Here is a 288,358-nt window from a genome sequence, read left to right as displayed (position 1 = left end):
TGCCAAACTTTGTTAATGCAATGAAAACGTTATTCAGGAGCTGAAAAGCACTTGAGAGCAATGAAAATATGAGAGTCTCAAAAAGTTAATCTAATGGCTAAACATCTTTACAAAACACCTTTTCCACGTATAAACTGCCACAGAAGCATGTTATAACACTTAAAACATCAAGAAAACCATTCAGGCAGAAGTTACATGCCAAACTTTGTAAATGCATTGAAAACGCTATTCAGGAGCTGAAAAGCACTTTAGAGCAATGAAAATATGAGTCTCAAAAAGTTAATCTAATGGCTAAACATCTTTACAAAACACCTTTTCCATGTATAAACTGCCATAGAAGCATGTTTTAAGCCTTAAAACATCAAGAAAACCATTCAGACAGAAGTTACATGCCAAACTTTGTAAATGCATTGAAAAAGCTATTCAGAAGCTGAAAAGCACTTTAGAGCAATGAAAGTATGAGAGTCTCAAAAAGTTAATCTAATGGCTAAACATCTTCACAAAACACCTTTTCCATGTATAAACTGCCACAGAAGCATGTTATAACACTTAAAACATCCAGAAAACCATTCAGGCAGAAGTTACATGCCAAACTTTGTAAATGCATTGAAAACGCTATTCAGGAGCTGAAAAGCACTTTAGAGCAATGAAAATATGAGAGTCTCAAAAAGTTAATCTAATGGCTAAACATCTTCACAAAACACCTTTTCCACGTATAAACTGCCACAGAAGCATGTTATTACACTTAAAACATCAAGAAAACCATTCAGGCAGAAGTTACATGCCAAACTTTGTAAATGCATTGAAAACGCTATTCAGGAGCTGAAAAGCACTTTAAAGCAATGAAAATATGAGAGTCTCAAAAAGTTAATCTAATGGCTAAACATCTTCACAAAACACCTTTTCCATGTATAAACTGCCACAGAAGCATGTTATAACACTTAAAACATCCAGAAAACCATTCAGGCAGAAGTTACATGCCAAACTTTGTAAATGCATTGAAAACGCTATTTTGGAGCTGAAAAACACTTTAGAGCAATGAAAAATTGAAAGTCTCATAAAGTGAATCTAAAGGCTAAGCATCTTCACAAAACACCTTTCCCATGTATAAACTTCCACAGAAGCATGGTATGAGACTTAAAACATCGAGGAAACCATTCAGGCAGAAGTTACATGCCAAACTTTGTTAATGCATTGAAAAAGCTATTCAGAAGCTGAAAAGCACTTTAGAGCAATACAAATATGAGAGTCTCAAAAAGGTAATCTAATGGCTAAACATCTTCACAAAACACATTTTCCATGTATAAACTGCCACAGAAGCATTTTATAAGACTTAAAACATCAAGAAAACCATTCACACAGAAATTACATGCCAAACTTTGTAAATGCATTGAAAACGCTATTCAGGAGCTGAAAAGCACTTTAGAGCAATGAAAATATGAGAGTCTCAAAAAGTTAATCTAATGGCTAAACATCTTCACAAAACAGCTTTTCCATGTATAAACTGCCACAGAAGCATGTTACAACACTTAAAACATCAAGAAAACCATTCAGGCAGAAGTTACATGCCAAACTTTGTAAATGCATTGAAAACGCTATTCAGGAGCTGAAAAGCACTTTAGAGCAATGAAAATGTGAGAGTCTCAAAAAGTTAATCTAATGGCTAAACATCTTCACAAATCACCTTTTCCATGTATAAACTGCCACAGAAGACTGTTATAACACTTAAAACATCAAGAAAACCATTCAGGCAGAAGTTACATGCCAAACTTTGTAAATGCATTTAAAACGCTATTCAGGAGCTGAAAAGCACTTTAGAGCAATGAAAATGTGAGAGTCTCAAAAAGTTAATCTAATGGCTAAACATCTTCACAAAACAGCTTTGCCATGTATAAACTGCCACAGAAGCATGTTACAACACTTAAAACATCAAGAAAACCATTCAGGCAGAAGTTACATGCCAAACTTTGTAAATGCATTGAAAACGCTATTCAGGAGCTGAAAAGCACTTTAGAGCAATGAAAATATGAGAGTCTCAAAAAGTTAATCTTATGGCTAAACATCTTCACAAAACACCTTTTCCACGTATAAACTGCCACAGAAGCATTTTATAAGACTTAAAACATCAAGAAAACCATTCACACAGAAATTACATGCCAAACTTTGTAAATGCATTGAAAACGCTATTAGGGAGCTGAAAAGCACTTTAGAGCAATGAAAATATGAGAGTCTCAAAAAGTTAATCTAATGGCTAAACATCTTCACAAAACACCTTTTCCATGTATAAACTGCCACAGAAGCATGTTATAACACTTAAAACATCCAGAAAACCATTCAGGCAGAAGTTACATGCCAAACTTTGTAAATGCATTGAAAACGCTATTTTGGAGCTGAAAAACACTTTAGAGCAATGAAAAATTGAAAGTCTCATAAAGTGAATCTAAAGGCTAAGCATCTTCACAAAACACCTTTCCCATGTATAAACTTCCACAGAAGCATGGTATGAGACTTAAAACATCGAGGAAACCATTCAGGCAGAAGTTACATGCCAAACTTTGTAAATGCATTGAAAACGCTATTCAGGAGCTGAAAAGCACTTTAGAGCAATGAAAATATGAGAGTCTCAAAAAGTTAATCTTATGGCTAAACATCTTCACAAAACACCTTTTCCACGTATAAACTGCCACAGAAGCATTTTATAAGACTTAAAACATCAAGAAAACCATTCACACAGAAATTACATGCCAAACTTTGTAAATGCATTGAAAACGCTATTAGGGAGCTGAAAAGCACTTTAGAGCAATGAAAATATGAGAGTCTCAAAAAGTTAATCTAATGGCTAAACATCTTCACAAAACACCTTTTCCATGTATAAACTGCCACAGAAGCATGTTATAACACTTAAAACATCCAGAAAACCATTCAGGCAGAAGTTACATGCCAAACTTTGTAAATGCATTGAAAACGCTATTTTGGAGCTGAAAAACACTTTAGAGCAATGAAAAATTGAAAGTCTCATAAAGTGAATCTAAAGGCTAAGCATCTTCACAAAACACCTTTCCCATGTATAAACTTCCACAGAAGCATGGTATGAGACTTAAAACATCGAGGAAACCATTCAGGCAGAAGTTACATGCCAAACTTTGTTAATGCATTGAAAAAGCTATTCAGAAGCTGAAAAGCACTTTAGAGCAATACAAATAGGAGAGTCTCAAAAAGGTAATCTAATGGCTAAACATCTTCACAAAACACATTTTTCATGTATAAACTGCCACAGAAGCATTTTATGAGACTTAAAACATCGAGGAAACCATTCAGGCAGAAGTTACATGCCAAACTTTGTTAATGCAATGAAAACGTTATTCAGGAGCTGAAAAGCACTTGAGAGCAATGAAAATATGAGAGTCTCAAAAAGTTAATCTAATGGCTAAACATCTTTACAAAACACCTTTTCCACGTATAAACTGCCACAGAAGCATGTTATAACACTTAAAACATCAAGAAAACCATTCAGGCAGAAGTTACATGCCAAACTTTGTAAATGCATTGAAAACGCTATTCAGGAGCTGAAAAGCACTTTAGAGCAATGAAAATATGAGTCTCAAAAAGTTAATCTAATGGCTAAACATCTTTACAAAACACCTTTTCCATGTATAAACTGCCATAGAAGCATGTTTTAAGCCTTAAAACATCAAGAAAACCATTCAGACAGAAGTTACATGCCAAACTTTGTAAATGCATTGAAAAAGCTATTCAGAAGCTGAAAAGCACTTTAGAGCAATGAAAGTATGAGAGTCTCAAAAAGTTAATCTAATGGCTAAACATCTTCACAAAACACCTTTTCCATGTATAAACTGCCACAGAAGCATGTTATAACACTTAAAACATCCAGAAAACCATTCAGGCAGAAGTTACATGCCAAACTTTGTAAATGCATTGAAAACGCTATTCAGGAGCTGAAAAGCACTTTAGAGCAATGAAAATATGAGAGTCTCAAAAAGTTAATCTAATGGCTAAACATCTTCACAAAACACCTTTTCCACGTATAAACTGCCACAGAAGCATGTTATTACACTTAAAACATCAAGAAAACCATTCAGGCAGAAGTTACATGCCAAACTTTGTAAATGCATTGAAAACGCTATTCAGGAGCTGAAAAGCACTTTAAAGCAATGAAAATATGAGAGTCTCAAAAAGTTAATCTAATGGCTAAACATCTTCACAAAACACCTTTTCCATGTATAAACTGCCACAGAAGCATGTTATAACACTTAAAACATCCAGAAAACCATTCAGGCAGAAGTTACATGCCAAACTTTGTAAATGCATTGAAAACGCTATTTTGGAGCTGAAAAACACTTTAGAGCAATGAAAAATTGAAAGTCTCATAAAGTGAATCTAAAGGCTAAGCATCTTCACAAAACACCTTTCCCATGTATAAACTTCCACAGAAGCATGGTATGAGACTTAAAACATCGAGGAAACCATTCAGGCAGAAGTTACATGCCAAACTTTGTTAATGCATTGAAAAAGCTATTCAGAAGCTGAAAAGCACTTTAGAGCAATACAAATATGAGAGTCTCAAAAAGGTAATCTAATGGCTAAACATCTTCACAAAACACATTTTCCATGTATAAACTGCCACAGAAGCATTTTATAAGACTTAAAACATCAAGAAAACCATTCACACAGAAATTACATGCCAAACTTTGTAAATGCATTGAAAACGCTATTCAGGAGCTGAAAAGCACTTTAGAGCAATGAAAATATGAGAGTCTCAAAAAGTTAATCTAATGGCTAAACATCTTCACAAATCACCTTTTCCATGTATAAACTGCCACAGAAGACTGTTATAACACTTAAAACATCAAGAAAACCATTCAGGCAGAAGTTACATGCCAAACTTTGTAAATGCATTTAAAACGCTATTCAGGAGCTGAAAAGCACTTTAGAGCAATGAAAATGTGAGAGTCTCAAAAAGTTAATCTAATGGCTAAACATCTTCACAAAACAGCTTTTCCATGTATAAACTGCCACAGAAGCATGTTACAACACTTAAAACATCAAGAAAACCATTCAGGCAGAAGTTACATGCCAAACTTTGTAAATGCATTGAAAACGCTATTCAGGAGCTGAAAAGCACTTTAGAGCAATGAAAATGTGAGAGTCTCAAAAAGTTAATCTAATGGCTAAACATCTTCACAAATCACCTTTTCCATGTATAAACTGCCACAGAAGACTGTTATAACACTTAAAACATCAAGAAAACCATTCAGGCAGAAGTTACATGCCAAACTTTGTAAATGCATTTAAAACGCTATTCAGGAGCTGAAAAGCACTTTAGAGCAATGAAAATGTGAGAGTCTCAAAAAGTTAATCTAATGGCTAAACATCTTCACAAAACAGCTTTGCCATGTATAAACTGCCACAGAAGCATGTTACAACACTTAAAACATCAAGAAAACCATTCAGGCAGAAGTTACATGCCAAACTTTGTAAATGCATTGAAAACGCTATTCAGGAGCTGAAAAGCACTTTAGAGCAATGAAAATATGAGAGTCTCAAAAAGTTAATCTTATGGCTAAACATCTTCACAAAACACCTTTTCCACGTATAAACTGCCACAGAAGCATTTTATAAGACTTAAAACATCAAGAAAACCATTCACACAGAAATTACATGCCAAACTTTGTAAATGCATTGAAAACGCTATTAGGGAGCTGAAAAGCACTTTAGAGCAATGAAAATATGAGAGTCTCAAAAAGTTAATCTAATGGCTAAACATCTTCACAAAACACCTTTTCCATGTATAAACTGCCACAGAAGCATGTTATAACACTTAAAACATCCAGAAAACCATTCAGGCAGAAGTTACATGCCAAACTTTGTAAATGCATTGAAAACGCTATTCTGGAGCTGAAAAACACTTTAGAGCAATGAAAAATTGAAAGTCTCAAAAAGTGAATCTAAAGGCTAAGCATCTTCACAAAACACCTTTCCCATGTATAAACGTCCACAGAAGCATGGTATGAGACTTAAAACATCGAGGAAACCATTCAGGCAGAAGTTACATGCCAAACTTTGTTAATGCAATGAAAACGTTATTCAGGAGCTGAAAAGCACTTGAGAGCAATGAAAATATGAGAGTCTCAAAAAGTTAATCTAATGGCTAAACATCTTTACAAAACACCTTTTCCACGTATAAACTGCCACAGAAGCATGTTATAACACTTAAAACATCAAGAAAACCATTCAGACAGAAGTTACATGCCAAACTTTGTAAATGCATTGAAAACGCTATTCAGGAGCTGAAAAACACTTTAGAGCAATGAAAATATGAGTCTCAAAAAGTTAATCTAATGGCTAAACATCTTTACAAAAAACCTTTTCCATGTATAAACTGCCATAGAAGCATGTTTTAAGCCTTAAAACATCAAGAAAACCATTCAGACAGAAGTTACATGCCAAACTTTGTAAATGCATTGAAAACGCTATTCAGGAGCTGAAAAGCACTTTAGAGCAATGAAAATATGAGAGTCTCAAAAAGTTAATCTAATGGCTAAACATCTTCACAAAACACCTTTTCCATGTATAAACTGCCACAGAAGCATGTTATAGAACTTAAAACATCAAGAAAACCATTCAGGCAGAAGTTACATGCCAAACTTTGTAAATGCAATGAAAACGCTATTCAGAAGCTGAAAAGCAGTTTAGAGCCATAAAAATATGAAAGTCTCAAAAACGGAATCTAATGGCTAAACATCTTCACAAAACACCTTTTCCATGTATAAACTGCCACAGAAGCATGTTATAACACTTAAAACATCAAGAAAACCATTCAGGCAGAAGTTACATGCCAAACTTTGTAAATGCATTGAAAACGCTATTCAGGAGCTGAAAAGCACTTTAGAGCAATGAAAATATGAGAGTCTCAAAAAGTTAATCTTATGGCTAAACATCTTCACAAAACACCTTTTCCACGTATAAACTGCCACAGAAGCATGTTATAACACTTAAAACATCAAGAAAACCATTCAGGCAGAAGTTACATGCCAAACTTTGTAAATGCATTGAAAACGCTATTTTGGAGCTGAAAAACACTTTAGAGCAATGAAAAATTGAAAGTCTCAAAAAGTGAATCTAAAGGCTAAGCATCTTCACAAAACACCTTTTCCATGTATAAACTTCCACAGAAGCATGGTATGAGACTTAAAACATCGAGGAAACCATTCAGGCAGAAGTTACATGCCAAACTTTGTTAATGCAATGAAAACGTTATTCAGGAGCTGAAAAGCACTTGAGAGCAATGAAAATATGAGAGTCTCAAAAAGTTAATCTAATGGCTAAACATCTTCACAAAACACCTTTTCCATGTATAAACTGCCACAGAAGCATGTTATAACACTTAAAACATCCAGAAAACCATTCAGGCAGAAGTTACATGCCAAACTTTGTAAATGCATTGAAAACGCTATTCTGGAGCTGAAAAACACTTTAGAGCAATGAAAAATTGAAAGTCTCAAAAAGTGAATCTAAAGGCTAAGCATCTTCACAAAACACCTTTCCCATGTATAAACGTCCACAGAAGCATGGTATGAGACTTAAAACATCGAGGAAACCATTCAGGCAGAAGTTACATGCCAAACTTTGTTAATGCAATGAAAACGTTATTCAGGAGCTGAAAAGCACTTGAGAGCAATGAAAATATGAGAGTCTCAAAAAGTTAATCTAATGGCTAAACATCTTCACAAAACACCTTTTCCATGTATAAACTGCCACAGAAGCATGTTATAACACTTAAAACATCCAGAAAACCATTCAGGCAGAAGTTACATGCCAAACTTTGTAAATGCATTGAAAACGCTATTTTGGAGCTGAAAAACACTTTAGAGCAATGAAAAATTGAAAGTCTCATAAAGTGAATCTAAAGGCTAAGCATCTTCACAAAACACCTTTCCCATGTATAAACTTCCACAGAAGCATGGTATGAGACTTAAAACATCGAGGAAACCATTCAGGCAGAAGTTACATGCCAAACTTTGTTAATGCATTGAAAAAGCTATTCAGAAGCTGAAAAGCACTTTAGAGCAATACAAATATGAGAGTCTCAAAAAGGTAATCTAATGGCTAAACATCTTCACAAAACACATTTTCCATGTATAAACTGCCACAGAAGCATTTTATAAGACTTAAAACATCAAGAAAACCATTCACACAGAAATTACATGCCAAACTTTGTAAATGCATTGAAAACGCTATTCAGGAGCTGAAAAGCACTTTAGAGCAATGAAAATATGAGAGTCTCAAAAAGTTAATCTAATGGCTAAACATCTTCACAAATCACCTTTTCCATGTATAAACTGCCACAGAAGACTGTTATAACACTTAAAACATCAAGAAAACCATTCAGGCAGAAGTTACATGCCAAACTTTGTAAATGCATTTAAAACGCTATTCAGGAGCTGAAAAGCACTTTAGAGCAATGAAAATGTGAGAGTCTCAAAAAGTTAATCTAATGGCTAAACATCTTCACAAAACAGCTTTTCCATGTATAAACTGCCACAGAAGCATGTTACAACACTTAAAACATCAAGAAAACCATTCAGGCAGAAGTTACATGCCAAACTTTGTAAATGCATTGAAAACGCTATTCAGGAGCTGAAAAGCACTTTAGAGCAATGAAAATGTGAGAGTCTCAAAAAGTTAATCTAATGGCTAAACATCTTCACAAATCACCTTTTCCATGTATAAACTGCCACAGAAGACTGTTATAACACTTAAAACATCAAGAAAACCATTCAGGCAGAAGTTACATGCCAAACTTTGTAAATGCATTTAAAACGCTATTCAGGAGCTGAAAAGCACTTTAGAGCAATGAAAATGTGAGAGTCTCAAAAAGTTAATCTAATGGCTAAACATCTTCACAAAACAGCTTTGCCATGTATAAACTGCCACAGAAGCATGTTACAACACTTAAAACATCAAGAAAACCATTCAGGCAGAAGTTACATGCCAAACTTTGTAAATGCATTGAAAACGCTATTCAGGAGCTGAAAAGCACTTTAGAGCAATGAAAATATGAGAGTCTCAAAAAGTTAATCTTATGGCTAAACATCTTCACAAAACACCTTTTCCACGTATAAACTGCCACAGAAGCATTTTATAAGACTTAAAACATCAAGAAAACCATTCACACAGAAATTACATGCCAAACTTTGTAAATGCATTGAAAACGCTATTAGGGAGCTGAAAAGCACTTTAGAGCAATGAAAATATGAGAGTCTCAAAAAGTTAATCTAATGGCTAAACATCTTCACAAAACACCTTTTCCATGTATAAACTGCCACAGAAGCATGTTATAACACTTAAAACATCCAGAAAACCATTCAGGCAGAAGTTACATGCCAAACTTTGTAAATGCATTGAAAACGCTATTCTGGAGCTGAAAAACACTTTAGAGCAATGAAAAATTGAAAGTCTCAAAAAGTGAATCTAAAGGCTAAGCATCTTCACAAAACACCTTTCCCATGTATAAACGTCCACAGAAGCATGGTATGAGACTTAAAACATCGAGGAAACCATTCAGGCAGAAGTTACATGCCAAACTTTGTTAATGCAATGAAAACGTTATTCAGGAGCTGAAAAGCACTTGAGAGCAATGAAAATATGAGAGTCTCAAAAAGTTAATCTAATGGCTAAACATCTTTACAAAACACCTTTTCCACGTATAAACTGCCACAGAAGCATGTTATAACACTTAAAACATCAAGAAAACCATTCAGACAGAAGTTACATGCCAAACTTTGTAAATGCATTGAAAACGCTATTCAGGAGCTGAAAAACACTTTAGAGCAATGAAAATATGAGTCTCAAAAAGTTAATCTAATGGCTAAACATCTTTACAAAAAACCTTTTCCATGTATAAACTGCCATAGAAGCATGTTTTAAGCCTTAAAACATCAAGAAAACCATTCAGACAGAAGTTACATGCCAAACTTTGTAAATGCATTGAAAACGCTATTCAGGAGCTGAAAAGCACTTTAGAGCAATGAAAATATGAGAGTCTCAAAAAGTTAATCTAATGGCTAAACATCTTCACAAAACACCTTTTCCATGTATAAACTGCCACAGAAGCATGTTATAGAACTTAAAACATCAAGAAAACCATTCAGGCAGAAGTTACATGCCAAACTTTGTAAATGCAATGAAAACGCTATTCAGAAGCTGAAAAGCAGTTTAGAGCCATAAAAATATGAAAGTCTCAAAAACGGAATCTAATGGCTAAACATCTTCACAAAACACCTTTTCCATGTATAAACTGCCACAGAAGCATGTTATAACACTTAAAACATCAAGAAAACCATTCAGGCAGAAGTTACATGCCAAACTTTGTAAATGCATTGAAAACGCTATTCAGGAGCTGAAAAGCACTTTAGAGCAATGAAAATATGAGAGTCTCAAAAAGTTAATCTTATGGCTAAACATCTTCACAAAACACCTTTTCCACGTATAAACTGCCACAGAAGCATGTTATAACACTTAAAACATCAAGAAAACCATTCAGGCAGAAGTTACATGCCAAACTTTGTAAATGCATTGAAAACGCTATTTTGGAGCTGAAAAACACTTTAGAGCAATGAAAAATTGAAAGTCTCAAAAAGTGAATCTAAAGGCTAAGCATCTTCACAAAACACCTTTTCCATGTATAAACTTCCACAGAAGCATGGTATGAGACTTAAAACATCGAGGAAACCATTCAGGCAGAAGTTACATGCCAAACTTTGTTAATGCAATGAAAACGTTATTCAGGAGCTGAAAAGCACTTGAGAGCAATGAAAATATGAGAGTCTCAAAAAGTTAATCTAATGGCTAAACATCTTCACAAAACACCTTTTCCATGTATAAACTGCCACAGAAGCATGTTATAACACTTAAAACATCCAGAAAACCATTCAGGCAGAAGTTACATGCCAAACTTTGTAAATGCATTGAAAACGCTATTCTGGAGCTGAAAAACACTTTAGAGCAATGAAAAATTGAAAGTCTCAAAAAGTGAATCTAAAGGCTAAGCATCTTCACAAAACACCTTTCCCATGTATAAACGTCCACAGAAGCATGGTATGAGACTTAAAACATCGAGGAAACCATTCAGGCAGAAGTTACATGCCAAACTTTGTTAATGCAATGAAAACGTTATTCAGGAGCTGAAAAGCACTTGAGAGCAATGAAAATATGAGAGTCTCAAAAAGTTAATCTAATGGCTAAACATCTTTACAAAACACCTTTTCCACGTATAAACTGCCACAGAAGCATGTTATAACACTTAAAACATCAAGAAAACCATTCAGACAGAAGTTACATGCCAAACTTTGTAAATGCATTGAAAACGCTATTCAGGAGCTGAAAAACACTTTAGAGCAATGAAAATATGAGTCTCAAAAAGTTAATCTAATGGCTAAACATCTTTACAAAAAACCTTTTCCATGTATAAACTGCCATAGAAGCATGTTTTAAGCCTTAAAACATCAAGAAAACCATTCAGACAGAAGTTACATGCCAAACTTTGTAAATGCATTGAAAACGCTATTCAGGAGCTGAAAAGCACTTTAGAGCAATGAAAATATGAGAGTCTCAAAAAGTTAATCTAATGGCTAAACATCTTCACAAAACACCTTTTCCATGTATAAACTGCCACAGAAGCATGTTATAGAACTTAAAACATCAAGAAAACCATTCAGGCAGAAGTTACATGCCAAACTTTGTAAATGCAATGAAAACGCTATTCAGAAGCTGAAAAGCAGTTTAGAGCCATAAAAATATGAAAGTCTCAAAAACGGAATCTAATGGCTAAACATCTTCACAAAACACCTTTTCCATGTATAAACTGCCACAGAAGCATGTTATAACACTTAAAACATCAAGAAAACCATTCAGGCAGAAGTTACATGCCAAACTTTGTAAATGCATTGAAAACGCTATTCAGGAGCTGAAAAGCACTTTAGAGCAATGAAAATATGAGAGTCTCAAAAAGTTAATCTTATGGCTAAACATCTTCACAAAACACCTTTTCCACGTATAAACTGCCACAGAAGCATGTTATAACACTTAAAACATCAAGAAAACCATTCAGGCAGAAGTTACATGCCAAACTTTGTAAATGCATTGAAAACGCTATTTTGGAGCTGAAAAACACTTTAGAGCAATGAAAAATTGAAAGTCTCAAAAAGTGAATCTAAAGGCTAAGCATCTTCACAAAACACCTTTTCCATGTATAAACTGCCACAGAAGCATTTTATGAGACTTAAAACATCGAGGAAACCATTCAGGCAGAAGTTACATGCCAAACTTTGTTAATGCATTGAAAAAGCTATTCAGAAGCTGAAAAGCACTTTAGAGCAATACAAATAGGAGAGTCTCAAAAAGGTAATCTAATGGCTAAACATCTTCACAAAACACATTTTCCATGTATAAACTGCCACAGAAGCATTTTATGAGACTTAAAACATCGAGGAAACCATTCAGGCAGAAGTTACATGCCAAACTTTGTTAATGCAATGAAAACGTTATTCAGGAGCTGAAAAGCACTTGAGAGCAATGAAAATATGAGAGTCTCAAAAAGTTAATCTAATGGCTAAACATCTTTACAAAACACCTTTTCCACGTATAAACTGCCACAGAAGCATGTTATAACACTTAAAACATCAAGAAAACCATTCAGGCAGAAGTTATATGCCAAACTTTGTAAATGCATTGAAAACGCTATTCAGGAGCTGAAAAGCACTTTAGAGCAATGAAAATATGAGTCTCAAAAAGTTAATCTAATGGCTAAACATCTTTACAAAACACCTTTTCCATGTATAAACTGCCATAGAAGCATGTTTTAAGCCTTAAAACATCAAGAAAACCATTCAGACAGAAGTTACATGCCAAACTTTGTAAATGCATTGAAAAAGCTATTCAGAAGCTGAAAAGCACTTTAGAGCAATGAAAGTATGAGAGTCTCAAAAAGTTAATCTAATGGCTAAACATCTTTACAAAACACCTTTTCCACGTATACACTGCCACAGAAGCATGTTATAACACTTAAAACATCAAGAAAACCATTCAGGCAGAAGTTACATGCCAAACTTTGTAAATGCATTGAAAACGCTATTCAGGAGCTGAAAAGCACTTTAAAGCAATGAAAATATGAGAGTCTCAAAAAGTTAATCTAATGGCTAAACATCTTCACAAAACACCTTTTCCATGTATAAACTGCCACAGAAGCATGTTATAACACTTAAAACATCCAGAAAACCATTCAGGCAGAAGTTACATGCCAAACTTTGTAAATGCATTGAAAACGCTATTTTGGAGCTGAAAAACACTTTAGAGCAATGAAAAATTGAAAGTCTCATAAAGTGAATCTAAAGGCTAAGCATCTTCACAAAACACCTTTCCCATGTATAAACTTCCACAGAAGCATGGTATGAGACTTAAAACATCGAGGAAACCATTCAGGCAGAAGTTACATGCCAAACTTTGTTAATGCATTGAAAAAGCTATTCAGAAGCTGAAAAGCACTTTAGAGCAATACAAATAGGAGAGTCTCAAAAAGTTAATCTAATGGCTAAACATCTTTACAAAACACCTTTTCCATGTATAAACTGCCATAGAAGCATGTTTTAAGCCTTAAAACATCAAGAAAACCATTCAGACAGAAGTTACATGCCAAACTTTGTAAATGCATTGAAAAAGCTATTCAGAAGCTGAAAAGCACTTTAGAGCAATGAAAGTATGAGAGTCTCAAAAAGTTAATCTAATGGCTAAACATCTTCACAAAACACCTTTTCCATGTATAAACTGCCACAGAAGCATGTTATAACACTTAAAACATCCAGAAAACCATTCAGGCAGAAGTTACATGCCAAACTTTGTAAATGCATTGAAAACGCTATTCAGGAGCTGAAAAGCACTTTAGAGCAATGAAAATATGAGAGTCTCAAAAAGTTAATCTAATGGCTAAACATCTTCACAAAACACCTTTTCCACGTATAAACTGCCACAGAAGCATGTTATTACACTTAAAACATCAAGAAAACCATTCAGGCAGAAGTTACATGCCAAACTTTGTAAATGCATTGAAAACGCTATTCAGGAGCTGAAAAGCACTTTAAAGCAATGAAAATATGAGAGTCTCAAAAAGTTAATCTAATGGCTAAACATCTTCACAAAACACCTTTTCCATGTATAAACTGCCACAGAAGCATGTTATAACACTTAAAACATCCAGAAAACCATTCAGGCAGAAGTTACATGCCAAACTTTGTAAATGCATTGAAAACGCTATTTTGGAGCTGAAAAACACTTTAGAGCAATGAAAAATTGAAAGTCTCATAAAGTGAATCTAAAGGCTAAGCATCTTCACAAAACACCTTTCCCATGTATAAACTTCCACAGAAGCATGGTATGAGACTTAAAACATCGAGGAAACCATTCAGGCAGAAGTTACATGCCAAACTTTGTAAATGCATTGAAAACGCTATTCAGGAGCTGAAAAGCACTTTAGAGCAATGGAAATATGAGAGTCTCAAAAAGTTAATCTAATGGCTAAACATCTTCACAAAACACCTTTTCCATGTATAAACTGCCACAGAAGCATGTTATAACACTTAAAACATCCAGAAAACCATTCAGGCAGAAGTTACATGCCAAACTTTGTAAATGCATTGAAAACGCTATTCTGGAGCTGGAAAACACTTTAGAGCAATGAAAAATTGAAAGTCTCAAAAAGTGAATCTAAAGGCTAAGCATCTTCACAAAACACCTTTCTCATGTATAAACTTCCACAGAAGCATGGTATGAGACTTAAAACATCGAGGAAACCATTCAGGCAGAAGTTACATGCCAAACTTTGTTAATGCAATGAAAACGTTATTCAGGAGCTGAAAAGCACTTGAGAGCAATGAAAATATGAGAGTCTCAAAAAGTTAATCTAATGGCTAAACATCTTTACAAAACACCTTTTCCACGTATAAACTGCCACAGAAGCATGTTATAACACTTAAAACATCAAGAAAACCATTCAGGCAGAAGTTACATGCCAAACTTTGTAAATGCATTGAAAACGCTATTCAGGAGCTGAAAAGCACTTTAGAGCAATGAAAATATGAGAGTCTCAAAAAGTTAATCTAATGGCTAAACATCTTCACAAAACACCTTTTCCACGTATAAACTGCCACAGAAGCATGTTATAACACTTAAAACATCAAGAAAACCATTCAGGCAGAAGTTAAATGCCAAACTTTGTAAATGCATTGAAAACGCTATTCAGGAGCTGAAAAGCACTTTAAAGCAATGAAAATATGAGAGTCTCAAAAAGTTAATCTAATGGCTAAACATCTTCACAAAACACCTTTTCCATGTATAAACTGCCACAGAAGCATGTTATAACACTTAAAACATCCAAAAAACCATTCAGGCAGAAATTACATGCCAAACTTTGTAAATGCATTGAAAACGTTATTCAGGAGCTGAAAAGCACTTTAGAGCAATGAAAATATGAGAGTCTCAAAAAGTTAATCTAATGGCTAAACATCTTCACAAAACACCTTTTCCATGTATAAACTGCCACAGAAGCATGTTATAACACTTAAAACATCCAGAAAACCATTCAGGCAGGAGTTACATGCCAAACTTTGTAAATGCATTGAAAACGCTATTCTGGAGCTGAAAAACACTTTAGAGCAATGAAAAATTGAAAGTCTCAAAAAGTGAATCTAAAGGCTAAGCATCTTCACAAAACACCTTTCTCATGTATAAACTTCCACAGAAGCATGGTATGAGACTTAAAACATCGAGGAAACCATTCAGGCAGAAGTTACATGCCAAACTTTGTTAATGCAATGAAAACGTTATTCAGGAGCTGAAAAGCACTTGAGAGCAATGAAAATATGAGAGTCTCAAAAAGTTAATCTAATGGCTAAACATCTTTACAAAACACCTTTTCCACGTATAAACTGCCACAGAAGCATGTTATAACACTTAAAACATCAAGAAAACCATTCAGGCAGAAGTTATATGCCAAACTTTGTAAATGCATTGAAAACGCTATTCAGGAGCTGAAAAGCACTTTAGAGCAATGGAAATATGAGAGTCTCAAAAAGTTAATCTAATGGCTAAACATCTTCACAAAACACCTTTTCCATGTATAAACTGCCACAGAAGCATGTTATAACACTTAAAACATCCAGAAAACCATTCAGGCAGAAGTTACATGCCAAACTTTGTAAATGCATTGAAAACGCTATTTTGGAGCTGAAAAACACTTTAGAGCAATGAAAAATTGAAAGTCTCATAAAGTGAATCTAAAGGCTAAGCATCTTCACAAAACACCTTTCCCATGTATAAACTTCCACAGAAGCATGGTATGAGACTTAAAACATCGAGGAAACCATTCAGGCAGAAGTTACATGCCAAACTTTGTTAATGCATTGAAAAAGCTATTCAGAAGCTGAAAAGCACTTTAGAGCAATACAAATATGAGAGTCTCAAAAAGGTAATCTAATGGCTAAACATCTTCACAAAACACATTTTCCATGTATAAACTGCCACAGAAGCATTTTATAAGACTTAAAACATCAAGAAAACCATTCACACAGAAATTACATGCCAAACTTTGTAAATGCATTGAAAACGCTATTCAGGAGCTGAAAAGCACTTTAGAGCAATGAAAATATGAGAGTCTCAAAAAGTTAATCTAATGGCTAAACATCTTCACAAAACACCTTTTCCATGTATAAACTGCCACAGAAGCATGTTATAACACTTAAAACATCCAGAAAACCATTCAGGCAGAAGTTACATGCCAAACTTTGTAAATGCATTGAAAACGCTATTCTGGAGCTGAAAAACACTTTAGAGCAATGAAAAATTGAAAGTCTCAAAAAGTGAATCTAAAGGCTAAGCATCTTCACAAAACACCTTTCTCATGTATAAACTTCCACAGAAGCATGGTATGAGACTTAAAACATCGAGGAAACCATTCAGGCAGAAGTTACATGCCAAACTTTGTTAATGCAATGAAAACGTTATTCAGGAGCTGAAAAGCACTTGAGAGCAATGAAAATATGAGAGTCTCAAAAAGTTAATCTAATGGCTAAACATCTTTACAAAACACCTTTTCCACGTATAAACTGCCACAGAAGCATGTTATAACACTTAAAACATCAAGAAAACCATTCAGGCAGAAGTTACATGCCAAACTTTGTAAATGCATTGAAAACGCTATTCAGGAGCTGAAAAGCACTTTAGAGCAATGAAAATATGAGAGTCTCAAAAAGTTAATCTAATGGCTAAACATCTTCACAAAACACCTTTTCCACGTATAAACTGCCACAGAAGCATGTTATAACACTTAAAACATCAAGAAAACCATTCAGGCAGAAGTTAAATGCCAAACTTTGTAAATGCATTGAAAACGCTATTCAGGAGCTGAAAAGCACTTTAAAGCAATGAAAATATGAGAGTCTCAAAAAGTTAATCTAATGGCTAAACATCTTCACAAAACACCTTTTCCATGTATAAACTGCCACAGAAGCATGTTATAACACTTAAAACATCCAAAAAACCATTCAGGCAGAAATTACATGCCAAACTTTGTAAATGCATTGAAAACGTTATTCAGGAGCTGAAAAGCACTTTAGAGCAATGAAAATATGAGAGTCTCAAAAAGTTAATCTAATGGCTAAACATCTTCACAAAACACCTTTTCCATGTATAAACTGCCACAGAAGCATGTTATAACACTTAAAACATCCAGAAAACCATTCAGGCAGGAGTTACATGCCAAACTTTGTAAATGCATTGAAAACGCTATTCTGGAGCTGAAAAACACTTTAGAGCAATGAAAAATTGAAAGTCTCAAAAAGTGAATCTAAAGGCTAAGCATCTTCACAAAACACCTTTCTCATGTATAAACTTCCACAGAAGCATGGTATGAGACTTAAAACATCGAGGAAACCATTCAGGCAGAAGTTACATGCCAAACTTTGTTAATGCAATGAAAACGTTATTCAGGAGCTGAAAAGCACTTGAGAGCAATGAAAATATGAGAGTCTCAAAAAGTTAATCTAATGGCTAAACATCTTTACAAAACACCTTTTCCAAGTATAAACTGCCACAGAAGCATGTTATAACACTTAAAACATCAAGAAAACCATTCAGGCAGAAGTTACATGCCAAACTTTGTAAATGCATTGAAAACGCTATTCAGGAGCTGAAAAGCACTTTAGAGCAATGAAAATATGAGTCTCAAAAAGTTAGTCTAATGGCTAAACATCTTTACAAAACACCTTTTCCATGTATAAACTGCCATAGAAGCATGTTTTAAGCCTTAAAACATCAAGAAAACCATTCAGACAGAAGTTACATGCCAAACTTTGTAAATGCATTGAAAAAGCTATTCAGAAGCTGAAAAGCACTTTAGAGCAATGAAAGTATGAGAGTCTCAAAAAGTTAATCTAATGGCTAAACATCTTCACAAAACACCTTTTCCATGTATAAACTGCCACAGAAGCATGTTATAACACTTAAAACATCCAGAAAACCATTCAGGCAGAAGTTACATGCCAAACTTTGTAAATGCATTGAAAACGCTATTCAGGAGCTGAAAAGCACTTTAGAGCAATGAAAATATGAGAGTCTCAAAAAGTTAATCTAATGGCTAAACATCTTCACAAAACACCTTTTCCACGTATAAACTGCCACAGAAGCATGTTATTACACTTAAAACATCAAGAAAACCATTCAGGCAGAAGTTACATGCCAAACTTTGTAAATGCATTGAAAACACTATTCAGGAGCTGAAAAGCACTTTAAAGCAATGAAAGTATGAGAGTCTCAAAAAGTTAATCTAATGGCTAAACATCTTCACAAAACACCTTTTCCATGTAGAAACTGCCACAGAAGCATGTTATAACACTTAAAACATCCAGAAAACCATTCAGGCAGAAGTTACATGCCAAACTTTGTAAATGCATTGAAAACGCTATTTTGGAGCTGAAAAACACTTTAGAGCAATGAAAAATTGAAAGTCTCATAAAGTGAATCTAAAGGCTAAGCATCTTCACAAAACACCTTTCCCATGTATAAACTTCCACAGAAGCATGGTATGAGACTTAAAACATCGAGGAAACCATTCAGGCAGAAGTTACATGCCAAACTTTGTTAATGCATTGAAAAAGCTATTCAGAAGCTGAAAAGCACTTTAGAGCAATACAAATATGAGAGTCTCAAAAAGGTAATCTAATGGCTAAACATCTTCACAAAACACATTTTCCACGTATAAACTGCCACAGAAGCATTTTATAAGACTTAAAACATCAAGAAAACCATTCACACAGAAATTACATGCCAAACTTTGTAAATGCATTGAAAACGCTATTCAGGAGCTGAAAAGCACTTTAGAGCAATGAAAATATGAGAGTCTCAAAAAGTTAATCTAATGGCTAAACATCTTCACAAAACACCTTTTCCATGTATAAACTGCCACAGAAGCATGTTATAACACTTAAAACATCCAGAAAACCATTCAGGCAGAAGTTACATGCCAAACTTTGTAAATGCATTGAAAACGCTATTCTGGAGCTGAAAAACACTTTAGAGCAATGAAAAATTGAAAGTCTCAAAAAGTGAATCTAAAGGCTAAGCATCTTCACAAAACACCTTTCTCATGTATAAACTTCCACAGAAGCATGGTATGAGACTTAAAACATCGAGGAAACCATTCAGGCAGAAGTTACATGCCAAACTTTGTTAATGCAATGAAAACGTTATTCAGGAGCTGAAAAGCACTTGAGAGCAATGAAAATATGAGAGTCTCAAAAAGTTAATCTAATGGCTAAACATCTTTACAAAACACCTTTTCCACGTATAAACTGCCACAGAAGCATGTTATAACACTTAAAACATCAAGAAAACCATTCAGGCTGAAGTTACATGCCAAACTTTGTAAATGCATTGAAAACGCTATTCAGGAGCTGAAAAGCACTTTAGAGCAATGAAAATATGAGTCTCAAAAAGTTAATCTAATGGCTAAACATCTTTACAAAGCACCTTTTCCAAGTATAAACTGCCATAGAAGCATGTTTTAAGCCTTAAAACATCAAGAAAACCATTCAGACAGAAGTTACATGCCAAACTTTGTAAATGCATTGAAAAAGCTATTCAGAAGCTGAAAAGCACTTTAGAGCAATGAAAATATGAGAGTCTCAAAAAGTTAATCTAATGGCTAAACATCTTCACAAAACACCTTTTCCACGTATAAACTGCCACAGAAGCATGTTATAACACTTAAAACATCAAGAAAACCATTCAGGCAGAAGTTACATGCCAAACTTTGTAAATGCATTGAAAACGCTATTCAGGAGCTGAAAAGCACTTTAAAGCAATGAAAATATGAGAGTCTCAAAAAGTTAATCTAATGGCTAAACATCTTCACAAAACACCTTTTCCATGTATAAACTGCCACAGAAGCATGTTATAACACTTAAAACATCCAAAAAACCATTCAGGCAGAAGTTACATGCCAAACTTTGTAAATGCATTGAAAACGCTATTTTGGAGCTGAAAAACACTTTAGAGCAATGAAAAATTGAAAGTCTCAAAAAGTGAATCTAAAGGCTAAGCATCTTCACAAAACACCTTTCCCATGTATAAACTTCCACAGAAGCATGGTATGAGACTTAAAACATCGAGGAAACCATTCAGGCAGAAATTACATGCCAAACTTTGTTAATGCATTGAAAAAGCTATTCAGAAGCTGAAAAGCACTTTAGAGCAATACAAATATGAGAGTCTCAAAAAGTTAATCTAATGGCTAAACATCTTCACAAAACACATTTCCCATGTATGAACTGCCACAGAAGCATGTTATAACACTTAAAACATCAAGTAAACCATTCAGGCAGAAGTTACATGCCAAACTTTGTTAATGCAATGAAAACGCCTATTCAGGAGCTGAAAAGCACTTTAGAGCAATGAAAATGTGAGAGTCTCAAAAAGTGAATTTAATGGCTAAACATCTTCACAAAACACCTTTTCCATGTATAAACTGCCACAGAAGCATTTTATAAGACTTAAAACATCAAGAAAACCATTCACACAGAAATTACATGCCAAACTTTGTAAATGCATTGAAAACGCTATTCAGGAGCTGAAAAGCACTTTAGAGCAATGAAAATATGAGAGTCTCAAAAAGTTAATCTAATGGCTAAACATCTTCACAAAACACCTTTTCCATGTATAAACTGCCACAGAAGCATGTTATAGAACTTAAAACATCAAGAAAACCATTCAGGCAGAAGTTACATGCCAAACTTTGTAAATGCATTGAAAACGCTATTCTGGAGCTGAAAAACACTTCAGAGCAATGAAAAATTGAAAGTCTCAAAAAGTGAATCTAAAGGCTAAGCATCTTCACAAAACACCTTTCCCATGTATAAACTTCCACAGAAGCATGGTATGAGACTTAAAACATCAAGGAAACCATTCAGGCAGAAGTTACATGCCAAACTTTGTTAATGCAATGAAAACGTTATTCAGGAGCTGAAAAGCACTTGAGAGCAATGAAAATATGAGAGTCTCAAAAAGTTAATCTAATGGCTAAACATCTTTACAAAACACCTTTTCCACGTATAAACTGCCACAGAAGCATGTTATAACACTTAAAACATCAAGAAAACCATTCAGGCAGAAGTTACATGCCAAACTTTGTAAATGCATTGAAAACGCTATTTTGGAGCTGAAAAACACTTTAGAGCAATGAAAAATTGAAAGTCTCAAAAAGTGAATCTAAAGGCTAAGCATCTTCACAAAACACCTTTCCCATGTATAAACTTCCACAGAAGCATGGTATGAGACTTAAAACATCGAGGAAACCATTCAGGCAGAAGTTACATGCCAAACTTTGTTAATGCATTGAAAAAGCTATTCAGAAGCTGAAAAGCACTTTAGAGCAATACAAATATGAGAGTCTCAAAAAGTTAATCTAATGGCTAAACATCTTCACAAAACACATTTTCCATGTATGAACTGCCACAGAAGCATGTTATAACACTTAAAACATCAAGTAAACCATTCAGGCAGAAGTTACATGCCAAACTTTGTTAATGCAATGAAAACGCCTATTCAGGAGCTGAAAAGCACTTTAGAGCAATGAAAATGTGAGAGTCTCAAAAAGTGAATTTAATGGCTAAACATCTTCACAAAACACCTTTTCCATGTATAAACTGCCACAGAAGCATTTTATAAGACTTAAAACATCAAGAAAACCATTCACACAGAAATTACATGCCAAACTTTGTAAATGCATTGAAAACGCTATTCAGGAGCTGAAAAGCGCTTTAGAGCAATGGAAATATGAGAGTCTCAAAAAGTTAATCTAATGGCTAAACATCTTCACAAAACACCTTTTCCATGTATAAACTGCCACAGAAGCATGTTATAACACTTAAAACATCCAGAAAACCGTTCAGGCAGAAGTTACATGCCAAACTTTGTAAATGCATTGAAAACGCTATTCTGGAGCTGGAAAACACTTTAGAGCAATGAAAAATTGAAAGTCTCAAAAAGTGAATCTAAAGGCTAAGCATCTTCACAAAACACCTTTCCCATGTATAAACTTCCACAAAAGCATGGTATGAGACTTAAAACATCGAGGAAACCATTCAGGCAGAAGTTACATGCCAAGATTTGTTAATGCATTGAAAACGCTATTCAGGAGCTGAAAAGCACTTTAGAGCAATGAAAATATGAGTCTCAAAAAGTTAATCTAATGGCTAAACATCTTTACAAAACACCTTTTCCATGTATAAACTGCCATAGAAGCATGTTTTAAGCCTTAAAACATCAAGAAAACCATTCAGACAGAAGTTACATGCCAAACTTTGTAAATGCATTGAAAAAGCTATTCAGAAGCTGAAAAGCACTTTAGAGCAATGAAAATATGAGAGTCTCAAAAAGTTAATCTAATGGCTAAACATCTTCACAAAACACCTTTTCCATGTATAAACTGCCACAGAAGCATGTTATAGAACTTAAAACATCAAGAAAACCATTCAGGCAGAAGTTACATGCCAAACTTTGTAAATGCATTGAAAACGCTATTCAGGAGCTGAAAAGCACTTTAGAGCAATGAAAATATGAAAGTCTCAAAAACGGAATCTAATGGCTAAACATCTTCACAAAACACCTTTTCCATGTATAAACTGCCACAGAAGCATGTTATAACACTTAAAACATCCAGAAAACCATTCAGGCAGAAGTTACATGCCAAACTTTGTAAATGCATTGAAAACGCTATTCTGGAGCTGAAAAACACTTTAGAGCAATGAAAAATTGAAAGTCTCAAAAAGTGAATCTAAAGGCTAAGCATCTTCACAAAACACCTTTCCCATGTATAAACTTCCACAGAAGCATGGTATGAGACTTAAAACATCGAGGAAACCATTCAGGCAGAAGTTACATGCCAAACTTTGTTAATGCAATGAAAACGTTATTCAGGAGCTGAAAAGCACTTGAGAGCAATGAAAATATGAGAGTCTCAAAAAGTTAATCTAATGGCTAAACATCTTTACAAAACACCTTTTCCACGTATAAACTTCCACAGAAGCATGGTATGAGACTTAAAACATCGAGGAAACCATTCAGGCAGAAGTTACATGCCAAACTTTGTTAATGCATTGAAAAAGCTATTCAGAAGCTGAAAAGCACTTTAGAGCAATACAAATATGAGAGTCTCAAAAAGTTAATCTAATGGCTAAACATCTTCACAAAACACATTTTCCATGTATGAACTGCCACAGAAGCATGTTATAACACTTAAAACATCAAGTAAACCATTCAGGCAGAAGTTACATGCCAAACTTTGTTAATGCAATGAAAACGCCTATTCAGGAGCTGAAAAGCACTTTAGAGCAATGAAAATGTGAGAGTCTCAAAAAGTGAATTTAATGGCTAAACATCTTCACAAAACACCTTTTCCATGTATAAACTGCCACAGAAGCATTTTATAAGACTTAAAACATCAAGAAAACCATTCACACAGAAATTACATGCCAAACTTTGTAAATGCATTGAAAACGCTATTCAGGAGCTGAAAAGCGCTTTAGAGCAATGGAAATATGAGAGTCTCAAAAAGTTAATCTAATGGCTAAACATCTTCACAAAACACCTTTTCCATGTATAAACTGCCACAGAAGCATGTTATAACACTTAAAACATCCAGAAAACCGTTCAGGCAGAAGTTACATGCCAAACTTTGTAAATGCATTGAAAACGCTATTCTGGAGCTGGAAAACACTTTAGAGCAATGAAAAATTGAAAGTCTCAAAAAGTGAATCTAAAGGCTAAGCATCTTCACAAAACACCTTTCCCATGTATAAACTTCCACAAAAGCATGGTATGAGACTTAAAACATCGAGGAAACCATTCAGGCAGAAGTTACATGCCAAGCTTTGTTAATGCATTGAAAACGCTATTCAGGAGCTGAAAAGCACTTTAGAGCAATGAAAATATGAGTCTCAAAAAGTTAATCTAATGGCTAAACATCTTTACAAAACACCTTTTCCATGTATAAACTGCCATAGAAGCATGTTTTAAGCCTTAAAACATCAAGAAAACCATTCAGACAGAAGTTACATGCCAAACTTTGTAAATGCATTGAAAAAGCTATTCAGAAGCTGAAAAGCACTTTAGAGCAATGAAAATATGAGAGTCTCAAAAAGTTAATCTAATGGCTAAACATCTTCACAAAACACCTTTTCCATGTATAAACTGCCACAGAAGCATGTTATAGAACTTAAAACATCAAGAAAACCATTCAGGCAGAAGTTACATGCCAAACTTTGTAAATGCATTGAAAACGCTATTCAGGAGCTGAAAAGCACTTTAGAGCAATGAAAATATGAGAGTCTCAAAAAGTTAATCTAATGGCTAAACATCTTCACAAAACACCTTTTCCACGTATAAACTGCCACAGAAGCATGTTATAACACTTAAAACATCAAGAAAACCATTCAGGCAGAAGTTACATGCCAAACTTTGTAAATGCATTGAAAACGCTATTCAGGAGCTGAAAAGCACTTTAGAGCAATGAAAATATGAAAGTCTCAAAAACGGAATCTAATGGCTAAACATCTTCACAAAACACCTTTTCCATGTATAAACTGCCACAGAAGCATGTTATAACACTTAAAACATCCAGAAAACCATTCAGGCAGAAGTTACATGCCAAACTTTGTAAATGCATTGAAAACGCTATTCTGGAGCTGAAAAACACTTTAGAGCAATGAAAAATTGAAAGTCTCAAAAAGTGAATCTAAAGGCTAAGCATCTTCACAAAACACCTTTCCCATGTATAAACTTCCACAGAAGCATGGTATGAGACTTAAAACATCGAGGAAACCATTCAGGCAGAAGTTACATGCCAAACTTTGTTAATGCAATGAAAACGTTATTCAGGAGCTGAAAAGCACTTGAGAGCAATGAAAATATGAGAGTCTCAAAAAGTTAATCTAATGGCTAAACATCTTTACAAAACACCTTTTCCACGTATAAACTGCCACAGAAGCATGTTATAACACTTAAAACATCAAGAAAACCATTCAGGCAGAAGTTACATGCCAAACTTTGTAAATGCATTGAAAACGCTATTCAGGAGCTGAAAAGCACTTTAGAGCAATGAAAATATGAGAGTCTCAAAAAGTTAATCTAATGGCTAAACATCTTCACAAAACACCTTTTCCATGTATAAACTGCCATAGAAGCATGTTATAACACTTAAAACATCAAGAAAACCATTCACACAGAAATTACATGCCAAACTTTGTAAATGCATTGAAAACGCTATTCAGGAGCTGAAAAGCACTTTAGAGCAATGAAAATATGAAAGTCTCAAAAACGGAATCTAATGGCTAAACATCTTCACAAAACACCTTTTCCATGTATAAACTGCCACAGAAGGATGTTATAAGACTTACAACATCCAGAAAACCATTCAGGCAGAAGTTACATGCCAAACTTTGTAAATGCATTGAAAACGCTATTCAGGAGCTGAAAAGCACTTTAGAGCAATGAAAATGTGAGAGTCTCAAAAAGTTAATCTAATGTCTAAACATCTTCACAAAACACCTTTTCCATGTATAAACTGCCATAGAAGCATGTTATAAGCCTTAAAACATCAAGAAAACCATTCACACAGAAATTACATGCCAAACTTTGTAAATGCATTGAAAACGCTATTCAGGAGCTGAAAAGCACTTTAGAGCAATGAAAATTGAAAGTCTCAAAAACGGAATCTAATGGCTAAACATCTTCACAAAACACCTTTTCCATGTATAAACTGCCACAGAAGGATGTTATAAGACTTACAACATCCAGAAAACCATTCAGGCAGAAGTTACATGCCAAACTTTGTAAATGCATTGAAAACGCTATTCTGGAGCTGCAAAGCACTTTAGTGCCAAAAAATATGAAAGTCTCAAAAACTGAATCTAATGGCTAAACATCTTCACAAAACACCTTTTTCACGTATAAACTGCCACAGAAGCATTTTATAACACTTAAAACATCAAGAAAACCATTCAGGCAGAAGTTACATGCCAAACTTTGTAAATGCATTGAAAACGCTATTCAGGCGCTGAAAAGCACTTTAGATCAATGAAAATATGAGAGTCTCAAAAAGTTAATCTAATGGCTAAACATCTTCACAAAACACCTTTCCCATGTATAAACTTCCACAGAAGCATGGTATGAGACTTAAAACATCGAGGAAACCATTCAGGCAGAAGTTACATGCCAAACTTCGTTAATGCAATGAAAACGTTATTCAGGAGCTGAAAAGCACTTGAGAGCAATGAAAATATGAGTCTCAAAAAGTGAATCTAATGGCTAAGCATCTTCACAAAACACCGTTTCCATGTATAAACTTCCACAGAAGCTTGGTATAAGACTTAAACATCGAGAAAACCATTCAAACAGAAGTTACATGCCAAACATTGTAAATGCATTGAAAACAGTCTCCCGGTCTTGTAGATTCACCCTCTACAACATCCGAAAGATCAGGAGATACCTGTCTGAGCACTCCACCCAGCTGCTAGTCCAAGCACTGGTCCTCTCCAAGTTGGACTACTGCAACTCGCTGCTCGCTGGTCTCCCAGCATGTGCAACCCGCCCTCTTCAGAGGATTCAGAATGCAGCGGCCCGCCTGGTCTACAATCTACCCAGACGCTCCCATGTTACCCCGCTCCTCATCTCCCTCCACTGGCTACCCATCAACGCCCGTATCAGATTCAAGACCCTGGTACTGACCTTCCGAGCAGTGAACGGGACTGCACCCATCTACATCAAGTCTCTCCTGCAACCTTACACCCCCACCCGTCACCTACGGTCTTCTTCAGACAACCGCCTGGTGGTCCCACCGCTCAAGACTGCCCGGTCCCAACACAAGCTCTTCTCCTGCCTGGCGCCCCAATGGTGGAACCAGCTCCCCACCTCCATCAGGGACACTGACTGTCTCCCCACCTTCAAGAAAAGGCTCAAGACGCACTTGTTCCGGGAGTACAACGGCACTTAAGAATGCTTGGCTGGACTTGTTAGTTTCCTCCAGGATCACTATGACTCTTATTGAGTGACTTGTTGCTATTGTAGGTTAGATATAACGAAGTTAAGTCTTGTACTTGCTGTGTAATATTTTAATGTTGATTGTTCTTTTACAGGTACAGTCCTGCACTTTTGTGGTTCATGTTGTTTTATTTGTAACTTGTATAACTACATGCTCTTATGGGTCTTCCCTTTTGGCACTTGTTTAGCTTTTTCACAATGTATGCTTCATGTTTTGGCTGCTTGCAATGTTTGGGACTATCTCGTTGTTATGATCAGTGACCTATGCTCTTTTGTAAAGCTCTCTCTTGGAAGTCGCTTTGGATAAAAGCGTCTGCTAAATGAATAAATGTAAATGTAAATGTAAAACGCTATTCAGGAACTGAAAAGCACTTCAAAGCAATGAAAATATGAAAGTCTCAAAAAGTGAATCTAATGGCTAAGCATCTTCACAAAACACCGTTTCCATGTATAAACTTCCACAGAAGCTTGGTATAAGACTTAAAACATCGAGAAAACCATTCAAACAGAAGTTACATGCCAAACGTAAATGCATTGAAAACGCTATTCAGGAACTGAAAAGCATTTTAAAGCAATACAAAACTCAAAGTCTCCAAAACAGATTCTGAAGCCAAAAATCTGGTCAGTACTATGTGTATAAGCTGAAATACAGTTGTTTTCAGTCAGTTTGGCCTGTTTTAGGCATTCAACCGGAAGATTTAAATAAAACCTTGCAAATGCATTGAAAATGCTATTCGGGAGCTGAACAGCACTTGAAAGCAAAACAAAACTCAAGTCTCCAAAACGGATTCTGGAGCCAAACATCTTGTCAGTACCATGTGGATAGGATGAAATACAGTTGTTTTCAGTCAGTTTGGCCTGTTTTAGGCATTCACCCTGAAGTTTTAAATAAAACCATGCAAATGCATTGAAAACGTTATGCGGGAGCTGAAAAGCACTTTCAGGCATTACAAAACTCAAAGTCTCCAAAACGGATACTGAAGCTAAATCTCTTCAGTACGATGTGGATAGGATGAAATACACTAAGTAAAATAGTCTGGTTCAGTACATAAGGGAACACCATTTTGCTAGCATATACCTAGTTTAGTTTCACATTGCTCCTAGATTCAAACCCAGCCCTGGTTAATTGTAGAGTTAACTAACTACTAGACTCCTGCCTGGCATTTTAGAACATTATTTATTTATTGAAGACTTTCTTGATTCAAGAACTTCATGCAAGTATTGCTTTTCATTATGGTAGATTATTAACTTTACCCGTCTTGATGTATAATGAGGATTGATCATGTTATATGGGAGTGACACTGAATATTCAGTACAATATGTGCTATTGCTGAGGTCAACCTCTTACATTTCCCTTCTGGGCATAAGAGTGACCAAGGTGAATTGTCTTAGAAATAAAATACTTTTTCTCACGTAAGCAAAAGTAACTTCACACCTAACTCTCTACAGCAAGTAACTAAGTAACATAACTGGTTACTTTACAAGAAATGTAACTAGTAACTATAATTAGTTACTTTAAACTCTGTGACGTTACCCAACTCTGGTGATAACCTACTGTTTGTAACAGCACTTATGGATGGTTATTGTTCCTTTTTTATTTGATACTAGAAAAGTATAAATCTCTTTCATAATCTTGCTACTATTGCCCTTTGGTTAGCTAATAGTTTTATGATCCACCGAATCCATGGGCGTCGCCGCAATGTAACTTGGGGGGGTTAGTCCCTCCAAGTCGTTTGGACCCCCCCACTTTTGCGATCAAAATATTAGTTAATGACTAGTCCACTAGTCCAGCGATCTTTCCATTGCTTCACAATCAAATCCGTTCCACTTTATCAGTAGGGAGAATACCCACAGCAATAGAATTCCACTCCACGTTTTCGAGACAAACGGCATTACACACGCAGATTCAACTCCCAAACTCTGATGGACGCATCGCCTTTGCAGCTAGCACTTCAGACATGACTGTTCCACAAAAGAGATGGACATAAGGAGGTTGTTTTCGAGGAAGAGGAAAGTAAGTTGCCCAAGTTTTCCCTTCAGTGGCCAAAGCACCCTTATGAGACATTCTCTGACTATAATAGTATTAGTTAGCGTGTAGTCACAAAGATCCTTATGCAAACATTCGGATTATAGCTAGCTATAAGCAAGCTTTTTACCTACATCTAGCACTAGGCAATAGCATACTTTATTTACCCATTACAAGTGGAACAGCATTTGTTGATTTCTTAATCTGGGTCTGAAATATGTTATGCTTTTGGCCGTGTTCAGATCTAGGCGTCTGATTCAGGCAGAAAGAGATGACAACGATGTTTTTTCGAAGTAGCTACAAAAGAGATTGCTGGTGTTTTTTTTATTGCCATAACAACCGTGAGCTAATCTGGAGTTAACCTTAGGTAACATGCTAGTTTTTCTAAAGACTGGAATAAAAGAAGACAAATCCTTTATTTCATAATTGTCTTCCATTTAACAATGTTGCTCAACTTGTAATTTTGGCAATTCCTAGCATTTCATTACTACATGTTAGTCTGTAACATGAAGGCAAAACTGATTCAACCATTAAAACCAGATATCTTCTGAAAGCTTATACCCTCAGGATGTTATCTAATGAGACAATATCTCTCCATATTAGTATGCTGCCCATGCATAATAAATTCGGTATTGGTAAATGGAGTATATGGCTGATACATTTTTGGGCTGTGCCATTTAGGGAAACGGATTCAACCACCTAACCCATGTATTTTCTGAAAGCTTACATCCTAAGGATGTGATCTGTGGAAAAGAGTACAGGTTTGAACACACATTTGACCATTTTTGAACTGTCCTGTCATGCTTTAGGGAGATGCAATTTTTTTATGTATTTGATATGCTGATCACAAGATTTACATCTCAGAAAGCTTCATATGAACAGTTGAGAGTGAGTCAGAGGCAGGGGCAGCATGCAGGGGCAGTGGAGACAGCTCTGTTGATGAGGTGAGTGCTGAAAGGTGACAGGTAGTTGAAGATGTTCCATTGCTTATTGGGAAGTTTAATTTTAAAAATATTTAAATGTCCAGCCCCTCAGTATATGTATAACAGCTATGGTAGTAATAGTTGTGATAAATGCACCAGAATGCGGGAAATTGCATCTACATCTTTAAAAAAGTTCTGGGGGAGAAACCCTCAGACCCCCCGGAAAAATGTGTCCCCCCCACTTTCAAAATGCTGCTGACGCCCATGACCGAATCATTAAATTGGTCACCCTTTTCACCCTTTTTTATCCTTTTGTTTCTTTGTTCCTATTTAGTGTACGCTTGCACCATCTTCTCTCATAGGTATTTTCGATTGTAGCCTGTCACGCACTCAACACATATTGTAGACATGGGCGTCAGCAGCATTTTGAGAGTGGGGGGGACACATTTTGCTGGGGGGTCTGGGAGTTTCTTCCCCAGAATTTTTTTTAAAATGTTGCAATTTCCCGCATTCTGGTGCATTTACCACAACAATTTACCATAGTCGTTATACATATACTGAGGGTCTGGACATTAAAATATTTTGAAAACTAAACTTCCCAATAAGCAATGGAACATCTTCAACTACCTGTCACCTTTCAGCACTCACCTCATCAACAGAGCTGTCTCCACTGCTCCTGCTTACTGCCCCTGCCTCTGACTCACTCTCAATCTCAACCACCTAGGTAGGAGACATGGAAATGCATTGAGCATTCTTTCATATTGATAATTGAAATAAGCTTAATGTAGATTGTTCATATGAAGATTTCTGCAAAAAAATAATGTCAAATTCACAATTGGTGTAGGTTTAGAAGCCTTATAATTATGTAGTCAAAATAAAAAAAATGGCATCTCCCTAAAGCATGACTGGACAGTTCAGAAATGGTCAAATGTGTGTTCAAACCTGTAGTCTTTTCCACAGATCACATCTTTAGGATGTAAGCTTTCAGAAAATAAATGGTTTTGGTGGTTGAATCAGTTTCCCTAAATGGCACAGCCCAAAAAAGTATCTGCCATATACTCCATTTACCAATACCAAATGTATTATGCATCACCAGCATACTATTATGGAGAGAAGGATGTCTTTTGTCTCATTATATAACATCCTGAGGGTATAAGCTTTCAGAGGAATATGGTTTTAAAGGTTGAATCAGTTTTGCCTTCATGTTACACAGACTAACATGTAGCAATGAAATTCTGCGAATTGCCAAAATAACAAGTTAAGCAACATTGTTTAATTTGGAAGACAATTCTGAAATAAAGGGTTTTATATTAACATTTAGTCATTTAGCAGACGCTTTTATCCAGAGCTACTTACAGTAAGTACAGGGATATTCACCCGAGGCAAGTAGGGTGAAGTGGCCAAGGACACAACTTCATTTGGCATGGCATCAATCCGGCAAACTTCTGATTACTAGCCCGACTCCCTCACCGCTCTGCCATCTGCCTCCTTTCCATTCTTCTTTCTTCTTTTTTTCAGTCTTTAGAAAAACTAGCATAAGGTTAACTCCAGATTAGCTCACGGTTGTTATGGCAATAAAAAAAACACCAGCAATTTATTTTGTAGCTACTTGGAAGAAACGTCCTTGTCATCTCTTTCTGCTGAAACACACGCCTAGATCTGAACACGGCCAAAAGCACAAGATATTTCAGACCCAGATTAAGAAATCAATAAATGTTGTTCCCCTTGTAATGGGTAAATAAAGTATGGTATTGCCTAGTGCTAGATGTAGGTAAAAAGCTTGCTTATCTAGCTACCTATGATCATAATGTTTGCAGAAGGATCTTTGTGACTTAACTAATGCTATTATAGTCAGATAATGTCTCATAAGGGTGCTTTGTCCACTGAAGGGAAAACTTGGGCAACTCTGACTTACTTTCCTCTTCCTCAAAAAAAAAACACCTTATGTCAATCTCGTCTGTGAAACAGTCATGTCTGAAGTGCTAGCTGCAAGCGCGATGCGTCGATCAAAGAGTATGGGAGTTGAATCTGTGTGCGTGATGCTGTTTGTCTAGAACGCGTGAAGTGGAATTCTATTGCATGGGTATTCTCCCTACTGATAAAGTGGAACAGATTTGATTGTGAAGCAATGGAATGATCACAAAAGTGGGGGGGGTCCAAACGACTTCTTTTTTTTAACCCTTGTGTTATCTTTGGGTCATTCTGACCCAAAGTCATTGGGACCCACTGTCGTTTGCAACAACTTTACCGCATACAAAAACAAAGTGAAACGTTTTCTTTTAACCGTTGGGCTGTTTCAGACCCCCCACATTGCGAGGGTTAAAAGAAAATTATTTTTATTTGCTTTTGTATTGGGTAAAATTGAGTAAACACAACGATGGTTCGTTATGAACCTTTTGGTCATGTGACCCGAAGGCAGCACAAGGGTTAAGTGAGGGGGACGTGACCCCCCCCCCCCCCCAAGTTACATTGCTGCGACGCCCATGCCCACAGCCCTATGTTCCCACAACCCTATGTTCCCACAACCCTATGTTCCCACAACCCTATGTTCCCACAGCCCTATGTTCCCAGATGTATTTAGTGTAGCAGTGGAATGTTGTTCCCCTAGATTACCCATTGGATTGTACAGGAGGACCAGGTCAAGTAGGTCAAATGGAGAGGGGGAGGTTGATTACTTGATGTCAAGGTCAAAAATCCAATGTGTTTTTGTTTAAGTACATTACAGATATAGATCCAATTGTTGGTGTACAGACCTTTAAACACATATGTTATGTATTGTAAAATGTATGTTTGTCAAAAATGTATGCGCATTTTGGTTTGACCCATCGCGCGTTATCTGTGTTCTCGCAGTTAAATTGTTCTTTTCGACCTGACCTCCAGCAAGTGAGGTAGCCGAGAGCTAGCAGCGGGGTACATGGAAGAGCTAATTGTACTGTCTCTTCATGTATAGAGCGAGCGAGCGAGCGAGGAAAATAAGCCGACTCCTGCAGATCGACCGTTGTGGCAGTGTCTTCAATCAAACTACAATACACAACGCAGAGTGAAGCACGCTACAAACTGGTGCCGTGACCTGCCGACTGGTCAGCTCGAGCCGACCGCCGGATCTGTGCATGAACATTTGTTGGTGTTTGGTATGAGCGACGATGTTTTGTGAAAAGTGGAGGTGAATGTTACATGCTCGCAAGACTGGAGTATCTGTTAACTTTCATGCAAGTTTTAAGTGCTGTAATTGACATTGTTTTAATACACTTTTGAACCATGGCGGACTCTCATGCCGATAAGATGAGTTATACTGGGAGTTTTAGTGTGTGTGTGCAGGGAGGGGTGTTCTTGCATTTACACCGATTGTACAGGCAGATCCTGGACATGGAATGCTTGCTAGCTCTGAGTTTGCTAGCATGGGGAGGGGTAGGTTTTTAACTCCACCTGTTCAGAGTATCCCACCTCTGTCTTTTGATGCACCATCATCCCCACTCCACAGTAATAATGGGACATCTCCTAGTCAGCTTAACGACCTGATTAGGCGGATTGGTTCAGAGATCGGGGACTCTATCAGAGCAAGTCTACTGCAGCCGGGGGATTCAAATCCGTCTCTTGCCCATCCCTCTTGCCAATCCCAGCAGTCTCCCTTGCCGGAACAATGTGGGGCAACTTTCATTAAATGAATCTGAATTCAGAACCAAGCTGAATCTGGTTGTGAAGTCAGATGTCAGTGCGCCGCTCATCTTTAGGGGTGATGGATCAGATAAGTTCTCTTCTGGAGTGGGAGGAGCTAATGGGTGTATACCTGGAGAAGAGGGGTTACACTGGGTCTGGGAGTGTTGAGGAGGTGTTGTCTAGGCTCATGGGAAGGGCACGGGATGTGACCAAAGTCTGGATGCGTAACAACCCTGTTGTCACGGATGTTAAGACAGTGTTCAGGGTTCTCAGGCAACACTTTGGGGATGCTGTCTGCTCGGGTATGCCTTCAGCTGATTTCTATTCAATCAAACCGTATGCTAATGAGGGTTCATTGGATTTCTGGATAAGGCTTAACCCTTGTGCTGCCTTCGGGTCACATGACCAAAAGGTTCATAACAAACCATCGTTGTGTTTACCCAATTTTACCCAATACAAAAGCAAATAAAAATAATTTTCTTTTAACCTTCGCAATGTGGGGGGTCTGAGACAGCCCAACAGTTAAAAGAAAATGCTTCACTTTGTTTTTGTATGTGGTAAAATTGTCGCAAACGAAGGTGGGTCACAATGACTGATGGGTCAGAATGACCCGAGGAGAACACAAGGGTTAACAAAGCTGCGGAGGTAGCTGAACAATACCTGGTAGGCGAGGGTAGGACCTTGCCCAATCAGTGCTCAGAGTTGGCAATCATGTTTGTACGCAACTGTCCTGATAAAGAGTTGGCCCAAGTGTTTAAAAGCAAACCCCTTCGTGACTGGACAGCCAGTGAGGTACAGGATCGGTTGGACGAATTCTTAAGAGAGCGTAAAACATGTAAGACACAACTTTCACAGCAGATGGCTGTTGTCCTTTACTCTCCCCAAGCGGAAGTGGATCTTGTGAAAAGACCTAATGTGTCATTTTCTCAATGTGGTTGTACTTCGGAACTGGCCCCACCTGTATCAGAGGGTGGGACCTTAGAGAAAGTTTTGAGTATGCTAGAGAAGACGCTTATTAGCACAGTCTGTGAACAGGGGGCCCCGTAAACAGTTCTCCAAACGTCAGGGTGAGTGCGCTGTTTGTGGAAGCGCTAATCACTGGACCAAAGCTCACTGTCAGATGCACCAGCTGTGTTTCAAGTGTTTCTCTCCTGACCACATGAGCTTTGAATGTGGGGAGTCTGGGCAGCGACAGGGTCCTGGATGTGAACGGACTGGCAAGCCGCAGGAAAACTAGAGAGCCTCCATTCTGAGGAGGGCAATGCGGGGCAGTCTAGCTTTTCCTCCGCTGATGACGATATCCAATCTGTTTATTCATATTTTTGTGAGTCAGTACCCAAGGATACCACAGTTATTATACACACAAGGAGCTGTATGATCACCAGTCGCTAGACTCTGTCATCAGCAGACTTATTTTCATCTAGGAGGGAACGAGCCTTTGAGGCTAGAGAAACAGTGTGTACTCTAAGACAGTGGGGGAAATTCACCAAGCGGTTAGGGATTCTGTATCGTGGCTCAAAACACCCTGTGAGCAAGAAAAAAGTATATCAGTATGTCGTACCTGTGTCTTTGAGAGGTCTTGTGTTGAAGGGAGTTCATGATGATGCTGGTCACCAGGGTCAGCAACGTACATTGTGGCTCACAAGGCAGCGGTTTTACTGGGACTCGATGGATAGAGATGTCAAGGAATACGTGGCTCACTGTAAGAGATGTGTGTTGAGTAAAGCTCCTGAGCCTGAAGCTAGAGCTCCACTTGTCTCCATTGTGACAACGGCACCTTTGGAACTTGTGTGTATTGATTTCTGGTCCGCAGAGGATTCAAACAACAAGTCTATTGATGTGTTAGTGGTGACTGACCACTTTACTAAGTTGGCCTGTGCGTATCCATGTCCAAACCAGTCTGCTAAGACTGTTGCTCGTGTTCTTTGGAATAACTTCTTCTGTATTTATGGGTTTGCCGACTGTATCCATTCTGACAGGGGCGCTAACTTTGAGAGTGCGCTTATTGCAGAGTTGCTTCAGTTATCTGGTGTTGAAAAGTCCCACACCACACTGTATCATCCCATGGGTAACGGTCAAGCGGAACGTTTGAATCGCACACTGGGTGGGATGATTAGAGCTCTGCCTGCTAGGTCCAAGGCTAAATGGCCTCAGATGTTGAACACCTTGACATTCTCATATAACTGCACTGTCCATGAGACTACTGGGTTTCCACCCTTCTTCTTGATGTTTGGACGCACCCCTAGGTTGCCAGTGGATGTCATGTTTGAAAGTGTGCTATTGGATGGGAACACTTTAGATGTGGATAAGTATGTCCAGGCTCTGGGTGAGGATCTGAGAGAGGCCATGACCTTGGCCCAGCAGCATGCCAGTAAGCAACAGAAGAAGCAAGCTGAGGTCTATAACAGACGATCCAAGGGTCATTCGGTAGGGAAGGGTGACAGGGTTCTACTAGCTAATAAGGGAGAGAGGGGCAAGAAGAAACTGGCCGATCACTGGGACAGTGTGGTGTACATAGTTGTTGCGAAGAACAGTTCATTAAACACATATCGTATCCAACACCCAGCCACTGGGCGCATCAGAACTGTGCATAGGAACCTGATTATGCCAGTCAACTTTCTGCCTTTGCCTTCTTGGGAGGAACTTGAGGGTCAGGGAACTCTATCGAGTGGTGATGTGATCTCTGAGATGTCTTTAGAGTCCAGCCATGGTGAGGGGAGTGATGCCAGGCCTGTCCACTGGGTAGCGGGCCTTCCTGAGTCTGCAGGGAGAGTACTCCATGAGGAGGGTGTAGTTCCATCTGTTGGAAGTGTAGTGGAACAGCCGGGTGTAGTCCCCTTGAGAGAGGTGTGTTCAGCAGACGTGAACCAGAGGGATAGCCACAAAGCCTACGAGAGTTCTGCTAGTGAAGCTTTGTTCGAGGTGGATGAGGCTGTGACAGATGATGTTGATTTGGTTGGGGATGCTTTGTCATTGGGGTCTGTGACAATATACCAGGACTCTGATCAGTCATCTGATAATACAAGTGTTGTGGCTATACATGAAAGGGTGCTGGCTCCAGAGTTGCCGAGCTGTAGTACTCCTCATCCTGGGATGGGCCCTGTGAGTACAGTTAGTGCTGTCCGTGGCATTTCTGCTAGGTTGTTGGGTGAAGGTGTGCGGACTAGACTGGGCAGAATTATTAAGCCCGTGAATAGACTAATACAAACTATGTCAACACAGGAAATAAAACGGTTCTTGGTTTCTCGGTATTGGTAGGGAGTTGCCATTGTCTACCTGTTTTCAAAAAATGTTATGTAATAGTTTAAGTGTGACTAACTGATTTGTGGGTTTGTCTGATTTCTTGGACAATTCATGTAACTTTGCGTGTAGTTCCACAGAATAAAATGTACATGGCATTTTTTTGCGTATGGTTGAATGAGGGATTAGCTACCCCTCGTTTTTCCTAATCCTTCGCAGGATATCTTTTTCAGCTGGTCGACCATTTGTGGGTCTAGTATTATGGGACTACACAGGGTTACTCTGTCGCCCTGTGGGGACAGTTGTTTTGTTTCCTTTTTATTTATTTGCTTTGTTACCTTCGAGGTACCGTGGCTTAGATTTTGTTTTATTTCTGTGCTTTGTTACCTTTGAGGTGATTTGATGTGGTTGTCTGTAATCTAGTGTAAAACAGTGGGGGTGAATGTAGCAGTGGAATGTTGTTCCCCTAGATTACCCACTGGATTGTACAGGAGGACCAGGTCAAGTAGGTCAAATGGAGAGGGGGAGGTTGATTACTTGATGTCAAGGTCAAAAATCCAATGTGTTTTTGTTTAAGTACATTACAGATATAGATCCAATTGTTGGTTTACAGACCTTTAAACACATATGTTATGTATTTGTAAAATGTATGTTTGTCAAAAATGTATGCGCGTTTTGGTTTGACCCATCGGGCATTATCTGTGTTCTCGCAGTTAAATTGTTCTTTTCGACCTCCAGCGAGTGAGGTAGCCGAGAGCTAGCAGCGGGGTACATGGAAGAGCTAATTGTACTGTCTCTTCATGTATAGAGCGAGCGAGCGAGCGAGCGAGGAAAATAAACCGACTCCTGCAGATCGACCATTGTGGCAGTGTCTTCAATCAAACTACAATACACAACGCAGAGTGAAGCACGCTACATAGGGTTAGGGTCAAAAGAGTTTGGAAGCTAGCTCGCTCCTCAAATCACCAGCTACGGAATGGTGAACCCTTAATTTTGAAAAAGCTCTTAGAAATGTGGTAACATTGGGCTTTGGGAACATTGGGCTGTGGGAACATATGCACGCTCTCAATTATACTAGGAAAGGAGCTTCTGAAGTAAGTAAGTAAGACTTTATTTATATGGCACATTTCATACAGGAATTGCAGCTCAAGGTGCTTTACATAAAATCAACAAAAACAATAATACAAGTGATAAAAGTAATAGATCTAAAACATATAACAAACCAGACTAGCCGCACTCTATCTGCGGTCTCTTGAATCCGTCTTGGATCCGAGCTGCCTCGTGCAGTTTCCGCACATAAAACAATCTGAAGGGTACCAACGTTGATCTCAGGAAGAGAGTAATCCTGAAGGCAGTTTGTACTTTGCGGGTGAGAGGCACGCTGCTATGCACTTGACGAATCCAAGGTTTGAAAAGATTGAATGGGGCACGCAATTTGCTTCAAAATGATTAATAGCTTGTAGTGATAAGATTGTGATTACTAAATACTGTGTAGTTATTGAACATAATAAAACGGCCAAACTAGCTGGAGGTAACGCCAAACACCAGAGCCGCCCAATGCAGGTTAAGCGTTAATTAAGAGTACTTCTTTTTGACATTGGTAAGCTGAGAAACTGTGTAGTGAAGTTGTCAAGTCGACCAATTTAGATTTATTAACTTACTGTTCTTTTAGCGATAAAAAAGGGCCTTTTCATTCATGTCAATTTCCGTCCGAAAAATAATATAGTAGATAGAAAATGTGATTATGAAAATAATTTTAGGCTACACCAGCAGAAGAAAATAATTGAGAAGACATGAAAACTCATTTTTTGCCTCTACAGACTTTGCTTGTCATGTATGGAACGCTGAGTTAGTCAAAATTAAATCAATAAATTAATAGGTAAATGAATAAATAAATACATACATAAATAAATAAGGCTATGAAATAAACTCTGAAATAAAAAAAAGATGGTAATAAATATATAATTTACTGACATCAATAAATAAATACATTTATTTATTTAAAAATGACGTTTTTGTAAAGACAACATGTATTTAATTCATGGGACTTTTATTTCCTAATGCCACATTTATTTATTTTTTGAGACTTTTACGCACCACATTTTTTTCCACATGTATTTCCACACCACATTTATTTCCACTCCACATTTATTTCAGTGCTGTATTTATTTCACATCTCACATGCAAATGAGAGGGGTGTGGTTATCGTCAGACCAACACAGCAGATAGCTATGCTACCTGTATGGGGGTGACAGTGGCATCGCACTGCCGAAAAGCATACAATGTATACAAGCTTTGCCCATAATGTCTGTGTCGTCTCTGCCTTTGTATGGGAGTGATGGCGGTGACTTAGTAGCCTACGTGTGGGGACTTGATCTTTGATAGCTATGAGGTTGCGCTGAAGTTACCTTTATAAACATGGCTTTCGCTCGTGTGATGTGGAACTCGTCTGCAAAGCTAACAATCACTGCCAACACTATGTCTTCCTAGGTGGTATGTTGGCTATCACCGGTCTCGAAGTCGGCAACTGTAGGCCAAGTGGCTGGCTATCCGGCTAGCTAGCTGACAAAATAGTAAAAGGACGACATCAGTGTGGCCATTTCAGCTAGAGCTAGATACTGTAGAGCTAGTTGTGTTGTGCTGTATTGGCACATATGAACAGCCAAACCCGTTTTGTCACTGAATGGTCATTAAAACGAGTCCAGTGGTAGTGGTTTGATTTAATATTGAATAATTCCATAAACCTGTACCTAATTTCTGAGTTTGGTTATTGTGTACCGTGTTGAATGGGTCTTGACACGTCTTGGTTAGTTGCAACTTTAAATTGCCAATAATAACAAAGCGTTAAGAAACTTGACTTCAATTTGAAGCAGTAGCCTACGGTAAATCCAAAGGTATGGGTAATGTCTGGAATGGTCTGGCTTCACTTCAGGTCTCGTTTCACTAAATGGTAATGCATGGCATAATGGTGAGGCTAGATCGTTATAATCAGGTGCCCTATCGACCTAGTTAACCACATAATAGCAGAGCGATGTAGCGGTGGTGGCAATGATTGTCTTCTTTGTTGCTAGCTGTGTTAGCTAACATTACCTGGCACTTATCACCCCCCACTACCTGTACATCTTGCACACGAACAGTGCTCGATAAGTCTCAAACTATTTAAGACTAGTCTCAAACTATTTAAGACTTCAATATCTGTTCTGTAGAGCACTTATCCGCCCAAGTACCTCTACAAAATCTACTATCTGTGCCAAAATAATATATCCTGACAAGCCATGCCGTTCGGCAGTGCGATTCCACTGTCACCCCCATACAAGTAGCATAGCTATCTGCCGCGTTGGTCTGACGATAACCACGCCCCTCTCGTTTGCATGTGAGATTTGAAATAAATACAGCACAGAAATAAATGTAGTGTGGAAATAAATATGGCGTGGAAATACATGTGGAAATAAATGTGGCGTGTAAAAGTCCCATGAAATAAATAAATGTTGTCTTTACAAAAACTTCATTTTGAAATAAATAAATGTATTTATTTATTGATGTCGGTAAATGGATTCAGCTATGTAATCATATAATGCTATATTTATATATTTATTGCCATCTTTTTTTTATTTCAGAATTTATTCCATAGCCATATTTATTTATGTATGTATTTATCTATTTATTTACCTATTTATCGTCGTCGTCGTCATCTGCCGCTTGTCCGGGGATCGGGTCGCGGGGGCAATGACCTAAGCAGGGAGGCCCAGGCTTCCCTCTCCCCGGCCACTTCCACCACCTCTTCCTGGGGGACCCCAAGGCGTTCCCAGGCCAGCCGAGTGACATAGTCCCTCCAGCGTGTCCTGGGTCTTCCCCGGAGCCTCTTCCCAGTGGGACGTGCCCGGAACACCTCACCAGGGAGGCGTCCAGGAGGCATCCTAATCAGATGCCCGAGCCACCTCAGCTGGCTCCTCTCGACGCGGAGGAGCAGCGGTTCTACTCTGAGCCTCTCCCGGATGACAGAGCTTCTCAGCCTATCTCTTAGGGAGAGCCCGGACACCCTGCGGAGAAAGCTCATTTCGGCCGCTTGTATTCGCGATCTCGTTCTTTCGGTCACTACCCATAGTTCGTGACCATAGGTGAGGGTAGGAACGTAGATCGACTGGTAAATAGAGAGCTTCGCCTTTCGACTCAGCTCCTTCTTCACCACGACGGACCGATGCAGAGCCCGCATCACTGCGGACGCCGCACCGATCCGCCTGTCGACCTCGCGCTCCATTCTTCCCTCACTCGTGAACAAGACCCCGAGATACTTGAACTCCTCCACTTGGTTCAGGATCTCCTCCCCGACCCGGAGATGGCACTCCACCCTTTTCCGGTCGATAACCATGGCCTCAGATTTGGAGGTGCTGATTCGCATCCCAGCCGCTTCACCTATTTATTTATTTATTTAATTTTGACTAAATCGGTGTTCCATAGTCATGCAATTCGAGCAAAAATTTAATGTATTAGCCTGCTTATGTTTTAAATAGTTATTGCAAGGCTATTGTAGCTAACCTAGCTAACTGGGAGTGGAATGCTGACAAATTCAGACAAAGCAAAAATATTGGGGAAGTCAATCACTTACTTTCACCATTGGGTAAAACGTCTGCACGTCTCCAATGTAGGTCTTGCCCTTGCTTGTAGTCAGTAAACCACTGATTGAAACACCCACCGTGAGCTCATAAACTTCTTTGTTTTAGTAGTACCAATAAATCTGTTTAGGCTTGGGTACATTCAGTATAAACAAAATCATAGGGCAACCAGGTAACTCCTAGCAATTTTAAACTTCAACAAACTTTTGAATGGTAAATGGGGAGGGAGAGAGGTTTTTAATTGAACACTAAAATGTAATTGTGTTAGTACAAATGTGCACAAGAAAAATTTATGGACTAAATACATTATTGAATTAATATAGATGAAGAAGTCATGGATGAGAGTCAATATAAGTTCCAATGGGAAAAGGCCTTTCCCCTTCATACTTTTTTCCCCTGCATTACAGCATAGGTTGTGTTGTATTCACAGGCGCTGGACCACATTAACTGAACCATGATTTATTGTTTAACATTGTGCACCACAAGCTGCTTGTCACCACTGGGGTTGTAAGTGATTATTGGATCAGTGGTCATCTCGATTCATACCAATGGGAAACTTGGATGTGAAAGGAATTAAGTGACACACTGTCAAATACCTAAGCTGTGTTTAGGAGAGGCTTGTAAAACAATGGTTACTTTTAATTGCAAAGTGTGGGTGGTCTGAGCGCCTTATTAAACATCATGACAATCTTGCAAATACACACACAATCGCACTATGATGCACATGCTCAATCACACACGCACATGCTCAATCAAACACACACAAATAATAAGGGGAAATAACGCTGTGTGTTAAAATCCCTAGATACAAGGCTATCAGGTGACATCACACACACACTGTTCTGCCATCAGTCGGATAAGGGACAACAGTGTGTGTGTGAGGAATCCTGGGAATGTTTGGTTGCAGCTGCTGACCCTGTGAAGGCCATGTCATTTAAGGACTCCGCCCTACATTTACACATTTACACACACCCCACACACAAAGACACACATCCCTAAAAAAGATGACCTGACATCCTTTTTTGGGAAAGAGAGATCTCCAACATAGTTCCCTCCTCCCACTGTCAGTAAGTGTTTAGGATTGCTTCCTCCTTTGTGTGTGTGTGTGTGGGGGGGAGTACATGGGTGTGTGTGTGACAGACAAAGACTGACAGATGTCTTGTTCACTGGTTGCTGAGGTTAACACAAAATAACACCTAACCAAGCTATTTATGGGAACGTTAACTGCCTTTTTAAACCTGGTCCCAATAACACTAATCTGTTGATTCAGTGTCCACACCATAGACATAATAAAGAGTAGACGCTGTATTGGCTGCTGGGCGCGAGAAATGCGGTCACCATCTTGGACAGGGCAAATTCCTAGTTGCGTAGCATCAGAATAAACAAGATACCAGCACTGTGCAGCATATTCCTGCTCAAATCGGCGGACAATCGCAAACAAGGCTCGGGGGATTACTTTTCACAAGTAAGATTTAACATTATCATACTATTGGTTGTATTTTGTGAAAATAACGACGCGACGATGCGGCGTCTACTATTTATTACGTCTATGGTCCACACGGTCAGTCGTGTGTCAGAATGGTCCCGCCTCCCACTCAGATTCAATTGCCAGATGACTGGTTGAGTGAACATGGTGTGTGGCTGTCCGTAATTATATACTTCTACTTCATATTTTTTGTAAAACAAAATAATGTTCATATTCTTATGTTACTTTTTTTATACACCAATTAACCTGTAGTTTATTTACTTAGCCTTTATTTAACCAGGTAGGCAAGTGGACAACAAGTTTTCATTTGCATCTGCGACCTGGCCAAGATAAAGCAAAGCAGTTCAACACATACAACACAGTTACACATGGAACAAACAAATCTACAATCAATAAAACAGTCGAAAAATCTTTATACAGCATGTGCAAATGAGTTAGTATAGAGTTAGTTGTGGTGAGATGTGATTTATGACTGTGGTGTGAAACATGACATCAGAATTATGATGAGTTTGGAATAAAGGGACTTTTCTGATGTGGATGCTCATCTGCCACACATGTCTTTTCTTCTGTCTCTCTCTACATTTCTCTCTCTCTTTTCCACTTTTCAGATTCCCCTGTATTTTCTTCCTTTTGCTTTTCTTTTTCTCTACTTCTCTTTGTAATTCCCTCTCAGGGATCAGCAGTTGCGGCAGGATACCATTGTGTGTATGTTAATGTAGAGTAATGTATTATGTGTGTGCGTGTATGAGTGAATTTGTGTAATTGTGTGTGTGCGCGCACATGTGCAGGAACCTCTAGTATTGTAAACACAGCTGTATTGTATAAGCCGGCCAGTGATTTCTCCCTTCGACAGCTGCCGCATGTCAGAGAGGCTTGGTGATGGGGAGTGGCATGGCCTGGATGGCGCCTCTGCTGAGTTGACTACGGCAACAAACATCTAGTGATTGGCAGATGCCATACAGTATGTGTATGAAGAAGAGGCATGGAGCGGGGGTCCAAAGGGGGCCCAGAACAGTCTGGATAGAAAGGGGTTACATGGCCAATAATCAGAATCATCTTCATTAGCCAAGTACATTTCCACATACAAGGATTTTTTTCTGGGTTTACTTGCTCTCAATGTACTTGAACTGAAAAATATGCATGCAACAGTTTAGGATAAAATAAATAAATATAATATATAATATAATAATAAAATATAATAATTTGTCAACTGTCATTAGAGTGACAGCAAGGGGGAAAAAACTGTTCCTGTGTCTGGTGGTTTTGGTGTGCAGAGATCTGTAGCGCCTGCCAGAGGGCAATGATCAATATACATATTAACAAGCTCATAGAATATTTTCTTGGCTCATAGAATATGGTCTGGTAACACCCCTGTATACGAATATGGCTCCAGAACACCATAGATAAAAATGTTAAGCCGTAAATCGTACAACGGAACGTTAAATCGAATTCAAGCAATGCAATAGCTACCAAGATGAACACAGCTGCAGTAGTCTCATGTAGTAGTCGTACAATTTATCGTGATCAGCTTCTCCACGCAGGGCTCTAATCTGAGACCACATCGCATTTTGCGTTGTTACTGACAATGATCGCTGACCGATTTTTATATAGCGCTTTTCTAAATACGCTTTACATGGGAAGACAAACAATACAACAACAAAAATATAAAAGACAGCATCAAACTAAACAAACAAACAGAACATTTTGATAAAAAAGCTGTGCAAAATTAGTCATGTAGTGGAGGGTAGGGAGCAGGGGTTAGCATGTGAAGGCGAGTGTGAAGAGGTGAGTTTTGAGGGTTTGTTTGAATGATGCTATGGTGGGAGCCTGATGGATGTGGATGGGAAACATGAAAACGGCGCATAACAAATGTGAAACAATGTCTTCCCTCTAGTGGGAACGTTACTCGCGGCTTCACTTGTGAAGTGAACAAACAAGCTGACGTTGGCTAGTTTATTAGCTTGTGATTGCGTTCCCTACAGCAGGCGGAACTTGTCATAAAGCGAAAACAAAGCCCACCTATTTAGAGGGAAGATATAATTGGTCAATTTCACTGTCAATTGAAATTAGTCTTTTGTGGAATTACTATTAATAGGCCCTTTGTAAATTCATAGCTTGACCACCAATCACAGAGCTGCATAGCATTTTCCTCCCAACAACGGAGTCAGCAAAATTCTGATAGGGTGACAGATTGAGATTTTTTCATTTAACTTTTCACAAGTTTCACAAACTGAATAGGCAGGATTGAAAGGGTTTCAGAAACATTCTCTTTAGATTGTGAAATTATGAATTGATAAAATAAAATTAGAACAGATTACCTTTAAAATATATATAACAATATATATATTAGGCCCTCTCTTACCCCTTTTCCACCAAAGTGAACAGGGAGCTATTTCAGAGCTGGTGCTCGAGCCGTTCAGAGCTGGTTGAATTTGCGAGCCTTCTAATAACCGTTTAGCTTTTCCACGGGCTTAGAGAGCCACCACAGAGCCACATCATCACATCACTGTATATGGCAAGTAGAAAGGGACCTTCCTAGGCTTACCGGGAGAAGTAGCAGCCTAACCAAACATCGCCGCCTGACTGTGTGGATTTTTTTAATGGACTGATTGACGTTGCGGCGACCTATGTTAGAAAGTATTAAAAAACGTATGCCTACTAACTACGTCTGAGATAAGTACGTCACCACTAAGCCATGTGAGACACACTTCATCACCAAACAACACACCTGCTAAGTAGCTATGTCGCCGCCGTCACTGACTTGTCTTTTCAAACCTTATTGAGTGAAATCAAGTGGTGAAATAGGCTACATGTTTCATGTGTTAAAATGTCTTTATTGGGAACTATAGAGTAGGGCTGCTCGATTATGGGAAAAATCATAATCACGATCATTTTGGTCAATATTGAAATCATGATTATTCAAACAATAATTTTTTTGTTTGAAAACATGCATTTATTTACTGAGAACTTAAAAAATGTCCCCTTAAAGAAATACACAAAATATTCAATTGAAAATAATGTTCAAATATATATATATATGCAATTTTTATAAAACATTTAATTAATAAAATAAATATATTTAGACAACGCAGCGAGAGGGAGTTCAATCTTTAACCTGCATGTGGCAGGAGGCGGGACATGCCAGTGAGCCGCCAATCAGCAGCATTGACCGTTGACAGTAGTGATGGGACGTTCGGATCATTTTACTGATTCGGTTCTTTGAATATCGTTCAGTAAAATGAACGAATCTTTTTTGCATTAAAATAATGTATCTTCACAGTTTGTATGATTTGGTCATTTATTATCACACTAGCATTTAATTATCACGGCTAACAATTACACTGCACTAAACTGTAAGTGTAAATGTGAAGAAAAAAAAAACTGTCAGTATGATGACTTGAGCAAATATCATTCACGTCTTACTAAAACAGCGGCCACGCGAAAGGGAATGAGGAAACTGTTTCCTCTACTAAAAAGTACAATGCAGGTCACGTGAAAAAATGATCCAAAGACTTGTAGAAAGACCGAGTCAGGAAATGAACGAATCGTTAGTTTCCTCTAGCCACCAGTACAGAGCCTATGCAGGTCACGTGAAAAATGATCCAAAAACTCATACCCGAACACCGAGTCTGGAAATGAACGAATAATTTCTGTTTACTTCAACAAGCCTATGCAACAGTCCCAATGCGCGGCCACAAGAAAATGAACAAATCACTGATCCTGTTCCTGGAGCGCCCACGGTACAGAAATGCTGCGCCCCCCTCCCTCAGTGAGAACGCATTCAATAAAAATAAAAAACGGCAACGGCAACACATATGCGTATAAACCAATTCAAGCTCAACTCGCAACTCGCAAGTACCATCAACGTCTTTGTCCGGTGACCGTTCCTTCAACAATGCCAGAGAAAAAAGTTTTACTTACCTACGATTACTTCGGAATGTTCCAGGTATGCACACAACTCATCTGCTTACATTCTCAAAGGTCCAAAGTATCAAACCATGTCGAGTAGCCCAAACAAGGAATTATAGCCACGATCTTGTTGCTTCGTTCTTCCTTCTTCAAAAAATGTTTTTCAGTCTCTCGCGCACTATCGCTCATAGTAGGAGATGTGGGGGGGTTAGTCCTAAAACGGCCGCTCCAATAGGAGCTTCCATGCCCCGGTGACAGCCCTCTAAAGCCAACTAGGTCTGTGCGTCCCCCCCCGCCCCCTCTACACGTTTTTTTCTAACTGGCTTCGACTGGCTCTGAAATGAGCTAGTTATCCTTGTAGCTTAGCGCTAGCTGTAAATGGCGATACCCCATATGCTAGGTGTTGTGGAGCCATCAAAATAAAAGTCGACAATATGTCAGTGTTCTATGAGGGCCAATCCTGGGAATCAGATAAATCACTCCAATGTGTTCATGCTTCAGTTTTTGTGTTTCAGTAATACTAATCAGGGATTTAGCTGTTATATATGATAGTTCTAGGTACCACCTTTCATTAGAGATAACAATTATACCTTTTTATCCTAAGAATTTGACCTTGGTTACAAGGGTCATTCTGGAGTCTCCAAAAGGCCCTTTTAGAAAACGCCTGGATGTAGTCTTATAAAAACATTTGTCAAATATGAATATATTGTGGTATTATGTTTGACTTTTGATTTGAATTGGGTAAGGCTTGTTTTCAACACAAAATCTAGGCGGAAATATAAACTTTCACTTTCCTTGTGTTCAAGCTTCTATTACTCAACACCAGTAGGACTGACAGGGGTACTGACAAGAAGAAACATAACTTCAGAGTGTCAGTTTTCAAAAAAGTCAATTTACATGCATGTACTCCAAATGGTTCAAGAACAGCTGTCAATTTACTTTGGTTATGCTGTTTAGGCGTTTATAGGCATATTTAACAGGATCCCAAAGGGGTTAAGAGGACTCGTTACTCCCGAGTCCTTGTAAGGATTTGTTCAAAATGAACAATTTGTTCACGAACAACACATCACCAGAGCAGAGTTGACAGCCAAATGCACGAACACTACCTGACGAATGACGTGACTGATCAAACTGTAACGTTACTGAAACTTTAATATTCAACACACGGTAGGTCTGCCACAAGGTCTTTAAACACTTTATATTTACTTATAAGTCTACATATTAGACTAATAACACGTCTGTTCCACACGATAGGTCTACTACAACTTTTATTAGCTTGTAGATACATTACATTTTAACAACAAACTCGCTCAGTATTCGTTCGTGCAATTGGCTGGCATGTCCCGCCTCCTGCCAATGGCATATACTTCCTGATGCCGCATGCAAGTTAAAGATTGAACCAGAGCCCGTTTGAACTCCCTCTAGCCGCGTTGAATGCTTTTGGGGGAAGGACTGAATTGCGCGTGCGCGTTTCTTTCAGAAACTCTCTAGGCTTCTGTAAAACGAAAAATGCCAAATTAATTTTTTCTACTCAGTAATATGAGTTTGGAGATCGTTTGACCCAAAAATCGAAATAGTGATCAAAATTTGATTAATTGCACAGCAGCCAACTGTGCACAGCCTGTAGCGTAGAGGATTTTACCACAACTGCTGTTGGGATGAAAAAAAATAATTTTAGAATCAAATGTTTTTAGAAACACGGTAAAGTGATGTCAGAGTTGTATGTTCAATCATGGTTTGTTGTACTCTAATGATTCATTATACATTTTAAGATCCAGTGTTAATACACTCCGAGTTTTAAAACCTAGAATCGCCTCTAGCCTGTAGTATGCTCATTGTTTGTAGGCTATTCACATTTTGTTGGTGTTTCTTTGTCCTATTGTTGCAGTGGATTTAACAATTATACATTGATATGTGGATCTGGGCGTGGGATTAGTTCAAGTGTAGAGAATCATGTCAAACTAAAAAGCAAACAGTGTTGATGTTCCTGCTGGTAATGAAAGACCCAGCTTGTTAGGGCACAGCTTAATAAGAACTGAGACACATCACAGGTGTACCCTTGCAGCAATCACAGCTCCTCTACCTGCCTGCCATTCTGCAACAGAAACAAGACACAGAAACAGACCGAGAGAGGAGAACCAAACAATGCACATAGAGCAAACAATCTAACATGGTTTAAGCCATGATCAGAACAAGCATAACTTCCTGATCACTACAAGTCATTCAGGTAACGGTAATGTCCTATTGACTCATACAGCTGTGAACAGTATCCTTTCTCAAGTATGATTTAACAATTATAGCCTACTAAAGAAGCCGTACTTTCACAGAACCACAACCTAGAATAGTCTAGGTGACCACAATACAGTGTTTCATGCTTGTAAAGTTTGCATTCATTACATTTGTTATTTTGCTTGTATTTGGTTACTTCCCAACATGTGGCAACAGTGTAGTTTAATTGTTTTGAGTTTGTTTGATGTGTTTGCTAACCTGGTGGTGCTAATGAGTTACTAATGGATGTAGCCTGTTGCTAATGGAGTTTTAATTTATAATTTTGCCTTCTGACTACACTTTTCTGTTTAGCACTGGTGTAGAAGTGCCAGACAGCAAATTAAACATATTCATACCATCAGTGAAGGATTACATGTTTTGTGTGGACGCTACACTAACAGAAACCAGCAGACTGTTATAACATGATACAAAAGTGTATTTGTCACTAGCCTATTAATATTGCTCATTATGCTAAGCTTTAACACATGATTGTATACCATTAAATTCACAACTGCAGACAAAATCAACGTATTTATTATAGATCTATAAAGTCCCTGGTGTCTGATACACTCAAGTGGAGCATCTCAGAAGACTGGACAAAGAATACAGGAATCAGGGCAGTTAATTATTCTCACATTATGGGGAGTTTTACTCACAAGAAAAGTCAGGGGGTGATAATCAACATAGCCTTTGCAAGCACAGAAAGAAGACGTTGCATGCTGGTCTAGATAGCTTTTGTTTAGGCCTCTAGATAGAGCTCCTAGAAATGTCCTTGACGCTCCTTCTATTTTCCTTGTTCAAAGTTGCATGGCAATATACATTGGTAATTTTGTGTCCTGACCTACACTAGTGTCAGGCATGTCCTAGTCACACTTACAAAGAACTAACTTATGGCTATGCAGGCATAAGCAAACGGCAAAATGTCAGTTTATCAATGATACAAGCAACATAATTCATAGATAGGAAAAAAAAAATCCTGGACATGACCAAGGGTTATGTTCTGATAAGCTTAATATAGCAGGATATAGATCAAACATTGTTTATTACATTCCAAACAGTATAAAAGTAAAAAAAGTTATTATTGTTAACGGATCAGTGGTTAAGGACAGACCTCTTCAATACACAGTAGTCTAGGGATGTAGGTCGGAGGCTATTTCTCTAAAACAAAATGTAAGGTAGTATCAAACATAGGAAAAGATCAAAGTTGATAACATGTAGACTACATATAAATGTATTTTCAGTCTTAAACAATCATTGTTTTGGCTACACAAAGGAAAGGATGAAAGTGACAAAAAAGAAAATACCCCCCAAAAAGATAATATGACCTGTCTTGTCCTTCTGATAGTTTTTAAATTGAATAGGCTGAACATCAACATGTAACAACAAGTATAGCCTAGAAACCGCATCCACGGAGGTGGTTTACATATACGTGGAAGTAAAAATAGGCCCAGCACGCAGACATTTTTTTTGCCTTTACTTGAGCGCAAAATATTTGAGTTTTGTGTAAAATAAACATTTTTCAATTGGTAAAACCGTGTCTAGTGAAGGTGATATTTTTTTGTCTCTTAAAGGTCACATTACATGAAAATTTCACTTTAGGTTACACAACACTAATCTGAGTTCCCCTTGCCTGCCTTTGTTCCCCCAGTGGCTGGAAATGTTGATAGGTTTAAACCAAGCCCTGGGTATTCTTCTCCGCCTTACAGAAAATGGAAGCTCAAACGGTCGGTTTTGAAAATCCCCTATTTTTACGTAACAATAGGGAAGCTTACCTCCCCTCTCTCTGCTTTGCCCAACCAGAGAATCTGGCCAAAAAGAAAACTGTGCTACGACCGTGCAAGTGTTTTTAACCTCGAGAGACATCATGGTTTGCAAACGAACAAATCATTACAATGGCTCAGTTTTGATGTACAAAGTTCCTTCATTTGAGTCTCTGAAGACCCAGTGTCTTAATTGTATTTTCTCTGGAAATGCGCCAACACTGTTTCCTCAACTTGAACTAATACAAAGCTGGCCTTGCTGAAATACAAATTCTGGATCAGTACAAACTCTCCTTGGTCCAGCTACAAACCTCGGACAAGTTAAGTTAACTAGTGCTATATCCTTTTGTTGCTTCACTGTGTATGGTTACCAAGCTTGCTGCCCTTAGAATGTGGCTTTAATATTAGCTCTGCAGCAAACAGCTGAGTTACTGTCGCTAATGTAAAGCTAGATAGCATCAAGTGTGTGAATACACATGCTGTAACAGCAGTGTTGTATACACTTCTTTGTTATTTGGATAACCATTCAGCTGTTGGTGTTATGGCGCGCACAATATCCACCTTTCCCCTTTCCCCTCATTGAAATTACTATGAGTGTTCACCTCTGCAAACCAGGGTGATCAGTTGAGAAACTGCAAATTCGCGGCATCTTACAGCAATGGGGCTACGAGCCATTGCGATACATCCATTGTAAACATTAGCGCTTGGTGCCGCCCCTCTTTTCCGCATTAGCATTTAAAGCAACAGACAGAGAAACAGTGCATCTTGAGGAAAGATCATTGTGGGACTGCTCGTAGTGGCTGTGATTATGTAGCCTGGCTCTGCCCTCCTACGTACTTCCGCTCAATTTGGATTTCGCTTCAGTAGTAGGTCTGGGAGCTAGGCTCTGAAGTCGGTTTCTAGAAACACATTTTTTGTAGGTCCAATCAGTGAACAGAGGGAGTGGCTGAGAACGATGACGTTAATGTCGTGCACTAGTTTGAGTAGTTCAGTAATGGCGGAGGAGAAAGTTGCGAGCGAAACTATTCTGCGGTTGTGGCAACAACGCTGCCGAATATAGGTTAAAGCCAGAGCAAAAACATACCTTGATGAGTTTTGTTGGTGGCCATGATGTTGTGGCCCTCCTCCCCACGGGGTTCGGGAAAAGTTAGATTTTCCAGCTACCTCCGTTACAGTAGTGGTGAAGGAGTTGGCTAAGGCGAACGCTTGCGATTGTTATGGCAAATCAGAGTGGCTCTGGGCGGATCCAATAGTTTTAAACTTCAACACAGGACCCCCCTTCTAGGAAGTTAATGTTTGTCAATGGAGAGATCCCAGACCCTCTGTACAAATGTAATGTACGAGGGTCTGGTTAGGACCAGGATAGTGATTATGCACCAAACCTGAATTTCAGGAAAGAGACTTCAGATACAGTATTAGGGGACCACTAAGGCCTATCTACCTTATTCCTAGCTCCCATGATCCATTTCCTGAATTATAGGCGCGACTTCCAGAGCCGGCAATTGTCATGGTAACGCTCATAAACGGTCATTGCGGTAAACAAATTCTGATGCGAAATTAAACATGTGGGAACACAGCCTGTTACACCTGAATCGGGACAGTTTGATCATACCTCTGCCTTCTACTATCGAGGGATGGGAGGCCGACCTGAAAAAGTGGCCTAAAATAACGTACACAAGCATATTTAGCTACTTTATTAACTCTGTTGCTACGGACAGGGGAAGCGATAAATAACCTGAAAAGCTCTGAGTCTTATCAGTAGCTAGCTACCTCCACAGCAATAAAGTTGGTCGCGTTTTAATTAAGGAGGTGTGGGACACAACCTTATCTACCTTAAAGCAGACTTAAAGCCTATTCAGAGTCTAAAAGTCCCACATCACCGGTCCTGGGTTTTAGTTTCATCGTCAGGTGAAATAGAAACGGCTGGGTGCTCATGTGTTGCTGGACCAGGACACAATACTAACCCACAAAAATTCCTGTATGAACACTTGCATCGCACCTTTACTGACAGTACTGCAATTAAATCTGTGGAGGTCTTTCGTAACCCACACAAAGTAAGATGTGGATTTCCTCCGTCGGCCTTTTGTCCACAAAATGAAATGATTAGCTACACATACGATAGTGTTTTGGGTGGTCTCTTCAAGGCTAGGTTTTTCAGCTACATTTTTTTGTAGTCCTCATCTGTTGGCAGGCGAAGGAAACTGTACCGTTTGTCACAAGAACAATCCCTTTTTGTTGTGGGTGTGTGTTCAACACACTGTCATTGAAGCCACAGATTTAGCTATATCTGGTTGTTAGCTAGTAAAGCCGAAAACAGCGCAACGGGTAGCCTACCAGAGCTCCGCAATTACATTTTATAACAATGATAATAACAATCAAATGACAACATATGTTTAAAAACAAACCAGTTTTAGTTAAATTACTGTTGAAATAACTTTCGAAAGAATCACTGTTGACGGCTGGCTGGGACTAAAGTATAGCAAACTGCAACGTCCGCTACTCACCGGAAGTTGCACCCATAATCATTTCTACAGTAGACCCCCTGAAAATAAGGTGGATATAAAAGCTTTCAAAAACAGCGTATCATGTGACCTTTATTTTTTCAGCCCCACCCTTACGTTTCTTAGCCTGGTTTTCCATTGTTATTCTTCTGCCGGTGGTCCCGATGGCCAATCCGCTACTGCGGGGCTGGTGGTGGATTTTCAAATCATATTATTTGAAATTCTCGTGCTGTCAGGGGGTATGCAGCACCCTCATCACTCCTATTTCCCGCAGCCATGGGTATTCCCTCTCCACTGAAATCCAAAACTCAGCCAGTGTATTGGCTGAGAACGCTACCTTTAACATTTGGTCGCTTCACAGTTCAACTAAATTCAATGCATCTTCCTGGTTGGATGTCAGATGGTTTGCTGTACTTAACGTGAATAGAAAATCAAAAGCCTGATGGCTTTTTTATTTGCATGCATTAATTTAACTACTATTTTTAACTGTTTAAAATGTTGCCTAAAATATGTTATTTCAAATTGTTTTAAATTGTTCCTTGATTTCTGGAAATCATCTTGTGACCCCCCTCACCCTTCTCGCGACATACTTAAAAGTATGGCGACAACGTTATCTGGGGTGTTCGTCGCCAAGAGGAATAACAGGACTCATTAGTCACTGTGTTTATCAATGAATGGCACTTTATTCAGAACATAGCGTAGTATCTCTGAAGTGTAATTAACATGGCGACAGCGCATACATACGCACAGAGTTTATATAGTGAACGTAACAATATCACGCACGACATTACATGACATTACATGACATCTCCCCCTTTCAAGTATGCATACTTTTTAAGCAAAAACTCTTAACACATTAGACAAGAATTTCTTTCTTTATTATTATTTTTTCTTTACTGAACATCTTTAACTAAGGGTGTGGGTAGACTACCAAGATCCCTTAAGATGGGACAGGGGTTATTCTGCCCTGTATGTCCTTCATCTCACTAGCTCACATACTTTAGGTTTGGCTTTACAGTCCTCCCAAACCTGGTTACAAATTGACCCAAGGGCTTAGGGGTACTGGGGGGTTTGGTGGGAATGCTCTGGGTGTGGCCAAAGCCCAGCTCCGCTGGCCCCTGTAGGTCTTCTTGCCGAGGAGAATCCGTCTTCGAGGCAAGGCCGGCTCTCGACTCACCAGTTGAATGTGGCGCCGGTTTCTCCTTGGAGTGTTGCCTTGCTCTGTCTCCACAGTGAAGGAGTGTGGCGTAGCCTCCTGGCACTTCACAGTCGCGGTGGTTGTCCAGGCCTTTACTCCATCAATCTTCAGCCTTACTTTATCACCGATGCTATGTGACGGAAGAGGTTTGGTGGAGTACCTGCGGTTGTAGTACCTTTCATAGCACTTCTTTGCTTTTGTATCATTTATTTTGATGGTTTCCAGGTCAGGCCACACTGGCCGCAGGTTCTCGTTCAGGACTGGAAGTGTTGTGCAGATCTCTCGACGCACCAACAGCCTGGCAGGGCTCTCTTTTGTTGGTTCTGTTGGAGTTGAACGGTAACTCAAAAGTCCAAGTGGGGTTCATCCTGTTTCAAGATCCATTTTGCCGTCTTTACAGCACATTCGGCCATGCCGTTGGATTGTGGAAAATGAGGACTCGAAGTCACATGTTGTAAGTCATACTCTGCTGCAAAACATCTGAACTGTTCAGCTGTGAATTTTGGTCTGTCATTAACTCATTCACAAAGTCATTAGGTCATTAACTCTTCTGGTGTTCCGTAAGGTACGAAAATGCTTTTCAGCTTTTGTATGACAGTTTCTGAGTTTGGCTTTGGCAGTTCCAATATCTTGAGCCATCTTGAAAAGTAGTCAATTACAATCAAACACTGATGAACCTTATGCTCACACAAGTCAGCAGCCAGCTTCTGCCAAGGTAGGTCTGGCAGTGGTGTAGTGAGCAGCGATTCTCTGTTCTGGCATAGTCTGTGGATACAGCAGTGTTTACATGACAACACAAGCTGTTTCACGTCACTGGCTATGCCTGGCACATCACCTCTGTAACATTCTCTGCACTTGGTAAGGCCTAGATGGCCCTGGTGTATCTTCTGGAGCACTTTGTCTCTCATGCTTTCAGGGTTCACAATTTGTTTACCACAGCGCAGCAGTCTATTGGCTTCACTAAATGAGCCACGCTCTTTGCGAGGCACTTTTCGATCTGAGCGTACCTCTTTTCAGCGTCAGTCAGGATGCGTGAACAGAAGGCCACTGGCTTCAGTCTTCCATCATGGCTCTGCATGACTCCACCGAGCCCATAGTTGCTGTCATCAGCACTGACGACCGTTGGCTTTGCTGGGTCAAATAACTCTAGGACCGGAGCTGACGAGATTAACTGCTTCACTTCTGTGAATACTTGTTTTTGTTGCAGTCCCCAGCACCAGTCACGCTCAGACTTGAGCAGCTCGTTGAGCAGTTGGAGCACAGTGGACAGGTTAGACAAATATCGTCCGATGTAGTTCACCATCCCCAGCAGCCGTCACAACTCACTGATGTTTTGGGGCAAATCCATTGCTACAATGGCCTTGGGCTTGGGGCAATGCCGTCTTTGGTCACCACTTGCCCTAATAAGTCAAATTCTGGCTTGCTGAACTGACATTTCTCCTTATTTACCCTTAGACCTGAGGCCTGTACGGTGTCCATGACCCGCTTGAGTCTCTGGTCGTGAATTTCCTGTGTTTCACCAAAATGTCATCCATGTAGACAACTGTCCCGTCGTGCCCCTGCAGTAGCACAGACATCTTTCGTTGAAAGATTTTGGGCGCTGACGTGATGCCAAAGGTTGACCTTTTGAAGCAGTGTCTGTCCAGCGGTGTTATTAGGTGGTCAGACGTGCACTGTGTTCTTTTAGAGGGATTTGCCAAAATCCACTCTCGGCATCCAGGCTGGAGAACACTGTACTCTTGGCTAACTTGGGAAGTATATCGTCCAACGTTGGTAAGATGAACTTCTCTCGTTTCACATTTTCATTAAGTCTTTTTAAGTCCACACAGATTCTTATTTTTCCATTCTTTTTAATCACCGGCACCATAGGAGCGCACCATTCAGTTGGTTTGGTTATTTTTCCTATTATGCCCATTGACTCCGTTCTTTTCAGTTACTCCTCTACTTTGGAGAGTAGGGGAATAGGAACTTGTCTTGGTACGGCTACACTGTACGGCTGTGCATCGTCTTTTAAGGTGATTTTTACTGAATCCCCTTTGAGTGTGCCCACACCACTGAATGAGCTGACTTCAACCAAGTGCTTAATTAAGCCTAGTTTAGTAGCCACAGTTTGGTTAAGGAGGTTTTCTCCACTGGTTTTCACAACCACTAAACGGAAACAGGCGTTTCGTAGCTGTCCATTGACACAGGCTTTAATTTTGGCTAAAAACTGCCCCCTTGTGGCCACAACACCACCTGGGCTTTGCAGCTTGTTTTTCATCTCTACGAGTTTGGGCTTTGTGGTTTCAGACATCACTGATGCATCCGTGCTGGAGTCAATCTTGAACGAGACTGGCGTGTGTGCTACAGTCAGAGCGGTGCGCCATGGTGGCTCATCTTCAGCTAACAATGAATTCATCATGCTTTGCTCCTGCTGCACTGACATACATTCTTCCACATTAGTTTCAGTTATTTCATGTACAGCTGCTTTTGAGTGGCACACGGCAGCGTAGCATCCTACTTTACACTTTAAACATTCTTTCCCTTTTGCAGGACATTCTTTTGCCATCTTGTCTAGTCTTTATAAAGGCCTTTCCTATTAGTCAGTAGCCAGTTCTTTTGTGTTCTTTCTTTCTAATTGATTTTATGTTGTCCACGTGCTGTGCATGTTTCTCTCCTTCAGTGTTCTGAGATTTTATTAACTCGCAATGCCTAGCCATTTCAATTGCTGTGCGCAATATGAGGTCACTTCTCATTTGCAGTTTTTGTGACACTTGTTTATCACGGATTCCAATCACTATGCAATCACGCATCTGTTCATCTTTCTGTGCTCCAAAATCACAGTTTTTGGCTACCTTATAGAGCTGAATGACGAATGCCTCCACATTTTCTCCAGAAAGTTGGACTCTTGAATGGAACTTAGCACGTTCATAGATAACGTTGCGCTTCGGGATAAAATGTTCATCGAACTTGGCCTACGTTGTATTTATCGCTATCACCTACTGCTGCGAACGTGAACAACATGAATGTGCTCAGCCTCTGCTACCATCAAATATATCAAGGCATTTACCTGCACTACTTCGTCATTCTCCGTGAGCAGCAACGCAACCCGGTATCTGGCAAACCTTTGCTTCCAGTCCGGCCACGCTTCGGGCTTGCGAAAGTTTAACTGCTCGGGCGGGGAAAACTTGGCGAAAGCCAGGGCAATGCACACTCCAGTACCAACAAAATAACATCCTCACACACTTTTCTTCTGACACCATGTGGCGTTAGTCGTTGAGACGAATAACATGACTCATTAGTCACTGTGTTTAACAATGACTAGCACTTTATTCAGAACATAACATAGCATCTCTTAAGTGTAACCAACATGGCGACAGTGAGTACATGCGCATAGGGTTTATATAGTGAACGTAACAATATCAAGCATGACATAACATGACATCATCCACAAGTAGATGCAACGAACGTAGGCAACATATCCAGAAGTAAATGTCACATGACATTAGGCAGGTTCTCCATGTCCCTTTCCGTTCGCCATAACTGTATACATCTCATCTTTCCCATCAATGCTAGCCTGGCAGCGCCAAACACAAAGCAGCCCTTCTAAAGGCTGTTTATGAATCCGAAGAACGCTAACAACGCGAGGTTGAGATGGCTGTTTTCTTGGCTATTGCGCAATACTCTGGACTCGCAGTAGGACAACACTGGCATTATCAGCGCAACATTTTATAAACTTTTGCTGTATAGTGCTTTGTCGTTTCATTAATTTGATAGGATTATGAATAAATGCAGCAACTAGTGTCTGCACTGCGATGCTAGCTAGGTTATCGAGAAGTCGGAGCAAATTTACAAATTAGCCATTTCATCAATAAAATAAGCACATTTTCAGCAACTACACTGCCCACTTCTTGTTACATTTTAATTCAGATGCTGATTTACACGTACCGTTTAGCTGAAATATGAATAGTAAAAACCTCGAACAATGGCGGTCAAAGGATTTTGTTCGTCTTGTTGATCACGGTAAGCCCGCCCCTGACGCTTGGTTCCTACTTTAGCCCATCTATGTTGTGGTGCTACTTAATGGGGTGGAGAGGGATAGAGGAGATTATATGAACATTTTAAAAGATAAGAGAAGGAATGATGTGGTGGAGCAAAAGAGAGGAAGAGAGGTGGGAAAGGAAGACACAGGAAAAGGAGAAGAGAGGGGAACAAAGGTGAGCAGAACTGTTACATCATCAACATTCTCTACTTAAGCAATGAGCCCTAAGAGGCCATGTTTTGCACTGATTTTAGAACAGGTAAGGGGAGTTGTTAGGCACGACGCGAAGCGGCGAAAACCCCCTTACCTGTTCTAAAATCAGCGCAAAACACGGACTCGCAGGGCTTATTGCTTTTCTAAAACTGTTACTACAAATATTTGATATGGTTTCATAATTAAAAACAATTACAAACAAAATAGTTTAATAATAACCCGTCATTCTTTCGCCACTACAACGTGTAGTTCCTACATAAATCGTTGCCACGCAACAGCCAGATGGACACCTTTGCCTTCTTTTTTATTTGAAATATTAGATGTGCAGTAATATGGAATGTTAAAGAATGTTATGAGGACAACCTGTAAGGTTATGCTGGATTTTACAACGGCATGGAACACAATATAGCCAATCACAATCAAGGATGGGAACAACTTGTTTTAGAATCAGTGTTTTAACATGTTGTATGATTGTAATAATCTTGATAGAGCTAGTTTTTTTTTTTTTTAAAGAGAGTAGCAAACCTTTATGCTTAACTCCCCTATTGTAGTTAGTTTTCTATGGAACAGCACTCTTGAAGCAGAAAAAAAAAAAATAGTTAGGATTAAAATAAGTTATTCTAATCAAGATGATGTAGTCAGATAGGCGGCTATGGAAAAGCTTAAAGGGTAATTAAATACGATGAAATACGAGCAGTGTAACTTGGAGGACTCATTCCAGACTGAGATTATGCAAAGTTGACTGTTGAAAAATGCAATTGCGTTAAGGTTATCTGAGTTGTCCTAAAACAGTTTAATTTTGGAATACAAGGCTGATCTTGGATCTGTGTGGTAGATTTACAGAGGGAGGGGTCGGTGTGTGCGCGAGGGAGGAAACGAAAGGGGACACGGGGGAGAAAAAAGTAATTCCGCTTTCTGCTGAGTTTGACACGCTAACCATCTTTCGCTCTCACTAGTTACAACAGACTGGCTTAAAGAAGAATATTTTCCCATTCTACAATTCTGGAAAAGAGTAAGACAGTTTAATGGAAGAGCATTGACGTGCGTGTATTATGGCTGCATGATAATCATTGTTAGATGTTTCATGGTAAGGATTAAGTGGAATCGTCTGGTAGACCTGGATTTCGATGTTAAAGTGAAGGCGGTTTTGCCGTTACGTCTCTCCTCCGGTATTTACTATGGGCCGGTAGTATGGACTTCACAGACTACGGAGAGGGAGAGCGCGTCGCGGCAGTTCGGAACTTCCTATAGCTTCCCAGCAAAGGAATAGAAGTTCAATGACAAGCGGATCGAGGATTGTAGTTGTTTTAATTTTTTTAAATATTGCAGTCAATTTTAGTTAGTGTGAAGGGATGGCTGGATTGGTATTCTTCATAGTACTGTGCGGTCTGGCGTTTTTTGGAAATGTAAGGAGCAAGTCCTACCCGCAGCGCTACAACCTGTATGCTGGACAAACCCAGGCCCAGGCCCAGATACAAACCCTGGCCCAGGCCCAGATACAAACCCAGAACGGCGCTCGGGCGGCAAGCAGACACAGGTATCACACACACTTACACGTGCGCGCGCACGCAGAGAGACGCCAAAGGGCCATCAGCTAACATCTTACAGGACTTCATGTGTTTATGTGTTGTACACGTCAAAGCTGATCATTCTCAGTTTTGTAATATCCTTACCATGCAGCTGTATGGGTTTCTTTTAGGTCTCACACAAGTAAGGAATGCCCCACTCCCATCCTATAACTGAGATTAGTTTGTGTATTCATACACACAGTTTTTACTGACCATAAGAAATTAGTCTGAGATTTTAGAACCAATAAGTGTGGACTAAACACTTGCTGGGTTAGGTTTGCGGTGTGAGAAGGGACAGTAGAGAAAGGGAGAGATAGGGCAGAGAGGATGAGAGGGTTAAAGGAAGGGGGTAGTAAATGTAACACAGATGAAAATCCCTTTTCTCGTCCAAATGTTCCATCACCTTCCTTTTACTTTGGCTGGAGGCGGGGAGGGGCAAAAGAACAAAAGTTGTCTCAGACACACACATTCTCTCTTTTTCTCTCTGTCTGCCAAATGTGACGTGTTGTCCCCTCTATTGCTGTGGTGATGCAATGCCATGCACTCTAAAGTGGGGCTGCATTGGTTGCCTGAATACAGCTGAGACTACAGGAGTGTAGAGCAGACCCAGTGTAGGGTACATTGAACTAGTGTATCAGCGCATTAAGAGTGTGTTAAGGGAGCAGTTGATTGAGTATGGGTGCCTGTCTGAACTCTGTTATAACAGATGTCAAAAGCATTCCACAAGTAATGTGTGTGTGCGTTTGGTGTATATCAGTACTCATGTAAGAAATAGAAAAAATAATTAAATGTGTTTGTTGTTTCTGTCTCATTGATAACTGAGTAAATGGAGTTGAACTAGTAATGCAGTTAAGTCTAGTGTCTATAATGTAGAGTAGTTAGACTGGTGATGCATGCATCAAATATAGCATTCTGCAAAACCACAATCAAATCTAAATAAAAAAATGCAACACTCAGCAGGAACATTTTATCGAGAAACATTTCTGAAAGATAAACTTTGCAAGGCATTGTCCTCAACTCTCTTCAGGTCTGCCAATATATTTGAACAATAAAGTCTGTCCCTCCCCCCCCTCTCTCTCTCTCGTGTAAGCTTAAGAATATCAAAGATATTCCAGCTTCCTCAGGAGGGCCTTTGTGTAACTTTATGGTGCTGGGATGTGGGTCCCTATTATGTAGGTCATGGGTCAGAGACCAGGGGCAGATGACATGTGCCCTAAAAGTTTTTTTGACTAGGGATCCAGTGACATGTTATCTTATCTGGTAAAGTTAGCATTGAGCCAGAGGGTGTAGTTATTTAAACATCATAAATTAACATTAGTGCTGTCAAACGATTAAAATATTTAATCGCGATTAATCGCATTAATGTCATAGTTAACTCGCGATTAATCACAATTAATCGCACATTTTAATCTATCCTCAATGTCCCTTGATTTCTTTTTGTCACATTCTTTTTTTCAAATTTGAATGCTCTTATCAACATGGAAAAGTGGTTCGGATTGCTTCGTGCCAATATTTTTTTTATTGAAAACAACATTGCAATCGCCTGGCTTTGACGAGGGGGCGGAGAATTCGCATCAGCTGTGTGCTTGGCCATCAAGTGGTATTTCAGACTGGACGTGCTGCGATGATAGCTCAGTTTACAACGACAAAACACACAGATCATTGGTCTTGTCAATGGAACCATTTGGCAACTTTTTTAAAGTAAACTCTCCATTCAGAATCTTATTGGCATCCATTTCGGCATCTCGCACTCGCCATCCACTCAAAACGTAACGTTAGCCTACTACAAGAGAATGTCTAATATCCGTAAACGGGCTCTGCTACTACTCTTTAGTCGGCTCGCAAGCCAAACAAGTGTTTGTTTCTCTTTAGCCGGCTGTGTTTGTGGCGCGCCTGTTGTTTTGTTTCCGGTCTAGCTAGATCCGGTGTGGTGTTGTAGTTTTTCTAAAGTCGGTAATTGTTGCAACAGCATGTGAAAAAAACTACAAAGTCTGCAAGGCCAAAAAGAGCGTTAATCGCGCGATAAGAAAATTGACGCCGTTAATTTGGGTTTGCGTTAACGCCGTTAATAACGCGTTAAACTGACAGCACTAATTAACATGTCTGTTTAACACACATATATAGGTCATTTAATGAAGTTGTTAGTAGACCAATTATTTTTCGCATGGACAGACGTCCGACAGCAGGGATGTTGAGGGCCGTCCCTGTTTAGCATGGACTCCCGTCGCTAAGGGGAGCCCAGAGCATGAACGGACGGAGATGGCAGCTGAATGTTGACAGGGCCGTCCCTGTGTAGCATGGACGGCCTGGCTGTATTCTACGTCAGAATCCATATCTAGTATGAACATTGTCTTAAATAAAAAAATTGCAAATAGCAGTGTAAGCCAAAAGCAGAAAAGTGGGCCAAATAAAACTGCACTTGACATTATATGCATGATAATAGGACCTCCGAAACAATAAAAGCATAATAACCGTCACAATAAAATACAATTTAAAAAAAGTGTTTGGCCTAACATGTTTTGTTCAAATACAAAACCCCACCATCAATATTGCATCAAATGAGGCTGGATACTCCTCTACAAGTTAAAGATTACAGTACATGTTACGCCACCAGTCACTCAACGCGACCTATAGTTCCAAACATTTTATTTTCCAATGTCAACCCCATTTGTTAGGGTTTCTCCGGTAGGAGGGAACCTATTGTTTTTGTTATTATTATTCTTCTTATATATTTTTTTCTCCTTGCGCCCCAATATCTCAAAGTCCCTGGTCATACATTTTCTATTTTGGCACATTGATACTACATCCAAGTGGGTACCTCCACACCAAATATGGGCCACATCAGACCATAGGGGGCGCCACAGGTAACGCCCAAAAGTAAGATTTCAAAGTAATGGCATTTCCACCCCATTGCTCCAATTCTTCTGAAATTTGGTGTACATGCCTCATTTTTTATGAGGTACAAAAAAGCCTCAAGGACCCATAAGGTCCACCATGATGGCTTTTCTTGTTCAGTGATAATTTGGGAAAACCTTAAATTGATCTCCTCTTAAACAAAAGGTAAACTTGACTTGAAATTTGGTACAGATATGTATAGTTGATGTATTGAAAAACTTTACTTAAGACAATTGAATCAAATACAAAATGGCTGAAAGGGGTGTATTTATGTCAATGTATTTTTAATGTCATTGACTCAGTATGTTTGTCACTAAATCAAATGTATTTTTGAAGAATGGTTCAAACCTAATAGGCTTTAATGTGACACGCCCCTGAAGTACCTTGCAAAGTTTCACCTTGATATGTCCAATGTCAAAATGAATGAATTACAGCTGTTTGAACTTAGACCAAATGCTCGCCATTGGAGAAACTACTTATTTTATTATGCAGTTACTGAACTTTGTGTAATCCATGTCTGGGAATGGCTCAATTGGCTGAGATGATGTGCTGGTAAGCAAAGGTTCAAAGGTAGGTTCAAAGCCAGTCAGAGTCATAGTTTTTTATTTTTCAGTCTGACAAAACAGTTTCTAGTCTTCTGATCAATCCTACGGTTGTAAAACATAGCAATGAGTGTTTATTTGAGCCCATCATAACACTCCGATCATCTCTTTAGCGAGACTGTGTAAACCACTTCCAAACAAGCCAGGTTCACCACAGTAGCTAGCTACTTGTAGTCTACGCATGTTCAAGATAACTTTATTGGTTATCTTTAATGAAGTAAATTGATTATTCAGGTGGATCCCTTGCCTGTTGCACAAATTCATTTCAGTAACGTAAGCCAGAACACATCCCCACTGATGCTAGCCATGATTTGATCCCCCATTTGACCCCAAACAACCTTTGAAAAAAACTATGAGTAAGTTATTCTTTACAGCAGAAATCGAGTCACCCCGTTTTCCCGTTTTAATAGGAAATGTATAAGCAGTTTAAACTTTGGCTGAATCTAACAATGCTTAGCACAGCAGAAACAGCTTACTTTTTTATACAGTAACTGAACATGACAATATTCAACACTGAGAATAGCTCAATGGGCTAAGACGGTGACCTGTAAAGTATAAGATCGTAGGTTGGAATCCAGCCACTACATTTTGGCCTGTCATAATTTTAATTATCTGTTTAGTTCAACAGGATGACATCAATCTGAAGTACCACAAACAATTTCACCTTGGTATGTCAAAATATGATTGAATTAGAGCAGTTTCAATGTTGGCTGAATCTAACAACTAGTGCTGTCAGTTTAACGCGTTATTAACGGCGTTAACGCAAACCCAAATTAACGGCGTCAATTATTTTATCGCGCGATTAACGCTCTTTTTGGCCTAGCAAACTTTGTTGTTTTTTTCACATGCTGTTGCAACAACTACCGGCGTTAGAAAAACTACAACACCACACCGGATCTAGCTAGACTGGAAACAAAACAACAGGCACGCCAAACACTCGTTTGGCTTGCGAGCTGGCTAAAGAGTAGTAGCAGAGCCCGTTTACGGATATTAGACATTCTCTGGTAGTAGGCTAACTTTACGTTTTGAGTGGATGACGAGCGCGAGATGCCGAAATGGATGCCAATAAGATTCTGAATGGAAAGTTTGCTTTTAAAAAGTTGCCAAATGGTTCTATTGACAAGACCAGTGATCTGTGTGTTTTGTCGTTGTCAACTGAGCTATCATCGCAGCACGTCCAGTCTGAAATACCACTTGATGGCCAAGCACACAGTTGATGCGAATTCTCTGCCCCCTCGTCAAAGCCAGGCGATTGCAATGTTGTTTTCAATAAAAAAAATATTGGCACAAAGCAATCCGAACCACTTTTCTATGTTGATAAGAGCATTAAAATTTGAAAAAAGATTGGGACAAAAAGAGATCAGGGACATTTAGAATAGATAAAAATGTGCGATTAATTGTGATTAATCGCGAGTTAACTAGACATTAATGCGATTAATCGCGATTAAATATTTTAATCGTTTGACAGCACTACTAACAACGCTTACCACAGGTGAAACCGCTTACTTTTTTATACAGTAACTGAACATGACAATATTTAACACTGAGAATAGCTCAATGGGCTGGGATGGTGACCTGTAAAGTAAAAGGTCGTAGGTTGGAATCTAGCCATTATCTTTTGGCCCGTAATCATTTTGATTATCTGTTCAGTTAAACAGGATGACATCATTCTGAAATACCAAGCACAATTTCATGCAGTTTCACCTTGAAATGTCAACCGTTTCTTAACCTGTCCCAAAACTGACCAGAGCTAATACAGTGCCCTTTCTATTCATACAATCTCAACAGTTGGTGTGTAGCCGAGAGGATAGAGACACTGACTTGTAACCTTATGCTCATGAGTTCAAATTCCCATTCAGCCAGTTGTCGACCAAACATTTAGTAGTTTTGCTCTCTTGTTGTGCAACTTTCGAGCTTCTACAGTGTACATGTTTATAATATTTTTCCATTTTGCGGAGATACCCGCATCGCTGCTTGCGGCTATATATTTTTCCATGTTTCCGTAGCAAGTTCGCTGGTAATTTGATCAAATTACTGCATTTTTTCAAATTTGAACACATTAGTGGACCTCTTATCAATTGTTATAAGTATTAATTTATATAGCTAACTTTAGTTAACCCGTTAATTAGTAGCATCACGTATATGTGATCGTTTGAAAGCGGGCCCCACAGACTACCGTCACACATGTGATTCTAAACATTCCAACCGACTATTTTCCGATAAAAACTATATGACAAATGCTATAGTATGGCTTCAAAATTTACAATTAGGAGGCTTACAAGTAACACTAGCAGGTAGTAGCATTGCTACGAGTATTATGCTAGGTTGCTAGGTAACGTAAGCTAACTAAAGCTAGCTAGCTTTCGTTTTGAAAAAATAACTCACTCTGGTGGCAGTGTCGGTATTATTTAGAACTCACTCCTCTAAAGGTTAAAGCTTATCGTAAGATATAGCTTGTTAGATTCTAAATGCAGTTAGAGCTAGACTGTAGGTCAAGCAGTGTTTCCCACACATATTAATTAATACACACATACTAATTTGTGGCAGTGTGCCACAGAATAAACACCGGCCGCCACATATTGCATTTAGTAATTATTATTTTTAAACACTATTTAGGTAAAACACGCAGCGTATTAGTTATTTTTATTAACAAAGGAATTATTTCAACCCCCACGGGTCTGCCCCGCTCCGCCACAGATAGCTTTTTTAATCTGTGGGATTGGGTTTTACTTTAGCTAGCTAGAGAGCACGTCTATCATAACCCGAAGTCCATTGGTCTGTGAAATTAATTCTAGTTATTGGTGTTTGTTGGCATACAAAGGTAGCTTCAAGTATTCTCTTATTAGCCTAGTTAGTACATCTGATTAGAGCCAACAACAATGAATTGCAGATTATGGGGTCCCCTATCGTCCACCTAGCTTTCGACGCTCGTCAGGAATTCCAGGTCCACTCACTAAAAACAAACTTGACCCTCTCACTGCACATATTGTATACTAAAATGTTTTATTGAATGCCTTGTATATTCTGTTCTATTTACCAAACTCCTTTCTTGTCTTGAATTGAGCTGAAATTGCTGGTGTGATTGCTATTAGGGATGGGCATAATTAATTGAGGATCGACTATCGATCATTAAGAATTTCGCCGATTACATTATTTGTTCATCGATAAAAACTAATGCGTGTTCTGTTGCGTAGTGTGAGTCTTGAAGAAATGCAGTGGATTTCGCTATGTGGCAGCAATTAAACATTTGCTGACATACAACAACAAAGCCAATGTTTGTAAAAAAAAAAACGCCACAGGCATACTCAGTTATGTATTTCAAAAGTAAACATGACGAAGTGTAGCGTGAGACCATTTTTGATTTAAAAATTACTTTGTTCACTGCCAACACTGCAAAGCTGAGTATAAATACAACTCCTCCACGACTCAATGCTACCACTGGAACAACGTAGTGGCGGTGCATCCAGCTCTCGGTGTTAGCACGGAGGAGCTGCTATGCACAACGAGCAGAGCAAGTATTGTTGAGGGCGAAGGTTTTTATGAAGCTTTGTTAATTAGCCGGAATAAAAACGAAGGTCAGTTGTGTTTGAGCACCTTTCTAGCTGTCGGCTCCGCTTCTAGGAGTTAGCCTACATAAATAGTTGTTCTTCTTGTAATAGCTACAGATCTCAATGCGGAAACACGCTGTGTTTTTTCTATTTTCACTGCATTTTAATATATTCTATAAATAGGGAATTTTAATATAACATTTTTAATGATGAATCGAAAATTGATCGTTAATTCTCCCGACGATCGATTAAGACAATTTCATCGAATGCCCATCACTAAATGCTATCTAGATTAGATTCAACTTGCATCAAGTACTACAAATATAAATGTTAACGTGATCAATTGTAAGTGGGCTGATGAATTAAAAAACGTGTATAACGAGTCCCATTTACTCAAACAGTCAAAAGTTAAATGTTCAGTAGAACAATAGTCCTCATTAGGCAACAATCGAGATGTGCTGCCAGTGCCGCCGCTCCCATAACGCTCACTACGCGCTGTGCGTAGACTGGGGAACCTATTGTACCACAATTCAAAAGTCTGATTCCCCCTACACAATTCAAGCGTCTTGAGCCCGCCTCTCCTTCAATTTCATTAGTTGAATCTGTAAACCAATAATTTTCCTTTCTGCCCTCAGTTTCAGTTCGTAAAACTCCTATCTGCATTTAGAGCACACTGAAGTGCAAAATGGAAAACACATTCATAGAAATGGAACACACCATATGAATGACAATGACTCTGGAGAATGAGCCATTTCTCTTTTTGTGAAATGTCTCAGTGTAGGCCTGCTTTTTGCATGGTCAAACTTTAAACAGCACACAAATATGCAGGAAAAAAAAGTTGTATTTCAGTACACACGGAGAACAGTACAGTACTGTCAACCGGCTTGCCCCCCCCCCCCCCCCTGGCTGTGAAAGTGTGTGTTCTTCTTCCACGGTGTGGTTCTCTTTCAGTCCTGCAAAATATAAAGTAAGTAAGTCAAATGTATTTATACTGTGCTTTTCACAGACAGGGTCACAAAGTGCTTTACAATGTACATTGTCAATATAAGTCTAATAATAAAATTCTAATAATAAAAATTAATAAAAACTGAGAAAAAATATAGCTGCAAGCAGCAATGGTGGATTACTCCTTCAAAATGGCAACATTTTGTAAAATTGACATAATAGATAGTTACACTGGGATTTGCCAGAAGACTTGAAACTGTCATTTCTGTCATAATAAATAAACATTTTCATACCACTGACCGGATTAGAACCCACCTCCCTTCGCACATCAGTACTGACTGACATGAGTACAGACTCAAGATAATTGATGTTCAGTTTTTGTATCAGAAAATAAGAAATTTCTTCAATGGCAAGCATTGTCAGATTTGGTTAAAGTTCAAACAGCTGTAATTTAGTCACTTTGATATATGGGACATAAAAACGGGACAACGGGATGACTGGGTTGGTGCTGTAAAGAATGGCTTACTCGTAGTTCTTTAAAAAGATTGTTTGGGGTGCCATAACTTGTCATGGAAGGGAATGTCAAACATGTCAGCATCAGTGGCGATTTTTCCTGGCTTAGGTAACTGAAATGAATTAGCACAACAGGCAAGGGATCCACCTGAACAATCAATTTACTTCATTAGAGATAACCATTAGTCTTATCTCTACCATGCGTAGACTACAAGTAGCTAGCTACTGTGGTGAACCTGGCTTTTTTTCTAGTGGTTTACACTGTCTCGCTAAACAGATGATCAGAGTGTTGTGATGGGCTCAAATAAACACGCATTGCTATGTTTTTACAACCGGAGGATTTATCGGAAGACTAGAAACCGTTTTGTCATAAAAAATTAAAAACTATGCCTCTGACTGGTTTTTAACTTTCAACCCTTTTTTTCCTGTACAACGTCTCAGCCAATTGAGCCATTCTCAGACATAGATTATACAAAACTGGATAGTAAAAAAAGCTGTTTCTCCAATGGCGAGTATTGTCACATTTGGTTGAAGTTGGCACAGCTGTAATTCAGTCATATTTTTATATATCAAGGTGAAACTTTGCATGGTACTTCAGGGGCGTGTCACCTTGATAATACCAAAATAATAAATATAGCTGCAAGCAGAGATGTGGGTTCCTCCGCAAAATGGCAAAATATTATAAATATGTACAATGTAAAAGCAAAACGACTTCATGTTTGGCCAACAACAATACGCTGAATGGGGATTTGAACTCATGAGCAGAAGGTTACAAGTCAGACTCTCTATCCTCTTTGCTACACACCAACTGTTGAGATTTTATGAATAGAAAGGGCAGAGTGTTACCTTTGGTCAGCTTTGTGATAAAGTTTAAGAAACTGTCTACATTTCAATGTCAATTGCATGAAATTGCACATGGTACTACTTCAGAATGATGTAATCTCAAAGCCAATAAGGTTTGAAAAACCATCAGTCAAAATGACATTTGATTTATTGACACAAATATATTGAAGCAATGTGGACATTTACATAAATACAACCCTTTCAGCCATTTTATCTTACTTATCTTATCTTCGTGGTTTGCTGCATTGACGTCATGGCCGATCAAGCGCTGTTTGCTTACTTTACTTCATTTATAATTAAACTTAGTCTTTAGGTTAGTGAAGATGCGGACTAAAACGCTTTCTTTAACACATTTTTTATTTAATTAAACAGTTTGGTCCGGATTTGAGCATTGGCAAAATTGAAGCTGTCAGAATAATGACAAAACACACGTCAAAGTTGTCGTGTGTGAGTCTGGCCAATCATGAAATAGCTGTGTCGTCATTAGAACCCTTGCAGTTGCTCTTGAGAAAATGCGCTCGGTTACAGGGGCGGATTTACCCATTAGGCAAAGTAGGCAACCGCCTGGGACCCCTTGAAAGACTCCATAAAAATACTATATGATCAATAATAACTATAATAATAATAATAATACAAATCAATAAAAAACTTGAAAAACCTCCCGCAAAAGTATCAACAAAGTACCAACAGAGCGTTTATTCTATTTGTGCCAACGCAGGTTTCCCCTCCCACCCCATTCTACTGTGGACTATTCCATCGATAGCAGCAAAGCACATAATTTCAGTTGGTTAATATGAGACAGTAGAAGAGTGAAGTGAACTATTTGCTAAATGAAACGCAACTCCCCGAGTGGAGCACAAAAGAGAAAGACAAAGACGAGAGTAAACAGGTAGTTGCCAAACTGAAACTACTGAAGGAAACATCATTTTTTTCTCTCTCCACTGGTGTCCAATGATGCGGCAGCTAGCACAAGTGCTGCTCAGTGAAGTTTTGCTAGCAACAGCAGCTACTGTAGGCTAGCTTGCTCGTTGCACAATTTATAAGGGTCAGCTTCTCCATGCAGGTCTCTATACTGAGACCAAATTTGGCATTGTTACTGACAATGATTGCTACCAGCAAACCTTTTTTGAATTAGCCATTTCCCCCTAAATAAATGTCAAGCTTATTTACGTTTATGGGGGCATATTTTCAGTCAACAGATGGTATTGTTTGAATCGCAGTTCCATCTGAAATACTGCTGGTGACAATGTTCTACAATAGTTTGTTTCAAAGGGGGTTCTTAATGAATTAATGCAATATGAGTAGGCTAAATGTTTGAAAATATCGCTACAAGGGAAAAACTTAAGGTGTCATAGAGCACACCCTACAATTTCTCTAGAATTTGTGCCCTCTCTAGTTATTATTATTATATTAATAATTATTATATGGATTGAAACGAGTGAGAATAGGAGTTAAGGGGGCCCCATGCCTGTCTTCGCCTGGGGCCCCCAAATCACTAAATCCGCCACTGCTCGGCTACGCAGCCGGCAGTTCTTGAATCGATCTCACGGTACTTTGATGGCTACGTCACAGTGACCTAGCCTCGGCGCCGTCTCAAGTCGGACAAACAGTCTAACCAGAATTCACTGTTTCAAGTCAGCCGGCTGCAGCGCTGCATGAAGTCAGTCAATATCGAACGCACCTATTCTCTGATCTAGCTGTGCTCCAACTGCGTGATATGACGAGATGCTAGTAATGCGCTAAGGTCTCAAAGGCCGTTTATCAATTCACGTTTTTTATCCATCTTGTGTTCTTGCGAAGTCGTTGGACGTCATCTTTTGTTGCCCAAGTACGGTTCCATTCCAAAGAACACAACTTACCAGGAACGCCAAAAATACCCGGAAATGTTCCTGATCCGCCCCGTTTATCGAGGATGCAGTGGATGGTGACATGGCCAGCGAGAACGCTTCTGATTTCCTAGAAGTCCTTGCGGACTTGCAAGACCATTCTTTCAAAGACGCTTGCAAGAACGTTCTTCAGAAGATTGTACTTGCGTTCTCAGCGTTGTTCAGATTGATAAACAGCCGAAGTCTCCTGAAATGGAACGCGTCTTTCTGCCTTGAAGCTGCGTGCGCATCATCATCAAGACCCCATGTATATGTAAAGATAACATCCAAGCTAACAATTTCACCAAATCTGACTGCAGCTTTGTATACCATGTACTGTGTTATGGTTGTTTGAGGTAAACAACTTGCTTAATGAATTAAATGGCTGTTAAATTTCAAATCCAACTATAAATATAGAGAGAGTTCCAATCAAATCTGAATTACTTTTAAACTTAAAGGTTTAAAAGACAACCTTTGCTTAGTTTCAGCATCCATTTACACATTTAGTCTCAATTTTTTACTCTACTCTTAAGGCATAACTACGTTTAACTTAATGTCTGCATTTCTCTGTCACCAACTGTCTCTGGAGTGGGGGGTTGGGGCTTCACAGGGTGTCTACAGGTGTAAACATGTTAAATGTAACACTTTTTGAGACCTTTTAATACCACTTCCAATTGAAATTAAAGACCAAATTTACGATGGAAATACAAATCAAAAGTGGAAATATACAGTAATCTTCCCAAACACTGATGTCTCTTCGATATGAACAGTATGGTAAAATGACAACAATCGGTTGAGTTTAGGAACATTCACTGTGTGTAATGCGAAAGGATTACACAAAAATGTAATTGCTGTCCTAAATTATATTTCTTATTACACAATGGGGGAGCAGAAACTAGCAATTCCATGAATCCCATGGAAACAAAGGCAAATATGTCAGATACAATGATGTGGAGCACAAATCATCCAAGAAGCAGTACTTCTCTTTAGTGGTTTTTATTCAGATGACTAATCATTGGATTCAGGTCAAAAGTCTATAACTTGAACTGGTTTCATGACTTAAGATATTAAAAGTCAGCAGCTTGGCATGCTTGGACATGGAAAGGACATTTAGACTTTCAAAAAAGTAAAAAATGCTGGTTTGTCCTTTTTCATCTGTGTCCTTAAAAAAGCAGTCTGCAGAGCTACTCTGTCTGTGGGGGTGACTGTCTGTCTCTGTTGGTCTGGCAGGCAGGGGCAAGCAGGGCCTGCAGGCAGCCAGTCAGGGCAGGCCAGCTGGATGAAGCTGTCCTGGGGGCAGGGCTGAAGAGAAGCTGTCCAGCTAGAGGGGGGTAGTCCAGCAAGGGATCAGTTTTTCTCTCAGCATCCTCTGTTGAACTCTGTTGAGCAGGCCTCTGCATGACCCTCCAGACCTGTAAAAGTGAAGAAAGGATCCATGTCAGTTGTGAAAAATGAAGCTTTTTACATCTACACTTGACATAAACTACAGTTTTGACTGTGAATTGCAGTGGCATTACTTGAACTTGAATCCAAATGTGTTGAACTGATGGACACCCGGCCATGCAAAGTCACTCAACATTTGGCTCGATTCCAGGCTCTGGCAAGAGTATTTAGCTCTAAACTGGTCATTATACACATCTGACCAAAGACCAGCTTGACCGTTGTCTGTAAACAGTGTTGTCCCTTGCCAGGCAACAGGGGAAAACCCTCTGGTGTGTCGGATCCAGCCTTGACAACATTCCACTCCGATGTCAGCACAGGCCAATTTCATAGCCTCTAGAAGACTTACCCTGTTATATGGGTTTCAGTCATAGACCTTCCACCGCCATGCAGAAAAAAATTCCTTGATTGGGTTTAGAAAAGGACTGTATGGTGGAAGGAAAATATTTAAGAACTAGAGAGCATACTATTTCTGGGGAAATTGTGAGGGTGTGCTTGCGGCTGCCCCAGCTGCCCATAGTCTTCTGGTGTTTACATATTTAAAAAAGCATTTAAGTGTATGACTGCAGTACTGACCATTGTGTTCCCTTGATAATAAGTTTGTAAAAATTACATGCATCACTCAGATGGAGGAGAGGTGATACTGGTTGGTTGGAAGAGAAGGAGGCCAAATGTAGCTCATGAAGATGCAGCGCAAGGTAACTTATTAAATTGTAATCAGATAAACAACTTGTTGGTTGCCCAACAAGAGGAAGACACAGCATCTGCTTCTTCAACTCCTTAATCCTCTCAGGGCACCTGTTGCACCGGGTTAGAAAGACATCAGCATAATGTAGCTAATTTTACACAATACATTAAGGATTAAAAAATCAACACCCATCTTTGCTATATTTAAAGGGTCAATTGTAGGCTATGGGACGTCAATATTACAGTTAGTCTAATTATGTGTAGGACCGTGTTTCTCAAGTAGTGGGTCCCGACTCCCGACCCAAGTAGATCGCAAGCTGGTGTAGGACTTATTGATTCATAAAACCATCTAAACTCCATATATTAATGTTTTCTGTTATTTAAAAGCAAGCTCAGACGTATGAATGGAAAAGGCATCTTTGTAAACCATCCTGGTCTGTTATGTGTAAACCGAACATTTCACTTAGCTACTTGACTTTAAATAATCCCTTTGTATTCTACCAAAGACAACAAAGTTGACTAGACTAGCTAGATTTTTTTTAGCTAACTGGCTACCACTACGGCACTAGCTGGTGGCTGGACGATTTGTACAGTACCTCCCAGAAGAGGTCTGGAACGGAAGACTAACAAGGTAGCAAGTTACTTGTAGCTAGGTCTAACACTTGGTAACACTGCAGATATTAGCAGATGTGCTGGGGTAACAGCTAGAGCTAACTCCTCTGTGAAATAGCAGACCACTGATTCCGAAAGTAGATCTACTAGCTTAGCTCTAATAATATCAGCGTAGTAGCTATAGAGCTATAAAATTTTGCTAGTTAGCTACATTTCACAAGCGTGTTTCATATCACAATGTAAAACGAAAACATTTGGCAGACCGGTGTAAAAATTGACCTAATCTCTATGACTTAAATGTCATTGCAAGTTTTTACCTTCTCGTGATATTTTCAGGCATTTAGCCTACTCATATTGCATTCATTCATTAATAAGGAACCCCCTTTGAAGCTTATTTTAACAACAACGTTACCAGCAGTAGCTATCTCAGATCGAATCGCGATTAAAAAAGTACCATCTGCTAACTGAAAATATGCCCCCAAAAACGTGAATAAACTTGACATTTAGTTAGGGGTAAATCACTCATTCATAAAAATGTCAGTGGTAGCGATCATTGTCAGTAACAAGGCAAAATGCAATATAGACCTGCTGTGTGGAGAAGCTGCCCTGGTAAATTGTAGACTACTACTACTGTACTACTGTCTTTGTAGCGATTGCGTTGGTTTAATTTGATTTAACGTTACTTCCGTTGTACGGATAGGCTGAAATGAATTATTTTCATGAACAGATTGACAAAGTTTAGGCTGTGGCAATGGAGTTCAGGTTAGTTATCAGTAGTCAAATAGGTTCACCTATTGAAATACTTTTGAAGTAAGGGGTAGTGCCGAACATGAGCCGCCGTTTGACATCCTACGAGCTGTTAACAGCTGTGGAGATGTTTTTTTTAGCTAACGCTACAGTACTAGCGTTCTTGTTCTAGAGACTATGCTACAGTACAGCGTTGCAGTGAGCTACACTGGTTTAAAACCACAGGTAATGATAATTTCACCAACAAATCGTTTAGTTGTAATCTAATGTCATAATAAATCCTACAACGAAAATGTATTTGTGAGGAATGTTTATTTTAACGATTGAAAACAGATGCATCATAGACCGCAGTATGTGTTGCTCGGGCAACAGAGGCTAATGTCATGATGCGAATGCTTCAGTGAAATTGTAGACTACCGTTTCCGAAAGTAGATGTACTTCCTTAATAATATTACCTTATATTGTACATTACACATCACAATTGTGTGTCATATCACAAAGTAAAATGAGCAAATAGTTATCACCCAGGCCTCTTTGTTTGTGGCGTTTCTGCAGCTGCCTTGCTGTAAAGAAGTTAGCCTAAGCCTAGCCATCTCCCAGAAGTTAACAGCTGCTAAACTAATGTTCTGCTAGAGATAGTCACGCGAGTTTTCGTGACGTTAGTGGCGTCAGTGACTGGGGCGTTAGTGGCGTCAGTGACTGTGGCTAGCAAGTTAGCCACCGTTAGCTTCACTTTTTGTCACAAAAACGTAATTTCTACTTAACCGTACAACGGAACGTAAATCCCGATACAAGCAACTCAATCACTACCAAGACGAAACTTTTGACACCTAGGTTGCCTATGTAGTCCAAATATTGAGTTTAAGATAAGTTTTAGGGGTGGGAAAATAAATAATAACTAGAAAAGGCTGTTCCTGCGAAACAGCAGTGAGAATGCTGAAAACCTGAAATGGGATAGCTGACCATGCTAAAAAAGCTGAAAATTGTGAAAATGTTCAGAAAGTTATAAGCTGAAGCTTCAAAGCGACCGAAAGGTATTTTAAATAGGGGCTGGAGCCGGACGAAGGCATAAAACTACAGAAAAGAGAAGAAAAATGCTAAACAAAGTGAAAAAAATCAGAAAGAAGAGAAACAATGCATAAAAATGTGAACATTTAGCAAAAATATATTTGCTGGAGTTTCAAAAGGCCTGAAATGTATGTTAGAAAGGACCTGCAGCAAGATGACGGCAGAAATACAGAAAAGATAAGGAAAATGCAAAAGTACTGGCAGTTAGAAGGTACCGCTGTAAAAGGTATTTTTGAAAGGACCTGGTGCAAGATGAAAGCAGAAAAAGGAAGAAAAGAAAAAGGGGAAAAATTCAGAAAGATGAGATGCAGGAAAATGTGAAAATTGAGCAGAAAACCAGTTGCTGAATTCTGGGTGAACAAATTGGAAGGTAAAAGGACAACACTGGAATGACTTGAACTTGCTGGAAAAACGTATCAACCGTTGGTCATTGGCAACAGACTGGCAACATTTCTAACCTAGAATCTAGGTTTCAGGTTCAAGACGGAGGAGAAACTAATCATGCGTGCCTGCACACCCAGTCCTGTTCAGACACTTAATTTAAGATGAAATCAAAATGATAATTCATAGTGCAGGGTTGCCGATGTTGTCGTTGTCCCTGGTGAGTTTTTTATACGTAAATAATAAGATCATGCTACATCTAACCAGCGGATCAGTTCTTTCAAGTGTGTCAAAGTGGTATGTTTTAACACCGTAAACTTGAATAATAACCGAAGGCGTGAAGCTAGAAGATGCAATGGAAGATTTCCTACATAAGCTTGATGTACAACTTCAAATTGTAAACGGAGAAGATATTTAGAGTAAAGACAAGTTACTTTACATCTGTGTTCAATATCGTCAATTAAAAGTAAAAGCTTTCCAGTTACTAAGTGTTTGTTCGTAGGATTACAGTAACGCCAGCTGAAGCAAACACTTAGCTAAACTACCCCAGCCCTGATTTGGCTGTTCGTGACGGTCAGCTATGACAGTCGCGCCTCGATTTTTGCATATTTCTCTAGAACTTGCTAAAATAAAAATGATATAGCTAGATTATGTACACTTTAAGATAAATGTACATACCTTGTAAGAGGCGAATGGAGAGCCATATCGCGCTAGCTCGATTAAAAGAGAAAAACAAACATTTACCTAGCATCCACACCTCAAAAAAGTTAACCTAGACGCAAAACTGTACGTCCAATCCAAAAAATAAGGATATATTCTGAGACCCAAGACTGCCGAAACCATTGATATCCTTTATTATGTGTCTGTGCGGTCAGAAATACAACTCTTTTGGCAGATTCCAAAACGTCACCCAATTCTGCTTTCATGGTGCGTGTCTGTTTGGTTGCCACGGTGATGGCGCAGCTGTGATCGCTAACAAGCCGGGCAAAGAATCACAAATTTAGCTGGAATCCACACCTCAAACAAGTTAACCTAGACGCAAAACTATACGTCCAATCCAGAAAATTAGGATATTTTCCGAGACCCAAGACTCTCCCGAAACCAGACATGTCCTTTATATGTCTGTGCGGTCAGAAATACGACTCTACCGGCAGTTTAAAAACACGTCTACTTTCGAAATTCTCTGACGAATTTTACCCACCTCTCCATTGAAGTTAGTGAGAGAATTTGAAAGGCTGCTCTCGCTTCAAGGCTCAAAGCTGAAAATCTGTAAATGTGAGCTCTTTAGTAGTTACATTGGCTGAAAGAGGACAAGTTTTCGTACATTTTAAGGTATATCTTGTTTCTGTAAGTTAAACTATATGAACGTCAGAGGAATTAGTTTGACAATTTAGTTGAATACCAGAAAAAGAGCAGCCAGCGGAGTGGCTGTCAATCATAAAAATCAAGCTAAATGAGCTAAATGTTTAATTTGCACAAAAACCTTAATTCTTTAAAAAGTATAAAAGTGAGAAATACCAAAAGTCATAGCCATCATCTCCTGAAGGAGCTGAACGTTTTGATATAAAAATTGTATGAATCGGTGAAAGTATGCAGGACTAGTTAAAGGCCAACCAACGGCGGAAGAACTGAGAAGTTGAAAAGCAATAGTGAGAATGCTTAACAGCATTCTCACAATAATATAAATGTGAGATAACAATGGTTGTGCCCTTGCCGAAGGCAAAGCACACCCAATTACTGGTTGATATTGAACCATTAACGTACACGGACACTCCGGTGAAAGCTGACATTGTCCCAAACCACCACATACACAGGATGCACTGCCTGCTGATGAACCTGGTGCTCACGCTCAAGCAAAACATTCCGAAGACCACCCAGAAATGTTAAAAGATGTTCAGTGTTGTATGGCCCCAGGGTTGCATGATGGTGGATAACCCCACAGTTACTTATGGCTGCACAAAGGGTGACATTGCCACCACGCTGGCCAGGGACTCCCACAATGGCACGTTGGCCAATTATGTTCCTGCCTCTCCCTCTCCTTTTTCCCAGATTGAACCCTGCTTCATCAACGAAAATGCATTCATTGGGCCTTTCCATGGAATCCAGTTCAAACGCTCTCTACACATGTAAAAAAGGATACATACAGTAATTAGATTACAGTAGTAAGTTATACAGAAAGACAAACTTCAAGTGTCTTTGTATACACACACCTTACAGTATTTACATAGCCTACAATAGTATAAAGTGCAGTTTACAGTAACGGTTGGCTAGTAGGATAGCATTGTACTGTAAGCATCAGAGCTGAAAGTGTCTGAGGGTACCCTTACTTGTACATATTGACATCGTAGTTCTTTGACCCGTTCTGAGTTGCGCTCAAAGAGTACTCTGTACACGTGCGTTTGAGGACACGATTAATGGTCGAAAGGCTGATACTGTTGATTCCTTCAAAGTTAGCATTGTCTTCACTCTTTCAACTCTTTCCTGTATTTCACGCAGGCGGATTGCATTGTTTTGAAGGACCATATCAACAATGAGAGCCTCTTGCTGTTGGGAGAACATACCAGTCCTTCCACCCGTATGTTGTAGTCTTGCAATTCTACAAGAAGGGAAAATGCACTTTCAGTAATACATACAGTAAAGCATAGTGTAAATTGTAATGGACATTACATTCTATGTGTAAAATGTATGGTAAAGAAAGCTTATTTCCCCCCCAGTCATTTTTCTGTTGAAAAAGGTATGTACTGGCTCAAATGAATACAGTAAACTTTCAATTACTGAAATACGTTAAAAAAAAACATTTACCTGTTTTCTTATCCGAATGTCCTTACAATGGTGGCCACAGAGAATCTGCTCAAATTGGGTTGAACTCGAGGTTGGATTCAACTTGGTGAAGAGGAGGCGCCGAGGCAGAAATGTCATTGGCCAGCGCACCAATGTTGAGGTCCCCGCCAAGCGTGGTGGGAACATCATTGTGTGTGCTGCAATGGGTTGAGAAGGCCCGTTGACAGTACTGTACTGTTAGAAAAATAAAACTTTTCTTTCTGCATATGTGTGCTGTTTTATGTTTGACTATGAAAAAATGTGGCCTACACTGAGACATTTTACAAAAGTTGAAATGGCTCATTCTCCAGAGTGATTGTCATTCATATGGTGTGTTCCATTTCGAGAATTGTGTTTTCAATTTTGCACTACTGTGTGCTGTGAATGCTTGGTAGTGTGCAGCAAATGCTCATTGTATTTACTGTTATGAATGGTATGTGTGTGTCATTTGAAAATAAGGCTGTGTGTACCAAATGAGAACACGAGTTCCATTTTTTAAACAGGCGAGAGATTTGATGGCAGAGAGTCATCTTGCAAAGGGAGTGTCGGGTTTTGCATTTTGTGTGTGAGGTTTTCAGTTTTGTGTGTGCAGTTTTGAGAAAGACGTTATTGTTTTGAGAAACGTGTGTTAACAATTGTGAAAAACTGTAAGATAAAAGGGAAAGATAACCATGACTAAAATGGGGATTCACTGAAATGATTAGCATTGCACAGATCCCGCACTGACTTTTTAGATCAGAAGGTGACCCAAACTGCACACTTTGCTTGGCAGAACAGTCATTTAAAATTGCTCAGCATGACTATCATTATTATATTACGCGTATTTCCAATTAACATAGTCTGCCTCCACAGATCCAGAGGGGGCTTGGACAGTGACAGACTGTGGCTGTGCCAAGTGTTGTCACAGCCTCACTTTGGGAAAGCATGCCCTACTGGGAACATTAGGGGAGACTGTTGGGCACAGCATCTAATTGTCTTCATTGGAAAGGGCAACATTTGGGACCCTGTATAAAGGGCACTTCATAACAGCACCCTTTTCCATTTTAAGCAAGGGCATGGGAACAGTTCAATTTAGGCCATTGTAAGGGCACCTTATAGGGTACTGCATCACATTTTCTATACTATAAAGGAACTCATTAAGACATGTTTTTACATTTATAGAGGGCACACTGTCATTTATTGCATGGGGCATCCTGGGCACTCAAGCATATTTCCCAATGTGAGTGGCAGACAGTAGGGCACTTGGTCTAACTGTTGCCACTCTAGAGGGCATTTTAGAAACACTTTCAACCATGGGGACACCAGGTAGTCACCCCCTGAGTCTTCCAGTGGGCCTGGATACACCCATGGGGACAGTATATTGCACCTATAATATTGGGTAAGCCATATGAGAGGTAATATAGAGGCTTGTCAACATATAGGCTACTTTAAACAATGAAAATACTTTAATTGAATAAAAAGTCTCATTGATTCTTTGTGTTTCAAGATTACCTGAAAAACTGATGATAATATTCAGGTATTGCTTTGGAGCAAGGTATAACTTTTATATTTCCTGGCATAGTTGCCCGTTCAAGAATGTCCCACATGCAAAGACATAGACAGACGAAGACAGACTGAACAGTGTCAAGGCTTGGCTACAGTGGGTTTGCTTCCTTGTGTGTGATTCCAGCAGACTACAGAGTCTAGGCCTACCTACTTAGACTGCAGTCTACTACCCTCCTTTCTACTATTATAGTCAACTCTCCTTTCTATTACTTTCTACAAAGGATGGTAGGCTGCTCTTATGTGTTCATTGCCATCCTTAAGAGTTGCTAAAGTGTTTTTTTTTAAATATATATATATGTGTTTGTTTTTTTAAGAATGACAATTAAATCTATCTAGATAAACTATGCTAGGCCTGCTGAACCTATACTTCTTCCACAGATACTGGTCAGGGAAGCATTATTTCTGTCTGAAGATCCTTGGGGCTGGTGGGATAAACGCTCTTTGTATAATCTGAGCACCTTCATCCACCATAGGGTTGTCAAAGAACGGATATGCCATAATTGATTGTAACTTGTCTTGACGCTCTGCTTAGTTTCTAAAGGCCTTATTTTATGTCAATTAACCAATGTCTTTTGAAAACAGAAAGCGACATTATTTCTTAACTTTTTTATTTAAATTAGCATAAACACGTTAATAATTCATGTTAGCACTTCAAAAAGTCATTTCCGAACACGGACTAAAGTGCTTTGTGTGCAGGAATTTACTCGACGGAACAATCTTTTAAGATTCTTTTCCCGCCTGTTTGAAATTATTTGCAACACATTTTAGTTTAGCTTGACTTTTAGCCTGACACGGATCAGGCTAGTTCCGAACCTTGGTTACGTAGCTAGAACTAGAATAATCCACCTTAATGGAACGGAACTCTCGCTAAAGTAAGTGAGACTTGGCTAAATAAGTCTTGCTTTACCTTAATCGACGTTGATGGAACAACCCCCTGGATGCTGTGTTCTCCATTGTTTGTGTTGTGTCCAATGATTGCTCCATAGTACATGTTAATTTTGAGCACAGGTTACATTTTTAGGAGCGAGTGTTTGATTTTGCCGGAAATTGAGTTTGAATATTTGGTTTTGTGTTACAGTTTTGAGAAAATGGTTGACTGTTTCAAGAAATTTGTTTTAGCAATCGTGAAAAACTGTAAATACTTTGAGCACAATTCTATTGATATGCAGTATTACAGTACACAAGGCAAATAGATTTCGTACCTGTTCTGCATCCTGAAGGTTCTAATGATGGCAGCAAATGAAGCGGCTGAGGTTTGGTTTGGACCCTCTGGCCAGCCTCCCTCAGGCTCAAACCATGGTTGAGTACATAGTCTACCACAGTGGCCCGAATCTCATTGGAGACGACTGTTCTCCTTCTTTCTCCTCTTACTTGTCCTCCTCTTCATCCTTGTCCTCCTCTTCCTACTCTTCCTCCTCTTCCTTCTCTCTGTCCTCCTACTCCTCTACCTGCTACTCCTCCTCTCCCTTGTCCCCCTCCTTGTCCTCCTCTTCCTTCTCTGGTTCTCGATTGCTTCAAGTTCTCCATCGTTCACCAATCAAAACAGAGGCTCAATGCACTTGTATGCTGCAGTCCTGCTTGCAAATTGCTCAACAGACCTGAAAGTGTAGAGATTTGAATAGTTGTGTGTTGTAGGTTGATACTTTGAGATTTTTACATGAGAAGTGTGTGCAACAACTGAACATTGTGTGTAGTGTTTTGACAACAAGGTGATGTGTGCCCTCTGTGACATGCTTGCGTGTAAAAAGGGCTATACATATAAATGTGATTTGATTTGATGTGTAATTGACATCAGAGTTTAAAGAAGGACAGTCAGACTTTAATGCAAATAAGGGAGTGTGAAGTAGTACCAAATTGGGCCGAGCGATTGGTACATGAAGTGAAGGTTGTGCAAATTGTGCCAAATTCTCACTTGTGTGTTAACAACTGAGAAAAACTGTAAATGCAGTCTCAGAACAGCACTGGGGGTGCATCCACACATGATGATTCCTCCTCCAACTGGAAACTGTGAAACCTAGAAATCTTTACAAGACCAACGGTTGCAACGTTACAAGAAACAACTAACCAATCCGATTTACCAACACTAAGGTTTAAAGCTCCTCATTTACATGAACATTTAACAAGATACTTTTTTCAGTCCTTTTTCTCCTTTTTCAACAGAAAGAAAATATTGCAGAACAATGACATATATATATCATAAAAATAAACAATCGTTAATAATTTTTATGCTTTAAGTATGAAAGTAAATAAGATACTATTTTAATCACTATATTTGCTCTTTTTGAAACTAGAGTAGAAACACTTCCAAATTCAGAAGTTTTTCTGTTTCTCAATCTTTCAATCTGTAATACTTTCAACGCTTAAAAATGTATGAAAGAAAATAGGATACTCTTTTTATATCATTCTTTTTTCTCCTTTTTTAACAGTAAGAAAATATCGCAATGCATAACAACGACAGCTAAACACTTTTTTTCACCATTTATTTTTCAAAGAAACAACTTTTTTTCACCTACACACTTTCACAACATTTACATACTCGCACACTGTTTAAGCTAAATACACCTCTCCAACGTTATTGCCCACATGCTATTGTTGATGTAATTAAATACTTTCAACACTTTTCTCACCTACATACTTTCACAACATACTATCACACTGTTAATTGCGCATACCTCTTTTAAATACTTTTTAAACCTTCACTATTCAGGCCATGAAAACAAAATCGTTTCAACTGCTTTCAGCAAGCACATTTTCTTCAGGAAATATATATTTTCTAGTTCAACCTTTACATCTTTTTCCAGTCAAATTGTCAATGCTGTGGTAGTCTACATTCATGCAAATGATTATGTAGCCTTCATTTGTCTGCTGTTTCCTACATTATAAATTGCTTATGTTATGTTGATAAAAATGTACTACATTGGTTCTCAGTAAATAATAATAATTGTAGGCCTAATTCACCCAAGTTCTTAGACTTGTGTCAAAATGAGTGTCACCCTTCATGCTGGTAATGATAGCCCAAGAAGCCAGTGTGCTGTATTCAAGGCTTTCTTTACTTTTTATCTGTCTTTTCCTCTTTCTCTGTTTTTCAGGGTCTAGAGTTGTCGAGTTCTGTGGAATGTGTTGCTTTTTGTCATGGAAGCACTGTAAAATTCTGGAATTCCGAAATACTGGTCAGGCTCATTCCCAAATTATGTGGGTGGAGGATGTAGACACACATGCACGCACATGCACGCACACACACACTCACACACACTGCTGGAAAGTCCAACCCCGTATTAATGTGTGAGTTTAATGAGTATGCATTGTGTACTTTTAGTATGTATTGAAACATTAACACTATACTGTTAGGAGTTGGCACACTCTTGTAAGCTTATGGTAGTTCCTCTATGCTGTAAATTCTATGGTTTCTAGTATTGTGTAGTGTGTGTTTTGTTTGGAGTGTCTATTTCACCACGTTGTGTGTGTGTCATGCTATTGTACTGACTAGCTGTGTTAAAGTAAGCTAGTAACCATGAAGACATATGTATTCTCCATACAATATTCTTTTTCTCTCGCTATTGCTCCTACCTTTCTCTCACTCACCATCTTTCTACCCCCCTTCTCTCTCTCTCTTTTCTTACCTATGTATATCGCTTGTTCAGGCAGTGATTGTTACATTTTCCCCACTGCCAGGTTCAAGCATGTTTAACCAATTATGGTAATATAAAACACACGTCCTTTACTTACATGTGGTCACCAAGTCTCTACATTCCTTTGTGTCTACTTGAGTGGGTTGACTTCATCTGTGTGTGTAAAAATGTGTGTGCGTGTGAAGTACTACTGGTAAACGGATAGACACATTTTTCCTCTGGGCCCTTCAACAGGGGGAGAGTGACGGATATATACTATAATCCCAACACGCCCGCATGTTAACATTCATGCAGACATGCACACACACTTATTCACACACAAGCAGAGTATCCGTTGTGTAGCATGTATTTCTGGAAGACCCCTAGTCAAAGCCCTCTATTGAAAGCTGCCCCTGCTAAAAGCTCCTGTCAGAAGCCCAGAGTGAATATGAGACATGGAGACATTTCCATTGATAAGAGGAGACAAGAGCATTGGTGTGAGAAGAGAGAAAGGAGAGGAGTAGAGATTGAAAGTGAGGAGGGAGAGGCAAAAATTTGGAAAAGGGAAAGTGTGTAAATGTGTGAGTGCAGAATGTGTTACACTGTATCTGCATGCACCAGAGAGACCTTACGAACACATCCTCTCTTATCACTATCATATCAGTTTGCAGATTTGTATGAAATGATTTCCGTCTATTTCCAGCTGTATCTTACTGTTTCACCTTTCTGCCATTTCTTTCTGTTGGAGACTGCTGGACACATGGAAATCCAGGTCCCCTTATTTCTTTCTTTCCCATTATTGCACCTTCCTTCTTTCCATTCTTCTCTCTTTCTTTCCCTGCCTCAACCTTCCTTAAGACTCCCACTTCGTCATTTGACCATGTCCCTTTTCCCCTCCTCCTTACTTTCCCTTCTTGCTTCTGACACTGTCTCCTCCTCTTAACCTTTCTGTTTCCCTCACAGCCTTCCTCCCACCCTCCCTGTCAGCCGCTATCTGGCCGAAGTGTGTGTGTCTATCTTTGTACAGTATAAGCACTGCTCTGGAGGGAGATGGTCTTGTGTGGATGAGGTTTTACGGTAGCAGGATCAGGACAATGTGCAGATTCGCAAAGACCTTGTGAGTGTCTAACCCAGGGGTGGAATAGCTAAAAGTGTGGGGGTTCTAAGTGTGATGTGAGCACATCCAAAACAGTACATAAATATGATGTATTTTGTATTTGAGGATTCCCAATCCTCAAAATGTAGTTTGTAGTATTTTACAATTTCACCATCAGTTTTGTTTGACCCAGATTAAATGCACTGTCACTACTACTCCTGTATCTTTCTTTCTTGCTCTCAGCCTCTCTCTCTATTCACCCTCTAGTCAGAGAACATTATAGCATGTTGGATAACTGACAATAACTGACATACACACAATAAAGTAGCACCAATTCAAATGTTGTGTTATGATATGGGTAAGTAGTGATGTGGCCAGTAGGGGATGATACTTGTATTCATACATCATACATCCGGGCTTGATTATTGTAATTCACTTTTTTAGGACTGCCGGCCAACTAAATTAAGAGGGGACAATACATACAGAATTCAGATGCTCGAGTCCCGACCCACACATCTTCACTTTAGCACATTACCCATGTTTTCTCTAAATTACCCTGGATTTCAATCCAATCTCTAATTTATTAAAAAATTCTTATGGTAACCTTCAAAGCATTGCATGGGCTTTCCCCCATCTGACTCTCACTCTGTACCAGCTTCTCTGCAAGTTACAAAACCATGGGTGAAAGGGCCTTCTCATGCACTGCTCTTAAACTCTTGAACTCACTACCTGTTTCCATCGAACACTTTTTTAATCAGGTTTTTTTATTTAATTGTCTGTTCTTATTGTTATTGTAGATTATTGTATTATTGTAATTTTTACTGTACTGTAGCACTTGAGTTCCAGAAAGGTAGCCTGACATTGTCATACTCATAATTCTAGTCAGAATATGAGTCTGAAAACTCCCCGTTGGGCTGTGACTACGGGGCGTGTTTCAACCGAACTCATAAAGCAAATGCCTCTACGCTCAATTGGATAGACCTACAACCAATCAGAGCAACGTAATGTGTTGTTTGTTGAAAACGAATTCAACCCAAGGGCTCTTTCGTGACGTTGTTGATTACGTTATTGTTGATCATCTGTCCATCATCGTATAAAGCCTGCCCTGGCAATTTCATTGGTCCGCCCAAATCCTGGTTTTATGTAGTTGTTCCCAATAGGAGACCCTCCAGACCCAACTTCCCGACCAAATTTTTTTGTGGGCGGGGAGAAGTTGGGCTGTCAGCCAGGCCACCAGAAAGGTGCATTACATGCAGTTTTTTATTATAGTTGATCCTATTCCACTGCTTTCAGTAACCAAGGATCGTCTGAGTGTGTCTGTGCCTGATATGTCCTGGTCCTTTGGGTACATGTTTTCTTTCCCCAATTGTTATTTAGTTTATAATACACAGGGTGCTGATTCTACGTTTATGAGTTAGGGTGGTGATGGTTGCTCATTATGCACACACACACCTTCAATACATCCCATCTTACGTACATATCCGGCCTGCTGTGTCTACTCCCCTTTAAGAGGACGATATAGATTGTTTTACTGGATAATGGCTGGTCTGCGTTTTGTGTTTTCTACATTATACAACACTGGCTTTGGGCAGTGTTTGTGCCCGTGTGTGTTTGTAAGAGCAACAAACCAGGCAGTAAAACATGCTTGAACTGAGGCTGGCTTTTGGTTTTTCTGCTTATCTTTATTACACTCTACCTCCGCGCAGCACTAGCTACTAGCTGCCTCACACTCATAGTCTCCTTCCTAGGGGTGGGATTTTTTTGGTACCTCGCAATTCGAATCGGTTCTTGGGGTCACGATTCTATTAAAAATCTATTCATGATTTTGTGCGAGCAAAAAACAAATTATATATATGTTTAGATTTTTTACATTTGTGAATCGATTTGAATTATGAAGACTGAATCAGGATTCAAATGTTAATCGTTTCTTACCCCCACCCCTACTCCTTCCTGTCATTCCTTCTCTCTCTCTCTCTCTCTCTCTCTCTCTCTCTCTCTCTCTCTCTCTCTCTCTCTCTCTCTGTCTCTCTCTCGCTCTCTCTCTCTGTCTCTCTCTCGCTATCTCTGTCTGTACTGCACAGGGTGTAAGTGTGTTATTTGACCTCCTGTAGAAGATTTGTTGAGGTGACTGGGACAAATTGGAGTGTGGTGTGCTCTTCTGAGGGCTGGGTAATAAGTGAAAGGTAATGGTAGCCCAGGCCTACTTTGTGGTTGGAGGGCTTCCTTCCCAACCCCCCTTCTCGTCTTTTTCTTTTACTCTTCTTATACTATCCCCCTCTCTTCCTATCCCAATCTTCTCCTTTACTACTTGTATCCTCCGTATTCTTTCCTCTAGTCATTCTCTCCTCTCTCACTCTCTTTTTGTGTACTTACTTTTTCTCCCTCTTGGCCTCCCTCTCTACTATTGGTGGGCAGCAAACCAGTAGGAACTTGAACAAATTATATGGATTTTGCAGTATTGTGGATATTATGAGGTATAAGTTTTATTTTGTTAATTTGTGAACAGAGTATGACATGTGGTGAGGCTGAATGAGTAGAGGGGAAGAGACTGCAGATGTAAAGGTGGCTCCTTGTGTGGATCTGTTGAAGACCTTATACAGAGTGTCACTCTGAGGGGGAGGGGAGAGATGTGTTAGCAACTTTGGGGTAAAAGGTAGGCGTGTTTTAAAATGTATTTTGTGTTTTTGTTTTGTTGGTAACGGGTCTATTGGTGAAACTTGAGAGCCCTGCTGTTTTGTGTGGGCTGGGGCTGGAGCCGGGTTTGGGGGCTGGGGTCGAGGGGTGGAGAGCTGATTCTGCCAGGCTGGCAGGCAAAGAGGGACAGGAAAGTCCTGTTGGAAGTCCTGTGGGGCAAGGGCTGGTGTGGCAACTCACCTTCGAAGGTCCCCTGCCGTGAGGTTGCACCCAGGAGCCAGATGAGTGCCAGATGGTGTTTCTCCACTGGGTCAATCGTGTGGTCAGTTCCTTCTGTCAGGGTATATGTGTAGGAAGGAGGACCCAAATGCAGGTAGAGAGGTGGACAGGCAGGAGCCAAAAATAAGTAACAAGAGTGGTATACTCACACAGGTATAGACAAGGAACCAATAAGGACAAACTAAGGAATGGACCATATATACCCACAGACCAAATTAGGCACAGGTGAAAAAAACAAACAGCAAACTGAAAACCTGACGCACACAATTTACAAGACACGGGGAGCCAATAACACAGAACACAAGGAATTAGACACGAGGAAATAGGGTAGGGAAAAACATACGCGGCTGTGGTACGGCCGTGGGCGTAACATCAAAGTAATAATTGACCCTGAGTATCCATTCTTAGACTCAAGTAATGTAGTTCTTTACTTTATCCACCTCTGCAAGCTATGCAAAATTGTTAATGAAATGTTGTTCAATTAACTTGTACAAACCATGCCAATTTCAATAGATAACTTAGACAGTTAAATGTAATAATTTCAACTTCAACAAACAATCATATGCAATATATGCTAGAAAAAAGTATACTGATATCTTTGAAAGTTGATAACACTTTATAATAAGAAAACACTTTTTGGCATTTACAAAGTGTTAACTAATAGTTAATTAATCCTTTATAAAACATGAAAAAAACATTATTAACCAGGATTGTTTGTAACTGGTGTTGGAAAACACACGTAGTTGGCAGAATAGAAGAACTGGGGAAAATTTGCAGAATGGGCAGAAAATATTAGATGGCATTGTATCAAGACCCACTTGGAGAAAAAGCCATAAGATATTTACAATTGTAGTCGGCCAATAGATCTCTTTTAAAAGTTTAGGGGTATAATTTGTTGGATGTATCAGAATCAGAATGGGTTTTAATCGCCATGAAAATTTGCACAGACAAGGAATTTGCTTTGGCAGGAAGGTGCATACATTAAACTAGGGATGCCACGATACCATTTTTTAAGGACCGAGTACCAATTTTTTTTTCTGGTACTTGCCGATACCTGTATATTTATGAATATATATAAAAATATATATTACTAATGAATGTAGGACAGCTTCTTTATTATTACTCGAATGAAAAAAGCATTATTTGTATGTGCTTATCACAAACCGAAAACACATTTCAGTGTCCAATAACCTTCAAAGGGCATAATTCCCAGAAATAAGAAAGGCTGGTGGGAAACGCAAATAGGAGACCGACTACGCTTGTCAACAGACTTTTATCAGCTACAGTTATTATAAATGACGGTTGGTCTTCTGCAGTTGGCTAATACTGCACTAAGTTTTATTTTTATGCTCGCAATCTTAAATTTTTTGGTTGTTGATTGTAGTCCTCTGATTGTTTAACCGCAGATTTGCCATATCTGCGGTTTTCTAGCCAATTCAGAGAATTTGCAAATAGTGTCGCGGGTGAAGATGTATTGGTCGCAGGTGGCAGGTTTTAGGGCTACTTCTAAACCTCATGGGGCCCCTGCATTTCTGCCTTGGGGTGACGTGCGCTGGGAGAGACGGAAACACCACGGATGGGGAAAGTATATGGGGAGAGCGAGCAGTAAGAGTTCATGACCTACACATACTTTAGTAATGTGTCTCCTCACTTTCATAAAGTAATTGTTGCTCTGTGTTTCTGTTCGATGGTGATAGGAAGCGGCATGATTAAATAATTGTAATGAACAAATGAAAAGGGAGAATAGCAGAAAAAAAGGAAAATATTAATTCACCAGTCACTTTCAGTATTGAGGTATCTATTGGATACATGTGGTAACTTCTCCATTGTACACCCAATAAATATTGGGCTAGTTTTCAGGCATTTTGGGCTGGTTTTGAGCACTTGTTGGGTTGGAAATGTTTGCCGGACCTGGCAACCCTGAACTCAGAAGTGATGTCATTCCCAGTCCTGAATCAAAACCTTTAAAGAATGTATGTCTGCATGATAATGGGCCTGACCAGAGCACAAGTGGCCTTACAGAACACGCTTCAAAGTTGTCAGTTTCAAAAGGTTGGCATTTTGACCCCTTCAGTCCAGGATGTCCGAAAGTTGGTATGCATGCCTTTTTGCTCATGCTCAAAAAAGTCTCAAGAACCCATACTGTCGGCAGCATGGATTTTTTTCTACAGTGACCATTTTTTAAGAATTTCAAAAAATGACTTAATATCTGCCATTGCTCCAACTGTCTTGAAATGTTGTGTACATGTATGAAATACATGTCTGTATCATGTACAATTATGAAATAGCTAGCAATGTTGAGGAGGAACCCCTCATTATTGCATGCAGCTATATTTAGGGTTATCTCCATAAAAGGGCCAAATAGCTCAAAAACATCCACGGCCAGATTTGTTCAAATTTGTCTCAATTATGCAACAGGTCACGCACTACTCCCAGACCGCTAATGATCCATGTACCCCCATAGGTGGCGCTATAAGCCACGCCTAAAGTCTATGTGATTCCCCCTGCACCCCGTTACTTCAAAATACCTGAAAATTGGTATACATGACTTATTCCTGATGGGAAACAATGTCTCAAGGACCCATAATGTCAGACTTATGGATTTTCTTGTACTGTCCAAATTTTGGACAACCTTCAAAACTCTTCTCCTCATGAACCATAGGTACATTTGACTTGGAATTTGTTATAGATGAGTAGGATGCTTGCCACAGAAGAAACAGCTTGCTTTAAAACAAAGTAACTGACCATTGCAATTTCCAACACTGCGAGTAGCTAAATGGGCTGAGATAGTGTACTGTAAAGTGTAATGTTATGTGTTCAAATCCAGCCACAGCCATCGAGCCTGTCATGTTACTGATTATTTTTTTAGTGAAACAGGAATCCTGGTACACCACAGTAGCTGTCTAGGAGGGCTGTCCCCGACTAAAATATTATTTGGTCGACCAAGACTCAACTAAAACGTCTGAAAATCGACTAATCGAACTTTGAAATGCTTAAAAAAAAACTTAAAAAAAACGTACAAACATTTTCGCGATCTGACTCACTGGCTGCTGGACATTGCAAATTCAGCCGCTAATAGCCTACTAATAATAAGACTTGTATCACCAGTCCTGTTGTAACCGAATGCCGATGGTATATAGTATCTCTTACAATGTACTACAAATCGTTTGTTTAACATGCAAAGCATCAGAGCGCGCTTATCACTGCCTGAAAACTTGCAGCATGCGAACTTACGTTGAAGCTGAGTGGGGAACGGTGCAACCATACCTGTCAACCCTCCCGTTTTCCCCGGGAGTCTCCCGTATTTCACACCCATCTCCCGCCCCCCTCCCGTTTTGTCATTTCTCCCGTGAAACTTCCGTAATTTGAATGGCCAAACCTCATTATATAAATATTCACATCAATATATTATTTCAATGTTGTCCAGTTGCCAGATCTTGTACGAAACGCATCCTACTCAGAAACTACATAGGCTATCATACAATTTTCAACCCATTTGTAACCGCAACCAGAGCCCGTCTATATTAACTACATTCTCTGCCGCAACCTATAACCCAGTTGCGCTGTTGATATCTCCGGAGTTAGGCGGGAGAATTTGAAAAATACATGGTTGATTTTTGATACAGAATTAATTTTAGAAATGGCAAAAGTCTCAGGTGGTGCTACGGCAAAAAATAATAATATATATAGCTGCAAATTAACAGTAGGCTACACAGTAGCGGACTGGCCATTGGGAGCACCTGGAGAATTTCCGATGGGCCGAAGCACTTCTGGTTGCCTTATAATTCGCTTGCCTTATTTATTGTTTTACTACTAATAACAATTTCAGCAGAAGATTGAGCGACACAACACAGTTGGCCGGCCCCCCTTTCCCCCAGGACAGTTGGTCTATTCCAAATGAACGTCTATGCACACAACAGTGACACTGACATATAGAAAGCTAGCTAGTAGAGACAATATAAAGATGGAAAAACAAACCAGGCCAAGAAACGTAAACGTAATTGCATTCACTGGACAATGTTTTACCAATTGGCTGTGTTTGTTTGTTTTACATAAAGCCTCAAAAACCTTTTAGCTCCAATCAGCCACCAAAAAATCGCGTTCGCATTAAGCGTTGCATTAAGCGTTGGCCCCCCAAGGCCGGAGAAGATAATGTCCTTCGATTTGTGGTTCTTATAATAGGCATATTCATTTTTCAGCCCAGCGCGTTAGCAATAGAGAAGTAGGGCTAGACCAACTTACGTTTTTCAGGTGGTAGTTACCCTACATCATATTCGACGTCGAACTATAAAAAATAAACCGTTGTTGTCAGAGTTTGCATTCAACGTTTGAGTCACCCGGTACTTTGTAAATGTACTTTAATTAAATGCTGCCATACCACAGATATCTTTGCCATTTTGACTAATAACACCGACAAAGTAGGCTAAGGCAGAGTATTTCTGCAGCCAATTGTGCTCGTGCTGTGTGCAAAATATCAAACCAAAATAAAGCACAGATTAACAAAAGAGAAAACAGTAACACCTTTTCTTTTAAATTCTATATTTTTTGAGTTGGTTTATTCGTCTTAAATAATATAATATACAATTTCTGTTGAACATTTAGTTAATTCAGCAATGATGCCTCAAGTGGGAATCAGATCTCACACTGCCATATGGCAGCTCAACTAAAAAAATCTTAGTCGACCAAGAGCATATCGACCAGAAAATCGACTAGTCGACTAAGGTGGGACAGCCCTACTGTCTAGCTGCACAATCATAACGGTAACGCTGTTTCATTTTGAGGGGATTACTACACCAGAAGAGCCAGACCTAGATCTGGCCCTTTTTTAACTTGTGCTTTGTAGGTAAGATTCTGCTTCATCTAGACAGTGCATCGGATTTCTTGCATCATGTGTGTAGAAATCCTACATTTGTTGTGGATGTGTAGGAGACATGTCTTTCAAAGCAATATTTAGTCAAAATAAATACAAGAGAATATGGCTAAATTCAATGTCCACATTGTCTATGTGTCAATAACTCAAATGTACTTTTGACTGATGATATTTCAAACCTTATAGGCTTCCAGATGACAGCCCCCTGACGCTATGCTACATGTGTTTACTTATTATTCCTTTTTGTGATTCTTTACCTGCAAAATATCGACATTCCACATTGACATTTGACATGTTCCTTATGCCTTGTGGCATAATTGGCTACAACTATAGTTTTGCTGTGTAGTGTGCCTTATTGCAAAAAACTGGAATACAATGACTATTTGTAAACATCATAACATAACAATAATGTAATAAATGGGACATTATAACCTCAAACATTACATTTATTTACCTATGACACCTATGACAGGCAGTTATCTGGTGGGTTACCTTGGTGCAATAATGAAATTGCAATATAGCATATGGGTGATTTCTTCTATGAACTTTTTGTCAATGTATTCAATTGTAAAAATGTTTCAGATGCTATGATATTAAAAAATAAAGTATAGTATTTCCCCACACACTTACATTTACACACCATTCAAGTGCCTCTCTTCATAGACAGTTGCCCACTAGATAACTGCCTATCTAGTCTAATTGTAGTTCTGAGTAGGGCTTAAAATCAATCACTTGAATGTGTAAGGTATTTCAAGTGTATTTTACTTTGAGTGGTTAAAGAGAGTTGACCATCTTGTAGAGAAGAATCAAAAAGGGCAGAGAAAAATATCATAGAAGAGATGGAGAGAGAGACAAGAAGCACTTTCCTGCGTTTCAACTCTTCCCCTCCTCAAGGTTGGTTGTCTCTGGAGCAGATGTTTGGGGAAGCAGCACTAACAGGAAGCAAGCCCCATGGCCGGACAGAGACAGGAAGTGGATGGTGTCATAGGTCAAAGAGAGACGTTGATTGAGTTATTGGAGAAGAAAAATATGTGACACGGCCCAGTCAAAAAGGGCTGTTGTCGGCGTTCCGTATCGTCCACAAGAAACCGAAAACGTATTTAGATGTTCTTACATATTATAAAAGTGAAAGTGAAGAAACCACTCAACACAATTAACAGGAATATTTAGGGTTACTAAATACTAGTGCTGTCAGTTAAATGCGTTATTAACTACGTTAACGCAAACCCATTTTAACGGTGTCAGTTTTTTTCACATGCTGTTGCAACAACTACTGACGTTAGAAAAGCTCACCGCGAACAGCACACCGGATCTAGCTAGACCAGAAACAAAACAACAGGTGTCATGAGAGCATTTCGGGGGGGGGGGGGGGGGGGCTGATTGAGGGGGTACTTTATGCGTCCGGATTGCATCCTGGGGGGGGGGGGGGGGGGGGGGGGGGGACCTCCCGGTAATTAGTTTCTGCAACTTGGGATGTCTGCCATTGACAAGACCAAAGTGATCTGTGTGTTTTGTCATTGTGAACTGAGCTATCATCGCAGCACGTCAAGTCTGAAATACCACTTGATGGCCAAGCACACAGCTGATGCGAATTTTCCGGCCACTTGGCAGACATTTGCAATGTTGTTTTCAATAAAAAAAAACATTTGCACTAAGCAATCCGATCCACTTTTCCATGTTGATAAGAGCATTAAAGTGAGAAAAAATAATGGGACAAAAAGAAATCAAGGGACTTATAGAATAGATCAAATTTGATATTAATTGTGATTAATCGCAAGTTAACTATGACATTAATGCAATTAAATATTTTAAGCGTTTGACAGCACTACTGAAAACTTTCCTATTAATTTCCTATTTTTTCCCTAAACTTCCATTTCCGTTGTTGGCGCGTCATGCGTGATTTGATTTGCATCCCGGTGCAGCTGGTTTTTCCCTAGGCTACTTAAAGCGCGGGGGTACTTACTGTAATGTAAAGTACAATACTATCCCCCCTCCTAATCAAGCAGTGAATCAGCAGATTTGGTCAGAGTCAAGTACCCTTAAATAAAATGTTTCACAAGTAGTATTCAACTTTCAAGAATGTCTTCTGTGTGTTTGGCATACATTTTTGTCATTAGTTCGTTTTAGCCATTTCCAAACATTTCCACCGACTCAATTTTTTATTTTTTATTAAAAAACAAATAGGCTAATCTTGGGCATTGCGCCCAGGATGAATTTGTTTTTGTTTGATCTGGTAAACCGTAAAAACATCTTTCAGGCCGTTTTCGGAAGATGCGATTTGCACCAACAACTTAACACATAACTTGACAAAAGACGCATATCTATGATAAATCAAGCCTTCGGCGAGCACAACCATTGTTCTCTCTCATATTATTTATTTTCCCACCCCTAAGGATATGTCAATATTTGGAGTACATAGACAACGCCGGTGTCAAAAGGTTAGTCTTGGTTGCGATTGTGTTGCTTCTGTTATGATTTACGTTCCGTTGCACGGTTTAGGCTTGAAATAAGTTTTTGTGGCAAAAAGTGCCTTGTGTGGCCAAAGGGAACTCAGTGTTAGCCTAACGTCACAACATCAGCAATGATGCATTGATACGACGTGCTTAGATGTGCTAGTAAGACTGTTGCACAGCAAGTATTGCATCGTGCCATCGTGTATTAGCAGCATTGTACATTTAAGCAATTCAAGACTAGCATGTACAGTAAGTAATGTCACATTAAATCATGTATTTAAACTCAAGCTTGTGTGGTGCTTAGCTGTATTCAATGCCACAGCCTAATATTTAATTTTTCATTTCCGGCGCATTTAAACAATCCCCTCAGTAAAGTTTGGTAGCACGACGGGTCAGCTTCTCCACGCAGGGCTCAAGACTGAGACCAAATAGTCGCATTTGGCATTGTTACTGACAATGATCGCTTCCAGCAAACTTCTTTTGAATGAGTAATTTCCCCCTAAATAAACGTCATGCTTATTTACATTTTGGGGGGCATATTTTCAGTTAGCAGATGGTACTGTTTGAATTGCAATTCCATCTGAAATACTGCCGGTGACAACATTGTTAGAATAGCTTGTTTCAAAGGGGGATCTTAATGAATGCAATATGAGTATATCCTGGTCCAAACCAGACTCTCATACATTTCATTTGTACAGAGAGTCTGGCCTCGCTCCATTGACAAGCGTTGACTTCCTTGTAGGCGGGTACTCTGTTGAAGTTTAAAACTATTGGATCTGCCCAGAGCCACTCTGATCTGCCATAACCAATCGCTAGCATTCGCCTTAGCCAATTCCTTCACCACTAGTGTAACAGAGCTAGCTGCAGTAGCTGGAAAATCAAACTGTTCCCAAACCCCATAGGGAGGAGGGCCACAACATCCTGGCCACCGACAAAACTCAGCAAAACTTGTTCTTGCTCCGGCTTTAGTTTATGGCTATTCGGCAGTGTTGCCACAACGGATTGAATGGCTTCACTCGCATCTTTCTCCGCTGCCATTACGGAACTACAACACAAACTAGCGCACAACATCAACGTCATTGTTCTCAGCCACTCCCTCTGTTCACTGATTCGCCGGTAGAAAATCAAACGGAGACATCTGACTTACATAATTCATGGCCAGACCTAATACAGAAGCAAAATCAAAATTGAGCGGAAGTACGTAGGAGGGCAGAGCCAGGCTAATATGAGTAGGCTACATGCTTGAAAATATCACAAGAAGGGAAAAACTTAAGGTGACATTTAAGTCATAGAGGTTAGGACCGGATTGCCCAATGTCTTGGTTTGATCCAACTTTTCAACTGTGGCCAGTATTGGTTAATACTATTCCCTTTTGCAGGGGAAATAAGACAACCATTTCATTCTACACTTAAGTAACAAATGTATGCAATATTCATAAATAATAAGTAGGCATTTTTATATAAAATATACAGAAATATCAATTGAATAAATTACAGTTAGTAAACTGACCCACACCCTACAATATCCCCAGACCAGCGCTCAACGTTTCTAATGATTAACACAAAACAGTCACACCTATCTCAAGGTGGGAAAAGGTAGCCTGGCTGCCAGCCCAACTTCTCCCCGTTGGGAGTTGGGTCTGGAGGGTCTCGTATTGGGAACAACTACATAAAACCAGGATCGGGACGGACCAATGAAATTGCCAGGGCGGGCTTTATACGATGATGGACAGATGATCAACGGTAACGTAATCAACAACGTCACGAAAGAGCCCTTGGGTTGAATTCGTTTTCAACAAACAACATATTACGTTGCACTGATTGGTTGTAGGTCTATCCAATTGAGCGAACAGGCATTTGTTTTACGAGTTCGGTTGAAACACGCCCCGTAGTCACAGCCCAACGGAGAGTTTTCAGAGTCACATTCTGACTAGAATTATGAGTATAACAACGTCAGGCTAGGGAAAAGGTCTCAAATCTTTTGAAGCCGAATATCTGGGCTAGAGCTATCCAGGTTTACCAACATCCAGATACACGTATGTAATGAGTGTTTCACTTTAACACTGCTACTAGAATGAATAATTCAAAGGTCTTTGGAAAGATGGTACCTGTTTGCACAACATAATGAAACACACATCAGCTATAATTCAGAGGGTAAGAAAATGGTAGGTATTATTTAGGATATTTGTTTTCTGTATTACCTCTGTTTTATTTTTCTACTCAAGTAAAAATTAATAAAACAACAATTGGCAAATGATTCAATGACGAGAAACACAAAAATAAATAAAATAGTAATTCCTCAAATTAATGAAAATTTACATTAATTGTCCTCCCTGATTACCCTACATTCTAGCTATTTATTCTTATCCGTTTGTTTGTTCTGTTTTAAAAATATCTATGGGTTTTATCAATCATCACTATATTGTCTGAATTTGATTATGGGACTCTTATTCTGGAAAACAGGCTTTCCTTAAGGATATTTTGACTCTAATACTATGAGATTATTGATCAGATTATTTGACAGAGTATAAGTATGAAAACAACTAATATAACAATACACAAATCAAGTAAAAAAGAAACCCTCACTCTAACCTTGATTAATTATAGCATACAAGACAGTGGGGCAGCGTTAACTCACGCGCAATTACAATAACCGACTTTGTGATCTACCACGGTCTGTCAAAACAAGTATCCAAAAGCGATCAGCTCATGTCTAAATGGTTGGCAAATCGCTCCAATGTATGTAGACCAAAAAATCTAAATAAATGAATCAAATAAAAGACCAGTAGGAGCAAGGTTTTCTTTCTTTCTGAGTCTCTCACAAAAGGGTCGCTAGCCTCCCGGTTTGCTAGAAAGGCTTGCCAGTCTGTACTCAACTCCAGCACTCAGGGAAACGAGCACGCCGCAGACGATATTTCAATCAGTTTATCAATTAAATAAATCAAAAAATATAAAGGAAGGAGAAAAGAGAAAGACATGGCCGGGGTAGCTACAGTTCTCCAACCATAGAGGAAGGGACTTATCTTTGGTTAGCCTATAGTCACTAGGGCTGTCCCCACTCGATATGGGTCGATATGCTCTTGGTTTACTAATATATTTTTTTTTGTCGAGCTGCCCTATGGCAGTTTGAGATCTGATTCCCGCTTGTGTCATCATTGCTGAATTAACGAAATGTTCTACAGAAATTGTAGATTATATTACTTAATATTTAAAACTATACTATTTAAATGAAGCAAAAAAAGAAAGAAAAAAAAAAAGAAAAGCTGTTACTGTTTTCCCTTTCGTTGATCTGCGCTTTGTTTTGATTTGGTATTTTGCACACGGCATGAGCACAATAGGCTGCCGAACTACAAACTCTGCCATAGCCTACTTTGTAGGTGTTATTAGTCAAAATGGCAAAGAAATTTGTGGTATGGCAGCCTTTCATTAAAGTATATTTACATTTACAAAGTACCGGGTGCCTCGAAAAATATTGAATGCAAACTCTGCCAACAACGGTTTACTTTTCATAGTTTGACGTCGAATATGATGTAGCCTGCCACCTGAAAAATGTAAGTCGGCCTAGCCCTACTTTGCTAACGCGCTGGGTTGAAAAATGAATATGCCTATTATAAGAATCACATCCAAATCAAATGTTATCAAATTATCTTCTCCGGCCAAGACAACAAAATGTTTCTCTCTTGCACCGTTCCCCACTCAGGTTCTACGTAAATTCGCATGCTGCAAGTTTTCAGGCAGTGATAAGTGCGTTCTGATGATTTGCATGTTAAACAAACCATATTTTAAATTTGTAGTACTTTGTAAGAGATACTAAATACCATCGGCATTCGGTTACAACGGGACTGGTGATACGATGGTACTGGTGGTACAATTCTGATTCACGTACGCACACTTGTGGGTAATCTGTGATTTATAAAGGGAACATTGCGTACAGGTGTGCGTACGCACGGTTTTATAAATCTGAATTATTGTGTGCGTACGCCATTTTAGGCTTTTGGGCGTACGTACACTTTTAGTAGGAATCCTACACACAGTTTTATAAATGAGACCCCAGGTCATTTTACTGATTCAGTTCTTTGAATCTCGTTCAGTAAAAAGAACAAATCTTTTTTTGAGTCATTTGTTAATCTCATGTAGTATAGCATGACATGTGCACCAGCAGATAATATTTTAAAAGAAATTCCTGCATTCAAATAATCTATCATGACAGTTTGTATGATTTGGTCAATTATTATCACACTAGCATTTAATTATTATAAATCTCTCTTTGAGAGGACTCGTTACTCTCGAGTCCTTGTAAAGATTTGTTCAAAATGAACATACGGCTTGAACCAACATCATTACCTTCTGTACTTTTGATGTTAGCACACCACTATGGTGAGTGTTTGAAGGAGTTTTCAGAAAGTATCTATCCAGGCTCATGTTAAGATACCCCCCATTTAAAATTCCACAATTTTACCGCACAGACCTAGTAAATAGACACATATGATGATAAATGCCACGGGAGCAGGCTTTAATCACTGTTTAATGTTCACTCTATGACGCCATCTTGCCTCCCCTCATTTTGTAATTTAATTAGAATTGTTTCACACCCTTGTAGTCAGTCATGTATTTTTTATAGAGCCGTTTGGGAGCCAGAACCATCTCTATTCTACGGTGGCCCTGAAGTGCAAATCAACCCCCCTAATATGAATATATCCCATAGAGTTAATATAACTAGAGTAAGCCACTTTTGTTTCCAAGATGGCGTCCCCATTCATTTCTATGAAAAGTGCTCAGTGGGGCAGTGAGGCAAGCGAGAGCGCGAGACTGGCCGCATCTTTCCACTTCCGTGTCTTCCGGTCTAGCTTTAAACAGTGGCTCTTTTTTTCCCTAGCTCCGAGACCTCGTGCACGCTTGCAACTAGCTGTACACGTCATACTTTGCGACAACCAGTTGCGAGAATAGATTGATATGGTTACGAGTGTGTGAGCTAACGCATTGCAGGGGCAGAATGGGGTACAAGTCCGATAAGAATCAGACACATGATGCAAACTTAACGTAAATGTATTCTGTCACTGTATAGTATTCCTTCAACTAGTTTTTTTATAAATAGGCTATATGGCTCAATATAGGGCTATTCTAGATGGAACTCATCACATAGGTTGCTTTTTTTCTTCGTGATATGAGTATGATTTCCAACGCATTGTATTGGATGAAATAAACTGTTAGCATGAACAGCTCCGTCTTTGTTCTCGCCAGGCAAAGAAAGCTTTATAGTTATTTTGTCAACCGAAATCTTCCATAATACAGACTTGGCATAGCTTACTTTCTTCACACTGCCTTCAATTTAACATCAGTGTAGAAATATGGCCATGTGTTTTATATGTTCATCCTACAAAACCAAACGCCTACACTCACAGAAATATTTAAGCCTAATCTTTTAGATGTATGTAATTGAATTGCATATAGAATTTCCATTCATTTACATTACATAAGTTTGAATTTAAACAAACTAATAAACTTAATATGATTTGTATTGGTCAATGTAATAAAACGTATTAGTTTGAAATGCATAAAAGCAGGTTTATGTTAATAAAGACTATTTGTTTGAAATGCATTATAGGCAGGTTTACAGGATAAACCCTATTTATTCAAAATGGATAAAATGCATGTACTTTTTATAAATACCCTAAGGATGTTAAATCCCATACAATGTAGGTAAAAAACTGGCAGCTGTGGTTGCCTGAAATCTACTGTAAAAAATATGGTGGAAATGTTCTTCTGTTAACAGTATAATTAAAAGTGAACTGTGACATTTACAGTAAAAACTTGCAGTTTTGGTTGCTACAAAAAACATTCAAAATTGGTATGAAAAGTAAATACTTTTTTATTTACATTTATTCATTATTTAAATAGCACAAAGTCAATACATACTTTGGACGTTTGCTTCAGCTTGCAGAACAAACATTTTGAATAATTGCAATCTTTACCAGAAAGTCACATATCCAATAACCTTAAGACAACGCATTCTACAGAATGGATTAATGAACCAAATTCTTGGGTTAGGGTTAGAACTTTGTTTTGGATAGGGGGTGGGGGGTTCGGACCGACCTGCCCCAACTGCTAAAAAAAAGGGAGGAAACACTGCACAAGTACACATATAAACATAACTATTGCTAGAGCTATCCTTTTCTAAACCAAACACTACAATATAAAGGAAAACCCAGGTCCATTCCAACCTATTGAGTTTACAGGCTTACAATATACAGCCTGCTGTAAAAGCATTTAGGACACACAAAATGCTATAACTTATAACAGTGATATATATTCTCAGGCCTAACATATTTGTATGCATCTTTACCCCAACTGATGTTCTGGGCATTGGTGGTTGTTTGTTGTGTGGTCAAGGCCAGAGATAACATCTGACGCACTCTCCCTAGTACGCTACAAAACTGTTGGCTGCTCAAATACCATTAGTACTATGGAATAGAATATATTTTCAAAGACTCTTTTTTTAACTTTGTAATAACTATTTATTTCCAGTGGTTTTCATGTTATGTTGAAGTCATGTTGAATGTAAGTTTTTGAGGAAAAGTACTACCATATATTTGTAACCAGACAGACTCTTTTTTGAAATGTTCTAACAATGATTATGTATTTCCAAACTACAATTGTTGAAGTTTTTTCCTAGCAATAAGTTGAGTGTCATTCTGTTGTTCGGACATCTTGCCTGGTATTGGCTAGTATTAGATGGCTGCCAAACAGGGTCAGTTTTAGTCATGGTTTAAATGGAGTTTCATGACTCTGAGTCAGCCCTCACACACAACACACATTCAGTTGTCTGACAGAGAGATAGAGACATACAATAGGAGATTAAGTCATCACTACGAGTTTATCAACTGAACCTATCAGAAAGCTACACCAGAGTTATTGTTTTGTTGAATGAGCCCAGCTGGAAAAATGCTAGTGGCAGAAAAGTGTAATGACTGAGTAGAAATGTGGGTCGTGAAGTTAGACCAATTGAGGAACACTGCTTTAGGCTTTCTATGTGGACATTGGGAGTGAAAGTTCACCAGTGGAGTGGTTCAATGTCTTAAACAGTCATGAGAGGTGGGATTAGAATCAGAGACTGTATAACCGGGCTACCCTCTACCCTCTTGAAGCAGACCACGCACGCAAGCCAAACCTAAAAACAACCTCATCCATCTAAAACAACTGCATGTCATATCCATCAGGGACACTGACTGTCTCCCCACCTTCAAGAAAAGACTCAAGACGCACTTGTTCCGGGATTACAACGGCACTTCAGAATGCTTGATTGGACCTGATGTTAGTTTCCTCCAGGATCACAATGACTCTTATCGAGAGACTTGTTGTTCTTGTAGGTTAGTTATAACAAAGTTAACTCTTGAACTCTTGAACTAGGTGTAAAATATTTTACTGTCGATTGTTCTTCGACAGGTACAGTCCTGCACTTTTTGGGGTTCATGTTGTTTTTAATTTGTAACTTGTATAACTGCATGCTCTTATGGGTCTTCGCTTTTGCACGTTTTTCACAATGTATGCTTCATGTTTTGGCTGCTTGCAATGTTTGGGACTACCTCGTTGTTATGATCAGTGACCTATGCTCTTAGTAAAGCTCTAGGAAGTCACTTTGGATAAAAGCTGCTGCTAAATGCATAAATGTAAATGTCATATCCTGTCCTGTCATCTGCATTCTCGTGTCAAATGGTCTGTCGTGCATTAGAATAGCTGTACCAGAAGTAGGGTCAGTTTCAGGTAGAGCATATTGTTCAAGTTCAAGGTGTGTTTCTCTACGTCTCTGGAAGTTAAACAAATAATACTGGATTTATGTGTTGTTGTGAAAGAAGCTTGCAGTTGACTGTCATTCTGTTGTTCGGACATCTTGCCTGATATTGGCTAGTATTAGATTGCTGCCAAGAAGGGTCAGTTTTAGTTATGGTTTAAATGGACTTTCATGACTCAGCCCTGACACACAACACACATTCAGTTGTCTGACAGAGAAAGAGAGACATACAATAGGAGATGAAGTCATCACTATGAGTTTATCAACTGAGACTGTCAGACAGCTACACCAGAGTTATTGTTTTGTTGGATGAGCCCAGCTGGGAAAACGCTGGTGACAGAAAAGTGTGATGTAGACAAAGGGTTATACACATGTACCACACACTTATGAAGGCACACGTAAAGAAACACACTGACACACTCCCTGGCATAGGCACTGCGCAAGCAGACACTTGCACACAGCCGTGCATACAGAAAGACACGCACACACATAAAACACAGTTATCAGCTAATGTGCAGCACAGATGTGGAGACAGACAGACTTAGCTCATTGTAAAGTAGGGAGATTAGATATGAGAGGTTAGAATTCAGCAGGCCTTGCATGGATGGGTCTGTACGTAGAGAAAATAAACTGGACCGCATTCAGTGTCGCTGAGTGGTGATGCAATTCGGAAAACATAATGGTAATCTGACCAAAGCCTATATAGCAATGCTATGCTTCATGTGGACATGGTTAAACCAGCTGACACTCAGACCTCTATTCAAGAGGTCTGGTTGATAGTGTGATGTAGACTTTCTGATAGGTTGCAGTGTCTGTTTGGTTTGCAGTGTATGTGCCACAGACAGAGACTGAATGTCCTTGAACACAATCTCAGTCTTGTCTCATATTGTTCTGTCCCAGCATTTGATGTTAGCCTTCTTTCTCTCCCTTTCTGTATTTCATTTGTATTTCCATGTTGTCTCAGTACCATCTTTCCAGTTCTGGCTTGTCCGGTCTTGCGCAGAACAGTGGCTCGCCTTGTTCCTAGCTCTGACACTTGTGCACGCTTGCAACTAGCTGTATACATCATACTTTGTGACATCTGGTCGCGAGCTTGTGAGCTAAGGCATTGCAGTAGAGTCAGAAAACTTGTAGAATGGGGTAGAAGTCTGTAATGTAATGTAATAATAATAATGCGAACTTAATCAAAATCAATGCTATCACTATATACTAACCCTTGCGAAAAAGAAGTATACTTCAAGTTTAATTTAAGTATACTTTAGTATAAAAAGTATAGTGTAGTGCCCTTTTACTTTACTTCGTAAAGTACCTCAAAATATACTAATATACAGAACACTCTAAAGTAGTGCACTTTCATTTCATGAAGTATAGTTCCTAAAGTACCTCAAAGTGTACTTTGGAATACTTTCAAGTGCCATTTCAATTAATATAGATACTTAAAGAAGTAAACTTAATAAGTCTCCATTTTCTATGATTTACTAATAAATTTAAATGTTTAGGGGCCCTTCAAACACCGCCAATCTTGTGTTACGAGAACGGGGCCCCTCGCTAAGTGACACTGCAGATTATTAGCTCAAAGAAGCTAATTACGGCGTATGAATTCACGTTGTAATAATCCAACTCTTCTTATCAAATGTAACAGTCATTTAACTCATGGTTACAATGGTAAAACAGCAACAATTACAATTACCATGCAACAAAACGCTACATTTTAAGCAGACACGTAAAAAAATGAAATCCATTAAGTTACATCTGTATTTCGAACGGCAATCTTATCAGCAAATTTTAACACTATTTACCACCTTGCATCGTTGGAATTGACCAGCCAATGAGCCACACAATCTTCATTTATTCACGTTGTTATTTCGTTCTTCAGTCAGTTTGACAGTATAAACTTTAAATGCATGATGCAAATCAAATTTATTTGTATAGCCCTTTTTACACGCAAGCATGTCACAGAGGGCTTCACATACGCCCATAGAACTGCCCCTCAACCAACCTAAACCCTCAAGGAAGACAAGGAAAAACTCCCAGAAAAACTCCCAACGGGAGAAAAAATGGAAGAAACCTTGGGAGGAGCAATTCAGAGAGGGATCCCCTCCTCCAGAGACGGTTGGTAAGAGAGAGGAGCAGAACACAAGCTAAACATAGTCATACAATGTCAATGGGTTTTGAAACACCAAAAATCCATTGTTCGGCTTTATAGACGTTGGATGGGACCTGGAAACCCGCTGTTGGCCGTCATGGAGGCTGGTTTCCGGTTGACGACCTGGTCCAGCGTTGGTAGACCGACGACCAGGCAGGTCCTGACAGCTCAGACCCCCCACACCACAGGGGATGTGTGGGGGGGACAGAGAGGAGAACAGGGATTAGAGAATGCCAGGAGCAGCTAACAGTTTCAGTCGTAATAGAATGAGATCCCCACCGGTCAAGTGTGGACTAGTGCAGCAATTTAACAAAGCTAAGAGGGTATTTGATGCAGCCCCACACACCAAGACAGCGACAGCCCCCCTTGGTTTGAACATGAAATCTGTTCCGGGGGAAACAACTCTAAAATAGGTTATATTTATACGAATAAGGATGAAAACAACCAGCCCCCCGTTGTCTCCAACTAGTAAACTAAAACAATAAAAATATACAGCAACGGAACTATTACAGTAACAATATACAATAACAGGTTTACTTTATTTGTAACATTTAAATGGGCAGTGTGAACATAAGCTAAAGTTACATGTGATACACACATAGGCAAACGTACACCCCAGGTTTACATAGAAAGTACACACATACTTACCTTTAACAATCATAGGATTGACTAAACAAGAACGTTTTTTTATCTAGTTTTAAATGTCGAAACAGTATCAGCCTCCCTAATTGAGACAGGTAATTTGTTCCAGAGAATAGGTGCTCTATATGAGAACGCCCTACCTCCAGCAGTTTTTTTCTTAATTTGGGGTATTACCAGATAGCCGGCATCTTGAGATCTTAGAGTCCTTGCGGGGCAATAGGGTGCAAGGGGACCAGAGAGGTACAGTGGTGCCAATCCATGTAGAGATTTGTAAATTAGTAGTAAAACTTTGAAATCAGCTCTGGCTTCAAGTTCAAGTTTATTATCATTTACTCATAAACAGCATTTATCAGTAATGAAATTCTTTGTGCTCAATGTCCGTTCAATTTAAAGAAAAAATAAATTGAATACTGGAGAATGGAGAAAAAGGGCAGGAAAAAGAGAAAAAAATTGTAGTGCAAAAAGATTTTTCAAGGACAGTTCAGCATCCTGATGGCATGTGGGTAAAAACTATCCCTGTATCTGCTGGTACGGGATCTTATACTCTTGTATCGCCTTCCAGAAGGCAGGAGGGAGAAAAGACTGTGGCAGGGATGACTAGGGTCAGAAATGATCCGCTTGGCCTTCCTCCTGCAGCGCTGGCTGTAAAGGTCCTGAATGGATGGCAATGCAGTCCTTGTAATACGCTGTGCAGATTTGACCACTCTTTGTAGTGTCTTCCTGTCCTGGGCAGTGCTGTTGCCAAACCATGTTGTAATTCCACCAGTCAGTATGCTCTCAATGGTGCAGCGGTAAAAATTGGTCAGTACAGTGCAGTCCATGCCAAATTTCAGCAGTTGCCGCAGAAAAAAGAGCCTCTGTTTCGCTGTCCTTGTAACCACACCAATATGGTGTGTCCAGCTCAGATCCTCGCTGATATTGATACCAAGAAATCTGAAACTTTTGACTCTCTCCACAGCCGTGCCCCCGATGTGAATGGGTGCATGTTCTCCCTGCAGCCGCCTGTAGTCCACTATCAACTCCTTGGTTTTTGCTACATTAAGCAGCAGGCTGTTATCCTGACACCAAGATGTCATTGTTGCCACCTCTGCTCTGTAGGCAGACTCATCACCATTCTTGATGCAGCCGATAATGGTGGTGTCACCAGCAAACTTAATGATGGTGTTGGAGCTGTTAGTGGTTGCACAATCATAGGTGAACAGGGAGTACAACAGTGGGCTTAACACACAACCCTGTGGGGCACCAGTGCTGAGTGTTAGACTGGTTGAGGTTGAGGCTTGGATAGGGAGCCAGTGTAAAGAGATAAGAGTAGAGGTTATATGATCAAACTTTCTTGTTTTTGTCAATAGTCTAGCAGTAGCATTTTGTACCCGCTGTAAATTTTTCATGTAGGTAGTTGGGAGGCCAGAGAACAACACATTGCAGTAGTCCAATCGGGACGTAACAAAAGCATGTATTAGTTTTTCAGCATCATCCTTAAAGAGGAATTTTCGTATTTTGGCAATATTACGTAGATGGAAAAATGCAGTTCTGGTGATTTGTTTAATATGGTACTCAAACGAAAGGTCTGGGTCCAATGTGACTCCTACATTTTTTACCAACTGGCTTTGAGATACTTTGACACCATCTAAGTTTAAGGTCAGATTGGATACATTATTTCTGTATTTTTTAGGGCCGAAAATTTGAACCTCGGTTTTATCCGAATTAAGAAGAAGGAAATTTGCTGTCATCCAAGTTCTCAACCCGGAAACACATTTTTCCATAGCATGTGGAAATTCTCCAGGCTTTATGGACATGTATAGCTGAGTATCATCTGCATAACAGTGAAAATTTACCCCAGAGCTTCTAATTATGTTTCCTAAAGGCAACATATAGAGTGAAAATAACAGAGGGCCTAGAACTGAACCCTGTGGTACTCCGTATTTTACAGTAGTGCTCCTGGATGAGCAACCATCATAGTGGACATATTGTGATCTATCAGATAGATACGATCTAAACCACTGTGAAGTGAAGTACCAGAGATCCCAACATAGTTCTCCATACGCTCCAGGAGAATCTCATGATCCACAGTGTCAAATGCTGCACTAAGGTCTAGAAGAACCAGAACAGAGATAGAGCCCGCGTCAGAGGCTAATAATAGATCATTGACTACCTTAGCTAATGCAGTTTCAGTGCTGTGGTGAAGACGAAATCCAGACTGGAGAGGTTCATAAAGCTGATTTGAGGAGAGGTGCTCAGTGAGCTGTTGTGCCACAGCTTTTTCAAAAAAAAATGAGAGCAATGGCAAATTTGAAATTGGCCTATACTTGCTAAGACAACCTGGATCCAGGTTTGGTTTTTTAAGAAGGGGCTTAATAATAGCTTGTTTGAAATTGTCAGGGACTTGTCCAGTTACAATAGATTCATTAATAATACTAAGCATGGCAGCTGATGGGTTTCGAGGAATCTACCAGCTCGATGAACGCTTCCCTAGAAATAGGGTTAAAGTGAGTAAGAGCCTCAACATGCAGCATGCTGGGTATAGAGTCAAATTCAGTGTTGAATGCAACCCTTTAGTCTGCTTCTTTCTCAAGTAGCTTTTTCGTTTTTTTCCAATAATACTCAATTGATAATTATTAGTATAGTATAAGAGTACAGGGCTTCAAAATGTTTTGGCAGTAATCAAGGTTGCAGCTTCAGTAACAAAAGATTCAATGTGCAATGCATAATAGATTTTCCTAGACATGAATAATTAGAATATACTGGATGGATACAAAATGTAACTTGTAATGTACAAAAGTCTTTTAAAAGTTTTCGCTGTATAATAAAAGAAAATTTATGAAGTATACTTCTTAAAAGTATATCAAAAATGAACTATTTTCTAAGCATACTTCTTAAAAGTAGCCTATATCAAAAGTTAATTAAAAGTGTATTGTCCATTATTAGTATACTTATAGTATACTTTAATATACTTCATTTTTGTAAGGGATAGTATTCCGTTCACTTGGTTTTTAGTAGTGCTGTCAAACGACAATTTTTAATTTTTGATTGCAATTAATCACATTAATGTCATAGTTAACTTGTAATTATTCGCAATTAATTGCACATTTTTATGTATGCTAAATGTCCCTTGATTTCTTTTTGTCCCGTTATTTTTTCTAATTTTAATGCTCTTATCAACATGGAAAAGTGGAACGGATTGCTTAGTGCAAATATTTTTTTTAAATTGAAAACAACGTTGCAATTGCTTGGCTTTGATGAGGGGGCGGAGAATTCGCATCAGCTGTGTGCTTGGCCATCAAGTGGTATTTCAGACTGGACGTGTTGCGATAATAGCTCAGTTCACAATGACAAAACACACAGATCACTTTGATCTTGTCAATGGGACCATTTGGGAACTTTTAGAAGTAAACTTTCCATTCAGAATCTTATTGGCATCCATTTTGGCGTTCGCCATCCACTCAAAACGTAAAGTTAGCCCACTACTTTTTAGCAGGCTCACAAGCCCAAACAAGTGTATGTATGTGTATTCTGGTCTAGCTAGATCCGGTGTAGTGTTGTAGTTTTTGTAACGTCAGTAGTTGTTGCAACAGCATGTGAAAAAAAACATAGTTTGCTTGGCCAAAAAGAACGTTAAATCCTGCGATACAAAAATTGGCGCCGTTAATTTGGGTTTGGGTCAACGCCGTTAATAACGCATTAAACTGACAGCACTAGTTTTTAGTAATATAAGCCTATTCTAGATGGAAGATACGTTCCACATACGACACAAACTCACCACATATACAGTGTAAACTTGAATATCTGGCTCCTTTGTTGTTCTAGCTTGACAAAGGAAGATAAATCAAATAGGCCTATATATATATTACTATTATGATAAGTGTTGCTTTACTATTGCTAGCTTACTGTTATTGTTAATGCCATCATTGTGGTGTTAAGTGACATAACGTTCGTTGAGACATGATTTATTCATCTTCGTCTTTGCTCCAGAAGAACATGTCAACAATCTATAATTATGCCTTAATATGCCACGATATTACTACAGAAATTATATTAGGCTATAATAACATTTGTCATGCCATGAACATTACGTTCATTACAAAAAATTAAAAATCTGCTTTAAAATAACGGAAATAAACTCTATAAACAACTGTCATGTGTGCAACCATTTGTAAAACTGGCTACAGGACTGAGTCTCCGCCCCCTCGAATTTATTGAATTTAGCAACAACAGCAGCACTAGCTAAAACAATTGCAGATATCGGGTTTTGGCTCCGCCTTTACAAAACCTGAGCTGAAAACGGAAGAGAAACTGTTCAACGGTGTGGGGGGTTAAATACAGGCCTAACAACCAAAATAAATTCCCCTTTGGTTCAAAGTAAGATGGGAAACTGAACAGTGTATTAGCATGAACCAAATAAGAAAACAACCATAAGAAAACAACCTTGACCGTCTCTTAAGGGCAAGAAAATGCAGGCTCGGCTGCAGTAACGCAGAGTAAACAGAGTAGGGGGCATACCCCCCCTCACCCTTCTGACTTTCACTCTCATTGCCCACAGGCTTATCGATTGAAAGTAAATAAGGCCACTTTATGAAATGTTTCGGGTGGCAATTTTTTACATCGAGGTCTACATGAAATTCTGCAGCTGTTTAAATTACTTTTAATTTACTTTTACTTTTCTACTTTTAATTTAGGTTTTTTTTCCCTCTGAGGGGCACTTAGACTCGAGGAGGGCAATCGGGCAGTTGCCCGGGCAACCTTAGCCCCAACCTGTCCACGTCCCTGCTGAGACGCAAATCATGGAATTTGCTTTGGCCGTTGTCTCAAGCCGAGGGGTGGGGGTCTGAGTCTGGCACTACACACTGAAGCCACATTTTATAAATCTGCAACACAACATTTTTTACGAGGACATGGCCCATGGTCTGTCTGCACACCCCCCCCCCCATGCACACACACACACTCACTTTCACAAACCCCCAAAGTTGACTACCTCTAACCCTAAATCAACACTAGCCCTAAGACTTCTGGAAAAAAATGCAACACACTGGTCCTCAGCAGGGAGCGCTGTCCTTTCTGAGAGAATTGCACTCAGACTTTTTCATATTTCTGCTGATGATACGCATTGCTCTGTTTGGCTTCTCAGCTGTAGTGTTCAAATTCACATCTGCAACTCTGTATGCCTTTAACCACAATACTGTAAGTGCTGTCTCTCTCTCTGCAGAAACTGGTGTGCATACGTGGTGACTAAGACGGTAAGCTGTGTGGTGGAGGACGGGGTGGAGACCTACGTCAAGCCTGACTATCACCCCTGCACCTGGGGAAATGTGCAATGTTCGCGTGTGCTGGTGTGAGTACAGACACACACACATTTTGTACAATCACATAATGTACACACACAAACACAAAGACATCCATCCGATTTAAGATAATTAACAGTTCAGAGGGCTTAAAGGGTCTAACTTGAAGGTCTGCTTCCACACAGCCGTCCATCATGTCTATGTAAAAAAGCTGGACCATGCACCTAATACACTCACACAGAAAGACAACATGTTATATGGTGTATTGGATTTATGCCCTTCTGAGTATAACAAAATACAAATATAGCAGCAATTCCTCCTCAATATTCGCAACCAATAAAAAATGTACATGATACAGACATGTATTTCATACATGTACACAACATTTTAAGACAATTGAAGCAAAGTCTGATTAAGTTTAACTTTTTTGAAATTCTTCACAAATTGTCGCTGTAAAGCAGGGGTCCCCAAACTTTTTTCTTCGAGGGCCAGATAACATTTTTTTAAATGATGTGGGGCCGGATCAGTCTGTAACAGAATAACATGGGCCGGAGTGACTACCAGTATTATTGTGGAGGTTTTATTATTATTTTAAATGTATTTATTATGCTAGATTAGTTTATTATTTTGTTTTGCACCGAACAAATCAAGGGATATATAGCCTTTTAAAAGGGTATTATTACTATCGTAATGACTGTGTTACACTGTGACTAGGGACCTAGCTCTGTCTTGACAGTAAAATCACACTTCAAACACAGCCCCGGTCAAATCAAATCAACCCTTTATTTGTACAGCTCTTTTTACAGCCAACGTCACAGAGGGCTTCATAGATGCCCACAGATCAGCACCTATGGCCAAGCTGAAACCTCAAGCCACAGTGAGCGGACCCACACCTCAGTCAGGACTGCATGAATCCCCTGCTCTTGTCTTTACTGGGCGACACAGCAGGCTTCCCTTCATCTGTATATTATGAGAATCACAGCGGCCTTTAGGTTACACAGTAATAAGACACCACAGTAATAAGTCATATTCATTGCTATTGAAATCAAAACATTTACTTACTTATGCATATTCAGTTCAGTGTGAACTGTGGGTTTGCTTCTGGCTAGTGAGAAGTCCAATGTCAGGTTCCATTCCTGTCACAGCCAGTCTCAAACACTGATGCAAATGTTCATCAGTGAGTCTTGATCTCATTGGATTTTTCATGAGTTTCATGCGTGAAAAGGTTTGCTCACAGATGCCAAAAAGTACGTGCTGCCAAAAAGTGTGGCCATTTTCATTGCATGTTTTTTTATGTTTGGGTATGTCTCGTTAGGGAGGGCAGCATAGAATTCAACGAGACTGTTGGCCTTAAATGCGTCTTTCAGAACATCACAGTTCTGTAACTCAGCCAACTCAAACTGATAAGAAGGCATGGCTTCGTCAATGTCGGCAGCAAAGGGGTTCTGAAAAAGGCGGATTTCTTTAGCGTGGACACGGAGTTCACGGAATCGCACATCAAACTCCGCCTGCAGCATTTCTAGCGCTTCCACTGATTTTTCAGCTGGGAATGAGGCCGCTGGTTTCTCAGCAGAGAGGCTTTGAGTTACGGGGAGATGGGTAAAGTCTTGCTTTTGCACTTGTCCCACAAGCAGAGCTAGTTTCACCTCAAATGCTTTTATGTGGGAAAACATGTCACATATTAGTTTCCCCTTGCCTTGGAGCTGCAAGTTGAGGCCGTTCAACATTTCTGTCACATCTGTTAGAAAGACGAGGTCCCATTTCCATTCTGTGTCGATCAGTTCTGGGACCGTTTTGCCCTTTGTCAGAAGAAAGGCGTTGATTTCGGGTAGCAGCTCATAAAATCGCCTCAAAACTCTGCCCCGGCTTAACCATCGGACTTCAGTGTGGTAAAGCACATCCCGTGAGCAGACTGTAGCTCGGAGAGAAAGGCTTGGAACTGCCTGTGTTTAAGTCCGTTTGCTCTGATGAAGTTTACACATGACACCACCACCTTCATAACCGATTCCCACTTCAGAACTTTGGAGCACAGTGCTTGCTGGTGAATCAGGCAGTGGACTTGTATCGGGGGGGTGAGACCTCTTTCATCCATTTCTCTATTTATGTGTCCTATTAGCCCCCTCAACGCACCAACCATACTTGGAGCCCCGTCGGTGGTGATGCTGGCCAGCTTAGACCAGTCTAGATCCAACTCTCCCATCGTTTGGCAAACTTAACCGAAAATATCTTCCCCTGTTGTAGTGCCTTTGAGACTTTGTAGGGCTGCTAGCTCCTCGGATACTTCAAAGTTTGAGCTAACTCCGCGAAGAAAAATTAGCAGCTGTGCTGTGTCCTGCACGTCATTACTCTCATCCAGTGCCATTGCAAACACATCGAATTCTTTAACTTTCTCTTTCAGCTGGGCATGTACGTTACACCCCATTTCTTCAATTCGTCTGGTGATTGTACTTGCGGACAGACTCACCACATTTAAGACGTCTTTCTTATCGGGGCACACCTCCTCCGCAATATAATTTATACATTTCTTGACAAACTCACCATCACTGAATGGCCTACCGCTGATTGCAATCAGCTTAGCTACCTGAAAGCTAGCTCGAACCGATGACTGGTTCAACTGGGTTTGGCGTTTAAACGTATTCTGCTGAGCTAATAGTCCACTTTTTAGCGTCGACACTTTGTCTGCTCTCATTTGGCCTTGTATACTCGCATACTTGTCTCTGTGGCGGGTTTCATAGTGTCGGCGCAGATTATATTCTTTGAAAACAGACACGGTTTCTTGACAAATGAGACAAACAGCCATTTCTTTGCATTGAACAAAAAAATAACTTGTCCACCCTTGGTTAAACACCCTGCATTCTGAATCTACCTTTCTTTTTGCTAACCGTTTGGCCATTTTGTGAATTTTTTTGCTGGCTCGCGTGCACCTGCTCGATCACGATGTTGAATGTACCATTCTGTTGGTGTGTGAATCTAACAAATAATTAGTTTACCTTAATAATAATAGTTAATAACAAAGGGACATTTTAATAGGTAATAACTAAGGGACATTTTTGTTTGAGAGCCAACCTTCATGATCAAATACAGATATGATTAAAACAAAAGAGTCTCTGGCATTGTTCAGAGGGCCGGTCCAAATGCGTTGGCGGGCCGTATCCGGCCCGCGGGCCGTAGTTTGGGGACCCCTGCTGTAGAGAAAAGTCCATGTTGCTGACATTATGGGTTATTGAGACTTTTCTGTTCCCCATGACCAATAAGGCATGCATGCCAACTTGAAGACATTTCGGCTTGGTAGGATCAAAATGCCATCCTTTTAAAAGTGACAACTTGGATGTGTGGTCTGTAGGGCCACCTATGCTCTGGTCAGGCCCATTCTTTCTTATGCATGTAAATCTTTAAGTTTAATGGTGCCAAAGAACAAGAAAAAATGACCAAACTGTTTAGTTGATTAAACTTTATAGTTCTGGAGAAGTAGCATTGGCTGTGGCCAAACTAGCCCCATTATGGGCCCTTTCTTGCACCCAGCGCAATTTACTTTGTACAGCGATGCACAGCGGACCTTTCCCTTCACAGACGCACGTCTCGGTAAATTAGGGAAGGAACTTGCTCTCCCGGGGGTGGTTCTGCAAAAAGAGGAGGCGTTGTTATGCCCCCGCTTCTGTGTGTGTGGCTAAGTCCTTCTAGCCCGCTACATTCGCTCGACAGATAGCTAAAAGTTTTCCCAAGTCAAAGGATGAAGCTTGAAGTTGTTTTCAACATTTTACTCCGGAAGCACTGTAAAACTGAGCAGACATACAGAATGCATCTCAATTAGTAACATTCTTCTCGAAAAATCAATTGTGATACACGTTAGTATATATGGGAATTTCCAGAGATCTCATTAGCGATTAGCATATTCGTATTCATTTGCGTATTCATAGAGCAAACAATTTAAACAAACTTCAGTTCACTACAAATTTATTTCACAAGTAATGTTTACAAACAATAACTGATAACTGCTATCAAGAAAACACAGACAAACGCTTTTTGGCCATATACATTAGAGCAGGAAAAATCGTGTCTTCTTAGCTAACCATGTATCCTGTTCTGCCAACAGAAACATTGAAGGAACAACACCACTGTTCAATTAGCTTTTTGTACACCACTAGGGGCGCTATTTTCCTGTACAAATTACAACAGAATAACACACTCCCCCGTCTGTTATAATGCAAACACTATTCCCCTTTAACAAGTAAAACAACTTCATAGACAGGTCTAGAATATACCCTTAGAGTACCCTCTTTGACAACCCTTATGTCCACTTTGCGAACTTTAGTGTCTTTGCTGGGGATGGCTTTCACCACTACTCTGACAGGCAACTCATTCCGCTTGACTTGCGCATCTTTGAGCAACACCACATCTCCTTCACTCAGGTTTGGTTTGTCTATGTGCCACTTCCTCCTTGGCTGGAGTGACACCAGGTATTCTTGACGCCAGCGTTTCCAGAAAGAATCAGCAAGAGCCTTTGAGGTCGTACTCTCCCGGAGGTGGCAATACTAGTTCAGCTTTCTGTGTTAGGAGCATGGCAGGTGTGAGGACAGAGGGCATGTCTGGGTCGGATGACACAGGAACCAAAGGCCTGGCATTCATAATGGCCATGACTTCTGACATGAGTGTGACTAGGACCTCATAAGACAGATGGGAGCCGTTTGTCTTGAGCAACAGTGCATCTAAGATCCTGCGAGCAACACCTATCATCCGCTCCCACACTCCACCCATGTGTGAGGAGTGAGGAGGGTTGAACATCCAGGTGCTGCTTTGGTCTCTCAGGTAAATAGTCAGTTCATGGTCATCAGATTTGATCTGAAGTTCTTTGCATGCACCTATGAAGTTCGTTCCTCTGTCAGAACGAAAGAGGTGAGCAGGGCCCCTTATAGATGTGAATCTTCTCAATGCATTTATAAAGCTAGAAGATAACAAGGACTCAAGGACTTTGATATGCACAGCTCTCATCACTAGGCAGGTAAAGATGACTGCCCAGCGTTTGTTCTCTAGAAGGCCGCCTCGAGTGCATCTGGAGCTTATGATCCATGGACCAAACACGTCAACACCTACATTAGTGATTGGAGGACCTGGGGTAAGTCTGTCAGCAGGCAAGTTCGACATTTTTTGTTCTTCCATTCTTCCTCTAAGCTTGTTACAGGTCACACATTTCTGTATGACACTTGACAACAGCCTTTTGCCTCCAATCAGCCATAGTCCAGCAGAGCACACAGCACCCTCTGTGAGATGTCTGCCCTGGTGAGCGACCTGCTCATGGTAATGTCTCACCAGTAAAGTGGCTACATGGTGCTTTTTGGGGACGATGACTGGGTGTTTTTCTTCCCAGAGTACATCGGCCAAAGAAATCAGTCCTCCAACTCTTAATAGGCCATCCGCAACCATCATGGGGTTCAACTTTCTCAGAGCACTTGACTTTGGCACGACTCCACCTTTAGAAAGGCACTTTATTTCTCCAGCAAACACATCATGTTGGGCATTTCTGACGACAAGTAGTTTTGCTTGTGTCAACTCGTCATTTCTTGCTGGTTGAGCCCTTTGCACAGGACCTCACCTTGAGTGTGAGCTTGGCTACGGCCTGACTGAGTGACTTTCAACTGGAAAAGCCCTTAAATCGATGTGAGCCTAACTCACTGGCAGAGGCCTTGGTTGTGAAGGCTTCTCTCTGGATACGCAGAAGGTGAAAAAGTCAAACTCTAGGTTCCAGGTGAGCCCCAGACTGCGCTGTACTGGCAAGGGGTCGACAAAATTGACCATGTTTTTGGCTCTCTCTTCGGGGGGAAAAGCATCCATAACTGCATGTCTGTTAGAAGCTATTTTATGTAGCTTGATGATTGACTCTGCTATTATATCCTTTGTGCTTTTCAAGACAGAGATGGCTTGATTCTCGGTGGGGAATGAAGTGAGTCCGTCTTCCACATAAAAGTTTCTCATGACATACTGCTTAGCTTCAGCACCGTGTTCCTTTTCTCCAAGCAGAGCCGCTCTTCTCAGGCTGTAGATTGCTACTGCGGGGGAAGGAGAGTTTCCGAAAACATGCACTTTCATGCGGTACTCAGTGATCTGTTTGCTTGGGTTGTTGTCTTCAAACCACAAAAATCGCAGGAATTCGCGGTGTTCTTCCTGGACGATGAATCAGTTGAACATCTGCTGCACATCCGCACTTACTGCAACAGGCTCTCTGCGAAAGTGCATGAGGACCCAGAGGAGGGTGTTGTTCATGTCGGGGCAACGGAGAAGCACATCATTGAGTGAGATGCCTTCGTGCTTGGCACTAGAATCGAACACTACCCGTATTTGGTCCTTTTTCTGTGGGTGATAAACGCAGAATATTGGCAAGTACCAGCATTTTTGTTGGGGCTTCAGCGCTGGAGCAGGCTCTGCTTGGTCTGCGTCCAACATTCCTTGCACAAAGTTGAAGAACTGTTCTTTCATGCCTTGTATCTTCTCCAGCATGCGGCGCAAGGAGGTGAGACGGTTAGCAGCATGCTGTCTGTTGTTGGGTAGACGCGGCCTGTTTGGCTTGAAAAAAAGTGGTGCTACCCAGCAGTCTGCGTCGTCCATGTAGACCTCCTTGTCCATAATATCGAGAAACAGTTTGTCTTCAATGGACATGCCAAGCTTGTTGTTGTGCTGTGTCCTCTGGAACACATTTCCGCCCAGGCTGTCTTCGTTCTGGCCACCGCTGGCTGTGTGAGAAGCGCTTGGAGTCGCGTGGAGTGTAGCAGGGCTGTCAATCTTCTTTTTTACCACTAAGCTGCTGGTGCATGGACGGAGTATGGAGTGGCGTCCGGTCACTCTGGTTCTGAAAATGTTGGCGGTGGCGGGTTTGTGTGCCCTTCCTAGACACACATCTCCGATGATCACCCATCCGAGGTTGAGTTGCTGTGCAAACGGTGCGCTGTGAGGCCCGTTACACTGTTCACGTACCTTGTGCACCTGGATAAGGTCTCGCCCACGGAGGAGTAGGATGGATGCATCTGGGTCCAAGGCTGGGATTTTGTCTGCCAGATGCTTGAGATGGGGATGGTGTCTAGCTACCTCCGGTGATGGTATTTTGGACCTGTCGTCTGGCAGCATGTCACACCTGATCAGCGAAGCCAGGGGGATGTGTGTGTTGCTGTCCAAGGATTCTACAATGAAGTTGTTGGTTTGGCGTCTGGCAGTCTCCATCACTCCTGAGCATGTCTTCAGAGTGTACCTCGATCCCGCTTCATTGATTCCAAAGTGATCAAAGAATTCTGTTCTGCCCAGTGACTTGTTGCTTTGCTCATCAAGCACAACATAGGTCTTCATAGCGCTGTCTCTTTGTCCAGCAGGATACACAAGAGCAAGACAAATCTTTGAGCATGATTTTGATGTGTTCATAGTTCCACAAATTTCTGTGCATTTGGAGGTCACAAACGGGATGGTCTCTATCCGCTGTTGCTCCCTGCCATGCTCTGTACCGCTCACATGGGCAGCAACTTTCCATGGGGCAGGTCCTGGATGCAGGACTGATGGGTGTTTGTTGCTGTTGCACTCTTTGCACAGCACAGGCTTGTCACATGCTCTAGCAACGTGGTTGGATGAAGCACAGCATTTGAAACACGTTTTTCATTCAAATAAGCTTTTCCTTCTTCCAGTGTTTTGTTTCTGAAGCTGCGGCACTTCCTCAGTGTATGTGGCTTGTTATACAGTGGGCACAGTTTGTCAGGGTCATTATTTCTCCTGGCTGCTGCGGTGCTATCACCGTTGCCACCATTCGTTGAGACTTCAGTCCTTCTGACAGCAACTGATGTTCGTGTGTAATGACTGCCTGACTGGAGAACACTTTTCCCAATCTTGCAGGGACACCATGCTCCTGTTATGCTGGCAAAGCTAGGATCATTGCGTTTTTTTGCTTGATCAGTGACAAAGTTCACAAGGACTTCAAATGGAGGGTATGGCACCCGCGTTGTTCCTTATAGCGTGATCCAACAGTAACCCACCTTTCCTGTAGACTGGTTGGAAGTTTCTGGATTATTGGGCTGACGCTGCGGGAGGTGTTGGGTTACGATAGACCAAGTAAGTATCCATCCGCCCTCGCTACTTCAAGTTCCATTAGAATGTCTCCCAGTTCTTTAACTTTTGATTTTCCTTGGCTGAGATTTGGGGAAAATCCTCAACTTTCTTGAGAAGTGCATTTTCAATCACCTCAGGTGAGCCATAAACGTCCTCCAGTCTTCGCCACAACATCTTGAGGCCGGCAGGTGGGTTGTGGATGTTAACTGCTCTGATTCGTGTGGCTTGCTCAGACGATGAAGGCCCAAGCCATTTGCACAGCAAGTCAAGTTCCTTCCTGCAGTAGCGAAGCCAGAGGGGTGTCCGGGGTGGCACTGGACACACTTGACATCTGATTGGCCACCCCGGGTGCCACCCCAAAATGTAAAACGCAGCTGAAAATTTGATGCAGATTGACATCTCATTTGACCTCTTGTTGAAAGAAGCATTTATTTTGATGCGTTGCATTTTTCAAATCAAAGAGACACATTTGTTGCGAGATACAGAAGAATAAGAACAGACAGCAGAATTGAGAATGGTTCCACAGCTCCACAAGCTCTCTTAGCGATTGAAAAAGGCATAATATTTGAAGAAGGTTTTTCATAATATTTCATAACAATTTCAGTTGATCGAACAGCTGCAAGACCCAGTGAAATGTTATAGGCTAGCTATCTCTAGCAAAATAACGCTAGCATCGCTAACAACATTACTAATTCAACTTTGGTAGTGTAACTGAGCTCTTTGTAAGTTTGTTTTAGATCTAATTGTATATGGTCCTGTGGACAAAAAGACACGGACGCGGTCTCTTTTCATAACTTGTATTTTACCACTGCTCTTCTTGACATTGCTATTCAAACAGGCCTCACTGATTTCACAAATGCGTTCACCATCAAGCGGCAACTCCCTAGGGACAAAACACCCTTGTCCATTGTCACATAGAAAGGTCTTTGTTACAGTAGGCTATCCTCAGGATTTGCAAGTTAGCTAAACCTATAGTATATCTAACATAATTTTGTAGACATAACAATGGATTCTGCCACTAAAAGACTGACTTGGCTTTATTGCTAAGTTATTTATATTTTTCAAGTCCATTTCTGCTTGATTTCTGCTACCTGTCAAGTCAAATTGCAGTGTTTTTTTGGGGTGTGTAAATTCACTTTGTTTTGTAAATAAATTATGCACAGTGTTATTTCTGTAACACAAAAATCCCTGGTGCTTGAGCTTTTTTTCCTAAGAATATTTATGATGTTTCAGCACTTATAGACCCAGATTATGCTATATATATTAATGAAAACAGTGACCCAAGACTCTGGACTATGGACCCCCTGAAGTTGCCTTGGTCACCCCATGTATAAAACTCTAGTTCCGCCACTGCTTCTCTAGCAGAAAGCTTTAAGTGATCTGTAGAGCTAAGAAAGGATGCCTTCCAGGCCCAGTAATCCTCTGGTTTATCATTAAACTTCAAAAGACTCACCAGCTCACGACGCATCAGATATTTCCCCAGGTCAGTTGCAGCCGTTGTATTGGATAGGCTTGTGTTGTGCACAGGGAGTGAATGGGCATAGTGTGGCTGAAAAAGGATTGAAGTCTTTGTTGCAGTGTTTTGTGTCGTGGGGGAGGTCTCTGAAACTGCATGTTTTTCTTGGTGCATCCACAGTGCTGGTGGCCTGATGTGGTATCCAGGTAGCTTGTCCTCTGAACGAGCGATGTTGAGCCAGCTCAAGAAATTCAAGGTCACTGATTTCACTTTGGAATTTCACGGATTTCGGATTCTCACGTGTCTTTGCTTCACCGTTGTCCATAGTGGGCTGGCTCACTGGTGAATGTGAAGTCATGAATGGTGCTGCATTTGGTTGTGAGCCTGTGACTGAATTTATTGTGTTGGCTGTTATTTCCTTCTGATAGGACGGGTGGCCTGGATGTATATCGGGAGTCTGTGTTACAGCATTTCCACCATACATTTCAGTTGGAGCTGAGGTTTGATGTTGCATGTGTTCAATGGATTGAAGTGGAGTTAACAATTGATATTCCTTTTTAGCAGCTGCTTCTAGCATTTCAGCTTCTGCATTTGCAGCTACCACTGCCTTTAGTAGTTTCAGTTAGTGCAAACTGGAATTCAGATTGGCTTGTTGTTTCAATTGCTCTGCCTCTTGTTGTGCAAATTCTAGTTCTACACATGCTGCCTCAGCTTTGGCTCGCGCTTGCAAGGTGAGGGAATTAGCTATGGAATCTTTACTGGTCCTTGAGCAGTTAGATATTTGTGATTTTGTTTCTAATTCCTCGAAATCCTCGTCTCTTCTTTGTGTCATGGCGACTGTTTGTGTTCTACTCACAGAATATATGATCGCTGGCCATAGGAAGGGTGTCTTTTAACTGTTCTGTGTGTGTGGCTAGGTCCTTATAGCCTGCTACATTAGCTCGACAGATAGCTAACAGTTTTCCCAAGTCAAAGGATGAAGCTTGAAGTTGTTTTCAACATTTTACTCAGGAAGCACTGTAAAACTGAGCAGACATACAGAATGCATCTCAATTGGTAACATTCTTCTCGAAAAACAATCAATTGTGATACACGTTAGATTATATGGGAATTTCCAGAGACCTCGTTATCAATTAGCATATTTGTATTCATTTGCGTATTCATAGAGCAAACAATTAAAAAAAACTTCAGTTCACTACAAATCTCTTTCACAAGTAATGTTTACAAACAATAACTGATAACTGCTATCAAGAAAACACTTACAGACAAATGCTTTTTGGCCATATACATTAGAGCAGGAAAAATCCTGTCTTCTTAGCTAACCATGTATCCTGTTCTGCCAACAGAAACATTGAAGAAACAACACCACTGTTCAATTAGCTTTTTGTACACCACTAGGGGCGCTATTTTCCTGTACAAATTACAACAGAACAACACAGGCGTGTTCCAGCACAAACGTTCCCTGGTGCTATCTTGCCGTTTCAGAAAAGTAATCCGCCACAGACCAGGAAAAACAGTCAAAAGTCAGTGGTGCATTATTCAGATGCTATTTTAAAGGCCCATGCTTGGCCATAATGTAGCGTGTGCACAACGAGCATACAATTAGCTTCTCTCATCTACACAGACTCAGCAGTTCCCATTTTTGCAAACCATACATAATTACAAGGAAAAATATTACCACATGAGGGGAATCTAAAAGGGAAGCTAATTTGGACAGGTATCTCAGTCCCCATACAATGTAACTTCTCTGTCTTTTACGGCCCCGACGAGAACGTCGGTCTCCTCGGCTGTGAACCGCTCCTTGCGTGTGCCTGGCAAATATGGCATTATAATAGCAATGCGCCATGGAACAATTGCGCCTGCTTTTAAATGGAATGTGAGATGACATCTGTCCGTCAAACTCCTGAAGTTTGTGGACAACACCACCCTCATTGGGCTTATCTCTGACGGGGACGAGTCTGATTACAGGTGGGGAGCTGACAACCTGGTGACCTGGGGCCTGTACTACGAATCAAGATTTGGTGTTAGCGAGGTAACTTCAGGTTCAACTCAGGGTTTTCTGTACTACGACGGTGGATCACTTGTTACAGGGGTAGATCGCCATGGTAACACTTGCTGAACAGCTAACCTGGTTGGGAGCAGGTTAAGTTGGAGATCAGAGATCAACCGGTATAAAAAACCCCGCCCACTAACTCATTCTTGACGATAATGTCGTCACCGTTCATAGAAGATCCTGTGGAGCTTGGTACGCGGATAGTCAGAGGTGCGCTCAGAAGAAACATAACATTTAGAGACTGACAAAACCCTTTCGCATTCCCTCATGAGTATCTTCCTGAAAGATATAGGTTCTTAGCAGAGGGAATTACGTATATTGCCAGCTTCTTGAGCCGTATGTTGCCAATGCGACACATTGAAGCTGTGCACTCACAGTCCCACAGACTGTATGCATAGCGTTTCGTTATTTCGCTATGGGTACTTTTATAGTGTGGGTGATGCAGAGAACCTGAGCAAGAACTCGGTCTGCTGCGCAATTTGCAACGGATTTTCTTTAATGGCTGTTGCCACCATATTCTGATTAATGTAGTGATGAAAAAGAGATTTCCAAAGTGCCCTTTGTAAAAACTTTGGACTCTAATATGTTGACAAAATGTACAAGGTTTTTCACTCAATGTTCTGATTTCCATTCTGGAAATGTTATATTTTACAACTTAATCATTTGCTCATTTAAACATACATTTACAGGAAACTAGTAATGTTAAAACAATATTTGACCTAGCCTACTATTAGTTATCAGTTGTTTTTCCCCCCCAACCAAAACCTTTCAAACCGAAAAGAACAATGGGTATCTGTACAAAGCTCTTCACAAGGGATACATAAATGATAATTTCACTACTTTCATTGAATTTTGATGTTTCATTCACTTCCACAGCATTTTTTCAAAAACAATCAATAGGATATTGAAAGAGATAAGTGGTAAAACCCCCCAGAAAAGATTCATAAGGCACAACAAGAAAGCCACAAAAAGGTATTAAAAAGACCAAAACGTAAAACAAAGTTTAACAAATACATCCTCATGTGTTCTCCCTTCCCTAGGAACACAGACAAATATGTCAGTGTAACCAAGTTTAGTGTCATTTATTCAGGTTTTTTTTTTTATCACCTTGTCTGCTCCAACCTGAAACAAAAGAACATTGTCCCTTTCCAAGGCACACTTGGTCAAAGTTGAAGGTGTCCATTTGACTATTACAAGGTTCATTGCTTATACCTTGTGTCTTTGTCTTGGCTTTGAAGTGGAGGCCCTATAGGCTCAGGGGGAGGAAGACATTCCTATTCCTGCTGAGTTTAACACCATAGCATCAATTGAGTCATATTTGAAATGAGCACTTTAAGGACTTGTGTCTTATGTTGAGACCACAACCATTAGTAAGTCACCACAGACACTTCAATTACAGCCACACGTTCACACACTCTCGCCATCTGTGTTGCAAGTGGTAAACACAACTCAAAAGTGTACCCCCAAAATGAGCAGGTGAACACAGATCATCTTGGACCTCCACTTGAGAAAGTAAATGGTATATTGGATCAATATTCAGCAACCACATATGGCATACATACTGGCGTATGGCTATGACTATTAGTTTCACTGTTACGTCTGTATGGCACAGTGGGACGACAGTCACTGCAGAGAACAGTAATACATTTCACTCCTACAATATTCATAAATAATTGTTGAATGAACATGGTCACATTACTTGACAACTTGAAACATACATATGCCTGGGCTTCCAACCTGTTGCCACCAGGGTCTGAAGAAATGCCCCCTTCCACTCCTTCCATCATGGGGTGACCCTGATAGATATCCTAAAAAAGGGACTAGTTCAGGCAATTCAGCCCTGTACTTTTTGGCTTTGAAATATTTACAAGTATTGGCTTACCGTTTTGAATTATTGTTGTATTTTTTATTTGCTCCCACAATCGTTTGCCACTGCAGGCTTGCAACTAAAATAACACAGCAACAAAAGTTTAACGTTGTGAAATGCACACGTGTAATTATGATCACATCTTCAATAAGTCATGTAGCTTACGCATTTACAGCGTCTGCTATTTTCTGCCAGATTGGCAGCAGCAACTTGTTGAATTTTGCCTATATTATGTCTGTATTCCTGATATGATTATATTACAATATTTCACGCATGAGAATTGATAGAGAATTGATAACCGCCGCCGTAGTACCGCTTATCGTGACTGCGATTGTTAGGCTTCGCGTAGCAGGGTAACTGAAAGTAATCTAGAGCATGTTGATCTTGATTCGTAGTACAGGCCCCTGGTGTAGCCAGAACAACCTAGACCTCAATGCTCTTAAGACAGTGGACTCTACTCACCCCCATTCAACCTGCCAAACACAATGATGGTGCACTTCTACACAGCCATCATTGAATCCATCCTCAACTCCTCCATCACCATCCGGTACACTGCTGCCACTGCCAAGGACAAGAGCAGACTGCAGCGTATCATCCGCACTGGTGAGAAGGTGATTGGCTGCAACTCCTCCCACCCTGGACACTCTGTTCCAGCTACTCCCCTCCGGTAGAAGGCTGCAGTCCATCAGGACCAAAACCTCACGCCACAAAAACAGTTTTTAAACCACTGCCATATATTGCACAATTGCCATTTTTGCACACATTTGTATTTTTTATAATTTTTAAAATTCCATTATAGCTATTTGTACTTTATATTAATTTTATTCTACATACCTGTACCCTTAGTATTAGATAGTATTAGTTAATTAAACTTTGCACCTTTTGTATAGTATTGTTAGACTTGTTTGAACTTACACCACTTTTTTGTGATTTACTCCTGTATGTTGAATGTATGCACATGAGCCTAAGGAGAGCCTGCCCACTCCCTATTAAGCCCCATTGTACAAAATGTTGTTGCAGTTCCACCAGAGTTCCACTGGGAATGATCGCGGTCGAGTGCAAAATGAATGGGAGTCTATGGAGCTAAAGGGCTAAATTTATCTCTTTCACCCGATTGTCGTTAAGAAATCTCACATTTGATTGTAGTTTTTGCATGTTCAACATGGGTTATAGGTCGAAAGTTGAATGAAGGAGTACTTATGTCCTTTCGATTTCTTACAGGGTGAGTCGTTGTTGCCAATAATATACTAGCATTCTGCTAATGAATGTTGATTGATTAGTGAAGGACTGACGAGAACCAGAGATCATGCTTGATGGCATCCAAACCAGAATTGAACTGGGTTCAACTTCGGCCGCGATGGCTCCCAAGGACAATTCCGGTAATCGTGCTTGGTTTGATCTACCATCCCCGATGCAGAAACAACAAACAAGGTGTAGATGACTTGCTACCTCACCTAGTAACCGCAGTGGACAACATTCACAGCAACCAGCCCCAAAAAGAGTTTTTTGCTCTCTGGTGACCTGAACGGACTACCACTTTGTCGATTCCAAGCAGCTCATCCCAACTTAAGGCAAATAGTTAAACAACCTACAAGAAGCACAGCGATCTTGGATGTTGTGATTACTAACATCGCTCAACACTACTGCAAACTACGGATATTCCCACCAGTAGGATGCAGCGATCATGCATGTGTTGTACTTCAGTCTAAAAACCCTGTTGCGAAACAAACAGCTGTCAGGGTTCTGCGCAGAGTTGTGACGCAACACTGTAAAAGGGAGTTCACTGTGGCCGTTGCTTTGCAGGACTGGGCGGCAGTGTTTGAATCAGAATCAGAAAGGGATTTATTCGCCATGAAAGTTTGCACAGACAAGGAATTTACTTTGGCAGGAAGGTGCATACAATAAACATATAGGAACCTAAAATTAAAATATATGTGGACTAACTATACTAAGGGTACATAAACTAGCATTACTAAGTGGAATTAGAATTAAATAAAATGTACAATGAAATAAAATCAGTTGCCAGAAATAAAATATAAGTTGCTAAATTACAATATGAAAATACAAATATTACAAAAGATACAAATGTACAAGGTAGAATTGAGTAGATGTAATGTGTTTTTTGCAGGAAGTCATTTAGAGTCAGTGTGGACCCTTTGGCCTTGTTGAAGAGGCCATCAGCGGAAGGGAAAAAACTGTTTTTGTGGTGTGAAGTATTGGTCCTGATGGACCGCAGCCTTCTGCCGGAGGGGAGTGACTGAAACAGGGAGTGGCCAGGCTGGGAGGAGTCGGCCACAATCTTCCTCGCTCGCCTCAGGGTCCTCGAGGTGTGCAGGTCCACGAGGTAAGGCAGATTGCAGCCAATCACCTTCTCAGCAGTGCGGATGATACGCTGCAGCCTGCTCTTGTCCTTGGCAGTGGCAGCAGCGTACCAGATGGTGATGGATGAGGTGAGGATGGACTCAATGATGGCTGAGTAGAAGTGCACCATCATTGTCTTTGGCAGGTTACATTTCTTCAGCTGCCGAAGTAAGTACATCCTCTGTTGTGCTTTCTTGATGTGAAGGCTCAAGACGCACTTGTTCCGGGAGTACAACGGCACTTAAGAATGCTTGGTTGGACTTGTTAGTTAGTTTCCTCCAGGATCACAATGACTCTTATTAAGTGACTCATTGCTCTTTTTGGTTAGATATAACGAAGCTAAGTCTTGTACTCGCTGTGAAATGTTTTACTGTTGATTGTTCTTCTACAGGTACAGTCCTGCACTTTTGTGGTTCATGTTGTTTTAATTTGTAACTTGTATAACTGCATGCTCTTATGGGTCTTCCCTTTTGGCACTTGTTTAGCTTTTTCACAATGTATGCTTCATGTTTTGGCTACTTGCAATGTTTGGGACTACTCGTTGTTATGATCAGTGACCTATGCTCTTTTGTAAAGCTCTCTCTTGGAAGACGCTTTGGATAAAAGCGTCTGCTAAATGAATAAATGTAAATGTGGGAGCCGATGTTAAGTTCCCACTTGAGGTCCTGGGAGAGGATAGTGCCCAGGAAGCGGAAGGACTCCACAGTGTTGACTGGGGAGTCATTCAGAGTGATGGGGGTGAGTGGGGTTGAGTTCTTCCTGAAGTCCACAACCATCTCCACTGTCTTAAAAGCATTGAGCTCTAGGTTGTTCTGGCTGCACCAGGTCACCAGGTTGGCCGCTTTCCACCTATAATCAGACTCGTCTCCACCAGAGATGAGCCCAATAAGGGTGGTGTCGTCCGCAAACTTCAGGAGTTTGACGGACGGATGACTGGAGGTGCAGCTGTTGGTGTACAGGGAGAAGAGCAGAGGAGAAAGGACGCAGCCCTGAGGTGATCGGACCACTGGCAGTATTTCAGATGGAATTGCGATTCAAATAGTACCGTCTGCTAACTGAAAATAAGCCTCCCAAAAGGTAAATAAGTTTGATATTCATTTAGGGGGACATGGCTAATTCAAAAGCAGTTTGCTAGAGGCAAGCTAGCTGCCGTTGCTATCCACTCTCCACTGATTGTTTGAAAGCACAGGAAATTAGAACGTTTCTTTTGTAAGGGATAATTAAGCAATAAGCCCCAAGAGGCCGTGGTTTGTGCTGATTTTAGAACAGGTAAGGGGAGTTGTTACGCACGACGCGAAGCAGAGTTTTCTCCCGTTTTGTTTCGCCATGAAGGGGCTTATTTCCCCGATAATGACCGGCGTTCTATACATTATCCCGCTTATTACACGTGTGGCGTAACTATAGGGAGTAACTATAGGGAGTGCAGCTGCACTAGGGCCCCTGGCGAAAGGGGGCCTGTCCTCGATCTCAAGTGAGAACTCTACCTGAAGAACTGACCGGGCCCCTCGCTCTACGTAAATCACAGAAAGGTTAACATATGATCCAGTCCGATCAATTTGCAAACATTTCTCAATTATGGTTATTCTCATCTGCCCAATAAACATTTTAACAATAGTCAGTCTTAACAACAGCAAATAATTCATGTGGCCTCATTTGCCTTTTGCTGAATGAAACAAATCTCGTTTTTATTAAGTAATATTGTCTGGGTAATATGATATCAACAATTCTATAGCCCACCCACACGTTCTGATCGTTTGCCATCCTGTTGTGTTGAATTGCGTGTTGAGTAATTCCGGTAAGTAGGCTACCCCATCATGCCCTTCTTTCAAAAAAGTGGCTGCAGGAAGCGGCACAAACGCAAAGAGCAGGATTAAAGGGTGGCAAAGCTGGCAAAATTATCTTCATTTGGATTTGTGGCGAGGTGTTCAAGAGGACGCTACGTCTGACCCCCAGCCCAACAGCAATGAGTGAAACTCAGCCATCAGGGTAGGCTAACATTTACTGTCTGGTATAGCCTATTGAAAGCATTTAGACATGGCTATTAAACATCATTAAATGCACGTATAGGCATAGGGCAGCAGCCAGGTTAGATATTGAAAATAATGTGCAGGATGTTGTTGGAAAATAGCTAAAGCTAGATAGGCTAAACGTTAAGCTAGCATATACAAATATAAAATCAAACATTCACCAATCAATTCACAATGTGTATTGTAAAAGCAGTGTTGGGAAAGTTCACTTTCTACATGAACTAGTTCAGTTCATAGTTCGTAATTCAAAATGTTGAACGAAGTTCAAAGCTCCAAATAATGAACTAGGTAAGTTCAGTTCTTTTTTTCAATATGTGGCTGCTGTCTGCAATACCGCTCTCTGCCTCTATGCAATTCGGCGTTTTCACACTTGCCATGCATAGACAGTAGAAGAAAGAATGAAAGCACATGCAGCAATTGACAGGTTGGGTAACCCTGGACACAAGACTGTTAACGGTGTGTTTTTAGCCTGGAAGTCTCTAGAAATCTGGCACCTTATTAAACAAAATTAAAAAGAGTGAACGTGCTATTCACAGACACCAGAATGAGTGCATCCACTGCACAGTATCTTTCATCAGGCAGTAGCCTAAGACAGTAGGCTACGTTCAGTTCACGTTCACTAAAATTATGAGCGAGTTCATGAACGTGTTCAGACGCAACACTGATAATAAATACATTTCCATGCGCCTCTCCAAGATCCAAACATTAATAATTTCGCCTGACGATAGGTCGGTTAAGGGGCCCGTCGGTGAGATCTGCACTCGGGCCCGCCAAGTCATTGTTACGCCGCTGTATACACTGGCGGATTTAGTGATTTGGGGGCCCTAAGCGAAGACAGGCATGGTGGCCCCCTTAACTCCTATTCTTACTCTTTTCAATCCATATAATAATAATTAATATATATAATATTGATAAGCTATAGCAGCCTCAGTTGAAAAGTTGGATCAAATGAAGATATTGGGCAATCCGGTGAAAATGTTCCTAACCTCTATGACTTTGTCAACTTTTTCCCTTCTAGTGATATTTTCAAGCATTTAGCTTACTCATATTGCGTTAATTCATTAAGAACCCCCTCTGAAACAAGCTATTGTAACAACATTGTCACCGGCAGTATTTCAGATGGAATCGCAATTCAAACAGTACATTACCATCTGTTTACTGAAAATATGCCCCCAAAAACATAAATAAGCTTGACAATTATTTAGGGGGAAATGGCCAATTCAAAAAAAGTTTGCTGGAGGCGATCATTGTAAGTAACAATGCCAAATCTGGTCTTAAAGCCCTGCGTGGAGAAGCTGACCCTGGTAAATTGTGCTACGAGCAAGCTAGCCTAGCTGCTGTTGCTAGCCAAACTTCACTGAGCAGCACTTGTGCTAGCTGCCGCATCATTGGATACCAGTGGAGAAAAATTACGTTTCCTTCTGTAGTTTCAGTTTGGCAATTACTTGTTTACTCTCTTCTTTTGTCTTTCTATTTGTGCTCCGCTCGGGAGTTTCGTTAACCATCCATCCATCATCTGCCGCTTGTCCGGGGATCGGGTCGCGGGGGCAGCGACCTAAGCAGGGAGGCCCAGACTTCCCTCTCCCCGGCCACTTCCACCAGCTCTTCCTGGGGGACCCCGAGGCGTTCCCAGGCCAGCCGGGAGACATAGTCCCTCCAGCATGTTCTGGGTCTTCCCAGTGGGACGTGCCCGGAACACCTCACCAGGGAGGCGTCCAGGAGGCATCTGATTAGGATGGGCAGCCACTTCAGCTGGCTCCTCTCGACGCGGAGGAGCAGCGGTTCTACTCTGAGCCCCTCCCGGATGACCGAGCTTCTCACCCTATCTCTAAGGGAGAGCCCGGACACCCTGCGGAGAAAGCTCATTTCGGCCGCTTGTATTCGCGATCGCGTTCTTTCGGTCACTACCCGTAGATCGACTGGTAAATGGAGAGCTTCGTCTTTCAACTTAGCTCCTTCTTCACCACGACGGACCGATGCAGAGCCCGCATCACTGCGGACGCCGCACCGATCCGCCTGTCGACCTCGCGCTCCATTCTTCCCTCACTCGTGAACAAGACCCCGAGATACTTGAACTCCTCTGCTTGGTTCAGGATCTCCTCCCCGACCCGGAGATGGCACTCCACCCTTTTTCGGTCGATTACCATGGCCTCAGATTTGGAGGTGCTGATTCGCATCCCAGCCGCTTCACATTCGGTTGCGAACCGCTCCAGCGAGAGCTTAAGGTCGCGGCCCGATGAAGCCAACAGGACCACATCATCTGCAAAAAGCAGCGACCCGATCCTGAGGTGACCAAACCGGACCCCGTCAACACCCTGGCTACGCCTAGAAATTCTGTCCATATAGGTAATGAACAGAATCGGTGACATAGGGCAGCCTGGCGGAGTCCAACCCTCACCGGAAACAAGTTCGACTTACTACCGGCAATGCGGACCAAACTCTGGCACCGGTCGTACAGGGACCGGACAGCCCCGATCAGGGAATCCGGTACCCCATACTCTCGGAGCACCCCCCACATGAGCCCCCGAGGGACACGGTCGAACGCCTTTTCCAAATCCACAAAACATGTGTAGACTGGATGGGCGAACTCCCATGTACCTTCCAGGACTCCGCGGAGGGTATAGAGCTGGTCCACTGTTCCACAGCCAGGACGAAAACCACATTGCTCCTCCTGAATCCGAGGTTCGACAATCCGATGGACCCTCCTCTCCAGGACCCCTGAATAGACTTTCCCAGGGAGGCTGAGGAGTGTGATCCCCCTAAAGTTGGAGCACACCCTCCGTTCCCCCTTTTTAAAGAGGGGAACCACCACCCCGGTCTGCCAGTCCAGAGGCACTGTCCCCGATGTCCACGCAATGTTGCAGAGTCGTGTCAACCAAGACAGCCCTACAACATCCAGAGCCTTAAGGAACTCTGGGCGGACCTCATCCACCCCAGGGGCCCTGCCACCGCAGAGCTTTTTAACCACCTCGGTGACCTCAGCCCCAGAGATAGAAGGGCCCACCCGATGTCCCCAGACTCTGCCTCCACGTCGGAAAGCGTGTTGGTGGAATTAAGGAGGTCTTCGAAGTATTCCTTCCACCGATCCAGGACGTCCCCTGTCGAGGTCAGCAGCGCACCATCCCCACCGTATACAGTGTTGACAGAGCACTGCTTCCCCCTCCTGAGCCGCCGGATGGTGGTCCAGAACCTTTTTGAAGCCGTTCGGAAGTCATGCTCCATGGCCTCGCCGAACTCCTCCCATGCCCGGGTTTTTGCCTCCACGACCGCCAAAGCCGCATACCGCTTGGCCTGCCGGTACACATCAGCTGCCTCAGGAGTCCTACCGGCCAATAAAGTCCGATAGGCCTCCTTCTTCAGCTTGACGGCATCCCTCACCTCCGGAGTCCACCACCGGGTTCGAGGGTTACTGCCGCAACATGCACCGACCGCCTTGCGGCCGCAGCTCCAGTCAGCCGCAGCAGACCCTCACATTACGTTTGGGCCTGCCAGGCCTGACCGGTGTCTTCCCCCACCATCGAAGCCAACTCACCACCAGGTGGTGATCAGTTGACAGCTCCGCCCCTCTCTTCACCCGAGTGTCCAAGACATGCGGCCCCAAGTCCGACGACACGACTACAAAGTCGATCATCGAACTGAGACCTGGGGTGTCCTGGTGCCAGGTGCAGATATGAACACCCTTATGCTTAACATGGTGTTCGTTATGGACAAGCCGTGTCTAGCACAGAAGTCCAACAACAAAACACCACTCGGGTTCAGATCGGGGGGGCCGTTCCTCCCAATCACGCCCCTCCAGGTCTCACTGTCATTGCCCACATGAGCATTGAAGTCCCCCAGGAGGACGAGGGAATCTCCGGGAGGAGCGCTTTCCAGCACCCCCCCCAGAGACTCCAAAAAGCCAACTCTGAGCTGCCGTTTGGTGCATAAGCACAAACGACAGTGAGGACCCGTCCCCCCACCCGAAGGCGGAGGGAGGTTACCCTCTCGTCCACCGGGGTGAACCCCCATGTACAGGCACCGAACCGAGGGGAAACAAGTATTCCCACCCCAGCTCGACGCCTCTCACCAAGGGCAACTCCAGAGTGGAAGAGAGTCCAGCCCCTCTCAAGGAGACTGGTTCCGGAGCCTGTGCTGTGCTTCGAGGCGAGGCCGACTATATCTAGCCGGAAACTCTCTACCTCGCGCACCAGCTCAGGCTCCTTTCCCGCCAGCGAGGTGACATTCCATGTCCCTAAAGCTAGCTTCTGCAGCCGAGGATCGGACCGCCAAGGCCCCCGCCTTTGGCCGCCGCCCGTCTCACACTGCACCCGACCCCCATGACCTCCTGCAGATGGTGAGCCCACTGGAAGAGGGTCCCACGTTGTCTCTTCGGGCTGTGCCCAACCGGGCCCCATGGGAAAAGGCCCGGCCACCAGGCGCTCGCCATCGAGCCCCACCCCCGGGCCTGGCTCCAGGGGGGGGGCCCGGTGACCCGCTTCCGGGCAGGGGCAACTGAGAACCATGAATGTTTTTCTTCATAGTTGTTTTTTTTTTTCGTTTCGTTTAGAGTTTCGTTACATTTAGCAAATTGGTTTTTGCATTCACTTCACTCTTCTACTGTCTCACATTAACCAACTAAAATGACGTGCTTTGCTGCGCAGTTGCTGCAATCGACGGAATAGTCCACAGTCGTATCGGGTGGGAGGGGAAGCCTGCGTTGACACAAATAGAATAAACGCTCTGTTGGTATTTTTATTGATACTTTTGTGGAAGGTTATGACTTTTAATCAATTTGTATTATTATTATAGTTATTATGGATCATATAGTAATTTTATGTAGACACCCTTGGCATCTGGGGGCCCCCTGGTAGCCCCAAGCGTTTGCCTACCTTGCCTAATGGGTAAGTCCTCCCCTGGCTGTACACGGCTACTTGCCAACAAAAATAACTTAACACAGTGTGTCTTTTTACAATGTATTTGTTACCATTCGTATTGTTGATCAGCAGAAAAATAGTTCGCCAAACACGTTGAACTTCATAGACTTTGAGGATTATTTAGGCTTCAAATCAGCTGACGTTGCTAAGCAACAGAGTAGGCTACGCTGGGGTTGAAAAGTTACCGGACTACTTGCGGAGTGCTACGAAAGACGTAAATCCGAGGCAAAAAGGCCACTTCCCTTGACAACGGTCAAATATGCATAGCAACGGTCAAATATGAGAAAATTGTTCACCGCAGAACGTTGGGAAGCCCCATTCAAGTGAAATTAGCATTCTACAGCATTAAGAACAGCCGTGTAATAAGACATCATAAAGTTTACCTATAGCTGTGGCATTGAAGGCAGTACTGTAGCCTACTACACTGCCAGTGTAGCGAGCCGAGTCTGTGACTCTGTGGCTAACGTCAAAACAAAACGAGGTCTCACTCAAATTCCAAGTTTTTTTCCAAGTTTCCACGAAATTGAGAAAATACTCACCAGACGCAGATCGACAATTGACTGAGTGACAACACTGTTGACAACACTGTTGTTGCTGCCGCAATTGTCAATGGAGGCTGACAGGCTCTCACGTAGCAAACAAATCAACGTTTTTACAGCAATCTATATTAAAACCTCACCACCTGGCTGTTTTCACAATAGTCATATCGTTATAACATTTCCCTCTTTCTGTTTTTTGGGGGATTGGACGTTATACGTCCAATGAGGATATTTTCCGAGACCCAAGACTCTCCCGAAACCAGACATGTCCTTTATATGTTTGTGCGGTCAGAAATACGACTCTACCGGCAGTTTAAAAACACGTCTACTTTCGAAATTCTCTGACGAATTTTACCCACCTCTCCATTGAAGTTAGTGAGAGAATTTGAAAGGCTGCTCTCGCTTCAAGGCTCAAAGCTGAAAATATGTAAATGTCAGCTCTTTAGTAGTTACATTGGCTGAAAGAAGACACGTTTTCCTACATTTTAAGGTATAACTTGTTTCTGTAAGTTAAACTATATGAACGTCAGAGGAATTTGTTTGACAATTTAGTTGATTATCAGAAAAAGAGCACCCAGCAGAGTGGCTGCTCAATCATAAAAATCAAGAAGGAGCTCAATTTTTCATGTATTTAAAACTGTCACAATTAAAAATTGGCTGAATATATTTGAAAACCCTGAATCATTTGGGAATAGCTGAATGTCTTGTGAACATTTTAAAGGCTGAATGGTGTCTTTCGCTGAAAGTATGCTTAAGTAGTTAAGTTTGAAAGAGGAGGAAGCTTCTTAATAATTTGAAAAGATTTACCATTACTTTTAATGGGAGAATAATTTGCACAAAAACCTTAATTCTTTAAAAGGTATAAAAGTGAGAAATACCAAAAGTCATAGCCATCATCTCCTGAAGGAGCTGAACGTTTTGATTCCAAAATTGTAGGAATTGGTGAAAGTATGCAGGACTAATTAAAGGCCAAAAAACAGCGGAAGAACTAAGAATATGGAATAATAATAATAAGAGAAACAGGAAAACAATAGTGAGAATGCTTAACAGCACTCACAATAATAATATATATGTGAGATAACAATGGTTTGTGCTCGCCGAAGGCAAGCACACCCCAATAAGGAACGAAAAGGAGTAAAAATGTGTTAATACTCTCCAACAAACATAGCTAAAGTTTGAAAAAACCTATTCACTAAATAAAGAAAAAGCAAACAACAAAAAAATACGCTAACCACGGTGTTGGTTGTCTTACTGAAACTTTTTGTTTTGGAAAATTTGTTGAATGGAATTGGTCAGGGTTTTTGGTTCTTTGGAATTTGAATGATCCACTGCACGTGGGAAGAACAAGATGGCGAGCCACCCATAGAATCCTCCCTTGGAAGAAGACGGCAAATGAAAGAACTGCAACATTTGTATGAATGAAGTCAGCACAGTGAAGGGTTGCAAATCAGCGATTGGCTGATTTAGAACTGATTTGAATTGATGTTACATTGTAGGTTTTGATTTCATAATAGCTTTGTATGTCTATTGTGACTGAATACATATGAAAAGTGTTTTCAATTTATTAGCTGAACGGTTCCTCTTGTATAAAGCTAATGAAGAGAAATAGAATTTAGATCCAACCCATGGGAAAAATAGAATTCAAAAAATATTTCAAAATAGATCAAAATGTAATTTGGATTAATAGAAATCCAGGTCAAACAAAAAGTTTTTAATAATCCACCTTTTTGAACACAACTGAATATATAAGTTCTTTTAAAAATACATTTGTTTTCTATTTTGGTTTAACCTTAAGAGGAGTGAGTTCTAAATGTTACCAACGGTGCCACCAGAGTGAGTTATTTTTTCAAAACAAAAGCTAGCTAGCTTTAGTTAGCTTCCATTACCTAGCAACCTAGCATAATACTCGTAGCAATGCAACTACCTGCTAGTGTTACTTGTTAGCCTCCTAATTGTAAATTTTCAAGCCATTCTATAGCGTTTGTCATATAGTTTTTGTCTATCGGAAAATAGTCGGTTGGAATGTTTAGAATCACATATGTGTGACGGTACTCTGTGGGGCCCGCTTTCGAACAATCACATATACGTGACATTACTAATTTACGGGTTTAGGGATATCCATTGGTTAAAATACAAGATAAATACAAGATAAAGTACGCCGGCAAATTTAAATCTATGCTAAGGTCTGTGGTCTGTTTATTTCTAACCCAAATCTTACTTCTGCTCCCATTGAATCTAGAACTGGTCCTAAGCACACTGTTCAACCATCATAGGTGCTTTAACTGCATCAAAACACTTACAAAGGCTAAGGTCTTCTTCTTGCCACTCGATCAGCTTCTCTGGGGGGTGATTGACAACTGAGCGTCGTGCAACAGGGGTACGACTCCGCATTCCTCACTGTTCGGTTGCACTGGAGAAGACTCTACTTGCGACACAGGAGGCACTTTTAGTGTTGGTTCAAAAATTGAATCAGACAAATCCAACATGTCCAGCTTGCGAGACTGTGCCCTTGTTAGGACACAAGCCTGGAAAACGTGGGGAAAATCATGAATCATCTTGTCAATGGCTGTTTCGGGGTTTGGGCTTTCTACAATCTCCAACACTGTAGACACCTTCCCACCTGCAATATCGTTACCCAGTAACATTGTGACTCCTTTCATGGGCAACTGAAGCACTATACCAACATGGAAACGTCCCAACACCACATCTGATGTTAAATGGACCCAGTGTAACGGAAACGACACAGTGTTTGCTTTAAACCTTGTAAGAGTACATGTGAGCCACAGTATGACTCAACAGACCAGGGCAAAACGTCTGCGAAAACGCATAGGATCCATATTTGCTTACCACGTAAACAGCTGGTGCTTGGATAGGCTGGATCCAGCTTAGATGTTTTGATTCAGTGATGGTACATCCCAAAATTATTTATTACTATAATGTATTACTTCGCTCAAATGCAAGTTATTGGTACCATACATAAACAATTGATTTAATACTGTACAGTTTCCACAGTGACAATAGGCTACAGCTCAAGCAAGTCACATCACAGAATGACATACAAACGAAAATATCTGTTCGGAATTTAGGTGGTTACGTTATGACCAACGAATGATGTTCCTGGAACCCCCCTAATGTCGTATCCTAAGCAACCAGGGACCTTCCTGGTTGTCCCTAAAAGCTTTTAAAAAAAGTGTCTATAACTGACTAAATTGTGACCTTTTAGGGACTTTAATAACGTCCTAAGGACATCCTAAGGATAACGTCACGGTATAACCTATAAGGGACCAAATAAGAACATCACTGAACATCCCCAGGACGTTACCTTGTTAGCTGGGTACTCCCCCCCCCCCCCCCCCCTTAAAATTTTTTGTGTCATGTCACTGCGAAAATGCAGGCTATCTGTTCTGCCAGGTCGAATATTTTCATTGTAGGCTATATGCGCTGCGTTGTCTTTGGTTAGGTCAGAGCGTAGCCTACTGCGCAGATTTTTATGACATAAAGCATCAACAATACAGGTACTACAGCAATGGTTGATTGCCACTGAACTTAGAAATATGGGGAAATTAAAGTTCAATTACAAATGGCTTAAAAACAACGAGTATTCTTGGGTTGGTGCCTGGAAATTCTTATGAAGCGAACTGTGTGTCGGAAGAATTTCAAACTTGGGACAATGGGGATCAGAGCGATGGAATCGTACGTGCAGAGCAAAAAACACAGAGACTACATAAAGGCACGCCAGCAGCCTGCAATTGCAAGTTTCTGCTCCACCATTTCCACTGCTAGCAACAATGTCAACGCTACAACGCTGGATGTTACAATCCAGAAATTCAGAGCCATCAATGCCATCTGACTTCTAAGCAATTACGCACATTTAGTCAACTGAACCGATTATTGTCATTTTACTATACAGACATCAGTGTGTTTATTTGGAAAGATGACTGTATATTTCCACTTTTGATTTGTATTTCCATTGTAAGTTTGGTCTTAAATTACATTTAGAAGTGTTAATGAAAGGTCTTAAAAAGTCTTACATTATACCTGTAGACAGTGCTATACACAGTCCTGTACATATATATTTGCAACCATTTTCCTAATTTAAACGTTAAAAAAAATATGCTAGTTTGCTACGCTAATGTTACAGTGCTGATTTGCCCAACAGTCCTGCATTTCTCTGACTAGCATGTCTACAGTTTTAAGTAAACTCCATTAGCAGCGAATTTCATTTGATATCAGTGCATAACACTACTTGCTTTGGAGATATTGATACGTGCTAGATGACGTACCCGTAACCAAGTGGTGTCCCATTTCTTAGGGACATGTAGCCCTTACCCCTCAGTTTTTAGGGCCAAGGGCTAGGGGTAAACTAGGGGTAAGGGGTAGGGGTAAGGGGGAGTATTGGGATTCACCCCTACCCCAAGCCCTTAGTTTTGCACGTTCCAGTGAGAGTAAGTGGTGTCCCAATACTCTTTTTGAATCGAGGGGTAGGGCTAAGACGGGGTATGGGTAAGTGAATACTGTGCTACCTGCAACAATGGCGGACAGATCATCCAGAGAGTCCCATAAATGTAATAATATGCATGTTTACAGTTTTAATCAAACTCCATTAACAGCGAATTTCAAAATACCTGGATGTGGGGGGATGACGGGCCCTGGATGTGTCAGTGAGAATATGGAGCATGCGCACGTAAGAGAAGGAAGGCAGTTATTGGAAGAGGCCCTAGCATTTAGCCAAGCATGCATATTTCAAATATTCACAATAAATATAGCTTTCATCTAAAGGCCCCGTCAGATCATTACGTTCTGGTCAACATTCTATGACGTTAGAGGAAACGTTGGTAATCGTCCATGGTCGTTGGTATAGTGCCAGATGAGCGTTGTGTGGACTCTGGTGCCGCTGGTAATCGTCGGTGATCGTCGGAAAACGCTGGTCCCAAAAAAAGGTTTTTACCATGCACAAAAGTTCTCATGGAGACCAGCGTTCTTCAATATTTAATTTTAAACGCTGGATAACACTGAATAACCTTTGTGAAACGTTTGACTAACGTTGCACGCATTTGGCTATTGTTAGTCAGTCGTTACCCTAGCGTTACTTGGTTGTTATTCATCCAGCATTTTATAGCCGTTTGACCATAAAACCCACACACCAGCAAAACACTACTCTGTCGGTATTCACATGTTAGTCACACCTCAACATGCTCGTCTAACGTTGACTAATAATTCACACCAGGCACACGTTGTCGCGCGCCAGTATCACGTCATCACACGCTAATAGTTTTCAGGGGTGTCTTAGTTGTTCGCTGTCCCACGCTAGTCATGCATCAGTCCCACGCTAGTCATGCATTAGTCACAGGTTACTCACACGCCAGATGTGTCCACCTCGCCCAAGAAAGCTCGAAATTGAACGATTAGAAAGTTCAGAGAACGTTGACCAGAACGTCATGGTGTGACGGGTTCTTGACATTGAACTATTTCTCAGATTTATGTACTAAACATTGTCAAGAGTCTTCCAAAGAAATATCCAATATTTTAGCGTTAGAAAAAACGTATATTTCCCTTCAATTAAATCATTTTGGAGATTATGAGGTTTCCTTTGCTCATCCTAACATTTTGTAGTGTCTTCCTTGTGTGGTATTGGTCAATTTCCTAAAATCAATGTGGCATTGATTTATGGACAAATTAAGTATGTGCAAAAGGTGTAAATTTATCAATTTGCAAATCAATCTGTATTACATGTATTTTGGCTAAACATCAAATTGAAAGAGATGTATCCTACACACACATACCATGTTTTAAGTCAGTTGAAGCTATGGTTCATGAGGAGTAGATTTTTTGACATATTTTCATTATACAGAAAAATCCAAGAACCATTATGGTTTATTTCGGCTTTTTTGTTCCTCATGAAAAATAAAGCATATGTACACATTTTCAGAATTGTTTGACTTATGGGCTGGAAATGGTAGCCTTCAGTTCGTTGTGGCAACACTGCCGAATATCCAACAGCTAAAGCTGGAGCAAGAACACGTTTTGCTGAGTTTTGTTGGTGGCCATGATGTTGTGGCCCTCCTCCCTATGGGGTTCGGAAACAGTTTGATTTTCCAGCTATGGCAGCTAGCTCTGTTACAGTAGTGGTGAAGGAATTGGCTAAGGCGAATGCTAGCAGTTGGTTATGGCAGATCAGAGTGGCTCTGGGCAGATCCAATAGTTTTAAACTTCAACAGAGTACCCGCCTACAAGGAAGTCAATGCTTGTCAATGGAGCGAGGCCAGACTCTCGGTACAAATGAAATGTATGAAAGTCTGGTTAGGACCAGGCTATGGAAATGGCATCAATTTGAAAAAGACAAATTGTGGCGTGGCGTGTAGCGCCATCTATTGTTTCACATGGGCCATTTTTTGGTGTGGTAATTACTAGTGCAGAGTAGTTTCAATGTGCCACATTTCTCAACGTTTTACTTTACTGGTCTAGGGGCTGCCATAGTCCCATGGACCCAGCATAATAATAAATATAGCTGCAAGCAGTGATGCGGGTTCCTCCGCAAGATGGGAAAATATTATAAAAATGTACATTCTAGAAGATCAAGAGTTGGACAATGAGAGCAAAAACTATTTAATGTAGTAGGCCAACAACAGTAGGCTGAATGGGGATTTGAACTCATGAGCATCATGACAAGAAAGACTGACAAGTCAGTTTCTTTAACCTCTCTGCTACAAACAAACTGTTGAGATTTTATGAACAGAAAGGGCAGAGTATTAAGCTTTGGTCAGCTTTGGGACTAAGGTTAAGAAACGGTTGACATTTCAAGGTAGAATTGCATGAACTTGCGTATGGTACATCAGAATGACGTCACCTTGAAGCCAATAAGGTTTGAAAAACCATCACTCAAAATTATAATTGATTTATTGACAATATAAGTTTATGTCCACATTATAAGATATAATGTGGACATAAACATAAATACACCCCTTTCAAACATTTGTATAGAATTTCTCTCATTCCATTTCACCCTATATAAAGACACATCTTCCCACACACTATCCCCATCCATGCTGTTTCCCTTTCTCCCAGCGCAAGTCACACCAAAGCAGAAATGCTGCAGCAGCCACATGAGATTTAGATGTAGTCCAAAAATTTCCTCCCACAATCAAAACATTACGCAACACTTTTCAAACTTTTTCAAAAACGGTTTGAAAACCACAGATGTTGACTATACTTGCGTAAATCTAATTCCAGAATCTCAGTCAACCACTATTAAGAATGACCTCCTAGGGAACTTGTCCAGAGCACAGCCCACGTTCAAGCATCGCCTGTGACAGTCATGTTGCCGACTCTGCTCCCATGAAAATACACAACATGCACACTCAGGGTGACCAACAAGTTCATATTAACTAACTAACAGTAACATTACAAACATCTAACTGAACGAACACAACAACTGAAGTCCCTCGCATGGCTGTTGTAACCAAACTATTTTCCACAAGTCTTTGCGTTTTTTTGACATGCCGCACTGCATGCTGGGTACCCAAGAGCGACTGACACTGATTATCTAGCTGTGCTCCGACTGTGTGATATGACGAGATGCTAGTGACGCGCTAAGGTCCCAGAGTCTCCTGCATTAACAAGTTCTGCCCGATTAGCAAGCTATTTTTACTAATGTTTTTGTTAGCGATTGAATGGTAATGCAAGCTAGCTAAAAACGATGTTAGTTAGCTTGGCTAAACTGGTTTTCATAAAACAGAAATCAAGCGTTTTTTATCTGAGCCTGAAAATAAGCTCGCTAAACCGCTTAGCTTGCTACGACGAATACGCCCCAGCTCGACCTTTGCCTGTAAACAGTGATTCTGACTGTCAGAGACCTTTAAATAGCTTGACCTAGTGAAATTGGCTAAACTAGCCTAGCTAACGTAGGTTGTTTTCTCAGGGCATATGACGAATGAAACAGGCTCACCTTGAAACATCCGAGATACTGGCTATCTTCAGCAGGCTCTTGTCTACAAAAAAACAGTCCACCCTGAAGTTTTTGGAGAAGAATTGAGTGAAATAAAAAATTGTTTACACACTGCCAGTGGGCGAGCCAAGTCTGACTCTGAGGCTAACGTCAAAACAATTGTGGGTGAAGTGCCTTGCCCAAGGACACAATGTAATTTGGCACGGCCGGGAATCGAACTGGCGACCTTCAGATTACTTGCCCGATTCCCTAACCACTCAGCCACCTGACTCCCAGTATGTATGTACAGAATGTACAGTATCCCCGGGACGCAGTCTCAATCTACTTGCAAATTTTGCACAAATCTCACAAAAATATCTGGCTAAAAGCACAATTCCCACATCTCTGGAAGGCCGCCCTGCTCCTGTATTTTGGTGTAGACCGTAATGTAAAATAGGGAATTTATGAACGTCATGACGCGACCAAAGCATAGCTGCCGCCTAAGCCTTTGCGGTCTCCCTCGCGCATAGGCTTATTACAAAGAGTTTTACAACCCAAATCACAATTCTGAGCCTACAGGTCTGTGGGGAATCGCTTGATCTCCTATTAGCTGCCCTCCTCTACCATTTTGATGAATTCGCCGAGATGCTAAATGATTCACTAATTACACAGAGGGAAAAAGCTAGCTACTTTGAGTTTGGTTTTCCGTCACTTCAAACTCACGATCTAAAGGTCTCAAAGTGCTCAAACCTTCACAATTATAATTCAAGAGTAGTGTACTTTCACAAACCCAATCATTGATTCTAGCTTAAAATGTGTAAAAATAGGACATACCGAACGTGGCTGCCTCCAACATGGCTATCAGGCGATTCCAGTTGATATTTGTAACGGCGAGCTGCGATTGGAAGCAAAATGAAACAGGAGCTAAAGACCGAGCGTGGGGACTTGGTCAGCACACCATTTCCAGAAAGGATGTGTCAAGTAGGGTGACCATCACGTGTCCCTCTTTGCGCTGTATCACAAAGCATTTTCAATATGCGACGTGCAGGAAAGGGGGTGAAATGCTGTGCAACACAACGCAAAGCGCAACAGGTGGTCACCCTCATAGATATATATATATCAAGGCTGATGTCTGGTCCGCGTTGCCGGCCAACGGAGTTGAACGTCCTCACATGGCGGCCTTCTTGCTACAGTCAACTCCCCCATAACATTGTGTTGTTCTACATGTACTTTTTAAATGGCCATAACTTGCTAAATTTTCAACCAATTTTGAAACGGTTTGGTTTGATATCAACACTAAAGATGTAGTTAAGCCACTGCATACTTTTGAATAATTACTTATATTTAAAAAATAGAAGCCATAGGTGGCGCTATAAAACACGCCTAAAGTCTAAGTGATTTCCCCAGCGCCCCATTACTCCAAAAGCTCAATTCAGAGATTGAATTAATGTGTGTGCGAGTGTGCATTTTTGTGCTGTATCAACCTGTGTCAGTGTATGTATATATTTGTGTCTGTGTCAGTGTACGTATGAGGCCTGCCTCGCAGACATCTCCACCTGGATGACCGAGCACCACCTCCAGCTGAACCTCGCCAGAACAGAACTTCTCATCATCCCGGCCAAACCCTCCATCTCCCACGACCTCTCAATCACCCTGGGATCTGCGATGACCCCCTCATCCTCTGCCAGGAACCTTGGGGTTACCATGGATGACAAGCTCTCCCTCACGGCCCACATTGCTGCGGTCTCCCGGTCGTGTAGATTCACCCTCTACAACATCCGGAAGATCAGGAGATACCGGTCTGAGCACTCCACCCAGCTGCTAAGCACTTGTCCTCTCCAAGTTAGACTACTGCAACTCGCTGCTCGCCGGTCTCCCAGCATGCGCAACCCGCCCTCTTCAGAGGATTCAGAACGCAGCGGCCCGCCTGGTCTACAATCTACCCAGACGCTCCCACGTTACCCGACTCCTCATCTCCTTCCACTGGCTACCCATAACGGCCCGCATCAGATTCAAGACCCTGGTACTGACCTTCCGAGCAGTGAACGGGACTGCACCCAACTACATCAAGTCTCTCCTGCAGCCTTACACCCCCACTGCACCTACGGTCTTCTTCAGACAACCGCCTGGTGGTCCCACCGCTCAAGACCGCCCGGTCCCAACACAAGCTCTTCTCCTGCCTGGCCCCCCAGTGGTGGAATCAACTCCCCACCTCCATCAGAGACACAGACTGTCTCTCTACCTTCAAGAGAAGCCTCAAGACGCACTTGTTCCGGGAGTACAACTGTACTTAAGAACCCAATGCTAGTTTCCTCAAGGATCACAATGACTCTTGCTTAGACTGTTGCTCTTGTTGGTTAGTAGTAGCTGATTTAAACAGTTGTATTCTATTTTAGTTAATCTTATTTTTATTGCTTTCCTACAGGTACACCTGCATTTAGAGATTAATGTTGTTTAATTGTAACTTGCTTAACTACATGCTCTTATGGTTTCTTCCCCTTCAGCACTTATTTTTTGGTTGTTCACAATGTGTACTTCTTGTTTTTGGCTACCCGTTATGCTTTGGGGCTATCTTGTTGTTATTATCAGTGACCTATGCACTTTGTAAAGCGCTCTCTCTTGGAAGTTGCTTTGGATAAAAGTGTCTGCTAAATGAATACATGTAATGTAAATATATTTTTACAGATTGTGAAAGTGCAGATTGTAAGCTTTCAAATGTTGTGTCATACATTGAAATCTGAAAATAGCGTAAGATATGCGTATCTCAATGGGGGGAAAGCTCTAGCCCAGATATTCGTCTTCCAAGATTTTAGACTGTTTCACGCCTTAAGAGAGTTGTGATTGTTTTGTATTAATCATTTTAAGTGACAAGCAACGGTTATTTCACCGCAGTGAAAAAAAAGAAAACAATATTCACACTCCATCAAATTCCAGGATCCTGCTTTCTTGACTTATCCTAGATATGTGTGTTTAACACCCAGGGCCCTATCTTGCACCCAGCGCAACTGACCTTGTCAACAACGCAAGTATCATTCCTAGTTTGCACTCGACGCAAAGCAGACTTTTCCCTCCATAGACGCACGTCGGTAAATTAGGGAATAACTTTGCGCTCCCGGGTGCGGTTCAGCAAAAAAAGGAGGCGTGTTTCAGCGCAAACGTTCCCTGGTGCTATTTTGCAGTTTCAGAAAAACAATTCTGCCACTGACCAGGAAAAACGTAGTCTAAAGTCAATGCGCGTTATCCAGATGCTATTTTAAGGGTGCAAGCTTGGTCCGTGCGCACTGCTGGCGAGGCCAGGGTCTTCTTTCTGCGAATCTACGTTACATTGTTTTGATTTATGGAGTGTTACATTTCTTCAATGATTATAAAAAGATTTTCATGAGAAATCTCTATGTATGTGAACTTGATTTGTATGAATTGCGGCAATTTCCTCCCACGCCTGTTTAACCAAAGGTAATTTGGGTGGGTTTCTTCTCCCATCTCCATCAGAATCAGAATTTGGTTTATTCACCATGTAGCTTATGTTACACAAACACAGAATTTACTGTGGCAGGAAGGTGCAAACAATAAACATTTAGGGATCTTAAATTAAGGAAAAAAGTACAATAGTTAAACTAATTCTAAGAACTAAACAATTAAAAAATATAACAATTTAAAAAATAAAATATATATAAAAATAAGAATAGGAATTTGAATGAGCAGCATGAGCGGGCAATTTGGTGCAATGAGAAAACTGCTCTGCCATTCCCATAAAATGTCACTTTTTTATCTGTTATGGCCCTGACTAGAACGTCGGACTCTTCGGCTGTGAACCGGTACTGGCGTGCGCCTGCAAATCTCATCTTCTGAAAACAGCTAGGTCAAACAAAGAAAACTCAACTGGAAGCTTATATTAACAAGAACAAATTACGAGTATTTAGTGATCCTAAACATGGTGTTTATTTTTTTGTGGGTCCTTCAACACTTAACGGTTTGTAATATGCAAGAAAATGAAAACAGTAAATTTTGGGGGGAAATAAACGTTTTTGGCAAACAATACAGAATACCGACAAGAGCCCCTTTCACTGGACATGTGCTTGAGCAGCTTATTTGGAAGTTTTGACAAAGTAGGCAGCATTAGGCTGTATGTTTTGTAGATTTCCCTGAAGTTACCAATCAAGCGCAGAGCAATTGGTTTTATACATTTTCAAACATTTGTGTTCCTTTTTTCTATTTGCATGATTGGGTAAGATTACATTTGTATGCATGCTTCCCGTTCTTAACTATCTTCTAACTTTTTTACATAAGAGTAAGACAGCAAAACTGAAAGCAGATTCTGAAAACAAATGTACAACTAGAAAAAAAGCTGGAAAGAATTGTACTACAAATATGTTGAGATCTGTACAGATTACCCTGCAGAGGATCGAATCATTGTTGGTATTTTGGTGAATAGCAAGGATAAGAGTTACCTCAAGCTTGGCATCTGGGGCCGGAAACTCCTCTGCTCTGTTTATACTGTGTGGTCATTCCTCCGAACTCAATGTAGAAAACCTCAAATGAGACTTGAATGTAATTTGGCAGAAAATGCTTGTTACTTTCGGTTTGTGGCCAGTAACGACTTGGTTGACTTGCAGAAACGTAAACAGTCTATATTATACAAAAGGCCTTGACTGAGAGTGTAGGCTTAAACAAGCTCACTATATCAACATTTCAGGGCTTAGAAAACCGATTGTGTGGACATTTAATTCCTGCAGCAAGTTGGTCATATAGAGCAAAGTGTGCAAATACACATGGGAATATGAGTAATACATGTAAAGTACTTAGAATACATTATATATTTTCATTTCACATTTAACTTTTTTTTTTTTACTGAAACTAAATGGTTCCAACTGTCCAAAACATCACTGAAACCTTTTGGCTTCTGTGGAAATTCAAACAGTTACCTGTTCAAAATAGGTGTACATGCATCGAAGCAGCAGAAGATACATTATGTGATGTAGATTTGCTGTCTGTCTCTCTCCTCCTCTCTGTTCAGGTACCGCACCTACATGAGGCCCAGGTACAAGGCGGCTTACAAGATGGTGACAGAGATGGAGTGGAAGTGCTGCCATGGATACATCGGGGAAGACTGCGGCGAGGGACCAATTGGCGCTGGATCGGGAACCCCAATTGCCACGGCCCGACCAAGACCCAGACCAGGACAAACTGGTACTGGTTCTGGTCATGTGCTGAGTGGTGTGTCAATGCAATGTATAGTCTTTTGAGAAATCATCTTTTACAAATAAAAACATAAGTTTATGTATTCAACCCTAAAACATCTGTTTTTAGAATAGTGTTGGTTGAATTAACAAATAAAATAATTTGTACTGTATAGGACCTAGCTGAACTAGTGTTGACCATGTTCCAGGTCGAGGAGACAATGACAAGATGCGTCAACTGGAGGACAAGATCCAGAGCCTGACCAAGGACCTCCACGACCTGCAGTCCACACTTAAGGGCATGAACGAGCGCTTCCAGGAGGAGCTGCGCAAACCAGGCTTTACCGGTGGCTCTGGAGGGGGCAAGAACCCTGCAGACGCAGCCCAACCAGAGATGAAAGAGACAATCCACAGCATCCAGACAAAACTGGACCAGCTGGACAATCGGACCCAGCTCCATGACAAGACATTGGTCAGCATCAACAACCACCTGGTCAACGGGAAGGGCGGGATGGGCAACAATCTAGGGGGGGCGTTTGTAGGCGGTGGTGCCAGCAGTGGACAGCTGAACGCACTTAAGGAGGAGATCCTGAGAGAACTAGAGCAGAGGGTGTCACTGTCCTGTTCCTCCTGCAAGGCTGGGGTAGATGACCTGCGCAGACAGCAACAAGAGGGCCGTGAGAGGATCCGTACACTTGAGAAGCAGCTGAACGCCATGGATGTACGCTATCGTCTGAGCCTTGATGAACTGAGGAGAGACCTGACTCGCTCGCACGGCTGCTGCGATACTGTCAATGACCTTAAGACCCGAGTCACGGATGCCGAGCGGAAGATCAGCTCTGCGTCAGAGAACTATGACATCATACAGAACCGCCTGGACAAGGAGCTGTTTGGTTCCAATGGTGATGGTTTTGGAGGAGGACAGGGAGGAGGATTTGGCAGCAGTGGAGGTAGTATAGAAGGCACCAGAAGGCCAGAGGACAGACTGGACAGCAGGCTGAGGGACCTGGAGAGGAGGGTTAACAACACAGTCCAGAGGTCTCCAGAGAACTTTGCCTACATGGAGAAGGTCTTGAAGGACTACTTCCACAGGGAGCTGGGAGATCTAAGGACAGTGTTCCTGGATCGTTTTGATGACCAAGCCTTCAGAATCTCAGATGTGGAGCTAGACCTGGGCTTGGTGAAGGATAAGGTGTCAGATCACAACAAGCGGCTATTAAGTCTTGAGAACAACACTTCCCTCTTGAATAGGAGGATGGGGGCGTGTGGTTGTGGGGGAATCCAAGAAGAAGGAGGGGGCATTGGAGGAGGAGGGAGAGAATATGGAGTAGGGGGCCCTGCAAGTGGTGAACGAGGGGATGGGGGAGTTCTTGGAGGAGGGGGAAAAGGACGATTTAGTGGAACTGGGGGAAGGGATGGAGGTGGAGGAAGAGTTGGGGGAGGATTAGGAGGAGTGAGAGGAGATAGTGTTGATGAAGACACAGTGAAGTCTCTGGAGTGGAAGGTAATAGCCAACGAGAATGACATCCGTCGCTTTGACACTCGTCTCAAAGATCTCTCCATTTCTGGCGACTCCCTCATGGACAAGGTTGTTGACCTTAGCCAAGACATCCTCAGGATCAAAGCTGTGACAGGGGAGAAGGGAGAACATTTTAACCGAATCGTCACTGAGATTGAGATGCTAGGCAATGATTGCGACGCATGTGGGAGGGTGGAAGATGAGTTGAGGAAGCTGAAGAACCACACACTGCATACCCTGAACCGCTGGCAGACAGATATAAATGCTATCCAGGTCAAGGACTCCAGTCAGAACTCCTGTTCCCAGGTATGCTCTGACATCCAGGAAGAGGTGGGGAGGCTGAGGGAAGACATGGATAAGTGCACTGTGCAGTGTAAGATCGCCCCAGACACTCACACAGGCACTGGAGGAGCAAGAGGAGGAGAAGGAGGAACAGGAGTTGGTGGAACAGGAACTGAAGGAGGAAGGCTGGTTGAACCTCAGAAGCCCCTTGATGGCCACAGTGTGATCGGGGGCACATTCAACAACAACCACTTGAAGACACTTCAGGGTGAGCTGTCGGAAGTCATTCTGACATTCAGCTCCATTAACGACACATTGAAGGGTCTGGAGCACACAGTTCAGAAGCACAGCAGCGTCATAACTGACTTGGGAAACACCAAGGACAAGATCATCTCTGAACTTGATAAGATCCAGCAGGAAGTCAACGAGCACATTGAGGAAAGCCTTGACCGGTTGGACAGAGTTGACAGGGACGTACGTCGTTTTGAGAGCACGCTGGTGGTGGAGATTGGTGACTGCAAGCGTTCTGCCGATGGGCTGGAAAAGAGGCTATCCAAGATGGAAGAAATGTGCGCAAGGCTGGACCGAGTGTCTGACTCGCTAGCAAGGATTAAAGATGGACTAAACAAGCATATGTCAGGGCTGTGGAACTGCGTCAATGGGCTAAATGCAACTGTGACCTTCAACGGAATGGTCATCCAGGACATAAAGACAACACAGGTTGATGGGATCCATGGGAAAATCAAGGGCCTGAACTCCACCGTCAACAACCTGCTCAAGGAGTTCCACAGCTTTTCAGAACACAACCTCACAGGTGAGCTGTAAAATAATATTTTGATTAACATGTTAATTATTCTGACTGAGTTAGTTTATGACTGACAGACTGGCTGACTTACAGTTGCTGTTAATGATCTGATCACCGTCTGACTGCACACATGGTCTGAGCTGTCTTTTTGTTGAGTTTGAGAAACTCACCATCTACCTCCAATTTGTTTACCTTTGTAGGCCCTGTGCTGCGGCAAAGAGGTTTGAACGGTTTATAATTCTACTAACACTGTCTTTGCGCTGTACATGCAAGGTTAACCCTTTCCTTTCTAAAATGAAAAACTCTCTTGTGTCTATGATACGAGGTTCTTAGTGGGTTCTTTTGCATAGTCAGTGTACAGTGTATAGTATTTTAGACAGTCTTCAGTTACACCATTTGCATCCACATTCAAGACAGACCGAGTGTAAGCAACAATATACACGCTACAATCAACACTACAAAGGAAATATACAAATTAGTGCTGTCAGTTTAACGCGTTATTAACGGCGTTAACGCAAACCCAAATTAACGGCGTCAATTATTTTATCGCGCGATTAACGCTCTTTTTGGCCTAGCAAACTTTGTAGTTTTTTTCACATGCTGTTGCAACAACTACCGACGTTAGAAAAACTACAACACCACACCGGATCTAGCTAGACCGGAAACAAAACAACAGGCACGCCAAACACTCGTTTGGCTTGCGAGCTGGCTAAAGAGTAGTAGCAGAGCCCGTTTACGGATATTAGACATTCTCTGGTAGTAGGCTAACGTTACGTTTTGAGTGGATGACGAGCGCGAGATGCCGAAATGGATGCCAATAAGATTCTGAATGGAAAGTATGCTTTTAAAAAGTTGCAAAATGGTTCTATTGACAAGACCAGTGATCTGTGTGTTTTGTCGTTGTAAACTGAGATATCATCGCAGCACGTCCAGTCTGAAATACCACTTGATGGCCAAGCACACAGCTGATGCGAATTCTCTGCCCCCTCGTCAAAGCCAGGCGATTGCAATGTTGTTTTCAATAAAAAAAATATTTGCACAAAGCAATCCGAACCACTTTTCTATGTTGATAAGAGCATTAAAATTTGAAAAAAGATTGGGAAAAAAAGAAATCAGGGACATTTAGAATAGATAAAAATGTGCGATTAATTGTGATTAATCGCGAGTTAACTATGACATTAATGCAATTAATCGCGATTAAATATTTTAATCGTTTGACAGCACTAATACAAATTCACCTGTAATCCTACAATTAAAACTGTGTCTATTTGTATAACATTACACAGGTGAAATAGTGCTGGGGATTTAAGCAGACACAGGGTTACATAATAGAGGAATTCTGAGCTTGCCCTGTGAAAGCTTATGTTTTTGATTTGTTTCAACCAACCTTGTATGTGATCAAAACACCAATTTCCCTTTTTTGTGGACTACAATTTGACTGAGCAGTACATGTGGAAAGCATAAATATGTACTGTCAACGAAGAATAAAGTATGTAACTATAAATGGAAAACATAATCTTGTTAACACCAAGATCAATGTCCTGACTCATTTGCTACCAGCCTACTTTTATTCTTAGTATGTTCATATGTAGCATGTGCCATTATAGTGTCTACAGTCCACTTACATGTGTGTCAAGCATGTTTACATTTTATGTTTTCTGTCCGATTGTAAAATAGTTGTATTCGGTGCTAACAAAAGTGTGTTATCTTTCTTTTTACTAACTCCTGTCCCAGGCCTACCTGGACTACCTGGTCCCCAGGGAGAGAGGGGCTTTGCTGGGATACCTGGGCCCAAAGGTCCCTATGGACCTCCAGGAAGGCAAGGAGAGATTGGTCTCAGAGGACTTCCAGGTAAGATAAAAAACCAGGAGCCCTTTTTAGCAATAGTTTTTTGCTGGATGATACTGTATTTGTGTGAATACACTGTGATTTGTCCTAGCAGTGCCACTGACTCTATCTTTACCTACCTTTACCTCATTGAGATGAACAAGGATTTCGTTTTTATGACATTTGAATCCTTGAGTTTCTCATGTCCTAACAGAGATTCTAGACAATTATTATTTGAATACAGAATTTGAGCCAGTTTCAAGTTATCTTCTCAGAATTTAAGACAGTCACAGACAATGTATTTCTAAACATTCCTCTAATAATATCCCAATCAGGTTTGCCTGGTGTTGATGCCCATATGCCAAAGTTGTCCTTCTCAGCTGCCCTCACAAACCCCATGGTCAATGCTGGAACCATTGTCTTTGACAAGGTCTTTGTCAACGAAGGAGAATTCTACAACCCAAGGACAGGTGACTACAACACAGAGAGCCAATAGGTTTCTTACTTGCACAGATCGTTCCTCTTCACTCTCAATGGTACATTTGGTTGCTAATAGGATCACTATTGGTTATGGTTCACATTATTCTGAAATTCAGTTGATTATAATGCATTCATGTAGAGATTCTTCCTAATGCATTTAGCTACAATGGATTGGAATTAGAATGGGCCAGTTTCCTAGTTTTGTGTTCAAAATACTACATTTCTACAATGAGCTCCAACTCTCCTCCTATGCCTGGTTCCTGTGTCCCCCAGGTATCTTCAGGGCACCCGTTGACGGCCACTACTTCTTTAGTGCCATCTTGACAGGTTACTGGAATGAGAAGATTGAGGCAGTTCTTTCCAAGTCTAACTATGGCATTGCCCGTGTGGACTCTGGAGGCTACCAGCCTGAGGGTCTGGAGAACAAGCCCGTGGCAGATGCCAAGGACACCCCAGGCTCACTGGCGGTCTTCAATATCATCCTACCACTCCAGATGGGGGACACTGTATGCATCGACCTGGTGATGGGCAAGCTGGCCCACTCTGTGGAACCTCTCACCATCTTTAGCGGAATGCTGCTGTATGAGAAGATGTGATTGTAGGATGCATGTATGAATGGATGTTCTAAAGAAGACATGGAGAGGACAAAAAAAGGAATGGACTTCTTTCAACACCAAAATGTTTTATTGACGTCAGCTTTAAACAGAAGAAAAACAATGACAGGGTCCAAAGAATGATGAATGAACCTCTGAACTGTTAAGGAAGTTGTTTCCTGGTCTTCCACCTTATCCCTGGTCCTTAGATATTACCTTGAGACCTGACTTTTAAATAACAGGAAATTATGTTAACAAAGCACATACCTTCTCATATTATAACCTATACTCCACTTTTTTTCCAATATGTGTTTTTACACAGGTTTGTACTACTGCAGGATGTTTTATATTCTTATCCTTATAAAGCCTGAAACCCCATAACGCAATCCAGTTATGGGACCACTCATGCGTTTGATTTAGTACACCCTCTCCAATGTAACTCAAACAGCTCAAATATAAGTAAGGTAAATCAATTGCACCTCAAATATAAGAACATCTGTAATTGACCAAGAGCTGGGTGTCACCCTCACCTTTCCAAAGCTGAGCATGAGTTTTACCTCATTTGTAAATTTCCAATTTTTTACCCATGTTGCTGCACAATGTTTTTAATGTCTAAGAGCCAGAGATATACAACTTATTCCATTATACAGTTAGCCTGGCTCTGCCCTCCTACGTAATTCCACAACATTTTCACTGTGCTTCTGTTCTGCCGGTGGGCTTGAGGTATATTGGTCAGATGTCTCTGGTAAACTTTTACCTGTCCAATCAGCGAACAGCAAGGCGAGGTATGTACAATCACCGAACAGAGGGAGTGGCTGAGAATGACGTTGATGTTGTGCGCTAGTTTGAGTTGGAGTTACGTAATGGCGGCGGAGAAAGCTGCGAGCAAAGCCTTTTGTCCGTTGTGGCAACGGACAAAAGGCCGAATATCCAGAAGTTAAAGCCGGAGCAAAAACAATCTTTGGTGAACGAGTTGGCTAAGGCGAACACTAGCGATTGGTTATGCCAGATCCAGAGTGGCTCTGGGCAGATCCAATAGTTTCAAACTTCAACAGAGTACCCGCCTTCAAGTAAGTTGATGCTTGTCAATAGATCGAGCCCGGACGCTATGTACAAATGCAATATACGAGAGTCTGGTTAGGACCAGGCTATTATACAGTTTCCTAAACAGTGAATATAGGCGTGGATCAGAAAGTACAAGTTGTTTGCTGGAATTTTGTAAGTTCTTTTCGTTTTTTTATTACTATGAATTCCCTTGTAAGTCAGGTAAATGATGTTTTCATGTTGCTTGTATGTTTTTTACACCTACGAGAAGTCCTTTATTCCAGCCATATACTATGTTGTGTGTACCATGCTATGTGTGGCATGCCGTGCCTTTGCTACAGTGCTATATGGCATTATGCCTTAAATACTTAAAAAAAACTTTTATGCAGCTGTACTAACATAGAATCCTTATTGTTCAGCCATCAGCCATGATCAACTGAACTTTTTAGCCACTAAATCAAGGAGGAACAACTTGGTAGTTCTACACACAGAAGCCCATGTCAGTCAGAGAGTCCATTTGATGGCATTATATTACCTAGGATTAAATCATTTTACTTGATAGAAAGTCTAAATAATGCTCAGTCTGACTTTATGAGAGATCAAATTCAGGGCCTCATGTACTAACGCTTTTGCGTCCACTTCAGGCGTATTTGGTGCGCTTAAAAGCATGGCAAGGTATGTACAAACATGCCGCACTGAGGTAAAATCAGACTGCCTGTCACGGGAACTGAAAATGTCAAATTGCGTTTTTCCGTGTCATGCATATGCATTCACGGAAGGGTCAAGGAGAAAGTGGTAGTTTCCCATAAAGAGATGGGAGTGGATGTGTAAAGTGCACCTAATTATGTATTCCGCCGTATGTGCAAAAAACGCCTTCTATTTTGTGGTGAAAATTCTCCGCCCCTTTAAAGCAGGTGTAAACCAGGATGCAGGTTTCTTTGTATATGCCTCCTCGTGAAATGGCAGCAGTAATCCGAGCAAGATAAACCCATAGGCCAAGGAGAGGAACTGAAAGGATTTTTGCCACAAGGATCAAACTTTTTCAGTTGAGTGAACACAAAATCATTAAACGTTACAGATTAAGCAGGCGTGCAAATGTAACCGGTGTGAATTGGTGAAACTCACTCCTCAGGTATGTAATGGGCCACCTGCGTCTACGAATAGCTAGCTTTTCTTTGGCGTAGCTGGTAGTGGTCGCACTTGGCAAGTCGGAGGTTGGGCATACAAGCCCAGTGACTGGCAAACGACACCTTGTTGTGACTGAGCGTGGCTATGTCAATTACATACCGTCACACAATATTACAGTTACTGGAAGAAATCAAAGATGACATTGAATCTCCGACTCAGTGTTCACATACTATTCCAGCAGTTGTTAAACTCCTCGCTACATTACAAGTATTGGCATCAGGATCATTTCAAACAGTCATAAGATCTTCAGTGGGAATATCGCAGTCTACACTCAGCTGTATGATAGCAGAAGTACTTAATGCTTTGCTACAGCGCAGTACCTGTGATCTGTTAATGGCAACTTTTTCTTTAATACGCCGTTTAAGGGCCTGTCACCTCTTTTTTACCTCTTCCAACTGTCTGCGGGTCGAGGATATTGCATAATTCTTTTTTGTAATTTCGGTCCAGATGGCATTTTTTTTGTGTCGGTGTGGAATTCCGGCCTTGTATAATATTTTAATTAGCTGTTACCTCATGAAAATGCACATACATTTCGTTATCACTAAATAAATCGCAGTTTTAACTTTGGTGGCTGATCCATGATAGAGAGGAGGCCCATTCAATTGCGCATTTAAATGCTCGCAATTTACGGTATAGTGGGCGGAGAAAGGCGCTGATTACCCGATAAACTGCAGGTTTGGTAAATATGACGTAAGCTGAAGTATCACAGCGTGCGCTTTCTGAGGGTTCATGGTGTGATGGTGCTGACAACATTGTTTGCAAATGTACGTACATTAGGGCCTCAATGTCTTCCTTCTACCTTTACCTGTTCATCCTCCTCAACCTAATCCTCTTCTCCTTACTCCCAGTTTTTCCTGTCCCCCCAGGTACAAGATGTGTTGAGCGGCAGCCAAGGGCAACATGAAATTCGTAAAGGAAATTGCTTTGAAAAAAGAAAGCACTGCTTTCCTTTAATGGGTTAAGAATATCAAATTAAAGCATTACATAGAAATAAGGGTGGTGCCCACTGCGATAGGAGAGGAGGGAGAGATGAGAAGGAAGAGGAAAATATCAAGAGAAAAGTGGAGAGGAGGGAGAGAAGAAAGGAAAGAGGCGAGATAGGAGGAGAAAATAGAGAAGGGAGGGAAGACAAAGGAGAGGAGGTCCATTAGACTTTCCTCCTGGCCCTGACATAACCTTGTGAAACTCACCAGAGACAGCATAGCCTGGGTGTATGGTGTAACACTGTAACATCCTCCCACTCATCTATGACAGGATCAGGCTGCATGTTTCAGATCAGGAGTGCAGTTCTAGGACCAGACTCTTCCTGCTCATCTCAAACTGATACTTGGACCAAAAACAAGGGACACAGGGCACATGCCTTACTACTCTTAACTACTCCATCACTCCCTAGGGCAGATGTATGGGAGAGAAAAGTTTGTTTACAGTTTGCCAGGATAAGTGGTAGGACGTCTTATCAAAAGTCGGACTGGATAAGTGGCAGCTGTCTTTAACTGAAGTTCCCCGCCTTTACCCAAACAATTTAAAATGTTACCTTGAATATGGAATTTTGACAACACGTATGAGTGAAATAAATACTTACAACCACATACTCTCTGTGTATGAGTTTGTTCAAAGGCCTGAAACTGCATAATTTCTGCATCAGTAGGGTGTTGCAGTCTACAACCTATTCAAACCAAACCTCCCATTTGTTTTGGAACTTTGCACAACAGAGTACGTTTACTGATGTGCCAACATCCTTTTGTCTTAGTTCAGAATGTGGTTGGTTGTCAAGGTACCAGAAACCAGCTGTTTTTGTGAGCCAGAAACTAAGTGAGAGAGACTGCGTAAGAAAGAGAGGAAGTAGAATGAGAGTGTGAGGGGGAGTGGGAAAATAGTAGAATAGCTGCTGAGAGGGAAAGAGAGAAAGAGACTTAGTGAACTCAGTGACAGAAGGTGGAGCTGTTAGTGATAGAGGAGAGGGGGGCATGTAGAAGTCAGGCGGCTGTTGTTGTAGAGCCTGTTATCTGATCTACAGAACTGTATTAAAAAGTATATCTGAACTGCGCTGTCGACGACCAGGCCTTTGGAGACACATTTATTTTTAATCTGATTCCAAGAGGAAGACAAACAGACATAAACCCAACACTTGGTACTGTCTATCAAAATATTAAAAACACATTTAGGAGTATGTCAAGAGTAATTGAATTATATTCAGACCCAACAGGAGTATGAGAAAGATGGTAACCAAGTGAGAAACCAGGATAGAAGTTAGGATTTGAGGCTGGAATCTGTACTCACCCACACATGAACACACACCAGCTGTGTGGTTATGACTGGGTGGGGTACTGATAGATATCCTGTTTATATTGCATCTTCACACACACACAGTGGTGTCACTGTGTATTATCAACACATCTGTTTTACTGTAGGTCAATGTAGAGCTGTAAAAGCAATGACTCACTTTCTCTGTCTCACACAGAGAAATGTGCATACACACATGCACAAACTTGCTCACACAGACACACACACAGTACACAACACAATGCTTGAAAAGCATAAACTCTGGTTTGATTTTAGGAGTTGTTTATATGGTTAAGTTCTGTTTGTCCTGTACACATGGATATACCCTTTCTGTAGATGTTGCCATACTACTGATACTGTAGCACTGTCTACACCAGAGGTTTTGGACAGATCAGTATAAAAAAATGAGTTGGTACCAGGTGATACAGCATTAGTGTCAGATTCAAAAACTGTTATTTACTGATCCCTCATACAGTCATCATCATTGGTTTGCCTGGAGAAAGAAATCATATATGGGGCCCCAAATCCCAAATTAAAATGTAAGTTTTTTGACAGGTTGTCTTTTGTCTCCCGTTATCACTTTTTTTGCTCCACGATTCCGTCATATCCATGGACACCACACTTCCTGCCAGCAACCTGGCAACCAAACATCAGTGCTTCCCGTAAACTTCCTCCTGGACAGAAAAAATAAAAATAAGTGTTAACAGTCCCTTTGCCTGTTTATCAATGCAGTAAGAATCATTCTTAAGGCCCCGTCACACCATCTGGTCAACGTTCAATTTCGAGCGTTCTGAAGCGGGGTGGGTTAGGGTCAGTGTTTCCCACAAATTAGAAAGCAATTAGCGGTGGGGGGGTCGCCCCCCCCCGTGTTCTTCTTTAATAATTTGTTACACAGAACTTTATTATATTAAACTAGAAAGTGCATTTCCTCCAGAAAATGCATTGGAATGCTGAAAACTACAACTTTTTAAAAAAATTGCTGAAAATACAGAACTGACAAAATACCCGCTGAATACTGAAATTAAATTTAAAAAAAATTGCAAGTCACACAAAAGAAGGAGGGTGGAAGCTTAACTATCATCTTACAAATCTAAGAGCTTAAATACAATGCGGGAGAAGCTGAAAGCTGAACAAGCCCGTGGCAGATGCCAAGGACACCCCATGCTCACTGGCGGTCTTCAATATCATCCTACCGCTCCAGATGGGGGACACTGTATGTATCAACCTGGCGATGGGCAAGCTGGCCCACTCTGTGGAACCTCTCACCATCTTTAGCGGAATGCTGCTGTACGAGAAGATGTGATTGTAGGATGCATGTATGAATGGATGTTCTAGAGAAGACATGGAGGACAAAAAAAGGAATGGACTTCTTTCAACACCAACATTTTTTGAAGAAGTAGGCTAGTCGTAACAAGAATATTTTAGTTTTAACAGCTGAAATTATAGTTTGGATATTAATAGCAGTTGCAGATACAGTAGTAGCGTTTACATGCACACTAATATGCCGATGGTAACCCGATAATGGCAATAATGCGATTATTAAACTGATCATGTAAATTCCTTTATTTGATTTCCAAAGTGGGGTTAACAGACATCCCAACATGTGGAAAACTAATGAAACATACAGCAGTACGGCCGATACAGAAATACATGGCGACACTGTTGCAGAAGGAGGTGGTGCAACGATTAATAAAAAGAATCATGTAGACGCTTTTATTGAGTAATTGCATAACTAAATATAGCTGCAAGCAGCAATGTGGTAACCAAGCAGGTCAGATGACCCAGAAGAAACTTTCGACATCTAGTGACTGCGGTGTACCTGGCTTCCTTTGCAGTGTCTTACAGTCTCGCTAAACAAAGAATCAGAGACTTGACAAGCTTGTCAGCTTTGGCTGGATTCAAACCTTTGATGTTGACGTTTCCAGGACACCAATTTATCCTAGTGAGCTATTCTCAGTGCTGGAAATCACAGATTTCAGTTACTGGGTAAAAATATTAGCAGTGTTTCCTGTGGCAAGCGTGGTCAGATTTGGCCCAAGTTTAAACAGCTGTAATTCAGTTCTATTTTGACATGTCACAGTGATTGTGGTCTGAAGATAATCTGTTAGTGACAGATTAGGTGAATTTTTGATATTCACCAAAAACGTTTTATTCATTCAGAATGGCGGCCACATCTTTCCGCTGGTATCACTATTTAACATGTGTCAGACACAGGATTGCCCCCTAGCGGTTAGATGACACAATCTTTTGTGGACCTCTTTGGAACAGGGTCCCGAACACCTGTACCAAGTTTGATGTCAATTCAGCAAATATTTCCTGAGATATGATCACACTTCCTGTTTTGGCAACTTCATCACCGACTTCGATCAGCTTTGATTGGCTGTTCCAGTCAAAAAGTGTAGAAAATCCCAAAAACATGTGATGTCTTTTGTGAGGCTTGATCTGAAGATAAATGGTGCCAAATGTTTGACTATTGCAGCGCCACCTAGAGGTGAAATGGCATGATCTATTTTGGACTTCTTTAGAACGGGGTCCCTAGTCCCTATACCAAATTTGTTGTCAATGCAGTAAAGAGGTGCTGAGATATGACCTCACTTATTTTATGGTGGCTTGGTTGACGACTTTGTTTGGCTTTTCCAGTCAAAAGGTTTAAATAATAAAAAAAACATGTGATGTCTTGTGTGTGGCTTGGTCTGAAAATGATCTGCGCCAAATTTGGTGAAGATTGGACAAACCTTATAGGAGAGGTAGCAAAAAAACGTTTTATTCAAAATGGCGGCCACATCAAATTGATGTGGCTGTAACTAACAAACGGTTGCGAAAATCAAAGCTCCATGGGATGATTTTTGTGAGGCTTGGTCTGAAGATCATCTGTGGCAATTTTGACGAAGATTCAACAAGAATTGTAGGAGGAGTAGCGAAAAAACGCTTTTCCTTTACATTCAAAATGGCAATCTATAGAGCTGGGTATGATGTCATAGAGTGTTGAACTCATCTTGATCCAGGGAATCCAAAAATACCTCATTTTGGACAATGGGGCATATGGTTCAAAAGTAACATGTGTAAACACACCTTCAACTTTTACCCATTGGTGGCGCTAGATGGTTGGAATGGGAGACATGAAACTTGCTGAAATTGATGAGGGGACTGGTTCCAAAGAGTGTGCCAACTTTCACACCTTCTGACAATGTGATTCTAGGGGCTGCCATAGATTCCCATGGCAGAAGAAGATGTGTAATGATAATAATAAATATAGCTGCAAGCAGCAATGTGGTGGCCAAGCAGTCAAATGACCCATAAAACACTTTAGAAATCCTCAGAACGTTGGTGGTCAGCAACCTCATAGTTGAATCAAAACGAATACATTTGGCAGACCGGTGTTCAAATAGTATCATCTGCTAACTGAAAATATGCCCCCCAAAACGTAAATAAGCTTGACATTTATTTAGGGGAAAATCACTCATTCATAAGAATGTCAGTGGTAACGATCATTGTCAGTAACAAGGCAAAATGTGATATAGCCCTGCTGTGTGTAGAAGCTGCCCCGGTAAATTGTACGCTACAACTACTACTAGACTGTCTTGGTAGCGACTGCGTTTGTTGAATTCGATTTAACGTTACTTCCGTTGTACGGTCTAGGCTGAAATGAATTATTTTCATGAACAGATTGAAGTTTAGGCAGTGGCAATGGAGTTCAGGTTAGTAGTCACTAACATGTGCCGCCGTTTGACTTGCTACTAGACTACTGTAGGCTACAGTACAGCATTGCAGTGAGCTACACTGGTTTGAAACCACAGGTAATTTTAATTTCACCAACAAATTGTTTACTTGTAATCTTATGTCAAAATAAATCCTACAACGAAAATGTATTTGTGAGGAATGTTTATTTTAACATTGAAAACAGATGCATCATAGACCGCTGTAGTATGTGTTGCCCGAGCAACAGAGGCTAATGTCATGATGCTAATGCTTCAGTGAAATAGTAGACTACTGTTTCGGAAAGTAGATGTAACTACTTCCTTATATCAGCTTATATTGTACATTACACTTCACAATTGTGTTTCATATCACAAAGTAAAATGGGTAAATAGTTATCAACCTGGCCTCTTTGCTTGTGGCGTTTCTGCAGCTCCCTTGCAGTAAAGCAGTTAGCCGAGCTATCTCCCAGAAGAACGAGCTGCTAAACTAATGTTCTGCTACAGGTAGTCACGCGATATTTCGTGACGTTAGTGACGTCAGTAGCGTCAGTGACTGTGGCCAGCAAGTTAGCCACCGTTAGCTTCACTTTTGCCACAAAAACTTAATAAAAACTTAAACCGTGCAACGGAACATAAATCCCAATAGAACCAACGCAATCGCGACCAAGACGAACCTTTTGACATTGACGTTGTCTATGTAGTCCAAATATTGACTGAATCTTAGGGTCGCGAAAATGAACAATAATAATAAATAATAAATATATATGTAAGATAACAATGGTTTGTACTCGCCGAAGGCAAGCACACCCCAATAAATATAGGTGCAAGCAGCAATGAAAGGGCCAAGCAGCATTCGATATGGAAATTCAGGAGTTAAAGAAACAAATCATAAAACACAGTCATGTCATTTTGAGACAAAATGCACTGGCTAGATGTAGCAGCGTTGTATCTACAAAGCACAATAAATCCACTTCTTCTTGACTATAAATCCCATGACAATGAATCGTTATTGTTACTATTACGATTATACTGCTAGACAGCTACTGTGGAGTCGCTAAACAGATTATCCAGTGTCACGACATGCTCAATGACTGTGACTGGTTTCGATCCTACAACCTTGCGTTTCAAAGGAGCACATCCTATCCCAATGAGCTATACTCGCTGATGGAAAATGCTGTATTCGGTTACATTATTTAAAAAGGAAGCCGTTTCTCCCGTGGCGAGCTTTGTCAGATTTGACCCAAGAATAAACAGCTGTAATTCAATCATATTTTGACATATCAAGGTGATTGTGGTAGGAAGATGATTACATGACATGCTCGTGATGACATTACCAAGTTTCGTCTCCATAAGGTAAACCGTCGCAGAGTCAAAGCCTCACGTCCGCTTTGGCGTCCTCTTTGTCAAAATCGTTTGCGCGTTACTCGTGAACGATTTGGCTCATCGATAAACTTTTGATAATTTTGTGACGGCATGGTCTGAAGATGATCTCTTGCAATTTTCATGAAAATCGGAGCACCGGCCTAGGACTAGTTCGAAAAAGTTGGCATTTCTTAAAATATAAATGACGTAAAAACCATCATGACGACAATGACGTCACAGGGTTCAATCGAATCGTCTGCCTCCAAGGAATCCAACGATACCTCAATTTAGAAAAACAGTCTCACAGTTCAAAAGCTGTGGGCGTAAACGCACCTCCAACTTTGACGCCTTGGTGGCACTATAGAGCTTCACGGATTGACATGAAACTTTGCTGGCGATAATCAGGAGACCGTTCCAAATCAATGTGCCAAATTTCAAAACTTCGCACCAATCGGTTTTATGGGCTGCCATATACTCCTAGTCCTAAGTATAATAATAATAATAATAAAACTAACAATTACAATAGGTGCCACAGCAGCTTCGCTGTTGCTTGGCCCCTAATAAGAAAAGGTAGAATCAGTTATGTGGCTTCGCCGCTTCGCGGCTTGGCCACCAAATATAGCTGCAAGCAGCAATGAAGGGGCCAAGCAGCATTTGATATGGAAATTCAGTAGCTAAAGAAGCAAAGCAAAACCTTTCATAAAAAACATTAATGTAATTTTGAGACAAAATGCGCTGGCTAGATGTAGCAGCGTTATATCTACAAAGCACAATAAATCTGACTCTTCTTGAGTATAAATGTATGAATGAATGAAACATTATTAGCAACATGATTAGATGACATGCTCGTGATGACATTATCAAAGTTCCGTCTCCTTACGGTAAACCGTTGCAGAGACAAGGCCTCACGTCCGCTTTGGCGTGCTCTTTGTCAAAATCGTTTGCGCGTTACTCATGAACAGTTTGACTCATCAATAAAATATTGATAACCTTTTGTCGGCATGGTCTAAAGATGATCTTACGATTTTCATAAAAATCGGAGCAATGGCCTAGGAGTTCGAAAAAGTTGGCATTTCTTAAAATACAAATGACGGAAAAACCGTTGGGCCGACAATGACGCCATAGGGTTCAGTCGAATCGTCTGCATCTCAGGAATCCAATCATACCTCAATTAAGAAAAACGGTCCAACGGTTCTAAAGGAGACCGTTCCAAATTGAATTTGTTTTTTTAAACTGAATTTTAAAAAACAGTTTCGGGTTTTGTCAACATTTTGAAGTTTAAATGGTGGCTCTAGCTGAAAGATTGAGGAAGAAGAAGGATTTGGAAGTTGAAGAAGTTTTAAGAAGTTTGAAAGGATTTGAAAGAAAACTATTACGAAACTATTACGAAAAAACAAATATTACGAATATTGATTTATATTAATTCAAGCATAAGAGGTGAAAGCTGAAAAGTCATGCACCCATGGCCTGAAACTGCTGAATTTGTTGATAGCTGAACGGTTTTAATAGCTGAAGATTTGAAGGGACTGAAAGGTGTCATGGAAGAAATAGAAGAAGTTGAATACAGATTCAAAGAACAATACTTGGAATGCTGAAGAGGCATTCCAACAATAATATGAATCAAAAATGAATCACACGCCCAACCCAAAATTGGCTAAAATTGAAAGAGACAATCTGATAGGCTGGAGAGAATATACTTTAGAAAAAATGCATCTGTGAATACAAGCACGTCAGGGAAGTTCCAAAAATCCACACATAAATGCAGGGATTTGTAACTCGCGTTTGTCCGATTGTAACTCGTGTTCTCCGATTCGTAACTCGTGTTCTCTGATCTGTAACTTGTGTTCGTCAGGTTGCAAACAAATGTAATGGGGTCATTTATTTGTGAATCGCATTACATTTGTGAATCACAAAATGCATTTATGAATTGCGTTACATTTATTTGTGAATCATGATATACATTTGTGAATCGTGTTACATTTATTTGTAAATAATGTTATGTTTGTTTGTGAATTATGAAACTAACTCCATAAAAAACGGAGCTGCCAGCTGTAGGTATATGCAGGTAACAACGCAGGGACAAGTAATGCTGCTATATTGCAGTGGAACGTAGAGGAGGAGGGAGCTTCTCAGCTCTCAAAAGTGACATGCAATCTGCCTCCGTCCTTGGCGATCCCTTTTACTCAAAACCATTTCATCTATATCAGTGATTCTTAACCATAGGGCCCCCTAGAGGGCCGCAAAAAACGTTCAGTTTTGCACCTGTGGGCCGCAAGGGCCGCGAGACTGCGAGACTGCGTGCAGCTTTCGACCATGTAGAGGCGGTAAAGCAATCAGTTGTTTAAAAAGCGCCAATACACAGAGAAAAAATTGAGAAGTTTTTAAAAAGAAAAAAATGAAGACGAACGTCCTGCCGACACCCCCACCCAAAAGACAAAGTTTTTGCGGAAATACAATCTCGACTTCATTAAGTATGGTTTCGTAAATGGAGGAACAGAGGCAGTGCCAAAAGCCCAGTGTGTGGAGCGTAGGCTAATGCTGTCCAACAAAGCCCTCAAGCCCTCAAAACTACAGCAGCATCTAGACACCAAGCACCCGATGCTTGTGGGAAAGCCTGTCGAGTATTTTAAGAGGAAGGAAAGTGGGCTGCAGATGCAGAAAAGGTCTGTCTTGACACTGACAAGCAACTCTAAATGTGCATTGAAAGCCAGCTACCTCGTAGCCAGACGTGTTGCACAGAGTAAGAAAGCATTCACCATAGCGGAGGAGTTGGTTCTGCCTGCCGCTGTTGATATGTGCCGTGAGCTAATTGGAGAGGCCGCTGCAAAAAAGCTGCTGACCATCCCACTCTCAAACGACACTGTGAGTCACCGTATCGCGGAGATGGCCTCAGACATACAGCATAAACTTACAGAAAGAATAAAAAGTAGCAATTTTTTTTCTTTGCAATTAGACGAGTCCACAGACGTCACAAATGCTGCACTGCTGCTAGTTTTGTTCGCTATCGCTGGGATAGTAGTTTGCACAAAGACATACTGTTTTGTGGAGAGTTACCAACACGAACTACGGCTCAGGAATGTTTCCGCAGCATGGATAACTACTTCACTGAGAACGGCCTGGACTGGCAGAACTGTGTCGGGGTGTGCAGTGATGGTGCAGCATCAATGACTGGCAAGCATCATGGTGTCATTAGACAGATACTTGATCTTGCACCAGAAGCTAAATGGACTCACTGTTTTCTCCACCATGAAAGCCTTGCAGCAAAAAAGATGTCACCAGTTCTCCACCAGGTGATGGATGTAAGAGTAAAATCCATAAACTTTATTAAAAACAATGGTCTGAACTCCAGATGTTTTGCTAAGCTTTGTGAGGACATAGAAGCAGATCATGTCCAGCTGCTATATCACAGTGAAGTGAGATGGCACTCCAGAGGACTGGTCCTCAATCGTTTGTTTGAACTGAGGAATGAGGTGTTCTCTTTTCTCACTGAGAAAAAATCTAATCTTGCACATTACTATGCTGACACAATGTTCACAGCAAAACTTGCCTACCTCTGTGACATTTTTTCCTTACTGAACACCTCACTTCAAGGAAGAAACAGCAACATATTTTGTGTTGCAGACAAAGTTGAAGCTTTCAAGAGGAAACTTGCTTTGTGGACCAAGAGGCCCCTGGAAAAGAGGATGGACATGTTTCCACTTTTGTCTGACATTTTGGAGAACTCCCCTCAGGTGAAGATCAGTGACTCAGTCTCCCAGCACCTCTCACAACTGGCAGAGACATTTGGTGACTTCTTTCCTGAGGATCCCAGAGAGGGAAACGTGGATTTTTGACCCTTTTCAGTGGATTCCACTGCAAATAATGTTGCTCTGCCCTCACACCTGGAATCACAGCTTCTGGAAGTTTCCACTGACAGCACTTTAAAGCTGCAGTGGGGCAAATTGGACTCCTTCTGGATTGCTGTCTCAAAGGAGTACCCATGTCTTACACTGAGAGCTGTGAAACTCCTTATCCCATTCACAACTACATACCTGTGAGAATCGGGATTCTCCATTGTGGCCACAACTAAGACCAAAGCCCGAAACAGACTCAGAGCAACACTGGAGGCTACTCTGAGAATGAACCTTTCTCCCATTCCACCCAGACTGGATCTGATTATGTCTCAGAGGCAGGCCCAAGTGTCTTATTAAGAGGTGAACATAAAAAGGGAATTGTATAATTGTTGTTATTATTTGGGTCATTGTTCATTTGTCACAGATATAAAGATTCTTCTGGTTCTGCCATGCACAAATTGAGACTGCTGAAGCAATTTTCAAATGGCTTTGCAGATTATAAGGATATAGTTTCATTTGCACTTTTTCAATTTCATTTACAGTTTGTTTATATTTATAGATTTATATTATTTGAATGTATTTATTTTATCAACCCGTTTTTATTTATTGAATGATTTATATATAATTTTTTTAAATTAATTTAAAGTAAAATCCTACTATTGTTTTTGACCGTGACCGTTTTTGTGTATGAAAATGAACAAAATAAAGGCTTAGCAGCATGATGCATACATCTTCAACAGTTTAACATTATTTTGACGGTCCTAGTTCGTTGTTGAGAAGGTATTGACTTTTGAAACGTGTGATTTGTTGATGGTCCCTAACATACGCGTTGTTTAGGCATTGGCTTAGCGGCCGTTCGTAGGGGTGCTAACACCAGTTAAAATAACAAAATACTGTACGAATATCTGTTGAAATCCAACTTCTAACCAACTTTACCACGGTCATCCACCAGCCTAAAATACAATACAATCATCTCTGTCCATGACTGCACCTTTAGCTTGCTCTGGGTAGCCCCACACAGGTAGGCTATAGGCCTAGCAGAACTGCCCGCAATATAGTTATCCCCTTAATAGCATTTCGTGGCCACGAATTAGAATTTCGTGACCACAAATTTCGGAAGTCATGTCTGGGGCTCTGGCAGTTACGGACCCGAAGACTCGAAAAGCGTGAAAAGCGTGCATGCCATGTTGACATTGGTTGGCCAAACAAGCTTGAAAAAGATATTCATGACAGTTTGCGTTCGCAGACTAGGCTACTCGGAGGAACCCCTTTTTTTTTAATTGCAGATACACGAATCACACAAATGACCTATTTTGGATCAAAACAGCGAATTTCGCCGAAAGGCGAAGAGTTTGCACCCGTTTTTGTTGTTGTTACGTGCATTGCCTACAATTTATATAGGCCTAGGAAAATTTGCACATTTAGTGCTTGGCTGCTGGTCAAGTTTTCTCGCTTTTTAGGTAACCCCAAATCCTCCATTAGCCTACTCTACCTCCTCTCCAACAAGTTAACTAACGTTACTTTCTTTGCACTCAACTGACTGACGAATAAGTTTTAGGTAACCATGACGCAGACCGACGCAAGGTGGATCACAGAAGTGTACAATTAGGAGGGGGGATTCACACACTTATGTTTTTCTTAACAAACGGAAATACATTGAAAATAACACCGGTCCATTGAATGGGTTTATAAAAAAGAACATATATTTGACATTTTCTTCTGTATATTGGGGGGGACAGATTGGTATTTTCTCAATATTGGGGGGGACACGACCCCCCCAAAGAATGCGTGGTTACGCCCTTGTCGCCAGGGGTAACAACATGGCAGATGAGGCAGCCAGGCAAGCGGCAGTGGGGACTGGGACAGTGATGGGACCTATGCAGGTAGTGGATGATCCAGCCCCAATCACCACTTTATATTCCCTTGTGCTAGCACAAGACCGAGTTAGTCTTCAAGAAAAAGATATGTGGTTGAAATGTGGGGCAATGCAACACACCCAAGATGGACCCTTCAAAGGTCTATGGAGGATGGTCATTTTATTTTACGTCGCCATGCTTTGCTATTAGGGAAAATTATATGTCACCTTTAGGTCATATGGGGGACACCATATTTAGAAGCCACAGTTGATAGATAAAGCAGCATATTGGTGACTTAGGCTCATCTGTCCAGCTGAGCCTCAGGAGCTTAGGTGTTGTGTTTGATTCAGCTATGTCCTTGGGGTATCACTCTAAACATTACTGTAATTTTCGGACTATAAGGCGCACCGTTATATAAGCCGCAGCAGCTGAATTGAATGATGTGTACATATATAAGCTGCACTGGACTATAAACCACAGGTGTTTTAATGTTTAATTACCATATGTAATAAGTTGCCGGGAAAGAGATGGCTGCTTGAGGAAACTCCCATGTATTAACCGTTAGCTGTAAAAATCCATAGATGAGCCGCACCGTTATATAAACCACAGGGTCAAAAAATGCGACAAAAGGCACGGCTTATAATCCAAAAATTATGGTAGTCAGAAACTGTTTTTTCCAATTGAGGAATATTTCCAAATTAAGTAATGTCCAAGGGTGAACTGGAGATGATAATTTGTGCTTTTATTTCTTTACGTTTATATTATTGTAACAGTCTTTTTACCTGTTTGAACAAGAAGGAGCTCGACCGTCTCCAGGCCATTCAGAAGTCTGCTGCAAGGCTTTTAACGCACATTAATAAAAGAGCACACATTACACCAGTTTTAGCATCACTTCACTGGTTGCCAGTCCAGTACAGAATTCAATTTAAAATCCTGGTCCTCACCTTCAGAGCCCTGAATGGAGAAGTTCCTCCCTACATTTCTGATTTAATACAGCTTCATACCCCCACCCGTAATTTGACATCATTGGGTCAGAAGCTTTTAGTGGTTCCCTGTACTCATTTTAAAACTAAAGGGGATTGATCATTCCGAGCAGTGGTCCCTAGGTTGTGGAATGCCTTGCCTCCCTTCCTACGGTGTGCAACTTATGTCGAAGCTTTTCAAAAGCAACTCAAGACTTTGCTATTCAAGCAGGATTTTGGATAGTTGAAGGGTTTTTATGGTTGTTTGTCATGTTTCTATTTCTATTTAAATGTTCTGTATTTATTTGTAGTGTTATATTGTATTTTGGTGTGAAGCACTTAGTGATTTTATCTGCGAGAAGTGCTATACAAATAAACTTTACTTACTTAGCTGCCGTTTCCGTGTTGTTTTACATTTTGATATTGGTTAAAAACTTAGCCTATTATTTCGACAACAGACAGAGAGAAAGAGGGAGAGATAATGACAGATATAGAGACAGAGGGGGATACCAATAACAAATTACTTATGATTCAATTAAAAGGGACAAGATATAATTATGATTATTATGATGATTTTGATGAAGAACATGGTAATTATTATGATGCTAAAATGCATTTCCTGACCGTGAGACAGGCAATAGATGACAGATGCGTTAAAGGTGTCTCCTGCTCCCAGTGTGTCCACCAAGACCTCTGGAGAAAAGGCATCAGAGTGGACGATAACTCCATCAGGACCTAGGGCATCTGCTCCTTTCTCTGCCCAGGCACATATGAGGATAGCACTGGTGAAGACACACACACACATAATATGGTTTGATCTGCCACGACTCTTTAATCTACCATTTTATCTTTTTTATCTCCCGCTGTCCTCCACCTCTCCATTCCACTCACCCCTTCTTCACGCGATGGTAGAGTTCCTGTAGTGCACTGGCTGCTGAATGGAATCCAAAGTGCATGGCCACATCCTTACTAATAAACACCTGGACAGGGCAGCCAGGATTGAGGGACATAACTTAGACTGAGAACTGAGAAATATCAATCTAAAAACACAGCCTTTGAATATTATTTACTCTACCATCTATGAACATGGAAATCATACTATGTCACCGTAGGGAAACAGCTGATATAGCGGCTCCATTGTCTTCTCTATCTCCAAAGAGATGGTGATCCTCTGTTGCTGTGGCAAAGACATGTTGAACAGAGCCACCTGCTGGATCATCTTCACCTGCTCCTCTGCATTCCGACCCTAACAGATGATCATCAATCAGATCATCGGAGGGGTACCAAATACAGATATCAATCAACCAACCAACCCACAAATTAATCAATATGAGAGAATAATTAGATATATGAGCACTGCCAACACACACACACACCTCCCAGTGAATCCAACTGTACTGGGTCAGGTCCACCTTAGAGAAGTCTGTTGCTGTGACGTCAGGGAGGTTCCTGAGGGACACACAGTAGTGACTGAAAGGAAAGGAAGGGAAGAAAGAAGGGAGGTGATGGCGAAGGGAGTACAGGGGCAAAGGGGGTGGCTGCAATGGCATATTCAGACAAATGGTTGGCACTGAATTGATGATTAGTGAAGTATTAGTAATGAGCATTACGCAAACATTTCCACAGACATTAGCTGAAGCAATAGACCAGAGGGGAAATCTATAATATATATTTTTTTTTTAAGATAGGCTTTTCTGATAATCATGTTGCTCTGTATGTATCACATTAGATGTTTTCTCAATATTGACAATAAAGCAATTAATATTAAATTATTATATGGCAACGACGGTACGAGCTTTCTGATTGGCTAATGGGTAGTCATGCCAGCCGCGTATTGCCCTCCTCGCCGGTCAATACGGATCCGTATTGCCCTCTGACGTCAGCTTCAAAATGAGCGATATCGACGAGTCAGCTGCTGAGTTTTACTATCCAGATGATGCTGAAAAGATTTGTCATCGAAAGTGAGGATGAAGACTAGACTCTCTGAATCACTTGTGTCGTTATTTTGTGTTGAAATTAAAGCCATTTTAGCAGAACCATGTTGTCCGCTTTCTATCAAAAGTATTGAGTTGCTAGGCAACACATGAAACACACTGTGACAAGACTTATGAGCTAGCTACAATTAGCCTAGAGGTACCATTTATTTTCGTTTACAAAATGAAAAGAAGCTAAAAATGCCATATAATAAACTACTTACTAACCTCGACCGTTCGGTCATGCCGGGAAATATCAAACCCCGGCTTTGCCGTATCATGGTCGATACATGACCTCTTTGGATCTTGTTTCTCTTTATTGACACAGCACTACCACAGAGAAACTTTAGGACCTCACCAGCAGCGGTGACATCGAGCTCTCTGATTTTGCCCTCTGAACTTTGAAGAGACATATTGCTCTTTACAATAGAACAAACTCTCCTTAACCGTTTCAGGTCATCTATATACAGCCTAGTCAGTCCTCTAGAATTGGTTAGCCTGCTCCTATATCAGTAGTGTCACTCTCAAGTGTCTCAAGTGTCACGCATTGAGAGTGACAGTCACTCATTTCGGTCTTTTGTCACGCCCTCCCGCCACACATTGTATTTCTCACGGAGAAAAAGAATATTTATAATATATTTAATATGCCGCAGCACCCAACCAAAATTCCTCTGGCCGCGCCACTCTCACTATGGAACCGGCAGTCAAGCGCGTCTCCCCCGGAGTTCTTAGTCGAGCCTGTAACTTAGCCGCCAATCAAAAAAAAGAAAGGGTCAATACAATAGCCAATCGGAAAATAGCACCATTGTATATGGGTGAGATTTAATGCAACAACCAATGGAAATTGATTCTGATTCTGCTACATCTTCTGAAAGTTTTGTTCACCTACAAAACAAACCGCTGGAGCTCGAGCATCACTTTGAGCACAGTCATGATCTCCTGTTTTAATGTTATAACAAATTCACAACTTGTTTGACACAAACAATGACAACTTGACTGCAGTTAAAAATGTTTCCAAGATAATTAGCATCAGTTTTTCACAAGTCTCCACCCGCATCAACAGATATCTAGCTTTTCGTTGGCGTAGTTGGTAGTGGGGGTGCTTGGAATGTGGTGACAGGATCGGACCCAGTGAGGGACGTTAATAGGCCCGATACCTCCGACTTTTAAAATAATGTCATACATTATTATTACATCCTGGCCATGGATGCATTAATCATTGCTTTCAAAGATGTCAGGTAAAAAGCAATTAATTAATTAATGAGAATGTCACTCTTGTCTGTCTTCAAAACTTGAGAGCCCTGGTAGTGTGTAGTAGTAGTGTGAATAGATTAGCCTACCCCTATATTAGACCAACACTGGATAAGGAAAAAGAAAAAGGAGATAGGGAAGAGGGTCCAGGTGGGACCCTCATGCCACACTTGTGTTCCTTACGTGTCAGAGAGCATAACTGTGCGTGAGCCGCTGGCGGTACACACCACACAGCACGCACACGGAGTCTCGCCCTCTTGTTGCCAGGCAACAGTGGAAATGTCCACTCCACGTTTGATGAAATCGCCCACAATGAAGCTGGTAGGGCAAGGACAGGACAGACACAAACACTACTAGGTAAACAGGGTAATGTGACTACTATTATTATTAACTGCTATTATTAAGATCAACTTACTCTGCTACGGGCCCAGGCGCAAGGGAGCCCAAGAACGCGCAGGGAGCCCCGAGTAGAGCCAGCACCGTGCACGAGTTTGACGCGTTCCCCCCACGTTGCCAACGTTGAGATAGACACCTGTGCGAAGAATACAACTCATGTCTCCATACAGTAATGCATGAAATTGTGGATTGATGAAAGAATGTTTAAAGGGGCGATTGATTGCAAAACTGATTTTACCTTGTCATAGTTGAATAACGACAGTTCGGTGAGTAAAATGAACATACAGTGAATATCAAAGTCCATTGACACCTCTTTCCTATGCAAATCTCAAAAAGAAAACATTTGGCTGTAAAACGCTAGCTTTTTAACAAAGCCACCGGTGTGACGTAGGACCGGGACTGCCCTTTTTGGCTCTGGTCTGTATCTTTGTCACGCCCCAAAATGTACATCCAGACCAGCCCGAGGTAGCGTCTATCTCCGATACTAGTTTTGCTGCGCGCTGCTCTGTGTAGGCTACTTATAAGGAATTACAAAGAAGAACGTTTTGAATTCTAACACGGATATTGAAAATGGACCACGGTCGTAAATGCTGTGTCCCAGGCTATACAGGGAAGGCTATCACTCAGTCTTCCCAAGGAGCCAAACATTCGACAGGCATGGCTACTGTTGTTTATGAGAAGATCCCGGTGTTACGTCCCAACTGGCTCCCAATTGAACTGGTTCCCCAGCTGTGCGTGCACCTATCAGTCTGCCTCTATTGCCAGATTCGTCACAAATTCACAAACATATTACTGGCGATTTTCAAGTCAGATTTTTTCGGATTTGCTGCGGCAAATATGAAAGTAGGCCTATAGGCTACGTGCGCACTACATTAGGCTACCATTCGCAACAAAATAAATGGAGACAACATAAAACATTTGCAGGCTCGCATGAAGTGGGATTTGATCGCACTAGAGTAAAAATATGTAGGTTCAAGAGTCTGTTGATTAACACGGCGAGCTACACCAGCTCTCAAAATTGAGCTAAATCGTTAGGTATTTCTTAGCTATGTTGGCCTTCAGGTAACATTTTGAATTGGCTTCTTCTTATTCAACTGGTTCCCATAGACACTACCCGAATGTAGGCTACTATGCACGTATTTGGGGTTGTTTCGAGGCAATAGCCGTATTTTCACAGCTCCTTCTGACACCACATATGAGCCTACAAATTCGTACTAAGAACGTTCCACAACATGGAAACATTCGTTTCCTATGCGATTTCGTGTAGCCTATTGCTGAGTGTTTCTTCGCCATATCTTTTGAAATCAATTCATTTCATAATTGTATATTCTGAACAAATGGTGGTTGTGGTTAATATGGCTATTGCCTTGAGACAACTCCAAATTCGTGATAGCCTACATTCGGGTAGTGTCTATGGTAACTAGTTAATTCAGAAGAACCAAAACAACATCCCAGCTAACAAAATGACGTCCCCGGGACGTCCCCTGAACGTCCCCGAATGTTATCAGGACGTCGCAAAGGAACGTCCCCATGACGTTTTTTTGTAGGGTCCCCTAAAGTCCCGGGGACGTCGCAGACAAACGTCCCCGGGACGTCCATGTAACGTCCTCATAACATTTAGGGGACGTTCAGGGGACGTTTGTCTGCGATGTTATGGGGACGTTCCCTTGCGACTTCCTGATAACTTTCGCATACCAAATGCAGAATCAATTTCTCAACCTTAATTTATAGTCACATTTCTGCTTTTAATGGATATTTTTTGTATACAAAGTATAAAATGCATATTACCTAGTAAAATGTAATCTATAGTGAAAAACTAAACTGAATGTGTACACTCAAACTCAACAATGTAATTTAACCTCTTTATTTAAAATAAAACTACTTAAAGTAACAGGCTGCTGCTAAATATTGTATATTGTAACTTATTATGTATATGGTTATAGAAGAAAAAACACGATTTAAAGTATAAACAAACACTTTATTTAAATGTATTTTTAAGGCCTGAATTAATCCTTACATTTTCATTGTCAACCCCTGGTTCTCCCCCTCCCTCTCCCTCTCCCCCTCTTCCCCCTCCCTCTCCCCCTATTCTTCCCCCTCATCCTCCTCCTATTCCTCCACTTCATCGTCCCCCTTCTCCTCCTCTTCCACCTCGTCCTCCACAAGTTCGTCCGGAATCAATACCTGCAAAAATGAGCTACAGTTAGACAACAGAGCAATTTTACCTGCTTTTACCTAGTGAGAATTATAATGTAGTGCATTAATATGTTAACATAAATGTTATCTTATTGACTCTTATAGCCTATTAAAATGTTTTAAATAACCCAATTCGCAATAACGGATTTCCATATTCTGCTAAATCGACATCAATCAACTGTTGCATTAACTTTAACACAATCGAAACAAAATCGGTCGCATGGCAATAGCAAAAATGCATTACAATGTTGCTATATATTTGCACCAATCCACCCCCTTCAGTTGACTGATCCATACGTATGTATGGATAAGTGTATATAATTTGTGTACCTGGTTTGTTGATCTGCGGTGGGGAGCATGTTTCAGTGTAACCGCAATGGCCTCCTCCACCCTCTGGCAGTTGTTGGAAAAATTGAAGATGTAACATATTTATCCTGTATAAGAATGATTCTGTGTTCAGTATTACTTGGGTGCAAAGAAAGGCCTAACCCCAAATCTGAGCTGTGAGTAAACATTCAAGACCCTTATCTTGGGGCTGAGGACTAAGAAGAGGGGGGTTTTGGTTGTTTTAAGGATATACTGTGTGACAAAGACTATAGGTGGAGACGCAAGGTCTGGTGACCATTTGTTGACACTTATGTGAAGGAGCTTTTACGACATCAGGAGATCCTGTTGTTGTTGTGTTTCAATCAGGGTTGATGTAGTAAACACGCACGCACTCAAACACGCACGCACACACGCGCACCAGGTCTATGCAAGGAGCCAATGAAGAAGAGCAATGGAACATTTGCCTTTGTCTTAACCAATGACTGTAAAGAGCGGTTCTGCTTAAATAGCTAGCTAGCGCAACATGCTAGCAGGCAAACTTTGTAGCACAATGGCGTGTGATGTTTTTGTCTCCTTGTGGGCCGGCCGCAAGCAATAAACTTTCTTAAACTTGTTCATCGACTGACTGTGCAATGCTTGATAGATTAATATTTCTGACACAATGGTCCTTCGAGCCGGATTCCAACATCCATTCCACCTTTCGATGGATAAGGTAAGAATAAAATTAGTCGACTTTTGTGTTTTTTGGGGGGAAGAATTTTGAAAAATTCCACAGTGAAGTCGTTAAAGACTAATCACTGGTTAATAGTCTAAATTGAGGAAAATGCCACAGTGTAATCGTTAAAGGTGCACTCTGGTCCCTATCAGCTAAGATCTGGTTAAAGCCCAGTGCAGCGAGTAGGGCGTCATATTTACTGAGACCCGTGATCTGTGACGCATTGGGAGCAGAAATATCGGTGAAGTAAATAGACTGTAGGTTTACTAAGGAATGGCGCCGGGAGATCCGGGTAGCAGAATTAGTTACGGCCTGACCGACCAGAACTTAGATATTTGAAGTATATCTGAGTTTGGTGGTAGTCAAATACCTAACCAAATGGAAAGATTATTGCTAATTTCTGTGAGAATGCCGTTGAAGTAAATGTAAAAGTTCATAGCCAACATTGAGGGAGGCTACTGTAAAGAATATACTCCGTGCAGCACGTAAAAGATTGAGCCAGTCCGGGAGACTGTAGTGTATACAATATGAGCCAGTCTGGGAGACTGAAGTACAATTAGTTGAATCAGTCTGACAGACTTTAGTGCAATTGTTGTAAAGGCCAAAGGTGCTGCATATATGTGTTTGATGCTGCTGAGGTTGTTTTGCTGAAATGTTTGAGTTTGGTGGTATTAATATTTCCCTAATCAAATGGACTAGTTGAAGGCTTGCCCAACCAGAACTCTGATGTGCGTAAACATCTCTGATGAGTAATCTTAGGTAGATATGCAGACTTTGGACCAAGTTTTATGTTGAAATTGAAGTAGGCCTACTAAGAGTTGATAGAATTGTAAATATCGAGGTTCTGTGTAAATATAACCATGGTTAATTGTTTTAAAAGTTGTACATTTGAAGTGTGAAATGCTTAGAAATATGGAAACCAAAATTCGGGTTCAATGGTGAAATTGAAGTTTGAATTCCGTTTTTGGGGTTAAAGAGTGAGGACAATGTGGTCATTTTTGTCTCAAATGTGTCTCAAAGAAGGCTGACATGATTCTAGGAATTTGCCAGTTCGCTGTCTGTTGAATAATGTCAGAAAAATTGCCAGAAAGACAGCGCTTGGATCGGAAAGATCAAGGCTGTGGTCTCGTGAGTGTCCAGAGAGACAGGAAAAATTGCAAATGTATTTGTCATAGTTTACAGACAGAATCAACAGCAATGGCGGCGGGTACAGGCTAGTAAAGGAATTGCAGCTTGACATATGAGATCAAAGATGAGTAACCGCATGACGCACGCGCAGAGAAATTGAGAGATTGAAAAGACGCAAATTTAGAGAAATAGGCAAATTTGATATTAATTTGGTGATTTTTAAAACATGTTACGTGATGAGTATTTTGAAATATTTGCTAACAAAGTTTTTGGTTGTTAGAGTACATTTTACATGAGTTTCAGAAATTCCGAGGAAAGGTGATCCCAGAGGGTAATTCTGCATAATTATGTGAGTATTAATACTGAAAGATGTGTCCGTTTGGATGAATTCGAAGTTTGATGGTTAACAAATGCGTGATCAACATTTGTTGTAATTCCTAGCCAAACAGGGAGGTTTTTGAAGCCTTTCCGACCAGAACTTGTATTTCTAAGCGGCATATCTGTGTGAAGGTATTCAATAAGAATGCAGAAATTACACCCCTGGTTTATAAATTGGTTCTAATACCTACAATCAGAAGAGTTATAGAGCAAAATTAAGTGAATAGAAGGTAAACGCCAACCATCTGTGTTGTTCAAAGAAAAAAAAAAAAAGAAAAAAAGTTTTTGCTTTGTTCCAGAGCGCGCTGTTTGTTTGATTCGAGTTTGAAGCGGGCGCTGATGGAATGTGATAGATTTGAGTTATTCAAGATTAAGAGTAATGGAGAAAGTTACAAGAGTGTTGCATTAAATCTTAATACAAACTATAAAATATTCGAATTCAATATTTTCATTTAGGGTTTTTGGTCCGCAAAAAGATTTGAAGAATTGTCCGTGCATTACGCATGCCGAGGGCACAATGGCTGGTAAATATAAGAATATTTAAAGGAGTATTCTGTATTACATGCATGATAAGACTTTTGAGAAGTTATAGAATAAGGTTTTGTTTTACGGGCTTATGTTACTCTTGTCAAATTGTGAATTTAAAGGTTTAAAACAGAAAAAGGGAGAATTTATATTTTCTTTTGTCTTAAGGGCATTGTTTGGTTGACGTGATTACGGAGCGAAATACTGGCATGAGTGACTTATGTCTAGGAGCAGTTAACTGTCCGAACATTGATTTGATAAAACAACATTATAATAACGATAGTTTAAAGCAAATTAAAATGTGGCTCAGAGAATTAGTAGAAGGCTAATTTTGAAATCAAAAGTGAGATTTAGTCAATAATGGCAACCTTGGGTGTTATGGGAACTTATGGGAAGTTTGTGTTTACACAGGAAGGTTGTTTTTATTTGGCAAAGGAATGTGTTTTGTTTATTGGTTCAAACACTTTGATGTTCTGAAAAGGGAACTATCGCATATACTTTAGGTATATGGGAAAACATTTTAAGTCAAAATAGTCAAATCTAGGGTTTTTAAGAGTTTTGATAAAGGTATTGGATGCAATTTGGTTACAAATGAGAAAGAGAAAATAACTAAAATATACTTTTATTTTGAGTTTGATTGTAATTTGGCTTTAAGTTTTATTTTGATGTTTTGTCAAGAGCATGACACAATGGTTGGGATAAACAGTTAGTCTATGGTGAGATTGTATTAATGAATGGTATTAGTGCATAGGGAGGGTTATTATAACCTTTGTTCTGAAAGAATTTGGGAAGACTCATTAAGTCTGATAAATTGTGGTTATGATGGTTCGTGCTAATTAGCTTGTTTTGGACTGCAGCCAAAGCAGGTTATGAAGTTCTACCTATCTGACCTTTATAGAAAATATAGTTGGGAAAAAATGTTTGGTTAATAGCTACATTAAGAACATTATGTGGTTTATATTTTCATTTGAGAAACATACAGAATAAATTCTGGTTTGGGATGACAATGGTTTTTATCATGTCTTTGACAAAAAGAGGTGTGATTTGGTTAAACAGAGAATCTAAAATGATATAGGTCCTAAACTTAACAGGTTTTAAACAAAGAAAGGTTTTTGGAGTGAAAGAAATTAGACTAACAGTTGATTTTGTTTAAAAGGGAACAAAGAAATAGATTTCTAGACATAAGTAATAGGAGTTGAATATCAAATGACGTGTTATTGTCTTGTCATATATGTTTGCTCAACAATGGATAAATAGGGCATTGATCACTTGGAAAGATAAGAATTCTGAAGAACTTGTGTTGGTTTTACTAGAACTAGTCCAAATTCCTGAAGAGGTGGATCAAAAAGTTAACCGATTTTATACAAAATGCTAACTAGAAAAAAGATATCTTCTGCTAAATTCTGTTCCAGGTGAAGCAGTAAACCAAAGCGTGGATGAGTCAAACCAGTAGATTGGGTATTGATTAAAGTTATTAAAAGAAAGAACTGGTCCAGCCCAGGTGGGGGGGACCATAACAGGTACTGCTCACCACACCCACTGCAGTCAAAATAGCAGAGAGGACGTCTTAGATGCATTTGTCACATTGTAAGAAAGTAAGGGACATTGATACAGGGACAGATTAATTACTCACCACAGTCTTGAGGCACAAGTCTGACTACAAAGGGGAGTCATTCTCTTAAAGAAAGGCGCGTCTCAACCTCAGTGAAGAAACCAACGGCCAACAGAGACATAGGGTGTAGACTAAATAAGCTAAAAAGATAGGAGACAGTAAGCAGGGAAAGGTAGAAAAGATCACCCATTTCCACAGCAGAACACACTAGTATTAAGAACTGGCAGAAAATTAGTGGTTGGAATGGATAATGTTTAAACTCGCAAAAAGGGAAGTCCAACTGTCTTGCATGCGCCAAGCTAGACCTCAACTAGGCACAGTGCTATTCCGGCTGATTCAACAGATTACACAGGGTATAATGTGTGCTTCAACATTATAACAATAGTTTTATGTTTACTGAACAATGCAAGAGCATCTCATTACTGTTCGCTATGGTTAAAAGATGCAATGTTTTAGCCTCAGTGACTATCTATAAAGGAAAGATGTCAATTATGAAGAATTTGTTTGCTCAACTAGAAGTTCATACTGATAACATTGATTTTATTTTTCTGGGAATGCTAAAACAGATGTGGCAGCAAAAGAGGCAGCCATACGGGTCTGTCTTAACATTAGAAAAGGTATAATGAGGATGAGACTCTTGAGATATGCAAAAAGTGTCACCAAAATGACGGGTTGTGTAAATTCACAGGAGGAACTTATGTTACTGAAGAATCTATTTCGTTATGATATAATATTGAGCCATGAGATTAATCATGTCTCAACAGGAGGGAGTGATAACGAAAGAGTGTTCACAGCATATGGATTTGCAAACTATTCAAGAAAACTTTAAGAAAAAACTTTTTTAGCATACCCGATTTGAGTGAGAGCAAGATATGCATGAACTTTATGAGCTAAAGAAATGTTGTAAAGATTCAGGAATGGGCCGATGACGAGTCAGTTGCTTTCAACTGACCTCTGTGAGAATGTAATTTTAATTACTGTGTAGTCTACTTCTTCTGAAATTCGCAGACAGGAGAAAGATGCTGTCTCAATCCAGTGAGAGGTTCCTGACCTAAGGAGACTGGATTGTGGTGACGGATTTGACACGTTAAGTCCTGGGAAATGACCCAAGGTGAACAAGGTCATTCCTGTCTAGTTTCAGAGGTGATAAACAAGGAGATATCATGGTACACGTGAGTCAAGCGTGCATTTAGTTTGACGTCAAAATAAGGAAAACTCCGCGCTGTGCCTGTAGTACAGTGCGTTGAGGTTGCCGTTGTAACTAGACTACATCTTCTACGAGAAGATTACACAATCACCATGCACACAATCATGGCATCCGTTTCAACAAATTGGACTTTGAGAAACAAGGAAAATTAAAGATTTAACTGTTTCATTGATAACAATGCAAATGTTAAATAGATTTAAAAGTGAAGTTTTAATCTTGAGATAAGTGAGAAACTTTTCTGTGGAATAAAATTTAGGTACAAACACTCCTATCATGATACGTTCTACCAGTTACGTAAATATGTTCCAGTTGATTTGTTATGTTCCAGGGCAGAAGTTTGAATGTTTTGAGAACAGTTATGGACTGTCGGAAGAGGTGATAACAATGCTGTTTCATTTATGTGACTTGATGAAGTATTACTTGGGAATTGCATTCAAGCTTCATGTTTAGTTTTTGAGAAACTTGGTTCTACTACAGAAAATTGATATTAATTTGAGAAGAAACAGAAATTGATAACATGTAATGAGATTTCAGGATTTGTGCCAAAGTGATGTGTCTTATCATGCAAAGGTTGTAAGAGAGTTAGCAGCAGGCTCAAAGAAATGTCTGTTGATCGTAAGTCCTGACTGCTCTGTAGGAGATCACCTTCGGGGGAGGGGGAGAAGCTTTTGCCATCTATAAAATGGAGATAAGGTTGACTGGGGGAGTACATTTGGAGACAAAATCTGGGGTGACTTAAGGGTTTAACAGGTTTTTGTTTGGGTAACTGAGGTTTATGACTCCCTGACCTGGAGAGAAAGGCTTATCACCTAACCTGGAGAGGAAGAGCACAATCAGGGCCTGTCTTAGAAAAACTTGACTGACAGTGTACTGAATGTTTGATGGTTTTAGAGATGACCATGTTGACCACAAGTAGGCATGCTCTTATATACGGATATTTTCTGTATTGATTTCTTTGTTGCAATCTTTGTTTCAATTTGATTTTGTGTGGTTAAGGGGATCTGAGATGAAGTCCAGGTCTGTTGGTGAATGCAACAGACATCAAATGATTTCTGCTGCGTGATGACGGGTTTTACCCAATACCATGGGCTTCCGTCATGCACAATAATTCACTCTACTAGACTATAATTCTGTATAGTCTTATGGAATATTACACATTTTTGATTTTTATGAATTGTTTTAATTTTTATGTATTTTTAATTTTATTAACTGTGTAGGCGTGGCTTTGGAATAACACATTTTATTCAGGATAAACAGGAGGGATATGTTGGAAAAATTGAAGATGTAACATATTTATCCTGTATAAGAATGATTCTGTGTTCAGTATTACTTGGGTGCAAAGAAAGGCCTAACCCCAAATCTGAGCTGTGAGTAAACATTCAAGACCCTTATCTTGGGGCTGAGGACTAAGAAGAGGGGGGTTTTGGTTGTTTTAAGGATATACTGTGTGACAAAGACTATAGGTGGAGACGCAAGGTCTGGTGACCATTTGTTGACACTTATGTGAAGGAGCTTTTACGACATCAGGAGATCCTGTTGTTGTTGTGTTTCAATCAGGGTTGATGTAGTAAACACGCACGCACTCAAACACGCACGCACACACGCGCACCAGGTCTATGCAAGGAGCCAATGAAGAAGAGCAATGGAACATTTGCATGCCTTTGTCTTAACCAAGGACTGTAAAGAGCGGTTCTGCTTAAATAGCTAGCGCAACATGCTAGCAGGCAAACTTTGTAGCACAATGGTGTGTGATGTTTTTGTCTCCTTGTGGGCCGGCCGCAAGCAATAAACTTTCTTAAACTTGTTCATCGACTGACTGTGCATTGCTTGATAGATTAATATTTCTGACACAGTCCACACTGGGAAAGGAATGGCTGCAGGCACCTAAACAAAAATATTAATATGACTGAACTAGTAATGGTGGTAGTAAAGTGTTGGGCAATCTCCATTACTGTCCAAGGAGTTTATTTTCATTGTGGTTTGTTTGTTTGTCGGTATTTGTCAGCAGAGTTATGGAAAAACTATAATACAGAGTATTATATAAGCATTGTAGCCTACAGTGAATGTTTAGTATGTGTGAGATTTAACTTACGTATCGCAACATCATAAACCAATAAATGGTTGAAGGGTCTCTTCCCCTTTCTCCCCTTCAAACTAAAACCCTTCCATAAGTCATTAGTCCCTATTTTTTTTTAAGGATTCTCTTAACACCGTCTCCAATATTGTTGCCTCCAATAAGGCTCAGGTGTCGAATCTAAAGAAATTAAATAACAAAAAATAACCTCAAAACTATTTCATTTTAAACAACATATTTGACACATTTAACAAGTTGTACATATTAATGTTCTGTTAAAGAATGTGTCACATCAATATAAAGAGAAAAAGAAACTTCGTTTGTAAGTCTAGTTGTCTCTTGGTCTAATTGTAACAGTTTACTGCCATTAAGAAGAGATGGTGTATTCCAAGGCATACCATTTTCTTTTTAAATGAGCGGTCTTTCACTTTTTGACAGAGGTCCTCCAAGTCTCTGACATTTTTGCATGGACACTCCAATATTTCATTTTCTGCTGCCTTAGAAGGGCTCATTGGCCGGGACTCCACAGCCTCCATCACACGGCCAATGGTATTCCTGAACTCCTCCTGCATCCTTCTATTTTGATCATGATTCTCCTCTCAACACCCTCCAGGAAACCGAAAATCTCTGTTGAAACAAGCATAATAATTAACATTACAATCAAGATTCACAAAATGCTTCCTTAGTCATTGTAATAATCAATGGGAAGGGTTGATTTTTTTAGAGATACCTTTACGTAGCTGGTTCATTGTAGCTGGTTCATCTTGATGGCTCCCTAAAACCAAATTGATTCGTTAATCAAGCCTTGTAAATGTAAATGCAGGACTAAACTGGGATCAGGCACAAATAGGTTTATATAGTGAGAAAAGTAGTTATGTGTCTTTATTAATGGAGGAGGTACCTTGAAAGGCCTCAGCAGATCTGGAGGTATGTGAGGATTCACATGGAGTAACTGCAGAGCAAATGCAAAGAACATTAAGTGGAAGTGTATTTTTCTGATAACGAATCATTAAATTGGAGTACAACCCAACATATTTCACAATTATTCATAATAAACATGATTTGCAGATGTTCATTTCATAACAGTGGCAGATGTAAGGTAGTGACCTTAAAGTGGAACTGAACTGATTATGTAGTACGGCTCATATAATTATTAAAATAAAATCACAAAATGTTATCTGACAACTAAAAGAGCAAAATGTTCCATTTGTTAATAAAAACGTTTTAAACTTTACTATTTAACTAATGGGCGCAGCCATCTTTGAATCGTCATGTCTGTGACGTCACGAGAATGGTTAGGTACTGTGACTGCCGTCTGCTAGCAGTAATCAAGATAGACATTGATAGATTTTCAGGGAGAACAGAGGTATAAATTGCTTTAAACCAGGGGTCCCCAAATTTTTTTCTTCGAGGGCCAGATAATATTTTTAAAAATGATGTGGGGCCGGATCAGTCTGTAACAGAATAACATGGGCCAGAGTGACTACCAGTATTATTGTGGAGGTTTTATTATTATTTTAAATGTATTTATTATGCTAGATTAGTTTATTATTTTGTTTTGCACCGAACACATCAAGGGATATATAGCCTATTAAAAGGGTATTATTACTATCGGAATGACTGTGTTACACTGTGACGAGGGACCTAGCTCTGTCTTGACAGTAAAACCACACTTCAAACACAGCCCCGGTCAAATCAAATCAACACTTTATTTGTACAGCTCTTTTTACAGCCAACGTCACAGAGGGCTTCATAGATGCCCACAGATCAGCACCTATGGCCAAGCTGAAACCTCAAGCCACAGTGAGCGGACCCACACCTCAGTCAGGACTGCATGAATCCCCTGCTCTTGTCTTTACTGGGCGACACAGCAGGCTTCCCTTCATCTGTATATTATGAGAATCACAGCGGCTTTTAGGTTACACAGTAATAAGACAACACAGTAATAAGTCATATTCATTGCTATTGAAATCAAAACATTTACTTACTTATGCATATTCAGTTCAGTGTGAACTGTGGGCTTGCTTCTGGCTAGTGAGAAGTCCAATGTCAGATTCCATTCCTGTCACAGCCAGTCTCAAACACTGATGCAAATGTTCATCAGTGAGTCTTGATCTCATTGGATTTTTCATGAGTTTCATGCGTGAAAAGGTTTGCTCACAGATAAAAACCAAAAAGTGAGGCCATCTTCATTGCATGTTTTTTTATGTTTGGGTAATGTCTTATTAGGGAGGGCAGCATAGAATTCAACGAGACTGTTGGCCTTAAATGCGTCTTTCAGAACATCACAGTTCTGTAACTCAGCCAACTCAAACTGATAAGAAGGCATGGCTTCGTCAATGTCGGCAGCAAAGGGGTTCTGAAAAAGGCGGATTTCTTTAGCGTGGACACGGAGTTCACGGAATCGCACATCAAACTCCGCCTGCAGCATTTCTAGCGCTTCCACTGATTTTTCAGCTGGGAATGAGGCCGCTGGTTTCTCAGCAGAGGCTTTGAGTTACAGGGAGATGGGTAAAGTCTTGCTTTTGCGCTTGTCCCACAAGCAGAGCTAGTTTCACCTCAAATGCTTTTATGTGGGAAAACATGTCACATATTAGTTTCCCCTTGCCTTGGAGCTGCAAGTTGAGGCCGTTCAACATTTCTGTCACATCTGTTTGAAAGACAAGGTCCCATTTCCATTCTGTCTCGATCAGTTCTGGAACCGTTTTGCCCTTTGTCAGAAGAAAGTCGTTGATTTCGGGTAGCAGCTCATAAAATCGCCTCAAAACTCTGCCCCGGCTTAACCATCGGACTTCAGTGTGGTAAAGCACATCTCCGTGAGCAGACTCTAGCTCGGAGAGAAAGGCTTGGAACTGCCTGTGTTTAAGTCTGTTTGCTCTGATGAAGTTTACACATGACACCACCACCTTCATAACCGATTCGCAGAACTTTGGAGCACAGTGCTTGCTGGTGAATCAGGCAGTGGACTTGTATCGGGGGGGTGAGACCTCTTTCATCCATTTCTCTATTTATGCTTCCTATTAGCCCCCTCAACGCACCAACCATACTTGGAGCCCCGTCGGTGGTGATGCTGGCCAGCTTAGACCAGTCTAGATCCAACTCTCCCATCGTTTGGCAAACTTTACCAAAAATATCTTCCCCTGTTGTAGTGCCTTTGAGACTTTGTAGGGCTGCTAGCTCCTCGGATACTTCAAAGTTTGAGCTAACTCCGCGAAGAAAAATTAGCAGCTGTCCTGTGTCTGCACGTCATTACTCTCATCCAGTGCCATTGCAAACACATCAAATTCTTTAACTTTCTCTTTCAGCTGGGCATGTACGTTACACCCCATTTCTTCAATTCGTCTGGTGATTGTACTTGCGGACAGACTCACCACATTTAAGACGTCTTTCTTATCGGGGCACACCTCCTCCGCAACAGAATTTATACATTTCTTGACAAACTCACCATCACTCAATGGCCTACTGCTGATTGCAATCAGTTTAGCTACCTGAAAGCTTGCTCGAACCGATGACTGGTTCAACTGGGTTTGGCGTATAAACGTATTCTGCTGAGCTAATAGTCCACTTTTTAGCTTCAACACTTTGTCTGCTCTCATTTGGCCTTGTAAACTCGCATATTTGTCTCTGTGGCGGGTTTCATAGTGTCGGCGCAGATTATATTCTTTGAAAACAGACACAGTTTCTTGACAAATGAGACAAACAGCCATTTCTTTGCAATGAACAAAAAAATAATCACTTGCCCACCATTGTTTAAACACCCTGCATTCTGAATCTACCTTTCTTTTTGCTAACCGTTTGGCCATTTTGTGAATTTTCTTGCTGGCTCGCGTGCACCTGCTCGATCACGATCACGATGTTGAATATACCATTCTGTTGGTGTGTAAGAAATAATTAGTTTACCTTAATAATAATAGTTAATAACAAAGGGACATTTTAATAGGTAATAACTAAGGGACATTATTGTTTGAGAGCCAACCTTCATGATCAAATACAGATATGATATGATTAAAACAAAAGAGTCTCTGGCATTGTTCAGAGGGCCGGTCCAAATGCGTTGGCGGCCGTATCCGGCCCACGGGACGTAGTTTGGGGACCCCTGCTTTAAACGAACCAGCTAAAACAAGGTGTTAAGTAGGATCTTACTGGCTGGTTGTACAAACACATTTGACAAGACATAAGGCATTCACTATCATGTCCTACCCAAGCGGCAACCGGTTCTACGAAAATGGTTTGTATCTATACAGCGCCAAAGCCCGCCAGCTGCCCCTGGATTCAGAGTTTGCAGGGATCACTTTACAGAAGTGGTTTATATTTATAAACCTGTTAAATACGCTAATGTTAATACACACACTGGCGTTTTTGACATAGCTACGCTATCTAGCTCTCTAGCTCCTAAATTTACATCTGATTGTACAGTAGCCAAAGCTAGCTCTGTTACGTAACGTTTCCTACACTGTAGTTTGTTTAAAGGTGACATGACATGAAAACTTCATTTTATGAGGTTATTTAACATTAATATGAGTTCCCCTAGCCTGCCTTTGGTCCCCCAGTGGCTAGAATTTTCGATAAGTGTAAACTAACCCCTTTGTGTTCTTCTCCGCCTTTGACAAAATGAAGGCTCAATTGCGCTGTTTGAAAATCTCCCCCTAGTGACGTAGATAGGGGGAAGGTTACCTCCCGTCTCTCTGCTTTGCCCGACCAGATCATCTGGCCCGCCCATGAGAAACTGAGCTACCACCGTGCAAGGGCAAGTGCAATATCGTTTTTTTCTGGAGAGACATCATGGGGAGCAAACAAACGAACAGTTTGCTCAATGCTTGGATGTACAAATGCAAGCACAAATCTTTATTTAATTCCTTCATCCGAGCCTCTGCACAACCAATATCTCAATTTTATTTTCGCTGGAAATGCTCCGACACAACTTCCCAAAGTTTTGCTTGTCTGCGCCAAACATTTCAGCCACTACTGTTTCCTCAACTTGAGCCAACACAAAGCTGGCCTTGCTGAAATTAAATTCTGGATCATTACTAAATCTCCTCAGTCAAGCTACAAACCCTGGACAAGTAAGTTATCTAACTCTATATCATTTTGTTGCTTTACTGTATATGGTTACCTAGCTTGCTACCCTTAGAATGTGGCTTTCACATTAGCTCTGCAGCTAACAGCTGAGTTACTGTTGCTAACGTAAAGATAAATGGCATCAAGTGTGTGTGTGAAAACAAACGCTGTAACGCAAGTGTTGTACACTTCTTTGTTATTTGGATAACCGTTCTGATGTTGGTGTTACGGCTCGCGATATCCGCCTTTCTCCACATTGAAATGACTGAGTGTGCACCTCTGCAAACCAGGGTGATCAGATGAGAATGACTAAATTCGAGGTATTTTACAGCAACGCGGGCAACGAGCCATTGCGATACCTCCTGTAAACATTAGCGCATGTTGCCGCCCCTCTCCTCCTCATTAGCATTTAAAGCTACAGACACAGAAACGGCGCGTTCTGAGGAAAGATGATTGTGGGACTACTTGTAGTGGCTATAATTCTTCACCAAGGCTGAATTTCGGGAAAGAGACTTCAGATACGGTATTAGGGGACAACTCATGCCTATATAAAAGCATCCAAAAACAGCATGTCATGTCACCTTTAACTTAGCAGTGAAGAAGTTATCAACTCAACCAGTGAGCATGTGTGTCATGCCCTCTGCCCCCTAGTGGCTGGTTGTTTGTGTTCCCCGGTTGTGGGTGTGGCCATGGTCTCCAGTCTCAATTACCCACTCACTCTGCCTCAGTCTTCACACCTGTCTCCCATCAACTCATCAGCCCTGCAGTTTATCAACCCTGGTTTTCGCATCATTCATCGCCGGATAATAGTTTTGTCTACCCTCGGTAGTATACGCCAGGTTCCAGTAGACCAGTATTTTTATGTGTGACATTCCTGTACTAACTTTTTGCCTGTGCCTCCAGGATCACCAACCTTGCCAGACCCCGTACAGCCTACCCTGCCAGCCTGTCTGTTTTTTCATCACCATCACTCCCCTCTGCACTTACCCCAACATTAAACCCCTCTGGACCATCCCTCCGTTTTTTGCGTGTCTGTGTTGTGCACTTGGGTCCACCACCCCGTAACAATGTGGGGCTACTAGTAACTGAAACTTAGGCTACTAGCTATGTGTAGGGTGCTCCAAACTTATTGTCAGATGCACAGAACAACACAGGGTCAGACCGAGCATAGGTTAGACATATGGTAAGCTAACATAAAAGGTCTTTCTCCTCACACAGCATGGGAAAGAGCCTGTGCTCAATGATGAACGATCATTTTGGTGGACCACCAAACACCCAGGTTATGCAGGTCTTTGATCAGATCAATTCTGTCTTTTGGCATTGTCTGCAGTTACAACAAGTACCTAGCTAGCTACAAGTACATCACCACTCGGTGTTGTTCAACTTGTGAGTGTTAACTATATTTACATATTTACATCGGACAAAAACACATATTCTGCATCTATGGGACAACTGCGGTCCTGCGGGTACATAATAACGGATTGGTTCGAAAGCATACGCCATAGGATGAACAGGGATGGGTATGATGGGTCGACTTTCTTCAATTTTTAATGCAGTTTGACGGGTTGAAATTGAGAGCAACCATTCTCGTGACGTCAGATGTATACGTCATTTAAACATGGCGGCGCCCAGTTCTTTTTGAGTACATAAATTACACACAAGAAATGTTGATTATTTATAGAATGGCATAGAGTTGTATGTTATGTATTTTTTTAATTTATTAAATGTATATACTATTATAATATCACTGTGTCTAATCGCAGTTCAGTTCCACTTTAAGAACGCCACTAGGTGGCGGTCTTTGTACCTTACGAGCCACCGTAGTTTGCACTTGATGTAAGGTAGGTCGCCACGCTTGTTTAAAACGCTGGTTTGTACTCCGTTAAGGTAAGCAGTTTAATCTTAGTTTAGTTTATTTAAGTCTAGTGTTTGAGTTACAGTTTGTAGGGTCAAGTACTGCAAATGCGTTTTTATTTACCGGTGGACTAACATTAGCTGAGTGACGAATCAGCATGTAAGATGAGTCGATGGTTTATTTAATAATACAATTTTTTGGGGCAAATCTTTTTGTAAAAATCAGTGTCCCAGCTGGTGGGTCATAGTTCATTTAGGTCTTGTGATGTAGGCTAGGTAGCCTAGCTCTGAATAATTGCCAACAAACGAGTTTTACCAACTAACAAACTTTTACTATTACGCGAAAGGTAAATTGGGGATGGAGTTAATCTGCCTGTTAATTCATGCAAGGCGTGTGAAGGAGTCTTAAAGTGCATTTGGTTTGATTGAATTACAGCCATACCTTCCAATTCGTCATCTGCCCTGACAGGTGTGGTGGATTTAGGTGGCGACGTGACTGCAAAACAAGAAAAAGAAACAGTTGGCAAACAATTTAACAACTTATTAGTTTTTCAACCATAGCTACTATTGCATATACTTACACGCAGGCCCTCTTGGCAACACTCCAGGTTTAACCGTTTTCTTTTTCGGAATGACTTCATCCTCATCTTCACGAGACATGCATGAAAAATAAAACTATTAATAACATGAGTCTTACAATATTCAACAGAGAACTCATATATATATATATATTATATATATATTATATATATATATATATTATATATATATATATATATATATATATATATATATATAGATATATATATAGATATATATGAATGAATGACACATAACTACCATCACTATCAGTCTCCTGGAATCTGGCAGGAACGTTGATTTTTCTAGCATTTCCCTGTTTCCACCTGAGAGGCGTCTTGCCCCTTTCTTGCCCTCTCCCTGGCCAAGCTGTAGCTGTCTGTTAATGGAAAGGTGCAACAATTAGAATCTATATTTAAATTACAGATAAGCTATCAGTCATAGGCGATTCTAGGTTTTAATTTTTTTATCATTAGAGCACAACAAATCATGATAGAATACATAACTCACTGACATCACCTGAAATTCCAAAATAATGTTATTTTTTTCTTACATTAATTTGAAAATGTAAATGTTTTCATCCTAAGTAGAGCGCAAATGCACCCCCTGCACGTGTGGTAAAATCAGCTATGCTATCAGTTAGAGCTATTGTCTCTATTTGTCATTATGGGGTGAAACACATTTTACCTGTTGTAGAAAACACTCTGACTTGGTACTTCTTCCACTGTGCTTTATCTGGCAGAGCACAGCGTCTTGCCAGAATGCTAGCATTATTCTGAGGCCAATAGCAATTCAGAACCTGTAAGATATTTGCAATTGTTGTGTATGCTTTTTTGGTATATGACACAGTCATTGAACAATTTTGAAAATATTATGCAACTTTCAATGAGTCGCCTTACCCCATTACTCCTCTCCAACCATAATGATGGTGGCACATCTACTTCATTTGCTTCTATAAAATGCACCACCGAAAACCGATGAACCTGAATTATAAAGACATTTTAATTGAGACTGCATCAGTGATGGAGTCTGAGGTGATGTGTCAGTGATGGAGAGTGAGGTGATGTTGCGGCCAGGTCTGTCAGTGATGGAGACTGGGGCGATGCTGCTGCCAGGTCTGTCAGTGATGGAGACTGAGGTGATGCTGCGGCCAGGTCTGTCAGTGATGGAGACTGGGGCAATGCTGCTGCCAGGTCTGTCAGTGATGGAGTCTGAGGTGATGCGTCAGTGATGGAGAGTAAGGTGATGCTGCTGCCAGGTCTGTCAGTGATGGAGACTGGGGCAATGCTGCTGCCAGGTCTGTCAGTGATGGAGACTGGGGCGATGCTGCCAGGTCTGTCAGTGATGGAGACTGGGGCGATGCTGCTGCCAGGTCTGTCAGTGATGGAGACTGAGGTGATGCTGCGGCCAGGTCTGTCAGTGATGGAGACTGGGGCAATGCTGCTGCCAGGTCTGTCAGTGATGGAGACTGAGGTGATGCTGCGGCCAGGTCTGTCAGTGATGGAGTCTGAGGTGATGCGTCAGTGATGGAGAGTGAGGTGATGCTGCGGCCAGGTCTGTCAGTGATGGAGACTGGGGCGATGCTGCGGCCAGGTCTGTCAGTGATGGAGACTGAGGCGATGCTGCTGCCAAGGTAGACTCATTAAAAGTGAGTCTGGAGAGTGGAGAATTGTAAAGAAGACTCGTGAGCCATACTCCTCCTCAACCATGATTGCCCTTTGTTTAAGGCACTTCTCTGATATCAGTTTCATCCTTGAGTTTCTGATGTTTGTCCGACATGCTCCATAAAGGCGAGAGTCACAGGGACTCGAGATGTAGGGTTCCAGGTGGTCATACACCCTACAAAGGAACATTTGTGCGCCCTCGTCTTTCTCAGGGGTTGTTGACATCACCTCACAGCATGCTCTGTCATTTAGCATGTAAGCGTTGTTGGGATGTTTGATGCTTACTTTTTCTTCTTTTTCAGTGAGATCCCTCCTGAGTCTTCCTCTCTCATTGAGTCTTTTTACAATTTGGACCAGAGGACTTCTTCCAGAGCGGACCAGTTTCTTCAGGTGGTGAAGATAATTTTCAAAAGGAAATACACTGCAGTTGTCAAGGCAGCCAAATTCCTTGGCATCAGCAGCATGGAGTGGACGTTGTACACTAGGAAGCACTCCCCATACAGAAACCTTCCTTGCTGTACAAAAAATGAGAGAAGTTCATGTGCATATGAGCAGTGGGCTTGCACCAGGCTTGGAGAAATGAGTATGCACATTGCAACGCTGAAAGCCATGAAATGCTCAAACAGGTCATCTTGCAGAACTCCCCTCAGGACCAACTTGCCAGTGTAAAGAGCAAACTGACGGAACTCGGTGGCCTTCCAACGCTCAAGATTTTCCATACCCCGTGGCTTTCTTGCGAAACTGTTTGGAATTGAGGTCTTCAGTTGCTCAAGTCTTACACTCACCTCCTTAATCTGCCCTGAGGACATTCTGGTCTCAGTCTTTCCTTTTGTCCACAAAAGCAAAAGCTTCTTCATTACTCCAAGGCAACACTGGTGCATGTAGTCTACAGGAAAGGATGTGATCATGTCAATAGAGAGGTTGGAGAAAGGCGATGTTTTTCCTTCCTGGTGATGTTCCAGTTGAGTTAACTCTCTGAAGGACTGGTCAGTCCTCAGTGTGAGATTTTCAACCTATTGATAGGTCATCCGTCCATCCCAGGCCCTTTCTGTGTGCACCTGTCACAACCAAAGTACCCTGAGTACTGCTTGATACACTTGACAAGTGCCTTTGCAGGAGCATCACAGGTTATGCACCTTATCTGGACACGTATCACCTTGTCTCCCCACTCCAAGCCATTCTGCATCACGTCCTGCATTTTGCTGACTGCAAAATCGCTGATGAAGTCGAGGGAGGTTGGTTTGGATGACACCAATGCCAGAGACAAGGGGAAAATAGATTTTGGTGACAAATTGATGCAGCAGAGAACAGGCCAAAGACATTGGTTGGTGCTTTTAAAAAGAGGCAAGCCATCAACATTCAGGGAGATGTCTTTTTAAGATGTTCCAGAATCTGCCCTCTCACATCAAAATGAACACATTTCATTCCAGACTCAGTCTCCACATCCACTTCATTGGTGCTCTCCAACAAGGTTCTTGCAGTGGAAGGAAGCTCTGGATGACCATTTCTTTTCAGGACCTTCAACAAGCCATCTACAGCATTGTGTTTCTCTCCTAAATCAATGGCCCATTCTTTAAGTTGTTCCCTAAAGGAAGAGGCAACTGCACTGTCCTCTTCATCACTAGAATCCTCTGATGTCTGGATCTGTTCCAATTCAGGGACAATGTTGGTATCGTCATGCAGCTGCTCTTCGATGGTACATCCTCCACTCCCAGGGCTATCATCACTGTACATCTCCTGATCATTTGGATTCTGCTCATTTGCTTCTCCATCGTGTGTATTATTTTTCTGTGCTCTTGACACCCTTGCCCAGATGCGATTGTATTCTCGTTTCTTATCAGCTGACGACGTCTGCTCAGTGGATACAGCCCTAAAATGGTGTGTCTGGAAAATGTTTTATATTGAGCCACATTATAAAACCTTTTCTTTTTTTTATTTGACTGTTTTAACTTCACTGACTAAACTCCAAGAGTGATGGTACTAACTTCCAATAACATTATTATTATCCTACCTCTTTTTTGTACATCCTGTCAAATCTTCCAGCAGTGTATGCTTTATCTTCAGAAAGTACATCCACCCGGAAATACAGAAGTTGCAAAATGAAAAAAAAGCATAGATTGTTAAACTCTTGCCATTGACAATTATAATGTATAATGATTTCAAGCAATTAATGTATAATGATTTCAAGCAATTAACCATAGCAATAAGCCAATATTACCAATGAGTAAAGTGACACATTATTTTCTATATTTATGTATTGCCTAGTGGTTTGCATACAGAAGATCCCATATTAAAATGTATATTGAATTGTACATGTTGGACTTATGTAGTGCAGTTTAAACTAGAGAGGGTACAATTTCTGGAGAAATTGTAGGGTGTGCTTGCTTGCTTTAGTTGCAGGTGGGTCCATTTTCCCTTCTAGTGATATTTTCAATTTCAAAAAAGTGATATTTTCAATTTCAATATTTCAATCAAGCATTTAGCCTACTCATATTTAGTACTCATATTGCATAATTTATTAAGAACAGCCTTTGAAACAAGGAACCCCCTTTGAAACAAGCTACTGTAACAACGTTGTCACTGGCAGCATTTCAGATGGAATTGTGATTCAAATAGTACCGTCTGCTAACTGAAAATAAGCCCCCCAAAACGTAAATAAGTTCGATATTAATTTAGGGGGACATACACCACTGATTGTTAGAAAGCGCAGGAAATTAGAACGTTTCTTTTGTAAGAGATATAGACCCGAAAGGGCGAACAGCACAAAGCGGAGGGGTTTTGTTTCGCCCTGAAGGGGCTTATTTCCCCGATAATGACCGGCGTTCTATAAATCATCCCGCTTATTACACGGCTACTTGCCAACAAAAATAACTTAACACTGTGTGTCTTTTTACAATGTATTTGTTACCATTCGTATTGTTGATCAGCAGAGAAATAGTTCGCCGTTGAACTTCATAGACTTTGAACGTTCTTTAGGCTTCAAATCAGCTGACGTCGCTAAGCAACAGAGTACGCTGGGTTTGAAAAGTTACGGGACTACTTGCGGAGTGCCATGAATCCGAGGCAAAAAGGCCACTTCCCTTGACAGCTGTCAAATATGCATAGCAACGGTCAAATATGAGAAAATTTTTCACCGCAGAACGTTGGGAAGCCCCATTCAAGTGAATGGAGCATTCTACAGTATTAAGAACAGCCGTGTAATAAGACATAATAAAGTTTGGCCATAGCTGTGGCATTGAAGACAGTACTGTAGCCTACTACACTGCCAGTGTAGCGAGCCGAGTCTGTGACTCTGTGGCTAACGTCAAAACAAGACGCTGTCTCACTCAAATTCCAAGTTTTACACAAATAACAAACTATGCTGACCCGCTGGCTATCTTCGCAATCGCCATATCTTTAAAACACTGCTGTCCATTTAGATGTAGAATTGACCCTGGTACGAAATTAAGAAAATACTCACCACACGCAGATCGACAGTTGACTGAGTGTCAACACTGTTTGACAACATTGCTTCTGAGGCTGACAGGCTCTCACGTAGCAAACAAATCAACGTTTTTACAGCAACATATAATAAAATCTCACCACCTGGCTGTTTTCACAATAGTCATATCGTCATAACATTTCCCTCTTTCTGTTTTTTCGTTTAAAATTGAACTATAAAATTAGCTACAAAAAATACTACTATGAGGCTTTATAGCATGGCTGCCACCTAAAAGACTAGGCGGTCTCACGGGCGACCTGCACTCGCTCAAATTTCAAAGACTGTCACGACCTAAATCAAAAATCCGAGATTGCAGTTCCACTCAAAATCGCTTTCTCTACAAAGCCAAATGGTTTTGATTTTTTGTGGGTGGTATTTTTCACTCCTAATCCAAGCTCCAATTTGCGAGCTAGACAGTCTCTATCAAGTTGTATCCATGCGTCGTTGCTAACGTGTGTTGACGTGGTGACGTAGCTAGCACAGGTTACCCTTCGTCGACAAAAGGCACTTTGTCCCCACAAAAACGTTGTAACCTCCTAAACTGTGCAACCGAACGTAAATCCAAATACAAGCAACGCAATCGCCACCAAGACGAAACTTTTGACACCACCATAGTCTATGTAGTCCAAATATTGACTGAGCCTTAGGGGCGCGAAAATAAACAAAAAAATAAAGAATAATATATATGTGAGATTACAATGGTTTGTGCTAGCTGAAGGCAAGCACACCCCAATAATAAAGTATTGGACTGCTTGTGGGTAATTATGATTACATTCTTTTTGTCTAACTTAATTATCGTAGTTAAGTGGCTGAAGGTTATGTAGCCTATGTTAAGTGTTTCATTAAATGATGATATTACAAAAAACAGGTCTATATCTGGTGTGGCAATTCAGATGTGTATTTCTGCCATTACTTTCCGAACGCTCCGGTTGTCACGTGACTTTAATGTTTTGCCGTCATTTCGCCAGGAAAGTTTTGGCAAAAATGAACGGCGCCAGCACGGATTTAAACTAGTCCGAGTTCACTGCGCACTTTATTTCAAAAGACATAGGAAACTGTAAAGCAACACTTGATCGATGTAATATTAGTGATCCATAAAATGCTCCTGGAGTTATTTTTACGACCTTAACAAGTAAAACGGAAAGCTTCCCTGACCTTCAGTATCCAGATATTTACAACTATCTAATCAACTTTCCTTCATCTACTCTGAAGACTCTCCAAGAGTCTTTGAAAGCCTACAAAAGCTTGCAGGGATATATGGACGCAATCAGCTGGATTTGTTATGAATATTCAGCTTTGGAGTCTACCGGCTAAAAATTGCTTTATCGTCACTGGAAGGGTAAGTTAAAGTGTAGGCTAACGTTAATGCAGTCCGTGTTAACTTGTATAGCTAAAGCGTTAGCTAGTCTGTAACGTTCGCCAACGGTTAGCTACTAACGTAAGCTAACGTACATTATATCAGTGCACTTTTCATCACAAAAATGCCATTACATCTTTATTACAGGCAGCATTACAATAGGAGCAACTAGCTAACTCGTAACGAAAGGCGCTCCACTCTGCTCTCCACTCGGCTCCACTCTCCATTTGTAGCAACGGTAACTCAGTAACTAAGAGATCGTGCGCGTCTGAGTCCGTAACGAGGACAACAATGACGTCAAATGGCAATGGCAGCTGTCATTCTGATACTTTTCTCTCTAGGTTGTACAGTAGCTCCAGCTGTCAAAAAGTAGTTTCTGTAGAGCTAGACTAGAGCAGTACCCTTCACCTGTCCAAAAGTAGCCAATTCAGCTGTATTTTCTGTATCCTTAAAGAGACAACACCACTAGTGTGTATTCCTATTTTGCTATCGATAACATTGTTACTGTATACAAATTAAGATACTAGTACGACGTCTCAATTTAGCCGACGTCACCTTCACAGTTTGAGCTAGTTTAGAGTACCAGTACTGTACTGGGCAGAAATTAATATACATTAATTTTCGATATTCCTAGCTATTTCACGTTGGATAAACATACAAATAGCTTTACATACATACAAGTACAGTAGGGTTAAAGTTTGTATTAAAATATATTTACCTCAAATGCTGTCCTTCGGGTGTCTGTCCTTCCCACCTTCACAGAAGTACGCTAAATTACAGTCTAAACTAGCTAACTACACAAAAACACTATTAAAAACACAATAACAAAGAACTATACTATGAACACTAAAACTTAAGTTAGATATTTACACAAATTGATTATCAAATGGTATTGTATAAAGGAAGGATGCGGGATCAAAAAGTTTTACTGTCTCTCTCAAGACGTCTTCACTCAACAACAGAGTTCACGAGCGTTGACAGGGACCCAACCAAGTAACCAGGCGGGTCCGTGAGAGATGTGCTGTAATAGGCTAGTATGGAACATTTTTAGAGACGCAGCTGGTGCTTGGATAGGCTGGATCCAGCTTAGATGTTTTGTTTCAGTGATGGTACATCCCAAAATATTTATGACTATAATATACTTTGCTCAAATGCAAGTTATTGGTACCATACATAAACAATTGATTTAATACTGTACAGTTTCCAGAGTGACAGTAGCCTATAGCTTGAGCAATTCACATCACAGAATGACACACAAACAAAAATATCAGTTCGGAATTTAGATGGTTATGACCAACGGATGACCAACCCCCCGAAAGTTTTAAACATAGTCATATCATAACCAACCAGGGACGTTCCTGGAACGTTCCTGGAACGTGCCGAATGTCCCCCGAAATTTTTTGACCTAATGTCATATCATAACCAAGCAGGGACGTTCCTAGAACGTCCCGAATGTCCCCGAATTTTTTTACATAACGTTGTATCATAACCAACCAGGGACGTTCCTGGGACGTTCCTGGAACGTCCCGAATGTCCCGGAATTTTTTTAACATAACGTTGTATCATAACCAACCAGGGATGTTCCTGGAACGTCCCCTGAAAGTTTAAAAATAAATGTCTAAATTGTGACCTTTTAGGAACTTTAATAACGTCTTAAGGACGTCCTAGGGACGTCCTAAGGATAACGTCACGGTATAACCTACAGGGGACCAAATAGGATATTTATGACTATAATATACTTTGCTCAAATGCAAGTTATTGGTACCATACATAAACAATTGATTTAATACTGTACAGTTTCCAGAGTGACAGTAGCCTATAGCTCGAGCAATTCACATCACAGAATGACACACAAACGAAAATATCAGTTCGGAATTTAGATGGTTATGACCAACGAATGACGTTCTGGAACCCCCCGAAAGTTTTAAACATAATGTCATATCATAACCAACCAGGGACGTTCCTGGAACGTTCCTGGAACGTCCCGAATGTCCCCCGAAATGTTTTAACATAATGTCATATCATAACCAAGCAGGGACGTTCCTGGAACGTTCCTGGAACGTCCCCGATTTTTTTTTTTACATAACGTCGTATCATAACCAACCAGGGGCGTTCCTGGGACGTCCCCTGAAAGTTTAAAAATAAATGTCTAAATTGTGACCTTTTAGGAACTTTAATAACGTCTTAAGGACGTCCTAGGGACGTCCTAAGGATAACGTCACGGTATAACCTACAGGGGACCAAATAGGAACGTCACCGAACGTCCCCAGGACGTCCCTTGTTAGCTGGGATGTTGCCTGAAGGCCAATGTAGTTAATAAATCTGTGACTGAATTCCTGGATCACTCATGTGCTTCCGTAGCTAACGGTATAATGCAGAGGATTGTAACAATGTACATGTGTTTTTGCTTGTGGGATCGAATTCCACTTGAATCTTTTATTTTCTTAGCTTCCATTTATTATAGCGTGAATGGCTGTAATGAAGTGCCCACTACATTTGTTCAGAATATACAATTATGAAATGAATTGATTTCAAAAGATATAGCGAAGAAACACTCAGCAATAGGCTACACGAAATCCCATAGGAAACGAATGTTTCCATGTTGTGTCATGCGTGTTTTGATCGTATTGTCTGGGTTAGCAGCGACGTTCTTAGTATGAATTTGTAGGCTAATCTGTGGTGTCAGAAGGAGCTGTGATGTCGTGGAAAATACGGCTATTGCCTTGAAACAACCCCAAATACATGCATAGTAGCCTACATTCGGGTAGTGTCTATGGGAACCAGTTGAATCAGAAGAAGCCAATTCAAAATGTTACCTGAAGGCCAACATAGCTAAGAAATACCTAACGATTTAGCTAAAATTTGTGAGCTGGTGTAGCTCACGGTTTTAATCAACAGACTATTGTGCCTACAAGTTTTTACTCTAATGCGATCAAATCCCACTTCATGCAAGCCTGCAAATGTTTTATTTTGTCTCCGTTTATTTAGTTGCGAATGGTAGCCTAATGTAGTGTGCACGTAGCCTATAGGCCTACTTTCATATTTGCCGCAGCAAATATTAGATCCGACTTGAAAATTGCCAGTAATATGTTTGTGAATTTGTGACGACTGATAGGTGCACGCACAGCTGGGGAACCAGTAAAATTAGGAACCAGTTGGGACGTAACACCAGTGAAGTTCGACAATCATTCATTTGCTCTGAACATTTCACCCAAGACAGTTTTGACAACCTTGGACAATTTCAAGCAGGATTTGCTCGGAAGCTGAACCTGGAAAGAGGTGCTGTTCCGACCATATGCTCATTGCAACCGCAAGCTGTAAGGACAGTATGATGTTGTGCTAACAGTTATTAGCAATGCTAACGTGTCCTGTATATAGCGTTAGAATACCGGGTAGAATGCTAAATACGTTTCTACACACATCAACTGTAGCTAGACTAGCTGTAGTCAGCATTAGAAGGGAAGCTTCGGAAAAAATAACCAGAAAACAAACAGCAGTCTGGCTTATTGCTACCGCCTGTCTAGATAATCTATTTGAAATAATTGGAGAAAGGCAGGTGCTAGATAGCATTGCTAGTAACTGTTACTAGTAACACCTAAACTGTAGTAGGCATGTAAACTAGTTTAGCTTGCTAACGCAAGAGCATAGGTAGAATGTGTGATAATTTAGCCCAGTTTTTTGGCAATGGGGCTAACGTTGTTTCATGTTCCTGACTGTGTTTCATTCAAATAAATAACCCGTGTCATGTAAATCTACAATCAACAATGCATGTTTGTCCAGATCATTGTCAGGTTATTTTTCAGCAAGATATCTAGAGCTAGTTAACTGAAGCCAGTTGAATCACGATATGGTTTGGTTGCTAAGCCTAACGTTCTACCCACCCAAGTCAATCCAGTTTGCTTCAACAACAGAAGTGGAAACAAGTAATGTTATCATTTCAAATGATATGTAGTCAGTCTGTTGAAAACAGTGTTGTGTAGACATAATAGATTTATTTCAAGTCTCCACCTTCGGTGTTTCAGTGAGTGCTGCTGTTGACAGTGTTTCGTTTTTGCTCCCCAGCTTCACTCGTTGAAAACCGACCAATCAGCGCGCATCTTATCTAAATATTAATGAGCATACCATAAAGTGAGAAAAGCTAATGTTTTTTCCCGGGAACATTTCAGAGGATATATCAGGGGGCATAGAAGAGCACCCGGGCCATTTTCAACCCAACCAATGTTACATACCCTATTCGGAGATCTTAGGAACAGTGTGAAATACCCCCAAAAAAACAATCAATCGCCCCTTTAAAACTGCCACTGAGTTTAAAACATACAAGCATTTTTACAAAAACATTCCAAGCGCATTAGTTAGGGACAGAAAATGCACAATCCATACAGTAATAAACCCTAACAATAATTACGTTTTCACTGAAATTCTGCAGTGCAAAAAAAGCATCGAATTGTTAGCGAGAAATAGGGATTGTCCTATGATTGTCTTCTGAGAAGCGACTGACACTGCTCTTAACCTATGCACTGTGGTCGAACGATGAGGCAGCGTAAAGGAAAATAATTGTTTTTCCTAATTTCGTTGACTTTCTCACACACCAACCTGATGTCAGTGTCTTCTTCCGGGTACTTGTCCAACACATTTATGATATCCAGACAAACTAGACCAATACAGAGGATCTTTTTTGTCGCCCATATTACTTTGGCGAGGAGGAACAGGAGGAATTTGGACTCGTATGTTCATGTTTTAGCCTTTGAACCTCAGAAACCACCCAATGAAACTACCCAGTGATTGGGCGTCAGGCAGTGACTGCTCTGTAATGTGTCGTTCGTGAACGCTTTGTTCATTTTGAATGAATCCTTACAAGGACTCGGGAGTAACGACGAGTATGGCGTGAAATTAGTGCCAGGAGAGCAAGCTCTGTAAAGACGATTTGTAACTTGCAAAAAAGATGTGTCTCTGTAGAAAATGATTCGTGTACTTGCAAAAAAAAAGTTTTGTGTCTCCGTAGAGGAAGGCAAGACTTGTGTACTTGCTAAAAAGATTTGTAACTTGCAAAAAAGATTCGTATACTTGTAAAAAAAGGTTTTGTATCTCCCTAGAAGAAGGCGGGAACACTGCTCCCAAAACCATCTAAGCCAATCAAATATAGCCATTTCTGTGTTTAGTATCATTGGACATTTTCGTCTGTCTATCACACAAATCGCTGATTTACCTGAGCTGAATGAGAACTAAGAGAAAGGATTTGATAATCTACAGCTGCCTGCCTTTATTGTAGTTTTACAAATGGTTGCACATACATGACGGTTGTTTGTAGAGTTAATTTAAGTTATTTTAAAGCAGATTTAACCATTTTGTAATGAACGCTATTATGCACATGGTATGACAAACGTAATTATAGCCTAATCTAATTAGTTATAATATTGTGGCATGTTACGGCTTCATTATATATTGTTGACATGTTATTCTGAGGCAGAGACAAAGATGAATAAATCATGTCTGATAACATCAATATTGTTATGGTCGTTATATTGTTAGAACTTTAAGTCAGTTAACACCACAACGATGGCATTAACAATAAGCTAGTAATTGTAAACAACACTCATCATCATTATAATAGTAAAGGTATAGGCTTAATTTGCTTTGCAAAGCTAGAACAACAACGGAGCCAGATATTTAGGTTTAAAGTTTATTTATCCGACACAATACATAAGCAGTTAAACTATAAACACAAAGCAAAAAGAACAACGTATAGGCCCTGCACGTATAATACTACAGTACTAATAGTATTGATTTTCGTAAAGTTCACATGTAGGCTATCTGCTTCTTGATCGGACTTGTACCACATTCTGACAGTTTTCTGCAATGCCTTAGCTCCAGCTCAAAAGCTCGCGACTGGTTGTCGCAAAGTATGACGTATACAGCTAGTTGCAAGCATGCATGAGTTTCGGAGCAAGGAACAAGCTTCTGCGCAAGACCGGACGAGTCGGTCTGGAAAGACTGCGCCACTGAGCACTTTTCATAGAAATGAATGGGGACGCCATCTTGGAAGACAGAAGTAGCTGTCTTTAGTTATATTAACTCTATGTTTCATTACCAGGAGTTTTAAACCAGATCTTACCAATCCATGACGTTGTGGTTACGTCTCCCAATGGTAACTTTGTGACCAATTATCCGTTGGTCACAAGTCACCAGCTGGCAACTATTTTTAAACGTAATGATAGCCTAATATAAATAGTTATAATATCGTGGCATGTTACGGTGTCAATATAGATTGTTGACATGTTATTCTGGAGCAAAGACGAAGATGAATAAATCATGTCTGATAACTCTATTGTTATGGTCGTTATATTGTTAGAACTTTATGTCATGTAACACCATAACGATGGCATTAACAATAAACTAGTAATAGTAAGCAACACTCATCATATAACATAGGCTTAATTGGGGTGTGCTTGCCTTCGGCAGAACAAACCATTGTATCACATATATATTTATTATTATTGTGAGAATGCTGTTAAGCATTATTTTCCTGTTTCTCTTTCTTCTTATTGTTGGAATGCTGCTTCAGCATTGTTCTTTGAATCTTTATTCAACTTCTTCTATTTCTTCCGCGCCACCTTTCAGTGCCTTCAAAATCTTTAGCTATTAAAACCGTTCAGCTATAAAAAAAAATAAAAAAACGTTTTAGCTTTGTACCTCTTATGGTTGAATTAATATAAATCAATATTCATAATATTTTTAACATGGGTTTCCAATTGAGTTTTCTTTCAAATCCTTTCAAACTTCTTAAAGTGGTTTAGATCGTATCTATCTGATAGATCACAATATGTCCACTATGATGGTTGCTCATCCAGGAGCACTACTGTAAAATACGGAGTACCACAGGGTTCAGTTCTAGGCCCTCTGTTATTTTCACTCTATATGTTGCCTTTAGGAAACATAATTAGAAGCTCTGGGGTACATTTTCACTGTTATGCAGATGATACTCAGCTATACATGTCCATAAAGCCTGGAGAATTTCCACATGCTATGGAAAAATGTGTTTCCGGGTTGAAAACTTGGATGACAGCAAATTTCCTTCTTCTTAATTCGGATAAAACCGAGGTTCAAATTTTCGGCCCTAAAAAATACAGAAATAATTTATCCAATCTGACCTTAAACTTAGATGGTGTCAAAGTATCTCAAAGCCAGTTGGTAAAAAATGTAGGAGTCACATTGGACCCAGACCTTTCGTTTGAGTACCATATTAAACAAATCACCAGAACTGCATTTTTCCATCTACGTAATATTGCCAAAATACGAAAATTCCTCTCAAAGGATGATGCTGAAAAACTAATACATGCTTTTGTTACGTCCCGATTGGACTACTGCAATGTGTTGTTCTCTGGCCTCCCAATTACCTACTTGAAAAATTTACAGCGGGTACAAAATGCTGCTGCTAGACTATTGACAAAAACAAGAAAGTTTGATCATATAACATCTACTCTTATCTCTTTACACTGGCTCCCTATCCAAGCCAGAGCTGATTTCAAAGTTTTACTACTAACTTACAAATCTCTACATGGATTGGCACCACTGTACCTCTCCGGTCTCCTTGCACCCTATTGCCCCGCAAGGACTCTAAGATCTTAAGATGCCGGCTATCTGGTAATACCCAAAATTAAGAAAAAAACTGCTGGAGGTAGGGCGTTCTCATATAGAGCACCTCTTCTCTGGAACAAATTACCTGTCTCAATTAGGGAAGCTGATACTGTTTCGACATTTAAAACTAGATTAAAAACGTTCCTGTTTAGTCAATCCTATGATTGTTAAATGTGTGTACTTTCTATGTAAACCTGGGGTGTGCGTTTGCCTATGTGTGTATCACATGTAACTTTTAAATTGTAATTTTAGCTTATGTTCACACTGCCCATTTAAATGTTACAAAAAAAGTAAACCTGTTATTGTATATTGTTACTGTAATAGTTCCGTTGCTGTATATTTTAATTGTTATAGTTTACTAGTTGGAGACAACGGGGGGCTGGTTGTTTTCATCCTTATTCGTATAAATATAACCTATTTTACAGTTGTTTCCCCTGGAACAGATTTCATGTTCCAACCAAGGGGGGCTGTCGCTGTCTTGGTGTGTGGGGCTGCATCAAATACCCTCTTAGCTTTGTTAAATTGCTGCACTAGTCCACACTTGACCGGTGGGGATCTCATTCTATTACGACTGAAACTGTTAGCTGCTCCTGGCATTCTCTAATCCCTGTTCTCCTCTCTGTCCCCCCCACACATCCCTTGTGGTGTGGGGGGTCTGAGCTGTCAGGACCTGCCTGGTCGTTGGTCTACCAACGCTGGACCAGGTCGTCAACCGGAAACCAGCCTCCATGACGGCCAACAGCGAGTTTCCAGGTCCCATCCAACGTCTATAAAGCCGAACAATGGATTTTTGGTGTTTCAAAACCCATTGACACTGTATGACTATGTTTAGCTTGTGTTCTGCTCCTCTCTCTTGCCAACCGTCTCTGGAGGAGGGGATCCCTCTCTGAATTGCTCCTCCCAAGGTTTCTTCCATTTTTTCTCCCGTTGGGAGTTTTTCTGGGAGTTTTTCCTTGTCTTCCTTGAGGGTTTAGGTTGGTTGAGGGGCAGTTCTATGGGCGTATGTGAAGCCCTCTGTGACATGCTTGCGTGTAAAAAGGGCTATACAAATAAATTTGATTTGATTTGATTTGATTAAAACTTCTTCAACTTCCAAATCCTCCTTCTTCCTCAATCTTTCAGCTAGAGCCACCATTTAAACTTTAAAACGTTGACAAAACCCTACACTATTTTTATATAATTCAGCTTTTTGATATCTATTCAACTTTTTTTTATATCACTGATTATGTTTCATAACTTTTTCAAACCGTTTCTGAGATTTACATGGGTGTTTACGAGAAAGCCCAGAGTGCAGACTGAATCGCTTAGAACTTACACATTTGTTCAGAGCCCCACGAAAGCGAGACAAAGTCCAACTCTCGCCCCATAGAGTCCAATGCAAATGTGGTGACAAATTCGTCACAGAAAACAAAAAATAACAACATTTATAAACTGCCGTTGTAGTCGTATTTCTAAACGCACAGACATATAAAGGACATCTCTGGTTTCGGCAGAGTTTTGGGTCTCGGAAAATATCCTAATTTTTTGGATTGGACGTATAGTTTTGCGTCTACGTTAATTTGTTTGAGGTGTGGATGCTAGGTAAATGTTGGTTATTCTCTGCCCTCAGCGTGTTAGTACGGTGGCCCTGAAAGTGCAAACCCCCCCCCCTAATGTGAGTACATCCCCCAAATGAAAACACTCCCCCCGAATACGAGTCAACTCCCCCCAAATCGGATGACTTGTTCACCTCCCCCCAATACAAAAACACGCTCCCCCAAATGGAAAACGACATTACTTTAACTTAAAAACACATTACGTAACTCTGAACGGAAAGGGTAGGTACTACACTTCAGCGCTGATTGGATGCAGTAGGTTAACTAACAAGAAATAAGAAATTGATCGACAGAAGTACAAAATGCAATAGCCTGACAGAGTTACGTGCACCGGGACATTTATTTGGGTATCAAAGCATGTAACATATAGGCTACTTATGCAAAAGCATAAATTGCGTGTTAAACGTAAACATCGATAGCCAAACAACTAGTCCACCTAACTCTGTCATTATCATGAACTTGATCGTTTTGGTTGGGAGGAAAGAGGAAACATTTGTGTTAACAATTCAGAGTCATGACACTACTCTTTATTTTAATCAGGGTCATTCCTATGAAATAATCTTAGATATGCTGTTAATGTTTCACAATATTACAATAAGTTAGCCTATGCGCACGCTAAAAACGCAGTTGAAGGAAGCAGGACTTTTCAGAAGAAAAAACTAATACTAACACAGAGTCGTGGACCAGAATAGTTATTGTTTGGCTATCGATTTTTACATTTAACACTAAATACTTTCACCTAAGTAGCATAGGCCTACTATTTGCTACATTCTTCGATAGCCAAACAAATGTCCTGGTGCACGTAACTCTGCCAGGCGATTGCATTTTGTACTTCTGTCGATCAATTTCATATTTCTTGTTAGTTAGCCTATTGCATCCAATCAGCGCTGAAGTGTAGTACCTACCCTTTCCGTTCAGAGTTAATGTAATGTGTTTTTGAGTTAATGTAATGTCGTTTTCCATTTGGGGGAGCGTGTTTTTGTATTGGGGGGAGGTGAAAAAGTCATCCGATTTGGGGAGAGTTGACTCGTATTCGGGGGGAGTGTTTTCATTTGGGGGATGTACTCATATCAGGGGGGGTGTTTTGCACTTCAGGGCCACCGTATGTTAGCAATCATAGCTGCACCATCACCGTGGCAACCAGACAAACAACCAACATGAAAGCAAAATTGGGTAACGTTTTGGAAACTGCAGGTAGAGTCGTATTTCTGACCGCAGAGACATATAAAGGACATCTCTGGTTTCATTTTTGGATTGGACGTATAGGTTTGCGTCTAGGTTAACTTTTTTGAGATGTGGATACTAGCTAAATGTGTCATTCTCTCTGCCCAGCTTGTTCGCGAGTACAGCTGCTCCATTGCCGTGGCAACCAAACAGACACGCACCATGACAGCAGAATTGGGTAACGTTTTGGAAACTGCAAAAAGAGTTGTATTTCTGACCGCACAGACACATAAAGGATATCAATGGTTTCGGCAGAGTCTTGGGTCTCGGAAAATATCCTAATTTTTGAGATTGGACGTGTAGTTTTGCGTCTAGGCAAATTTCTGTTATTCTCGACGAACCAATAAAGTTCATCATTCATCAAACCCGATTACTAGCAATTGTCGGTTTATGCCAATAATACAATTACTCCGTTTACATGTGTAATTAGTTATGCGATTACTCAATAAACACGTCTACATGATTCTTTTTTATTGATCGTTGTATGCTTCTTTGACGAAACTTGCACCATCATCCTTCTGCAACAAAGTGTCGCCGTGTCTTCTTGTATCGGCCCTACTGCTGTATGTTTGAATCCTACTAAGAAAGCCGAGTAAATGCACTCAATGGTAGGCTACATCTGCCACTGCTATTACTATCCCAACTATAATTTCAGCTGTTAAAACGAGAATATTCTTGTTATGACTAGCTACCCTACTTTTTCTACTGTTTAACAGTTCAGCTTTCAGCTTCTCCCGCATTGTAGGCTATTTTAGCTCTTGTTAGATCATGCAGTTCAGCTTCCACACTGCCTCTTTTGTGTGACTCACAAATTTTTAAAATTCATTTCAGCTTTCAGCTTGCGGGTATTTTCTAATTTCTGTATTTTCAGCAATAAAAAAATAAAATAAAAAAAACTTTCAGCTCCTTCAGGAGATGTGTGCTGTGTTTTGGTATTTCTCCCTTTTATACGTATTTTTTTTTAAAGGTTTTTGTGCAAATTATTCTTCCTTTAAAAGTAACGGTAAATCCTTTCAAATCATTAAAAAAGCTTCCTCCTCTTTCAAACTTAACTACTTCAGCATACTTTCAGATAGAGACACCATTCAACCTTTAAAATGTTCACAAGACATTCAGCTTATAACTTTCTACTACATTTTCACTATTTTCAGCTTTTTTAGCATGGTCAGCTATCCCCATTCAGGTTTTCAGCATTCTCACTGCTGTTTCGCAGGAACAGCCTTTTCTATTTATTCCATACTCTTAGTTCTTCCGCCGTTTTTTGGACTTTAACTAGTCCTGCATACTTTCACCGATTCCTACAATTTTGGAATCAAAACGTTCAGCTCCTTCAGGAGAAGATGGCTATGACTCCTGGGGCCGGTTGCACAAAGCACCTTAAGTTAAGATTTTTCTTATGGTCAGAGTTAAGGTTTCCTTAAAATATAATCGGTTGCACAAAGCACCCTTAAGTTTTTTTCCTTAAGGTTTCCTTAAATGTTCCCTTAAGTATTAAAGGTTTTCTCCTTATCTTGGTATACTTAAGGATTCCCTTAAAGTTTGTTAAGCGTTGCATGAAAGACCTTAGCAAACAAAGTAAGGAAGAAAACTTCAGGTACCTCTGACTTATTCTTTACCGCAATATGGCTGCGTTTATGGAGATAAATTAACCCATCCCACACCTATGGCACTCTGTAAAGCTACTGTGCTGCAGTGTAAACATGAATACTATTTATGCGTCGGCTACGGCTGTAAATAAAGTAGCTATAATATAAATATAATATAGCCTAGACTCACGCCGGTAAATGCAGTGTAGCCTAACTGTTGATCTCATTTTGATCTAGCTACCTAAGAAGTAGGCTAGCGCTCACTTTTAAAAAACGTTACTGAGTAGTAACAAGACCTATGACTAAAGTTGATATCACCAGTTTTATTGGACTCCCTCCTGAAATTGGTTGTCTGTTATTTGGACATAACAATCAAGTTATCATAGCTAGCTCTAGCATATATTTTTTATTTCTTGAATTTACCGCTTCACCAAACTTCTTGAGGTTTATTTTTGATACAATTTCGTCCTACATTCGTTATTTTTGAATTTTGACTGCTTGGCCACCTCATTGCTGCCTGCAGCTATATGTGGTGGTATTATTATTTTCTTTTTCTCATGGGAGTCAATGGCAGCCCCTAGAGCACAATGGTAAAAAGTTGTGAAATTTGTCATGTTGAAACTGCACACCATTAGTAACTACCATACCAAACATGGGCCATGTGAGACAATAGGTGGCGCTACAGGCCACACCCCAAGATGTCAATTTGCATAGTGATGCCATTTGCAGGCCATAAGTCCCAAAATGCTGACATTTATGACATGTGCCTTATTTTTTCTCATGAGGAACAAAAAAGCCTCTAGAACCTATAACGGCCGCCATATTGGATTTTTCTGTACAATAAAGATTGAGGAAACACGTTTTTTCGCTACTCCTCCTACATTTTTGGTCGAATTTTTTTCAAATTTGCCAGGGATGATCTCCAGACTGAGCCTCACAAAATGTATCACAGTGATTTTTAATTTTCAAAACCTTTTGTTCGTTACAGCCAATCAAAATCATCAACAAAGGAACCAAACAGGAAGTTGGGTCAAATCTCAGCAAATCTTTGAGATATCAACACCAAACTTGGTATATCGGTGGAAGACACTACAACATGTTCCCATGTGAAAAAGTAACTTAATATCTTAAATTTTTTTTGATATGAAGCAAATCGAATTTATCACTAACGCTAAAATAATGCTTTACACATCCACCGGTCAAAAACGGATACTCTGATACTATCACAAGTTCATATGAAGACACTTGAAAACGTTTAGTACACAAATCTGAGAAAAAGTTGACTGTAAGATGAAAAGCAGATTTTTGGTGAATATTTGAAACGTGCATGCTTGGCTAAATTCTTGGGAAATTTACAATGAAATGTGTCCCCTGCTCCTGCCCGTGCATGCTCCAAATTCGCACACACTCAGCCTTCCCTTGACACATGCGCAACATTTCAGGAGAGTGTGGGCTGACCAAGCCCATTCCTTAGTCTTTAGCAAATGCATTGTGGATCTTGATGGTATTGCATTTCTGATTTTGTATGCAATGGTAAAAAGTTCTCCAAATCCTGAAACATTGATAGTATAGGCCATGAGTAACTACCACACCACAAATGACCCACCATTATCCATAAGTGGCGCTCCGGCCACCCCCCAGTTGTCCATTTTCAAAGTGATGGCATTTACATCCCATTTGTCCCAAAATTCTGAAATTCATTACATATGCCGTATTTCTCATGAGGAACAAAAAAGCCTCTAGAACCTATAACAATCACCCCCACAAATCTGAAAAATAGTTCAATGTAAGATGAAAAGTAGATTCATTGTGAATATTTAAAATATGTATGCTTGGCTAATTTCTAGAGCTTTTTCCCCAAATCCTGTCTGTAATTTGTTTAGACAAACGTAGCCTTTTATGGAGCTAGAAAGCTGACAAAAGTATCCGAATTTGAATATGAAAGATCTGAAATATTTGTGTGTCGAATTTAATAAAACTGAAATATTTTGCTGTTGAATATATAATATATGAATTATTTAATAAAACAGAATTATTGTGATCCAAAAATACAAATTCTTGAAATTCAGATTGCTGAAATTCAGATTCTTGAAATTCAGATTCCAATGAATCCAATCACACCCGGCCGCACTACAGATATCCTGTTAACCATAGACAACTCCTTATATCTATGCTGTTAAATACTATGTCCGATCTCTCAGACAGCAAATATTTCACTATCCATAACCGATCTGAAATGTCACTTCGGAAATGAACATAGCCTATAGGCTGAACATTGACTTTGATAGGAATAAGGAGACAATGAAAAATATGCTTGACCATCCAAAATTGGCTATTAGTAATACAGTAGCTAGCTAGCGTGACCTGATTCAACCTGGATTTTCTGTGTGGGTATTATAATTAAGAGACACAATTGAAGTTCATGATTTTATATCAGGCTGGATGTTGATGCCATCAAGCTCTTAAAAGAACTCCAACACAGAAAAGAGAACAACGGAACATAAATATATAGGCTATAGCTTTGCCAGTTGTTCCGCGTCTTCCATCGGTCTCTGCCGCCCTCTGACTCTATCTCGACTCACTTGGTAACAGTAAAGGCCGATTTATACTTCTGCGTTTTTACGCACACGCACACGGGTGTAGGGGGGTAAATATTGTCCAAACAACCTAAACTAATTCCCCTATGGTTTAAAGGAAGATGGGAAACTGAACAGTGTATTAGCATGAACCAAATAATGCCAATACCAATAGAATTCCAGGTATTTGACTCTATGGGTTAAATCAGAGCAAGAATGGTCAAAGTACGGTTAAATGAAATACGCATTTAATAACTTTGCAAATGAATGAAATCAATTACAAGGCAAACATGTTACAATATGAAAGCTTTCAATCTTACCTACTCTACCATGATCATTGTAAATCAGAGAGAAAGCAAGAGGTGAGCAAGGAGTAGGACAGTAGGACAAGGGAGAACTGAGGAGAAGGTCTCAGGAGACGAAGAATCCAAAGAACAATGCATTACAATTCCCTTTATACACAAGAGCAACCAATCAGACCACATCTTGAATGGGGTGTGAGAGCCATCAAGTTGAGACCGTCCAGAAACTCCAGACTAGCATATGAGAGGTGGGGGCAGGTTTGACACCCAGCCTTACACAGGGAACGCCCTTTCCTTCAAGAAACGCCCTCTGCGTGTCTTCGCAGAGCCCTCGCACAGCTCTGCGTGCGCCTCCTGATTTTCCTGACTATCCGTCTGTCCGTGCGTCTTTTTACGGATACCCTTTGGCTATGATTGGTCCGTATTGCGTCAGGGGTGGGGGGCGGGATTGCCGTGACCAACAAGAGAACAGAATCCTTTGACCGCCATTGTTGTAAGTTTTTACAACTCTTATTTCAGCTAAACAGTACATGTAAATCAGCATCTGAATTAAAATGTGACGAGAAATGGACAGTGTAGTTGCTGAAAATGTGCTTATTTTATTGATGAAATGGTTCATTTGTAAATTTGCTCCAACCTTTCGATAACCTAGCTAGCATCGCAGTGCAGCGTCATCTACTGTTCTGGCTGTGAACTGCTTTCAGCACGCAGAGCCGTCGGAGTAGTATAAATTCAACCAGTCCGTCCGACTCCGTGCGTGCGTCTGTCCGTTAACGGAGACGCAGAAGTATAAATCGGCCTTTACTGCCGATTTTGGCAGAGGAGAAGACACAAGTTTTTACAAGTTTCATAAGCACTTGCTCCATACTCTTTCTCCAACGAGCAACTCTTAGCTTTTGTTCTGGGGTAAAATTCGGTCAGAGAATGTCTATATTCGGTCGTTCTGAAATCGTCTACTTTTCCCTGTGAAGGCAAGCTGTTTCACCTTTGGCCTAGTTCAGACAAAATCTGAATCTGAATTTCCGCAATCTGAATTTCCGCAATCTGAATTTCAGCAATCTGAATTTCAAGAATCTGAATTTCAGCAATCTGAATTTCAAGAATCTGAATTCCTGCAATCTGAATTTCAAGAATCTGAATTCCTGCAATCTGAATTTTAGAAATTTGTATTTTTGGATCAAAATAATTCAGTTTTATTAAATTCGGCATACAAATAATTCAGATATTATATATTCAGCAGCAAAATATTTCAGTTTTATGAAATTCGACACGCAAATATTTCAGATGTTTCATATTCAAATTCAGATACTTTTGTCAGCTTTCTAGCTCCATAGCCTTTTAAAACTCTAGGTTTAATTCTCTGTTTTATACATTTATAGTTGGATTTGACATTTAACAGACATTTAATCATTTAGCAAGTTGTTTGACTCAAAAATCAAAACAGTACATGGCCCCAACAGTACCAAGCTCCCACCGTCACTCCTTAGTCTAGTAGCCATTTTAGACTAGTAGGCATTCTGTGGTTGGTTTGGCCACAGCTAATTCTACTGTTAAAAGAAACAGAAGATCTTCTTCTTCAGAACTATACAGTTGAATCAACCAAACACAGCTTGGTCATGTTATCATCTTGTTTGGCACATCTAAACTAAGGACTAGACTTTTAAAAAGCACGACCAAAACAATTTGGTGAGGGAGGGTTCCTCCATAAACAGTTGCTGACAAAGAATTTCAGACAATAACTTAAACATAGTCTTGCATTAAGAGTAGAGTCAACAAATTGAATAACTGTGCTAATGGTTGTTGAAACTCATTGCTCTGAGTTGGTGCATGTCAATTTAGGAGGAAGTCCATGCCTGGTGATATTTGACAACCTCAAACAGCATGAGTCTGCCACTGGGCCTAATGAAAAGGCTCTTGTTTTGATTTGCAATGCAACTATGGGAGGTTCTAGACCATTGGGGTGCCAAGCTGGGCCCAGTTGTACTGTTAGAAAGGCCAGTTACATTAAACACTATTGTTGTCATATAGTGTCTTCCCAGCATTACAGGCACTAACAAAAGCAGTGGTGCCCAGAAATGTTTCGTAGGAGTGGCGAAAAAGAGAAGCAGAACAGTGGAACGCCTTATTGTTCATGGGGAAAAAAAAGTCTCAAGAACCCATAATGTCGGCAGCAAAGATATTTCTCTACAATTTGTTAAGAATTTTAAAAAATGACTTCAAATCAGCCATTGATCCAATTGTCTTGAAATGTTATGTACATGTATGAAATACATGTCTGTGTCATGTAAATTTTGTAATGGTTTGCAATGTTGAGGAGGAACCCGCCATTGCTGCCTGCAGCTATATTACCAATTGGTATTGTATTTTATATTGTTGGAAAGCCTGATTAGTCACCTTTACGTTGAGGTACAATTTCCAAGGATTGTGCATTCGTGGAATGAGCAACACAGCTAACCGTGTGGGTTAGGCCCAATTTTTTTGTTGCCAAAATCCTCTGCAATATTCTTCTGTTGGTATTCACTCTCGTTTTGAGCTTCAAGTGGGATCAGCTTGGGCGTGCTGTATGTGCCAGAGTGACCAAAGCAAACATGTTGGCTGACTTGTGACAAATCCTGGTTGAGGAATGTGATGCCATCCCACAGGAGTGTGTGACCAGGCTGGTGACCAGTATGAGGAGGAGGTGCCAAGCTGTTGTGGCTGCATATGGATATTCCACACGCTACTGAGGTCCCTGACAGTGTAAAATGAATAAAGTGTAAAAATGGCCAATATGTGTTGTTTGTTCTTTTTTATTGTGGGAGAGTGCAATCATCCAATCCACCAAGCAACTCAAGACGAGAGTGAATACCAACAGAAACTTTTTTTGAGGGGTTTATATTTTGAAATATAAGTCGCACCTGACTATAAGTTGCAGGACTAGCCAAACTATTAAAAAAGTGTGACTTGTAGCCCGGAAATATGGTAGGAAGTTTTATTGATTCTAATCTCTCCTTTTAAAACAGGTAAAACATGTGACAAAGGTCCTAAAATTTAACCTTGTGAATTTGAGATATATAAGAAACAATCTCATGCAAGCTGCGAAACTGTATTTTAATGCAATGATTATCCCCCATCTGACCTACTGCTTAACCAGTTCGGCACAAGCCGGCAGAACAACATTAAAATATATCCATAATCCCAATAAACAAGCTCTAAACACACTTCATTAAGAAAATAAGTCACCATTACTGCAATATCCTCATCAAACACCATATCTTGAGTTGGGAGAACCTCATTAAATTGTTAATGTTATGTGCCTCAGTGTTATATGTGCTTGTCATACAGGTACACTTTTGCTTATATGTGAATTGGTTTTGTCTATACGTTGCTGTCTGTTTATCGACTCATTTTAGTCTCATCATGTTCTTTTCAATTTTGTAATTTGGCCAGGGCAGCAGATGAAAATTAACCTCTCTGGCTAACTCTGGCTCACTTACAGTTTTGCTGTTGAAAAACAAGTAGAAAAAATATATCCGCAATTTAATTACAGACATCAACTGAATTGTAGATATCTGTAATGACAAACCTCATACACATGAATGGCAAAAGTAAAAGTAGAATCTTACTTGTCAAAATGTAATTACAGATAGGGCCTATCTTGATTTAGAGTTTTGATTAGGCAAAATAATGTTGCACATACCTGCAATGAATATTCAGTCTAGCTAATAAATGTTAAAACGGCTTGCCATATTAGGAGTGTCTAATAGGCTGTCCTTTAGGACACTTGGAAGTTAGACAGTAGCCCTAAGTGGCATGAAAGGAATACATTTTTGGTAGAGAATCATGTTGTGACACCGTAACATTATCTTCTTAACCCTCTCGCAGACTCACCTTTATGAGACAATGACGACAGAGGGCGCGGCCATCTTGACGAGGGCGGAGGCTGTCGGTTCCGGGCGGTTCAGGAGGCTATACTCCGAGAGCAATCACTTTGTTGCCAGGCAGAAGAAAGGAAGGGGGATCATCCAGAAGACTATCATTTTCGACCCGACGACGCTCCGCCGTAAAACTACTTTAGGTAGGTTCGCTTCAGTTACAGGCAACTGTTCATTCATACAAACTTATTTCGGCTTGATTGAGCAGTTTGATACTTAATGTGAAATGGCGTTGGCCGCGGACAACCTGATTCCGTTTGCTTTGAAACAGTTTGTTTCAAAAAGAGTTGAAGCCTCGATTTGGGATCGTATTCATTGCTTCAGATAAATAATTGCTGTAAACGTAGCAATCATTTTATAACAAATCGTTGAGAAACGTATTTGCTACGTGAAACACTCCATTTTACTTTCCTCGTAATTAAACTGAACGGGATTTGCCGCTTGTTGCCTGTCCGCGTGAACGCGCAATAAGAGACACGACCAGTACCATGGACAGCTCTTTTACGTTGAGAGAAGAGTGTCTAAAAACGTACAAATGTGTACTATGTGAGGGGGGGTGGGGCGTTTTTCCCCTGGGCAGAAAGACAAAAGTGCTTGAATGTTGAGAGACCAAGAAGAACTAATTTTTATGATTTTATGATTCTGTCAGATTGAAAAACAGATTTCGTATGTGGCATTGTAATATGGTATGAAGAGAAACAAGAAAGTCGGTTGACGCTAAACAAACGGTTACCCAAATGACTGTCCGATTTACCAATGGAAGCACAAACATTGTTACTATGTGTTATTATAAGTGTGAGTAGCCTACTGTTGTTCCCAGTATGAGTGAAGCCTAGATGAGTTTCCACCTGTTCTCTGACATGGCCAAAAGATTCAAAATAATTGAGTGAGGCACTTCAAACCCTGAGAGGGTCTTGTAGTCTATTGGGTTTAACATTTTTCTGATCAAACCACTTTGCCAATGTGTTGTGTTTGAGTGGCGTGTAAGTGTGTATGACAGGAAATGTGTGTTGGCACGCCTTAGGTTGTCCCATAGCGATCCAGGTGGCTTAGGGAGGCTTGTCCAGGATCAGGACTGAATGGAAAAGGGTCAGCATCATCACAACACACTCATCAAGAGGAATCCCCTCCACATACCACATTCTCAATAACACAGATCAAGTACACGTATTTGAAAGCTCAATACATTTTTTGTGATTATTTGAGCACATTTTCCTAACCTAAACTGGAACACATACTCTCAAAAAAATACCCAACAATGTATTACCTCAATTAAAACATACAACTTGATATCTCTTTTGAGTTTTGCAAGTCACAATACGGGCTGTATTTGTTGCCTTAAATCATTTCCCAAAGATAAATATCCAGAAATGAAAGGCTTTATAAATGAATTGTCAACACATTAAAAATAAGCAATGACAGAAAAAGAACACAAATACAGTACACTATATTCACTCCCTTCATTCTTGTTAAATCAGGCCTCACATTGTACATTTCAAGATTTAGCCCACCTTTTATGCTTTAATCAGTACAGATTGCTGATTGAACAATTGGTGTAAAGTTTTCAATGCTGTCAGAAGGTCGTTCAAAGTATCATATTATTTAATTTAGTTTGACATGATTTCCTCAATTGCATTGATGTCTGTGTGAGAGCAATGTGAAAATGACTTGATGTTTAGCAAAAAGCAAATGGATCCCAGATAGTATCTTAGCAATTGAGGAAAACGTAAGAAGGCCGAGATCTGTTAAGAGCCACCATTTAATACACACATCGTTTTACAAATCATACAGAATACACAGTATACATAATCAATTAGATTTTCTATGATGTTTGCTTGTCATTGTCATATTTTTCCTTTTAAAAAGCAGAATATAAATTCTCAACTTACTCTTATTATATGCGACCTAAAGACTGAAATTAAGTCACTGTGTAACAATTTTGTGTATGCTATGTAATAGTTTTGTGTGGATGTATGGGTGTGTCTTTGAATGTTTGATAAGCACAGTTATTTACTGTACTGCAATGAGTTGGGTTAATATGTTACACTAGTACTTCAAGGAAGGGTCTGCAGCATTTGTCATATAATGTATGGTGTTGTACAGCAAGTAGGGGGAATTGAGGGAGCGATGGAAAGATGGAGGGAGGGAAATGGGCTGTATTTGAAACTCCATGGACATGGAAAGAAGCAGTGTGTTATGTAAGTTGTGCACTGTGGCTTTGCTCTGATAACAGAGAATATACAAGAGAGGAAGAGAGAGAGGGAGGAAATAGAAAACAATGACAGACGAGAGGGAAAGAGTAGGAAAGAGAAATTGAGGGAGAGAAAGAGGGACAGGCAATATGTGTTTTGCACAGGCCTACTTCAGTAGATTAATGTTGCGGGCTTCATCCTCTAGTGAATGGGACACTGGCTTTAGCCCACTAATCCCCTCTGGGAAAGATGATTGCTTTGAATCTCCTGAATACTGCATCACCAAGACCGGCCTGTAGCTCCACCCACCACCCTCACACACTGAGACAAACAGACACAAACACGCATGACACACACACATGCACTCACGAACACACACACAACACTACTCTGCTATCCTGGATGTTATATAAAATGTGATGCGTTACACTGACCTCACCTCTCTACGTTGATGGGGTTAAAAAAAACCTACTAAACAAGATTTTATCTTATCAATCAGAGCAGGTTAAAATTATTCTTACAAATGTGTTTCACATACAGTCTCCCACCAACAGCATTACAGAAAGCAGTTAATCTCATTTGACCTGCTTTCTCCTTCACTTCTCCTGACATGATGTGACGGCAAAGATAGTTAGTGTGTGGAGAAATAGTCAGAAAAACAATGCCCAGTGTGTGCAACCACTTTTAATGAAACAACACGACCACAGCATCCTTGGCTACCACTCAGATCAATGTGCCAATCAATTATTCTGTATTCTAACATATTACTTCAAATAGGTAGAATCTTAGATATTTGTAGACTACGTTTTATGTTACAGGAGCTGTAGAAAGACAAACCATAGGGGCCAAACGCTACCTGGTATCACTGTGGAACTTAAGGGTAACGTCTGGGAGTCAAGTGGCTGAGCGGTTAGGGAACTTTGCTTGTAAATCAGAAGGTTGCTGGTTCAATTCCCGGCTGTGCAAAATGACGTTGTGTCCTTGGGCAAGGCACTTCACCTTACTTGCCTCTGGGGAATGTCCCTGTACTTACTGTAAGTCACTCTGGATAAGAGTGTCTGCCAAATGACTAAATGTAAATGTAGAGAAGTAGAACAGAATGAAGGAGAGAGAGGTAGACAGAGGGGGACAGAGGTAAAAAATAGTAAAGCCAGGGGGTAGAGAGGTACAGTAGAGAGATAGGATGATAAAGAGGTAGATAGTAAAAAGGTAAAGAGATAGAAACAGTAGAGCAAAATTGAGATCACATATTGACACAAAGACATGCTGTTCGAGAATGTCTATATTGGTCATACCTGCTCTCCACAGGTGGATGTTTCTGTCTTTACTGAATAGTCATTTCAAATAAAGAAGCTCATTTGGAGAGACATGCATAAAGAGAGAGTGAGTCAGTAAATTAGTACAAGGTTAAGAAGAGAAAACAGAAATAAAACATTCAAATGTTCTGTCCCTGACTGTTGGCAGTGTTTTGCTGCACGCTGTTGTCAGCGCCTGTTTTATGGTCTTTGGCCTCACTAACGGCTCCCTGTTCTCGCACATTTTCAGAAATCTTCAAATATTTAGCAGAAAACATGCTGGGGGAGTGTGGAGAGGGTTGTTGGAGGGTGGGTGCAGGGGGACAGGGTGAAGAAATGGGGGTGATGATGCGTGACTACTAGGTGAGGCCAGGAGAAGTAGGGGTGAAGGCAAGGTAAGGGTGGGAACAAGAACAGGAGAGAGGAAAAAACTGGTTAGAAGGAGAATGCTGTCTGAGCATTCCACCCAGCTGCTAGTCCAGCTGCTAGTCCAAGCACTTGTCCTCTCAAAGTTGGACTTCTGCAACTCGCTGCTCGCCGGTCTCCCAGCATGCGCAGCCCACCCTCTCCAGAGGATTTAGAAGGCGGAGGCCCGTCTGGTCTTCAATCTACCGAGACGCTCCCATGTTACCCCGCTCCTCATCTCCCTCCACTGGCTTCCCATCACGGCCCATATCAGATTCAAGACACTGGTACTGACCTTCTGAGCGGTGAACGGGACTGCATCTGACTACATCAAGTCTCTCCTCCAGCCTTACACCCCCACCCTCCACCTACGGTCTTCTTCAGACAACCGTCTTGTAGTCCCCACACAAGCTCTTCTCCTGTCTGCCCCCCCAATGGTTCAATCAGCTCCCCACCTCCATCAGGGACACTGACTGTCTCCCCACCTTCAAGAAAAGGTTCAAGACGCACTTGTTCCGGGAGTACAACAGCACTTAGGAATACTTGGCTGACCCTGATGTTAGTTTCCTCCAGGTTCACAATGACTCTTATTGAGAGACTTGTTGCTCTTGTTGGCTAGTTATAATGTATTTAAACTTTTTGTACTCGCTGTGAAATATTTTACTGTTACATACTCCACACACACACACGGCCACACACCATCAAAAGGTAACCGTACAATGTCAGCCAATCTTCCACCTCTGGAAAATATAGTAATATAGACAGCAACACAGTGACAAAGTCGCTGCCTGTCTGAGAGCATGGTAAGTCTCTGAGTCGCTGTCACTGTTGGTTGCACTGCACGTTGCAGCCTGCTTGAGGGCTTTGCTAACATAATGTAGTTAAGAGGAAATGGGCTACAATGCATATACTAGTAAATATTAGCCTGAGTGTTATATTCAATATGTATACGTTGTACCTTCTCATGGCAGCAGACTCCGGACATCTCACCATTCTCATCCTCCTTGATCTGAGTGCGGCCTTCGACACCATTTCACACAACATCCTCCTTGACAGACTGGCCTCCATTGGTATCACTGACACACCCCTGCACTGGTTTAAATCATATCTCTCCGGCCGCACTCAGTTCATCCAACTCAAAACTTTCAAATCCCAGTCACTTCCAGTCACTACCGGTGTTCCCCAGGGTTCTGTCCTAGGCCCCCTCCTGTTCATCATCTATCTACTTCCCCTTGGCCATATTTGCCGTAAATTCAACATCCATTTTCACTGCTACGCGGATGACACCCAGCTCTACATATCCACCAAGCCCACTTCTACCCTTCCTCCCACCTCCCTCTCCGATTGCCTACAAGAAATAAAATCCTGGTTCACCTGCAACTTCCTCAAACTCAACAGCAATAAAACAGAAATTCTCCTCATCTGCACCAAATCAACCCTCACAAAACCTGACAGCTTTTCCATCACTATCGACAACACCTCAGTCTCCCCCTCCCCTCAGGTTAAGAGTCTGGGTGTCATCCTCGACAGCACACTTTCATTCCAAGCACACATCAATAACATCACCAGGTCTGCCTATTACCATCTCCGCAACATCAACCGCCTCCGCCCATTCCTCACACCCCATAGCACAGCCATCTTGGTTCACACCCTGGTCACTTCCCGCATTGATTATTGTAACTCCCTCCTCTTCGGTCTCCCCTTCAAGTCCATCCGTAAAACTCCAACTGGTCCAGAACTCTGCCGCCCGTATCATTACCAGAACCCCCTCCATTAATCACATCACTCCTGTCCTTCAGCAGCTTCACTGGCTCCCGGTCAAAACCCGCATCCACTACAAGATTCTGCTCCTCACCTTGAAGGCCCTCCACAACCTCGCCCCTCCATACATCTGTGAACTCCTACACTTCAACACCCCCACCCGCACTCTCCGGTCCTCCTCTTCCACTCAACTTACTGTTCCACCCGCCCGTCTGGTTACCATGGGGTCCAGGGCATTCAGCCGATCTGCCCCCCACCTCTGGAATGCCCTCACACCTGTCATTCGTAACTCCGACACTCTTTCCACATTCAAGACCCATCTAAAAACCCATCTTTTCAAACCGTCATATTCCATGTAATTCCTTGTCTACCACACATCTCACCACCCCTGTGTAAATTGTTTTAATGTGTCTTGTTCTTGTTTTTTATCATTGTTGATTTTGTTTTTTAACTGTGCCCTGTAAGGTGACCTTGGGTGCTTTGAAAGGCGCCCTCAAATAAAAGGAATTATTATTATTATTATTATTACTTACATCGTCTTTGCTGGAGTAGGGCTGAGGCAAATCCGAGTATCCGGGAACATGGTGTTACTGGGCCTATCTTAAAAAGGCATGTGAAGTTGACATACATATTAGCCTAATCTGTCCATGGATTTTTTTATTTTGCAGATATCTTAGTTACAAAAGCAGTTTTGTGTTTGTGTAGATGGAAATCATTGATATTATGTGAGGAATTAGCTAGCATCATTGACAGTTATTTAAATTTGCCAATGACTTGATTAAGCCTCACCATTCATACCAACAATTTTGGTTAGTTATAACCGATTTAAACTTTTGTACTCGCTGTGAATTATTTTACTGTTGATTGTTCTTCTACACGTACACTCTTGCACCTTTTTTGTTTCATGTTGTTTAATTGTAACTGGTTTAACTGCATGCTCTTATGGTTCTTCCCTTTGGCACTTATTTGGTTTTACATTTATGCATTTAGTAGACGCTTTTATCCAAAGCGACTTCCAAAAGAGTATAGGTCACTGATCATAACAATGAGGTAGCCACAAACATTGCAAGCAGCCAAAACATGAAGCATACATTGTGAAAAAACAAATAAGTGCCAAAGGGAAGAACCATAAGAGCATGCAGTTAAACAAGTTACAATTAAACAACATGAAACTCAAGAATTGCAATTACAATTAAACAACATGAAACCCAAAAAGTGCAAGAGTGTACCTGTAGAAGAACAATCAACAGTAAAATATTTCACAGCGAGTACAAAAGTTTAAATCCATTACAACTAACCAATAAGAGCAACAAGTCAAGTTTTTCACAATGTATGCTTCATGTTTTGGCTGCTTGCAATGTTGGGGCTACCTCGTTGTTATGACCAGTGACGTATGCTCTTTTATAAAGCCCTCTCTTGGAAGTTGCTTTGGATAAAAGCGTCTGCTAAATGCATAAATGTAAATGTAAGCACATCTCCAAAATTGTTGGTATGAATGGTGAGGCTTAATCAAGTCATTGGCAAATTTAAATAACTGTCAATGATGCTAGCTAATTCCTCACATGATATCAATGATTTCCATTTACACAAACATAGAACTGCTTTTGTAACTAAGATATCTGCAAAATAAAACAATTTAAAAATCCATGGACAGATTAAGCTAATATGTATGTTAACTTCACATGCCTTTTCAAGATCGGCCTAGTAGCACCATGACCCCAGATACTTGGATCTGCCTCAGCCCTACTCCAGCAAAGACGATGTATGTACAACATATACCTATTGAATATAACACTCAGGCTAATATTTACTAGTATATGCATTGTAGCCCACTTCCTCTTAACTACAGTATGTTAGCAAAGCCCTCACGCTGGCTGCAACGTGCAGTGCAACCAACAGTGACAGTGGCTCAGAGACTTACCATGCTCTCAGACAGGCAGCAACTTTGTCACTGTGTTGCGGTTTGTATTACTCTATTTTCCAGAGGTGGAAGATTGGCTGACATTGTACCGTTACCTCTTGATGGTGTGTGGCCGTGTGTGTGGAGTAGGTAGACCATCTCACTCTGGCTGTAGGCTGTGAGCTGCTCTCCATGGTCAGTTTACTGTCTGCAGGTTGCGAATGTGGTAATAAATGAGCATGTGCAGGCATTTGGCTTGAGAGTGGGGTGTGTGTGTGTGGGGGGGGGGTTGTATGTATGTGTGTGTCTGTGTGTACAGGTCTTGTAAAGCTTTGTCGGGATAAGCCAGAGGCATGTGCTGGATCCACAGGGTTTACACGACAGTGTGTGTTTGTGTCTGTGTGGGCGGATAGGGACCAGATGGCCCCATGACCCATGGAGCAGTAGATATAGGCACACACAGACATACAAATACACAGATACTATCATACACAGACACACCTGAGGAGTTGCTTATCTCATTCATAGAGGGCCTGGTGTTTTTTGCTGTAATTTACCTGCCAACTTAAATGAGTGTAGGCCTTTAGTCATTCAGTACATGGGCATAACGAGTGTGTGTGGGTTTATGCACTTTCACACAGACATCGTAATGCATAAGTGATGATGGTGACCATTGATTGTAAAATGCAGTGAGCATACTGTGGAGGAAATCTTGGAGTTTGATGTGGTAATGTTAATCACAGTCAATAGATCCGCTAACGCATTATTATCTGTTCATGATGTACCCTGTTCTGTTAATCATTTACATAATTGAGTTCCTTCTGTGACCAATATCATGTATTTTAGGTATGAAGGATAGCCCTGAATAGAATGGACACCCATTGTTGTGCTCAAAATATATTTTATAAGACCTAGCATAAACATTTAGGGTCTGGGTCAAGATTAATTTAGGGATAACGGTGATCATTTCACCTGACCTTATAGGCTTAGCTTCTAGGAATCCTGCACTAAAAAAAGTGAAACGATCGTTTCATTTGTTGGTCTAATCCAAAATCATAGTTTCTGGTTCAAAGTTCCGGTTAACTGTTTTGTTAATTTTTGAACATTTTCAAATAATATGCCACAAAGAAAATAAACAATTTAGGTTAAAACTTGTTCAGATTACCTTTAGCCATAGTACTTGTTAAATGTTTAATTGTGAGTTTAAAAAAAACTCACGTTCTGTATAAAAAAAAGATGACTATTGCTTCGCAACTACAGTGTTTCCCACAGAATTAGATTATATTTGTGGTAGGTAGGAGCAGAGCCAGATGTTGTAAACATTAGGGGCTTAGCCCAAATCTAGGTCCTAGTCTCGTCTAGATGTGAGTGTAGATAGGGGCTTCAACAAGCAATGCGAAAGGAGCGTGAAAGCATTTTTTTGGCCTTGAATTTGATTGCAAAATAGTTTTTATTAGCTTTATGTAATATTAACATTACGTTGGACTCATATTGTTATATTTGCAGAATGTATTTAACTATGAATATTATTATATTGAACTTGAATGTATCAGTTTTGGACAAATTTGTTTTGCGAATTATGATACTAAGGCCCAATCCCAATGTCCCGCCTAAACCCTAAGCTCTGAACCCTGACAGACTTACTTGACGTCACCTTGTAAGTGATTGAGTGCAAGAGGCTGCAAGGGCTGAAAATGCTATAAATTGGAATGGGACAGCACTTTGCTGCATTATCGGCAAAATGGTGATGTTTTTGGATCAAATCTGATTAAAGCATATTTAAATTTATCATCAAAGGATACACAGAGTTCTGGCTATATTAACCATCCGTGAGCTTTGTGTTTGAACTTACATGTTAACTTTTATTTCTAACTATGTTTACGTCAGGGTTGGTTGCTCCAACCGAAACTTTCCTTGATTCCAGGCTTCCCTGGTAACCCTCGTGTTTCACGTCACAACGCGGTGAATTGTGGGAAATTCCCTAGCCAAAGTCTGCAAAAAGGAGGACCAGCAAAAAGGGCTGAAAATTTCTGTGAAAGAGCCCTCGCGCACTTGACGATTTGACGGTGGGACAGCCCTAAGTGCTCACAGACATAGCGAGAACGCGCCTCAAAGTCTGTGAGTGTGGACGTTAGTGATGTGTTATTCGTGAACGATTTGTTCATTTTCTCGTGGCAGTGAATCGGGACTGTTGCGGCACAGTAGAGGAAACAGAAGTTATTCAAGTCCTCTCTGGACTGTGTCTTTGGGTACGAGTCTTTGGATCATTTTTCACATGACCTATCTTCAGGTACGAGTCTTAAACCAGCCAAGATAAATGTGAGTAGGATAGAAGGGAATTGCATATTTGTGTGTCAGATAATATTTTTTTTTGCAAAAACTCCAGCATTACATTTATATTAAATAAATACAATACATCATGACAGTTTGTATGATTTTAAATGGTCATTTATCACACTAGCATTGAATTATCACGGCCAACAATCACACTGCTCTGAACTGTAAGTAAAGTAAAAAAAAAAGGTAATTATTACTTGTGAACAAATCTAATTTCGTCTTACTATACTAAACCTAGCAGTGACGCGAAAGTGAATGAGGTAAACAAATACTTTTTGTTTCCTCTTCTGAACCTATGCAGATCACGTGAAAAATCATCCGAAGACTCGTACCCGAAGACACGGTTGGGAGATGAACGAATCCTTTACCCAAAGACACGGTCGGCAGATGAAGGAATCCTTTACTCGAAGACACGGTCGGCAGATAAACAAATCTTTTACCCAAAGACTCAGTCGGAAGATGAACAAATCTTTTACCCAAAGACTCAGTCAGAAGATGAACAAATCTTTTACCTGAAGACATGCCTGGGAGGTGAACGTATCGTTTGTTCATTCGGGTACGAGTCTTTGGATAATTTTTCACGTGACCTGCATAGTCTCAGAAGAGGAAACAGAAAGGATTTGTTTACCTCATTTACTTTTGGGTGACTGCCATCACTGTGACTGCTATCATTGCTATTAGGGCTGGGCAGTATATACCGTGTAACGATAGAAATGTGTCTACCGGGAGAGACTTGGCTATACCGTTTCAACCACGGTATACTTTCGATTTTTTTTGCTGGTTGTTGTATTGTATATAAGCCATCATATAAATTGCATTCTTGCGATATTTAGAATTGTAGTTCAAATTTTATTTTATTTGTTATTTTCGTTTGACCTTGAAGCACATTTACGTTGGTCTGACGGAATTTTCGATGTAGAGTGTATTTTTTTTAAGGGGAGCACATCCATGCAGATGCTGATTGATTATATATTTGATGACCCATTCTGCAGGTAACCAATTTGATTTGTTGTTCAAGTTTTATGTCTCGTGCTGTAAAATTATTGTTGTAAAATTACACTGGTGGCATTGCTAGCATTCTTGATCTAGGATGACTAGTGAAGGCTAACTACTTACTAACTGAGAGTGAGTTCATGCCGGGAAATATCAAACTGAGGCTTTAATGTATTGACTAAGCTTTAAGATTGAGACGCCAAAACCAAAGTTAGATATGGAAAGTAAAACTTAGACTGATCGCTTTCGCTAATTTTGAAATTTTTGTCGGAGGACATTACGGATCCGTATTGAGCTGTGAGTAGGTCACCATACTGATGGCATGACTTTGCATCAGCCAATTGGCACCCTTGTACTGTCGTTGCCTTTAAATAATAGCCAGTAACGTCTTGTTTTACATATTTACAGAACAATTACTATACCGTGATATATACCGAAACCGTGATATAAAATTACTCATACCGTGAAGATTTTGGCCATATCGCCCACCTCTAACTGCTATGACAGAATGTAATTCACGTAAGACGTGAACAGGGTCGGACTGGCCATCGGGGATACCGGGAGAATCCTTGGTGGGCCGACGGGATTGGGATGGTCCAAAATACCGGCCCACTTCCATTACCAACTCTGACATTACTCTGACATCGTCAGCATCTCATATTACTTCACGTCACAGCTTGAATACGTATGAATTGCTCGAAGCCCTTTGGTAGTCTAGAAACACTGACTGAGCTTTATACTGCTCCTTGCGATCTGTATACACACTCAAGGTGACGATTTTTCAAAAATGTTCTGATGTGTCTTCTGAAATCTGTTCTTACAGACTTTGGAAGTTTAACGTAAGAAATTAAACATATATGATGTAATTACTTTGTAATCATACAAAATAATCCTATGTAGGCCAATGACTGGTCGATATGTGCGATGTATTGAGTGGACAACGCGCCGTGTTTTGAGTGGGCTGCGTGCCATTTACTGTGGGCCGGTCTGACAGTGTAACTCCCAGACCACTTTTCCCCCCAAGTCTGTCCCTGGTATTTGTTCACAAGTAATAATTACAGGTTTTGTCATTTTAACTTTTTTGTACTTTACTTACAGTTCAGTGCAGTGCAATTTTTTGCCGTGATAATGAAATGCTAGTGTAATAATAAATGACCATTTCAAATCATACAAACTGTCACAATGTTTTGGTTTAAATGCCGGAGTTTTTCTTTTTAAAATATTATCTGCCACATCATTGTGTAATCTTGGCTAGATTTAGATATTAATGAGAATATGATAAATGTTTAGGGAGGTAGGTGGCTGAGCGGTTAGGAAATCGGGCTAGTAATCTGAAGGTCGCTGGTTCGATTTCTGGCTGTGCCAAATGACGTTGTGTCCTTGGACAAGGCACTTCACCCTACTTGCCTCGGGGCAATGTCCCTGTTACTTACTGTAAGTCGCTCTGGATAAGAGCGTCTGCTAAATGACTAAATGTAAATGTTTGCAGCTGATGTATTCAGGCCAGGGAATCGGCTATCAAATGTTAATGTTGACTTTTGGAGTTAGGCCAACTCAAAAAACAATGTTTTAAGTATTAGTGAATGAAAATTTGAGTGGCCTATGTTGTTTACCTCTGTTTTGTTTTGTTTTGATGTCGCCATGGGTGGGAATACTGTGGGATAGACAAGATAATACTGCACTGTTCTGTAAATATTAATATTTATTTGATTGGCAATCATAAAACAAAACTGCTACCTGCCATTAAGTGGTGGACTAGAAAACGTTATGTTCTCAGCAACACATTTATGAAGTCAATCTTCAAGATCTTTTGAACTTTTTCATAATCACTTGTCATACTCACTTGGTGGCGTCTTTTCCTTCTTAGGTTAATCATGTTACTTTGAAATCTCATTCACAATGTTTAAAACATTGCGTTGAATTGACTTAAATGCTGTTTTAAGTTCCTGGTATTTGGAAATGCTTTATATTGTGTCTTAAAAGCTAATTACCATACTTAAAACATTGTGTTGTATCAGGCATTCTGATACAACACAATAAACACGAGTAGAAATGTTGCTTTAATTTTGTTTGTTGACCCAATGTCTTACAGAACCCTACAGTATTATAGCGGAGACACTCTTGGTTCCCAGCATGCCTTGCAACAGGACACAATTGACTCTGTTGGGGGATGTATGTAGTTCCAAAAAGCATTATTAAATCTGTTTTTGAGGTTGTGTGGATTTTGAGTTGTGTGTTAGTCACCTTAAGAGTGTTAGCTAGCAAACTAAATGGTAACCCTTCCTTTTACAGTCCCTTAAGTACTAGGTATTTACGTAGAAAATAAAGGGTATGTTTTGTGTATTATTGGGTATTACCGATTAATGTAGATTAAAATGGCTCATTTGAATTCCACCAAAGGCATTCAGCATGTGTGCTGCCCAAATAATGACTAAAAGTAAGTCTTTGAGAATGGGTTTCTCAAGCCAAGTGGCACATTAGACCAGGGGCTCATCTCCTGTTTCCAAAATGCAGCAAATGCTTGAGAAAGACTGTTTCCATAGCAAAACATGAACAAATACAAAGGTTAAATCTATACAAACCTCCATATAAAATCTCAAAACTCAAATAACTTTGTACCATAGAACATGTCAGTATGAGTTTGGCCCCTATGGTTTGTCTTTCTACAGCTCCTGTAACATAAAACAGTCTACTAATATCTAAGATTCTACCTATTTGATGTAATATGTTAGAATACAGAATAACTGATTGATCTGAGTGGTAGCCAAGGATGCTGTGGTTGTGTTGTTTCTTTAGAAGTGGTTGCACACACTGGGCATAGTTTTTTCCTTGCCAGCAGCCTCTCCCTCTGGAGCCATCTTATTAAGCTTTTACCACATTGAGCGGTCCTCTGAAGTAATATTTGTGTAAATGCCATACTACTAAAACAGATGTTAAATTAGACTAAATTGTATTAGCACTCAGGAACTTAGTTTTTTTCACAAGCAAAACTTTGGACGCAGATGTCACGCATCGTAAGATTAAAATGGCTAGCTTTGGCCTCAAACAATGGTCTGGACCAATCATCGTTCTACTGGCAGCTAATGGACGGTAATAGCAAAGAGTACAGAAGCACAAGAGGCGACACTCTGATGCTTTTTTGGTAACAGTCACTAGGGGAAGCTTCGGTAGCGCGCCATTGTGGAGTGAAAATTCCAACTTAGTTGCTGGACAACAGCACAGATAGTTAGCTACATACTAGCTTGTTATAGGTAATAGATAATTTTACATATTTTTGTGTTGACGTTAGCTGGCAAGCATCGGCAGCTGTGTACCCAGCAAGCATTAGCAGCATTTGTATCGGTTAAATTCTCGTAGTGAAATATCAGCTAATGTTCAACTCTAAATTATAGCTAGCTCTACACCTTTTAAAGGATCCCTTGGGAAATCAGCTTTTGCCGGGTAGAAAGGGAATTTTTGGGAAAAATAAAAAGTTAACACCAACATTTAGTGGCAAAATCCATTGTTATGTCTACAAATTATTATAGATATGGTATAAGTTTAGCTAGCTTGCAAATACTGAGGATAGCCTACGGAAGTTGTTAGCCAATGTTGATGCTAGCTAACATTAGTCGATGCTAGCTAACGTTAGTTACAAATCAGCGCTGCTTGATTTACCGAAATTATTATGAAATGTTATGTACTAGCCATTTGCCTACTTTAGTAAGTCACAGTATCCCCTTAGAGTGTAACTGAGACAACACAGTAAATAATTCCTCTTTCAAGTAATACGCCCCCGTTGAAGTGTTGAGCATTAAATTAGCTGCATGGTCTGTAGAGATCTTGGGACAAAGCAAATTTTTTTGTGTTTTGCTAATGCAGAATTCGGTCAAATAAAGTCGATAAGATACACGTAATGAGTGGCACATAAAGTGGGGCAAGTACATTTCTTTTCCAGCCTTTCCCTACAAAAAAATCCACTTTTCCTGGACAGTCTAATGTCAAGCCCTGTACATGGCTAGACTCTTGATACAGATCAGAATCCATCATATCTTGGACACCCAAAATCAGTGAATCTCACAATTCAGCGCAATAGAAAAATGCGCTTCAAAGAATTAAAAAAAAAGACTTGTCTGTAAGTCTGTGAAATAAACTGTTAAAAGGGATTTGATGATCACTATGATTACGTTATTCTGTATTGTCATCATTCAGTTTTTTTTTTTTTTTTTTTTACAAGGCAGTTGATATTGCCAAAAGCAACAGCAAGCTAGTGGTCTGCCGAGTTGCTTTCACTCCAAAATGGCGGAAACGTAGTGCTGCTACTGGGCACTGGTATTGTAATGGAGCGTTCTATTGGCTTTCACTTTTTGTCAATATAAGTTTCTTGGTAATAGACTGATAGCAATGCACATGATAGTATTTTGATAATAAAGTTAGCCTATAGCTAATGTAAGCACATTGCTAGACAGCTAGCTTTAGTGCTAGTTAGCTAGCACAAGTAGGCTAGCATTACAACAATATTTATTATGTTAGCAGTCGCCATTGCTCGTCCACGTTGCTAGCGTAAAATAACATTAAACCACATTTTCTGTAGCGCAAAATGTACTGTAGTTAGCTAGAGAATTATTTTAACTTTATTATATTTATATAACTGTGTGATTATGATGTAATGTATATTTTTATTTTATGTAATGTCATATAGTTCAGTCCAGAGGATGTTGTCCACAGCTATTGTGTTTGGCACACCAGGAGCATGACCCTCAGCTGCCGAAAACTAAATGTTGACAATAACACAATAGCTTTGACTGCCATTATTGGGGAAATTGTGATTTAACCTTCGTATTTGTTCAAGTCAAGCCATGAAAACGGAGCTTTAATTTAAAATTATTTTACAATTTACAGAGTGAGGTGTCATGTTTTTCTTAGTAACATAATCCAAGTTTGTATTTATTCGAGGGAAAAGGGAATGAACCGTGAAAATGATGTGGTAAGAGCCTTTTAACACCATGGAAACAAACACAGCTTCCTTTTGCAGTACAGTTTCAGCTTACCTACTGAGTAAATAGCCATGTGTTACCTGGTATCACTGTGGAACGTATATTACAAGTTCATAATAAGGGTAACGTTCACAAAGTAATATTCAGTTACAAAGGATATGGTAAGAACCTGATAACACCATGGAAATAAACACAGCTTCCTTTTACAGTACGGTTTTAGCTTACTTACTGAGTAAATAGTCCAAACATGTGCAATAACTTACCCAGTATCCAAGAAGATTTACCATGATAGTAGAGGAAAATTCCCGCGGAGGTTGTTTCCAGCCAAGTAAATGAGTGTGGCCATCATCGATAAATATATCTGAAAAGGTATTTTATTGGAAAGTACTATCTTATATTGTAATTAAACGTGGACTGTTACCGACATAAACCTTAGGTAGCTGCAGGGTAATAGTAGAGCTTTTTCTTAGTAATTCTGGTGGAGCTTGGCCGTTTTTACCTACTAAGTAGAAGTGGTATTTACCCGATAACACATTATAATTTACCATATGTATCTCCTGTAGTTACCAACTTACTACCAGCGGTATTTAAATAGTAACATTTATACGTTTCCAGGTAAATACTACATTTTGTTTTCTGTCTTTAGCTAGTTATTAATAGTGAAAATTACCCAGTAATAATCAGCACGTTAGCATTTAGTTAATACGTAATTACTTTGAATTATCTCTGTATTTACCACCTTGATACCAATAGGTAATTACCCAATAATATACAAAACATACCCTTTATTTTTTACGTAAATACTTAGAAATGAAGGGACTGTAAAAGAAACGGTTACCACGCCATTGCTGTAAGTTTTTACAATTCATATTTCAGCTAAACAGTACATGATCATTATCTGAATTAAAATGTGACGAGAAATGGGCAGTGTAGATGCTGAAAATGTGCGTATTTTATTGATGAGATGGCTAATTTGTCAATTTGCTCCGACTTCTCGATAACCTAGGTAAATAAACACTCGACGACGACTTCGACACAAAGACGGTTTCCTAAGGTCGTCTTTGACAAAAAACGTTGCGCCACCTACTTTTCTGACGGTGAATTGTTTTTAGCACCCACAGCCTAGGGAGAACCGTAAATGAAGTCTATCCGTCTGTATCCGCCCGCCTGCCCGTCCGTAAATGGAGTCGCATCATGTGGCCTTTAGGCGGCAGCTGTTACTGAAAAGTGCTGCGGAAAGTACTGTAAAAGATGTTTGTTTCCGTGGTGTTACCAGACTCTTACCATATAATTTTCAACAGTTTATTCCCTTTTCCATGCAATAAACTCTGGTGGAATTTCTATGATTAAAAGTCTGAGATCAGAATAATTTGTCTTTACCTGTTTATTCCTGCAAGGAGGAGCAGTTCTAAAACTGTTGCAAAGGACTGATGGTTTGCCCCTTAGACCGTGAACTTCCCTCATTCCGTTCCCTTATGGCTCCACTTGTACAGCCAATCAGAGTGCAGTCTGGGGACAGTTGCAGATCAGTGGACTGACGATACAGAAGTATAGGGTGTTAATATTTTAGTTTAAGGATTTGAGTGAGAGAGTGTTGGAATTGTGTGCGTTCAGATACCTGTAAGTATTTATAATGCTCATTTGTTATGTTTAGTTATGCTGTTATCAGTCTGTGTTTGTTAGACACGGCATTTAAGTTGTTAATGCGTTTTATGATCGCGGGTGTATATTCAATTGATGCCAGTGTTGCGGTAACAGTATAAATGCGGACGTAATCTTTGTTAGCTAACTAGTGACATGTTAACAATTACCTGTGCTGTTTAGCAGCTAGAATGTGATAGATTATGTGACTAATGCAGGAAGTAGTGTCACTTCAGTAATGTGAGAAGCTCAATGTGAGAATATTCCTATTATTAATGTGAAGTTGTCGCTAGCCTTATATTGTGAGATGCCAATTAGTATGATTGCTAAGTATCTCTGTTGTATTTTGTTTCTTTGCAGAACCACACACACGCAAATATAACCTAACACACACACTCCATTCCTCTCAACTTTATAATAAAACTCAACTTTGGATTGTACATCATCTCAGGTATTTTAATCACCATTTTGCACCACAGTGGCTTCTAAGAATTTCTTACCAGAGAACATAGTCTCCATAACAGTATCATAAATGATGTCGGGAGTAGAAGGGCTCTCCTGCTATGACATTATCTGAGCACTCTTAGAAGGTACCTCATGCAATCATTATGCGTGGTTTGACAAAGATATGCGTAGGTTCCAACCCATACGTCCAGATGACACAACACTTATGATGTTCCTCATGATCTAGGGGCATTAATAAGTATTGATTAAAATAATAAATCAATGGAGTAACATCTGTAAAATCACTTCTCACCACACACACAAAAGAAGATGATATCAGAAGCATTCTTCTATAATAACAGAATTCCAGGTGGTGAGATAAATATGTTCCTTGGAACTTCTTGTAAGGTGTCTGGATCTACAAGTTTATCTAAAAAATCTAAATCAACTGGTTTCAGGTTTACAATTCTAGCAGCTGTAGCTACATTACAAGATGCTAACTTTTTAATTCCAATAATGTTTTCATGAATTCCATGTCCAATAAAATAGATTTAGCTATGTTATATATTTGAACATTATTGGAGAAAAGTTGATAGGCTGTATTTGGAGGTATGTGAACTTCTATCCCATCCTGAGAACATAAGATAGTTGCATTCAATTTACTTAGTAAATCTCGTCCCAGTAATACCATCGGAGAAGTTGTGTTAACGATGAAAGAGTGTTGCAATTTATAATAATCTAAATCAATTGGTAATAGAAGGGAAATTGGATCTGTTTGAGGTTTTCTACTTATGCCGACGGACTTGACAGTATTTTTACTTTAAGGACAATCAATATCTGTTTTTCAGGAGATGCAATTCTGAAGTTGTGGGGCATTAATAATACGTTTGAAATTATCCAAGTCCATCGCAATATGGAGTCACTTACTCCACATCAAGTTAGCAATTGTATCTACTTGCTGTGTTGCCTAAGGTACTATAGTTGGTTGGGAGAAAAGTTGTTGAGAAATTTGGGAAGATTGTCGACACAAACTTAACTTAATCATCGAACTTGAGAAGTAGACTATAGGCCTACATGGAGCTGTATGACCCACAGCACGTATTTTACAAAGACTATGGCAAAAAAAACTAAAAGTTGCTAAATATAGCTTGTACTATGTCAGCTTTAAATGTGAAAAAGGAAAGCTCAGAGGAGGTGAAAGGCTTGGTGACCGGTGTGGAGAAATGCATGTCTAGTGTGAACCGCCTCACGCCATTTGTGGCCAATCGTGGCACTTTGCAGTGCTTTGTGATGCTTCAGGGCGCTTTGCAGCCAGTGTGTGAAAGCAGGAAATCTGTCTGAACTGGTAGGTGGCCAAATGCATCTGCCAGAGTAAATAAAACATTAGCTCACAGATTTGTCTGGGTCTCAGCATGCTGTGCCTCTGCTCTCTTGGGTTTTAGTTTGCATACTCAGCAACAAATCTAGGGTTAGGGCTAACCCATGCAAACTGTGGATTGACGCTATAGTAAAATAAGCATGTAAAAAGAGAGAGGGAGCAAGAAAGGTTAAGAAGGAAAAGAAAAAAGGGCAGAAAAGTAGATAAATTACATGATCATGAAAAGAATAGAGAGTAAATGGATTCGAATGAATAATGGAGGTATAAAAAGAGCTAACGAGTGCAAAAAAATAAGAGAATGTAAAGAGAGAGATGACTTCTAATAGAGAAATTAAATGACAGAAGAAAGAGATGAAAATAAATGAGAGGCATTTAAAATACATTGTTTACTGTAGCTGTAGACTACTTTACTGGGTTGTTTTATGTGCGGAAACTGCAAGTGGCAGCTCGTATCTAAGACGGATTCGATAGACCGCAGATAGAGTGCGGCTTGTCTGGGTTGTTATATATGTGAAAACTGCAAGTGCAGCTTGGATCTAAGACGGATTCGAGAGACTGTAGATAGAGTGCGGCTAGTCTGGTTTGTTTGTTATATGTTTTAGATCTATTACTTTTATCACTTGTTTTTGTTGATTATATGTAAAGCACCTTGAGCTGCAATTCCTGTATGAAATGTGCTATATGAAAAAAGTCTTACTGGCACACCCTCAACTATTCACAACACACTGATGACTCGCGGAACAATGAGTGAATGTGGGGGGAAGGCATTGGGAGAGAGATATTACATTTACATTTATTCATTGAGCAGACGCTTTTATCCAAAGCGACTTCCAAGAGAGAACTTTACAAAAGAGCATAGGTCACTGATCATAACAACGAGTTAGTCCCAAACATTGCAGCAGCCAAAACATGAAGCACACATTGTGAAAAAACTAAACAAGTGCCAAAAGGGAAGACCCATAAGAGCATGCAGTTATACAAGTTACAAATTAAAACAACATGAACCACAAAAGTGCAGGACTGTGCCTGTAGAAGAACAATCAACAGTAAAATATTTCACAGCAAGTACAAGACTTAACTTCGTTATATCTAACCTACAAGAGCAACAAGTCACTCAATAAGAGTCATTGTGATCCTGGAGGAAACTAACAAGTCCAGCCAAGCATTCTTAAGTGCCGATGTACTCCCGGAACAAGTGCGTCTTGAGCCTTTTCTTGAAGGTGGGGAGACAGTTAGTGTCCCTGATGGAGGTGGGGAGCTGGTTCCACCATTGGGGGGCCAGGCAGGAGAAGAACTTGTGTTGGGACCGGGCAGTCTTGAGCTGTGGGACCACCAGGCGGTTGTCTGAAGAAGACCGTAGGTGACGGGTGGGGGTGTAAGGTTGCAGGAGAGACTTGATGTAGACGGGTGCAGTCCCGTTCACTGCTCGGAAGGGTGAATCTACAAGACCGGGGAGACTGCGGCGATGTGGGCCGTGAGGGAGAGCTCGTCATCCATGGTAAACCCAAGGTTCCTGGCAGAGAATGAGGGGGTCACCGTCACAGATCCCAGGGTGATTGACAGATCGTGGGAGATGGAAGGTTTAGCCGGGATGATGAGAAGTTCTGTTTTGGCGAGGTTCAGCTGGAGGCGGTGCTCGGTCATCCAGGCGGAGATGTCTGCGGGGCAGGCTTCAATCCTAGCTGAGATCCCCGGATCGGTCGGGGGGAACGACAGGTACAGCTGGGTGTCGTCAGCGTAGCAGTGGTAGGAGAAGCAATGGGAGGTGATGATTGGTCCAAGTGAAGTGGTGTACAGAGAGAAGAGGAGGGGTCCAAGGACGGAGCCCTGTGGGACACCGGTGGAGAGCTGGTGGGTGTCTGACAGTTTGCCTCCCCAGGAGACCTGGTAGAATCTTCCCGAGAGGTAGGATGAGATCCACTGGAGTGAAGTGCCAGTGATGCCCATCTCAGAAAGTCTGTAGAGCAGGATCTGGTGGTTAACCGTATCAAACGCTGCAGAAAGGTCCAGCATAATGATGACGGATGACCTCGAAGCCATCTGACATCCACACATGATGTCACCTGACCAGCCTTGTGTATGGAGACGTTCAGAGGTCAGCTGCTCTTCTTTGAACCCACTTTATTGGAAAAACGTTAAACTCAGCTCACTTCCAAACAGATGACAATAGGTCCTCTCTGCTCTAGCAAAGACCAGAGGCCATATCATGTCGCTCTTGGGATTAAAAGATGATCAATTTACACTTTGTAGTGCAGGTCTTCATATCAAAATCCTCTGTGACCTACTTATTGCCAAATTTCGGCTATATTCCCAAGTGTGACAGAATGAACAAAAGCATTCCATATGAATATAAACCACCATTATGAAGTTAATGGACTGTAGAATACGGTATTTATTATTTTAAATCACATTTCATTCAAATTCTGTTTCATAAATAACACAAATAATCAAGCACAGAAAAAACTGACATGCATCACAATAGTGCAATTTACCCGCTGTGCTCAAAGTTTGTTGGATTTTATTTGGAGAGTGTCTGTCTTCACAGACGGTCCTCCTTAAAACCAAGATAGAATGGTTCAGCACTTTGTTTGATCGTGTTTTTAAGATATACCATGTTTTACCATGTTCCTAAAAGTATTGACACACCTGTCTGTCATACAGCCCGTTACCATGGGGACTGCAATTAACAGGAAAGTAGTTGTGTACAGATATAGATAAGATATAGGCTACTTAAAAATTATATAATGTTTATCTGTGCTGTCAATGTCTAAGATTATTATTTAGGTGAAGATTATGATCTAACTAACAAAGCGGTCCATTATGTTCTATATGATTTATCTATAGTAATCTTAAAGGTTCATGGGTCATAAGATCCTGTGGGCTTGGAGGAGGGGATTGATGGACTAGAGGGAGAAGAGTTGTATAGCAACTGACTGAGTTGTATGGAAACTGACATTAACAGACTGGGAGGCTGTCAGGAGAGGACCCCTGAGGAGGCTGTAAGGAGGAAGTTTGGCCTCAGGCCAATTTATTTTCTAAGAGATTACATGCTGGGCCAGAACATAATTTGAGGCTAATTTTTGTATGTATTTATTTTTTTAAATTCCACTGGAAAATGCAACACCATGTTAGTGTCTTGTTGGATCTGCTGAGGCAGCTGCCAGATTGTTTGCATGCTGGAGGTACACTATGGAGTAGTTTACATGTTCTACGGTAATGTTGGCCATAGTATAGGGTAATAACGGTACCTGTATGGGCCACACCACTTCTTGCATACCAGCATTTGAATCTTAAGTAAACGACAAACAGACTTACCTTCTTTCTGTCTCCGTGTACACTTTATTCACCTACAAATATTACAGTGGCGACGAGGTAACAAAGTTAATCCGCATCAGTGATGAAAACTAAAGATGTTTGATGAATATAACTTCTCCAAAATGCAAGATTTCGCATGTTTTCTGGTTCAGAAGAAACCGTAAGTGTTAGCTGCTAAAATAGTTTTCGATGCTAAGCAAGGCACAACATTTGAAAGCACAAGAGTGAAAAAAGTCAGTGAGGAGACTTACAATAGCCTCACGAAAGCCAGGTCACTGCATTTCAAGCCGGCGCCTATCTTGATAGCGGAACGCTTCAGATTCTACAAATGACAGCAAAAGCCAGATGAATCAGCCTCTGAATATATCCTTGCACTGAAGAAACTAGCGAGCACTTGTTACTTTGGACAATTTCTCAATGATGCATTCAGGGATAAGTTTGTATGTGGACTCTCAGGGGAGCGGTATCACAAAAGGCTACTCTGAAAAAGAACTCACTTTCCAAAAGGCCTGTGAAATTACACTTGCTCTAGAATTGGCCTACAAGGACACGGAAGAATTGAGAGAACATGCTGAGAAACCAAAAGGTGCAGTTAACAAAGTCTTCAATACTTCAAGTGAAAGACAACATCACATGAAAGGTCAAAGTTCACGTTCCGACCGGCAGGATGATTCTAGAGGGAAACAACGGGTTTCAGAGAAATGGCAAGGATAACCATCAACCAACGGAATGCCACTACCACACTGAAACATGCCATGGATGCAGGAAAGTTGGACATTTGAAAATAGTCTGCAAGAAAATAAGACAGAGGGACAAAGCGCAAATGGTCATAGGAACCAGGGACACGACGATGATGGTGATGACAACGAGCTGGAATTGTTTACAGTGTACACTGCACAAAGGAAGAAAGACAGCATTTTTGTTATTTGGGAAACCAGTGAAAATGCAAGTGGATACGGGTGCTTCAGAATCTTTGATTCCAGAGTCCTTTTATCAGGAGCAACTGAAGAATTCCCCACTAAAACCAGCTGCCATTCACCTGTCTTCACACACAGGAGATATCATACCTGTGCTGGGGAAGGTCCTGGTGCCGGTGAAGTATGGGGAACAAGAGTGGAAGTTGCCACTTGTGGTGGTTAAAGGCAGTAAACCGCCATTGCTGGGAATAAATTGGCTGCAGAAGATAAAGCTGAACTGGAGGAAGTTATTCAGCCTTCAGAAAACTGAACCACTCACACTGCAAGACATGCTTGAAGACTTGTTCAAGGACAGATATGGGAAGATTAAAGACTTCAGAGCAAAGATTAGAGTGCAGAGCGATGCCAAACCAATCTTCCACAAGTCACGACCAGTACCTTATGCGTTGAGTGCAACAGTGGAAAAAGAACTTGAGCGCTTACAGAAGAATGGAATCATTACACAAGAGGAAAGGAGTGATTGGGCTGCAGCTATTGTCATTGTACCAAAGAAAGGGGTCCAAAGAAGAGATTGTGCGGTGACTACAAAGTGACTGTGAATAGATGCATACTCCCAGAGGAATATCCTCTGAATATCCTCTGCCAAACGCTGACTTATTTGCTACTTTGGCCGGAGGAATACTTTTCAGTAAACTCGACCTGTCCTCCGCTTATCAACAATTGCAGCTTGATCCAGAATCAGAGCAATATCTGGCGATACACACACCAAAAAGGCCTCTTCAGATACCTGGCCTAAGGTGTCTCCACAGCTCCAGCAGTGTTCCAACACACAATGGACCAAATCCTTCATGGAATGGAGAATATAGTGTGCTTTATGGATGACACCTTGTCTCATTCTTGCAAAATTCAGTGGAGTACCTAAGATACAGAATTGATGCACAAGGATTTCACCCAACAACAAGCAAGGTAGAAGCCATAGTAAACGCACCAGCTCCACAGAATGTTACAGAGCTAAGATCATTCCTGGGATTGCTTAATTATTATGGCAAGTTCTTGGCAAATGTATCTACATTACTGCATCCACTTCACCAGCTGCTACAGACAGACACACCATGGACATGGTCCGAGAAATGTGAAGACGCATTCAAAGCCTGCAAACAGCGTCTCCTTAACAGCAAGTGTCCTGCACACTATGACCCAGAGAAGCCTCTTAGGCTAGCATGTGACGCCAGTTCATATGGTGTTGGTGCAGTAGTTTTGCATGTGCTACCCTGGTGAAGAACAACCAATTGCTTTTGTATCAAGGACTCTTTCATCCAGTGAGTGAAATTGTCAAATTGAAAAAAGAAAAAGAAGCATTGAGCATAATATTCGGTGTCAAGAAATTCCATAACTACCTGTATGGAAAGAAAGTTTGTGCTTTTGACCGACCATAAGACAATTTTACCATACTACGCCCCAAATCAGCAGTTCCAACTCTTGCTGCACTCCGCATGCAACACTATGCCTTAATCCTACTGGCATATGACAATGACATCCAGTATACACGTTCCAGTGACCATGCCAATGCAGTTGCATTGTCACGTCTTCCGTGCAAGCATGACGCTGATGAAAGCACAGATGAGAATGAAGCCTTCTGTGTGTCCCATGTTGAGCAGTTGCCAGTGTCTGCCAAAGACATAGCAGAAGAAACTAGACAACCAAATCCTCTCTAAGGTCCTGGATCTGACATTGTCAGGATGGCCAAGGTTTGTGCCCAATCCAGAGCTCAAGCCATTTTACTTGAGGAAGAACCAGTTCTCTACAGACCAGGGATGTATTCTTTGGGGGTCAAGGAGTCATTATACTGCCGAAGTTCAGGCAGCGTCTTCTGTTAGATATGCTTGAGGGACATCCAGGAATGACACAGAGGAAGGCATTAGCCAGAAGTTTCCTGTGGTGACCGGCACTAGACCAAGAGATAATCAAGTGAGTCAGTGTGCAGCGTGTGAGACTACACTGAACAGACCTGCTGCAGCACCTCTTCATCATTGGTCATGGGCTACAACACAGTGGGAAAGGATACATGTGGACTTTGCTGAAATCAACAAGCAGCACTACTTGGTGGTAGTAGATGACTATTCCAAAGTCCTGCCTACACAACTGACAACAGCAGAGAAGACTGCAAATCTTCAAATGTCATATGGTCTACCAAAGGTGCTTGTGTCAGACAATGGCCCTCACTTTACATCTAGGAAGTTTGAGCAGTTTCTCAAGAATAACGGAGTACGCAATGTTCTCACACAACTTCACCATCCTGCGTCTAACGGAGCAGCGGAACGAGTGGTACAGACTTGCAAGAAATCCTGGACACGACTGGAAGCACAGTCTGTGTCACCCCATCTACGGCTTGCTCAATCATTTGTAGAATACAATCAAACATCAACAATTCAATCACAACATGCCAATATGTCACAAGTAAGAAATATTGCAAATCGCAGTTACTTTTGTCGGTTTGAAGAACGGAGTCAAATGGTTCGTTATGTCCAACGAACAGAATCGGAATCTCTCGTCAAAGTTCCGGGCGCTCAGTGAAGGTGCAGGTTAAGAGGAATAGGTTAGAGAGTGAAGCGTTCACCCACAAGTTTATCCTACGAACAAGCGGGGGTGATTGTACGTTTGGGGGTTAAATACCCCAAAGAACAGGGGGTCATCCCTGTGAAGGTGACCTCTCTCATTGGTCAGTTACTTCCACCTGGGCGTTGTCCTGGGACCTGCCCAGAGGTGTGAAGTGGCTGATAATTTTGAGTTCCATTATCTCAAATGTCCATGGAATGCTCAAACTTCAGAATATAACAATACAACGTTCATAACTGGTTTTGTTAGTATGATACAATTATTTTGATACCAAGATTGACTGATTTAACTATACCTGAAGGGAAGTTATAATCAAACATCAATTAACAACGTTCTAGGTAAATGAGACAAACACATTCTAACACATCGACTACTGTCCTTGAATTAGTGTCCATGAGCCATGTAGTCCTTTAGAAAATGTTTGTAAGTCCACACAAGAAAGTTCCTTCAAGTAATTCCCTTTGTTCTGACAATGTCAGACCATGGTCTCTGTTCCTGACCCCATGCTGGGTCAGGAATTTGAAGCTCCTACTCTGGGAGATAAGGACAAAGGGGAAGGACCCTTCCCTTGTCGGGGGTAGGGGAAGGTGTGGATGGTACCATGCTTTGTCTGTGGACTCTCTGCTACAGTGTGGAAGGGTGTAGGTTTGATTTCAGGTTTGGCAGGGATATCAATAGTTAATGCGAGCATGCAGATCATTCATTTGAGCACAAAACTGTTATTTGAGCTTTATGTACAGTGCCTTGCGAAAGTATTGCCCCCCCTTGAACTTTTTGACCTTTTGCCACATTTCAGGCTTCAAACATAAAAAAACAAAAACATTTTTACATCTTTATCAACAACAAGTGTGACACAATCATGAAGTGGAACGAAATTTATTGGATATTTCAAACTTTTTTAACAAATCAAAAACTGAAAAATTGGGCGTGCAAAAGTATTTGGCCCCTTTACTTTCAGTGCAGCAAACACTCTCCAGAAGTTCAGTGAGTATCTCTGAATGATCCAATGTTGACCTAAATGACTAATGATGATAAATAGAATCCACCTCTGTGTAATCAAGTCTCCGTATAAATGCACCTGCTCTGTGATAGTCTCAGAGGTCCGTTCAAAGCGCAGAGAGCATCATGAAGAACAAGGAACACACCAGGCAGGTCCGAGATACTGTTGTGGAGAAGTTTAAAGCCGGATTTGGATACAAAAAGATTTCCCAAGCTTCAAACATCCCAAGGAGCACTGTGCAAGTGTTAATATTAGTGCTGTCAGTTTAACGAGTTAACGGCGTTAACGCAAACCCAAATTAACGGCGTCAATTATTTTATCGCGCGATTAACGCTCTTTTTGGCCTAGCAAACTTTGTAGTTTTTTTCACATGCTGTTGCAACAACTACCGATGTTAGAAAAACTACAACACCACACCGGATCTAGCTAGACCGGAAACAAAACAACAGGCACGCCAAACACTCGTTTGGCTTGCGAGCTGGCTAAAGAGTAGTAGCAGAGCCGTTTACGGATATTAGACATTCTCTGGTAGTAGGCTAACGTTACGTTTTGAGTGGATGACGAGCGCGAGATGCCGAAATGGATGCCAATAAGATTCTGAATGGAAAGTTTGCTTTTAAAAAGTTGCCAAATGGTTCTATTGACAAGACCAGTGATCTGTGTGTTTTGTCGTTGTAAACTGAGCTATCATCGAGGCACGTCCAGTCTGAAATACCACTTGATGGCCAAGCACACAGCTGATACGAATTCTCTGCCCCCTCGTCAAAGCCAGGCGATTGCAATGTTGTTTTCAACAACAAAAAAATATTTGCACAAAGCAATCCGAACCACTTTTCTATGTTGATAAGAGCATTACAATTTGAAAAAAGATTGGGACAAAAAGAAATCAGGGACATTTAGAATAGATAAAAATGTGCGATTAATTGTGATTAATCGCGAGTTAACTATGACATTAATGTGATTAATCGCGATTAAATATTTTAATCATTTGACAGCACTAGTTAATATTGAAATGGAAGGAGTATCAGACCACTGCAAATCTACGACGACCCGGCCGTCCCTCTAAACTTTCAGCTCATACAAGAAGAAGACTGATCAGAGATGCAGCCAAGAGGCCCATGATCACTCTGGATGAACTGCAGAGCTACAGCTGAGGTGAGAGACTCTATCCATAGGACAACAATCAGTCGTATACTGCACAAATCTGGCCTTTATGGAAGAGTGGCAAGAAGAAAGACATTTCTTAAAGATATCCATAAAAAGTGTCGTTTAAAGAAAACAAGCCACCTGGGAGACACACCAAACATGTGGAAGAAGGTGTTCTGGTCAGATGAATCCAAAATCAAACTTTTTGGCAACAATGCAAAACGTTATGTTTGGCGTAAAAGCAACACAGCTCATCACCCTGAACACACCATCCCCATTGTCAAACATGGTGGTGGCAGCATCATGGTTTGGGCCTGCTTTTCTTCAGCAGGGACCGGGAAGATGGTTAAAATTGATGGGAAGATGGATGGAGCCAAATACAGGACCATTCTGGAAGAATACCTGATGGAGTCTGCAAAAGAGCTGAGACTGGGACGGAGATTTGTCTTCCAACAAGACAATCATCCAAAACATAAAGCAAAATCTACCATGGAATGGTTCACAAATAAACATATCCAGGTGTTAGAATGGCAAAGTCAAAGTCCAGACCTGAATCCAATAAAGAATCTGTGGAAAGAACTGTAAACTGCTGTTCACAAACGCTCTCCATCCAACCTCACTGAGCTTGAGCTGTTTTGCAAGGAGGAATGGGCAAAAATGTCAGTCTCTCGATGCGCACAACAGATAGAGACATACCCCAAGCGACTTACAGCTGTAATCGCAGCAAAAGGTGGCGCTACAAAGTATTAAAATAAGGGGGCCAAATACTTTTGCACGCCCAATTTTTCAGTTTTTGATTTGTTAAAAGTTTGGAATATCCAATAAATTTCATTTCACTTCATGATTGTGTCACACTTGTTGATTTTTCAACAAAAAAAACGTTTTATATCTTTATGTTTGAAGCATGAAGCATAAGGTCAAAAAGTTCAAGGGGGGCCAATACTTTCGCAAGGCACTGTAATAGCCTATAAACATTATATTTCACCTTGCAATGTTTGGTAGGGACAATTAGTTTTTCCATGGCTTTGGTAGGGACATGTCCTCAGCATCTAAACTTTACACCCTTGCCAGTGTGTATTATCCACAATAAAGTTGTTGCTGTTTTCAAGGAAACTAATATTAGAGGGCACCAGAGACGAAGCATGGCACCTTCAAAGTAGGTGCCTGGTCCTAGCCAGATCCTCGTACATTTCATTTGTACAGAGGGTCTGGGATCTCTCGATTGACAAACATTAACTTCCTTGAAGGCGGGTCCTCTGTTGAAGTTTAAAACTATTGGATTTGCCCAGAGCCACTCTGATTTGCCATAACCAATCGCGTTCGCCTTAGCCAAATCCTTCACCACTACTGAAACGGAGCTAGCTGCCGTAGCTGGAAAATCCAACTTTTCCAGAACCCCGTGTGGAGGAGGGCCACAACATCATGGCCACCAACAAAACTCAGCATGGAATGTTCTTGCTCCGGCTTTAACCTATATTCGGCAGCGTTACCACAACCGCAGAATAGTTTCGCTCGCATCTTTCTCCGCCGCCATTACTGAACTACTCAAACAAGTGCACGACATTAACGTCATCGTTCTCAGCCACTCCCTCTGTTCGCTGATTGGACCTACAAAAAATGTGTTCCTCGAAAGCGACTTCAGAGCCTAGCTCCCAGACCTAGTACACAAGCAAAATCCAAATTGAGCGGAAGTACGTAGGAGGGCATAGCCAGGCTACCTTCAAAGTGGCTTGTTCGCTACAACTTAAGCAGAACTTTATTTTTTACAATAAAAACGTGAAATTCACCTAAATATGAAGCAAATTTAACACACTTATTTTGTTGGCAAAATAAATTGGAGGATCTCTCTAATAATGCAAGGAATCTCTGTCTGTGTATCTGCCTGTCTATCTGTGTGTATGGGATTTCAGCTACTCTGCAAAATTCATATTTTTCAGGTGTCCTTTTTATAATCCAACTGTGCAGTGCCCCAATTGACGTTGTTTAAATAAGCATTTCAACATTAAAAAAAGAAAATTGGTGACAGTTTTGCTTGTTTTGCTCTCAACTCTCGGCCATGTTGAGTTGACTGAGCTGCACTCAGCTAGCTCTCACGAGATAAAACAATATGGATATAGCGAGCCAAAAACAGGCACAAGAACTAACCCTAACCATAATAGTATTTATGTTAGTGTGATACAGAAAATCCAAGACTATTTTACTGATGAAATACTGGCTAGCTAACCAAGAAAAATACAAAAGTGGATGGGTTCTTTCAGTAGGTAGGTTTATAGCTGGAGGGTTATCAGCTACAATTAGTTTGCAGTGCTGACTGCTTTAATCAGCTGCTTTCAAAGGGTTTCCATTATGGATGAAATGTTGGCTAGCTAACAAAATGACAATATAAAGTGGATACTTTCAGTATAGATCAGTGATTTTTGTTACATAAATTAATGTGTTTCCTGATGTCAAAACGACCTCCACACAAAACTCTCAACACCAAATCAGTTACGACATTATAAATCAGGACATGGATATAGCGACAGGAATGAATTCATTTGTACGAATTGAGTCTCCTCGGTCAGTTGTCATGTCATATTTATGATAACGTGATACAGAAAATGCAAGACTATTTTACAGCATTGCATAGCACAAAGTAAAAATATACAGACGTTAATAATATAAACATAGCAAACACCCCTTAGGATACATAATTTGCAGGAATGTACCAGAGCAGTTTGTTTAAAATAATGAGAAATTGCTTTTATGACGTGAATAAGTTACTAGAATGGATGAAGTGGAGGTTAAACAAGTATTTCAGAGATGACAGAGACTTTCAATTGTGATCTGAGAAGTATAGGTATCAAAGCCACTGAGAAGAACTGTCATCACTAGCTGCATCACTGGCACTGCATTTATAATTAGCATAACAGTACTCAAGTGCTGTATTCACTCTACTAAGCAGTTTTATCTTTAAAGTACATTCTTTATAATGAATATTCTCTTTCAATCTCCCTCCTCCTTTTTTCTCTGTCTCAACTTTCTCCTGCTTTTCAGTAGTAACCAATCTTCGCTCTCAGAGGTCAACGCCCTCCACGTTACCAAGCTATGGCAGACGAAGCAGACATGCGCAATGAGCTGGCTGACCTGCAGACACGGGGCGACCAAATAGCCGATGAGGTACAGCAACACACACACACATGCAGTGTGACATATTCTAGACTGTAATTTAAGCCTGAAACATGCAGTACATGCACACACATATAAACACACATTTAGGCCTACAAACACTGAGACACACACTCAAACACTGGCACACGCACACTGAGACAAGCAAGGCACACACAGTATATACACACACAAAGACACACCTAGATACACACACATGCACACACAAATTTGCACCTGAAGCCTCTCCAAGCCAGGTGCATTTCATTGGTCTCAAAGTTGTCACTAATGAGATCAGTTTCTCTGTTTTATTGCACAGGATACTGAATAAGTCAAGCACACCCATGTATCTGGCAATATCTGCAAATTGTAACCATGTCTAGTAAGATGCCTGGTGATTTACCTGGAGAGGTGGAGCTATATATGACTGTCAGGGCACTCAGCATGACCCTGACTTCCATAATTAACTGAGGCAGAGAAATAACTTCACATCCCAGAATAATGCACCAGCCCAAATGAATCCATCAACTATTCATGAGGAAATAATGTAATTCAGACAGGCTCTAGAGAGAGGGGCTGAGGGAGGGAGGGACATAGGGAGGAGAGGGGAGACAGGATGGAGGATGGAGAGATTGAAGTGGGGGGGAGAAGAGAGAAAGGGGCAGAGGGATGTAGGTAGAGATTGAAGGGGGAGGGAGATAGAGAGAGGAGGGCATGGAGGGAGGATAGATAAAGTGCTACAGATAAAAAAAATTGAGGAGGGATAGCTAGAGAGACAGTCAGTACGAGAGTGGGGGATATAGAGAAAAGGGGTGGAGGAAGGAAGGGAATGTAATAAAAAGAAAGCAATGTGAAACAGAGTGGAACAATCAATATTGATTAACTGAATTAGTCTTTGTTCTATAAGGGTAATTTATAGTAGTACATCAACAGTCACTATTTCAGCTTTATTCTACAAGGAGTCCACCCAGGATAACCCCAACTACTCCAGTTTGCCATTACATAAGTTTATTTAATGCAGATCTTTATCTGAAAACGTTCTCTTTTGTTCTGCTTTCTTTTTCCCGTCTTTCTTTCGTATTTTCTAAACCAGTCACTGGAGAGCACTCGGCGCATGCTGGCTATGGTCGAGGAGGTAAGACGTCACACATCAGTGTTTCCCATACATAGATGTATTTGTGGCAGCCCACCACAATAAAAAATTGACCGCCACAATGTAATTTTTTTAAATTATAAATACTGTTTAAAAAACCCAAACATCTGATTGTAGTGCTGCGTGCAGTGCATTGATTCGCTTAGCCCCTTCTTCTCCCGCTTGCGTTCACTCTCTCACTACAACGGACCCGTCTTTGAATAGCCCCACTCTCCGTGCAAGCTCAATGCGCGGGACGAACAGTTTTTTCAAAGAATTGGCAGTTTACGAACAGTTAGTATCATAATTCTCTGCACAAATGTGTCCAAAACTACATATTCAAGTTAAATATAATATTAAAACAAATATATAAAACAAATACATAAAGCACTTAAATTAATGCAAATACATTTCTCTCTCGCATTAGTTGTTGAAGTCCCCATCTACACTCACATCTAAGCGATACTAGGGCACATTTCTACAACGTCCGACTCCCCCCTGCCTACCGCCACATATATAATCACATTCTGTGGAAAACAATGTGCATGATGCATGTACACACACAGATCCTCAACACACACTGCAGAAATTAATCCACAGAGCTCAGAGAGGATATCTTTTCTCTTTAAAAAATACCTTCAGGATAGAAAAAGGATCAGGCTCAATTGTGCCTTGTCAATAAGTGGTGTGTAGTGCATGGGCATCAGCAGCATTTTGAAAGTGGGGGGGACACATTTTGCAGGGGGGTCTGGGGGTTTGTCCCCCAGAATAAATAAAAAATGTAGATGCAATTTCCCGCATTCTGGTGCATTTACCACAACTATTTACCATAGTTGTTATACATATACTGAGGGGCTGGACATTCAGATATTTTGAAAACTAAACTTCCCAATAAGCAATGGGACATCTTCAACTACCTGTCACCTTTCAGCACTCACCTCAGCAACAGAGCTGTCTCCACTGCCCCTGCATGCTGCCCCTGCCTCTGACTCACTCAATCACAACCACCTAGGCTATATCAGGAGACATGGAGATGCATTGAGCATTTTTTCATATTGATAATTGACATAAGCTTAATGTAGATTGTTCATATGAAGATTTATTATGCATGGGCAGCATACTAATATGGAGAGAAGGACGTGTCTCTTGTCTCATTAGATGACATCCTGAGGGTATAAGCTTTCAGAGGATATATGGTTTTAATGGTTGAATCAGTTTTGCCTTCATGTTACAGACTAACATCTAGTAATGAAATGCTACGAATTGCCAAAATTACAAGTTGAGCAACCTTGTTAAATTTGGAAGACAATTTTGAAATAAAGGGTTTTTCTTCTTTTTTTTCCCAGTCGTTAGAAAAGCTAGCATGTTAGTTAAGGTTAACTCCAGATTAGCTCACGGTTGTTATATATATTATATATACATATATATTATCGTATGTTATGGCAATAAAAAAAACACCAGCAATTTCTTTTGTAGCTACTTGGAAAAAACATCCTTGTCATTTCTTTCTGCCTGAAACAAACGCCTTGGTCCGGCCAAAAGCACAACATATTTCAGACCCAGATTAAGAAATCAATAAATGCTGTTCCACTTGTAATAGGTAAATAAAGTATGCTATTGCCTAGTGCTAGATGTAGGTAAAAAGCTTGCTTATCTAGCTAGCTATAATCCTAATGTTTGCAGAAGGATCTTTGTGACTTAACGCTAACTAATGCTATTATAGTCAGAGAATGTCTCATAAGGGTGCTTTGGCCATTGAAGGGAAAACTGGGGCAACTCTGACTTACTTTCCTCTTCCTCAAAAAAAACCTCCTTATGTCCATCTCGTCTGTGGAACAGTCATGTCTGAAGTGCTAGCTGCAAGCGCGATGCGTCTATCAAAGAGTATGGGAGTTGAATCTGCATGCGTGATGCCGTTTGTCTAGAAAATGTGGAGTGGAATTCTATTGCTATGGGTATTCTCCCTACTGAGAGTGGAACGGATTTGATTGTGAAGCTATGGAAAGATCGCTGGACTAGTAAATCAGTCATGCACTAATATTTTTATCGCAAAAGTGGGGGGGTCCAAAGTGGGGACGTGACCCCCCCAAGTTACATTGCGGCGACGCCCATGGTGTAGTGACATTTTATGACCCCTGTTAGAAGAGGTCTCAATATTCATTAACACACTCATATTTATGCATCATCTCTCTGCTTATTTTGTCTCTCTCTGGGTTATGCAGTCATAAAGCACTGTAAGTGCATCCGGAAACTATTCACAGCGGTTCACTTTTTCCACGTTGTTATGTTACAGCCGTACTCCAAAATGGATAACATTTTACATTTTTGCAAATGGTAGTTATGCAAAACATCCTTACAAAAATTGTCATTGTCATTCCCAAAGGTCCAAACTATCTAACAGGCAGACATCATTCTGAAATACCAGGCGCAATTTTATGCAATTTAACCTTGAAAGCTGACCAAAAACTAATACTCATATCACGCAGTCGGAGTACATCTAGATAATCAGCGTCAGCACCCAGCATGCAGTGCGGCATGTCAAAAAACGCTAAGACTTGCGGAAAATAGTTTGGTTACAAAAGCTGTGTTCGAGGGATTTTAGTTGTTGTGTTTGTTCAGATAGATGTTTGTAATGTTATTGTTGGTTAGTTAATATGATATTGTTGGTCACCCTGATTGTGTATGTTGTGTAGTTTAATAGGACCAGAGAATCAGCTGCTGTACCATCACAAACTATTCTCGCAAGGATGTGAGTGCTGTCCTAGCCCAATTGCTCATATGACTGTTGTTTGAGAGTCTGGAAGGAGATCAACTCAAGAAGAGTTTCAATATCCAATGGAAAGTCAATAATCAGCCCTTACTAATCATGAAATCTCAGCGGTTGGTGTGTAGCAGAGTGGCTAGATACACTGACTTGTAACCTTATGCTCATGAGTTCAAATCCCAGTTCAGCCTATTGTTGTTGGCCAAACATGTAGTTTTGCTCTCTTGGTGTCCAAGTCTCGATCTTCTACTGTGTACATGTTTACTAGTACATGTTTAATATTTTGCCATTTTGCGGAGGAACCTGCATCGCTGCTTGCAGCTATATTTAGATTTATTTTTGTAGGCAATGAAGAAGACCAAATACCAAATACAGTTTCAATTTGTCTTTATTTCAGTGCCAAAAAGCATTTGGTCAGTTCTGAGCGTAACATTAGCAATGAAGGCCCAAGGGCTTAGAATGTTGCTAAAATAAATTACAGATTGTGAAAGGAAACGTTAACGTTAACTTAGGTATTCATCAGGGAATGAAAGCACATCAAATCGCAGACTTAAAATCGTCTCCCAGCGTATAACTAAGCAAATTACATTTTGTTCGAGATCGCTCAGCTGAACCAGGAAAAGATATCCCATGTCTGCCAACGCTAGCAAGCTCATGTCACTCACATTCAATCGGCCATAACTCAGGTTCGTTTCGGAATACTTACAATATCTTGGTGTCAAAATGGCCACTGCACTTTGACCTTTCGATTGACACCTCATTTGACCCAGTAGGAGCTTCCATGCCCTGTTCATAGGCTTCTAAAGCCAACCAGGTGGCTCCTAACCCCCCCCCCCCCGCCAAATCTTTCTTTAGTACAAAACTGAAGTTGGCTTCAGATGGCTCACAAATGAGCTTGTTTGCCTTATAGCCAGTGCTTGACATTAACATTTTTGCTCACCAGCTACTGTGGCTAGTGGTTTTCCAAAGTTACTAGCCACTGAGCAATTTCATTAGCCACAATTTTCGTTGAACAGTCTTTTCTTTTTTTTGTCTCCGGTTCATTTTTTTCATCTGAATATATTTCAATGTAAAATAAAATTCAGGTTGCTCAAATTCGAGCCAAAAAAAATCGATCTTAAGAATTCAACCATAAAAAACTCGACCCTATCAAATTCGATCCGAAAATTTTCAAGCTGAAAAAATTCGAGGCAAAAAAATTAGAGCCTATCAAATTCAACCTGAAAAATTTCGAGCTTAAAAAATTCACATTTTCAACATCCGGGATATCGAGGACAGGTAGAGCAATCGAGCCTCAATGCAATCGAACCAACTTCTGACCTATAAGAGCATAGACCTTTAGTCAAGCACTCCAAGGAAGCGGGAAACCTTCAAGCCATAGAGTTAATGGCCGGGTTTCCCAGATTTGTTAAGAAGCTCTTAAGAAGCTCTTAGCGTTAAGAGCTTCTTAACGAATCTGGGAAACCCGGCCAATATAACCTAGAGTAAGCTACTTTTCCAACGCATTGTATGGGTTGGAAAGATGAGAATTCAGTGTTGTTTAAATTTCAATATTAAGTATTCGATGCCTTCAAAACTTTTTGCTTCCATAGGGTTGCACTCAAACATAGTAGTTTGACGACGACTTTTCCCCTGCGCTACATTAGTCCTTGGCCCGGCATCTTCCGTATTAGCTAAGGGATGCTTTGCGGGTGGTATTTGAGACTGGAATAACTCCTACAGTAAACTAATTCTGCATAGCACAAGGTGCAAACAACCTTAGTCTTGTCGAGGTTTCCATTGGGAAGCTTCTTAAAAATATTCCCTTAAGCAAACCAGGCGGCTTCATAGCTGCATCCATGTTAGCACGTCATGTTTGATGTGATAATTTCATACACAATACACACAGGTTCAAAGACTCGTTCTTGCCCCTTACAGTGCAATTCGGGTAAGTAGCCTATACATCCGCGCAAAAAAATCAGGTGAAAGTCATCATAGCTTGTGTATTATAGACCTAGCTCCCAACCCAACTTTGAGAATAGATTAACTGCAATTTTTTGTATTGCCCGATAAGAGTCTCACGTTAACGCAGCACGTTAACACCGATAATAAATAACTATTGTCTAGTCTGCTGGTGCGAGACCGAATGCTAAGGTAGCGCCTGCCAGAAGGCGGGGTAAAAAGACTGAAGGATGGGTGGTTACAGTCTCTCAGAATCCTGCCAGCTTTCCTGTGAAGCATTGTGTGTGGTAGGTGTCTGTAGGGCAGGGGGCTTCCTGCCGATGATGAACTCAGCAGTCCTGACCACACAACATAGGGCCTTGAGGTCCCTGTCTTTGCAGCTCCCATACCACACTGTGATGCAACCAGTCAGTGTTCTCTATAGTGCATCTGTAAAAGTTAGTGAGGATGACCGAGTCCATTCCAAACTTCTTCAGTCTCCTCAAGAAGAAGAGGTGTTTCTGGGCTGCTATCACCACCTTGTCCATGTGAGCAGACCAGGTGAGGTCATTGCTGATGTTCACTCCTAGGAACCTGAAGCAGCTGACCTTTTCCACTTCGGATCCGTTGACGTAAAGTGGTGCATGCTCCTCCTCCTGCCGCCTCCTATAGTCCACAATCATCTCCTTGTGGCTTGGAGACCTGGGGCCTCATGTATAAAGGATTGCGCAGCTTTCATACCAGAAGATGGCATACGGCCAAAACTCAAAAAGTACCTACACACAGAAATATTCACATGTATGACACCGATCATACGCCAGGTCCTTCGCACCTTTCCTTTATAAATCACAATCAACGTGAGATTGACCGCACGTTAATGAGCCACTGACTCTGCCGCCCTCGAATAAACGCTGCACCAAAAATGAGCGTTAAACGCTGCAGCGTTTATTCTAATAAATACGGTGACTGTGAGATCGAGGTTCTGACAACAGAGGTGGAGGCGAGACAATGTTTCCTGTTTGCCGCCCTGTCATCAGGTATTAGCGACAAAAGAAAGTCGGCAGAGTGGAAAACTGTCACTATTTGTGCCCTTTCTTGTTTTTAACCTGTAGCACTTTGAGATTTAGCTAAATGTTAAGTGCATTACAAATACAATTATTAATTATTATAGGGCCCTAAAGGCTGTGGGTTCAGAGAACCGGACCATGGCAGAAATTAAGAAGAAATGGTCCGATGTAAAACTTTAAATGAAGAAACAAGTGTTGGCGCATCGTAACAGCATGGCAGCTATAGGGTTAGCATGACACGCATTTCCTGAGTGATGTTGTCTTTTGTTTGACACCCTCAAGCTTAACAGAGTTATTAAGTGGTGGCGGAATAAACAAAAGGCTATATAGCATTTCCCGTTTCGGGTTTTGGCATTTTTATGTGATCATCCACATAATGATTATTAGTGAAACTTTTATTTTTATGTTTTTTGAATTGTCAACGTCATAAACGTAGTAGTGGAAACTTTTTTGTGTATTGTTTTGTGAGTTTCGGCACGTTTCTGTTAGAATTCGCCATGTTACAGAGCCAGACAAGACTGCAGAGGGTCCGCACATTCTCACGTCAAGTAAATCTTTATACATCACAAAGTGTGCGTGAAAACCAGCGTACGCAAGCTTTTTGTGCGTACACAACGTTTATACTTGAGGCCCCTGGAGTGGCTTGGAGACCAGTCTGGAGGGGATGATGGTGTTGAATGCTGAGCTGTAGTCAATGAACAGCATCTTCACATACATATTCCCATTAGCGTACCGTGGGCTTTCAGTCAGGGCCTTCCGTAACAACCTCCAACCCCCCCCAAAAAAGACCTGGGGTCTCATTTATAAAGGTTGCGTACGCTCAAAACAGGGCTGAAAATGTGCGTACGCCACTTTCCACGCAAAGGTTGTGATTTATAAAAAACAAACTTGACGAGAGAATGTGCGGTCCTCCACGCAAACTCTGACCCTCCCGTAGGCCTACGCACATTTTGAAAACAGTTGGAATTGGCGACGCAGATGACCGTACTGTAGTCTGACTGCAGAAATTGAATGTGGGAAGAACATTACTCGTAATATTTATATATTTTGTTTTACTCACACACGTTTTTTTCATTCAATTTCATGATTATCATGAAGAATACATCCAGCAGTGTTATTTGCGCTTGTACTGAGTGATTCTTGTTCCATAAACACCTTGTACAATCCAACTCAAATTTTACTGTAAATAAAAATTCAGCGCTTCCTCACCATCAGATTCCACTACGGGAGTTCAGGAGGGGGAGATTCCCCGACTCCATGGAATACAGGATAAAATAACATATCCTACCTTTAGATAACTGCAGAACACGGTGTATAACTAAATATATTTATTTAATACTGTGCAAATATCCTCATAAGTCAAAAACTGGAAATACAGTCGTCAAGCTCCCGTGCAATCGCTACACTCTACGTCCTTGTTATCAGTCCAGACTTTAATAGATTACTGTTCATAACAAAACGCTTTTGTTTTCAAATTGTATCTCGACTCGCAGTATCACTGCCACAGTTGACGCCACTCGCACAGTTTTTTTAAATTGGTGATCTACCGGCCACCACATTTTCGGAGTTTTCGGGCACCACCAATAGGCTACCAGTGTCTGAGAAGTTGTCATGCGCTATGATTCACCGTAAAAAACAATCGTATGCCAGGGTCATGATGAGATATTAGATTAGCATTCATGAGGTGCTTTGCATTGACTATATATGGTTAAAAATGGGCGTGTTGAGGGCGGGGTACAATGCTGATTCACGTACGCACACTTTTGGGTAATCTGTGATTTATAAAGGGAACATTGCGTACAGGTGTGCGTACGCACGGTTTTATAAATCTGAATTTTTGTGAGCGCACGACATTTTAGGCTTTTGGGCGTACGTACACTTTTAGTAAGAATCCTACGCGCAGTTTTATAAATGAGACCCCAGATCTTCACCAACCACACCACACACGTACACCACTGTGCATTAAACAGTTTAGGCACATCAACACAGCATCACCATCTACATTTATGCATTTATCAAACGCATTTATCCAAAGCAACTTCCAGGAGGGAGTTTTACAAAAGTGCATAGGTCACTGATCATAACAACGAGATAGCCCCAAACATTGCGGGTATCCAAACGTATAGCATACATTGTGAAACTAAATAAGTCCCAAAGGGAAGAACAATAAGAGCATGCAGTTAGGCAAGTTTCCAATTAAACAGCAAGAACCTCTAAAGTGCAAGAGTATATACCTGTGGAAAAAGCAAGCAACAATAATATATTTCATAGAGTACAATAATTTTAAGATAGTTACAACAAACCAACAAGAGCAACAAGTCTCTCAATAAGTCTTTTTTTTTTTTTTTTGAAAAATGTATTTATTGAGTTTTAATTTTTTTTTTTGCAAAAGAAAAGAAAAAAAACACCAAAAACAGACTTAATAGAATAAAATAAAATAGTACAATGTAAAGTATAAATAACAATACATATATACAAATAATATACATATACGCATACATGGATACCAACATATTACATTATGAGAAAAAGTATGTAAATGAACGCATACACATACACCCATATATAAATGCTTAGATAAATAATAAGTTAACAGAAATATTAAATTTTAAAAAGGATATTCAAATGAAAAAAAAAAAAAAAAAGTAGGTACAGTATAATGCATTTATTATCCTCTGCGGGTACTACATAACCTCAAAAGCAGAAGTTGTACTTATCCCTCCTCCACTTCATCAAGCATCTGAGAGAGATCATTGTCCCTGATGTAGTTAATGAATGGGCCCCATATTACTTTAAACTTCTCTTGGGTATCCCTGAGCGTATAAGTAATTTTTTCTAGAGGCAGACATAATGACATTTCTTTGAACCATTGTCTAATACTTGGTCTTCCATTACTTTTCCACGTTAATGCAATCAACCTTTTGGCCTGTAATAGGCAAATGTTTACAAAAGTCTGTTTTCCACTACTTATATTATGTTTCTTTGGATAGATGCCTAGAATAAAAAGTTTAGGTTCTATTATTATTTGGATTGATAGAATGTCCTGAATTATCTTTCCAACTTCATTCCAGAATTCAATTATTCTCGGGCACTTCCATATACAATGAATAAGTGTTCCCTTGTCGTCCCCACATCTCGTGCACAAATCTGGAATATTGGGATTAAATTTGTTTTGTTTTTCTGGTGTAATATATACTCTCATTAACCAGTTGTATTGCAGCAATTTTAACCTTGTATTGGCAGTTTGAGACAGAGCATTCTTACATGCAACAATCCACTCTTCATTGGTAATTTCCCTTTGTAGATCACCTTCCCATGAATTTAGTTTAGAATCTGATGATTCAGGTGAATTGTCACTCAAAAGATTCTAAATAGCTGAAATATTTTTTTTCTCGAAGGGATTTTTAATTAGATTATTCTCCAGTATAGATAATGTTGGGATGGTAATGGATTGGTTCTGATAGGATCTAATAAAACATTTTAGTTGTAAATATTTAAAGAAGTGTTTTTTGGGAATGTTATACATACTTACTAGGTCCTCAAACGTTTTAAAATGACCGTCATTCGGATTATAAATATCCTTCATTTGTTTTATTCCTTTATCAGCCCATAACTTGAACCCACCATCAGCTCTTCCTGGTACAAAATGGTTATTGCCCCAAATTGGACTAAACCTGGAAAGAAGAGAAGTTTCCTTGTGGTATTTATTTACATCATGCCATACCACAATCATGTTCTTAACTATTGGATTTGTTGTCTTCTTTTTAAGGTTTTTAAAAGTATCCGAGTATATATATGCAGGTAATGGAATCTTTTCAGAGCCGGATTCAATATCTTTCCATACTGGCGAGTTTCCCGTGTAATAATAATACTTCATAGTTCTTATTTGAGTAGCCCAGTAATACCATAATAGATTGGGGCATTGGAGCCCTCCCCTGTCATACGGTAGGTACAGAAGGGACAAACAAAGTCTGGGGCGTCTATTTTTCCAAATAAAATTGCAAAAAAGTTTCTTGAAGCTAGAAGTCTGAGGGAGGCGGCAAAGGGATATTTTGGAAAAGGTAAAATAGTTTGGGCAGAATACTCATCTTTAATATATTAATTCTACCTAAGAGGGAGATTGGAAGTGATGACCATTTTTCAAGTGATTCACAAGTAGATGCAATAACAGGATTGTAATTGGCTTGAACAATTTCTTCAATTTTGCAATTGATTTGAATACCTAAGTATGTGAAACTGTTGACTGAGTTGAATTGACTTACGCTAGTCGAAGGATTATTCCTATCATTCGAATTACACAATAAAATGGAGGATTTGGAGGTGTTAATTTTGTAACCTGATACATTGCCAAATCTTTTAATAAGGTCCATAAGCGCCAGAACAGATATATCCAATTTTTTTTGAAAAATAATGATATCATCAGCATAAAGAGCCAGACGGTGTTCGACTAGACCTGTACATATGCCCGAGATCAGTGAGTGATGTCTTATTGCAATTGCTAAAGGCTCAATTGCAATCGTAAATAGTAACGGCGATAATGGGCAACCATGTCTACAACCCCTGTTAATTTGAATTGGTTTGGATAGATTATTATTAGTAACGATTTCTGCATATGGCTCTCTATATAAAAGTTTCACCCAATTACAAAAATTATTCCCAAACCCGAACCTATCGATTACTTCAAACAAGAATGCCCATTCCACCCTGTCAAACGCCTTCTCTGCGTCCAGTGACAGGAAAGCTGTATCTGATATCTCTCTCTGGTTATGTAGAATATTTAAGACTCTTCTTAGATTATGAAACCCCTGACGTCCTAAGATAAATCCGTTTTGGCTTGGAGTGTAACCACCTCGTCCTCAGTGCTGGAGATGCGGACCTCTGCTCTCGTAACACGCTCTGTGCAGACGCTAATCTCCTTTCTCACTCCGTCTATTGCACTTATTACCCCGTCAAACCTGTCCGAGAAATCGTCCTTCAGCCCTTTGATGGCGTCAAGGATTTCTTTGCCTGCTATTACGTCTCCATCTTCTGGTTCAGCTTCGTCAGGCATGGCGCTAGCATTAGCGCTGTCGCTAGCTTCCCCGCCAGTCTTTGTCAAGCCAAAATCCGACAAATTTGCTTGTTTACGTCTGGACATTTTGGTTACTGCAGGTTTCTTTGACACAGCCAAACACGCTGTTCACTTTTGGTGGTTGTAAATTAGGTTTCTATCAGTTTTTAATAAAAGTTTAGTGGAGGGTAGAAAAACCACCTGCTCAGCTCGCCGCCATTACCGGAAGTCGAATAAGAGTCATTTTGATCATGGGGAAAAACTATGATCCAGCCAATCATTCCCAAGTGCCGTTGTACTCCCGGAACAATTAGCCTTTTCTTGAAGGTGGGAAGACAGTTTCCCTGATGGAGGTGGGGAGTTGATTCCACCATTGGGGGGCCAGACAGGAGAAGAGCTTGTGTTGGGACCAAGCGATCTTGAGCGGTGGGACCACCAGACGGTTATCAGAAGAAGACTGTAGGTGGCGGGTGGGGGTGTAAGGCTGGAGGAGAGACTTGATGTAGTCGGGTGCAGTCCCGTTCACCGCTCGGAAGGTCAGTACCAGAGTCTTGAATCCATGAATTCTGTCACTACGCATTAAAATTTGATGTCTGTAGACTGTACACCTGTTGGACTGGTATGCAAACTGCATAGGGTCCAGGGTGGGAGGCAGCAAGGAGCAGATGAATGACACTTGGGGTGTCATCCCATTCCCATTGTTACACTGGTGAGAGCCCATGTCGTGCTGTAGCAGCCCTTTACATTTTTCTGCCCACATGCTTCAAACAACCACAGTCTGCAACTGTCCAAGCCTCCTCTGGACCTGTGGAGGCAGACTATGTTAATTGGAAATCTGTAAATATGGGGCAGCTGTCCATACACTGTCAGCCATAAAAGTAATAATTGGATTTGGATTAAATATGCACGTGTGCTATAAGTCATGCTGAGCAATTTAAAATTACTGTTCTGCCAAGCAAAGTGTGCTACAGTTTGGGTCACCTTCTGATCTGACAGTTTGTGCTGGATCAATAATACTTATTTCAGTGAATCCCCATTTTAGTCATGGTTATCTTTCTCTTTTACCTTAAAGCTAGGTTAATAAATGTGTGTGGCACAGTTATTTTGAAGTAATTTAATAACTTTGTTTAAGATGTGAAGACAAAAACATTAGCCCACATCAAGTGCAATTAACCATGGCCTTCTTCAGTGTTTTGAATTGTATCCTACAATTTTCAATTGCTGCCACGTTCTTTTTTGGGCTATTATTTCTCAATATCCTGTTCAGAATATTGGCCATAGGCTACTGTCAGAACGGTTTCAGACAGCTCATCAAATTATGCTTATTTTCAGTAGGCCCAACTGTATAGTTATGTTAAGTACATTTGGTAGGCCTTCAATTTACGCATTTTAACGGACGTAATGTTTTGATAAGTTTTCTCCCTTGCCATGTTAATTGCGGCAACATTGCCCATAAAATAAAAATAAAAACTCGAAACAATTTACGCTGCTGAAATTAACACTCCTCTGCTGGTTTACGCTTTGCTTTTTGTTACATAACTCCTCTTTTCGACAATCGCCTGATCTGGGCTGCCCCATAGGCTTATATATTAATAGACACAGCTACTTCTGTCTTCCAAGATGGCGTCCCCATTCACTTCTATGAAAAGTGCTCAGTGGCACAGTGTGGCAAGCGAGAGCGCGAAACCGGACCGCGCCATCTTTCCAGGTCCGGCTCTTCCGGTCTGGCGTTAAACGGTGGCTTGCTTTTTTTCCCAGGCCCCCACCCCTCTCCCCTCAGCTTGACGCAACGGTTGTGGATGTAGGTGGTATTGCATTTACGATTTGCTGCCCGACTTGTCCGGTCGTTTTTATTTTATTAACTCCGGTCAACATATCTAAAACTATCTCCCCCAATAATTTTTGTTCAATTCAGGAACCTGGCTCATACAACTAGCTTCTTCATAGAATAATTTTCCAGATTTTTGCTGAGTTTGAAACCAATCTGAAGTGGATAAACGAGCAACCCATTTATTTGCTTACGTCAAGAAAAGTTGCCTGAAAACGTGCTCGCGGATACTAACCATAGAGTTAATATGACGAGAGTAAGCTACTTTGGTCCTCCAAGATGGCGTCCCCATTAATTTCTATGAAAATTGCTCAATGGCACAGTGAGGCAAGCGAGAGCGCGAGACTGGACGCAGCCATCTTTCCACTTCCGACTCTTCCGGCCTTCAATTTATCATCAGTGTAGAAATGGGGCCTGTGTTTTATATGTTCATCCTACAAAACCAAATGCCTATTAATGGATATAACGTGATCTAACAAGACTTGGTAATAATGTAATAAATAAAAGCTTGACAACTGTGTCTAAAATATACTTTATTGAACATTTGCTTTTGAAAGGGGCATATTCACAGAACCATATAGGCTGGAAGACGTTTCCATCAGATGTAAGTGGGGGTGAAACATAGTCACTGGGGACTTTCATTGTCCCACAAAAGCAGTCTGGTTTGATGACACGATCAAAAAAAGACAAATGGATGTGTTTAACAAAAGCTTCTGAAGGCAAGACTAATATTATTTAAATATATATCATTTCCTATTGTGGTTATCAGTTAAAGTATTAATCTTCGCCTTTGCTCCAGATAGACATGTCAACAATCTATGCTCATGCTTAACATAATATAATATTTGCCATCAAAATCTAATGTGTTTTAAAATAACGGGAATAAACTATATTAACAACATTTCATGTATGGGTGACAACCATTTGCTACATTTGCTACAACAGGGCAGGCAACTCAAGCCATGTATATCTGTGCTCATGCAATATAAGTCTATGGCTCATTCAGCTCCAGGTAAATCGGCAATCGGCCATTGTGAACTTTTGTGCTTGTACCTGGTTCGTATCCGCGAGCACATTTGCAGGCAACTTTTATTAACGAAAGCAAATAAATGGGGTGCTAGTTTACCCATTTCGGATTGGATTCAGAAAACTCATCCAAAAATCATAAAAGCCATTGAAGATAGCCTACACAAAAAAATAACTGATGACATGTTGCCGTGCTTCCAAGCCAGCAACATACTGGACATGCCGGGGATCGTGGTTCTGCAGGGGAGGCCCTTTTAATTCTTCCTCACCGTCTTCCTCCAACTGCTCTTTTATGTGTTTGTCATTAGTCACAATGTAATTTGTGGCCAATATGTGAGAATCATGATATTGCAAACATGGTCTTGGAAAGCTGTTGGCCTATTATTGCAAGATTGTACATATAGTCAACACTAGAAAATAAGACAGTGAATATGTTGGAGATTGAGATGCTTGTATTTGTACATTGAATTATTTAGGCTGCTAGCTGGGACATGGCATGTGTGATACCATTTATATGCATGTTTTCTTTTTACCTTGTAGTTTAATCAAGTAGTAAATATAGGACTAATATATATATTTAGTTCCTGAAGAGAAAGGTGAATCACGTGAATAAATGCATGAGTAACTCAAATCAAAAATATCCTTAGATTTGAAAATTTAGCTTAGCTTTCGGTGGGAATGCAGCATTACACTGAGGCAAACTGAGCTAGTCTAATCCTGTGTTCACACCAAAAGCTAAATGAATTTTTTGCACGGCGAGATTAAGTATTATAGTCAATGCTAACACATGAACGGCAATGCGAATCACGCAATGAACGCGCTATTTACATCTATCGCGTCTTTCGCTCGAGTTTAAAATTCTGCGTGAAGTACTTGTTTATAGTGGTCCTTTTGGACATAGTAGACAACAGAAAAAAAAGAGAAAGGCGATCGTGCTAATAAACAAACCTTCCAGCGGTCAATTGCGTAAGCGAATTCGGTGTGAACATGGCTTAACTCCATTGTGGCTCTGTGTCTTTCCAGTGAACCAGAAATGGGTATTGCACTCATTTTATTCATCATTGAAAACAATGACATGTACTTGCAATAACCTTTGCCGTAGCCTCCCTGCTTATTCATAATCTGGTTTACACTCTCTACTGTTTTTTTATTTGTTTCTTTAATTGTCTTCTTGTCTCTTTACTTTTTTCTTCTCCTTTTTGGTCTTGTTTTGTACCCTTCTTTTGCTTTCTCTTCCTCTCTCTCTTTATTTCTTCCTCTCCCTTTCTCCCTCCCCGTGCTGTAGAGTAAAGATGCAGGTATTAGGACACTGGTCATGTTGGATGAACAGGGAGGTAAGTCAGCCAGAGAAATGCAATCATATTGATATGTTTGTTATATTCTATTCTGTGTAATAAATTAGCTATACTATAACCAACTGTACTTTACTATACTAGTCTGTACTATACTTTGTTATGTTAGGTCATTGAAGTGTATTTCAAGTTATTCTTGTATAGTAGGACGTAAAATTACCTGGAGTTATGACTCCTTGTTCATTGGATATGATATCCCCAGAGCGGCCCTGTTGGCTGGTCAGAGGGCAAGCTATGAGGGTCAGAGATTAGCTAGTAGACTTCATCCCCACCCCTTCCTCTTCCTGGGGACACGGTGGTTTGACTGGTAACGACAAATACATCTCATCCACGCCTCCATCCCTACTTCTGGTCCTGTGTGGAAACCTCCCTGTGGGCCTGTGTAACATCCCTGGGTCAAGGACCACTTCTCTCTCAATGGGCTGTGCTGAGGCTGCTCCTGAAAGGGATACAAGGAAGATTTGGCTTTGGTATAGGTTCATTTGTCTCAGTGGTTTACGTATACTTCACATGTGGAACATTATTTCTGAATGAATTCACTGTTTTGGGCTCTCTTTGTTAGGCAACTAGAAGGACAGTTTATTATAGTGTTCTGTCTGTGGGGTGATCTGAGGCCTGTTCCATAAAGCAAGTTTACCGAATAAGCCAGACTTATGTCAGTTAGTCAGACTCATTTCTAGTTCATTCGGTTCCATAAAGCTAGCTCAACGTAGTTCGAACTCAGTTACTATGGCAACTTAGGCTGCAGAGTATAATTATCAGAGTATAATTATCATAGATAAATAGTTGTTAACAGTAGTTTACAATTGTAAAACAGACCTAAATCCATAGGCTACATCTATATCCTCATTTTCTTTTCTTTTTTGTAGGCTATTTATTTAAAACCATGTCAAAAAATAAAATTTACATGTGTTTAGAGGGTGTTTGTTTTTTAATCAACAAAGTAACTAAAGGTCTAAAAAAGGACATCGACCTACGTAGCCTATCGTTCATGTCAATCATGGCGTGTCGTTTCATTTTTATGAAGCGGTAGATGAGGGAGCTGTCATAGTACACGGCTTAATCCATGTTTTACCTCTCGGGCTACTTAAGAATAGGGTGCACGCGCAATTAGCTTGACTACTTAAGTCTGACTTGAATTAGTAGGACTGTGTGAGCTGAAATTGGCCTTTATGGAACTGCTTTAGCCCCGCTTGACTTGTTAAGGTAATTCAAGTCTGGTTTGTGACTTTAAGTCCAACTTATTTGAGCGGCCTTTATGGAACAGGCCCCTGGCCAATCTGAAATGGAGGTGTTCTCTTCACAGTGTGGTGAGGACGAAATTAGGAGAATAAAGAGGGGAAGTGGAGAGAAGAAAGATAGAGGAGAGTAAAGAAGGAGAGGCGGAGTGGAATGGAGAGAACGAAAGAGGAGGAACATGTTCGACTGGGCTCTGTCAGTTATGTGTTCCTCTGTGAAGTGCATTATGGAGAGACCTAATTGGCCTGTCAGAGTAACATCATCCCCTCTCTTACCACTCAGACTTTCCATGTATCAACATCACTCCCTGAGTAATCGATTCCCACATTCACACACACGCGCACACTAACCAGTCTGTTATGGTGATGGCTCACCATCCCTGATGTGATACCTTGCATTTAATGAATTGTTTAAGCCTAGTTTTGAGCTATGCCTCTACAAAAATGTTGACCAAAAACATTTTGATCTAATCAGGTGATTAAGAGGTTATGGATTGGTTTAATTGGTTTCATGATGTGGCCTGAAAAATTGTTGTGGAGTTGTTTATAATTAAATGAATTGGTTGGCATTATTTCATTCCAAGCATAACCCCATCTCCATATAGTTGAATGTTAATTAACGGGAGGCAGGATACTATGTAGCAATTTATTGTGAGTGGATGAACCGACAAGATCCCTGTCAAGCATTTCTCCTCCTCTTCAATCCTTTATTCTCCATGGGATTAGCTGGAAAGGCCTATTAGCGGTGAGGGAAGGTAGAGACAAGGTGGTGACCGGGTGGGGGAAGGGTGTCGGGGCGGAGTGTTTTATAAACTGTAAGGCAGAGGGCAACGGGGAGGGTCAGGAGAGAGAAGCAGGTAGCGACTATGTAGACTTATGTTATCCCTAGCTTTTTCTGTCTGTCGTGGTGCAGCTGTGTCCATTCCTTACAAGGCATTTGTCGACAATACAGTTTTCTCCACATTGCCTTAACCCAGGGATTGTACAAATGCCCCCTCTTGCCCACCCCACTGCTTAGCTTATGCTCAACACGTTTCCTTCCACTTGTTCAGTACCCCTAGCCAATGATCAGTCAGATTACTCTTTGCCAAATCCGAACCTTATGTAGTTCTCTTGACTAATGAGGTGAGAGAAAGGGCGGTACCCAAATCTGCACCTAATCATTGTGCTTGTGTACCTCATCCTCCAATAGTGCTTTTCACCTTCTTCTGCAGTCATTTCAATGGTTAACATAGCTCATTCACTCCATCCGTATAATGCTTTGCGTAGCTGTGTATATCTCGTCTGTTTTTCTCTCTGTCTCCCTCTCTTTTTCCCTCTTGATTTCTCTCTCGATCTGTCTGTGTCCCTCTATCACACTTGCTTCATTATGAGCCTTTAGAGTCTGGCTGGTAATTCAGAAGTACTGGTTCAATCAACGATGCAGTTAACATCAACACATTCTATCATACTTGCTAGAAAGGCACACACAAATAGCTGCTAAATGAAATGTTAATTGATCCCATACTATTAAGAAAAAAAGAGTTATCTAATAATGCCCACACTGTAAAAAAAAAAAACGGTGTAAAAAAAACAGGAACAATCTGGCAGCTGCGACGCCAGATTACACCCATTAAATTACGGTAAAAAAGTTGTTTTCATTAACATCAATTAACCGTAAAATAATTGAAATTTTCCTGTACCAAATGTACAAGATATATCTGTAATATCACATTACAGGCTGTTCTTTGCCGGTAAATATGACTTTTATTAATATAACTTCTCTGTAACAAAACAGCATTTTCAATCAATTTAAAAAATAAAGCCTTATTAAGTTATAATGATTTAACATGTTAATTCAAAGCAAGTCGTTTGCACAACACACAGCATTCAGATGCTATAATTAATATCCAAATACTACAGACATTACCGGCGCTTCAAATGACACCTGTAGCGCCGGGCTAGCTGTACAAATTGGAAAGGATTATATTTCGTCACACGTATATTCACAAGACAGGTTAGATCGGCATCTAACTGGACAACATTCACACTCAGGGTACAGACCATCACATTACACATATCAAAACAGAACGAACACAACAACAAAACTCCAAACAATGATTATCTAACCTTAAAAAGAAAAGCTTATCTAGTTTAAACCTTTAACTCTGTAGCTTTTCAGCGTGTTGCGGGGCATTCTGGGTAACAGGAGCGTTGCCGCTACACAACTAACTAATAAACTTTCCTTTGTCCTACTCTGGCGTCTTTACATTTATTCATTTAGCAGACGCTTTTATCAAAAGCAACTTCCAAGAGAGAGCTTTACTATAAGTGCATTGGTCAATGATCATAAACAATGAGATAGCTCCAAAAAGGTTTTTGCAGACTTTTGAAGTCTTTGATATTGACTGGTGCATGCTGGGATTGCATGACGTCAACTACCCGAGCTCAGTTCACAATTCAAGGTTCCTTTGTCTAAACCAAAAATTATGTTATTAAGTTATTTGTCCGTGGGATGAAAGTAAATATCTGCAAAATAACTGTTAAAATAGCTAGTTTTGATAAAGTGAAGTTATGTGTTTTAACAGAACATTTTCGTGAACATTTTATTAATATTTGTAAAAATAAAACAGACATTTTAGTGTATTTTTAAGTAACATTTGGCTGTAAATCTTATGTAAAATTATAAATTTACAGTTTGCCACTGTCTTTCTATCTGTATTTCCTGTAATTCAGAAATACAGAAAAAAACACGTATAATTTACAGAAATTATATGTGCGTTTTTTTTTTTTTTTACAGTGCATAGTAATGCCACTGAAATAAACACACACAAGTACATGCTTAGGAATTCGGTTAACTTTATTAACCTCTACCCTCCTTGTGCTCCTTGTCTGAGCTTCTAACCTTCTTTTGCATTGCATTGTGGTTGTGTCTGATAGGCTAGTCGCTTCAGAGCTCAGTCATTGACGAGCTAAACAAATATCATTTCACTGCTTTCATGCCTTTGTCTCTACCAGAACAACTGGAGCGTATGGAGGATGGCATGAACAGGGTCAACCAGGACCTGAAGGAAGCGGAGAGAAATTTAAAAGATGTAGGACAGTGTTGTGGCCTCATATGCCCATGTTTGGCCAAGTAGGTACCGGCCAGGGGCCGTGAGGCTTCAGCCTGTGTGTCGCTGTTGCTGTCCAATGTCTGTCTCTCTTGTCACAGTCAATGTCTCTTTTTGTCTCCTCCCCTTTCTTTGTCGTCCCTCTCCCCCTTCCTCTGTGCCCCCCTACCCCCCAACCCGGCCTTCCAATCCACCTTTCTTTCTCTCTTTCTCATGTGCTTACGTTCTTTTGGGGGATAAATGACTATGTGTTGGTAATCAGAACAACTGGAGCGCATTGAGGAGGGGATGGAACAGATCAATAAGGACATGAAGGATGCTGAAAAGAATTTGAACAATCTAGGACAGTTCTGTGGTCTATGTTCATGTCCCTGTAACAAGTAGGTGCTGCCTGCCCCATCCTGACTGCATGTGTGCCTGCCTTACTGCCTGCCTCACTGCTTGCCTTAACGTGTGCCTTTCTGCTTGTACTTATGTCTGTCTTTCGGCCTGCTTCAGCCTTATAGCTGCAGAGCATGGTGAAGATCTCTCTGGCCATTAAGGCACCAAATCAAACCAGAGTCACCCTGTGTGTATGTTCGTGTTTGTGAGAGATTGTGTATTTACATGCACCTATGTGTATGTTTTTGTGTGTTTGTGTGTGACTTAAAGACAGAGAGATAGAAGTCTTGATCTGACATTTTTTGTGACATTGAGAATCAATTATGATTCTTCTTGACACCACTCTCTAGTAAACTCCAGGTTACTCTTTAGGCTTCTAGTTGACATGGTGCTCTCTTCTTTTTGCTCCTGGATACCTCCTTTACACACACAGACATACAAAAATGCACACACAAGCCCTTGGTATTATATAGTCTGCAACAAGAAGTGCCTAATTATACCTGTGTGAGACAGTGAGAGGTGATGTTTGAATCCTAAAGGCCGATACATGCTTCTTCATTTTCCAAAAAACGGACACATGGGAACGCCCTCCTCTACGGGGAACGCCATCTCCGAGGGCTCTCGGAGAGCTTGACGTGCACCTCCTGAATTTTCTAACTGTCCGTCGTAATTTTGGATAGTTACGGATCCCCCCTTGGCTGTGATTGGTCAGTATTAAGAACCGCTTGCGTCGGGGGGCAGCCCGCCCATCCGTAAACGGAGTCGGAGAAGCATATTGCGGCCTTAACACAGATTGCATCCCTGAGACTCTGTGGTCTGCATTATGTGTAAGGTGATTGTGAGTATCAACAAAGGCATTGTGGGATGTTGAGTTATGTAAGGTCACATGTTGGTCAGCCATAATGACGATACATAAACCATATCTTGCTTATAAAATTCAGACGGTTAGTCAAACCAATAACTACTTGAAATGTTCAATCGTTTTGTCCTAAATACAAACAAAAATTGTTTTTACTTTTATTGTTTTTTTACTGTTATTCTTTGTCACAGCTACTGTATACTGTGCACATTTGTTGTATACTCTAAAACAGAAATAATCATCTGTACAAAGGAACTTTTTTAACAATGTAAATTAATGAATATCAGTTGAAAGTGTTCTTTCTGGAACACAAATACACAAATGATATATACAGTATTTAAAAACATATAGTAAATAAATATATATACAGTATGTATGTATGTATATATATATATATATATATATATATATATATATATATATATATATATATACTGTATATTGTGGTAACCAGGGGGCTTTTACCTCGTATGACAGCATAACCTGTGCAATCTGTGGTACTTCCCCTGGATCCCCTGACCCGAGCTCCAGGGTTGCCACAATATATACTGTATATATGTATACAGTATATATTTTACACTTAATATAATCCATTTTTAAGAGGGTTTTTCTATTGTTATCAAGGGTTTCATCCTGTGGTTTTGGGAGTGTGGTCACTAACAAAAAGAAGAGCTAGGAGAACTGTAACTAGCACAGCAGTGTGTGTCATTTTTAATATTGCATGTGATCTAACTATGACATTTTTCTTCAGTCATCTGATGGAATGGAGAATTAGTGTTTGAACCTCCTTGAGTATCTCTCTGTGTCCCTTTGTGTGTATGTCTGTCTATATCTCTGTATGTGTGTTTGTGTATTAAGTGTCCTCCTCCTGTGTCTTGATTGAGTCCCGTGTTGTGTGTTTGTCTTTGTGTGTTTGCGTTGCTATTGCTTGTCTGTCCAGGAGTGAGCACCTCCAACACATTATCACCGCACATAGTTTTTCCTTACTAGAAATGAATTGATCATCAGAAAAGATCAATTATTATTTATTATTGGTATATCTGATCTGCATGTTTGTAACTGCAACATATTGTTGGCTTGTGTTTCAGTAGGCTGCATGGCTTCATGCTCTGCACTGCATCTTATCTTTCTGGAAAATGTATTTTTCATGTTTGCTCACACACACACACACACACAGTCTAATATTCCTACACACCTTTTATTACACCATGTAAATTATGGATCGCACACACACACACTCTGATGGATATGTATTGGCTTGCAGGATAAGGGGAGGGGGCCAGGCATGGGGCAGCAACACAGACGGAGTGGTGAGCAGTCAGCCTGGAGCCCGTGTCATGGACGAGCGTGAACAGATGGCCATCAGTGGGGGCTTTATCCGCAGGTAAGTGTGTGGTTATGTGTGTGTGTGACACATGGTGTGTTTGTTGTGAATATGTCTCTGGAATTGTTTTGTGGTTGTGATTGAGCTTGTGAATGGTTGTGTCATGTCAGGTTTGTAAGGTGTATATATTGTGTGTGCTAATGTGCATGTCTCTATCTGCTTACTCTGTTCCCGTCTCTAGGGTAACAGACGATGCCAGGGAGAACGAGATGGATGAAAACCTGGAGCAGGTGGGTGGGATCATAGGAAACCTGCGCCACATGGCTCTGGACATGGGCCAGGAGATCGACACTCAGAACCGGCAGATTGACAGGATCATGGACAAGGTATGGACCAACGGCATAGAAAGTGGCAATTAACAACAAAAGTTGACACATTGCAAACTTAGAAACAAAACTGAAGTTACACGTCATATTTAGAGATACCTTGAGTGATCTATTGCTAGCAAAAAAAGATTGTTGTAGTTCATGTTTAGTTAATGGTTCAAAGGTTGAGTAATTCCTGGCAGACATCAGCAAACGTAACAAAAAATGGGTACTTTAATAACAGGATACTAACAGTGTCAACTGATCCACAAATGTAAAAACTCTGACTAACAACAAATTCCTTAATGTGTGTCCAAAATGACAAATGTCTCCACATACTGTACTAAATACTGTACCACTGTATACACCTAGTGACAGAGGAAGTAGTACAACATATAGGTGTTGTAGAACCCAAATAGTTCATATCTAGAATATATTGGCCAACTGTATTCTCTTCTCATGCCTCACTCATTAAGCACAACCTGGCTGAAAATATGCAGAACCAGACTGGTATGATGCCACACCACTGATATTCCTCTTCCTTCCTCACAGGCTGACTCCAACAAGACCAGGATTGACGAAGCCAACCAGCGTGCCACAAAAATGCTGGGCAGTGGCTAAAGAGCTTCCCCCCTCCCCCCCCCACAGCCCCCTCCACCACACTTCACTACCTATGCTCCCTGAACCCCCAGCTCCACAACATATTATTGGGGCAGTACAGACATGCTTTTGTCATGGTACTAACACATTAGGTTTGCACAACAGCACATATCAGACTGTTCTCTTCCTCTCTCTCCTCCTCTTTCTCCTGTAGTAAAATGTAGTTTTGTGTATTGGTCTGTCTCAGGTTCTTATTGAATTTCAGTCCTGTTAAATGATGGTGCCCTCCTCTTCATCCCTTTGTTTGTCTTGTCAAGGGTTGTAAATAGTTCAAATTGAATGGCTTCAGATAATTTGTGTTCTCTCTTTCTATAATTTTCTCCCTGCCTCTATCTCTCGCTTTCTTTCTCTTTCTTTCATTTTGTCTTTTTTATATGTGGGTTTGACATAAATTGTATGTACATCTTGTCAGACACGCAGCAGGAATGCTTCTCTGTGATGTAGTCAGTGTTCCAATGTTGTCCATGTAGAACACATTGCAGCTCTGTGTAGTTGTTGATGTGATACTTGATGAGAAATCACAGCAGCTCTGAACGCTGTGACCTTTCACTTTGCAATCTTCACTACTACCACTGTTACTATTACAACTACAACTACTAATACTCTACTAGCTATAAACAATACACTAGGGCACTGCAACAACCACTGGTATTACTGATGTATTTAATTGACCATCTCTGTTCAATATCTGTTGATGCTGTTAACTATAACTTTGGTATTGGGAGCACCACAATACTGTCGACTACTCCAGTTATGTCTACATCACAACTGACTTGACTGTATTATCACTAAGAGTTAAGAATCAATCTGTTTAAATCTGCATCCTGACTGGGGTGTGGGTGCAGCAGCAACAACAGCAGATCAAACACTAATCAATAATGAGGTATCTAGCAAACTACCTTTGACATTCTAGCATACAGTATGACTGAACTGATGTTTTTATCCTGTTGGTATAGAAACTTGTGAGTGTAATTAGACATGACCAACCAGCTAATAGGAATTGTCATCTTATGAATAACAAATAGATATGTAGATCTACGAGCCCCATTGCATGTTCGGTACATGATATTGAGGAGAGAAATTACAGTTTCTGCAACTTTGCAATAGTGCCACTCTATCTTTTATGTTCACACACATATCGTTCCAGTCTGTGGCCATCATTGTAAAATAATATGGAAAATGACAATAAAAACTAAAAGACTGTAGAACAAAACATTTATTTATTGATTATAAAAATTTACATTGTCTTTGTAAAGTGACTATTACCTTAAGGAGACTTTTTAAATATATAATTATACAAATGGTTTCGTATTTAAGAGTGTTTCTAATGTTTTGATTTGCTCTACAGGAATTGTCAGGGTGAGTGAGGCAGAGGAGAGAACGGATGGCCATTACACTAATGGATATCCTCTCTCCGCCCCTGGTTTAAAGTGGATTAGAGTTTGCCATGTCACTAAGAACACACATGCTCTAAGATAATCCTCAGAATTTGCATCCAGTAAACAGATCGGCTATACATTCGAAGCAGAATTCTTGAAACTAGGCAAGTTTATGTGAGAATGGTAAGAGGAGGAAATTGATGTCTTTCATTGTTTTTCATATTTCAAATATCATTAAGATGTATTATGATATGGCAACGACGGAACGAGCTTTCTGATTGGCTAATGGGTAGTCATGCCAGCCGCGTATTGCCCTCCTCGCCGGTCAATACGGATCCGTATTGCCCTCTGACGTCAGCTTCAAAATTAGCGATATCGACGAGTCAGCTGCAGTTTTACTATCCAGATGATGCTGAAAAGATTTGTCATCGAAAGTGAGGATGAAGACTAGACTCTTTGAATCACTTTTGTAGTTATTTTGTGTTGAAATTAAAGTCATTTTAGCGGAACCATGTTGTGCGCTTTCTATCAAAAGTAATGAGTTGCTAGGCAACACATGAAACACGTGAGAAGACTTGAGAGCTAGCTACAATTAGCCTAGAGGTGCTTACTCATTACTAGTATGAGTAAGCACAGTAAGTTTCAGGCATGTAACACTTTCCTAGTCAGGGTTAGCAGGGGGTGCATTAAGGCTGTCGTGAGATACACCCCCCTCTATTGTCTGTTCTGTATATCCCAGCATCAAATTATTCTTACTGTACACTGAGGGCACTAATATGAGTAAGCACAGTAAGTTTCAGGCATGTAACACTTTCCTAGTCAGGGTTAGCAGGGGGTGCATTAAGCCTGTTGTGAGATGCACCCCCCCTCTATTGTCTGTTCTGTATATCCCAGCATCAAATTATTCTCACTGTACACTGAGAGCACTAGTATGAGTAAGCACAGTAAGTTTCAGGCATGTCACACTGTCCTAGTCAGGGTTAAAAGGAGGTGCATTGCACTTACATCCTATGGAAAACCTGCCATGAAATGCTCTCCCCCCACATACGTTTCTATCCTTCTACGCCAGCATTATGTACATTTAATAGCATAAATTGAATACCAATACATGTAGTGTATAGGGTGGACAGGTCTGAAAACAGAATAGTCCATGGTAGGTGAGGGATTATTATGTTTTATTTTTTCATTTATTTCATTGACTTAAACAATAAGAATAATATTTCCTATCTTAAAAAACGATTTGATGGTTCTTTTGATGTTGATACATGGTTGATACATTGTTTTTTGTACTTGTCTTTTGTAGGCTAGGCATGTGAACCTTTGGTCCCTTTTCAGGACAGCTGATTCTGGATCAAAAGGCTGTTGTTTTCGACCTGTCTGAGTAACCCACCCTACGCACAGGCTAACTGCATTAAAATCGCATGCCTTTGAACCTATACATTAGTATGAAGAGCCATGCCATGTGAAATACTTTGAACCTGCTACACAAAATACATTTTGTGTAGCAATAATCATGATCATACTGGGGTATATTTCCTCGGAATGCGATGTCGTGGAGCAAGAATGTTGGTTCACAAAAGGGTTTTGTGTTTAAAATAGCATCTGATATTTACACAGATAACAGACATCCTTCTCTTGAATTCAACAACAAAGACGGTATAATGTGAGACTTCTGTCTCCCCTTCTTTTGGATGAAATATCAAGACGAAATCCTTCACTCTTTGAATCGCGCGCGCTCCCGCGAGGGGGTGCCAATCCAGAGAGTCATGCATCGGGTGATACAACACCGGCAACTATCGATACCAACGTTGGTATCAATAGCCTGATTGATAGCGTGATAAGATCGATACTTAAGTTTCATTCCACACTGAGTACACAACTCCCTTTACATCATAGTGGTTGTGCAAACACCGTCTAACTTTGCTCAAACTCACTTTGCCCCTCCCCTGCTAGGCTGAGTTGTTGCCGTGTACGTGTAGTTAAGGTGCCAGTATGGTACTCAGACTCCGTTACGGATGGGCGGGCCGCCGGAGAGGACGGATTAATTAGCATTTCTGTTGCCTTTATGGTTCTCCGAAGGCTGGGGGTGCTGAAAACAATTCACCGCCAGAACAGTAGGTGGAAAAGCGTTTTTTTTTGACGAAAACACGTTGCTTTGTTGCGTTTTTGTAAGTTAGAAATCGTCGTTGTTTATTTCCCACCTCTCATCACACGTGTGACCCTCCTACCAACTGTCACTAGTCAGACGATGAGTGCTTCAGGTGCAGTCGCATAATATTATATTAAAGACTGTGTCTAATGCAATATAACCACCTGAAAGAGCAAACGTGGCCAAATGTGGCCCGCCACGTCATTTTATGTGGCCCGCGGAAGCTTAATGGGCTATTGAAATAAGTCTACGCTGCTTTACAGCGTGCATTGACCATAAACGACATCTCTCACCATGCATTTCGATTGTGTTACGGCTAAGTGACGACATCCCGCCTCTAGAAAGCAGTGTATGCACATCAGTGTTAAACGCAAAGTTTAACTGGGTGAAGGCGAGCATGGTTTGAATGACAGCACTCCAATGCTAGCCTGGCTCTGCCCTCCTACGTACTTCCGCTCAATTTGGATTTTGCTTCTGTACTAGGTCTGGGACGTCGGCTCTGAAGTCACTTTCTAGAAGCAAATTTTTTGTAGGTCCAATCAGCGAACTAGGGAGTGGCTGAGAACGATGACGTTGATGTCGTGCGCTAGTTTGAGTTATAGTTCAGTCATGGCGGCGGAGAGAGATGTGAGCGAAGCTATTCGGTCCGTTGTGGCAAAGCTGCCGAATATCCATAAATTAAAGTCGGAGCAAGAACAATCCTTGCTGAGTTTTGTTGGTGGCCATGACGTTGTGGCCCTCCTCCCCACGGGGTTCGGGAAAAGTTTGATTTTCCAGCTATGGCAGCTAGCTCCGTCACAGTAAGGGTGAAAGAGTTGGCTAAGACGAACGCTTGCGATTGGTTATGGCAGATCAGAGTGGCTTTGGGCAGATCCAATAGTTTTAAACTTCAACAGAGGACCCGCCTTCAAGGAAGTTAACGTTTGTCAATGGAGCCATCCCAGACCCTCTGTACAAATGAAATGTACGAGGGTCTGGTTAGGACCAGGCTACTCCAATGCAGCCGGTTCTGCGAACGTACCCCATGTGCATTTTCAGTCAAGGTCCTCGGGCATTCAACCCAAGTTGGTATCACTCTCGAACTTGGCTAGAGTACTCAGCCAAGCTAGCATGTTTCTGCTTCCCTTGTCGACAATTTGGAGCCAGAAATGATGAAGACATCACCTTCATTAGACAAGGTTTTACCAATTGGAAAATGGCAATGTTTATTTTACATAAAGCTCAAAAAGCTATTCTGCGTTCAAATAAAGGGCAAAAAAAGTTTTGCTCTTGCGCTATGCGCTCTTGCATTTTGTCACCAAACACTGAGAAAAATATGCACATTTATCCTCCATGAAAAACAGCATAGGGAACCAAGTAAAAGTATTGTTTTCATTTTTAGTTTTTTTGCCCATTACCTGTTTATTTAGGCTTAAAAGAACATCTTAGCATTTAGACTTTTGAAATTGTATTTTTTATTTCATAGCATGTCCACTGTAGTGGACCACGGGATCATTTTAGTGTGAAAAGGTAGCCAATAGAAAATAAAAAACTGAACACATTATGGCTGTAGAGTGACAATACGGGTTGTAGGGTCATCTTGACAGTCAGGAAGCCCATGTGAATCTATTATGATGAAGGAAAAAAAACATGAATAAATTAAACTGGCGTGAGGTTTTGGTCCTGCAACCTTCTGCCTGAGGGGAGTAGCTGAAACAGAGTTTCCAGGGTGGGAGGAGTCGGCACAATCTTCCTCGCTCGCCTCTGGGTCTTCGAGGTGTGCAGGTCCTCAAGGGTAGGCAGATTGCAGCCAATCACCTTCTCAGCAGTGCGGATGATAAGCTGCAGTCTGCTCTTATCCTTGGCAGTGGCAGCAGCGTACCAGATAGTGATGGAGGAGGTGAGGATGGACTCAATGATGGCTGAGTAGAAGTGCACTATCATTGTCTTTGGCAGGTTTAATTTCTTCAGCTACCATAGGAAGTAGATCCTCTGTTGTGCTTTCTTGGCGAGGAAGCTAATGTTCAGTTCCCACTTGAGGTCCTGGGAGAGGATAGTGCCCAGGAAGTGGAAGGACTCCACAGTGTTGACTGGGGAGTCACACAGGGTGATGGGGGTGAGTGGGGCTGTATTCTTCCTGAAGTCCACAACCATCTCCACTGTCTTAAGAGCATTGAGCTCTAAGTTGTTCTAGCTACACCAGGTTGTCAGCTTCCCACCTATAATCAGACTCGTCCCCGTCAGAGATGAGCCCAATGAGGGTGGTGTCTTCCGAAAACTTCAGACGTTTGACAGACAGATGAGTGGAGGTGCAGTTGTTGACAAGGAGAAGAGCAGAGGAGAAAGAAAGCAGCTCTGAGGAGATCTGGTGCTGATGGACCAAGAGTCAGAGACATGTTTTCCTAGTTTAACGCATCGCTTCCTGTCAGACAGGAAGTCTATGATCTAACTGCAGGTGGAGTCGAGTACGTTCAGCTGGGAGAGCTGGTGGAACTCATCAAACTTTGGATTTATTTCATGGCATCACTTCTAATCTTAAGCGTAACAGATAAATATTACATAAATAACCCTTACCCTGGTACTAAATAAAACCTACATGCTACTACTGGCCCAAAGAGGGCAACATCTTTCCTGATCCTCCCTCCCTGTCTCTGTGTCTGTATCATGTGAGCCTCTTGCATCATCTTCCTCTTCTTCAACATCTTCTTCTATCCCAGGCTCAAACTCATTCTCATCTCTCTCATCATCTGAAAGCTCCAAATCTGAATTTCCCTCAACCATCCGGAAAAGAATCCTCTCTGCTTCAGTTCTGTTTCCTACAACAATTTTACATTAAGATGATCTTGATGTCCACTATAATTGACATTCATGAAAGGGCTATTATTTAAAACAAAAAATTATTTAACTGCTTTCAAAACTAAAAATATATTTCCTCAGAAGTTAATAAACAATAAAATATACATTTATCATAGTAAAAACGAAATAGATAAACAATATTTGACTTATCTCTCCTCTTTCCATAAAATGTGCTTGCGGCAATGGCGGCCATTTTGGATGGAAAGAAAAAGGAAGTTACCAAAGTCCCACCCCATTACATGACATATCAATGGAAAGCCCAGGATGTCCTCTTTCGAGTACAACAGGGATTGATAGAGTAGCTCTAAAGAATAAAGTTAGATGCATGTGAACAAAATGTCCAGTATAGAGCACAAAAGTTAATGGGCGGGGTCTCAGAAGGATATTGTCCAAGAAGTAAAAGGCGGACTTCAATTGCAGCATAATAGGCCCTATGTTCACAAAAGCTACAACGAAAACACCATGTTTTTACATCGTTACTGACGTTAAATCGTAGTTACAACTGGCCCTTTGACGGCAACCATAATGCTGATGTGGCCCTCGGTGAAAATGAGTTTGACACCCCTGCAATATAGACAAGGCTCTGGTTTTGTGAATTCATTTCTCCACCACCAAGTGTTTAATCCAATGTGAAAAATGATAAACAAAAAGACTGATATAATTGAAAACAAAAAGATCCATACAAACTGTATGTAGCCTACAGTCAAAACTACAATGTACTACTCTAGGTCACTAAACTGTGGCAGTCAGTGCACAGACAACAAACTCACGTTTCTGAATTCGCTAGAGAAGAGCATAAACTAGCTCACAATAAACTTTCTCTCCAAGAAGTTTTCATCACAGACGTCTTTCAAGAAGACGACCTTAGAGAAAACGCCTTTCTGTCGAAGTCGGAAATGATGTCGTTTGGAAATGATGTCGTAGCGGACCAATCACGGCCAAGGGGTATCCGTCGCTGTACAGCACAGCATGACGGATCGACAGGAATTTCAACGGTGCACGGGAGAGCTCTCTGATGGCCCCGCAGACGACGGAGCAAGAACAATCCTTGCTGAGTTTTGTTGGTGGCCATGACGTTGTGGCCCTCCTCCCCACGGGGTTCGGGAAAAGTTTGATTTTCCAGCTATGGCAGCTAGCTCCGTCACAGTAAGGGTGAAAGAGTTGGCTAAGACGAACGCTTGCGATTGGTTATGGCAGATCAGAGTGGCTTTGGGCAGATCCAATAGTTTTAAACTTCAACAGAGGACCCGCCTTCAAGGGCGTTCCATCTATGCGTAGGCCCTTCCCATGTGTCCATATCCGTGAAGTACGGAGTACCATATAACGGCCTTAACACAACTCAGCGGCACACATTAACAGTATTTTTGACAAAACTCTTTGTCCTGTGTTTTATTATTATCATAATCATTAACAATTAACTAAAGGAAACATTTTAAATTTTCATTCAAATATTCATATTAGTGCTGTCAGTTTAACGCGTTCAGAACAGTTCAGAGCCTGTTTAAGGAGAGCCTTGCCACTCCCTATTAAGCCCCATTGTACCGAATTTGGTTGCAGTTCCACCAGAGTTCCACTGGTGGTGATCGCGAGCGAGTGCATGTTGAATGGGAGTCTATGGAGCTAAACGGCTAAATTTGTCTCTTTTGCCTGATTGTCGTTGAGAAATCTCCGATTTGATTGTAGTTTTTGCATGGTCAACATGGATTATTGGTCGAAAGTTGAATGAACGAGTACTTATGTCCTTTTGATTTCTTACAGGGTGAGTCGTTGTTGCCTATAACACACTAGCATTCTGCTAATGAATGCAGATTGGTTAGTGAAGGACTGATACGACCAGAGCTCTTGCTTGAGGGCATCCGAAGCGGAATCAGAATGTCAGAGCATTAGCAACAACATTAGCAAGCCAAAACTCTTTCTAGCATGTGTATTGACAGGGAGAGCCTAACCTGTCAGCTGTGTTGTCGATGCCCTGAGAGAAAAAAGTAAGTGACCAGAGCTTGCCGTAAAGCAGTAGCTCTGGTCGTACGATGTGTATGACGTCAATTACATTTTCATAAGCTTTTTAGAACAGAAAGGCGAAAGACCTCCATTCATTCTGCACTCGCTCGTTAGCGCCCTCACATGGAACTTCAACCAGTTCAGAACCCAGAAGTTTCTCTATATTAGAAGTTCTCTCTATATTAGACATTCTCTGGCTATACACAAGTTTACGCGCCAAAAGCAGGGGGCCGCCATAACTTTAGACATATGCACTTCATTTCCGCCGGAAGTGGTTTGCACAGCGTCTGCCGGTGTAAACACAGCGGTGTCTAGTTTGGGATCATGGTTCTACTACTTTGACATACTTGTCGTTTGACATTTACTACTGGATAAGTTGCCAACGTTGTCGCATGTATTTGTGGATAACGTTGTTGCCATACTTTTAAGTACATTTTTGAGTATTTATAGTTATAAAGCTTTTGCCAGTCCATCATGTTGGAGTTTTTAACATGGAGCAAAGGCAATGTCAGAAGATGACTTCAGTCTGTGATTCATTAGAACATTTGTTGTCTAGCTCTTCAATCTCTTAGCAAAATGTAGGCTAATTATTTGGCTGAAGGATGTCACACGTATCAGACAGAAGTTGTTCTATAAATTCGTAGCCCGACATTAAAAACTGTTATAGTCGGTTGACTGATTGCGTTGTTGTACCCAGTCAAAGGAATAAACACACAGAAACATCATGAACATTCAATGGTCTTGCCAGTTATCCTGGCAAAACATGTAGCATAATGTTAGTTATTTATTGCCAGGACACGGTCCAAGTAGCCTCGGAATACATAAAATTGAAAGTTAATTCATCTGTAATTTCTAGGCTATACTTGATGTTACATGTTGATGTTCAGCCTATTAAATTTAACAACTTCAGAAGGACAAGACAGGCAGTACACTGTTATCCTTATTTATGTGGCTTGTCACTGCCTGAAGTGCCTACATATCTATCTATTCTTCCTATGAACCCGGTTATGACTACTTTAAACAAGTACCGGTTGGCTTCACACCTCATGCTGGGCTTGTACAGATGTGTGTATTGGAACTTTGAAAGGTTTGAATTATTATATCCACATATCAATGTATAATTATTAAATCCACTGCAACAATAGGACAAAGGAACACCAACAAAATGTGAATAGCCTACAAATAATAATAATAACAATTCTCAAGGACTGGTACATGGACACCAGAGGCCTGTTCCATAAAGTGAGTTTACCGAATAAGCCAAACTTATGTCAGTTAGTCGGACTCATTTCAAGTTCATTTGGTTCCATAAAGCTAGCTCAACGAAGTTCGAACTCGGTTACTAAAGCAACTTAGGCTGCGAAACTCAAATTTTCTTAATCTCATGAGTTCAATATGTTCAACATTGATAGAAAATAAACTTAAATAGCATATAGCTACATTTAGCCTAATGCATTAAACAATGATGAACAATGCTTTGATAGGCTACATACTATAGCCGTTAAATGTGTGGATGTTAGTTTGTGATTTCAAATGTTTAGGCATCAGGCATAGGCCTATATCTCAATCTAATTATCATAGCAATATAATTGTTAACAGTAGCCTACAATTGCAAAACGAACGGTCCACCCTCCGTTTCCCCGACACATAAACCATGTACTGGATATTGATTAATAGTAGGTTAGGCTATTTATTTTAAATAATGTCAAAAAAGTAGATTAAGATTAGTTTAGAAGGTGTTTTTTAATCAACGTAAAGGTCTAAAAAGGTCCTCCTACGTAGCCTATCATTCATGACGTCAATCATGGCGTGTCATTTTTTGGGGGATTGAAGCGGTGGATGAGGGAGCTGTCATTGTACACGATTTAAAGGCAACGTTCTTTCTGGAAGAAGTCACGTGGCCGTGTGCATTGCATTTGCCGTGGTGGATTCTATGATCCATGTTTTACCTCTCGAGTTGTTTAAGAATTGGGTGCACGCGCAAATAGCTTGACTACTTAAGTCTGACTTGAATTAGTAGGACTGTGTGAGCTGAAATTGGCCTTTATGGAACCGCTTTAGCCCCGCTTGACTAATTGATCTTATTCAAGTCTGGTTTAGGACTTTAGGTCTAGCTTTTTTGAGCGGCCTTTATGGAACAGGCACCTGGGGCCTGTACTACAAATCAAGATCAACATGCTCTGGATTACTTTCAGTTACCCGGCTACCCGAAACCGAACAATCGCAATCACGATAAGCTGGAGGCTACTACAACGGTGGTTATCAATTCTCTAACTCAACCCAGATCTTTCCAATCTAGAGACCTGCGCGTTCACATAAAGGGGCAGTGTTTGCACCGTATGTCCAATCGCAAACATGAACAAAACAAGAGCCGCATATTTCACGCAGGAGGAACAGATAATCTTACAAACTTTGTCTACTCCTCCTGCGGGAAATATACAAGCATATCAGGAATACAGACAGAAATTTTAAAAAGTCGCTGCAGCCAAGCTGGCAGAAAATAACAGACGCTGTAAATGCGTAAGCTTCATGACTTATTGAAGATGTGCCCATAATTACACGTGTGCAATCCATAAAGTCAAACTTTTGTTTCTGTATTATTTTAGTTGCAACCCTGCAGTGGCAAACGATCGTGGGAGCAATTAAACATTTAATATAAAACCATAATTCAAAACGGTAAGTAACAGGCAATACTAGCACATATTTTAAGGCCAACAAGTACAAGGCTGAATTGCCTGAATTGGATATTTTGTAGGATATTGTATAGCAGAAAAGGCCTATAGAACAATGAAATTGCTTGCAGCCAACAGGAAAAAGAACTGTCAACTGGGGGAGGGGCTCCTCCATAGGACTTTACTCCTGCTGAGGAGCTGGCCCTCTCCAGCTATCAGGGTCACCCCATGATGGAAGGAGTGGAAGGGGGCATTTCTTCAGACCCTGGTGGCAGCAGGTTGGAAGCCCAGGCATTTGTATGTTTCAAGTAATCAAGTAATGTGACCATGTTCATTTAACAATTATTTATGAATATTGTAGGAGTGAAATGTATTACTGTTCTCTGCAGTGACAGGAAATACAGTGGTGTTGCTGCCACCACCCACTGTCATCCCACTGTGCCATACAGAGGTAACAGTGAAACTAAAGGCCAATTTACAGTTCTGCGTTTTTACGGGGACACACACAGGGAACGCCCTCTCCGTCAAGAAACTCCCTCTCCATGCCCTCTCCGAGCCCCTCTCCGAGCCCCTCTCCGAGCCCCTCTCCGAGCCCCTCTCCGAGCCCCTCTCCGAGCCCCTCTCCGAGCCCCTCTCCGAGCCCCTCTCCGAGCTCTGCGTGCACCTCCTGATTTTCCTGACTATCCGTCCGTCCGTCATTTTACGGATACCCCTTGGCTGTGATTGGTCCGTATTAAGAACTGCTTGAGTCAGGGGCGAATGCGGGGTTGCCGTGTCCAATAAGAAAACAGAATCCTTTGACCGCCATTGTTGTAAGTTTTTACAATTCATACTTCAGCTAAACAGTACATGTAAATCAGCATCTGAATTCAAATGTGACAAGAAATGGGCAGTGTAGTTGCTGAAAATGTGCTTATTTTATTGATGAAACGGCTAATTTGTAAATTTGCTCTGACTTTTCGATAACCTAGCTAGCATCGCAGTGCAGCGCTATCTACTGTTCTGGCGGTGAATTGCTTTCAGCACGCAGAGCCGTCGGAGTAGTATAAATTCAACCAATCCGTCCGACTCCGTGCATGCATCTGTCGGAGTCGGAGAAGTATAAATCGGCCTTAATAGTCATACACCAGTATGTATGCCATATGTGGTTGCTGAATATTGATCGAATATACCATTTACTTTCTCAAGTGGAGGTCCTAGATGATCAGGAAACTGTGTCTGCCTGCTCATTTTGAGTTTTATTTACCACTTGCAACACAGATGGTGAGAGTGTGTAAACATGTGGCTGTGATTGCAGTGTCTGTAATGACTTACTAATGATGGTGGTCTCAACATAAAACACAAGTCCTTAAAGTGTTCATTTCAAATATGACTCAATTGATTAAATTGCTATGGTGTTAAACTCAGAGGGACTTCTTCCTTCCCCTGAGCCTAGGGCCTCCACTTCAAGGCCAAGACAAAGACACAAAATATAAGCAATGAACCTTGTAGTAGTCAAATGGACACCTTTAACTTTCTACAAGTGTGCCTTGGAAATGGACAATGGGCCTCATTCTCGAATGCAGTTAAGAAGAATTTAAGAAGGAATTTCTTCTGAATTGGATTTAGGAAAACATTTGGCATTCTTCAAATTTTTCTCATCTGGGATTTGTTCTGAACTTCAGAAGGCTTTCCAAACTCTAAATACGAGTCGTAAATCGGACAGTTGTCTCAAATGCGATTCCTTAAAAAACCACAAGGATCAAAGAAATCGCATTCAAGAAAACTCTCTGTGTTTGAAGTGTTAATGAAGTTATGAGAAATCGTTGGTGATTGCGTTCACATCAACTCTACAGACTATGGCAAGCCGTTTTATCATTTAACCAATGAATTCTTGATATTCAAAATTCAAATTCAGGATATCAAGAATTGCATTTTGGATATCTAAAATTCAAATTTTGGATATAAAGAATTCAATTCTTGATATCAACAATTCAATGGTTAAATGATAACACAGTTTGTCATACTTACAAAAAAAGCTTAGGATTGTATTTTTAAAATCAAGAATTCAAATTTTTGAAATCAAGAATTCAAATTTTGGATATCAAGAATTCATTGGTTAAATGATAAATGGCTTGCCATAACAGACATCCTCGGATTTAAATAATTATAATAATTAACTTTGCTTAGTGTTCACACTGTTAAATCCAGTGGAGAACAATTCCACTGCTCATCTTACTGGTATGATGTTGCACCGATGCACCAGTTGCTTTTCGCTTGGACATAACCTGCGTTCCTGTTGCTTTCCTAATTGTGTCGATTCTGACTGCACACGTCACTGCTGTTGCGTGCCCTTATAAGGAGCTGTTGGGGCGTGTATGTATGCAAATTCAGGAGGACGAGGACGCACTTTCAACTAAAGAAAACTCTTACTGGGGAGCACAACTCAGAAAACTTCTGCTGTGTAGGAACACATTTTCAAGCGTTCATGAATTTGGCGGATGTCTTTTTCTTACGTTGTTTTTCCCGAAGCCCGTAAGAAACATTTCAGAAGAAACTTCGAGAATGATGCCCAATGTTCTTTATTTGTTTCAGGTTGGAGCAGACAATTTGAGGGCCCTGTATAAAAAAAAACCTGTAGCTCGATTATACAGTGCCTTGCGAAAGTATTGGCCCCCTTGAACTTTTTGACCTTTTGCCACATTTCAGGCTTCAAACAAAGATATAAAAAAATCAACAACAAGTGTGACACAATCATCAAGTGGAACAATTTTTGGGGGATATTTAAAACTTTTTTTACAAATCAAAAACTGAAAGATTGGGCGTGCAAAAGTATTTGGCCCCTTTACTTTCAGTGCAGCAAACACTCTCCAGAAGTTCAGTGAGGATCTCTGAATGATCCAATGTTGACCTAAATGACTAATGATGATAAATAGAATCCACCTCTGTGTAATCAAGTCTCTGTATAAATGCACCTGCTCTGTGATAGTCTCAGAGGTCCGTTTAAAGCGCAGAGAGCATCATGAAGAACAAGGAACACACCAGGCAGGTCCGAGATACTGTTGTGGAGAAGTTTAAATGCCGGATTTGGATACAAAAAGATTTCCCAAGTTTCAAACATCCCAAGGAGCACTGTGCAAGTGATAATATTGAAATGGAAGGAGTATCAGACCACTGCAAATCTACGAAGACCCGGCTGTCTCTCTAAACTTTCAGCTCATACAAGGAGAAGACTGATCAGAGATGCAGCCAAGAGGCCCATGATCACTCTGGATGAACTGCAGAGATCTACAGCTGAGGTGGGAGACTCTATCCATAGGACAACAATCAGTCGTATACTGCACAAATCTGGCCTTTATGGAAGAGTGGCAAGAAGAAAGACATTTCTTAAAGATATCCATAAAAAGTGTCGTTTAAAGTAAACAAGCCACCTGGGAGACACACCAAACATGTTGAAGAAGGTGCTCTGGTCAGATGAATCCAAAATCGAACTTTTTGGCAACAATGCAAAACGTTATGTTTGGCGTAAAAGCAACACAGCTCATCACCCTGAACACACCATCCCCATTGTCAAACATGGTGGTGGCAGCATCATGGTTTGGGCCTGCTTTTCTTCAGCAGGGACAGAGAAGATGGTTAAAATTGATGGGAAGATGGATGGAGCCAAATACAGGACCATTCTGGAAAAAAACCTGATGGAGTCTGCAAAAGACCTGAGACTGGGACGGAGATTTGTCTTCCAACAAGACAATCATCCAAAACATAAAGCAAAATCTACCATGGAATGGTTCACAAATAAACATATCCAGGTGTTAGAATGGCCAAGTCAAAGTCCAGACCTGAATCCAATCGAGAATCTGTGGAAAGAACTGTAAACTGCTGTTCACAAACGCTCTCCATCCAACCTCACTGAGCTTGAACTGTTTTGCAAGGAGGAATGGGCAAGAATTTCAGTCTCTCTATGTGCACAACAGATAGAGACATACCCCAAGCGACTTACAGCTGTAATCGCAGCAAAAGGTGGCGCTTCAAAGTATTAAGTTAAGGGGGCCAAATACTTTTGCACGCCCAATTTTTCCGTTTTTGATTTGTTAAATTTGAAATATCCAATAAATTTAGTTCCACTTCATGATTGTGTCTCACTTTTTTTGAAATATCTTTATGTTTGAAGCCTGAAATGTGGCAAAAGGTCAAAAAGTTCAAGGGGGGTGAATGAAACATAAAAGTGAATGAAACATAAAAATTCAATGAAAGTAGTGAAATTATCATTTATGTATCACTTGTGAAGAGCTTTGTACAGATACCCTTTGTTCTTTTTGGTTTGAAAGGTTTTGGTTGAAAAACAAAAACACATTTCTGAAATTGAAATAATATGATGGTTCAAAGCAACCCAAGGAAAACAGAATGGGTTAAGGGGAGACACCCCAGTGAATAGGGATAATATATCAACATGAAACCTGCCCAGTTGATAACTAATAGTTGGTAAAAATATAGTTTTCATTACTAGTTTCCTGTAAATGTATGTATAAATTAGCAAATGATTAAGTTGTAAAATATGATATCATTTGTAATACATTTCCAGAAAGGAAATCATAACATTGAGTGAAAAACCTTGTTTCATTTTGTCAACATATTAGTCCAAAGTTTTTACAAAGGGCACTTTGGATATCTCTTTTACATCACTCCATTAATCAGAATATGGTGGCAACAGCCATTAAAGAAAATCTGTTGCAAATTGCGCAGC

At 40.5% G+C, this 288,358-nt stretch overlaps 4 protein-coding genes across 16 annotated transcripts; 2 read left to right on the top strand and 2 right to left on the bottom strand.

The window, feature by feature from the left end:
* Positions 1-60,412: 60,412 nt before the first annotated feature.
* On the top strand, positions 60,413-158,067 carry emilin1b (elastin microfibril interfacer 1b). Of its 4 annotated transcripts, none has more exons than XM_084667533.1 (8): positions 60,413-61,012; positions 112,271-112,396; positions 148,580-148,752; positions 148,952-151,357; positions 151,549-151,569; positions 153,083-153,199; positions 153,511-153,645; positions 153,929-158,067. In XM_084667533.1, exons 1-8 carry the CDS (start codon positions 60,828-60,830, stop codon positions 154,249-154,251), a joined length of 3,486 nt encoding a protein of 1,161 aa, XP_084523659.1. In that variant the 5' UTR covers positions 60,413-60,827; the 3' UTR covers positions 154,252-158,067. The 4 variants fall into 4 exon arrangements, with proteins under 4 accessions (XP_084523659.1, XP_084523657.1, XP_084523660.1 ...); XM_084667531.1 differs by having other exon boundaries at positions 148,580-148,794; XM_084667534.1 differs by lacking the exon at positions 151,549-151,569.
* A 961-nt stretch (positions 158,068-159,028) lies between these two features.
* Positions 159,029-202,976, bottom strand: khk (ketohexokinase; the record flags this gene model as incomplete). Its single annotated transcript, XM_084668619.1, has 10 exons — positions 159,029-159,437; positions 159,957-160,094; positions 170,295-170,352; positions 171,099-171,256; positions 171,366-171,454; positions 171,574-171,720; positions 171,851-171,944; positions 173,882-174,016; positions 174,114-174,230; positions 202,843-202,976. Coding segments are annotated over 10 exons (1,143 nt in total), but the record flags the coding sequence as incomplete, so codon positions are not given.
* Positions 176,183-199,156, bottom strand: LOC146261679 (uncharacterized). Of its 9 annotated transcripts, none has more exons than XR_014724712.1 (14): positions 198,968-199,156; positions 195,423-195,469; positions 192,647-192,730; positions 192,435-192,546; positions 192,009-192,126; positions 191,750-191,815; positions 191,611-191,664; positions 185,158-185,208; positions 184,987-185,031; positions 184,655-184,883; positions 184,275-184,436; positions 180,997-181,115; positions 176,621-176,724; positions 176,183-176,278 (listed from the first exon to the last, which is right to left on the bottom strand). XR_014724712.1 is itself a non-coding variant. In XM_084667535.1 (11 exons), exons 4-11 carry the CDS (start codon positions 192,516-192,518, stop codon positions 176,217-176,219), a joined length of 537 nt encoding a protein of 178 aa, XP_084523661.1. In that variant the 5' UTR covers positions 192,519-192,546; positions 192,647-192,730; positions 195,423-195,469; positions 198,968-199,156; the 3' UTR covers positions 176,183-176,216. The 9 variants fall into 9 exon arrangements, 3 of the variants coding, with proteins under 3 accessions (XP_084523661.1, XP_084523663.1, XP_084523662.1); XR_014724715.1 differs by having other exon boundaries at positions 176,621-176,683; XR_014724714.1 differs by lacking the exon at positions 180,997-181,115 and having other exon boundaries at positions 176,621-176,683.
* Positions 202,977-208,604: 5,628 nt separating the features above from the next.
* Positions 208,605-272,575, top strand: snap25b (synaptosome associated protein 25b). 2 transcript variants are annotated; one of them, XM_084667796.1, is made up of 10 exons: positions 208,605-208,673; positions 208,812-208,881; positions 217,032-217,224; positions 248,434-248,556; positions 249,638-249,679; positions 264,617-264,665; positions 268,919-269,036; positions 271,518-271,637; positions 271,819-271,963; positions 272,495-272,575. In XM_084667796.1, exons 4-10 carry the CDS (start codon positions 248,485-248,487, stop codon positions 272,561-272,563), a joined length of 615 nt encoding a protein of 204 aa, XP_084523922.1. In that variant the 5' UTR covers positions 208,605-208,673; positions 208,812-208,881; positions 217,032-217,224; positions 248,434-248,484; the 3' UTR covers positions 272,564-272,575. The 2 variants fall into 2 exon arrangements, with proteins under 2 accessions (XP_084523922.1, XP_084523923.1); XM_084667797.1 differs by having other exon boundaries at positions 208,619-208,881.
* Positions 272,576-288,358: the final 15,783 nt, after the last annotated feature.

The sequence above is a fragment of the Hypomesus nipponensis genome, chromosome 12 (genome assembly GCF_054491055.1).
Source record: "Hypomesus nipponensis isolate SF chromosome 12, ASM5449105v1, whole genome shotgun sequence".
In the NCBI taxonomy this organism is placed as follows: Eukaryota; Metazoa; Chordata; class Actinopteri; order Osmeriformes; family Osmeridae; genus Hypomesus; species Hypomesus nipponensis.
Note: the sequence above shows the minus strand (reverse complement) of the source record. Positions and strands in the feature narration are given on the sequence as shown.

What these genes read in the sequence shown, in the direction of transcription:
- emilin1b (XM_084667531.1), top strand. Translation starts at nt 60,828, where the DNA reads ATGGCTGGATTGGTATTCTTCATAGTACTGTGCGGTCTGGCGTTTTTT. An exon ending in CGGGCGGCAAGCAGACACAG is followed by an intron (nt 61,013 to 112,270) that starts GTATCACACACA and finishes CTCTCTCTGCAG; the next exon opens with AAACTGGTGTGCATACGTGG. An exon ending in CAATGTTCGCGTGTGCTGGT is followed by an intron (nt 112,397 to 148,579) that starts GTGAGTACAGAC and finishes CTCTCTGTTCAG; the next exon opens with GTACCGCACCTACATGAGGC.
- snap25b (XM_084667796.1), top strand. Translation starts at nt 248,485, where the DNA reads ATGGCAGACGAAGCAGACATGCGCAATGAGCTGGCTGACCTGCAGACA. An exon ending in GCGACCAAATAGCCGATGAG is followed by an intron (nt 248,557 to 249,637) that starts GTACAGCAACAC and finishes TTTCTAAACCAG; the next exon opens with TCACTGGAGAGCACTCGGCG. An exon ending in TGCTGGCTATGGTCGAGGAG is followed by an intron (nt 249,680 to 264,616) that starts GTAAGACGTCAC and finishes CCCGTGCTGTAG; the next exon opens with AGTAAAGATGCAGGTATTAG.
- LOC146261679 (XM_084667535.1), bottom strand. Translation starts at nt 192,518, where the DNA reads ATGCTAGCATTCTGGCAAGACGCTGTGCTCTGCCAGATAAAGCACAGT. An exon ending in GTTGCCAAGAGGGCCTGCGT is followed by an intron (nt 191,665 to 191,749) that starts GTAAGTATATGC and finishes CTTGTTTTGCAG; the next exon opens with TCACGTCGCCACCTAAATCC. An exon ending in ACCGCAGATCAACAAACCAG is followed by an intron (nt 176,279 to 176,620) that starts GTACACAAATTA and finishes TCATTTTTGCAG; the next exon opens with GTATTGATTCCGGACGAACT.